The sequence below is a fragment of the Hyperolius riggenbachi genome, chromosome 1 (assembly GCF_040937935.1).
Source record: "Hyperolius riggenbachi isolate aHypRig1 chromosome 1, aHypRig1.pri, whole genome shotgun sequence".
Classification (NCBI taxonomy): Eukaryota; Metazoa; Chordata; class Amphibia; order Anura; family Hyperoliidae; genus Hyperolius; species Hyperolius riggenbachi.
This window is the reverse complement of record NC_090646.1, coordinates 208,547,526-208,795,890: the sequence shown is the minus strand read 5'-3', so window position 1 is coordinate 208,795,890 and position 248,365 is coordinate 208,547,526. Positions and strand designations below refer to the sequence as shown.

Sequence of the window (248,365 nt, the reverse complement as noted above, 5' to 3'; positions counted from 1 at the left end):
TGTGGTATTGTCATACTCAAGAGAAGTAGTATAATGTGTGGGTGGGAGAAATATCTCTGTAAATGACAATTTGTTTTTTTTTTTTACACACAATTGTCTATTTACAGAGAGATTTCTCCCACCCAGCATGGGTATGTGTAAAAATACACCTCAAAACACATTATACTACTTCTCCTGAGTACGGCGATACCACATGTGTGGCACTTTTTTGCACCCTAACTGCGCTAAGAGGCCCAAAGTCCTATGAGTACCTTTAGGATTTTACAGGTCATTTTGAGGCATTTGATTTCTAGCCTACTCCTCACGATTTAGGGCCCATAAAATGCCAGAGCGATATAGGAACCTCACAAGTGACCCCATTTTAGAAAGAAGACACCCCAAGATATTCCGTTAGGTGTATAGTGAGTTCATAGAAGATTTTATTTTTTGGCACAAGTTAGCGGAAATTAATTTTTATTTTATTTTTTCACAAAGTGTCATTTTCCACTAACTTGTGATAAAAAATAAAATATTCTATGAACTCATTATACACCTAATTAAATACCTTGGGGTGTCTTCTTTCTAAAATGGGGTCACTTATGGGTTCCTATACTGCCCTGGCTTTTTAGGGGCCCTAAACCGTGAGGAGTAGTCTGGAAACCAAATTCCTCAAAATGACTGTTCAGGGGTATAAGCATCTGCAAATTTTGATGACAGGTGGTCTATGAGCGGCCTAATTTTTTGGAACCGGTCATAAGCAGGGTGGCCTCTTAGATGACAGGTTGTATTGGCACTGAAGTGCAGGAAGCGCAGGATGTTCTCAAATCGTGACCTGGACATGGCAGCAGAGAACATGGGCATGTGATGTATTGGGTGCGTAGACCAAAGGGACCGTAATACATTCTTTTTGACTCGACCCATGTTAAGGAGAAGGCCCCCAAAAATGTTACGTTCGGAAACTTGGAGTGGTTTCAACCAAAAAAGGCTGGGCATGGTAGCTTCTTGGATTTGTGGTTGCGTATTGTGTGGCATAACGGTTGGTCTCAGACACAATTAAGTCGTAGAGGCCAGCAGTGATCAGAAAAACAAAATTCTGTCACTGCAGTGGGGCGGGTGAGGGTTTGGCCGAGTGATCAGAAGCCCGCAGGGGGCAGATTAGGGCCTGATCTGATGGATAGGAGTGCTAGGGGGTGACAGGAGGTGATTGATGGGTGTCTCAGGGTGTGATTAGAGGGGAGAATAGATGCAATCAATGCACTGGGGAGGTGATCGGAAGGGGGTCTGAGGGGGATCTGAGGGTTTGGCCGAGTGATCAGGAGCCCACACAGGCAAATTAGGGCCTGATCTGATGGGTAGGTGTGCTGGGGGTGACAGGAGGTGTTTGATGGGTGTCTCAGGTTGTGATTACAGGGGGGAATACATGCAAGCAATGCACTGGGGAGGTGATCGAGGAGGGAGGGAGGGGGTCTAAGGGCGATCTGAGGGTTTGGGCGATGATTGGGTGCCTGCAAGGGGCAGATGAGGGTCTGATATGATGGGTAGCAGTGACGGGTGGTGACAGGGGGTGATTGATGGGTGATTAGAGGGGAGAACAGATGTAAATAATGCACTGGGGAGGTGATAAGGGGGGGTCTGAGGGCGATCTGAGGGTGTGGCCGGGTAACTGGGTGCCCGCAAGGGGCAGATTAGGGTCTGATCTGATGGGTAGCATTAACGGGGGGATTGATGGGTGATTAGAGGGGAGAACAGATGTAAACAATGCACTTCGGAGGCAATCTGAGGGCGGGTGTGCGGGCGATCTGAGGGTGCAGGCGGGTGATCAGGTGCCCGCAAGGGGCTGGTTAGGGTCTGATCTGATCTGTGGCGGTGACGGGGGTAATTGATGGGTGATTGACAGGTGATCAGTGGGTGTTTACAGGGGAGAATAGATGTATACAGTACACAGGGGAGGGTTGAGGGGGTGATCATCAGCCCCCAGGGGGCAGTTTAGGACCTAATTAAAAAAATAGCGCTGACAGATAGTGACAGGGAGTGATTGATGGGTGATTAGGGGGGTGATTGGGTGCAAACAGGGGTCTGAGAGGGGTGGTTGGAGGGGGGTCTGAGGGGTGCTCTGGGCGATCAGGGGGCAGGATCAGTGTGTTTGGGTGCTTAACTGGGAGGCTGCAAACTGCCCTGGTGGTCCCTCGATCACTGGGACCACCAGGGCAGGAGGCGGCCTGTATAATACGCTTTGTATACATTACAAAGCGTATTATACACTTTACATGCTGCGATCTGAGGGTTAACAACCCGGGGGCGCTTCCGAATGGCCGGCAGGTTGAGGTCGCGGATGGGCGGAGCCTATTGCCACCGGGGGATCGCGTCACCAGTGACACGATCGCCGGCTAACCACGCCTCCCGCAGCCGTCGGCTGTGGGCGGTCGGCAAGTGGTTAAGGAGGACATGGGCAATTTTTTTTTTAAGAAATAATTTTTTTTTCAGAAAATGTATTTTAAAATTCATGTTCAGAGTGTGGGAAATTGACTGAAACATACTTTAGCGGTAAATAGCTAAAGCCCAATAAGTGCTAGAAACACCAACATTTGCAGGGTATGTTAAAGTGAACCTTAAGCCTACCGGAAAAAAAATGAGTTTTACTCACCTGGGGCTTCCCTCAGCCCTCTGCAGCTGCTCGGTGCCCTCGCAGCCTCGCTCCGATCCGCCTGGACCTGCCGGCGGCCACTTCCGGTTTCGCCGTCGCCGACCGACAGGCTGGGAACGCGAGTGAATCTCCGCGTTCCCAGACACAATTGGACCCCCTATACTACTATTGCAGCCTTCCAGGTGAGTAAAACTCATATTTTTTGGTAGGCTTAAGTGTCACTTTAAGAAGGATGGAAAAATATATTTTCAAAAAGACATTTTAATTTTTGAGAAAATCGATTTTAAATTTACAGGAAACAAAAACTTGCATGCATGGGGCTTTGCACCCTGAACTATACCAGCCCACATAGTCCATGGTATGGGGAGGGCCTCTGGAGGAGGGGGGGTGGACAAATCCAACCCACAGACAAGGGGCTCTTCCCTACCTCCAGTGCCCCAGAAGGGGTAGGGCTCCGATGCCTGGGGGGTTTCTTGGTGGTATCTGTGAGTCCCCTTTAAGAAAGGGACCACCAGATACCAGCCCCCTCCCAGGAGAAATGAGCATAGCAGTGCATAATATGCATTAACAATTTCCACAAAGGGTTAAAAAGAGAGAACCAACAACAATGCGAGAAGTAAATTTTATGTTCTAAATTAACTATGAATACTTACCTTTTAAAGCAGAGGTCAGGGACCTTTTTGGCTGAGAGCCATAAACGCCACATATTTTAAAATGTATTTCCCTGAGAGCCATACAATATGTTTCAGACTGTCACAGTGTGCATGCGCAGCAGAGGGCTCACTTCCCTGTTGCTATGGTGATGTGTATACGGTTGATCTGCCGGGCAGCGGAAGTGTCAGACATGTCTTCAGCTTCTCGAGTTTCAGCAATTTCCCCGAGAGCCAGAAAGGAGAAATATCGACTAACGGCTTATACAATTAGCTAGCTGATTTGGGGGTTGATTCACTTTGTAAGGTGAGATCCCTGCATTTAGGCCCAATAGACTGCCTGTTAAGTGACAGACAGCGTATTGGGTCATCAAAGTGTGGGGATCTCGTCCTACAAAGTCACTGGACCTGACAGGGTCCAGAGTGGGACAATTGGAGTGGCCGTTAGTTTTGGGGTAGCGCGACTAAGTTAGTAGGGCATGCTACAGCAGTAGTGTGCCTACTTTTAAAATGTTACTTGCTCTGCCGCACTGAGCTGCGCTGCTTGAGCAGTGTAGCTTAGTGAATCAACCCCTACTGGTTTGTTTTTGAGCCTGATGTAGCTATCAAAAGAGCCACATCTGGCTCCCAAGCCATAGGTTGTCTACCCCTGTTTTTAAGTGTACCAGAGCTGACAAATAATGAAGATTTGATACTCGCCCATGGCTTCCTCCAGCAGCATATGCTCTTCTGAGTCCCCTGCCGTTCAGCCCCGGTAACAGGCTCAGTTGTGGTCTTCTGCGCAGAAGATCACAAATGATGCGACTGACCCTGTTACCAGGGAGGAGCGTATGCTCAGACTAGAGTATGCTGCTGGAGGAAGCCACAGGCAAGTATCAAATCTTCATTATTTCTCAGGTCTGGTTTAAAAAAAAAATTCACATGACAATATGGTCAAGAAACCTTGATTAAAGATCTCCGTGCACGTGCCACCACACACGACTGATCTCCGCTGCTGCTCTGGCTATAATAAGTATAGCTAGAGTACAAAGCTTGTTTAACCAATAGGAAATGCTTCAAAGAGTATCCTGAAGGAAAAAAAGTTGCCCCAGTGGGGTACTGGGGGAGGAGGAAGACGCAGAATCCTAATGAGGCTCCCCCTTCATTCTTGCACCTAACAGCGAAAACAACCAACAAGCTTGTTGGCTGTGTACACAGGTGCATTACTGTCTGCACAGTAAGCGGAGCCAATTGGACACTGTTATTTCCGCTGGAGCATGAGCTGGAAGTGGCTACTGCGCCAGCACCGGATCACCGTGACTATATAATTACTATTGTCCTCTTCATAGGGCTAGATTGGAGAGTGGAAAGACTCATTAAGACCCACAGGCTACCTTATAATTATAGGCACATTTACATTACATGCGGTGCGATGTGGCTACATATCCGCATCGCACCGTGGGTGTCTTGAAACCAATACACAACAATTAAACAGTTTCCATTGCGAGCATTACATGCGGAGCGGTGCAGAGCGATTAGAGAATCTGCAGCATGCGGTACATTCGCGCACAGCCGCAGTCCCCTCCATACACTTCCGCATGACACGAACGGGAGTGGAAGTGATGTGATGCGGCGAGGTAGTCACATTCACATCACTTCAGCAATGGAAAAGGGCCCTTAGGATTACGTTAGGATTATGAGTAAGTACCACACTGAGGCATTTTTTTTAAATGTCAGTTATTGCACAGTTAGGCCTGGTTCACATTAGCGTTCGCTGTCCAGATCCACCTGATCGGATCCGGACCGTATACTGTACAAACGGAACGTACGTTCCGCATAGCAATGCAAAGTCTATGCGGACGTTCACATGCGTGCATTCCGTACAGAACGGAGCCGGATCGGATCCGGACAGTTTTCCAACATGCGCTATTTTTCGGGTCCGGTCATCCGGCCCACGCACCGGGGCCGGATCCTGACCCGAACATGCGGCCATGCTGTGCAATTAGAAACGGATGTTTCTCATCACACTGGCAATAGGACCGGATGCTTCCAGCACTGGTCCTATGCAACTTGGGGGGCCCGGACTACACGCCGGTATCCCCCATGCTTGCGGTGCCTTTCTGGCACTGCAATGTATCTAGTTCTGGCTACTTTTTATTGTAGCCGAAACTGATACATTCCGGATCCGCAACTGGTGGCAACTTGTGGCCACCGCAGAGACCCGTACGGTCTCTTTGCGGCCCCCGGACACTTGCGGACTCGAACCGCAAGTGTGAATGGGGCCTTACATAGGGAAAAGGTGTCACCGACATGTAGGTAATTTCGATGGAAAGACCACTTTACTTACGGTAAAGTCTTTTCCAGTAGTCATGAGGACAGCACCCCTGGATGAGACTTGTCTCCCTCCCCACTGTGGACAGGAAACTGTTAAAAGAAGAATTTGCATAAGCAATAGGCAGCCACATATAAGATACTACACCTGCCACAGTACCTCAGTTAATAAAAAGATGACACGGACATTTAATGATGCTTACACAAAACTTATTTCTCTTTCCTACCCAAATAAGGGCGGGTTGCAGGGGTGCTGTCCTCATGACTACTGGAAAAGACTTTACCGTAAGTAAAGTGGTCTTTCCCAGAACGTCATTTCGGACAGCACCCCTGGATGAGACGATATACAAGAGTTAAAACCTTAGGGTGGGACCACAGCTTGCAAAACTTTCCTTCTGAAGGATAAACCTGCAGAGGCAGATACATTAAGGCGATAGTGCTTTACAAACGTATTGTGACTTGACCAGGTCGCAGCTCTGCAAATCTGATCTATAGAGGCCCCTGCCCTCTCTGACCAAGAAGTCGAAATTCCTCTTGTGGAATGAGCCATGATAGAATTGTATTGCTCCCCCTGTGTCTGATATGCTAATGAAATAGCCCAAACAAATTTATAATCTGTGTAGGATTTAATTAAGGAAGATTTCTCCCAATTAATGATCCAACCTAGATCTTGTAGTAAGACTATTGTCGTAACAATCTAATCTCTTACCGAATTGGGAGATGTCCACCAAAACAGAAAATCAAGGGAACCCAAAATGTTAACCTTTCTCTGTCTAAGTGTAGCCAGAACCCCAGACATTACCTTCATAAACAACCCTGGAGCTGAGGATAATCCGAAGGGCAAAGCATTAAACTGATACATTCTTACCTCTTCCTCCCTCTGGATGGCAAACCTTAAGCATTATTGAGAAGTCAGATGTATCGGTAATTGAAGATACGCATCTTTTCAGTCTAGAAAAGGCTAGGAAATCGTCCTTCTGTAAGAGATGAATAATAGATCAAATCCATCCTGAATTTTCTGTATTTTACCTTCTGGTTTAGACTCTTTAAAGGGGAACTGAAGAGAGAGGTATATGGAGGCTGTCATGTTTATTTCCTTTTAATCAATACCAGTTGCCTGGCAGCCCTGCTGGTCTATTTCTCTGCAGTAGTATCTGATTAAAACCAATAACAAGCATGCAGCTAGTCTTGTCAGATCAGACTTATAAGTCTGAACCACTGAAACACCTGATCTGCTGCATGCTTGTTCAGGGGCTATGGCTAATAGTATTAGAGGCAGAGGATCAGCAGGGCTGCCAGGCAACTGGTATTGTCTAAAAGGAAATAATCATGACAGCCTCCATATACCTCTCTCTTCAGTTCCCCTTTAAATTTAGTATGAACTGATAATTTCCCTGTAGCTCCTTTACTAGAAAAAAACACAGGGCAATAGAATCCCTGTCCTCTGACATTTCGGTACTTCTCGAATTACCCTTTTTTTCTAAACAGGGAAAGGACTTTCGATTGTAGGGCTGAAAACTTTATTTGGTCCTGCAAGCGGGGAGTAATGCAAAAGCTCTTAAAAGGAGGCTGGCTGAACTCTATTCTGTATCCCTCCAAAAAAAAAAAAAAAAACACCTTAAAGGCTCTTTCCCACTAAGACGTTGCTTTAGATGCGACGCTAAGGTCACATAACGTGCCCCCAACGTAACGCATGTGAGCTTTGAAGTTGGATGCTATTTAGAGCCACGTTATGCGTCTCCTGATGGGTCTGTGATGCGTACTTTTTGACGCATACTATCGGACGAAAACGGCGCATGCGGCAAAAGACTGTGGAGAGCACGTGATCGGAAAACTCCGCATCACGTGGTACTGCCAGCCAATAAGCGGCCGCTCAAGGAAGGTAACACTGCAGTGCATATTAATTAGTCATGTGGCTGGCCACAACAGCGGACTCTCCCCTCCTCTCCTGCAAGAAAAAACAAAACAAAAAAAAAAAACACACATTATTGAGCATATGCAAACAGTCTAATGCGGCTAAAACCGTGTATAACGCACAGCATGATGCACTTTCTTTAAACGTCCAGCGTTACAGTGTAACACAACGTGGTCACTGTGAACAGCCCATTGATTTTTCATTACTGTGAGCTGGGCTGCGTTACAAGCTGCTCTAACCTGCGCCTGTAACGTCCACTGTGAAAGAAGCCTAAATAACCAATATTTTGTGCACTGTAGTTGCCATGTTTTGAAATTTGCAAATCTCCATCTCACTGGAATACTAGCGTCATTGCTTATCTGACTTCTTGGTAAAAGTGAAGTTGGACTTAGGGCCGGTTCACATTACAAACGCGGACAGCCACGTATGCGGAACGCAACGCGTACGAACGCACGCCATCCGCGTTTGCATGCGTTGCGTGGCTGATCCCATCACTGAAAAGTGAATGGGACAGCCGCGCGTTTTTGCTAAATCTGCGTGCAGCATGCGTTCCCGGACCGCACAGGTCCGGAACGCATGCAGTGTGAACATCAGACAGTGCACTCTATGCACTGTCTGATGTTGTGCGTGTTGGCCTTCTGCACGCGTTTCCAAAATGCAGCTGGAAACGTGTGCAGTCTGAACAGGCCCTTAGGCTTCTGTGACTTGTAGAGAGCCCATCTCCTGCCCTTAGAGGACTAGGGATCTGACTTATTCTTAGAAGGAGGGACGAAAGGACCGTTTACTTTGAAAAGGTCCTTTCTTAAAGGAATACTATCAATATCCAAGTGTTCTAAAATGACAATGTACAAATAATGTCTAAGTTGCTGTGTTAACATTTTCCTACCTTTCATGTTAAATATCAGAGGCAAAAGCTGTAATTTACTGAGGGTAGGATTAGCTATATTGGGACAAATCAATTGCAGAAGGGGTGTCTACTTCAATGCACAGCCAGAGTTGCATATCGGACTACAGAAAGCAAATATCAAACAAACTCTGAAAGCAAAAAACAGTATGAAAAGCTGTAACAATTAGTTACATTTCCTCTGCTCTCTACAGACACTTCAGTCCGAAATAGGACACAGAAGCTGCAGCTGCTCTCTCTGTCACACACAGTTAACTGATCAAGTGTGAGGGGAATTTCCCCTCTCCTCATGGCTCAGAGTCAGTTTTGTCAGTAAAGTTTGAAAGCATTTTGATAACAGTAAACAAAGAGGTTGCTACTAAAATGTATACACCAGTACTTAGCAACACTTCCCAAACAATTCCTGTGTCAATTGAAAATATGTGAATCGATAGAATTAACCTTCAGTGACCTGTGTTGTGATAATCTCCGCACAAGGTGTTAATTTCTGGCACCTGCTCAGGAATTCTAGATTTTCATGCGGACACAGGTTTTATGAATGCACACTTTACTAAATGGTCGATAAAGTCAGCTGTTTTGAGCATTACCGCATGCAGGAATGCTCAATAAATAGAGGCCTATGTCTCTTGGAAGCAGGAGGCATAGTTAGAGGTGCAGACAACATAGGAGATGATGGATTAGCTATAACAGGTAGATAAGCCATAGCAGTACGAGTCCCAGGCCCATCTGAAGCAGCTGAGGCGGTAGAAGCAATAGCAGAATCTTTAATTTCCTATTGCTGTGGACCTTCTCTGTACAATACTGGCACAATTTCCATTCAGAGTTGCCAATCCATGCTGACTGGACTGAGTAGAAGATTTTTCAGACCTTTCAACCTTCTCAGTCTTATGTCTTTTGGGGTATAAAACATAATAAACGATAGCCAGCCATTAGACAAATCCCTCTATACATAACATACATCCAGCCAAGCAGAAGAAACATAATCACATCTACTTGCCAGAGAGGGATCCTGGGCAGATTCAGCAGATTGTGCAGGAGCTGACCCAGAGGCGTCCTCCATGATCTCAGCCACAAACCAGAGTGCATCATGGACTCTACAAACTTATACCTGTGCTGCTGATTTGATGCAGCTGATCCAATTATGCATGCGGCCCCTGCCGGCTAAGCATATGCTTAATCAGCTTCTTACCTTAAGGAATCAGCTGTATGCCGATTCCTAATCACCGCCGCGGCCCCTGCCGCCCGGCTCAGACTTCAGATCACGCGGGACGCCAGCGCGTGACTACCTCGGGTTCAACCGGAAGTGAACTCTCTCCAATGCACGCACATGCGCGCATAAAGTTGCTGCCTCCGATGGAGAAGCCTCCTCCACGCTGCAGGGCTCCGACTGTTCACTGAACAGTGCTGCTTGGAGCCCTGGAAAACGCTGCCCCTGCCGCCTGACATGGATGGCACTCCTGGAGACCTCTCCCATGCATCCCGTCCGGTACAGGAAACTAAACTGAGGTACTGTGGCAGGTGTAGTATCTTATATGTGGCTGCCTATTGCTTATGCAAATTCTTCTTTTAACAGTTTCCTGTCCACAGTGGGGAGGGAGACAAGTCTCATCCAGGGGTGCTGTCCGAAATGACGTTCTGGGAAATATTTGTCTAGCTATTCTACATTATCAATATTTCCTACTATACAATTAAATGACAATTGTCACTTTTGGTAGGCTGGTATGGAAGGTTATATGTACAGGTAAGGCCTCATTAGGATCCAGAGGCTACCTTTTTTATACGTAAGGCGAAGAAGCACTTTTAAAAAGTATGAAGTTGAGCCAATGATTAGAAGGTAGGAAGATTTATCATGTAGGCTATTTTGACGGTTTAGTTCATCTAGCTCAGTGTTTCTCAACATTTTATAAGTGTGTACCCCTTTTAAAACCCTGTACTCATCGAGTACCCCCTAGCATAGTAAACATGATCACAAGTACCCCTTGACAAATATATATTTAATTGTAGTACATGATAATTGGTTCTAAACAATGTGCAAGCATTTATTATTGCTTTTAATTAGCTAAAATACTAATTTGATGTTGTTTAAATAAGAATTATAATTTTCTAAATCTCTAAATTTGTTATTCTTGGTTAAGTATATCAAGCCCGAGTACCCCCTGGACCCATCAGAAGTACCCCCTGGGGTACGCGTACCGCATGTTGAGAACCTAGGATCTAGCTAACCTACATAATCATTTTATCATACAGTCAGGAAAAATGACTATTATCTCATTTGGTAGGCTGGAATTGAAGGTAAATTGCACAGGTAAAGCCTCATTAGGATCCAGAGGCTACCTTCTCTTTATGTAACGCGATGAAGCACTTTTAACTATAATGATCTGGTGCAATTTCGTATAATGTAGGAGCATTTGACGTGTAGGCTATTTCGATGGTTTTGTTCATCTAGCTAACCTACATCATCATTCTGACCTACTGACTGGACATTTGTCTGTTGGATTAAATAAACTGCCTCATTAAAGTGGTCTAACACCCAGCATTTCAACTTTGCTTTAAAAGATTGCTTACAGCTTATAAACTATTATGCCAGATTTTTTTTTTTAGCAGAAATTCACTGAATGGATTAAACATGACATTTTAGTGCTGCATTTAGCTAGAAATACTCCTCAGTGCTTGCTTGTTTAGTTACAAATGTATCTATCTACAATGTAACAAACAAACACTGCTCTGAGAGAACAAAGAGGGCTTCCCCGGCAGGCTTTTCAAAGGTCTATTTGTATAACAAATAAAGATACATTTGTAACTAAAAGATAAGAACGGATGCGGATTCCTAGTTGAATCCAACACTAAAATGTCATGTTTAACCCATTCAGTGAATTTCTGCTTAAAAAAAATCTGGCATAATAGTTTGTAAGCTGTAAGCAATCTTTTAAAGCAAAGTTGTAATGCTGGGTGTTAAACCGTTATCATCTCTCAAAATATATACTTCATTGAAGTACTTTGTAAAATTTCTGATTTTTAATTATTACAGTGCAGACGAAACTGACCTGTAGGTAATTTCAAAAGAAATAATCATCTAAATCTGCTACATTGTCATGTTTAAATCATTTATTAGCATTTACAGTGTGGAAAAAATACAAATACCCATTAATTCTAATGTAGGTTATATCGATTTGTAGGTTAACTCGATGGTTTACACCATCATTCTATGATTAGTGTAGGTTATCTCGACAAATGTAGGATAAAATGTTGGAGCACCCCCCTCCCCCAGGTAGAACCCAGAAAAATCTGGTCACTCTAACTTCTTACAAATTAGTAGAGGTGAACAAATTGCCACAAGCAGGAAGCGACCAATGGGCTATGAAGTTTTACCACTGGGCCCACTCAACTAGACATGCTCCAGACTAGTGTCAGTAACAGAGATGGACACACAAGCTAGAGATGGCCAAAATTGCTAGCTGCAAACAAACAGGAGTGGCTGACGAGCAATGCTGTACTGCTCCCTTGATAATATGAAAGAGTCCATAGCCAAAGTACCGAAATCTTTCAAGCGCTAAGCAGTAAGCACTTGCCCTCCGCACACAAACCCTAGATCAGGATTCTAGAAAGACTAGATCACCAGAACCTACGACAGCCAAAACTTTATTGATAGCAAGCTCCAAAGACATCCTGCAGGGAACGTCTGAGATCCAGCGAGTCCAATGACGCCATCACGCTGTGAACGTCTGTAGATCACGTGACTGTAACGGGCGGAATTTTCGAAAAACAACCAGCTTCGCGGGAATGGAACCGGGCTCCTGGGGCCCTCAGTATTCTCATCCCCGCCGGTGTCACGTGACTGTCCCCTCCGAGAGTCCCGCTGCTGGAGTGTTTCTGCGACGATGAGCCGAGCCCGGGTTGCGAGGAAACATGGCGAGCAGCATCGGGGGGAGGATAGAGGTATGCTGCGAGCTGAGTGTGTGACTGGGAGCTGGAATGGAAGCTGGGTGGTGCTGGCTGAGCACGGTGCAGCCATAGAAGCCGATAACGCTGCTGGCTCTTGCAGGTGGGAGGCGTCCCGTCTCCGGGGACGCTGATCCCCAGCAGACTCCCCTCCCCCAGCTGTCATGATGTTATGCTTGCTGAGAGTTGTTGTTGTTGTTATGCAGTAATGGTTGCTGTCAGTTGGGACAGCGGGAACACAGCCGGGCTGGCAACTATGACTTTTCCCGGTGTCACTTATATGCCAGGCTCATTAGTAGCCACATCACCTTGTGTGCTCAGTACAGGCTGCTGGCACCATGCTGGAGAGGGTCCTCACCTTCCTCTTCCCCAACCTGGCTCCCAAAGACCATTCTCCTGATGGAGGGGAGCAGGAAAAACACAGTGGGGCAGGCTGCATCCCCTTGCTTCAGGGGGAGAATTCCATAGAGGTATTGGTCTGACACATCGGACATTTAATCTTGCCATACACTATACAGTTTGAATGTATATTCTTCACTCAGTTAGCTACATCTTTTGTATAACATCTTACCTGAGCTCTATATCTAAATTATTATGTTTAATCTGCTGGTCTTCCCATTACACATATGTTGAGAATATTTTATACAATCAAATTGTATAGTGTTGGCCAACTGAATTTGTGATTGAGCCTGATCAATGCCTGTCAAGAATGACCTACCCTGGTCATTTTATTTTTGCATAATCTTTAGCTACAGCTTAGTATTATGTGCAGTGTGCTGAGAGCTATAGTTGAACAACTTTCTGTGTTCCAATTTTCTTTCTAGGACTTCAAGGTCCTCAACCTCCTTGGAAAAGGCTCATTTGCCTGTGTTTACAGGGCACAGTCCATACATACAGGCATCGAAGTAGCCATCAAAATGGTAAGTCATTATTTGCAGTAATTATGGATTAACTCGAGTGTTTTCCTTTCTTAATTGTACCCACTGTATCCAAATTATATGTGTATTTAATTATTATTGGAGTGGGTTTTTTGTTTTGCCATTACAGATCGACAAAAAGGCTATGCAGAGGGTTGGCATGGTCCAGAGAGTACGTAATGAGGTAGAGATTCACTGCCAGCTGAAACACCCATCTATCCTGGAGGTAATTTTATCTACTTGAAGCACAGTGTAGAAGAGTTTTTTTGGGGGGATAAGATGGCTAACCCTTGTCTTGTGTTTGTTCTAGCTTTATAATTATTTTGAAGACAGCAACTATGTCTACTTGATTCTTGAGATGTGCCATAATGGGGAGTTGAACAGGTTTTTAAAAAATCGAAAGAAGCCCTTTACAGAAAAAGAAGGTGAACGGAAGTTGCATTGTGTGTGATGCTATTTTTTCCTTTCGTTTGTATTGTTGGGAGAGAAATGTTGGTGATGCAATTTATTTGGCTGTCATGCTCATCCTAAGGCTTCAATCCTCAGGGCCTGTTTCCACTACACACAGATTGGATGCAGAAAAACTGACTCCAATGAATGCCTATGGGCCTGTTTCCTCTAAACACAATTTTTCTGATGCAGATTTCCCCATAGGCATTCATTGGAGTCAGTTTTTCTGCATCCAATCTGCGTGTAGTGGAAACAGGCCCTTAATGGATAACTGAAGCGAGGGATATGGAGGCTGCCATATTTATTTCCTTTTAAGCAATACTAGTCCCCTGGCTATCCTGCTGATCCTCTGCCTCTAATACTTTTAGCCGTAGACCCTGAACAAGCATACAGATCAGGTGTTTCTGACATTATTGTCCGATTTGACAAGATTAGCCACATGCTTGTTTCTGGTGTTATTCAGACGCTACTGCAGCTGAAGAGATCAGCAGAGCTGCCAGGCAACTTGTATTGTTTAAAAGGAAATCAATATGGCAGCCTCCATATACCTCTCACTTCAGCTGTCCTTTAATGGAGTGAGTTACTAAAGCAGTGCTGTGAAGTGGTGCTGTATTTATGTTCAGTGTAGCTGAAAGCAGAACTAAAATTAAAAGCACAGCAAATAAGTCTTCTTACTGCGCATTCATTTTTAGTAAATCAGCTGCTGAGAACTAGTAACCTACAACAGGCATTCTGTTAGGAAAATGAGAAATCATGAACTGCATGTTGGTTAGTGTCATGGTAAACAGTCACAGCCAGGAAACAAAGATAAACAATAAATCTAATGCAGTAGAATGTTTAGGTGGTCTGCCTGGGGAGCTTGCAGTAAATGGCAGCACTGCACTGTGACACTGACAGCCACTGGGACTGTGTCTCTTTGGAATTTCAGTCACTTGCGGCTGCACTCGATCATTTCAATCTGGCTACAAAGCATTTCTAAAGGGGGCTACTCCTAACTACACCTCCCTTCAATCACATTGTGTGTGGATAGAATTAAAGAGACTCTGTAACAAAATTTTCAGCCTTATTTCTTCTATCCTATAAGTTCCTATACCTGTTATAATGTGGTCTGTCTTACAGCAGCCTTATCAAGTTGCACAGTGGCTGTATTATCTCTCTTATATAATCTAATCTTATTTCCTCTGACGGCTTTGTCGGGCTCAGGCAAGAATGAGCTACCTTGCTTGTTATAGGTTGAAGCTATACACACCCTCTCCACGCCCCCTGCAGGCTCTGTATGAGTCAGACTGAGCTCCTCTCAGCCTATCACAAGCCATGTCTTTTGTGTGTAAACACTGCCTAAAACTGGCAATTACAAGCCAGGATTGCAGCAGAGAGTGTCAGAAACAGCACAGAGGGGCCCAGGAGAACATAATGAATAGAATGGTATGCTTTTTTTTGTAAGAGTTTTAGAGTACAGATTCTCTTTAAGCTGGGTTTACAATGAATCAGTTACTTTCAGCTATAGCGCAACAGACAACTGATGAGAAGGAATTTTTAATGTTTCCTAATGAGTCAGTTTACATCTATGTTATAATGCATAGATGCAAACAGGGCTGTGGAGTAGACAAAAGTAAAAAATCATCCAACTCAGAATCCTCAGTTTATGAAACCACCGACTCTGCCTTCAGGTACCCAAAATTACTCAGACTCCTCAACTCCGACTCCGCAACCCTGAATGTAAAGGGACTCCCAGGGAAATATGGGAAAACCTTGTCAGTTGTCTGTTGCATTATAGCTGACAGCACCTGATTCACTGTAAACCCAGCCGTAATAGGAAAGGGCATATTCGATCTTGAGAAAGGGAAAAATCAAGAGAGCTGGAAATTGTTGAAGAGCTTGGTATCCTAAAAAAAAAAAAAAAAGCCAGAATGCTAAATCCCGTGTACATTTCAATTTGTGTGCGTTTTATTTATTTTTTTCCACTGGATAGTTAAAGAAAAGTGATCTTTAATTTGTCTAATGGGTAATTTTTGGTTCCACAGCTCGTCATTTCATGGAGCAGATAGTGAAAGGAATGCTGTATCTTCATTCTCATGGCATCCTACACCGAGACCTCACCCTTTCCAACCTCCTTCTCTCCAGTGACATGAACATTAAGATTGCAGATTTTGGCTTGGCAGCTCAACTGAAGTTGCCGAACGAGAAGCACTTCACAATGTGTGGCACACCAAACTACATTGCCCCAGAAATCGCTACCAGGAGCGCCCATGGCCTGGAGTCAGATGTATGGTCTTTGGGCTGCATGTTGTACACCTTCCTTGTGGGACGACCCCCGTTTGACACAGACAATGTGAAGAATACTTTGAACAAAATAGTTTTGGCAGATTATGAATTGCCCAGTTTTTTATCCAGAGAAGTAAAGGATCTGATAGTTCATTTATTACGCAAAAATCCTGCAGACAGGCTAAGCCTTTCATCTGTGCTGGACCATCCTTTTATGACTGGATATTCTTCAGGCACATGTGATGATAGGGCTGCTGTTGAAGACTCCATAGATAGTGGCCATGCTACAATCTCTACTGGCTTCACTGGTTCCTCTGGGGTCAGTGTCAGTGGACGCCTCCAGGAGAAAAGGATTTTATCAGGGCCTCCTCTTCCTAACAAAATAAACATCTTCCACTTCAAGGACAGACAAGCAGGTGATGCTTTGACAGGAGATGGAGGAAGCTTCCATAACCACCCGAAAGATGCAAACGATTTTTCAGAGACAAGGGGTAGAAAAGCAGTAGACGAAGACAGGCCACATTCTCGCTACCTTCGCCGGGCTCACTCTTCTGACAGAACCGGTGCCTCTCGCAGTCATAATCCTAGTAAACCAAGCAGCTTCACTGACAGATGCCACTCTGTGGAGGATCTAAATAAAGCTGGTCAGCTGATTGGCTATAGGACCTCTGCTTCTTCTCCTGCCAACAGCTATGTGGATATTCCTAAGATGTTCTCAGACAAGGTCAACCATGGCTCCTTAGACAGGCACACCTCTCCACCAGTAAAGGAAAAAACACTGTAAGTAAAACACCTTATTAGATCAGAATATGACAGGTTAATGTGTGCGCATGTGCTTTTTGTGTTTAACAGGTGTATAATAAAAGGTGGTGATGATCTGCTCAAATTCAGCTTCATCAGCATATCTGAAATAATGTTTTGAGTTACTGTTTGCAGCCAGTCATCTTCTTCTCTTTTATGTTGCTATAGTACATTGGAAAGCCAGAGACCAACTACAGGCAAAATTGACTTTCATTTTTAGGTGGGAACCAGTGGATAAGTAAGATTCTGGCCTCTTCTTAATTCTGAGGGAGAATCAAAACACCAAAGACCTGAGAGGTTGTTCTGATGTGGACACAATGTGAGTGCTGTAAAGCGGACCTGAACTCAGAACTTCCTCTCTGCTCTAAAAGATAAGCGACAGCATAATAACTTACAGAAAAAAAACTTTTTTTTTGTTAAAGTTTATAGAGCTCCTCAGAGATGCGGCAATGTAGTTAGTTCCTGGTTTGCTGGGAGCACAGGAAGGGTTAAACTCCTTTGTTTACATATTTGCTCTCAACTCGTCAAAGTCAGCAGAAAAGCGGGAGCTCAAATTTTAACCTAGTAAACTGTCTATTATGAGTTTCTGATACTTACATGTGCCCTTGTTTCACTGGTCTCCACTCCATTTTGCTGCTTTGCTACACCCCACCCCCTCCCTGTTTTTCACTCCGACTGAAGCCAGTTAAAGCACCACTACTAAACTTCACATGTCCAGAACACTACCGGCCGTGGTTTTTCTACACAGCGAGGCGGAAGCTCAGAGTGGGACAGAGCATGCATTGCTCCTTTGGCTTCTTTGACTCTCTTCAGTTTTAGCCATGAGCAGAATGTGCAGAGTGCCATGATGGGAGAGGAGCCTGCCGAAACAAGGGGACCTGTAAGTATCAGGACCCTATAATACACATGCATATGTACTTTACTTATACAGATCAGGTGATTTGACTTTGGTCTGACTCCAATGGCTGCATGCACATTTCAGGTGTGTAACTAAAAAAAAAAAACTACTAAAGTCAAAAGTTCAGCATGACAGCCAGGCATTTGGAGTTGGTTATAAGGGAATCAAGATGGCAGCCTTTATATGACTCTCACTTCAGTTTCCCTTTAAGGTGATGTCTAGTTATACTAGTGAAATAATGTTTGGGTCAAATCAAGCTGTACTGATGTATTAAGCGCGTGGCTCAGAGCTGTTGCAAATTGCTTTCAGTTAGTTGCTAATTATCCACAGGGGATTATGGCATCTCCTACAGATGGCTGCAAAGTCCCCCAGGGGTGTTTTGGTAATGATTCTATGATACTGATGGGCTTTAGATTGCTTATTTGTGTTTAATGCTAAAACAGGCACAAGTCTCGGTCCCTTCACTCTGGTTTATGGGATGGATATAGAGCCTTATGGAATACAGGTAAGGTAAGAAGCTCCTCTGTAAGAGCCCATGTCATTTGCTTATAGCGGACAGACCTTGGGAGCCTGGGCACGTAAACATTGTGACTCGTGTCTAACATCTTCAAGCTGTACTATTATTTTTATAACCGAAATCTGTATTTTTGGGGGGCTTCTTGGAAGCACCAGTAGTTGCCAGATTAATCTGCTTGTTTCCTGAGTTGTATTACCCGCTGAACCAATATTTTGTCAGTGAATAATACTACCTTATAGTGAACAAAATACTGTATAGTCATTGTTCTATGTCATTGATACATTGTTGGCAGACTGTTTAGTATTGTTACATTTGTGTGCTTTCTTTATACAGAATATCTATTGCATTCTTTATGAATATGATACAGAATAACTAATATTTTAATCATTTCACTTGACTTTTTTATACTATGTTTTTTTCATGGGTATAGTGTGGCAGGCAGAATATGCTGTAGGAGAAGATGTTACTTGTCTGTTGACATAATTTATTTTGTTAAGAAGAAAATCACTTGTTGAAGGTTTTGTGTTGCTGACAGGTAAATTTTTGTAGGAAGAGTATTTGATTCTGCTTTGTGTTGGTAGTGTTGTAAAGCTGTTTGCTCCTGATACAACTGCTTCCTTTGTCTTGTGGAGGACCTGCTGACGGAGTTTGTTTTCAGTTTGCGTATAAGCTTACGTTAAATTACATGGACGCATAGCCTTTTATTATGTGTGCTGCTGCACAATCGTCCTGAGCTCTAGGCTGGGATTCCGCCAAATAGCCTCGCTCAGTGTTTCTGTCAAGTAGCCTGTGACTTCCCCTCCCTCCATCAGACTGAAGCAGCCCTGCCACATAAGCCCAGAGTTCACTGTTTCAGCTGGCTCATTTCCGGTCATATGACAAGAAAAAGTGTTGTACAGCAGAAGGTAATGGCAGTGCTTCCAAACAGACGCTGCACCTGATTGACTACCTGCACAAGTATGCAGAGCTCAATTAACAGGCAGATTACACACCTTGCTGTCTTTTGAAGAAAAAGTGTTGTGTTTTTTATGAAAGCCTGTAGCTTTATAAAGACTATAGTTGTAGTCTTCAAACCTAATGCAATTAGAGTAAACTGTACTGTAACGCATATGGGTATACATATACTCCTCCTGAAAACTCATACTTGTACATGCTACCTATACATAGGCATTTTCCTCATCTCCACATTACGTACATTGTTGCTGCTCACTGCCTTGAAGTGAAACGCTAGCAATAATTATAGATGTCCTTAACATTTTAGTAAGGGCATTAAAGAGGAACTGTAGTCAAAATAACATTACGTTGCCCTTTTTTTTTTTTTTTTTTTTTTCTCTTTTTTTTACAATATTTATAAATTGTTTATTCAGTGTTTGCCCACTAAAGTCTCTTTCCTCTCCCTGATTTATTTTCTGAAATGTATCACAGGCAGAAACCTCTTTGTTACTGGCATTCTCTGTGGAATGTTTATTTACTGAGCGTTTTAAAGCCAGTAGAAAAGATCTCTGATCTCTAAAGAGCCCATACAGTGGTCGATTTCAGCCATCGAGCGATTCTATAGAATGAATCGATTAGAAATCAATTCTTTAAAATCTATTGATCGTTCGATTTGGGACTGATTTTGACCGATTTCAATGGATTTGATCTGACAGGATGGAAGATGTAGGTCGATCTGCTGCTGGTAGCAGATCCATGGCCCATAGAGTTGCATTGGATCTAAAGGTAGCCATACACTGGTCTATTTGCCATCAGATTCGACCAACAGATAGATCCCTCTCTGATCGAATCTGATCAGAGAGGGATCGTATGGCTGCCTTTACTGCAAACAGATTGTGAATCGATATCAGCCTGAAACCGTTCACAATCTGTGGTGGTGGTGCTGCTGCCACTCCTTCCCCCCCCGCATACATCACCTGCTCCGCCGGCACGACTCCCCCCGGTCTCCGCTGTCTTATTCTCCGCTCTGGTCTGGTCTCCGGGTCCGGCAGGCTTCACGTCTTCCTGTCTGGGGGAAGTTTAAACAGTAGAGCGCCCTCTACTGTTTAAACTTCCTGCCGGGACAGGAAGAAGTGAAGCCTGCCGGACCCGGATACCAGCGCGGAGAAGAAGACAGCGGAGACCTGGGGAGTCGCTCCGGCGGAGCAGGTAATGCATTGCGTCGGTCGTCGGGCACTCGAACGCCGCAAACGACGCGCTCCCTACCCGCGGGCGATCGACGGTAATTTCCCGCACGGAGCGATCGACGGGACCGATCTATTTCGTGATGAAATAGATCGAAATTTAGCGTTAGCGATTTGACAGCAGATTCGATCCCAGTGATCGAATCTGCTGTTGATCGGCGAGGAATCAGCCTAGTGTATGGCCAGCTTAATGGTCCAATAATGCATTTAGATAGATTTCCAATAGATTTCATTCTGAAATCTATTGGAAATCTTTTCCTAGCGTGTGGCACACATCAGATTCCTGTCAGACTTGACAGGCATCTGACAGAAATCTATATGATGGTCGAATCTGCTGCAAATCTATAAATGTATGGTCACCTTAAAGAGAACCAGAGAGGAATAATTAAAAGTTATTTATACATACATGGGTCTTCCCGCAGCTGCAGAAACCCTAATCGCTCCCACGCTGCGGTCCTCAGCTTCCTCAGTTCGCTGCTGCGGGTCCCGTCACTTCAGCCCGACTGGCCAGTCGATCGTAGCTGAAGTGCAGTCCTTGCGTACCTCTCCAGCGGCTGCTGGAGAGATACGCAAACAGCGCACTTCACTGGCGTAGGCTGGCCACGCCCCCTAGAAGGACGGGACCCGCACCGGCGAACGGAGGAAGCTGAGGACCTCGGCGTGGGAGCGATTAGGGTTTCTGCAGCTGCGGGAAGCCCCAGGTATAAATAACTTTTAATTATTCCTCTCTGGTTTCCTTTAAGAATGCTCGGGGAAGGGGGAAGCTTTCCGCACGATAAACAGCTTAGGCTAAGCCAGTGTTTCTCAACATTTTATTGGCATGTACCCCTTTTAAAACCCTGTACTCACCAAGTACCCCCTAGCATAGTAAACATTATCACAAGTACCCCCTTTACAAATATATATTTAATCATAGTACATGATAATATTCTGAACAATTTCCAAGAATTTACAATTGTTTTTAATTAGCTAAAACACTAATTTGGGGTTGTTTACATAAGATTTATCATTTTCTAAAACTCTAAATTTGTTATTCTTGGTTAAGTATATCAAGCCCGAGTACCCCCTGGAACCATCAGAAGTACCCCCTGGGGTACGCGTACCACACGTTGAGAACCTAGGGGCTAAGCTTCGAGGAGGGGGGGGGGGGGGGTGTCTACATATCAATATACAGCAATATATAGACACTGGAAGTGTTTTGATGCTGACACTTTTCTGTATATCTTAAATTGCTACGGGCAGTCAGTAGAGGATGCAGTGTTGTGATCACCCTGCCTTATCTCTGGTGTTCTCCTACTTCATGTGCTGCTGTTGTCTGCTTGCGGACAATAGGTACACTTGAGCTATGATTTGTTCATGTTCTGTATGTAGATATCTTTTTCAAGGCACTAACTAATCTCTTTCTTCTGGCCCAGTTCTGAATTCTTCTGTCCACCAAAGCTGACTTCTGCCAGGTCTGATGAGAGGTGTCCAACTGGAACTGTACAGCAATGGTTCGGAGCAATGCAGCTAAATGGTACGTTTTAGAAGCACAACTTTCACATTCTATTCAGCGTAGTTTATGGAAAGAGAAGTGTTCCTTGTTGCATCTGTTCACTTGAATTCACAAATCCTCAGGTTTAGTGACATTTAAAAATCAAATCTTTATGAAAGTGCAGCAAGAGAAAATATTTGTGTTTTAGTGAACATACCCCCTTGCAGCTGCATATGCCAGAGTGAGGAGTCATATTAGCCTTCAAACACAGTATCCATTTTTTTTTTTTTTTTTTTTTTTTTTACATCAGTATTAGTGATATAGCAATAGCCACAGTGGCTGCTGTGCAGCACGAGAGAAGACTGAAGCCCTATGCATGCCCTGTGTGTCTTCATCAGCCTGAAACCACCAGGCACTTGTTCATAAAGGACACCTGAAGTGAATATGAAGGGATATGGATGCTGCCATATTTATTTACTTATAAACAATACCAGTTGCCTGGCAGCCCTGCTGATCGATTTGGCTGTGGTAGTGTCTGAATAACACAAGAAACAAGCATGCAGCTAATCTTTTCAGATCCGACAGAACACCTGATGTGCTGCATGCTTGTTCAGGGTCTATAGCTAAAAGTATTAGAGGCAGAGGATCAGCAGGATAGCCGGGCAATTGGTATTGCTTAAAAGGAAATAAATATGGCAGGCTTCCATATCCCTCTCACTTTAGTTGTCCTTTAAATTACACCTGAAGTGAGGGATGTGGAGACTGCCATATTTATTTCCTTTTAAACTATACAAATTGCCTGTCCAACTGATCCTCTGCCTCTGTTTTTAGCCATAAATTCTGAACAAGCATGCACATCAAATGTTTCTGACTGAAGTCTGACTAGATTATCCGCATGCTTGTTTTAGGTGTGTGATTCAGACACTAAAGATGCATGAAAAATCAACAGGACTGCCAGGCAACTGGTATTTAAATGAAATAAATATGGTAACCTCCATATACCTCTCACTGCAGGTGTCCTTTAAGGGGCACCTTATGAACTGATATGCAGTCCTGCACAGGTTTCCTGCAGGCTTTGCATTTGTGGGGGGCACTTGTCATGTCTGCCTTTGTGTGTGACAATACATTGTCATGTCCTTTTTAATATCGTTTTGAAAAAGTGCTATCGAGTGTATCATGGGTTGTAGGCCCCATGTAATGTTTTGTTATGGGCCACTAGAATTTGTAGTTATGCCTTTCATTATCTTCCTTTAGTGAACATTTTGCTGATGCAAGAAAATACAGTTTTGACTACTTCAAACTGATTTGTCTGTCCTTTTACAGGTCAAATGCAAAAAGCTCAGGAGACAAATGTGAGTAATTTGGGTGCCAACTACTACTGCCAGCCAGCCATGAAACAGGAGGCTTTGCAGTACAACTGGAGTGATGTCAAAATGAAAAAAGCCACGGATTCCTCTCTTGAAAGTGTACACAAAGAACTGAGGAAGCTCCCCAAAGCTGAAGAAAATCATCACTACTTAAATGGAAGAATCCCCCAACAAGTTCCAGGCCATCGCAGCTTAAGGAGTATTGTTTCTCCACTAAGTTCTGACAGGCTGAAGCCCATTAGGCAGAAAACTAAAAATGCTGTGGTATGGATCATTTCTTTGCTGATGACAGCAAAATCATGTCTGATTGCATTGTCACATTAGAACACTGCCAGTGTAAAAGGGCTCTTGGTGGATGTGTGAGGTCATATTCATGCATGTATAGGACATAACTAAATTTATTGATGCTTGCCTTGCAGGGCTGGTTATGTTCTTTACTGATCTCTGCCCTGTAAAACCTTTGAAAATCAAAGCCAGAGATTCCCAAAGACAATTACATTTCTTCTACCAATTTTGGTAGATATTTATTCATACCTTGTCTGTCTGCTGTATGGTCATCACATTGTACACTGTAAACCTAGTTAACCTGACGAAAAGTTATTCTATGGGTTGAGTCCTGGGAGAGAACATAACCTAGGACCATGGTCTGTCAGACAAGTAATTGTTGGCTTAAATATTAAACACATTGTTGGACAAGGACACACATGTGACACACTTTCACATCTGTGGAAGGTTAGAATACCCAAACCTTGCTCAGGATGGGTACAAGTAAAATGCATGTCATGGTATAGACGAACAGTATATCAAATTGATCTAAATACCAAATGGCTTCAAAAAGTGGTGGAATTTATTTCATGACAGCATGCAGGGCTGTGGAGTCGGGCAAAAAATGACTCCTAATGAATTTGTAACTGTAATTAAAATAGAAAATATGATAAAATGTTCTATTTCTCAGATAATAGTCATTAAAAATAATGTATATATACAGTAATAGCTGTGCTTAGTCCACAAAAATGAAATAAACCAATCAAAATTAGTTACTTGTGCTGCTTCAATAAAGCAGTCCCCGTATTTTTAAGGTCAAATATACATATCTGATTGTGACTGTATATATGATGTGTACACAGGAATCTCTTATATATACTAAATAACATCTATGCTGTAAGAATAAAGCCTGATGTGTAGCTGTGTCACTAATATAGATGGTCAATGAGATGGGAATAATTCTGCACTGATGCTGATTTATGCAAATGTATGCACTCCCTTTGCTGATGAAATCAAATAATTTGATATGTTGTTAAAATTTGGTTTGGTGACTACAAATTAAAGGGTACCTGAGACGGATGAAAAGTAAAGTTTTTTTATACATACCTGGGGCTTCCTCCAGCCCCCTTCAGGCTAATCAGTCCCTCGCTGTCCTCCACCACCCGGATCTTCTGCTATGAGTCCTGGTAATTCAGCCAGTCAGCGCTGTCCGGCCGCATGCCGCTTCCACAGCCAGGAACATTCTACACCTGCGCAATAGTGCTGCACAGGTGTAGTATGCTCCTGGCGGGGGAGTGTGTGCATGCGCACTACGCCCGACTGGCTCAAGTACCTGGACTCATAGCAGAAGATCCAGGTGGTGGAAGAGGACAACGAGAGACTGATTATCCTGAAGGCGGCTGGAGGAAGCCCCAGGTATGTATAAAACTTTAATTTCATCGGTCTCAGGTTTACTTTGTTACACAGTAGTACAATACTCTACATATGCACTCTCCACAGAGCTGCAGGGAATCCACTGAGAATGCTGTGCACATTGAACACAGAGGTGTTGTCTATCACCCATAAACCTGGTTCAGATTGTGCATGAAGAATGTGTAATAGAGGAAGAATCTCCTTATTCTCCTGCAGAGTACCTGCACATCATTCTTACATGTACCCACACTTACATTGCCTAGGGCCTGATAGATGTTCTTTGTTCCGGTTTGTACCTTTTACAAGTACTCTTACCAAGGACTAGTTTTAGTCTAAAGGGAATAAATATAGTAGTCTCCATATCCTTCTCACTTCAGCTGTCTTGTAAAATTCCTAAGCGTTGGCAGTTAAGAGACGAATTTCATGTTACATACTTTTAATCAACAAAATTGTAATATGCAAATTAGAGGAGTCGGAGTCGGTGGTATCCTAAACTGAGGAGTCGGAGTCGGTGGATTTTTGGACCGACTCCACAGCCCTGACAGCATGTACAATCCTCCAACCACCAATGAGTCATATCAGAGCAACGGCAGGTCCCAGAAATGACTCCGTGGTGATCAGATGGTTGTGCATGTTGTCTCTAAATAAATTGCACTGCTTTTTGAAGCTATTTGGTGTGCAGAGCAATTTTTTTACTTTGGCTATCCATGGTCAAGCATCCGCCTGCATCTTGGATGTGTGCTATTCTACCTAGGAATTTTTTGATGGCATACACAGACTCTTCAACGTAGTATCACTTTCTTCATGTTGTACATAGACATTTTAATCTTACTCTAGAATTTTCCAGATTTCTCTGTACCTACCACTAACCCTTTGATAGGTCCAGTGTACACCAAAAACCTCTAGCAGATCTGCAAAACTCTACCGATTAGATGTTTTTTAAGCAGATTTCAGAGCGATTCTAGGCATGTTTAGAGACATTTTCTAAACATGCCTAGCATTTTTTGGAGCGTTTTTGTGTAGCAGATTACATATTGTTACAGTAAAAGCTGTTACTAAACAGCTTCTGTAACAAAATCGCCTGGAAAACCGCTCTGATCTAGCGTTTTTCAGAGAGGTTTTCCACTTTCCTATACTTTAACATTGAGGCAGAAATGCCTCAGAAATCTAAAAAATGCTGCAGCCCCCGAGTTTGCGTTTGTGGAAAAAATGACCCGCTCTGGTGTGCACCCTCCCATTCACTTTCATTAGCCAAGCTGTTTTCCCCCTGCAAGCATTTTAAAAAACGCTTCAGAACCGCTCTGGTGTGCACCAGCCCATTATCATGATGGCGAGTTGGTGAGACATAGAAGTGCTTTTTTTTTTTTTCCTTTTTACTTCTCTTTCTCCTTGTTTTTGACAGTGGAACAGGGTTACCTGGTCTAACTGTGCTCTGCTGTGGAGGCTTCCTCCTCAGTCTCATGCCTCCGATATTGAGGTCTCCAATCCAGCTCTGATGTGAACTGTTGATGTTAAAGAAGAGGAAGAGGGGTTTTTTGTTGTTTTTTTTTTGTCAAATTAGAGTAAGATAATTTTTTTTTTTTTCCTGCTACAATTTTTTTTTATATTCCTCATGAAGAGATTTACCCCACTTCCTGCAGGAGCTCGGGAAACAAAGCCTCAAGCTGGGTTCTAAGTAGGTATGGTCAATCAGATGCAAATCATTCTGAATTAATGCAGAATTATGGTAATTTTAATGCAAATGTATGCTGCTTGAAACTGTATCCATTGATTCCTGCCTTTGGCTTAATTTTCAAGCTTCATACATTTTGCAAAAATCTGTATGACTTAGCATTAACTTTGAATCATTTGTATGTCATTGACTATGCCTAGTTTTAACCCTTTAGCCTTTTGTTTTGTTAAAAACTTAATGTCAAATGCTACATCTTCATTTTACAGGCATGTCAAATGATCTGAGTTGATTTCGTAATGCCGATTTGTCCATTTATATAGGTGAGCATTCTGGACACTGGAGAAGTCTGCATGGAGTTTTTAAGAGAACAGAATTCTCAGGAGCGGGTTAAAGAGGTGCTGAGGATATCATGTGACGGGGGTTTGGTAAGTGTTTCTTGCATTTCCGTTTGACAGAGAAACTTTATATTCCAGGATTTTCTCACAAAACCTTTTCTGTGTACTACTGTTCATATTTATTACTATACAGAAATACAGTAATGTTCTCTAATCTTTGTCATAGCATTCTTGTTATTGCCCTGCACTAGAGCCCAATTTTTTTTCTGTGTAAAAGTATAAGCTAATGTTTAGCTCATCTTCAGGATATTTTTTAAATTTATTTTTGTTACTTGGTACAGCAAGTAATAATAATGTGTGATTACAGTGATGGCAACAACATTTTTATTTATCTCTTCAGGTATACATTTATCATCCAAATGAAGGCAAAGGGTTTCCTTTGGACGACAGGCCTCCATCTCCTCCAGAAAACATGCTCAGTTACACTTTTGACAGTTTACCAGGTACAACACCATCCTAGACTTTGTTTCAGTCTCATGACAAAGAGTAAAATATCTACAGATTGTGCAGAGACTGGATGTTTGGAGTGTATCTTTTGAACTGTGTGCATATGACTGAAACTGCAACAAATATCTCTCTCTATATCTATTTTAAATGACCGCTATCGCCAAAATAATTCAAAATGCATGTGTTTGCCTATGTATAAAATGAAAATTTGAGTAAAATGTATCATAAAGCTATTTTTCCTATGTTGTTGTCACAATAGGTTGTAAAAATCTGACAAAGGCTTCTTTTACACTGCAAATTGCAAAAGGAAAAAAAAACCCTTGAGAATTCCCCATAAGGAGATTAGCTAGTCCAAAACATGTCACATCTGTCAGCTTTGTAAATGCCTATTGTAAGCAATAGCCACATAGGAGAAAAGTAATTTGTAGTTAATTTTACTCTGGGAGAAATGTATATTTTATAAGTATCTGAACACATCTAGCTTAAATTCAAAGAGGACCTGAAGTGAAAGAAATAGAGGCTGCCATCTTCTTTCCCTTCTAAACGATGCCAGTTGCCTGGCCACATATCCTCTCTCCTTTGAGACTATGAACAGGGTGTGGCTATTAAAACAAGGGACCTAGTCAACACATCCCAGGTTCCTGGAGAGTGCATGAGGGAACCTGGCAATCTTTTCCAGATGGGAATGCAAATGTGAATTGAATGACTAGGAATTTCAGGTATTTAGAGACTTCTTTTCGTAGCACTGCTGCTAAAGTATGCTATAGGGGTGAGGAAAACTGGCAGCTGAACAGAAACATTCTGGAAGTTGAACGTCAATGTGAATGTTTTGTTGCAAAGCAAAATATGCATTTGAGACTCTCCATTCCAGCCCAGTGCACTATATACTAGTTTTTCCAGCATCTACAGTAAAAGTCTTGGCTATTTCATGCTGGTGTTTGTGATTCAGGTAGCAGCAACTCCACTGAATTATAGTGGCAGTAACTGTGCTTGGCTTTGCTAGAGGTACGTTTTGCTGCTACAAATCTGTGTGTGACAAAGCCCTAAGTTGGTAAATATCAATCTAGCATTGTCTTTGTTAATGCACTCAAAGTGGTTTCATTTTTTTTTCTCTTGAATACTATATACTGCCAGGTTGCTTACAAATGCTTGCAATAGCTGACCCCCATATATAAGTATCTGGTTTGAAGCGTAGAATCTGGTTGTTAATTTCTGTAAGATCCCATTGCAACACCTGCTGTTTAAAGGTCTACGCTTACAAGCTCTGGGCCAATGTCTGTGAAAGCTACTCTGCTCCATTTTGTCAGTTTTCTGTACAGTATTCACTTGTACAGCCTTTTTCCTTTTCTCTTACTTTTATTTTTGTTGTTTTTTCAGAAAAATACTGGAAAAAGTACCAGTATGCATTAAAGTTTACAGAACTTGTGCGTTCCAAAACTCCAAAAGTGACGTACTATACAAGATATGCTAAATGCATGTTAATGGAGAACTCTCCCAATGCTGATTTCGAAGTGTGCTTCTATGATGGTAAATTAATGAATTTTTGAATGTTTATCAAGACGCAAATAAACCAGTATGTAACCTGTTCAATTACTCAGTGAGACCAGCACCCATGTATATGGAAAAACCAGGGTGCTTTTTACCCACGCTGCCCATGAGTACCTCTCGGGCAGTAAGTACACGCTAAAGTCCGGTCCGCACCTCCTTAAGAAAATAGCTTCTTTTACTTAACTGTTTTGGGACCGAATGCTGTGGCCCCTAAAGGACCAGAGCCACACTTTCCCTATTCTGCCCTGTGAGTTGGCTGTGATTGGCTCAGAGTAATCACCTGACCGAGATGCGGAAGCTCTGCTTTCACTGTGACAGAGTGTGCAGGTGCAGCGACAGAACGTGCAGGTGCAGCGACAGAACAGCGGCAAGGAAAGCGTGAGTGTGCGGCAGTGAATAGTTGAAATCTATGTCCTGTCAGTCAGAGCCGCACGAACAGGACGTAAATTCCAACTAAGTCGGTCCGGAAAAGGATAAAACATAGCTCTTTATTTAAAAAATTTTTTAAAAAAAAACCTGCATAAAAATGGGACTGCATCTGTCAGCTTACTGTTTTAGGCAGTCAGCCTTTCATCAAGCTGAACAGCCCCTTGGTGTTTGCATCTTGACACTTTTAAGCTTGGTGTGCAGGCTCTTGCTAGGATGCAATCCCCTTTTATTGCAGGGTTTGTAGCCTTTTTCAATAAAGAGCTATTTAAATAAGAGTATGTAACCTGTATCTTTCTCATTGACCTGAAACACTACCATACATTACTATACAGCTTATAACAAGACTTTCTCTATTTTAAGCTGCACAAAGACACCTCTCTTTGTATATGTGATTTTATACTGTACTATTAATCATTATTTTGATAATGATTTCTGCCAATGTCTGGTTTTAGAGATAGTCTGGTATGCCACACATTCCACAATCCATCTAACTAGCGTACAGTATCTAACCTCCTGTCCTCCCTTAAGGCTAGTTACACACCAAGACGTTGCGTTAGGTAGTACGTTAAGGTCGCATAACGTGCACCTAACGCAAGGCCTGGTGCTCTTCTATGTGGACGTCAAAGTGAGCCGCGTTGTGCAGCTCACTCTGGCGTCCGTGCATGCGTGCGTACTCTTGGACGCATGCAGCATCACGTGGTCCCGCCGGCCAATCGCCGCACAGAGCGGCCGCACCAGGAAGTAAACACTGCACGTCACAACGTGCAGTGAATATTAAAGGACTTACGAGGCCAACTACGTAAAAAAAGTTAATTACCTGCCTCTAAGTTTCAGGCACGGAGGACGCCGTCCGCGCCCTCCGTGCAGCGCCGCCGGGTCCCCCGCTCATTATCCCCCCGGGCCGGCTCCCGACCCCACGGCCCGGGTCGGGTTCTCCTTCCCCCTCCAAAGATGGCCGCTTCCTTTGGCCGCGGCTGTGCAGTCCGCCTGGCCGCGAATGCGGCTGCGCAGCTCTAGGGCCAACTCCTCCGATCCACGCTACGTAGCGTGGAATGGAGGGGTTGGCCCTAGAGCTGCGCAGCCGCATTCACGGCCAGGCGGACTGCGCAGCCGCGGCCAGAGGAAGCGGCCATCTTTGGAGGGGAAGGAGAGCCCGACCCGGGCCGTGGGGTCGGGAGCCGGCCCGGGGGGGATAATGAGCGGGGGACCCGGCGGCGCTGCACGGAGGGCGCGGACGGCGTCCTCCGTGCCTGAAACTTAGAGGCAGGTAATTAACTTTTTTCACGTAGTTGGCCTCGTAAGTCCTTTAATTAGCCATGTGCCTGGCCGCTCTCCGCTCCTCCTCAACATGACTGAGCATGTGCAAACAGTCTAACGCGGTTTAAGCCGCTGTAACGCCGTAGCATGCTGCACTTTCGACAGAACGTGCAGCGTTACATGTAACGCAACGTGGGCTGTCTGAACAGCCCACTTGTGTTACATTGCTGTGCGTTGGGGGAGCGTTACAGGCTGCACTAACGTGGGCCTGTAACGTCTTAGTGTATAAGCAGCCTAAAGCGGAATGAAACCCAGCATTTCCTCTTTGCTCTAATAGATTATTTACAGAATATTGTATACAACCAGCAATTTTTTTTTACTAGAACAGCATTCAAAGGGTTAAACACAGGACTTAGAAGCTTCCCTGCCAGCAAAGCTAGACACATCCAAAGTGTAGATCTTGTGTTTAATTGTATCAAGTGAAGAAAGTAAATAAACATTTCTCTGACACTGCCGGGTCTCCTGAACAAAGTCAGACAATTTAGAAAGCATTTTTGCTTGTTAGAACATAAATAAAGCCGTTATAAATAAAATGCATAGTCAGCTTTCAGAGCAAAAAAGTGTACTTTGGGAATGTATAATTTCTAAATGAATAAGAATACTTATGCACAAAAACATATATAACTGTGTGGCATATAAAAAGTAGGAAAACATGTTTTTATTGAATATTATGTCAGGGTTTTATACCGCTTTCAGGCTAACCTCCATCTCCCACCTCTCTTCTGCTAGGTATACACCAATAAATTTTCCGGCAGTTCAGAGTCAAAAGATTATTTGTGACAGCTCCTGATCAATAACGGGAATGATTTTCCAATCACTACTGCACAAAATCGATCTAGTAAACGATCTGGAGCTGATCGGACATGTCAGCTGCTGGGAAATTGAATAGTGTGTACCTAGCATAAACATTCAGTACCGTTATCCCTGATAACTTTATCATCTGACCTTTACCACTCCCTACCTAATATCCAACCCCAACCATTACCTTCTCTGTATACCTATCTCTAATTTCTGTCCTTATCTAGAATAAATCTTATCCACACACAAAATCCATTCTTTAACAATAACCAAATTATAACGCAAGTCCCACTTCCTCTATACCCCTAGCCGTAATTCCCTTGACTAGTAACCCATGAAGAGTACGTACTGACCTGTCTGTATCGACACAGTCAATAAGTGTGCCACTACTAACTTAGCTGAAGACCCACACCCAAGACTTGCGGTTAAGTATTCTATTTTTGCCAGCTGAGATTGGGGGTTTCCTCTTTCCAAGCTTGTGACATCTGTGCTGTGTATCACAATTTTTAGGAGCAAAAATTCATAAGACAGCAGAGTTTATTCGGGTAATAGAGAAATCAGGAAAGTCCCACACGCTAAAAGATGGGAGCAGAATAAGTGGCGGGAATGATGAAATGAAGTATTATGTGGATCATGCCAATGAGGTAATCTTTTACATAGTATTTATGTGAACTGTGTTCTGTATTGAATCTATTATTTTGTCTGTATATATGTTGAAATGTAACTCAACAGGGCCAAAACAGCTAGCTAAGCTAAAGTCTAAACGGTCTATTACAGCTAATTAGTTTAAAAAAACACACAAAAAAAACCTGCTCTACAATGCACGTTATGCTCTGACTCTATCTTCCATAGCTTTTAAATAAGCAGGCCAACTCTATTAATATTCCCTGATCTTGTTTAATTGTTCGAGAAGGCTGAGCTTGCTTCCACCTCCAGCTTACATGACAGCAACACCTATTTAGGTGGAATGACATGGTGGGACTGATCATACCTCATACGACCTGAAGGAAAAGGAGAAATTGTATCCTGTGGTCTCTTAAGGTGATAAGGCTGTTTCTGAATGATCCGCACAGCGGATCATTCGGAAACAGCCTTATTAGTCTGCCTACAGACTGTACACATGCTCTACTGTCGGTAGAACGCCCGCCCAGCGGGAGGGTCTGACGGACCTTTCGTTCGTTACAGTAGTGCGTGTGTACGCACCTTTTATATGGTATTGCAATGAGAATGCTCCACCAAGCAGCTCTATACATTGCTTTTGCAAAACTAGCCTTAGGTCACATCACTGTTTTGAGATACTTTTCTAATGCTGCTGCCCTTACCTGCTGGTGGCTTTGAAGTGGCTGCTGAATGCAAACTTTTCTGTTAGTGCTTCACTAACACCATAGCTCATGTGGAAGACCTATTACAAGTGAACACAGATTGCTCCAGTCAGGCAAAGTCTTAATGGCTCTTATTGTTGCAATTGTGTTTGTATAGGACTGACATCTCCTGCAGCACTTTACGTAGTGTATATACAGTCATGTTGCTAACCTTTCTTCAGAGACGCTCAGTCTGGTCGCTACCATAGTCAGCCATTGCCTTAAGTTCCAACTGTAGTCTAAAGCTGGCCAGACATCTAGTGATATTATGGCCTGATCAAGCAAGCTGGAAAATCTCTGACATGGTCAATGGGGTGCTCATCGGTAACAGCATGCAATAATGTGATGGACCCCTGGCTGCTGTCGTGTGTCCCCCCCCCCCCCAATGTTAATCTGCCCGTACATTGTAAATGTCAACTGCTCCATCTGCACAGACTCCAGGTTTTGTCACACGTACCACGGGCTAGATGTGCCACCACATGGTGGCACTAGATATGACGGCAGTGCTCAGGGGCGACAGCGAAGGAGACCGTGTCGGTGCAGCTGGAACAAGTGAGTTGCAATGCATGGGCACCGAGAGGGACATTGACATATGGGGAGCCATCGGAGGAGGCGTTGTCATGATACTCAAAAGTACCACTAGCAACACTGCGCACTCCACTTGTATAGCACATAACCTGTAAATACACAAATCGCTGTACATAGTGCTATTCTGCAGTTGCAATTCAAATCCGGACCACCCAGTGTTTGTGCTCCACTCGTGTCTCACACCACCTTCCACCGCACTCCTATATACTGTATACACTCACCAGATGTAAGCCACCTAAGGAAGCAGGTGGATCGAAGGTTTTATCACTGGCACCTGGGCAGTTTTTGGCAGAAAACAGCTTGTGCTTGGATCTCTTCATTAAAGCAAACATAGCGTAAAAACGTCTTAAAAGCTTAAATGCCCTGCGCTGAATGCGCACTTACGTATCCACAAGATGTACAAAGCATATCTAAATCAACCAGCGGGATCTGCCTTCCCTGGGTCCTGTCTCTGGCTGGGTAATGGCTTTCCGTCTCCCCTCTCCGGGCGCCTCGCGTCTCGTCCAGCCGGTTTCTGGATGACGTCAGGCGCACTGGCTCTGCCCTACGCCTTTCGTCCCATTCCCTACACCTTTCCATCCTCTAATGGATACGTAAGTGTGCATTCAGCGCAGGGAATTTAAGCTTTTAAGAAGTTTTTACGCTATGTTTGTTTTAATTTGCATTTTATGGAGGATTTGTGGATTAAAGTTTAATGAAGAGATCCAAGCCAAGTTATTTTCTGCAAAAAACTGCTGAGGTGCCAGTGAAAAAACTTTACATCCACCTGCTTCCTTAGGTGGTGTGTGTATACAGTATATAGGAGTCCGGTGGAAGGTGGTGTGAGACATGGTTGGAGAGCACAAATACTGGGTGGTCTGGATCTGAATTGTGACTGCAGAATCGCGCTATATACAGTGATTTGTGTATTTACAGGTTATGTGCTATACAAGTGGAGTGTGCAGTCTTGCTAGTGGAACTTTGACTTTTCCTATTGGAATTCTGTGACAGCGAACCCACGTTAAAATATATGCTTTAAATTGCCTTGAGGAACGGGACTGAATGCAAGGTTGATTTGTTTGTTAATTAGAAAAACTGAGGAACTGGATTTAATGTTACGCAATGAGTGACCTGTATGGTAATTAAGGATCATTAGTGGATATATGTGGACAGTTTGAAGGTAACTCAGGCGGCGCAGCCCTGTTGCCTTTATTCCAGTTGTCATGATACTGATTCCCGAGAGAGATCGGACAGGAATCGGCCTGCGGTGTATTGGCAGCTAAAAGATCTCTCTCTGATCAGAGAGATCTGTAACTTGGGCCTGGTACACACCATGCAATTTCCCATGAAATAGATGAGTCGATATATAATTTCCAACAGATCTGATCAGATTTCCGATTTTTCTTATCCATTTTCTGATCACTTCTATGCAAATCGATCAGAAAAACAATTCAGATCGGACCTGTCGGCAATTATCTATTTGACCCATCTATCTGATGGGAAATTGCATGGTGTGTACCAGGCTGTCGTTGATCTGCCCCATACTTTGCAAGGAGTATGTTCACCTTAAGGCCAATTTTTTTTTTTTAATTTTTTTTTACTCAATTAAGCCATCTGTATTGCTTTGGGATGTGGGAGGAGCCCGGAGTACCCAGAGGTAAGCCATGCAAATATGGCTGGAACATACAAATAGGCTTGCTCTCCACGGATTAATCACAAGTAACCACAACTAGCTGCTCAGCTGCCGCAATAAGAGCTAATTTGAATTACGAGTAACCACCGTGATTAATCCGTGAAGAGCAAGCCTACATACAAACACCATGCAGATAGTTTTTTTTTTTCAGGCCCTGATTTTAACCTTGGGACTGTAACGCCTATCTCAAACATTGTCCAACACTGACAACAAAACTGTCACTCCCTCCACTGGTGCCGCCCACTGCAATGACAGAGCACAGATTAACACTGCAGATAATCGTCTGATACTGGTACTTTTTATTCACAAGATACAGTGACAGATTTATTTTTCCATAATGACTAAAACAGCTGACACTGCTTAAATATTGCCTGTTCATGTAATTCTGAAGAGTTAACTAAAGGAATGGACAATATGTTATGGGGAGTCAGATGGATTTGTTACTATTTACAGTTGCCACTCATTTTATATGGCTGCAAAAAATTTTCAGAACAGAGAAGAAGATGCCTTGAAATTTATTGTATAGTCGGCTACATACTACCATAATTTCAGTTTTTCACAGCACGATTTAATCTCCACTACTGTTACTATATTAGAGCCACATCATTTGTCTGTCCTTGGAAACTGCGGTGAATATTGAGGAGAAAAAAGGAGAAAACCTTTCCTTGTTCCCTGTAACATTTGGAAGGTAAGATAAGTCGTCAAATGTATATATGTATATATAAAAAAAAAATTATCTACTCCATCTAGTCATTAGATTTATATTTTCCTGAAACCTTACTTTACTGTAGATTTTGTTTAATATGCACTAGCTGAAGATCCAGCGTTGCCCAGGTACAGTGGGATGCGAAATTTTGGGCAACCTTGTTAATCGTCATTATTTTCCTGTTTAAATCGTTGGTTATTACCATAAAAAATGTCAGTTAAATATATCATATAGGGGACACACAGTGATATTTGAGAAGTGAAATTAAGTTTATTGGATTTACAGAAACTGTGCAATAATTGTTTAAATAAAATTAGGCAGGTGCATAAATGTGGGCACTGTTGTCATTTTATTGATTCTAAAACCTTTAGAACTAATTGGAACTCAAATTGGCTGACCAACATACACAGGGGAATCCAATTATGAGAAAGTATTTAACCACTTAACGACCGCCTAACGGCGATAGGCATCGGCGGGTCAAAGTGGTGTTACCATGGAAATGGCTGCTCGTTCGAGGGTGTGTCCGTGAACAGCCTGCGAGCCGCGATCGGAAGAAATCCCCGCTGTTTACATCATACGGCGCAGCAGCGCCGTAAAGGAGATCGGTGATCCCCAGCCTCTGATTGGCCAGGGATCGCCGGCATCTGATAGGCTGAAGCCTATCAGAGGCGGCGCAGGACGGATCGCTGTCCTGCGCCGCCCATAGCGAAAGGGAGAGGGGGGTAAGGAGAGGGAGGGCGGAAATTGCTGCGGAGGGGGGCTTTGAGAAGGGGGGGGGGGAAGTCTGGTCGCCCTGGCTCAATCATGATCTGTGCTGCGGGCTGGAGAGCCCACACAGCACAGATCAGGCAAAACACCTCTGGTCCTTAAGTGGTTAGAGCGGATCCGAGATGAAAAACTAACTATAACAAGTAACTTGTCTATATATCTTATCTAAAGTTTAGAGTTTATACAGCAAATCTAACTGCAAACAGCTTTAATAGAATATGACTATTTCTTCCAGTGATAAAATGACAGCAGCCATGTTGTTTGTAAACATTACACAGAGGCAAGCTTATCTGCATCTTGAGCAAAAAAACCTAATCCCCCCCCCCCACCCTCCTCCCCTCTGCCATCTCTGGCTAGAAATACCTCCCTCCTCCTCCTGCCCAGACTGAGCTCCCATGAGCCCTTGCTACTGTCTGAAAATAGAACAAAGTAAATCACACTTGCGCTCAAACAAAACAGTAATGGCCCTTTAAATGCCCCAGGTGCTGCTCTCTTAGACTGGATGGAGCCAGTTGCTGATAAACACAAGAGGGTAGGGGGAGACAGAGCGCTCCAATATACATCTGGGTTAATGCACTATTGGAGCGCTCTCTGTCTCCCCCTACCCTCTACTGTCTGAAAATGCCTTGGCTCTCTGAAAACCTGTGGGCGTGGCTTGTTTAGTTTATAGGGAATTAGAGTATTTAAAAACAAAAAAGTATTTGGCTTGAGGAATGCCCTATAAACAATAGGAAAGGAACACAATTATGCAATGTGTAAACGTTCATCTCGGATACACTTTAAGGGGGTCAGTTGTAAGTTTCCGTCCTCTTTTAATTTTCTCTGAAGAGTAGCAACATGGGGGTCTCAAAACAACTCTCAACTCTCAAATGACCTGAAGACAAAGATTGTTCACCATCGTGGTTTAGGTAAAGGATACAGAAAGCTGTCTCAGGGCTGGTGCACACCGAGCGGCTTTTTGGGCGTTTTCAGATCCGCTTGCGGATCTGCTTGGTCAATGTATCTCAATGAAGTGGTGCACACCAGAGCGGCAGGCGTTTTGCAGAAACGAATAATGCCTGGGTGAGGCATTTTTTGGATTTCGGATGCGTTTCTGCCTCAATGTTAAGTATAGGAAAAACGCAAACCGCTCTGAAAAACGCCTGTTCAGAGCGGTTTTGCAGGCGTTTTTGTTACAGAAGCTGTTCAGTAACAGCTTTACTGTAACAATATATGAAATCTACTATACTGAAAACCGCAGCAGCAATCCGCAAAACGCTAGCAAAACGCCTCATAAAAATAAAAAAAAGCGTTTAAAAATCTGCTAGCATTTTGCGGATCTGCTTGCGGTTTTTGGTGTGCACCAGCCCTCAGAGATTTCAGCTGTCTGTTTCCACAGTTAGGAACATATTGAGGAAATGGAAGACCACAGGCTCAGTTCAGTTTAAGGTTCGAAGTGGCAGACCAAGAAAAATCTCAGACAGAAGCGACCAATGGTTAGAACAGTCTGAATCAACCCACCGACCAGCACCAAAGGCCTACAACAACATCTTGCTGCAGATGGAGTCACTGCATCGTTCAACCATTCGGTGCACTTTACACAAGTAGATGCTGTATGCGGGAGTGATGCAGAGGAAGCGTTTTCTCCACCCACAGCACAAACCGAGCCGCTTCAGGTATGCTAAAGCACATTTGGACAAGCCAGCTTCATTTTGGAATAAGATGCTGTGGACTAAAATTGAGTTATTTGGGCATAACAAGGGGCGTTATGCATGGAGGAAAAAGAACACCACATTCCAAGAACACCTGCTACCTACAGTAAAATATGGTGATGGTTCCATAATGCTGTGGGGCTGTGTGGCCAGTGCAGGAACTGGGAATCTTGTCAAAGTTGAGGGACGCATGGATTCCACTCAGTATCAGCAGATTCTGGAGACCAATGTCCAGAAATCAGTGACAAAGCTGAAGCTGCGCCGGGGCTGGATCTTTCAACCAGACAACGACCCTAGACACTGCTCAAAATCGACTGAAGCATTCATGCAGAGGAACAAGTACAACGTTCTGGAATGGCCATCTCAGTCCCCAGACCTGAATATAATTGAAAGTCTGTGGTGTGAGTGAAAGAAAGCTGTCCATGCTCGAATGCCATCAAACATGAATGAACTAGAGATGTTTTGTAAAGAGGAATGGTCCAAAATACCTTCAACCAGAATAGAGACTCTCATTGGAACCTACAGAAAGTGTTAAAGGCTGTAATTTCTGCAAAAGGAAGATCTATTAAATATTGATTTCATTTTTTTTTTGTGATGCCCAAACTTTTGCACCTGCCTAATTTTGTTTAAGCAATTATTGCGCACGTTCTGTAAATCCAATAAACTTCATTTCACTTCTCTAATATCACTGTGTGTGTCTTCTATATCAGTGTTCTCCCCAGAGCCATTTACCAGGGCGGGCCGCCCGGCTGATCACCCCCGAGCGCCCGGGTAAATTTATCCCGTTCTATGCTGCTCATTAGTGACCAGCGGCGGCTGTATCATTGCAGCCAGCCGCTGTCACTCAAAGACGCTGCCTCCGCCCTCCTCCTCAGCTCCCGTCTATTGTGTGGAGGGACGGGGAAAGCAGGTGACGTCACACGCAGCTTAGCTGAGCAGGAGATCGCAGAGGAAGCGTGTCTCAGTTCTCTGTGGAATGTTTAGCCAGACGCTCTCTTCCTTCTCTAGCTGTATTCATCCTGCTTCCAGCCGCTGCGTGTTTGTGTGTATGAGAGTTTCGCTGGCTTCGGCTAATGGAGGAGGGGGGTATCTAACTCAGCCCCCGCCAGCTAGAACTTCAAGATGCTTAACCCTTTCACCCCCTGATTATCCTGTCCTGTGACTGTGTCCCCTGGTCTCTTAATCTTGCCAGACTAGACTGGTCTGAGGGGGGAGAGTGAGACTCTGTACTGACAGCCACGGACTCATACAGGGCAAAGGCAGGCAGCGAGTGATTAGTGAGGCACCCTGGCCCCTTGACAGCCACATAGCCAGGTTTGAAAATGAAAACTACTAAGATTTTTTTCCCATGTTTCCTATATACATGGGTGGTGTAAGAGGGGATATCTGGGGCTGCCCGCTTATCAATATCATGCTATGGCCCAGAAATCCTATTTTCCACACTGGGATCACCCATGTATATAGGGAAAACTGCTAGTTTCATTGTCAAATCAGCAGAAGGATAGTTAAAACTTTAAAGACACTTTACCTGTTAAAAAAAATTGGCCAGCTACTTACCTGGGGCTTCTTCCAGCCTCTTAAATTGTTCTAATCCCCTGCAGTAATTCCACGCTGCTGCTGCTTTGTTCCTCCATGATGTGTCATTCGCCTTTCCCATCACGTTCCCATGACTGGTACTGCACTTTGGGGTAACTAAAAATTGCTACTGTGCACCGACAAAGTACTCCTGGCCACAGCAGCACGATCGCGTTTGTGCGAGGCTAAGGAACAGAGCAGCGTGGAATGGCGATGAGGGCAGCAGGAGGACTTTAAGGGGCTAGAAGCCCCAGGTAAATAACTAGCCTAATTTTTCTTCAATTAAGTATCTCTTTAAGAGATCCCAGTACGGAGCCTAGCCTGTCGATTTTTTTTATTTATTTTTTTTTCTGGGGGGGGGGGGGGGGGGGCACGGTGGCAATAACCCACCTAGTGGCAATCAGCATGACCGTCCCCACCTGGCTGATTTTCATAACACCCGGCTGGAAAAGATTTCTGGGGAGAACACTGTATATGATATATTTAACTGACATTTTTTTTTTTTTATAGTAACAACCAACCATTTATACAGGAAAATCATGACAATTAACAAGGTTGCCCAAACTTTCGCATCCCACTGTATGTGTTTTGTCGTTGTTGGGTCCGGCCACTTATTGTACCCTTGACACACAGTCACTCAATGAAGCAGCTTGTTGAGTTTTGGCATCAATAATGTGAGAATGGAAGCAGTTTATCAATCGAGCAAATATTATTGGCTGTTTGTGGCTCTGCCCCCTTTTTGAATTTGAACCCCAATCACCCTATGACTGACTGTAGCAGGTTTGAGGCCACTGCCATTAACCACCCTGGCATTCTATTAAGATCGCCAGGGTGGCTGCGCAGCAGTATTTTTTTGAATTTTTCTGAACGGGATTTCCTTTAGGGCTTCCCCGTCGCCATGCGATGATCGCGATGATGTCATCGACGTCGTGACGTCACAGGGAGTCCCGAACCACCCCTCAGCGCTGCCTGGCACTGACTGGCCAGGCTGCGCACGGGGTCTCGGGGGGCCTGTTACGCGGCGGCGTATTGCGTACAACACACAGCTAGCAAAGTGCTAGCTGCGTGTTTTACAAAAAATTTGTGCAGATCGGCCCAGTAGGGCCGGAGCGGTGCACAGCCGGTGGTCATGGACGAGCTCAAATTTCCCGGCCAAGAAGGTTAATGGTGTAGCAATTTAAATATTCTCTTTGAAAATCAATAAATGAAATTTAATGTTTGGTTGTTGTAGGCTCCACCCACTTTCCAGAATATTAATCCCAGTCACCCAGTGAGCAACTCCTCAAGGTTTGAGAAACCTCCAATCAGTCCAAAAATGGCTGCAGTTTACATGTTCCCATTGCAAATTTATGGCTGAAATTGAATTGGCTGTTGTATGCTCCACCCACTTTCCCAGAATTGTTAACCTCGATCACTATGTGGCCAACTATGCTAAGTTTGGGGTGATAGAGTGCAAAACAGCGCAGGGAAAGTTGGGTGCATCATGTGCCGCCATAGGTCATAATGTGAATTACAGCTATAGCGGCAATCGGACAGTAATTTGGGTGCGGTCAAAAGATGGACCCCAAATTACTGTAAAAACTGTAATAGCTTGTTGCTGAATGACCTCTTTCTCCTGAGTCCATGGCTGCCTGGAGGGAGAATAGTAATTAACGCCGACGGGACTTTGGCAAGAGCAGGGTGGGACGTTTTTGGCTTCACCCTGTGGCCAAATTTCCTGGCATCGTTGTTGCATGTATGCGTTTTGGCACTTTATTACCGTGAGAATGGCAGCCTTTTAAATTTCCACATTGATGTGAAATCTGATTAGCTGTTTGTGGCTCTGCCCAGGTGTGCAGGGGGGACATGACACCCCCAGAACATATGTTCCCAGGTAATAAAGGCATCTGTATACCAAGTTTTGTTGAAATTGGTCAAATGTTTTTTTTTTTTTTATAGCTCATAGCTTGATACTGATCTGGGCAGTACAGAGTTGGCATTGGTGGAATTCCAACTGTTATCAGTCATATTATTGCTGAAGCCTGACTAATATCTAGTGTTCTACAGTGGTGATTCAGTTAAACAATCGATATCAGAGATATTGAAAGTTTAACTGATGTGTTAATAATCTGTATGTATATTGGGATGCATTACTCTTGTGTCCCTCTATCTCTGTGTTAGGGGGGGGGGGGGGGGGGGTGGAGGAACCCCTCAGCTGCGTGGATTCCTGACTAGAAGATTTAATGACACCTGATTTTTAGTGAATAGAGAGTAAACTACAGCTATGATGGCTTGTACATATGCAAAATGTAATACGTTTCACAGTTTTTAAATCCAAAGGCTTCTTTTCCACTTGCAAGCGCAATCTCAAATGTGTTCAAAACCAGGGCTGTGGAGTCTGAGTCGAGGAGTCAGTTGGAGCAATTTTAAGTACTCTGAGTCGGAGTCAGTGATTTCATAAACTGAGGAGTCGGAGTCAGATGATTTTTGTACAAAATCCACAACCCTGCTAAGTATTAGACTTATGCTGGGAGTACACGTTAAGTTTTTACTTTAGATAGATGGGTTCGATAGATAAATTCCAACCTGTTGGATCTGGTCGATTCTACTTTCGTTTCGATTCTCCTCATTCAAGTGAATGTAATTGATAAGAAAAGATAAGGAATCGAGCAGTGAATCGAGAGTAGAATCGAACGAAAGCGAAAACGACGGCAAAAACGCATCGTATATTCCCAGCATAAGGAGTCGAGGAGTCTGAGTCAGAGCCATTTTGGGCACCTCGGGTTGTAGTCAGTGGTTTCCTAAACTGAAGAGTCAGAGTTGGAAACGGAAGATCTTTGTACCGACTCCACAGCCCTGTTCAAAACGGGCTAATGGAAAAAGTGCACCATGATTTGCATGTAAATCATGGTGCACTAGCAATCGGCAAAATGCTGGTGATTTCGCTTGTTCAAGTGGATCGCGACTAGTGGAAAATGCGAAGGCACAGGATGGCTGCAGGGGGCTGGTAGATGCCTCAGGTAAGCGAAACTTATTTTTATTTTTAGAGTTAAGGTTCCCTTTAAAGTCCTGGGATAAGGCTTTAACCTGTTGCCTTATAAATGAGTATGTTTGTTTTTCCATCTTATTTTACACACTTTTTTGCCCAGTTAAAACCGAAGTCTTAAATCTCCATTTCTATATTTTGTAGGAGACCAGTAATCCCAGATGTTATGAAGCCATTAACACAGCCAACAGCTACACAGGATACAGGATGCAGGCAGAGGGATCAGGGCCGTTCAGATCAGCTCTTTGCCAGTTCAACTTCTCCCAACCACGTGCCTAACATAAATCCTTCAGTAAGTACAATTGTGCAGATTAGAGCTGTATAGCATTCGTGCCTTTGTGTCCTCAGACCAGAACAGACTAATATATATATGTAAACTCCTTTATTTTTCTAAAATAGGTCCCAATATGTCCCCATTTTTTTTTTTTTTTTTTACCTGGTCTGTGTGCCTTTGCTAAACTGTGCTGAACTCTTCCCACAACCTCCTTGGCACTGCACAGTTCAGTCTTTTTTTTTTTTCCTGCTATTTAAGATAAGATAAGGACACATGATCAGAAGGTAATTGAATCCTCCCTTCCCTTTGAAGAGTTTACACACTGATATAAGCCTTTCATCTAGGTGATTGACACTGAGCTGAGTAAAAAGTCAGAAGTGATGTCACTTTTAGCATCACAGAGAGACTGGAAAAAAATATATATTTCTGCCGGTTTCCATCTTTACATATTCCATTTCTCTTGACAGTGAACACTATAAATAAGCTAAATTTCATATTGGATGATTTTTTTTTTTCCAGTTAATATGAAGTTTCATCCTACTTTAAATGCAAGTGTAGTAGGGAGTGGCAAGTATACTTGACTGATTTCTTTACAAATCATTCTCATCCTTCAGATCCCCATGTTTGATAGAGAAGTCTGTGCAAGACACAGCCACATTGCAGGCATCATTTATCTGCTGTGCATTGAAATTAGCAAAGTCGCATGCAAATGTAAAACTGAAATACTGTATATTGTTGACACTACTTATTTTTTGTAGCAGATGCTTTCATATGAGGGATCTGTATTTTCTGCTCAGACTGGTCCTTGCTCCAATGCAACTAAAACACACACTCCAGATCCAGGCCAAGTCCTTAAGTCAGTGTTTGTGAAAAACGTGGGCTGGGCATCTCAGGTAAGCAGTTTTTTAAATGAACATAGTATAGTGTTTAAGGGAATTTATGTTTACCTTTTTAAAGATTTGATTTTTGATTTCCTCTTAACAGCTAAGCAATGGGGCTGTATTGGTTCAGTTCAATGATGGTTCGCAGCTTGTGGTCCAACCTGGAGTTTCTACCATCATTTATACAGAGCCAAATGGACAAGTGACCAGGTGAGTACATTAGTTATAGCTGATATGTTAATATTATGTATTGATTAGTTTAAAACCTGTAAGTAGCATACTGTTCTCCTTCTACGGTTGTGCCATAGTGCCTAATATTGGATTCTGGTAAAAATGGCCATGTAACTATGGCAATTATTTTAGAAACTCTCCAACTGGGATACTCAAAGTACTGCAATTTTTGGGTAGCTAAAAGCCTTAAGATTGGCTCCTCAATATCGATTGTTGCAAATTAGATAGTGATCCACACTGGGATATGTAAATCCACAAAGGCTGCAGCTTGCAATAGATTATTAACCACTTGCCGACCGCACACTCGTACCGTGTGGCGGCAAAGTGGTAGCTGGTTGGACCAGCGACGCACATCTGCGTCGCCAGGTGCCTCCCTAATTAATCAGCGTTTCCTGTTGTCTCCTTTGTTTACATTGAACGGCGCTGTTGCTACAGCAGTGCCGTAAGGCAGATTGGCGATCCCTGGCCAATCAGCGGCCGGGGATCGCCGTCATGTGACAGAGGACAGCCTGTCAGGCTGCACAGGATGGATAGCTTCCCGTGCAGCCTTGCACAGGACGGATAGCGTCCTGTGCAGCCCCGATCACCAGGGGTGAGAGGGAGGGGAGGAATTTCGCCGCGGAGGGGGGCTTTGAGGTGCCCCCCCCCCGCAACATGCAGGCAGGAGCGATCCGACCCCCCCCCCCCCTGCACATCATCCCCATAGGGGGGAAAAAAGGGGGGCGATCTGATCGCTCTGCCTGCAACCTGATCTGTGCTGGGGGCTGCAGAGCCCACCCAGCACAGATCATAAAAAACCACGCTGGTCCTTAAGGGGGGGGGGGGTAAACCCCTGGACCTTAACCACCCTGGCGTTCTATTAAGATCGCCAGGGCGGCTGCGGGAGGGTTTTTTTTAAATTTAAAAAAAACTATTTCATGCAGCCAACTGAAAGTTGGCTGCATGAAAGCCCACTAGAGGGCGCTCCGGAGGCGTTCTTCCGATCGCCTCCGGCGCCCAGAATAAACAAGGAAGGCCGCAATGAGCGGCCTTCCTTGTTTTGTTTAGATCGTCGCCATAGCGACGAGCGGAGTGACGTCATGGACGTCAGCCGACGTCCTGACGTCAGCCGCCTCCGATCCAGCCCTTAGCGCTGGCCGGAACTTTTTGTTCCGGCTACGCTGGGCTCAGGCGGCTGGGGGGACCCTCTTTCGCCGCTGCTCGCGGCGAATCGCCGCAGAGCGGCGGCGATCGGGCAGCACACGCGGCTGGCAAAGTGCCGGCTGCGTGTGCTGCTCTTTATTTGAACAAAATCGGCCCAGCAGGGCCTGAGCGGCAGCCATCGGCGGTGATGGACGAGCTGAGCTCGTCCATACCGCTAAGATGGTTAAGTGGTTAAAGGGTACATCCGGCAATCTGAAAAATAATTGTCACTTACCTGAGGCTTCTTTCAGCCTCTAGCATCTGTTCCACGGCGCAGTTTCACTCTGAGCCAGGCCTACGCTCTTACCTCCGTAAGATCGTGACCTGCGTCTGGGTTATGCGTTTGGGATATGCGGTGGCGTGCCACGTGCCTCTGGTGATTCCATTATCACAGGAAGCGATCTGTGCTTGAGCAGTTCAGAGATATTTGAACTGCGCAGAACACTCCCAGCTACAGTAGCACGATCACAAGATCCTGGCCCGATCTTACGGAGAGGATGCTTTGACGCTAATCACATCAGGGCCACACAGCTCTACTCCCTGTACTGTGGCATCACAATAGCCCTGCCAGCTCCTTTCTACTGCGCATGTGCGGCCGTGCTCGGGTGTTTACTGCAAGATGGCATGGAGCACGGCCCTGATCTGGAGGGGAACTGCGCTCAGTGATGGGGGACATCTGAGTAGCAAGGGAAGCCTTAATTGGATCTTGAATTTTCCCTCTCAAGGTGAATATCAGTTTTTGATCGCTTGGAATCGCTTTAATGTGAATCTGAAGTATAATAAAATAAACAGATGCTTGCCTAATGAGGGAAGGCTCTGGGTCCTATAGAGCCTTCCTGTTCCTCTCCTCATCTCCTTGTTTTCCCACAAAGCTGTGTGTAGCACTGTGTGGTTACTAATGTTTCTGAACATCACATGCCCAGGAAGCTCTTGGTTGTAGCTCTATAGAGTCGGAGCTGTGAATGGGCCTACAGTGACGGCGCAGAGGGAGGCTGGGTTCAGTAAGGGGCCACCAAGTGTCTGATGACGGGTATCCATAACTTTTATATTTTATCTTAGTCTCAGATTTTAAAGTCAGATAGGGTCTCATGCACTTTTCACTGCATTGTTTTCATGGATTGTGCTCCCAAATGCCTGACATCTGTCATGTCATGTGTTCGGATTTTCCTCTTGGTGGCATGTATGTATTTGTATTGCCACAATACCTCATATAAGGCCCAGATAGACTGTATTTCTATTTACAAATCTACGAAATAAAACGCTCCCTTACTCACCCTTCTACAGCTGGCCAAATGAAAGCACTGGGCCGCTGTAAACTATCTAAATCCCCCCCCCCAACTCGCCCCTCCCTCTCTCCTGCAAAATCCACGACTTTCTTGGTTGTGGATTTTGCTGCCCTAAGCACTTCCGTGTGAGGCAGGGCTATGAGCTGCAGCTCTGCCTCACATACGTCTGTCAGCGGCGGATCTCCGCCTCTCCCCCGCCCGTCTGTGTAGGAAGACTGAGAGGGGTGGGGGAGAGGCGGCGATCCGTCGCTGACAGACTCGTGTGAGGCAGGGCTGCAGCTCATAGCCCTGCCTCACACGGAAGCGCTGCCCGGATTGCCCCCCAGGGAGTTTGGAGGGGATTTAGTTAGATTAGAGCAGCGGGAATGCGGCAGTTTAGTTAAAGCTATTAGGTTAAACCCTTTTTACATAAAAGTAGCTCTTTTTTTTGAGACTTCAGAGTCTCTTTAAATGCCTCCTGCTCTGCCATTCTGAAGTCCTCACTAGTCTGTAATTTTACTTTTCAGTGCGGTAATAGGTTTAATGAATTGGCCATTGGCAAGGTGATGGGTAAAATCAGCAGTTTTCTGTATTACTAAATGCAGTAATGTTTAGTGAATTGAGGCTAATGTGGGGAAATATCACCTAGGAGAAACCTCAGGGAAAAATGTAGGTCTATGTAAACATAGAAACTCTGTAGAGCATCACATTTCTACTGAAGTAACATTTCATTTTCTTTTTGTAGGCATGGAGAAAATGACAGACTTCCTGATTACATCAAAAGCAAACTGCAGTGCCTGTCCTCTATCCTAATGCTGTTTGCCAGCTCCTCCAACCAATCGTGACAGGCATCTTGCACATCACTGTGAATTTAATACCTGAGCCAGTAAAACATGACTGCTTTCACCAAGAATTATGTGACCACTTGTCTGTTCTTCTACAAGCCTGTGCTGTTACCTCCCTTTTCTCTAATAATGGCTGTAAATTCAGCATTTTCATATGTATATACGAGTATCTTCTAGAGCCATATATATCTTGGATCTTCTGTGTCTAGACCTTTGTCTCTGTAAATGTTGTATCATGTAAAGTATATTTTTTACTTTTATCTTTTTAATTTATAATCTGTAAACTACTAAAATGACATGTTGCTGCAAGAACCTAAATAATAAATGCAGTGATGTGAGTTCATTTTTATTTTTAACAAATTAAATGGCTTTTTTGGAGTACTTGTCAAACAAAAAAAAACTGTCACTCTAATAGACGTCATCACATAATCTAATGTATGAGCAGCATACTGAATTTTATGAAATGTTTTCTGTAATCTTAAAAGCAAGAAGTTTTAAATCAGGATGATACCATTTATTGGGTAACTACTTCTTGCTTTTACTGATGGCTAACACGGTACAATACCCTACTGCTACTGTAATCTTAAAGGATACCTGAAGTGGCGTGTGACATGATGAGATAGACATTGGTATGTAAAGTGCCAAGCACACAACTATGCTGTGTTCCTTTTTTTTCTTTCTCTGCCTAAAAGAGTTACATATCGTGTATGTAAGTGGGTGACTACAGTGTGACCCTCACTGATAAGAAATTCTAACTATAAAACCCTTTCCTAGCAGAAAATGGCTTCCGTGAGCAGGAAAGAGATAAGGGTCAATAGTTCATAGATTTTAGCTCTGGCATACTTCAATGAATGTGTCATTGAGCAAAAACCATAAAATAGTTAAAACTTAAAAAGTAAATTTAAACATAAAATAAGACTGTGTCCTTCAAAAGTTATCAACATGCTTCCACATCTGTAACATAATTAATAGATTGGCAGTACATTTTACTCTGGAGAAACTGCGAACAAAAATTTAACTTCATCACAATCAGTAGCTGATATCCCTTTTTACATGAGAAGTCTTTTCCTTTTCAGAAACTGATCATCCAGGTGCTCTATATGGCTGAGATTGTGGTGAAACCCCTTCACAGTGTGATGTCAGGACCATGGTCATAAGTTTCCTGTCTGAACCTCATTGCATTGTGGGAAATAACAGCTGTTTCCAGCTGGGTCCAACTGCTAAAAAAGCAAACAGCATCTCCTTCCAGTGACATCACCTGCCAGCAGTAAAAATGTCACCATGTGGTAAATGTCAGAATGTAAATTAGGGAGAGGAAAGATTTTACAATAGGAAAACACTGACTAAATCATTTATACATAATTATTGTAAAAATGAAGCTTTTTTTTTTAAATTTCATTTTCACTGGAGGTTCTCTTTAAAGCAAACCTGAACTAAAAATAAACTTATGAGATAATTGTATGTGTAGTGATAAAGGTAAACGGAAATTAGTAACAATCTCATTTTTATTTTTAGTTTAAAATGTACCCGAGTCAAAGCTTGTGTGCAAAATCACATACTTGCCTAAGGAGAGTGAAGCCTCTGGATCTTAATGAGACTTCCCTTGCTGCCCTCTGTCCCCAGTCGTCATTCGCAGACGTTTACGTGCTACTGTGCAGACGTGGCCGCACTTGTGCCAGAAAAGGAGCATGACCCCGATCAGTTGTAGGGTCAGAGAGCAACAACAGTGGACCAGAGACTGGCGAGGGAAGTCTCTTTAGGATCCAGAAAGTATGTGTTTCTGAACTCAAGCTCCAGGTTCTCTTTAAAGTAAATCTAAATTCCAACAAACAAGGATATACACTTACCTTAGGCTTCCTCCAGCCCCCTGTAGCCTGTGAGCTATCTCTGTGTCCCTCTATTCTCTGGTTGTCAGCCCTGGTAGTTTGGTGCTACTGCGTATCTCCTTGGTTGCACTCCCGTGGCTGGGAGCATTTTGAACCTGAGCAGTTAGTTAAGGCTTATAACTGCGCAGGCGCAGAACACTCCCAGCCACAGGAGCACAACCAAGGAGGCACGCGACTAGAACCATGCTTACACGATAGTTGGGGACTTTATTTGAGCTGTGGGAGGATGGACACAGAGGGACTCCACTGCCTACAGGAGGCTGGAGGAAGTCCCAGGTAAGTATAAAACCTTGTTTGTTTTATCGCAGGTACACTTTCAGAGCTGAATTCTAAACCACAGCCATGGCAGTCGATCTGCTTCATTCAGTTTCAAAACAAAATACAAATAACCCTTTAAATTTTTCAGAACCAAAACTACACTGGAAAAAGTTGTGTATGAGTGGCTCTGTGCTACTATGCAAGTGCAGGCTTTACTTGCACCTGTGCAGTGCAGCCATGCGAACAAGTTTGACAGGCTATATTGGGTGTGTCAAGGAGGATGGGGGAAGCTTCTGGACTTCCACTATTGAGGCAAGTATTCAATTTTGACTTTCATTTTTAGGTACCTTATAAAGCCAAAACCAGGTTGTAGAGAATAGAATACCAGCAGTTACAGCTTTACTTTTTGTGTGTGTAAATCGTACTCTGGTTAACCTGTAAAAGTGAACTACTGTAATAGAATTCTGTTAAAATGAGATTAATCCAAGGATCACTTTTATTCTGTACAGTTTGATATTAGAAGTGTCTACCTACATCATGCTGCAGCCCCTGTACCAATAAAGAGGCAGAGTTGCTGTCATGTATTTTCCAACATTTTGTGCATGTTGTGTGTGTACCCCAGTCATAGTCTGATACACTTGCTATAATCTAGGACAATTCTGAAGGCAAACCTAACTATATTTTTTGGAAGTAAGGAGAAGAATGCACAAATGCTATCCAGGATGGAAAATTAACCTGGCACTTCAGACTTGTGAGGACAGTGCAGGCTATCACCCCATCCATCATGTTGGACACATACGAGGAGCAGATGTTGACATATGGTGGGGAGATAGGAGTCCCAGTGTACTTGACATTCAGGTGTCATATTTGAAATAGGTGGCTGCAGCCTGAAATGTGTGTCAAGGTCCTAGGCAAATGCATGACCCCACCCCTTTATTAGGACCATTTTCACCATCAGATGCAGTGGCTCTGCCCTCTCCTGAATGGTTTTCAGTACAGAGATGGCAAGTTTCAGAGTACAGCACACTGCTGATGCCAACTAAACACATTCACTAAAATTCCTGTGCTCTAGTCATGCAATTGTGATGGGAAATAACTGAAGTGCAGGTATTGGAGTGGGCATGTCCAGTCAGTAGGCTCCAGCTACATGTGGACGTGGATGATGCTTTGGAGGCAGAGGAAAAATAAAAGAGGGCTGCAAGAAAATTCTTGCTGTACAATGTCTAGTGTGTAAATCAGCAGATGTGTATTGTGAGCATAGAAGCGGCTGGATTAAAAGTGTACCTGGGATGTGAATAATGGGGGGGGGGGGGGGGTGGTGGTGGTGGTATTTATACTTAGCTGGGGCTTCCTTGCCATTCTCTCCGTGCTCACTTGCAACGCAGGCGCAGAATGCCCCCGGTTTTGGGTGCACAACGGGGGTTTCGGCTAAGCCACGCCTGCCTGGGCAGGTGTGTGTGGCAAAATAAGAGAGCCCACGCATTTCATAGGGCTGAAGGAAGCCCCAGGTAAGTACAAATACACCCTTGTCCCACACCATGCCACAACTTCAGTGTCCACCTGCTGATTCCTCTACATGGATCACACACAACTTAAAGGAAGCCTGAGATGGGTATCAAGTTTCCTTTAAGTTGTGCGTGTGATCTATGTAGAGGAATCGGCAGGTGGACACTAAGTTGTGGCATGGTGTGTGACAGCAGGATTACACCTCCGCTATTATAGTTTGACAATGAAAACAAGTCCATGATGTTTGTATCATGCTTTATATATCCATAAATAATGAGCCTTACAAGAAAATGTTTGTATAAAAATGTACCATAAGCTGTTTTAATTTTTAACAATGTTATGACAAGGTAATAGTTTTAAAAAAAGAGACGCTTGGGGAACAAGGAAGACCAATTTGATAATACTGCTATGACTTCACTCCATTGTGTAAAATAGATTATATTCCACATTCGCATCTAGAGAACCTCCAATTTTCGGTTTGCGAACTCCTGCAAAAGTTCGGTTCATGCAAACTTTCGTGAACCGCAACAGACTTCAATGGGGAGGCAAACTTTGAAAACTAAACACCTATGCTGGCCACAAAAGTGATGGAAAAGATGTTTCAAGGGGTCTAACATCTGAGTTTTTACATGGATGAGAGGGAGAGATGCCAAAAGTCCTGGGGAAAAAAAAAAATCTGGATTTGATGCAAAGCAGAGGTTTATGGGCAGAAATCTTATTGAATGCTAAATTGCAGGCCTAAAGTGCTTTAAAACGTCTTGCATGTGTATACAATCAGGGAGTGTAGAGTACTGGTTCACACAGAGGTGCCATTCGTGCTACTGTTTGTCCCCTATCTTATTGCCTGATGAAGCGGGCTGTGCCTGCAAAACGCGTTGCATCTTTTGGGGTACCAATAATAAATTTATTTGTTTAATTCAGACAGTATTTTGAGTCTGCTTTCCGGAGATAAGTCCACCACTGCCTCCCAGCAAATTTTAAAATTTTTATTACCTTTTATCCTGCTGGCGCCTCTGTTCTCTTACGATAATACTGTGTCCACCCCTGGTGGAGGGGTGACCTACCCCTACTTTCCTGATCTACAGAGAGCGACATCTTAATCCTGAGTGAGGACAGGTCTAATCTCCTCACCTGCATCTACAGTGGTTGCCTAAGAGGTAACCCATGTTTGTGAGTATATTCATCTCACACTTACATTTATCCACGGTTTCCAATACATACTACACTATATTGGGCTCTCGGTGTCTCCTATTTATGCTTCACACTGACACACCAAACTCACTGTGTAACACACCGCAAACAGCCGTTTGTGTAGTGACGGCCGTGCTGGACTGGTGCGCACCATGAGTGCAGGCCGTGGCCATTTTCAAGCCTAAATGGTTGCCGGGTTGTAGTAGCTCAATGACAGAACAGTGACTGTCCAGCTGATCAAATTTGGTCTGTCCACAATGAAGCAGAGACACTCATATAGCCGTCGGTCATTGCTTCATTGTGATACACAAGCCCCTTCACCGCCGCAAGGTAATGATCACGAAGGGGAATTGGCACATGTACATGCCTTTTGTTTTGTTGTTGCAGGCAGAAAAAATAGGCAGGCATGTACATGCACCAGAAAAAGTAGTATAGTGGCTGCTGCTAGCAGCGGCCTTAAAAATTCAGGAATCCACCTGGAGTCCTGGACCCTGTTGGTGGTGGCAGAGAAGGCAGTCAAGCGGCCTGCGGGCAGAGGTGCTGTGTGGGGAGCGACTTAGTCTTGGGGCAGGCAGTCACACGGCATGCAGGCAGAGATGCTGTGTGTGGGGACTGACAGTCTTTGGGCAGGCCTGAGTGTGCTTTGCAGACCAGGCATCCATGATCAGATGGACCCTTGACCCAACGCTGTGTGCCAGAGATGTCACCACTTGCCTTTCAACATCACGGTACAGTTTAGGGATCGCCTTTTTTGAGAAAAAATTGCGACCTGGTACCTTCCACTGCGGTGTGTGGCTTTGCTTTTGTGTGCTGCTTTTCCTCAGGTGGTCATCCCATTGCAGTTTGTGCTTTGTAATCATGTGCCTTCGTAAGGTAGTTGTCCCTACACGGGTCTTGGTCTTTCCACAGCTCAATTTTCGGGGGCAGAGAGTAGAGATGGCATTGCTCTCATCTGAGGCAGACACAAAAAAAATGTCCACAGCGCTGAGCCCTGGGGTGATGGTACTTTGGATGTGGCGGCCGAGTGTGTTAAGTGGGGTGCCAGAATCTGAGCAGGAGGAGGAAGATATGTCACGCTTCCGTGCGGAAGCTGAGAAAGACGAGGTGTTCTGTGTTAAATAGTCAACTACGTGCTGACAATATTGGGGGTTGATGGCACGTGCCTTTTTCCAAACACTGTACTTTGGTCAAGGGCCGCACAAAATCAGGACAGCGTGACCTCGAACAGACCTGCCAGGCAGCCTGCCTCTGTTTTTTGTTTTGTCCATATTGGGAGGATGAAGTGAAAGGTATGCACTGACTTTACTAATACAATGTGCAGTCAGTCACACAGGTGCAGTTAACAGGTATTCTCAGATCCACAGGTTCTAATAATCTAGTCATACCCAGAGTCCACTTGGAAACTTTTGGTCACAGAGCTTTCTGTCATGCTGCCCTTACATTTTGGAACTCCGTACCTCAACAGATCAGGACAGCTCCATCCCTGGACGTGTTTAAATCCAGACTGAAAACCCACCTGTTCTCTTTGGCATTTGCAGAAATATATCTTGTGTTGTGTGAATACTCCATCCTACTACCAATTACTGAATCTGAGAGAGCCTAAGCGCTTTGAGTCCTATGGGAGAAAAGCGCTATAGAAAGGTTATTGTATTATTGTATGCATGGAGTGGTATATCACACTGCGCCCACACACATAGGTAGGTGGGTGCACTGTGAACAACAGGTAAGTATATGCAGTGATGGGTATTACAATGTGCACCTGTCACACACAGACAGGTACCAGACAGGCACAGTGACACTACGTGCGCTCACATAGGTAGGTGGGTGCTCTGAAGTGAGCAACAGGTATGTATATGCAGTGGATGGGTATTACAATGTGCACCTGGCACAGTAGTAATTATACCACCAAGGCGCCAAAGGCCAGCTGCGACTGACTGACAGGGCTGTATATAATGCAAGTGGATCATACCCACAAAAAAAAAAAAAAAAAAAAATAGATCACAAGAACAAGATTAGCTCTCAAAAGAGCTGTTGAGGGGTGTTTTTTTTTTTAGCAATAACAATCAGCCGGGAGCAAGCTAAGAAGCCTACAAGAGCCTAACTAAGCTTTCCCTATAGTTCTCTGCACAGCAGCTATCCATTCTCTAATTACTGCAGTCATACGAGTGAGTCCAATGTCTGATGCTGCCTACCTTTTATTAGGGGGGGGGGGGGGAGTGGCTCCAGGAGAGAGTGTAGCCTGAATGGCTACAATGTGCCTGCTGACTGTGATGTGGAGGGTCAAAGTTGACCCTAATGATGTAGTATAGGAGGCGAATCAAACCGCCATAAAGTTTGCGTTCGCCCGTGAACGCGAACCACCGAAGTTCGCCAGGAACCGTTTGGGTCATCTCTATTCACATCTTGTCCTTCAAAACCTGTTTCATAAACAGACATAATTCCTAAAGGAAGGCAGAAGAGGATAATGAAGTAGCTGGTACAGGGGATTGAAAAATCCAAGAGGTAAATAACAAAACAAAATTAACAAAATGTGCTTTACTTTTAATAAATCTTTTTTGCACTGTTCTGATGGCCTTCTGATAGTCTGCTCTCCACTTTTGAGTTCAGTATGAAAGCTGCAATAACCTACAGGCCACATTTAGTGTTCAAACAGTATTATGGTAAGTCTCATAAACATGTACTTGGCATGTTGCCCCGGCAAGAAATGTCTCTTGGACTACATTGCAGGGCTGAGACTACGGGTGCATCATTAGCTTGCAGGAGCAGCACATGGTTGGGGCTGCTGTGCACATGCTGGATTCTCAGCAGACACGGCCGACTTATCCCAAGTTTCATCTAGCATGTACACAGATTTAGTTGAATTTTTTGCCCATGTAATGGAAGTCTGTGCTTCTATAGGATCCACCCAGTTCAACACTTAAAGGAAACCTAGATATGAATGTTTCCTGCAGTGCGATCTACGGTAGTGAGGAAAGCTATGTCACTCGGCTGTCCCCTAGAGAGGCTCACAGAGCAACCCCCTCTCATAGGCCAATGCCTATGAGAGAGGATCGTTGGGATTGACAGGCTGGAAGAGGGAGTGATGGGATCTATAAAAAAGAATAAACATCGCAACAGCAATCAGCGCCCACCAACAGAAAGCTCTGTTGGTGGGCAGAAAAGGAGGGGGAAATCAGTTTGTGTGCTCCATTGTATGGCTCTGCAGCAAGCTTTTAAAGGAAACTGTAACGAGAGGGATATGGAGGCTACCATATCTATTTTCTTTTAAACAATACCAGTTGCCTGGCTATCATGTTGATCCTCTGCCTCGAATACTTTTAGCCATAGACCCCGAATAAGCATGCAGCAGATCAGGTGTTTCTGATAATATTGTCAGATCTGACAACATTAGCTGCATGCTTGTTTCTGGTGTTGTTCAGACACTACTGCAGACAAATAGATCAGCAGGGCTGCCAGGCAACTGGTATTGTTCAAAAGGAAAAAAAAATATGGCAGCCTCCATGTTCTTCTCATTTCAGTTGTCCTTTAAAGCTGCAGAGCACTAAATTGTAAAAAATAGCCTGGCCACTAGGGGGTGTAAGCCTATGGGCCTCAAGTGGTTAAAAGGAAAAATTCATTTCCCTCCCAGTTAAGGTTTCTTTTAAAGCAAATCAGCGAGTTTAAAAAGTAACCAAATAAAATACATTACCTACATCACCCACTTCATATTCTGTAGGGACCATTCTTGCTACTCTCCGCATATTATAAGAATGGTTAGCCAGGGGATGGGGCATAGAAGTCACAAAGGCATGTTGTTGGCAAAAGAACATGCCTGTGGGCTCCACTCACTAAGGAAAAAACACTTCAGGTATACTTTAAAGAAGTACATCTACTATATACTGCAAAGTGCTTTTCTCCTTTTGAAACCCCGATCCACTTAAAAAAAACAAAAACGATTACATTTTCCTATATCTCTACCTCATGGAGAACCATCTGTAGTGAGCCCATTGCTCTTGTGGAAATCCCGCTGAAGTTCAAGCACTTCTAAGGTCTTTAAATCCAAATCCAGTGTAGTGCACCCCTGAGCAGGTCTTCATTTAAAGACAGTGTTCATTATTGCTATATTTTGCCGTACCTTACAGAAAAGGCAATAAGTCTTTTGTAAACTGCTCCCAAGTGTATCAAAGATATTGCCACTATTCCACAAATCAGACTAAACGTCCATCTAGGTCCCAAGTGTGTGTAGGTTTCACTGACGAACACTGGTCCCAGAGTGCGGGCTGCACTGCCAGCTGCTGTCAACCAGCCCATATATACTCCCTAAAAGACAAAACGTTTAAAACAGGAAACTGGATTTAAATTATGCTGTACAAACAAGTTGGATATGGTACAAAGTGCAATGATATACTATAGACACCAATCACATCATTTGTCATCATGCTAGCTGTGTAACTGCTCAAACTATGGCATCAGTCACACTTGTGATAAGTGTGTGCCTTTTCATAACAGCTAATATAATTGATACAGAAAATGCATACAATGTGCAGTATTATGCTGCACTACTTTCAGTTTTTTTTCTGCATGCACAAAAATGCATTTAGGTGTGAACTAGCTCAAATACCTTATTTAAATGTGTTTTCCTTTGCAGAAAATGTGCACGAGAAAAAGATACATGTGAACGCTGCCTTACTAACAGGCATATCGAATTGGTTACTAGGGTTTCACAGCAAGTACTTTTTTGTTGACTATAAGACTCACTTTTTCTCCCCCTAAAGTCACTGCGTCTTATAGTGCAAATGCAGGGAATTCCTGACTGGTGAATGTCTGCCAATACGAACCTCCCAACCTGCCGCAATGTCGGGGACTCCCTGTACTGTGCCCATGCAGAAGACACCAAGGGGTATGAGACACAAAGGGGCATAGAGGAGGACAGAGGCGGACACGGAGACTGAAAGTTATCCCAAGATGTTTCATGGGAGGTATCCCTACCACCACCAGAGTCTTATCTGGGATTCCTGCTTGGACTTCCAGGGTTTGCTTCAGAAGTACTGCCATCATCTGCATTGCCTGTCACTTGGTTTAGCAACGCACCCCATCTATGCTTACACCTTTCTGGCCAAAGTGTTATGACTGTGGCAAGGGATATGTGCATGTGTGTTTTCCTGTACACTTATATAAGTTCAGTTTGGTGTGCATGCACCAGTGCACATTCCTGCAAACGAGGTGTTAACTTGTTCATAAGGAAGGTATTTCAACCCTGTTTGTTGACACCCAGCTCTTTATGCTCAAATCTGCGACTCTTGTCTGATTATTTCCATTGCTGCCCCAGATTGTCTGACCTTGCCTTTGATCTTCTGTTGACCGTTGCCTGAACCTGACTATACCTGCCTGCCATAAACTCATCCTGAACCTGAGCCATACATGCCTAACCATAACCTTTAGCCTGAACCATGCCTGCCCACATCCTGCAAAGACCCTGCCACTGATAGTGCCTGTTTTCACAATGAAGCCAAAGAATAAAGTATATCCTCTTCAACCCTTAGTTATATATCAGGTACCTTCTCCAGAGACACCCTGATACCAAATCTTCATACAGTGTTTTGTCAATTTCACATTGAAACCCACTTACTCCGACAGGGCACTGCTTGGGTAAGACTGAGGGCTGTCCAACTGGTTCCCACAGAAAAATCTTTAGGGCTCTGGGCCCATCTCGAGTGAAAAGTAAGCAGGCTCTTATGCTGGCAATACACGGGTCGATCCGGCGGCCGATTAGCCGCCGGATGGAATCCCGCCGCGTCCCCGCGGATTGATTACCGCTCGTCCCCGCCGGCGCTTCCTTATCAGCGCTCGATTCCCTGCCATTGTCCGCCGGCGGGGATCGAGCGGGCGGGGGTCGAGCAGCTTGATCGGGCCAGCTGAATATTATCAGCTGGCCGGATCAGCTGGTCGATACACGGTACAGAAACGTACCGTGTATCCTCAGCATTACACTGGTAAGCTGTGTCAGGGTTGGAGAACAGCTGCAGTTATGCAGAAAACCCAGCATGCTTGCAATGGTAACTCACTGCACGGAATACAGAATTTACTTGTAAGATTTGGTATACCTCATATATATTAAAAGGGATTTAAACAAAGCTTTAAGCTGAAAAAGAAAACAATAAAAACATGTAGATACCATTATACATCTAATAAAGGATTCCTGAATACCAAGTTACAGTCTGAGAAATCTCATTTGCAAGGACATAAAACTTACCTGTGGTTTTGGGCCTATGATTTTTGAATACAAGGTATAAGACATAACGTTACAAACTGGATAGCCCAAGCCAATCAGAATGTCAGATGTAAGGTATTGAGCTAGGTGAATGACCGGGGTGTAGAAACACCAAGACTGAGTTGCAGGGCATCCTGTTGGCTCTACAGTATGATTGGTGGGTGCTGTAACAGCGACACTCCAGTAGCTTGAGTTGTGAATGGTTGTGTTCTGGATTTCTGTAGATAAACGTAAACCAGTTATCCTAGATCACTATAAAGAAATCAATATCCTTTGTAATGTTACATGTAATAAATGTACATTTCAGCCCGCAGTACATACAGAAAGCCAGTGGTTTGAAAAACTGCCTTCTGTTGGTGCACATTTCCAAGGTGAAAGTGATACCCCTATAATCACTGAAAGGCTCTACAGGACTTATTGCAATGTAAAAAGAACCATGTCATTTGATGTGGTAAACTTTATAACTATATATATATACCGTATATATAAGTATAAAATTTAACCAGAGGCCTGACGCACAAAAAAAACAACTGGTAAATTTGCTGTGTGCATTAGTATCGGTAAAATCGCCGTGGGCTGCCTGTGCAAGGCAAAAATTACTGCCCTTTTGTGCATCAGGCCCAAGAACTCTTAATGAAACTCATTTTGTTTACAGCATGACCAATTGCTATGTAATAGTGGCCACTAATGATCCAACTGTTTTCATTCAATCTTACCATTTTTATGTCTGTCTAAATGATTAATTCAATAAAATCACTCAAAGTACCTGTATACTACATAGATTTGGTAAGATTGGATAAAAAAAGATTGGATCATTAGTGGCCACCTTAAGATGTGGGTTTTTGCATACTATCCAGAGATGCACTGTAGAAAGTCCATTAAAGTGTACCAGAGACGAAGACTAGAGAAAGTTTTATACCTACCTCGTGCTTCTTCCAGCCCCAACCGCACGGATCGCTCCCACGCCGCCGTCCTCAGCCTTCTCTATCAGCAGTACCGGGTCCTGTAACTTTTGTCAGTCGTGGTCAGCACAGTGCGCTCCCTCTGTCTCTCTCCGGCGGGAATAGTACTGCGCAGGGGCAGTACTATTATCCACCAAAGAGACGGAGGTAGCGCACAGCGCATGCATAAAACTGGCCGCGAATACCGCGATAGAGAAGGCTGTGGACTTTGGCGTGGGAGCGATCTGTGCAGGTGGGGCTGGAAGAAGCCCCAGGTATTTATAAAACTTTCACTACTAGTCTTCGTCTCTGGATTCATTAAAACACAGGAATGTGAATATGCCCATACAACTGTATGGGCAAAGCATTCACATGTGTCAACATGCATAGTGTGAACACACCCTAAGGCCTAGAGCCTACTAAAGAGCACAAATCACACAAAAGAGGTTTTTGAAAGCAATTTTGCTACTGAAAACAGAGCAATTCTTGGAGCAATTACAGGAAATGTGACTTTTGAGCCTGCATTCCCTAAATGAAATTGCTCTGGAAATGCTGATTTAATTCAGTTTGTGGCTTCTTTTTCTCAGATTTGCAATTTTCACTGGATACTAGCAACACAAAGCAGGAAAAACGCAGCATGCAGGACTTTAATTGCATCAAAAATTGAATGAAAAATTGCATCAGAATCACATGTAGTGTAAAAGAGCCCTTATGCTGAGTAATGCCATCCGCACCTGCTGGAGTGTGTGTAAGAATCCATGGAGGAACCTCACCTATCCTGGGGATTTGATTATAACCATTACTGTCCATTTTATGCCAGCGTTACTAACCTGCCCATTGGATTTTCGGGTACTGGTTTCCCCAAGGCAATAAGATAAAGAACCCAGCCCAGACAGCAGCAAGTCCTCCAAAAAGCAGAATACGTTCTCCTGTCCTGCAAAAGAAAATCATTTTATTAATTGGTTACCTACAGTAATTCAATAATACAATAAAACATGATCGTGACAATACTTCCATCTACAGGTAGCAATTTGTAGCATTGATCATCAATATGGTCCAAAAGCCTGTTAGAACTTACCGGTAGCGGTATTTCAACGAATCCTCCAGGATGGCTGATACAAGAGAGGAAGCCTGCTCCGCCCACCAAAGGAAACACCTCCAAATAAAACAATTAGGCAATTAGGTAGCCCTATAAATCCTCCCCTGCCTTTACTCCCTCAGTTATTATAGAGTACCACGCAGAAGGATCCACCTGGAAAACAACAAGACATAGTTATATTTAATAATCAATAACCCCCCTAATAGGGAGGGAACTAAGGTAGCCATCCTGGAGGATTCGTTGAAATACCGCTACCGGTAAGTTCTAACAGGCTTTTAACAACCAATCCTCCAGGATGGCTGATACAAGAGAGACCAGCGAGAAGTTCAGTAGAGTTACCTTAGGGAGGGATGACGTTTTGTAGCACTTTTCTCCCAAAAGACAAGTCTTGACTTGACAACAGATCGACTCTATAGTGCCTTACGAAAGTCTGATGACTAGACCAGGTCGCTGCTTTACATATTTGCTCTAAGGAAGCCCCTGACCTTTCCGCCCAAGATGTGGCGAGGGATCTAGTGGAATGAGCATTTACCGACTGAGGGATGGATTGTCCTGAATTGGTATAGGCTAAAGTAATAATTTCCCTAATCCATCTAGCAATAGTATTCTTAGAAACCTGTAACCCCTTCCTTGACCCTGCAAAGGCCACAAAAAGGTGATTAGACCTTCTAAAAGATTTTGTAGTTTCTAGGTAGGAAAGAAGAATTCTCCTAACATCTAATTTGTTAAATTTTGCTTCTTTCTGATTAGTAGGTGGATCACAGAAAGAAGGAATAATAACATCTTGCGATCTGTGAAACAGAGAAGACACTTTTGGTAGATAAGTGGGATCTGTTTTGAAGACTATCCTATCCGGAAATATAGTCATATATGGGTCTTTTATAGAGAGGGCTTGAATGTCCCCTACCCTACGTGCCGACGTTATAGCCACCAAGAATGCAGTTTTCAAAGTTAGCCATTTTAACGAAATTGAGTCGAGTGGTTCAAAAGGAGAAACAGTTAAGCAATTTAGAACTAAACTCAGGTCCCAGGGAGGCACAAGCTTTGATGGGATCGGCTTCGATCTGGATACTGCTTTCAAAAAATCAATCACTGCCTGTTCCTTGGCTAGTTTAAAATTAAGAAAAAAGGACAGAGCCGCAATCTGGACTCTAAGGGTACTGGGGGCAAGACCTAAATCAACACCGTCTTGCAAAAAATCTAAAATAATAGGTAGAGTTGTTTCTTTTATGCCATTCTTTTTCTTCCAAGAGGCAAACACTCTATAAACTTTACAATAAATTTTTCTTGTAGTCAATTTACGGCAATCGACTAAAGTAGAGATGACTCTTTCCGAGAATCCTCTTAACCTCAGGGATTCCCGCTCAAGAGCCAGGCCGCTAGGGCAAACATCTGGGGGTTCGGGTGCAAAAGTTTTTCCTGACTCAAAAGGTCCATCCTGGGAGGTAGAAATAACGGTCCCTGTAGAGACAGTTGAAGAATCTTTGAGAACCATGCCCGTTTTGGCCAGTGGGGGGCCACAAAAATTACCAGAGCAGATTCTTGTTCTATTTTTTTCAATACCCTTGCTATTAAGTTGAAGGGGGGAAAGGCATATAGAAGTCCCTTCGGCCATGGTATCGCTAGAGCATCCAGGTGTGACAGGTTGGATGAAGGATGTAGGGAAAAGAAAGTTTTGACTTTCGCATTTTGTGGTGATGCAAACAGATCTACTACCGGTTGCCCCCAATGAGCTATCAACTGATTGAATACTTCCTCGTTGAGGGACCATTCTGCCTCCACTCCTGAATGTCTGCTTAGATGATCTGCTAAAATATTTAGCGAGCCTTTTATATGCACCGCCGAGATTGATTTGCAATTTTTCTCCGCTATCTGAAGAATCTGGAGCGCCAGGTCTTTTAGGACTTTTGATCTCGTCCCGCCCTGCTTTCGAATGTAGGACACTGTTACAATATTGTCGGACAATATGTTCACATGACAGTCTTGTATGGCTGGGAGAAACTCTAGCAGTGACATTTTTACTGCTAGGAGCTCCCTGAAATTCGAAGATCTTCCTCGAATTTCTGGGGACCATTGTCCTTGAGCTTGTAAATGTTCCAAGTGAGCCCCCCAGCCCCATAGACTGGCATCCGTATAGATTCTCTTGACGACTGTGGGGTTCCAGAGGCAGCCCTGGTTGAGGTTTCCTACCTCCTCCCACCATAGGAGAGACGAGATCACAGAGGGTGGGAGTACCCGAAATTGATCTAGACTCTCCTTGGACTTGTCCCAGACAGTGAGGAACCATTCCTGAAGGACTCGGGAATGAAACTGTGACCAGACTATCCCCGGTATTGTTGATGTCATTAGGCCCAACAATGATAGAGTCTCCCTCAGGGATACTCTTACTTGGGATCTGAAATTTTGCACCTTTAGCATTAAATTCAGTTGTTTGTCTTCTGGCAATCAAAATTTCTCTTCTATCGAGTCTACCCAGAAACCCAGGAATTTGACCTTCTGGGTTGGGATTAACATCGATTTGTCGTAGTTTATTAGCCATCCCAGCTGGGACAGGCAATGTATAGTCACCTCTATGTGACGTAGAAGAGTATGAGCCGAGTCTGCTATCATCAACAAATCGTCCAGATACGGTATTATATGAATTGTCTGCAGATGTAAGAAGGATGTCACCTCTGCCATTATCTTTGTAAAAATACGGGGAGCGGATGAGATCCCAAAAGGAAGGGCTCGATACTGAAAGTGGTGAACTGCGTCCCCCACCCGTATTGCAAATCTCAGGAATCGCTGATATGCCGGGTGTATCGGCACATGTAGATATGCGTCCTGAATGTCCAGTGTCGCCATAAAGGCTCCTTTTGGGATTAAATTCTTTATTGAAAGAATGTTTTCCATGCGGAATTTCTTTTCCTGAATAAATGGGTTTAGCTGTTTGAGGTTTAGGATCATCCTGTATCTGCCTGACGGTTTCTTTACCATAAAAACCCTGGAGTAAAATCCTTTTTTGTATTGGGAAACTGGGACCCGGGTAATTACATTGTCTTGTATTAACGAGGTTATTGAGTCTAACAGGGCGGATGCTTTCTCCTGATCCCTGGATAGACCTGTGAGCACAAAGTTCTGGGGGGGACGGGAGGAAAATTCGATTTTGTACCCCGATTTCATGAGGTCCAAGATAAATGGGTTCGTGGTGACATTTGCCCACACATGACTGAACCCCTGAAGTCTCCCCCCGACCAGCTCCCTGTCACTTGTTTTCCTTTGCATTAGAGGAGGCTGGTTTGTTAAATAAAAAGGGAGTTCTTGATTTCGTCGAATTGTATGTCCACCTTTTCCTCGGGGGTTGATATTTAGTGTCATTATGGGCAAACTGCCTTTTGCCCCGGAAGTTTTTACGAAAGGGCATTTTCTTCCTTTTGTCAGGAAATTTTTTGCCCTTTTCCGAAGACCTTTCAAGAATATCCTCTAATCCTTTTCCAAACAAAAGGTCACCGTCAAATCTCATAGCACATAATTTCTGTTTAGAAACTAGATCGCCTTCCCAGGTATTTAACCATAAGGCCCGCCTTGCTGTATTGATTAGAGCTAAAGCTCTCGCCGCAGACTTTAAAGATTCAGTCGCAGCATCGGCCAAGAACGCCACTGAACGCGCAATTACAGGGAATGATTCCAGGATAGTCGCATGAGGCGTACCATCCACCAGATGCTTATTAAGCCCTGCCAGCCATTTGTTTAAGTTACGAGACAAGCACATAGCTGAGATTGCTGGTTTAAAGGAAAATGAGATGGATTCCCATGCCCTTTTAAGTAAATTTTCCGCCTTTTTATCCATCGGGTTTTTCAGGACCCCTGCGTCCTCAAAAGATAAATCAGTATTTTTAGAATACTGCGACAAAGCAGCGTCCAGTTTCGGGCATTTGTCCCACAAGGCAATATCCTCCTCTTTAAAGGGGAATCTACGTTTAAAAGATCTGGGAATGTAAAATCTTTTCTCCGGATCTTCCCACTGAGACTGAATAAGCTTTTGAATAGCCGGATGTACCGGAAAGCTTCTACCCTCTGAACACTCCAACCCTGCATAAATATCATCTCTTACTGAAGACGAAGCAGCTGGCTCAGGCAGCTGCTCCGCCTCGTATACTGCTTTAAGAAGTTCAGCAGTTTCTTCTGCATTAAACAGATACTTAGAAAATTTTTGAGGAGCACCCTCTAAATCTTCTAAGTCTGAATCGGGTTCACTTCTTTCCTCGCCCTCTTCAAGAGAGTCCTCCCCTGATGAGGCAACCGCCAACCCCAGAGACCCCGAATCTGACTGAATCCCCAGAGGGTTAGGCGGTATCCCAACCGGAGGAGGAGGGGGAGGGGGAGGAGGAGGAGGTAGAAGCGGGGCTGGAACTGCCGGCACTGCAGAGGTAGGTAACTGCGGTATTGTCCATTGGGCCGGGGCGGACATAACCGATCTAAAGGTTTTAAAAGTGGACGAAAACTCCTTTCTCATAGACTCCATAAAATTCATTATAACAACAGTGGGGTCTGGAGGCTTTGGGGTAGAAGAAGACTTTAAACATTTATCGCAGTGTGACCTAGTCCAAGTTTTAGACAATTTAACATCACACTGTCTGCAGCGCCTGGCCTTGTCAGTAGCCTTCTGAGGATGACTAGAGTCCTCAGGTACAGAAGGGACAGTCTGGAAAACAAAATAAAAGAAAAAAATACATTTTCCTTCAGCCCTGTGACAATCATATAAGAATAGCCCCATAGAGGTTTAACAGGCATAGTCCCCCATATTAGCACTTTGAAATTCTTATTGAGGATAGAGTGAGTTAAATACTCCACTAAGGAGGCTCACTCTGTCCGCTCTCACCTGTCCTGGTGGCTGTGCGCTGCTCTGGGATCCACTGGGCTCAGAGGGAAAGGCGTCTGCCTGCTCCATGCCTTCCCTTTGAATCTCTCCACGAGGATGCGGCTGGCCGGGGAACGCTGCCTATGCTTCCGCCTTTAAGCGGAAGCGGAAGTGCGTCATCACGCTGAAGCCTCCTACAAACAGGAGAGTTGCGTGCCCCGCGCGCCTATCCGCACCAAACGCCAGTCTTGTGAATGCTGGCAATACGGACACGCTACCTCCCGCCGCGGATGCGGCCAGCCCCGACACTCTGTCCAGGCCGCCGCCACTCTGAGACACAAAACACCCCGTCTGCAGCCACCCAGAGCGGGGAGAGCTCCACTCGCAGTCCCATCCATGGAGGAGGCGCCAAGATCTTGGAAGACAGGTACAGTCCTGCCTTGTAAGGTGTCTTCGGTGTGGGAAACACACTAGAACTGAGGGAGTAAAGGCAGGGGAGGATTTATAGGGCTACCTAATTGCCTAATTGTTTTATTTGGAGGTGTTTCCTTTGGTGGGCGGAGCAGGCTTCCTCTCTTGTATCAGCCATCCTGGAGGATTGGTTGTTAAAATGGATTACTGTTTATAAATATAAACAACTGAGGTCAGTGATGATGATTCATCCATCATTTGCCTGTAAAGGGGTTTCTCACAGAAAATAACTATAAAGAAAGTAAAGATGCTTATTTAATCTCTCAACATGCTGAGTAGTTGAATGGCTTTTATTTACAGCCAGAGAAAGTACCTGATTCCAACTTGTTATCAGTAAACCAGTCATAGTTGTAATCACAGGCTGGAATGGGGAGGGTTAAATTGTAAGCCAATCTAGCTTTACTTTACCGCATAGTACACAAGTTATCTCATGTACACTACATTTTAACTGGAGTTTTGTTTTCTATCATTTTCATCACAGTTGTGATTTACTGATAAATTACATCACTTACTTCTTAGAAAGTATTTTAACTGCAATAAATACAATCACTGACTCTACACCAATAGCAGCCAAGATAATTCCATTGTAAAACACTGCTTGCATTCTGGTCCACGCATACATATCCATTGTTAGTGGGGTTGCAATTCTGGAGGAAAAAAAATAGAAAACACAGATAAACAAAATGAAAGAACTGTCCCTTCAAAAATGATGCTAGGGAACTCCATCAAGAACAACAAATATCTAGCAAGCAACTTCATCAATAACCAAAAAACATCATCACTACCATACATACACATACTATACTTTGACTCGAGTATAAACCTAGGGGAAAAACCCGGGCCGCTACTTTTAACGTTTCAGATATCAATCAATATGAATGCTGATACAATTAAAATGACTAAATCCATGGGTTGTTATCTGATAGTGTTTTGCAAGTGTTTACTGTGGCACTGTGAACCCTTTCACTGCCACACTAAATGTCTGTACAGGTGTAGGGGAAGACACACACAGAACACAAATGTCATGTTTATAATTACGTATATCTATTGCCCACTCCACTCCCAGCTTAAAGGGGAACTGACCTTAAAATTTTATGCTGTAAAAATATCTGATGTGTTGCATAATACTGCTTTAATAAATAAAAATATATGTTTGCTGTAATACATCTTTTAGTTGTCCTAATTTCTGTTACTGCATTCTAGTGCAGTGTGGAGACATATGTTGGTTGGCAAGTTTACAGTGCCATTCAGCTGAATTCTACTTCCTCCAGCCCCTCCTTCCTCAAGCAGCTCCTTTCTCTAATCAGTATGCACTGTTGCATTGTTAAAAGGGTATTCCACCTTCAGATCATTGCATTGTGATGGTTTTCTGTACACTTGTATCATCTAACCTGATATACACAGCCTTAACCAGTTGTGGACCACAGGCTTAGCCCCCCCCCCCCCCCCACACACACACACAGTGACCAAGTGACACTGCACAGCTTTAAAGGGAACCTAAACTGAGAGGGATATGGATTTTTTTCTTTTAAACAATACCAGTTGCTTGGCAGTCCTGCTGATCTTACTTGGCTGCAATAGTGGATGAATCACACACCTGAAACAAGCATGCAGCTATTCCAGTCTGACTTCAGTCAGAGCACCTGATCTGCATGCTTGTTCAGGGGCTGTGGCTGAGAGTATTAGAGACACAGGATCAGCAGGAGAGTCAGGCAACTGGTATTATTTTAAAAGGAAAAATACACAACCTTTTCAGTTTAGTTTCCCTTAAACAGTTAAATTATTGTTGCCTTCTTTTCTGCCCACTGTGGGATCTGATTGCTGCTGCAATGTTTTTTGCATTTTTTAATATTATTGAAATATTTTTTTCTTTAGCTATTAAGCTATTTCTTAAGATATTTTTTAAAACATATTTTCTTAATCAGAAAGATCACTTCTCATGGGCATCAGCCTATGAGAGGGATCAGTTTGTGTGCCTCTCCTGGGGACAGCTCAGTGACAGAGCTGTACCCTGTACAGTGCTGCGCTAGATTGCAGCGCTGTACAAAAAAAAAAAAAAAATTGCCGTTGTATGTCCTAACAGTCTGCCAGCTCTGATCGTGGCTGGCAGGCTGTTCGCGGCCGTCTCCTCTCTCCTACTGCAGTGAACGCGTGCTTGTTCCCTGCCTATCTTGCGCATTGCGAGATCACGCACCAGTGGGATGAGTATCTACATCCCTGGAAATCTCGCCTGGGCTCCCAGGTGCATAGATACTAGTCTCTCTGTTTGTGCAGCCACTGCGAGCATGCACATGCAGCCCTCTGCAGTTGGGCGCAGATTGGTGATTAGTTTCTAAACCCAATCTAATTGCCCATACACACGGGCTACAACTGTCGCCGCAACCATGTGGCTCGCGCGTGTTTCGGCAGCAGGTCGCCTGTGTGTATGACGCGCGCGCCCCGAACCGTCGCCCGTCGGAGCTGTCGCCAGGCGATTGGCGCGGTCAATCGCCTGCTACAGCTGTCACCGAAACTTCACCCCAACTGTCGCTAGTCCGCCGTGTGTATGCGGACTAGCGACAGCAACACACTTACCATCGACGGAGCTTCCGGCGGGGGGGAGGAACCTTCGGCAACAGCTTCTGCCGCATCTCTGTCCCTCTGTGCGCCGTGTGTACGGCTGCAGCACAGAGGGACCTGGCGACGAGCTGTCGCTGCTTTTTTTTTGTTGTTGTTGCGACTGGCAACATTTGTGCCTCGTGAGTACGAGGCTTAAGTGTTTCAATTGGAATAAAATCTGTTGCAACGAGCAACAGAAATAATTTCCTTGAAAAAATGACAGTCACTGCCACTGCATTCTAACCAGACAGGGAAATGTGTGGGGACATCTAGTGGCTGAGAAGAATATTACAATGAAAAAAAAATTAATGTACAGTTCCTATCCCTATAATAAGCCCTTTAATTTATTATGCTCCCTCCCTGCCCCCCATACAACAGAATAGTAAAAAAATAAATACATTTAACGTTCCGGAATTTAAAAGACAATACATAAGTTGTTACGTTAGGGACTTAGTTTTTAAAATATGTATGCTATGAGGGTGTATTACTGTTATTCTTTTGCAAATAAGGGATTGCGTTATTGTTAGAGTATCCAAAATCACATAATGGAAAAAAATACACCTTTATTTCCAAATCGCACATTGTCACCATACATTGTAGTAGGAAAAAACATTAGTGTGCAACACTCCTCAAAAGTACATAGGGGATGTGCCAGGCAGGATCCAGCAACACTCCAGACCAAAGTAATGCAAAAGAGTAGGCCGGCACCATCCAAAATGATATTATGCTTTTTTATTTGATTATAAGCATCACAGCATCCATATGCGGCGTTTCGAGGCGTCTGCCTCTTTGAAGCTCTATATATATCACACACAGCAGAGTTTGAAAAAGAGGCGGACGCCTCAAAACACCGTACATGGATGCTGTGATGCTTATAATCAAATAAAAGAGCATAATATTTTGGATGGTGCCGGCCTACTCTTTTGCATACATTGTAGTAGGGACATCATTTAAACAATGTAATAACAAGGGACACATGGGCAAATAAAATTGTGGGTTTTAAATTACAGTAGTATGTTTTATTTTAAAACTATAATGGCCAAATAATGAGAAACAATTAATTTTGTCTCTCTTTTTCTTATTATTCCCGTTTAAATGCATTTAGAATAAAATAATTTTTGCAAAAAGTACCACCAAAAGAAAAACTAATTTTTGGCGAAAAAAAACAATGTATAGATTATTTCAGTGTAATAAGTAGTGTTGGCGAATGAATGGAGGCAGCGCTGAAATGTGAAAATTTCTCTGGTGTTTAAAGTGAAAACCCCCGAGGCTGGTTTCACACTGCATATTGGCGGTGCGGCAGCCTCACCGCACTGCTACAAATAGGCCTTCAGGGAATACCGTATTACTATGCAGTATTCTCTGTGTGGCATCCGGCCAAGCAGGAAGTGACGCTCACTTCCTGCCAGCCAAGCGATCACGCGCGTGGAAGCGTATTGCAAAAAGTACGCTTCTGCGCAACAAGTAAAACCTGGTGTGGGTATTCACACCGACACGTGTCACCATAGACTTACATAACTTCCGGGTCGACGCAGATACGTTAACGTAGTTTTGGAAGCACATCGGATTGAGGAAAACCGCATCAGATTGAGGATTTTCCCCATAGGTTTTCATTGCCCTGCGGTAGCAGTGCGGTAACATGCCACATCACCACAGTGTGAAAGGCCCCTTAGAGGTGAAGTGGTTAAATATAAGTTGATGCAGAGAACAAGACAAACCTCAACTATTTCAAGTGTTCCTGTAACAGCCACTAGAGATAGTCAGATGGTCTTTGTGTAAATGGTATCACTCTCTGACGTCTATAGCTTCTTTGAGGACAGAAATACCTGGAACACTGTCGAAATGCCTGGAGATTCTCAGATCTCAACATACAACATAATGTATGGCAGAAACAAGATACTCTTTAACTTTCAGTCCTCCCTTTCCAAAGATGTACACTGAGTGGACCACTTTATTAAAGTGTTCTGCAGACAGAAAAACTTACACCAGTACTTACGTTTCAAAAATTGCAAATACAAACAAAATGACGAAGAATAAAACATTTGATGAGACAACTGCTACTTGATCCACTGGCTCCTCATTCTCTTTGTTGGACTCAAGCTCTAAAAAGAAAGAGTACAATAAAAGTAAACAAAACAGAACAAACTTGCTGTCACAACAGAAATAAGTTTTTTAATATGTAGGAATTGCTTTTATTTTCATCACATAGCTAATGTGCAGGATGGACTGCTCAGAAAGATCAAACAACTCGTCAGTACATGGATTAGCAATAAAATGAAATGTCACTGAAAGATATAATCGCCGGATGAAAAACTGATCCTATAAAATTTGATCAATCTCCTGTTTAAACAAATCAGTTTCTTACAATGGCATCACTTTTTCATCCAGTTCTGTACGCTTAGTTTTTGCATTACCACTCGCTCGGGTCCTCTGCACACTAGGAATGCCAGTATATTGATCCCAGAGCCCCAGCAGATGCATCAGGCTCCCATTGGTTTGCCAAAGACCAATAAGAATCCTCCCTCAGCACCAGGAAGTATTTTTATTGGTCCAATACTCAGTGGACCAATGAATGTCCTCCCTGGGAAGAGACCATTTCCGTAGGTCTATTGCAAACCAATGTGAACCTGAAGCTTCTGCTGGGGTTCTGGGAGCTGTATAACAGTGTTTCCTCTGTGCAAAGACCTGAATGGACGGTGGCAGGCTGTGAGCTGCAGCAACCAGCATATCGAGATTGGTCATCATCCTTTCTCTTAGGCTAGCACTGATTCTGTTGCCATCTGCTGCATCTGGCCAATCCAGAAAAGTCGTAAGGGACCCAAACTTGTGTGATCCGCACCCTGGAATGGACCAAACTGATGCTTTCTGGACTGACTAATTTGCATACCATCTGTTCACATCCGTTACGATAAATGGAACATTTGTCCTGGCAGCGTGAATCAGCCTATTTCTGGCAAAATGTGTCCAAAATGTATAAACATGGACAATCTGGTTTTCTCTCAACTTTCATACAAAGCAGGAGGAAAAGACCAGTACAGTAGAATCTCTGAATAGTGAGCTTCAAGTGACTAGAAAAAGTAGTTTACTATATCAGAAGTTTACTATATCAGGATTGATCATACATTGAATATTTATACAGACACATTTACTGGGACCTGAGGATTAAGTTTACTATATCCAGAGGTTTACTATATCAGAGTTTACTATAAATGAGATTCTACTGTATTTAAATTGTTTCCACAAGTTTTACCATACATGGGAATACATGTCATGCCATCTGCACTTATGCAGGCATGTACACAGAGAGTAACAGATTTGCATATACTTAATAAGCAGCAGTCTTGATTACATATAGAAATACTAATAAAGTACTATTATAATAATAAATCTGTACATGGTTATCCAGGGCTGTAAACACTTTGCTACAATGTTTGGACTTAAAAATTGAGAATTCAAGGATTTTATTCCTGTAAAACCTGAATAGAATATTTTATACTGAAATACATTTACCTTCTGGCTCATAATTTACACTTCCTATGTGCCTTCCCAGATCATCCACCCTGTGTTCTCTGCAAGGAGAAGAAGATCATTCAGTGTAACTTGTATAATGTACAAACCACTAACCACGCACAATTCTATTACATAGGCTATAACATATGAAGCCTTACAGTATATAAAAAAATAGGAATTCAGAAATCTAACCAAGAAAATACTGGCATATAAGAGATAAGGTGAAAAAACTCAATTAGCACAACCTCCAAACATATTCAGGGTAATAACTATACTGCATGGGGCTCCCCACAAACACTTTGAGGGGTCCCATGCTAAAAAGAACCTCTAGGTTTTTCCGCCATCTGGTTTCACAATGAGGAGGATTTCGCTCACTTCCTGTTCCCACAGCTGTGAAAGGGCAAGGAGAACATTTCTCCACAGAGACACAGCTAGAGTCAGAGAATAGCAAGCAGTTAGTGGTCTTATAACTTTCCCACTCGTTTAACACTGACTAAAATATTTTTGGTTTAGTTGGGCTTTCAGTCTGGTCATCAATGCATGCATGCGGGGCTCTGCTGAACTGCATGCTCTGTTTATAGAGAGTAAAACCTGAAAGAGGCCTTCTGCTGCTGGTAAAACAATCGTGATCAGTTGCACAAAAAAAAAAAAAAGACCCAAAAAAATTTGTGAGACAGATGGCTGGTCTCTCAGCCTTTTCGGAGGGAGCTTGAAGGCAGTTAATTCACCGCCTGTCAACTGCTCCTGTGCACCCGCCAGGAGCTTGCTGGGGCTTGGCACAAGCAATGGATAGGTGTCACACCTTAGTGGTGAGTCACAACATGCAGTTTTTTACCTCCAGGTAACATCACCACATGTCAAATCATGATGCTCATTTCCACAAACATAAGCAATTGTGTTTACTGACAGGAGTCAGATTCCTATGAATAACCTGCAAGCACCAGTCTGGCCAACTAGGTCCTGAGTTCAGTTTCCTCGCCTAATCTTATTTGCATTAGGAGGTGAAGAGGCGCCCAGTCGGTGAATAAAACACTTTAAAAACAATAAAAATTTGAAAGAAAGAGGTGGCTTACCTCATAGATGACAAATCACTTTAGAAAAAGGAATTTAATAGTAATACACAAGCACAGGCAACGCATTTCGCAGGACCCCGCCCACCCCCTCAGGCCAAACAAAGTGCTGCTCTATCTGTCAAGCCGCGTTTGGGGCGCCTCTAGCGTTCCACACACCTAACCAAAGGTGGAACTCCACCACTTCATAGGTCTAGAGCAGGGGTCTCAAACTCGCGGCCCGCGGGCCATTTGCGGCCCTCGATACAATATTTTGTGGCCCTCGCCGGCAAAAGCTTCCTTATAGTTCGCTTCAGTGCTCCCAAGTAGTCCGCCGCATCCCCGCCGCTAAACGAGGGCTGCAGAGCCCCCAAATCGCCCGGGGGGCAATCCGCCAGAATTTCCTGGAAGGGGCAGAGCTTTCAGCTTCAGCTCTGCCCCTCCTGACGTCAATCGCCGCCTCTCCCCGCCCCTCTCTGTGAAGGAAGAGTGAGAGGGGCAGGCAGAGGCGGCGGTGCGCCGCGATTGTGAAATTCCTTATGCGGCCCAGCCTCATCCTGACTTTGCCTCCTGCGGCCCCCCAGGTAAATTTAGTTTGAGACCCCTGGTCTAGAGTGTATGGGATTTTTCCAAGAATGTGACCGCCTCCAGGATTGCTGGTATACCTGTATACCCCTTGTGCAACCCACCCTTGTGAGAATTCCTTTTTCGAACCCCCTTTACCCTATTTTCTCATCCTTTCGTGACATACTGCACCATTTGGGCTCCCGTTGTCTTTGTGTTTTTTTCTCCAGTACTCCAAACTTATTTGCATTGGTTTTCTTCCTGTTTCTGGTATCCTCCAAGTACTACCACTTTCATACATGATATAACATCACAATCTAGGGCCACTTCCTCAAAGCAAGTGCAAAAGTGGAGTAAAAGTAGAGAAGTTGTTCAGCGCAATTAAACAACGTTCAGCAGTTAAACAAGTACTCAGACTGGTTAATCTGGTTCCAACTGTCTAAAAATGGTGCCAAACTTGCTATAGTGTATCCACATCATTATAAAACTGACTATATACTGTATATATAACACAATAGTTTTAATAAAAATAATCTGTGTTACCTGAATACAACAAAGATTAGAACAATGTTGACAACTCCAAGGAAAGCGCCCATGAGTGATGGTGCAGTGTACATGTTTAGCTGGAGGTCAATAGCACTGAACGTTACACCATTTTCTCCAATCAATGTGAAGCAGGCCTGAAACGCTAGCAAGAAGAGACAATGGATTATCCAATTATAGCATCATAATAACTCTATCCACAATGTCAGGGGACATCCAAAAACCTACCTACCAGGGCCCAGAATAAATCCCAGTGCTTGGAAAGCACTTATGTTTGCCATTGCACTTGTCCTTTCCGACAAAGACGTTGCCCCAGCAACATAAGATCTAACCACTGCAACATTGCCTAGAAAAGAAGCAAAAATGGCAGCTGATAAACGTATGCTGGTTTCAAAAACTGAGCTATTCAACCCTATAGGAACATACCTGATCCAAAGCCAACTAGAGCTCGGGCAGCGAGCATATAATACTTGTTGTGACTGGCAGGTAAATGTACATAGGCATAAAGACAGCTGGCGGCCACCAGTATGGAGATGGAGACCACGAGGGGCTCTCTTCTGGGCCTGTGATTAGACCATAAACCAAACAAGGGTGATGCAATCATTTGGCCCAGACTGAAGGAAGCTATGACCCAGCCGAGGAAACTTGTGTCAGCAGTTGAATCGATCTGTGAAAAATGAAGAGTATAGAAAAAGGATTACAACCTTTACCTTGAGCTTTTTAGTCAGCAGCATGGTTGAGTCAAATGGATTGTTACCCTTCTTTATGGAAATACTGTGGAAAATTTTCAGATTCTGCCACTTTTATGGTACTGCATTCACCAAGGGCAGTGAAATTAGAGTACAAATTGCGGCGACGCCTCATGAGTTGGATGCTGGGTGGTGCCGCTAGTAAAAAAAAAAAAAAATATTGATAATTTAAAATACAGTGGTTTGCAAAAGTATTTGGCCCCCTTGAAGTTTTCCACATTTTGTCATATTACTGCCAAACATGAATCAATTTTATTGGAATTTCACATGAAAGACCAATACAAAGTGGTGTACACGTGAGAAGTGGAACGTAAATCAGAAGATCTTGGAGTCTGCAAAAGACATGAGACTGGGGCGGAGGTTCACCTTCCAGCAGGACAACGACCCTAAACAAAGCCAGGGCAACTCACTTCTATAGATACTTTGAATAGTGGTAATCATTAACAAACTGTTCCCCATCCCCTTCTTGCACCTCAGACACTGTAATTGCCATTAGCAGGTTTTGTTGAACCATATTAATTGCTATGTATAGAGTGCTTGGGGGGCCCCATTGTAAAACTTGCATCGGGGCCCACAGCTCCTTAGCTACGCCACTGCACGTGTACACCACTTTGTATTAGTCTTTCAAGTGGAATTCCAATAAAATTGATTCATGTTTGTGGCAGTAATATCACAAAATGTGGAAAACTTCAAGGGGGACGAATACTTTTGCAAACCACTGTATTTTACTATGCACTACTTGGCACTAGTGTTGGGCGAACATCTAGATGTTCGGGTTCGGGCCGAACAGGCCGAACATGGCCGCGATGTTCGGGTGTTCGAGCCGAACTCCGAACATAATGGAAGTCAATTGGGACCCGAACTTTTGTGCTTTGTAAAGCCTCCTTACATGCTACATACCCCAAATTTACAGGGTATGTGCACCTTGGGAGTGGGTACAAGAGGAAAAAATTTTTTAGCAAAAAGAGCTTATAGTTTTTGAGAAAATTGATTTTAAAGTTTCAAAGGGAAAACTGTCTTTTAAATGCGGGAAATGTCTGTTTTCTTTGCACAGGTAACATGCTTTTTGTCGGCATGCAGTCATAAATGTAATACATATAAGAGGTTCCAGGAAAAGGGACCGGTAACGCTAACCCAGCAGCAGCACACGTGATGGAACAGGAGGAGGGTGGCGCAGGAGGAGAAGGCCACGCTTTGAGACACAACAACCCAGGCCTTGCATGAGGACAAGAAGTGTGCGGATAGCAATTTGCATTTTGTCGCCATGCAGTCATAAATGTAATACAGATGAGAGGTTCAATAAACAGGGACCGGAAACGCTAACCCATCACAGATGTTCATTGTTCATGTTACTTGGTTGGGGTCCGGGAGTGTTGCGTAGTCGTTTCCAATCCAGGATTGATTCATTTTAATTTGAGTCAGACGGTCTGCATTTTCTGTGGAGAGGCGGATACGCCGATCTGTGACGATGCCTCCGGCCGCACAAAAACAGCGTTCCGACATAACGCTGGCTGCCGGGCAAGCCAGCACCTCTATTGCGTACATTGCCAGTTTGTGCCAGGTGTCTAGCTTCGATACCCAATAGTTGAAGGGTGCAGATGGATTGTTCAACACAGCTATGCCATCTGACATGTAGTCCTTGACCATCTTCTCCAAGCGATCGGTGTTGGAGGTGGATCTGCACGCTTGCTGTTCTGTGTGCTGCTGCATGGGTGTCAGAAAATTTTCCCACTCCAAGGACACTGCCGATACCATTCCCTTTTGGGCACTAGCTGCGGCTTGTGTTGTTTGCTGCCCTCCTGGTCGTCCTGGGTTTGCGGAAGTCATTCTGTCGGCGTACAACTGGCTAGAGGAGGGGGAGGATGTCAATCTCCTCTTTAAAGTCTCCACAAGGGCCTGCTGGTATTCTTCCATTTTGACCTGTCGGACTCTTTCTTCAAGCAGTTTTGGAACATTGTGTTTGTACCGTGGATCCAGAAGGGTATAAACCCAGTAATTGGTGTTGTCCAGAATGCGCACAATGCGTGGGTCGCGTTCAATGCAGTCCTAGGCCGAAGAGGTCATAGCCTAGGGTCACAAAAACCTGTTTATTTGGGCTATTTCAATGGTAGTGATGGTGAAGTACATAAATCTCAGCCATGGCCGTTAGCAACGTCTGAATTTCACGAAATGCCTCATGCAGGTAGAAGACATATTGTTAGACTTGGATTCCAAAGATGGGGTCCCTACATCTCTGCAAACCAGAGTTACAGGGGTCCAAAATTGGTAAAATCCCCCATAGACTTTCATTGCCTCCCTATTTCACTTTCCAAAATCTCACATCTTTTCAAAGGGCAATGGCTCAGCAGTACCAAATTTTCTAGCATTGTAGGGACCCTTAGGGGGAACATGACTGGTGAGTTTCGGGCCCCTAGGCCAAAGAGGTCATAGCCTAGGGTCACAAAAACCTGTTTATTTGGGCTATTTCAATGGTAGTGATGGTGACGTACATAAATCTCAGCCATGGCCGTTAGCAACGTCTGAATTTCACGAAATGCCTCATGCAGGTAGAAGACATATTGTTAGACTTGGATTCCAAAGATGGGGTCCCTACATCTCTGCAAACCAGAGTTACAGGGCTCCAAAATTGGTAAAATCCCCCATAGGCTTTCATTGGGCCTCCTATTTACCGTTCCAAAATCTCACACCATTTCAAAGGGCAATGGCTCATCAGTGGCAAAACTCACCAGTCATGATCCCCCTAAGGGTCCCTACAATGCTAGAAAATTTGGTACTGCTGAGCCATTGCCTTTTGAAAAGATGTGAGATTTTGGAAAGTGAAATAGGGAGGCAATGAAAGCCGATGGGGGATTTTACCAATTTTGGACCCCTGTAACTCTGGTTTGCAGAGATGTAGGGACCCCATCTTTGGAATCCAAGTCTAACAATATGTCTTCTACCTGCATGAGACATTTCGTGAAATTCAGACGTTGCTAACGGCCATGGCTGAGATTTATGGACGTCACCATCACTACCATTGAAATAGCCCAAATAAACAGGTTTTTGTGACCCTAGGCTATGACCTCTTCGGCCTAGGGGCCCGAAACTCACCAGTCATGTTCCCCCTAAGGGTCCCTACAATGCTAGAAAATTTGCCACTGCTGAGCAATTGCCCTTTGAAAAGATGTGAGATTTTGGAACTGTAAATAGGAGGCCCAATGAAAGCCTATGGGGGATTTTACCAAATTTGTAGCCCTGTAACTCTGGTTTGCAGAGATGTAGGGAACCCATCTTTGGAGCCCAAGTCTAACAATATGTCTTCTACCTGCATGAGACATTTCGTGAGATTCAGACGTTGCTAACGGCCATTGCTGCGATTTATGTACGTCAGACTCGCCACCATTGAAATTGCCCAAATAAACAGGTTTTTGTGACCCTAGGCTATGACCTCTTCGGCCTAGGACTGCATTGAACGCGACCCACGCATTGTGCGCATTCTGGACAACACCAATTACTGGGTTTATACCCTTCTGGATCCACGGTACAAACACAATGTTCCAAAACTGCTTGAAGAAAGAGTCAGACAGGTCAAAATGGAAGAATACCAGCAGGCCCTTGTGGAGACTTTAGAGAGGAGATTGACATCCTCCCCCTCCTCTAGCCAGTTGTACGCCGACAGACTGACTTCCGCAAACCCAGGACGACGAGGAGGGCAGCAAACAACACAAGCCGCAGCTAGTGCCCAAAAGGGAATGGTATCGGCAGTGTCCTTGGAGTGGGAAAATTTTCTGACACCCATGCAGCAGCACACAGAACAGCAAGCGTGCAGATCCACCTCCAACACCAATCGCCTGGAGAAGATGGTCAAGGACTACATGTCAGATGGCGTAACTGTGTTGAACAATCCATCTGCACCCTTCAACTATTGGGTATCGAAGCTAGACACCTGGCACAAACTGGCAATGTACGCAATAGAGGTGCTGGCTTGCCCGGCAGCCAGCGTTATGTCGGAACGCTGTTTCAGTGCTGCCGGAGGAATCGTCACAGATCGGCGGCGTATCCGCCTCTCCACAGAAAATGCAGACCGTCTGACTCAAATTAAAATGAATCAATCCTGGATTGGAAACGACTACGCAACACTCCCGGACCCCAACCAAGTAACATGAACAATGAACATCTGTAATGGGTTAGCGTTTCCGGTCCCTGTTTATTGAACCTCTCATCTGTATTACATTTATGACTGCAAATGCAAATTGCTATCCGCACGCTTCTTGTCCTCATGCAAGGCCTGGGTTGTTGTGTCTCAAAGCGTGGCCTTCTCCTCCTGCGCCACCCTCCTCCTGTTCCATCACGTGTGCTGCTGCTGGGTTAGCGTTACCGGTCCCTTTTCCTGGAACCTCTTATATGTATTACATTTATGACTGCATGCCGACAAAAAGCATGTTACCTGTGCAAAGAAAACAGACATTTCCCGCATTTAAAAGACAGTTTTCCCTTTGAAACTTTAAAATCGATTTTCTCAAAAACTATAAGCTCTTTTTGCTAAAAAATTTTTTCCTCTTGTACCCACTCCCAAGGTGCACATACCCTGTAAATTTGGGGTATGTAGCATGTAAGGAGGCTTTACAAAGCACAAAAGTTCGGGTCCCCATTGACTTCCATTATGTTCGGAGTTCGGCTCGAACACCCGAACATCGCGGCCATGTTCGGCCCGAACCCGAACATCTAGATGTTCTCCCAACACTACACGTGACCCGTTCGGCCAATCACAGCGCTAGCCGAACGTTCGGGTAACGTTCGGCCATGCGCTCTTAGTTCGGCCATATGGCCGAACAGTTTGGCCGAACACCATAAGGTGTTCGGCCGAACTCGAACATCACCCGAACAGGGTGATGTTCTGCAGAACCCGAACAGTGGCGAACACTGTTCGCCCAACACTGCTTGGCACCCAGTCTCCCTTGAACCCTATCCTCCTAGCGCCTAAAAAGACACCCCCCACCTAATGCCTAAACTTACCCCACTCTAAGTGGCAAAAATGATCCCTCCTAATGTCTAAACCTAACACCCCCCCCCCCCCTCTGAGTGTCTAAAAGAGACACCCCCACCTAATTTATAACCCCCCTTCCCTCAGTGCCTAGAATGAACTTCCTAACCCTAGGCCCAAATGACCATTATTTCCTATGTTGAGGCCAATCAGCTACTAGCTGCATCTGGCACCCGACCCACCGCTTAGGCTCCTGATTACCGTTAATGAACACAGGAGACTATAAGTCACCAGTCGATCCCCACACCCAAATGGCCTGATCCAGCGAAATCTCCCCTACAAAAAAACAACAACAAAAAAACAAAACAAAAAAACAAACAAACAACAATAGGTGTCTTGAAGTCTCTCTGCCATATCTACAACCCAGAAACTGCACCCTATGAACAACGTATGGGAAAGTAGCCTTAACCACCTTAGCGGTATGGACGAGCTCAGCTCGTCCATTACCGCCAGAGGGTGCCGCTCAGGCCCTGCTGGGCTGATTTTGATGAAATAAAGAGCAGCACACGCAGCCGGCACTTTGCCAGCCGCGTGTGCTGCCCGATCGCCGCCCCTCTGCGGCGATCCGCCGCGAGCAGCGGCGATCCGCCGCGAGCAGCGGCGAAAGAGGGTCCCCCCAGCCGCCTGAGCCCTGCGCAGCCGGAACAAATAGTTCTGGCGAGCGCTAAGGGCTGGATCGGAGGCGGCTGACGTCAGGACGTCGGCTGACGTCCATGACGTCACTCCGCTCGTCGCCATGGCGACGAAGTAAGCAAAACACGGAAGGCCGCTCATTGCGGCCTTCCGTGTTACTTTTGGCCGCCGGAGGCGATCAGAAGATCGCCTCCGGAGCGCCCTCTAGTGGGCTTTCATGCAGCCAACTGAAAGTTGGCTGCATGAAAGTTTTTTTTTTATTTAAAAAAAACCCTCCCGCAGCCGCCCTGGCGATCTTAATAGAATGCCAGGGTGGTTAAGCAACACCAGTTGCCTGGCTGTCCTGCTGATCCTCTGCCTCTAATATTTTTAGCCATAAACCCTGAACAAGCATGCAGCAGATCTGAGAAGATCAGCTGCAGGCTTTTTTTCTGGTGTAATTGAGCCACTACTGCATGCAAATAGATCAGCAGGTCTGCCAGGCAACTGGTATTGTTTAAAAGGAAATAAATATGGCAGCCTCCATATATTTCTGCTGCAGGTTCCCTTTAATTACACATGTGCTACAATAAAACAACTATAGTGCGATGACAGCTGAATTGATAAAAAAAAAGTCTGCCACCTGAATCTGCCAGTGTAAAAGGTGGTATCTGGGAACTTGTTTTACCTCTTTCCAACTAGCTTAGCTTAGCTGTGCCACAACCCCCTCCCCCCCCCCCCCCCCAATATAATCTCCTGTTCATCATGACATGTATTATGCAATTAAAGACTTATATTTGTAAAAACAAAAACAAAAAAAAACCCTGATAAACACAACAATATACATAAAGACCCATCTGTAGTGTTTATACAGTCAGAAGGGTCATTCTAGAAAGCATGAAAAGATATGCAAAATAATAAATAAAAACAAACTCACCCTCTGAAGATATGGCCAGATAGAGGTCACCACAATAGAAAACCCTGAAGAACAATAATTTATGATGTACGGTAAATACAAAATATTACTATAAAGAAAAAAGGACATAAATGCATAAAAATCACTTCATGTAAATTGGGGGGGGGGGGGGGGGGGGGAGGAGGATTATCAGTAATATTAGTGTGCATTTATGTTACCCTGACACCTGCAGGACAGTACATATGTATGTGCTCATTTCAGGCACATAGTTCTTCAATTTCTATTCCTCGGTTTAAGACTCTCCTTAGGCTCGGTTCCCACTATTGCCGAAAATGGACATTATTTTGTCCGTTTAGCTGCAGTGGAAAACTGACAGTGAAAGGATCCTATTTTATAAATAGGACTCGTTCACACTAAATCTGCAACGTATCTGTTGTGCTAAGCATAATGCACTCTTCTGCGGTCTTTGAGTTTTCTCAGAGAACAAATACGTTTCCCATACAACCTATGGTGAAATCACATTTGCTCCAGGCACCAGCCGGACCATCAGAACAGGCAGCACACTGTTCACTTCCACCGGCCATTGGGGAGGTCTGGCTAAAGTGGGAACTCAGCATTATGGTAAAGTTGAAAGGGCAGGAGCTTTTTTTTTTGTGTGCTTGATATCAAAGTTGCAGGCAAGTAGACAGCCTATGGTTTTCAATCAGATAAGAGGAATTGTAAGGCAGAACTATGAAATTAGCATAGATAGGTGCCCATGTACATACAGGTAGTCCCGGTTAACGAATGAGATAGCAACTGTAGGGTCATTCTAAACCTGAATCTGTCCATAAGTCAAAACACTGTGCCGTCTCTGTCCTCTGTACTTCCTCTGTACTTCCTCTATGCCCCATGTGCCTCCAGTGTCCCCCTCTATGTCAACTGTTTTCCCCTGTGCCTTCAGAGTCCCATTCTGTCCCCCCCACTGTGTCACCTCTTGTCTCCCTCTGTCCCCCCCACTGTGTCACCACTGTTCCCCAGTGCCCTCAGTGTACTGCATCAAAACGTCATTTTACCAGTTTAAAAAACAATTTTTCGTACAATTTTTTTAAATCAATTTCTCAAAACAAGGTCTTTTTGACTTGTTTCCACAGAATCAAATTCACAGGCCGTTCGTAGCGATGGGGTTTTGGTAAGTCGGTGTTCATAAATTGGGGACTACCTGTATACAGTTATAAATGATACAGGGAGACCTCCCTGGTGTTATGATTATTTCCAGATTTAGGGTCTAAAAGCCGTGCAATGTTTTCACAAGCTTTTAGATCCTAAAAACAAGAAAACAAAAACATGCCACAGAGAGATCTGCAGCAGCTCCTGCATATAACTCCCTCAGGCACGGGATTACTGCTCTGAGCAGCGGATTTCCGTCCCGAGCCTGACGCGGGATTACCACTAAGGAGGTTAATAAGGATACTTAGGTTATTCTTATCTTGCTCACAAGTGTATGTAAGAAAAAAACTTGGAAAATGTACTATAGAATCACTTTAGGTTGAAGAATGCAGTCATAATGTCATGTAGAATAAATACTTGCTCTATAGTCATTGATATTATTTCCAAGTGATACACAGTGCTATAGACGCAATACAGTACTAGCGACGCACTCTGGCAAGAATTTATTTTATTCATAAGTGGACTTTTTCACTATTTGATCATTATACATTGTGAACTTTTTCAAGCCAAGTACCACTTAGCTCTGATGAAATGAGAGTTCTTTGCTTTTAGTTGGCATTTACCATACTATAAAACCTTGGCACAAGGTTGCTTGCTAAAGGTGCTGACGTTTATAGCAGATGTGCATAAGAAGAGGCGCTTGCTTCAAGGAAATGTGTTAAAGCCCAACTAAACCCCAAACTGGACTAAATTCTGAAATTCATATGGATAACGTCTTTGGAGCTGAACTTACTAAGTTCAACAAAACATTTTGTGTAGCTGTGCTTGCCTGCAGCTCCTTTAGGACAGTTGAAGTCTTACAATCCATCACCACCTACGTCATGCAAACTACAAGTTCCACATCCTTATTTAGGTACTGTACATGGTTTCTACTGTTGGCAAAAGTAGTTTGTTCTCTAGAATACCGTGGGTGTCATATGGTTACATCCGCTGTTGCCAGCTATGCTATGCACATCACCTGAAAGAATTTTACCATCTTAAAACTAAAGGTATTTGCGTTTATTCAGGTTGGAGTGAGATTTGAGGTGTCCCACAGTACATCACTGGTGAATATTCAAACCATCCATTTGTTGTCCCTGTAAGCTAGCCACACCTCCAGAACCGCTAGAATGCAATAATGTGTCAGCTTGTTAATTGTATAGAGCCAAAATAATCTAACATACATACAGACTGTTTTCAGATTGGTTGATCCTCAACAGCACACGCGGGCCTTTACCGGCATGCGGGCCGTAGTTTGCCCAATGCTGGTCTAATGTCTCTATCAGGTAATTTCTTGTGAGTAAGGGCTCGTTTCCATATAGCGCGCTTTCATGCATGCTTATGGAAACGTGATCGCAGGGACAGCATAGACTGCAGTTTCCATTCCATTCAACGGTGAATTGCCGCGCATGGTTTGCTGCATTTCAGGGCATTCAATGAATGGGATCATAAGCCCGCCCCCCGCCAGGAAATGAACCCTAAGAACTTACCTACGCTGCTGAGAAACATAGTGAGGTACATAACGCGGATGGACCACCATCTGCTTTTGTTGTGCTCTTGAGTTTCCACAATCCTAAAACAAAAACACAAATATTTTATTTAATTTGTGTATTAAGATATTTAGTGAAAAAGTTAAATAAAGTAAGTAAATAAAAAAAGGCAACAAATACTCTGAGATCAACAAACAAGACTATTAAAATGTATGCATAATGTCCATAACAGAACTAAAAAAATAAATAAATCACACACACACACGACCTGAGCTAATTCACTTTTACTCCTACATTTTCTCCTAGGAGATAATACTGTGTAAAATGACTTTTCAGCACTCTGCAGCTAAAAAAAAAGTACCAAAAAGTAGGTTAAAAAGTACTGTCAAAATTATTGTGAGTATTTTTTTGCTTGCTGGTGGCTGAAAAGTCATTTTATTGATAAAATGTGAAATATCACTTAGGAGAAATAGTGAATTGGATCAGGCGTTTAAAGGGACTCAAAGATGAAACATTAAAAAGATTTAATACAAACCTGGGGCTTCCTCCAGCCCCATCCACCTGGATCGCTCCCACGCCGCTGTCCTCCGCTGGAGAGATACGCAAACAGCGCACTTCTCTTACGTTAGACTGGCTTCGACTGACGTAAGTGATGGGACCCGGTTTCTTAAGCTGCAGGGAGCGGAAGACGGCGGCGTGGGAGCGATCCAGATGGATGGGGCTGGAGGAAGCCCCAGGTATATATAAAATCTTTTCAATGTTTAAGCTCTGGTACACTTTAAGGAGGATTTTACTCCTGAATTTAAGTGTTGCTGTGGGGATGCGATGCTCCTGCCACATCCCACTGCAACACAAAAAATGACAAACATATGACCCTGCAGCAGAGTGGGACAACAGGGTCATATGCATAGCGCCCCGCCCAGTGATGTACTCCCAGCTAGACAGAAAGTACAGCATCAGGATTTCTGCCAATTTGCACATGCATGTATTGATGCACCATGCTACATTGTTCACACTTACTTCATCGCTCACTGACTTCCATTACTCCAAGCACCAGGTGTTAAGCACAGTGTTTGCAGTAACGCGCTGCAGGGTGTGCGTCACGATTGAGGCGTTAAAAACACTTTAGACACAACGCGGTAACTATAAAAGGCCCCATTGCCTTGCTGTTGTGTTACCCTGCAGTAAAACAGTGAAACGCAACGCACAATTGCAAGTTTAAAAAAGGCCTGCATTTCATGAGTCATTAATTTCCTGTTTGCAATGTCACTTCCTGTTTATTATTATTATTTTTTTTATGCCATGCTTTCTGTTAGCTTGAAAATGGGCAGGGCTTGCCCTAAACCATTTTTGTGCTGTTTTGAATAGGTTTCTTTAAGGCCTCTTGCACACTGCAAGCAATTCAGATTCAGATTCCGCTTTTTAATCTGTTTTTACTTCCGATTCAGATTCAGATTTGCAGTTTGCTCCTTGCACACTGCAAATCTGAATCTGAATCGGAGGTAAAAACTGATTAAAAAGCGGAATCTGAATCTGAATTGCTTGCAGTGTGCAAGAGGCCTGCCTTATTAAAGAGAACTTGGTGTGCTTCGCCCCTTTTCATTGTTTACCGCCTTGGAGTTGGAGAGATAACTAGAGAAAAAGTTGCTTGGTTAAGAGAGCCAAAGACATTTTCAACTTAAACTTGAGGAACAAAATGGCTGGGCTCTCCATGGAAGAAGTTACTTTTCTCTACAAACACAATGGGCCCTATTCTCAATCACACATGCGGTAAGAGATTTTTTACTGCAACATTACCGCATGTGATAAATTCTGCATTTTTTCCACACTCACTAAAAATGTTCCGCATGTTTCCCGCATACAGGAACAATGCGTAAAAACATTTGGGAAACATGCGGAAACCATGCGGGAAAAAAAAAGTTGCATAAAGACACTTGTCCAAAAAAATAAATAAAAAAAATTAAAGTCCAGCAAACACAGCACTCATGGCTCCAGACTCCATTTAAGTCAATGGGAAGCGAAATATATCACCAAGTACTAGTAGGTGATAAAAATTCGGTAGTTAAGTCAGAAATAAGGCGCATCTTTTTTTTGTGAATTTTGATTTTTTTTTTTGCGGAAACTACCGTCTTTTGCGAACTTTTACCGCATTTTTACGCATGCGGGTAATTAATGCGTAAAATTTTACGCATGCAGTAAATTTCATGCGTAAACATTTGTGAATGTCAAGATGGTTTTTTTCAGTCGGTAATTTACCGCAAGTGCATTTCCCCATGCGAAAAATCATTGAGAATAGAGCCCAATATGAACTATAAAAACACCTTCTGGAGGAAAACTTAAACTCATGAACACAACTACTTTGCAAGGGCAGAAAAGGCAGCAGGAGCAGTGCAGAGCGTTACTTACCACTCTGCAGAGGAAGAGCAGCGACTGGCCCCAATGACAGAGCCATGGTCCCACCTGCAAGACCATCGGCTACTGTCAGCATACAGAGCAGTGGTGATTAGCGTCTCTAGTTCCTTCAGCTGATTGGCTGTACGGCTGCAGGATAACTATTAGAGCCGCGGCATGGTGCTTGGAGCACAGGAATGGATGGGACGGCTGGGTGGCAAAAGGCAGGAGCCCACACTCCTAATACTAGTGTCCACTGTTAAGCTCTCACAAGTCAACCTGCATTTCTGATGGAACGTCAGAGGACACTGTAGGACAGAGGACAACATAGGAGGGACAGAAGACGGCACGGAGGGAACAGAGGACAACATAGGAGAGCAGAAGAGGACACAGGGAGACAGAGAATGAAACAGGAGGGACAGAAGGGGGGGGGGGGGAAGAAGAGTACACAAGGGGACACAGGAGGGACAGAGGAGGACACGGGTATGTTATGGACAGGCAGGCTCAAATCCGAATTCGAGAGATACCCGGATAGTTCTATCCGGATATCTCCCAGTAAACCTGTGCAGGCTGGGTGGGTCAATCTTACCTGTAGGACGTCTTCTTCGGTCCGTCCCTGGCACCTCCCACGATGCGCTCCAAGTGGCGGTCACGCAACTACAAACACTCCCTCCTTCCGGGTTGAAGGAGGAAGTGTTTGTAGTCACGTGACCGGCGCATGGAACGCATCATGGGAGGCGCCAGGGACGGACCGAAGAAGACGTCATACAGGTAAGATTGACCCCCCCCCCCACCCAGGTTTACTGGGAGATATCCGGATAGAACTATCCGGGTATCTCCCAAATTTGGATTTGAGCAACTCTAGTTATGGATGTCCGCTAGGTACCTGAAACTAAACCTGGACAAGACGGAATTTATGTTCTTCCCACCCTGGCCATCCCTGAATCTCCCAGATGTGAATGTCACTGTTAACCACACTACCATTTGCCCTACCTCTCAAGCTCGCTATCTGTGTGTCACCCTGGACTCAGCACTCTTTTTAACCCCCCCACATCCAAAACCTGACAAAGTCCTCCTACTTCCACCTCCGCAAGATCTGTCCTTTCCTGACCTCTGTCACCACCAAACTTCTCATCCATGCCCTCATAATTTTCCGCATTGACTAGTGCAATGCCCTTCTGTCTGGTCTCCCTATGACCTGAATTGCCCCACTGCAGTCCATCGTGAATGTGGCAGCCATAATTATCCACCCCTCCCATCACTCCACCACGGCAGCTCCCCTCTGGGAATCCCTCCACTGGCTTTCTATTCAGTCCAGAATCAGGTTCAAGATACTGTGTCTGGCCTACAAATCTGTCCACAAAACCAGCCCAACTTACCTTTCCAATCTTACTCAGGAGGTACACACCTAGCCACTCACTCTGCTCCTCCAATGAACTTAGCCTGACTGCCCCCCGCATAACCCAGTCCCATGCACTATTGTTAGGACTTCTCAAGAGCTGCTCCAACACTATGGAACTCCCTACCTCCCCCAATTATGGTTGGACCTTACTTCAACATCTTCAAAAAAGCCCTCAAAACACAACTTTTCACTCTGGCCTATCCCCCCCCCACTGGTGCTCTAAAACTGCAGCTGAACTGTGGTCCCCTACTTTTTGTGTCCCTACCTCTCCCTCAAGATTTAAAGCCTTCGGCAGGGTCCTCCTCCTCGTGTCTCCTACCTGTTCAAGTACCTACATTTCCGTACACCCATCCTATGGATCTGAGTGAACTCAACTGGCCTAATCTCCATGCTCCCATCCAGTGACTTACTAAGCATTACCTTGTACTCACATTGTGCTGCATGATCTGGTTTGCATGTGCTCCTGTATAGTCTTATTGTTGTATGTCACCCCTAAATATTGTCTGTAACCTTAACTAATGTCCAGCGCTGGGTAATATGTTGGCGTTTTATAAATCCAATAAAAAATAATAAGGACAGATGAGGACACAAGGGGACACAGGAGGGACAGAGGGGGACACAAAAGCTGCAAGGGGAACATAATTTGCGAGAAGACAATCCACAAGATGCTCCTGCACCATGGACGCAACTTGTTTTCAATATTTTTTACCCTGGTTTTTGTTGTCCAACCATAGTTGCATCTTATGATCAGGAGTGTCCAATGGTCCAAAAAATACGGTACAAAGAAAAGCATCATTACAGCATAGAATTCAAATCAATGAGCTCAATAGCTTTTTTTCCTCTAGTCCAATCAGATCTTTTGCACACTATTTTATTTTATTTATTTATTGTATTTATAAAGCACCAACATATTACGCAGCACTGACTAAAAGAAATATGCATCTTTTCTAGTCAAAAGAATACATTAAATAAATAATAATAAAAAAAAATAATTAAAAAAATAAAAATCACAAACTCACACACAGAAAGTTAAAAATGCATGAAATCACATCGGAAAGCAGGAGGAAAAGTAGCTAAAAAGACACAATCACATTGCAATGGAATCACTCTGCAATTTGCGATTGCAAGAGGAAAAGCACCCTAAAACCACATAGCATGTGATCAGGAAAGGGAATTGCAAAATATGCTTTTTTATATACGCTTCCGTGCACTTCTGTATTTCCGAAACAGGTAGTGAGGGCAAGCAAACGTCACTTCCTGTTTGGCTGTCAGCCAAAAGGGGATTACTGCGTATTGACGCGGTAATCCCCAAAGGCCAGTTTTTGGCGGTGCACCAATCCGCAGCCTGAAACTGGCTTCAGAGTGCAGTCTGCTAATAGCCAAATATGCTGATCCATGACTGCACCTTGCCCTCCAGCGTGTGTGATCATGCTTCTGTACTCCTGTTGCAAACTACAGACCAGTCATGGTCATGAAGGCACGCTCTGATGCAGTTTTGATTCTGCATTCCTCGTGACACACGCAGTACCCAATTGTTGGCCATCAGCAGGCAAAGACACACGTGTTGCAACTGGAAATCTGCGCACAACTGTTTGAAACAAACATTCCAGTTCTCCAGTGAAACTTATGGCGTTTTCTATGAGTTGTAGATCAGCCCCTTATAAATAACATCATAAACAGTATTATACAGTGGGTTGCAAAAGTATTCGGCCCCCTTGAAGTTTTCCACATTTTGTCACATTACTGCCACAAACATGAATCAATTTTATTGGAATTCCACGTGAAAGACCAACACAAAGTGGTGTACACATGAGAAGTGGAACGAAAATCATACATGATTCCATTTTACAAATAAATAACTGCAAAGTGGTGTGTGCATAATTATTTGGCCCCCTTTGATCTTAGTGCAGTCAGTTGCCTATAGACATTGCCTGATGAGTGCTAATGACTAAATAGAGTGCACCCGTGTGTAATCTAATATCAGTACAAATACAGCTGCTCTGTGAGGGCCTCAGGGGTTGTCTAAGAGAATATTGGGAGCACCAACACCATGAAGTCCAAAGAACACACAAGACAGGTCAGGGATCAAGTTATTGAGAAATTTAAAGCAGGCTTAGGCTAAAAAGATTTCCAAAGCCTTGAACATCCCACGGAGCACTGTTCAAGCGATCATTCAGAAATGGGAGTATGGCACAACTGTACACCTACCAAGACAAGGCCATCCACCTTAACTCACAGGCCGAACAAGGAGAGCGCTGATCAGAAATGCAGTCAAGAGGCCCATGGTGACTCTGGACGAGCTGCAGACAGAGTTCTACAGCTCAGGTGGGAGACTCTGTCCATAGGACAACTATTAGTCATGCACTGTACAAAGTTGGCATTTATGGAAGAGTGGCAAGAAGAAAGGCATTGTTAACAGAAAGCATAAGAAGTCCCGTTTGCAGTTTGCCACAAGCCATGTGGGGGACACAGCAACCATGTGGAAGAAGGTGCTCTGGTCAGATGAGACCAAAATGGAACTTTTTGGCCAAAATGCAAAACACTATGTGAGGCAGAAAACTAACACTGCACATCACTCTGAACGCACCATCCCCACTGTCAAATATGGTGGTGGCAGCATCAAGCTTGGGGGGTGCATCTCTTCAGCAGGGACAGGGAAGCTGGTCAGAGTTGATGGGAAGATGGATGGAGCCAAATACAGGGCAAACTTGGAAGAAAACCTCTTGGAGACAGCAAAAGACTTGAGACTGGGGAGGAGGTTCACCTTTCAGCAGGACAATAACCCTAAACATAAAGCCAGGGCATCAATGGAATGGTTTAAAACAAAACATATCTATGTGTTAGAATGGCCCAGTCAAAGTCCAGATCTAAATCCAATCGAGAATCTGTGGCAAGATCTGAAAACTGCTGTTCACAAACGCTGTCCATCTAATCTGACTGAGATGGAGCTGTTTTGCAAAGAAGAATGGGCAAGGATTTCAGTCTCTAGACGTGCAAAGCTGGTAGAGACATACCCTAAATGACTGGCAGCTGTAATTGCAGCAAAATGTGGTTCTACAAAGTATTGACTCAGGGGGCTGAATAATTACGCACACCCCACTTTGCAGTAATTTATTTGTAAAAAAAATGTTTGGAATGATGTATGATTTTCGATCCACTTCTCACATGTACACCACTTTGTATTGGTCTTTCACGTGGAATTCCAATAAAATTGATGCATGTTTGTGGCAGTAATATGACAAAATGTGGAAAACTTCAAGGGGGCCGAATACTTTTGCAACCCACTGTATGTCAATCAACACAGAAAGGAGGCAAACTCAGATAAGTGCAGACTCCCTAGTGGTTTAGATGAGCCTGACTCATCCAGGGAAAAATAGTTGAAAACAGAAGGCAGGGTCCCGCATCTGTGAATCAGATCAATTGCAGTGTATATGTTATCTTTAGTTTGCTTATTTTTAATAAAACCTGTTTGTTGACTCCCCAAAAGATGACTAATTATTTTATTTAATCTATTTGCTAATATTTTGGCGTAAATTTTTACGTCACAATTTATGAGGGATATAGGTCGAAATTGGGCACAACTTGGGTTCGGTTTATCTCCTTTTGGGATTAGGGTTATGGTAGCTCGGTTTGATTCATCAGAGAAAATTACGGAGTTCTTGTCATCGTTCACAAGCCTACAAAAGAGGGGTGCCAAGATGTCCGCAAATGATTGATAAAATTCGGCATTAAAGCCGTCAGGGCCTGGGCATTTTTTTTTGGGTAGCTCCCTTACAGTGCTGAAGAATTCGGCCGGAGATATCGGGGATTCTAGTTCTGCTTTATCATTCAGGCTTACCTTTGGGAGGTTTATTTTGTCTAAAAAAAATTTTGGATTTAGCAGGCCCGATTCGTCCATATTGTAGAGTTCCTTGTAAAAATTTGAAAACTCCCCTGAAATCTGTTTAGTATCATGAATTATTTTACCTTTTTTATCGGTTATATGGTGAATAAATTTGGCTCTTCCCCTATCTTTCAGGAGGTCAGCCAGGACTTTCCCCGATTTGTTTTTCCCCAATGTATATCGTTTTTTTAATTTTCTATGTTCCGATGAACATTTGTTATTCAGGAGACCGTTAAGTTCTGTTCTAATTTCAGTCATCCTTGCTAAGGTTATTATAGTTGAGCTTTTTTTATGATCACTTTCTGCTTGATGTAGGGATTTTAGTAGGTTATTAATTTTATTGTTCCTTTCTTTATTCACTTTACTTTTAATGCTAATTAGAGTTCCTCTAATAACACATTTTAAGGTGTCCCACAGGATACCACATGAACTGACAGAGTTTTCATTCAGATCTATAAAATCTTTAATCGCACTTGCAATTTGTTGTCTATAATTACTGTTATCCAACAGTGAAACATCTAGTTTCCATTGTTTACCTTCAGTGGATCTCTTTCCTAATAAAATAGATATCACCGGAGCGTGGTCAGAGAAGGTAATTTGACCTATTTTTACATCTGTCACTGACAATATAGCATCCTGCTGGACAAAGAAATAATCGATTCTTGAGTAGTTATGATGAACATGTGAAAAGTATGTGAAGTCTCTTTCATTAAGGTTTTTAATTCTCCAGATATCGACCAATCTATTATTACCAATTGCTTTTTGAACTTCAGCGATTTCATCTCTAGACAAATATGACCTGCCCTTAGAGGTATCCTGTTCCGGGTTTAATGGTAGATTAAAATCACCTCCCAAAATTATCATCCCTTTCGCTTTACTTTTAACTTTATTGATAAAATTGACCACGGCGGCACATTGGCCTTTATTCGGGGCATATATATTAGCAAGCGTTACTGAGTCTCCATTTACCCTCCCCAATACAATAAGTTCCCTGGCATCATCATCCTTATATATTCTATCCACAGAAAAGTCAAGACCAGTTCTTATAATAATTGAAACACCACATGTTTTCTTCAGACGGTTGGGATTATTGATCCACTCTTTATATCTTTTATCAAAGATTGTTGGAGCCTTCCCTAATTGAAAGTGTGTTTCTTGAATAAATGCAATATCAATTTTATTTTTTAACAACAAATCAATAATTCTTCCTCTCTTACAGCCTGAGTTGGCTCCTTTTACATTCATAGAAAGGATTTTTAGTTCACACATCTTTATTTATTTGTATTTTTTTAAGAGCAGTAGATAAAAAAGGAGTCTTGCGTCTAAAAGAGGATAAGTCAAAAGGGTGCGCGGGAGGAGATGTAGGCTGGGGGAGGGACTCCCGGGCAAGAAATACACAATCCACACACCATACTCCCATTTCAATCGTACCTAAAATAAGCATCCCACACAACCAAACAACCAATTCTCTCTTTTTTTTCTTTTTTTGTTTCTTTCGCGACCTAGTCCGCTCTGTCAACCTTGTTGACTATTTTGTGTCGGACTCCTCTACACCTGTCAATTAGCAAAGAAAAAAAACAGGAGTAGAGCCCCTGCAACCCAATCTGACGCATACTCCCCCCCCCCCTCTATCAGAGACCATACTAGTGCATCAGGGACAAACTATCCCTACACCTTTGCTACACCTCCGCTTATGAAACAGGTTTCAGTATCTTCCCAGCCTGGAATGTGTATTGTGGGCAGTTTTAGAGCTTTTTGGATATTTATCAGTGGTTCTCCATCTGTCAGATTATATGTTTTCCCATCAATAGTTGCTCTTAAAGAAAAGGGGAAGCCCCACTTATATTGCCCTCCTTTTTTTTTAATCTCCTCCAGTAACGGTTTTAATTGTCTTCTTCGATCGATAGTTCGTTTTGAAAGGTCCGGAAAAAGTTCAATTTTCCAACCCTTAAACTCAATATTACCCAGAGATCGCGCTTTACCTAGGATTCCTTCCTTTTCATGGAAGAAGTGAATCCTACAAAGGATATCAGTGCTTTTCCCTTCTTTATGTGATCTTGCTCTGCCAATCCTATGGATTCTATCAATCACAATTTTATTTTCGGCGTCTTTATATAGCAGATCTTTAAAAAGTTCTTGAGCTAGTGATGGTAGTTCTTTGGCCGGAATACTGGCGGGAATACCCCTAATTTTTATATTATTTCTACGACTTCGGTTTTCAAGGTCATCTATTTTTAATGTAATTTCTTTAATCATCTTTTTATGTGTTGCTAAATCGTTTGATTGTTTATTAGTGGTATTAGTCACTTCCTCCATATTTTTTTCCAGTCTATCAACTTTATCCATAAGCTGGTGTAACTCTTCTTTGATAATTTTGAATTCATTACTCACTGCTTCTTTAATAGTAGCTTGCACTGTCTCGACCATAGTCACTTTTATTTTTGCAGCGAATTCCTCCATTAAGTCCCTTATGTTTATATCTGATGTCGGTCCCTCTGGGTAGCTGTTCTCACAGACCTCCTGATTGGCTTCATTCTCTGTTGCCAGTGTGGTTACTTGTTGTAATTCTTGGGGAATAACATGTTGTACCTCTTTAGTATTTTTTGTATTTTTTTCCCGCCCTTGAGTTTCTCTAACTGATTTTTGGACCACATCACAGAATTCTGTGATTTTTTTGATGTGTTTATTAATATCTTGAGGAGTAACTGAGCCGTGGGGGGAAAACATACCCTCTGCTTTTCTATTTGGTGTTGAGGGATGACTTAAGGGATCATCCCCTTGACCTGCTCCCCCTGTGCCAAAGCCAAAGCTTTGTAGGCCCTTTTCAGGTTGATTTCCCTTATTTTTCCTAGTACCTGTAGCCATTGCTGGAGTACAGTCATATGATCTTAACCAGCACTATACAAACACTATCCAGCACCATCCACTATCCAGCAATCCGGAAATGTAGCAGTGTAGCAGTGTAGCAGTATAGCAGTATACAGCAATAGATAGTACAGATAGTACAGTACAGTCCAGTACAGAGCCTCTTAGTTAAGGGTTGTGCTTAATTTTTTCTTGTAGCCCTCCTTATGTTTAACTCTCTTCAGCACTCATTAACTCTCCTTTCTGGGGGTTCAGTTTAAGTAGATGAAACAGAGGCTTATGTTTATGCGGTAGTTGTGTAACGTAGTGAACAGCTTAACAGGGCTTGACAGGGCCTAATAGAGCACAGAGTACAGTGCACAAGGTACAGGGTACCGGCACAGAGCAGGCATAAAGCAGGTACAGGGCATAGAGCACACACGGCTCAGGCTCAGGAGAACCTAAAACAGCAGTCAAGACAAGAGAGCACAAGAGAACACAGGGGACATATGGAACTTTAGAGAACAACTAAGGATATCCATGCATCCAGGGCAATCCAGGAATCCAGGAATGCAGCTGCTCAACTGCTCCGAGACTACAGAGGTGGGCTGAAGAAACAGGCTAAAAGAGGATCACCAAAGCCACGGCCGTAGACAATACCAGCTGTAGGCTGCAGGCTGCAGGCTGCAGATACACCCAGCTGCACCCAACAACATCAAGTGTCAGTGTACCAGCGTACCAGCGTACCCGACGGGCCTCCTCAGACACAAGAAGTCATCCCTCCCAATCCGAACTCTCCCACCGTAACTACCACAGATACAGCAATACCTGGCCCACTGCATGCACGGGCAGTGGGCATTTATAGCGGGGCCTCCATAGTGGGGGCAAGGCAGGAACTCTGTAGGTAGGTAGAAGAAGCCAGGTCCGGATCCGGATCCAGACCCCAGAAGTCAACGAGTCCCCGGTCCGCAGCGATGGCAAGAAGGCGACAGGAGGATAGACTTCGGCACAGCTGTGCTGGGGTGAGGGCAGGCTGCAGGCTGCACCCGAACAGCGACAAGTGAGCGGGTGTGAGCGGGTGTGAGCGGGTGTGAGCGGGTGTGTGTGCGATCAAAACCGCCGCCAGAGCACGCCTGCCATGTCTCCTATCCACGCCAGCCTGAGCTGCCCGAGGAGGGCGGAAGTGGAGGCGGAAGAGGGCGGAAATGCGTCATGAACGGGGAGCCAGGTCAGCAGGTCCTCACATCCTCACGTCTCCAGGGGCAGAAATAGAGGGGAGGCTGCAGTGATGATTGCAGTGGACGCTGAAAAAGCATTTGACCGTATATCGAGAGGCTTTATCTTTGCAGTGCTGGTAGAATTTGGACTAGGCCCAATATTTATTGGGAACTTGAAGAAACTTTATAAAAACCAAAGTTCAAGTGTCAAGGTAAATAATCAGCTTGATCACACTTTTCCTATCTCAAACGGGGTTAGGCAAGGATGTCCCTTGTCCCCCATTCTATTTAATCTTGGCATTGAAACAATTATTCAAGCTATTCAACAAGATGAGGAAATCAGAGGTATAAAAACTAGACAAGGCGAGATGAAGATCCTGGCCTATGCCGACGATTTACTCCTAACTCTGACAGATCCACTTAATTCAACAATAAATTGTCGAGATAAATTTAATTTTTTTGCAAAATACTCAAATTTTAAACTTAATAAAGAAAAAACAGAGATTCTAAATATAGGCTGTTCGGCAGAACTCATGGAAGAGATAAAACAGAATAGTGAGTTTAAAGGTAATAATCATGCAATTAAATATTTAGGTATCAATCTTACCAGCAATCTTGATTCGATTTTTAAAAATAACTTTTTGAAAATAGTGGGTGAATGTAAAAAGAAGCTGAGATCTTGGGACCGTCCGTGTTTCAACTTAATTGGTAGGATTAACATTATTAAAATGTTGATCCTCCCTAAACTCATCTTTTTGTTGCAGAGTCTACCAATAGCCATCCCTAATATATGGTTCCAGAATTGGCACAAGATATTCCAGAATTTTATCTGGAACAATGCTAAACACAGAATAAATTATAAATTAGTCATGAAAAGAAAAGACCAGGGCGGACTTGCCGCTCCAAATTTATATAACTATCATAAGAGTGTACATCTGACAAGATTTCTAGAATGGAAAAGGGAGACCACCACTGGTACAGAGAATAAGATATGGCCACGGTTGGAGGAAGAAGAAGCAGATTTTGATCTAGTCTTTACTTGGATCACTAAAAATATCAATAAAGTTTATAACACATCTTCCCATCCGTTGATTAAACCAACCCTGAAATCAGTACTCTGGATAATTGAAAAATGGCAAAAAAAAACGGGGTTTTCCCCCTTGATAACCCTACGAGATAATCCAGACTTCCCCCCAGGTCTTGACCCAGCTTGGTTTGGTAAACATAATATAAGTCGTGAAACACGTGCTGTAGATATTGGGGGAAACCCCACGCTCGGAATTAGATCGATTCTTGAGTGTAGTGACCAGATTGGTTTTTGGGGTCGCTCCCAGATACATAGTTTCTTCTGTAAGTTTGCCTCGAGGGTGGTTCAGAAGAGGGAGCTGAATAATTTCGAGAGACACTTTTATCTGGGAAAAAAAGTGAATAAATCCATTTCCAGTTTATACGCAGACATCTGCGCAGCAGAATATGACCAGGACCTCCCGGCATATTGCAGAAAATGGGAAAGTGACCTGGGGTCCAGTCTGGAAGGGTTATGGCCACAAATATGGGTAAATACTTTTAAAATCAAAGATCCAAGATTACAATTGACCCAATTTAAAACAATTGGTAGATGGTACATGACACCATCCCGTGTTGGTAAGTTTGCAAACCGCAAGGTGATGTGTTGGAGGTGTGGACAGGGGGACGGAGATACCTTACATATGTGGTGGCAGTGCCCGATAGTCAGAAAATTTTGGGATGATTTCATCCTTCTGGCCAGGAGATTGCTAAAAGGAAAATTTGAACTTACCCCGAAGGAAGCAATCCTCAGTTATACAGTTAAAAAAGAAAGCCCGGGATGCTCACTGATTAAAGAATATGGCACGATTATTGCCAAAAGTATTATCGCTAACAACTGGAAAAATCCGTCTGGGCTAGATATAGGAGAATGGTTTGCCAAGATGGATGATCTGTGTAAGAACATGGAGCTGGGAACCACGAATAAGGTAGAAGAAATATGGAGAAGTCTTGTGGCTAATCTTGGTTAGGTTTACCCTGGGGAGGGAATGAGCTGAGAATTCGGAGTCATCAGAGAGGGTTGTTGGGGTTGGAAGTGGGCGGTAATGGTTGATGTTGGGGTGGGACGGGGGACCCCGGGGAGAGAATGGATGTCTGAGTGACTGTGAATGGTAAGTCTGAGATGCGTATGTTAGTCGCAAGGTACAGATACCCTTTAAGGGAGAAGATGGAGAGATGAGAGGAGTATTTGCAGGCGGTGGATGGGGCCCATGTATAGGATTGTTGTATGAGTAAGATAACTAGATAATTGTCCCAGCAACAGTCAGGTAGTCGGGAGAAATAAGGGCGCAGTGATGAAGAGGAATACAGTGATACCTACTTAAAGCTTACCAACTCATGATATTTAAACTATGATGATTACACATTTCAGTTTAGGGGTATGGCAAGAAAAGAAACTGCTAATGCCCCATGTAACTGACTACTCATGAAGCTGGGTATGTGTACTGAGTTTAAAAAAAAAAAAAAAAAAAGAAAAAAAAAAAAAGAAGGCAGGGTCCCGTTTTGCAAATTAAAATTCACATTTGGATGTACATTTTCGCATTGTTTTATTGCGGGAAAAAAAAAGCATGCCAAAAGGCTGAAGAGTGGGGAAATTGTGGCCTGACGAGTGGGGAAATATACTTCATGATACTCAGTAAATTTTGTGTTAATGTTAAAGTGTACCAGAGGCGGCGCAGGGGTGGCAGATGGAACATAGAGGCATGTTCCCTGGTACATGACATACCTGTGTCCCCTATGCGCCGCTCTCTGCTCCTCCCTGCACCACGCTGTGACCCCCTGAAATTGCCAACCTGCAGCTTGTCAACAATCTCGAGGGGAAGGGGCGTCCCTTGCAGGAGAGGCACTCCTTCAAAACGCCCACTCGGGGCTTTCCTAATGCCCCCTCCCCAGCTCTGATTTGGCAGCTCTGCCTCTACCCCGCCTCCCTGCACTGTGATGAGATGAGATACACAGACCAGAGCTTGCAGCGCCGTGACCCCAGGAATCATTGAAAGTGAAAATATAAGATCTCTGGCCACAAGAGCAACGGGGTAATTGAGGCTACCTGATTGAGGCTACCCTGCCGCCGCCCCCCCTCCCCCCCTAAATATATTTGTCCTGTGCTTTGCAGTGTTGTGTGGCATCTTACCCAGTGTCTGATGATCTAAGAAGCGGAGTGATCTCATCATCTTCGTTCAATGAAGCCATGATGTCGGACAATATTCAGATATATTCACAGCAAGCCCTGCTGAGGGTGAGTGTGGCAGCTATCTTGATGGCTAAGGAAGGGATAAAGTTAGTCAGCTAACAAGAGAAGTAGCACACACACAAGCAGCACATACTCGCTTTATAAGCACATACAGCCTTTGATACCCGTTGAGCAAAATTATCTTCCATGACTACTTTGGCTGCCATTATGCTCATCTGTCCTGTCTTATTTGTGGTGATATTAGTCTGTCATCTAAAACAATCAATTTGCGAGACAGACGACCCTAACATTACTACTGCCTACTGAGCATGCCCCTAGTGGCTGTAGCACTCCAGCGCTTTGAGTCCGACAGGAGAAAAGCAATAACAAATGTTGAAATTATTATTGTTATAGCACACTGCTTGGTAGAATTGCAGAGCTGTGGGTGGAGGAAGAGGCATGCAGGTAGACACTGAGGTATACCAGCAGTTGGGTGGGCTGTCGATGTGCCTGAAACCTGGGGAAACGCCCAATTAAAAAAAAGAATTACTGCAATGGGTAGAATCCTTTTACCAGATATATATATACTGTGTGACAACTCTGCCCAATGAAAGCAGACCCGCAAACTAGATATGTATATAGAATAGCAATCAAAGTATAAAAATTCAGACAAGGCTTTCTGGTAAACGTGCAAATAAACAGGCTGTGGCTGCTGACCAATGTCCATGAAGTGCTGAAAGAAGCAAATCATATATGTGGGAAGCATTTCAGTAACTGTGTATTTGCATTAGCATTTGCTCTTTGTCTTGTCAGCCACCACAGGAAGCCAAGGGACACAAAACAGCTGTATTAGGCAACAATATAACAAAGAAACCTGTCACTCTTTCTTTTTTTTTTTCCAACCACTTTCCCAAAATCTAATTTGAAATAACGTCACATTAGAACCCAATGGTGACTCACTGTTAAACATAGGATCTAATTTACCAAAAGTTCTTTCCATCTGGAGAATGTAAATTACATACCTAATCCTTCAAACTCACCTACATTAAACTATAAAAAAAAATACATATCTAAAATACATACATGTTAGTACAGGTGCCTGCTAATAATACCATCTTCACTGTACAATTTTATGCAATATGAGGAAGTTCCTAAAGTATCCTTTAAAAGTGTACTCACTCAGTTCACCCCTCAACAACATAAGTTTAGTAAGATTGTACAATCAAGACTGTATCGTTAGTGGAGACTCTGAAGTCTCCCTAAAATTAGGTTTATATTTTAAAAACCTCATTAACATTATTGTCTCTCTTAAAACACCGCAGAACCACGGCTGAAAACCCCCTCGATCACCCCAAACTCAAGGGGGTACACGGCAGTCAAAACCCACGACTTTCTTGGTCGTGGATTTTGCTGCCTCCTCTATGCGTGTCAATCAGCGCGTATCTCCGCCTCTCCCCCCCCCTCTCAGTGAAGGAAGACAGAGGGGCGGGGCAGAGGCAGCGATCTGGGCTGACTGACACGCATATAGGCAGAGCTGCGCTGCCTCTATGTGGAAGGATCCCACGATTGTACCCCGTGAGTTTGGGATTATTGAGGGGGTTTTCAGCCGCGGTTCTGCATCGGTTTAAGAGGAACAATAATGGTAATGAGGTTTTTAAAATAAAAACCTCATTTTAGGGAGACTTCAGAGTCTTTTAAGAGGAAATGGAACCAAGGATTGAGCTTCATCCCAATCTGTAGCTGATACCCCCTTTCCCATGAGAAATCTTTACCTTTTGTCGAACAGATCATCGGGAAGTCTGTATTGCATATATTGTGGTGAAACCCCTCCTATAGTGTAATGTCCGAACCTAGGTACTGACATCACACTGTGGGAAATAACACCTGTTTCCAACTGCCAAGCAACCAATATCTCCCTTATGGTGCCCATACATGATACAATATTTTCATCCAATCTTACCATTTCTATGTAGTATAAGGGTAAATTAAAGTGAATGTTCTGAAAGGATAATTTAGGCAGTTCCCTTATATTACATAGAAATGGTAAGATTGGATGAAAAAAATTGTACCATGTATGGGCACCATTATGTATATCTATAAAAAACAACAACCTTCTATCTAGTGTATTGCATTGTTAGGTGGTGTGGTTAGAGATGATGACAGTTGTTGCTGTCTGTTTTTCACATCTGCCAGTAGTAAAGATGATTATGTAGAAGCTGATTGAGGATCAAACAATATGAACAAATTACATGGTGAATATCAAGCATTTCTTGATCTCTCTTCTATTTTTTTTAACTTCTCACTTTGCAATGTATTGATTTTTCCCCTTTTCACTAAAGTTCCTCTTTAAGGGGCCCATACACTGGTCGATTTCAGCCATCGATCGATGGATCGATTCTATGGAATCGATTCTTTCAAATTTCCAAATCGATCGATTTGCAGCCAATTTGATCGATCTGACAGGATGGAAAATCTAGGTCGATCTACTGCTGGCAGCAGATTGATGGCCCATATAGTTGCATTGGATCTAATGATCCAATAATGCATTTAGATCGATTTCCAATAGATTTAATTCTGAAATCTGTTTCCAGTGTGTGGCACACATCAGATAGATTCCTGTCAGATTCGACTTGACAGGCATTTGACAGAAATCTATCTGATGGTTGAATCTGCTGCAAATCTATAAGTGTATGGCCACCTTTTGTGCAATGATTGTGATTGTGCAATCAGATTGTATCATGTATGGCCAGCATAAAGTAAGCATTACTGTGCAGAAATACATCTCAATGACAGTCGCTAGATACAAACATTTCCAGTGCTACTCTGAAAGTGAGAAACACTTTTCATAAAATATGAAATAGTATAGTAAAGTGTGCTGAGAATACAGCTCGGAAAGAGTTCAAAAACACCAGATGATCTTCTCTATACTTACACCATCTATGGATCAAAGTATCAGCAAGCGCAACAGGAACAAGTTACCTCGCGTGTTCCACCAGCATTACATTCCATAACAGCAAGAAAAGTAAAGCAGAGCAGCTCTTTGACACACTGGAGTACAATCACGTGATAGTTTTCTCTCCTCCATCCACTGGCGCCATTTTTCTTGTGGGCAAACCATTTACTCCAACACAAACTGTTCTGTAAACTTTTAATGTAGTACAATACAATACAATAAACGCTTACATTTATGACTATATTTAGAAAAGCTATTTATTGATGTCTCTGCACAAGAATCCCTGGCCTGAGCTTTACTTCCGTCAGAAATGAATACAAAAAAGTAGTCCGCTGTTCAGCCATTTTGTTGTGGTCTTCCTGATCCTTAGTGGACTAAAGGGCATAAGGAATCGTCATGGCTCCACCCACCCATTCACGCGATTGGGGGGTAGCTTCCATACAAACAAGTTTGCCAGGCTGAGGCTAGAGGCGCCTCCTGTTGGCACAGCGGCTCATGTCCGCCCTGTCTTGATACCCCGTGAGTAGCGAGAGTGGGGCACATGGGCTGGTGGGAGGGGGCACGCTGATTGTCTCTAAGATGATCTAGCTTTATGTTGGTTTCTGTGTAAAGGGACATTTTAATGCTACATAAAAGATAACTTTTTATGGGTTTCTTAAAACCAGTGCTGGGACAGTTGGAGCAAAATATGTTAGAGAGTGCAGCAGCAGCAGCAGCAGCAGCAGCAGCAGCAGCAGATGCTTGGAGCGAGCAGTGGGGGATCCATGATATGGCATTAGTTTCCCTTTTGCATCAGGTCACTCCAATGCCCCTTGCCTTGGCAAGCCTGCTGGTGTTTCTTGGCCCAGCTGTTGCTGTCCTTGGGGTCACAGAATCACAATTTGTTCTGACAGCTGTGATGTGATTGTCTCCACAGTCAGTTTGGTGACTACAGTCTTTTCAGTGAACATACATTCAGACTGAATTTCAGTTTACATAGTAATACTGAAATGTTACTATTACTATTATGTTTCTCAATGTTGATTAGTATTTTGTATATGCAATTTCCAACTTTAAAGACATAGTTCACGCTTACAATTAAGTGGCAAACGGATCCGTGAAAATGGATCTGATCACCGGTGGATCGGATCCATTTTCACTCCATTGCTGTCTAGCTACTTCCATTCCGTTTCCCCACATTCCCCCAGACTCCCACCCCCAAAGTGGATTTTGCACCTTAGAACGGTCCGTTTCTTCAAGGAATGTTCTCATTGCCCTCTATGCAGTGCTTCCGCTTCTGTTTCCGTTCCGCTGGGCTCAGTGGTCCACAAAAATTGCTGCAGTGGGAAAGTTGTGGTCCATTTAGCAGATATTGCGGAACTGGTCCGTTAGAATGGATGAATGTGAACTGATCCATAACAATGGATCCATCTCCGGGATCGGACTGTTTTTTTAGTGCTAATGTGAACTGGGCCTTAGTTTCTTTTTCAGGAATAATACAGAACTGGGTGCTAGTCTAGGTGCCTCATCAGGAAACTCATAAGGAACAGTTCTCCATTCACAGCACCCTCTACAGCACAAAACATGTGATTGGCCGAATAGTAAATGTGGACATAGTTTACTACGACCTATCTGAAACCTAGCAGTTTGAGAAAGTACCGTCTACCTAATCACATTAACGGAATTTCCCTATGAGGTTTCCTGCTGGGTCCCCTAAACTAGACTAGCACCCAGAAGGTGATCAGAACAGTATAAAGCTATTTCTTACATGCAAAAACGTTTATATATGATATTCTGGGTGCATACAGTCAGGGCCGGTCCGCATATATGATGTTCTGGGTGCATACAGTCAGGCCCGGTCCGCATATGTGATATTCTGGGTGCATAGAGTCAGGCCCGGTCCGCATATATGATCTTCTGAGTGCATACAGTCAGGCCCGGTCCGCATATATGATATTCTGGGTGCATACAGTCAGGCCCGGTCCGCATATATGATATTCTGGGTGCATACAGTCAGGCCCGGTCTGCATATGTGATATTCTGGGTGCATACAGTCAGGCCGGGTCCGCATATATGATATTCTGGGTGCATACAGTCAGGCCCGGTCCGCATATGTGATGTTCTGGGTGCATACAGTCAGGCCCGGTCCGCATATATGATATTCTGGGTGCATACAGTCAGGGCCGGTCCGCATATATGATGTTCTGGGTGCATACAGTCAGGCCCGGTCCGCATATATGATATTCTGGGTGCATACAGTCAGGCCCGGTCCGCATATATGATATTCTGGGTGCATACAGTCAGGCCCGGTCCGCATATATGATATTCTGGGTGCATACAGTCAGGCCCGGTCCGCATATATGATATTCTGGGTGCATACAGTCAGGGCCGGTCCGCATATATGATGTTCTGGGTGCATACAGTCAGGCCCGGTCCGCATATATGATATTCTGGGTGCATACAGTCAGGCCCGGTCCGCATATATGATATTCTGGGTGCATACAGTCAGGCCCGGTCCGCATATGTGATGTTCTGGGTGCATACAGTCAGGCCCGGTCCGCATATATGATATTCTGGGTGCATACAGTCAGGCCCGGTCCGCATATATGATATTCTGGGTGCATACAGTCAGGCCCGGTCCGCATATATGATATTCTGGGTGCATACAGTCAGGCCCGGTCCGCATATATGATATTCTGGGTGCATACAGTCAGGGCCGGTCCGCATATATGATGTTCTGGGTGCATACAGTCAGGCCCGGTCCGCATATATGATATTCTGGGTGCATACAGTCAGGGCCGGTCCGCATATATGATGTTCTGGGTGCATACAGTCAGGCCCGGTCCACATATATGGTATTCTGGGTGCATACAGTCAGGCCGGGTCCGCATATATGATGTTCTGGGTGCATACAGTCAGGCCCGGTCCGCATATATGATATTCTGGGTGCATACAGTCAGGGCCGGTCCGCATATATGATGTTCTGGGTGCATACAGTCAGGCCCGGTCCGCATATATGATATTCTGGGTGCATACAGTCAGGGCCGGTCCGCATATATGATGTTCTGGGTGCATACAGTCAAGCCCGGTCCACATATATGGTATTCTGGGTGCATACAGTCAGGCCGGGTCCGCATATATGATATTCTGGGTGCAAAGAGTAAGACCCGGTCCGCATATATGATATTCTGGGTGCATACAGTCAGGCCCGGTCCGCATATATGATATTCTGGCTGCATACAGTCAGGGCCGGTCCGCATATGTGATATTCTGGGTGCATACAGTCAGGCCCGGTCCGCATATATGATATTCTGGGTGCATACAGTCAGGCTGGGTCAGCATATATGATATTCTGGGTGCATACAGTCAGGCCCGGTCCGCATATATGATATTCTGGCTGCATACAGTCAGGGCCGGTCCGCATATGTGATATTCTGGGTGCATACAGTCAGGCCCGGTCCGCATATATGATATTCTGGGTGCATACAGTCAGGCCCGGTCCGCATATGTGATATTCTGGGTGCATACAGTCAGGCCCGGTCCGCATATGTGATATTCTGGGTGCATACAGTCAGGCCCGGTCCGCATATATGATATTCTGGGTGCATACAGTCAGGCCCGGTCCGCATATGTGATATTCTGCGTGCATACAGTCAGGCCCGGTCCGCATATGTGATATTCTGGGTGCATACAGTCAGGCCCGGTCCGCATATATGATATTCTGGGTTCATACAGTCAGGCCCGGTCCGCATATATGATATTCTGGGTTCATACAGTCAGGCCCGGTCCGCATATATGATATTCTGGGTGCATACAGTCAGGCCCGGTCCGCGTATATGATATTCTGGGTGCATACAGTCAGGCCCGGTCCGCATATATGATATTCTGGGTGCATACAGTCAGGCCCGGTCCGCATATATGATATTCTGGGTGCATACAGTCAGGCCCGGTCCGCATATATGATATTCTGGGTTCATACAGTGAGGCCCGGTCCGCATATATGATATTCTGGGTGCATACAGTCAGGCCCGGTCCGCATATATGATATTCTGGGTGCATACAGTCAGGCCCGGTCCGCATATATGATGTTCTGGGTGCATACAGTCAGGCCCGGTCCGCATATATTATATTCTGGGTGCATACAGTCAGGCCCGGTCCGCATATGTGATATTCTGGGTGCATACAGTCAGGCCCGGTCCGCATATATTATATTCTGGGTGCATACAGTCAGGCCCGGTCCGCATATATGATATTCTGGGTGCATACAGTCAGGCCCGGTCCGCATATGTGATATTCTGGGTGCATACAGTCAGGCCCGGTCCGCATATATGATATTCTGGGTGCATACAGTCAGGCCCGGTCCGCATATGTGATATTCTGGGTGCATACAGTCAGGCTCGGTCCGCATATGTGATATTCTGGGTGCATACAGTCAGGGCCGGTCCGCATATGTGATATTCTGGGTGCATACATTTAGGGAGGGAAGGGGGAAACGCATCCACACAAGTTTGCCTCAGGCAGCAAAAAGTCTAGAGCCGGCCCTGCATACAGTAACTTGAAACTTGATAAAATTCAGTTCAAGAAAGTACCACTTCCTTTTTGCTATCCTACAAAAGATCCTTGTGATTCATTCTACCTACTTCCAACATACATCTTTGCAACCCAGGTTCTTCACAGCCTTTTTCTTCAAATTTGTACCATGATATGGTCCTGGGCTGTATAATTCTCCATCCTATTGCAATTCCATCTCATGCAGATCATCTTTCCCTGGGGCACCCCCCTTGGCCATTTTGCATGGTAGTTGCTGCTTAAAGGCATGGAACAATTCGTGTCCCTTTCTTTAAAATTATTTTGTGATTAATTTCCCGTTTCTTTTAGTGATGACTAAGTCCAAAAACGAAATTGATTTTAAATTGTGTTCCGTACGCAACTAAAAGTTCATATTGTTGTGACACGATTTAAAGTGATTTAAAAGATAAGCAACAGCATAATAACATTAAAAGAAAAACATTTCTTTGTAACAGCTGATGCAAATCCTGCAATCAATGCTGTGTGTCTACTTCCTGCTTTAATGGAAGTAGACATAGGGTTAAAGTGGACCTGAACGCTAGCACAAGACAGAATGAAAACATAAAGAAATGCACCCTGTATGTGTTTAGAGTTTAGCTGTCTAATGCCCCTTCATCTGTGACTAAACATAAGTGTAATTTGACCTCTCAGCTGTTTCATCTCAGGAATTTCCTCTGCCAGGCAGCTAATTTGTAAACAATGGATGTTAACCCTATGTCTGCTTCCATAGAAGCAGGGAGCAGACACAATGCAGATTTGTTGCAGGATTTGTATCAGCTGTCACAAAGAAATGTTTTTCTTTATAGGTTATGATGCTGTTGCTTATTTTTAGAGCAGAGAGAAAGTTCTGAGCTCAGGTCTGCTTTAACATGCTGTGTTTACAAATTAGCTGCTCTGCAGAGGCAGCCCACTGAAGCAGCTGAGAGATCAAATTACACTGTGATAAATCACAGATGAGTGGGAATTAGACAGGCTAACTCTAAATACATACTGGATGCATTGCTCTGTGTTTTCCTCCTTTCTTGTGTAAGAGTTCAAGCTCACTTTAATTACTTTTGTAAAAAGAAATAAAAATGTTTTCTTTATCTATCGTATATTGGAGAAAAAATTCCCAGTGTCTCTGTGGTGTAAATAAGGTGGTTGACACTCCCTTGAAATGGAAAGATACTATGCATGTGCAGACTATTTTACATTTAGTCAATTATCTGTGTGCACTGGATGTTAGACCATCCCCTTTGATAATTATGTAACAATTGTTTGAGGGTTGTGGCATGTGTTGTGCAGCAAGTTTTATGGTTGTATGCAGGATATGTCAGTATTTGCTTGCCCTGCACTCCGTTGCCATATCCTTGTATCTCACTGGCCAAGGACAAGTGCTCCATGTCTCCCATGTGCTGGTACATAACCACTTCACGGCAGAGACTCAGGTATGTTCATATAGTACAGAGCCCTGATAACATGCCTTTTAAACTGGCTTAGACTGCACAGGGAATTATCAGGAAAGGGCTCTTTGGTGGGAGGAGATAGTAATGTGGGTGAAGTGTGAAGGTCAGTATTTTTCCTAGGTATTAGTGTAACTGTTAGTAGTAGAAAATCCTGAAACCCCTTGACAGAGTTGTGTAAACATTAATCTTATTACACAGACAAACATAGAAGGCAAGCTTGTGGTCTGCTTTATTGTCAGGGTAAGTTACACTAGCAGCTAACCAGGAAGTAAATATTGTAGTCATTTGTCTTGTTGAAGGCTAGTGGGGATATGGGCTCCTTGCCCTCACATGGCAGCATACAGTAAGGGCCTGTTTACATTGCACCTCTTGTGGACCATTTTGCAGATTGCATGCATATTGTAATGCGCAACGACATGTACTTTCTGTCGTAGCTTATATTGGGGTGCTTTCACACTGTGTGTTGTGCAATACTTAACTACATGTGAACACATACAATTGTATGGGCAAGCTCACATTTTTGGTTGTAACGGATCGCATTATCCTAATACATTGTGTACTGTGAGTTTCTGGATAACCTGTGCAAAAATGCAATTGATTATAATATGAAATGATGTGTATGCGTTGTGTTGTACTTTGAGAAGGAACTATATTTTGGTGATTCTGCAATAGTAAATGGACGCACTTGCATAAACAAGTTGCCTAGTCCAAACGCAACTGCATTAATTAATTCAAACAGCAAATGTTGAATGAAAACACACATGTAATGATTTGCTCAGCTGCCTGTGCAGGCAGGCAGCTTTTTGACCATTGTTTAGGTTTGCATGCTGCAGGACTCTGGAAAGGAGAGCTTCTGTCAGTTTTGCAGCTTGTGCTTGCTGAGGAATTTGCATACGTTGTCATGCAAATTGCCTGGCCACATTCATTGGAGGCGTGTACTATAAGTACTATGTGTTTCCCACAATGCTTGGCTGGTCATAAGGATTCCTTCCTGTGAAACACTCCTGGAGGAGTGTCAGCCTTACTCTCTGTTTGAAGATCAGCTTAGAGTAATTCCTGGAAAACTGCACTAGGCAGGTTTCCTTAGTGCAGTTAGGATTGCTTATCTGTTTGTTTGTTCTGTTGCGATTGTCCTGTCCCAGCGGTGGTCGACAGGAAATGGTTCTGATCTCTGTTCTTGGAGTATAGCTGGTGCAGCGGTTGCTACCAGCTATCTCTTCTGATCTGTCTCACTTGATTCGCACTAGCATCTTGCGCTAGCGCTGTGGATCCTTCTGTTCTGTCTCCTTGGATTGCGCTAGCCACTTTCTGCTAGTGCTGTGGATCCTTCTGTTCTGCTACTCTGTACCTGGATCGCGCTAGCCACTTTCACTAGTGCTGTGGATCCTTCTGTTCTGCTATTCTGTCTGCCTGGATCGCACTTGCCTAGCGCTAGTGCTGTGGATCCTTCTGTTCTGTCTTCCTGGATCGCGCTAGCCACTTTCGCTAGTGCTGTGGATCCTATCTCTCGCTTGTCCCTGTTTTTGTGTGTCTGTCTTGTCTGCTACGAACGCTTGCTGGAGGCTCGGTGAGGTAACCGTTAAGCAAGCGCTCGCGTCCTCTGTTACAAGTTTGTCTGTCGATGGTTAGTTAGGCGTGCTTGTCTCTATTGTGCTTATCACGTGGAGACCGCGCATGAACGCGTGCACTGTTGCGAATGAGTGCGGTGTTCGCGTTCAGTTAGCATTTGTTGTTTTCCGTATCTCCTCATTGTATGATTTGCTGTGCCTTTGCTATCCTCGTATTCTGTTCTGACCTGCCTTGTGTCACTTTTGGCAATCGCCTTTCTTGCGGTTGCGTTTCTGTTTCGTATCTGCTGTTGTGTGTGTGTGCGCTGTCGCGGGGTGGCGACTAGATTGGCGCACACACATACAACCTGTCCCTTTGCTCGTTCTCATTCGCAATCGCTTCCCTTGCGATTGCGTTCTGCGCTTCGTACAATTCCTGTCTGGCATTTGTGGAGGTACAGAGGATTGGTTCCTCTGCACTCCTCAGCGCCATCTGCCGACAGGAATTTCCCTCTACGGGTGCGTAGTACCTTTTGCTGGGTTCCTGCAATTATACGCTTGTGGAGGATTTCCGCCGTATCAGCGCACGCGTTGTGCGCTGATCACGGAGAAAGTTCCACAATCGTTACAACACATAATCACATCCGCACACCACACGCAAACAAAGAACGCATGGTAACGAATCATGTTTTTCAAAACGCAAATACCTTTGATAGTGTGAAGAAGCGTAAGTAGATTATTTAGTTAGTGTTAGTTTCTGGTGGGAAAGGGGGTATCCGCTACTGATTGGAATGAAGTTCAATACTTGGTTAAAGTTCCTCTTTAACAGCAGACTGTTTGCAACCCTATTAACTTGACTGAACTTTGGTTGTCTTTTATTAAAAATAAATATTTCTATGTTCTCAGTTTAGCCAGGACTGCAGACCTATGTTTAGTTTGATTCTGTCATTATTATTATTATTATTATTTATTGAATTTATAAAGTGCCAACATATTACGCAGCGCTGGACAATAAATATATACAATGATACAAGGATGACAGACATAACAAGGTTTTACAACATAGAACAAAGTTATACATGCAAATTGTACAAAATACATGATCATGCAATGTGGGCTGGTTAGGTAGGCCCAGTAATACAAGTACAGGTTGTCACAGGACACGAGCATATGATACTGTAGATTACACTGGGGAATGGAGGACCCTGCCAGAGGCCTACAATCTAAAGGGTGGGGTGGAAACACTAGGTGGGGCTGTTAAATATTCAGTAGAGAGTTACTGTGTGGTAGGAGGTGGGTAGGCCATCATAAAGAGGTGGGTTTTGAGGGCTTGCCTGAATGAGTTGAAAGAGGGAGCAAGTCTGATGGGTGGTGGAAGGGCGTTCCAGAGGGTGGGGGCAGCTCTTGAGAAATCCTGCAGGCGGGCATGGGAGTGTGAAATGCGTGGGGTGGTGAGGCGAAGGTCGTTGGAGGATCAGAGGGGGCGACCTGGTGTATACCTGTGAACAAGCTCCGAGATGTAGGTCATGTCTCACTCTCAGGATTTCCTCTCTTCTGTTAGAAGTCTGTGCTAAAGCTGCTCTCTGCCCCCTCCCTGCCTAGTAACAAGTAGAGGTGGGGGATGATCTACACATTATTTTGACTTGATGCAAATAGTAAGCTAACTGTATGCAAATTTCTGCAGCTTGGAACTAGCCCATAACTGCATACATCACATAAAATGTGCACTGATTGTAACAGCTGATTGATCTAGGGTACAGTTAGACAGTTAAGGTGGCTACATACCATATAATTTAAAAGATCAGATTTTACACCAATTCGATAATAACAATCGGTTGTCCTAAAAAACTCTTAATTCGTTCAAGAAATCTGATTGATTTTCCTGTTTGTATGCGATAAAAGATCAGGAGTGCTTGATTTTTCTGATCAATGTTTATCAAAAGTGTGTGTGCGTGCGTGCGTGCGTGCGTGCGTGCGTGCGTGCGTGCGTGTGTGTGTGTGTGTGTGTGTGTGTGTGTGTTAGATTTTCAATTACTTGATGTACAGACCCATGCAATTTTCTCAGTTTCCAATCATTTGTTTTCCTAGTAGGGTAAAAATTCAACACGTGGTACATTTGTCGGATTTTTCAAATGTAATTATCAATCAGAAAAATTGATTGTGATCCTTGAATTGAAAAGAAATTTAAAAAATTGTATGGTGTGTGGCCACCTTTAGGATCTGCAAAGGTCAAGCTGGCATTTGCCATGATGACACAGAGACCATACTTCATGCTGCTCTGACCAATAAGGGGTGATTTCAATGTGCATTAGCGTAATGTTTTATTGTTGGTTTGTTTTTTGATATGTAGAGCATAGCAGTCAAGAGTTTGGGATTACTTTAACCACTTTACCCCCACGCGTACGAATTTCTCGGTCCCTTTTTCCATCCTTTAACCCCCAGGGACGGAGAAATCCGTACTTTCCGCGTTCCCGCTGCTGTCCGCGCTCCCGCTCGTAAACACCCCGCCGCCGCTAGTAAACACGCTGCCGCCCGCTCGCCCGGAGATCAATGAACGGGAAAATCCATTCCCGTTCGTTGATCTAAGCCCCGTAATGATCCGCTGCTCTCCGATGGGCGGCGCGATCATTGTGAAAAACACACACTTACCCAGCCTCCAAGTACTTCCTCCAAGCTTCCGGAAGGACGCTTGGAGGTCGCATTAAAATAAAAAGTTACTGTGGCCATCTTGTGGACAAATAGTAAAACTACACCCTAAACATTTTTCCCATACAAATAAATTACTTTTACACAAAAAATTAACTCATTACCTCCCACACTCCCATTTTTTTTTTTTTTGGAATTACATTTTTTTTTTTAAAATGTACAATAAAAAAAAAAAAAAAACATAAATAGTTACCTTAGGGACTGAACTTTTTAAATATTTATGTCAGGAGGGTACAACACTGTTACTTTATAAACTATGGGCTTGTAATTAGGGATGGACGCAAAACTGAAAAAAATGCACCTTATTTCCAAATAAAATATTGGCGCCAAACATTGTGATAGGGGCATAATTTAAACGGTTTTATAACCGGGACAAAAGGGCAAATACATTTTATAATGTTTAATTACAGTAGCATTCATTATTTAAAAACTATAATGGCCGAAAACTGAAAAATAATTAATTTTCATTGCGAGAAATAATAATAAAGTTATAGACGAATGAGTGGAAGGAGCACTGAAAGGTGAAAATTGCTCTGGTGGTCAGGGGGTAAAACCCCTCAGTGGTGAAGTGGTTAAAAAGCAAGTAAATGCAGCTAATTTTACAGTGTGTTATGAGCAGTACAGATCTTTGCATTTTATGTACAGTACAGTGGAACCTTGGTTGTACCATGAAAGATGATATCACTGCATATCAACAATAAACGTTTGTCTTCTGTTTCCAGATGTGACTTACCCAAATGGGCATGAGTAAACTTGATGTGCTGTACAGACGATTGCTTCTGACAAAGCTGTTCATCCAAGGATGGGGGAAACCTGAGGATTTAAAGCGGTATGATTCTAGTGACAGTGTTGGTGTATTGGTAATCTCGCTTGCATCGTCTTCTGTAGTGGCTGGTCTTGCTGTAGAATTTCTGCCTATACTACTACAGCACAGACAGCAATTACATGAAATAAAGCAGGTGCATGTGCAGGAATATAAAGAAAGAACTCCTCTGTAAGATTAAATGCCTGCTTTTTCTGTTGTAAACAGTGGTAACGTAATCATAGGTGATCATTGCTCCCTTTCCGGCATTGTTATACCTCCTGCAGAGAGAGATAGGAAGGGGGTGTCCCAGATTTTCAGGATAGGAGACATTCCAGGATGCAGGAAAATAGCAGCTGCTGTCATGACTGTAGCCTTACAGGTAAGTAAACAGGCATGTAGACTTTTTTCATTTTGCAAATTAGCTGTTTGAACTGTGGTGGGGATTGTGGCTGCTGTGAGGGATTCCTATATAGTAGCAGAATTGGGCTTTAAAGAGAAACTCCGACCAAGAATTGAACTTTATCCCAATCAGTAGCTGATACCCCCTTTTACATGAGAAATCTATTCCTTTTTACAAACAGATCAGGGGGCGCTGTATGACTGATATTGTAGTGAAACCCCTCCCACAAGAAAATCTGAGGACTGTGGTACTCCTGGCAGTTTCCTGCCACAATGTGAACCCTGTTGCATTGTGGGAAATAGCTGTTTACAGCTGTTTCCAACTGCCAAAAAAGCATGCAGCAGCTACATCACCTGCCAACAGTAAAAATGTCACCAAGTAATGTCAGAATGTAAATCAGGGATTTAAAAGATTTAAAAGCTTTTACAATGGGCAAACACTTACTAAATCATTTATACATAATTCTTGTAAAAATAAAGCACTTTTTATTACATTATTTTCACTGGAGTTCATCTTTAAAGCAAACACAAGCTTAACATTTTGAGATAATTGTATGTGTAGTAGTAATGGTAAAAATAACTTTCCTAGAGTCCCTTATTTGTGCACAACAATTGATGCCTGGTGTGCAGCTTCTCAGGTATCAAGCTACCTGAACACTTGCCGGTGCCTTGCCTCAGCTGGATTGCTCATACAGCTTGCATAACATCAAAATGGAAAAAGAGACGGCACACCACTGGCTGCAATAAACTTGCTGTGTATTAGCGAACGAGACACTACATTTTACGGAGGACGAACCTCCTTCATCAGGTGTAAAACAGCAGTGAAGTGTACAACATCAAGTATAAATACACATTCAAGAGTGCAACCACATCCATAACTGCTCCGCCCATCAATTGATTAACCCTTTAGTCCATAGTACAAAAACAGCGGTCATATGGCACTCCTCCTCAGCTACCAATAAACAATATATCAATAACTGACCGTACTTCTGGCACTTCCGATCGAAGACTGCCACAGAACCACCTGTCAATAAAACATGATTAAAAAAATTAATACATGCCAATTACTATACAACGTTCAAGCATTTAAATACATGAAATATGCAAATTGTTGTACACATAACATAACCCTATAGAAAGCATTTGAAAGGCAATCTCTCATTCATGCCTCTAGGGGCAACCACATCCATATCGTGCCTCCTTTTGTTTCAACACCTTCTCCAAATTGCTACCCGAGCTAGACCACTTTACAGCTTCCAATACACACCATCTCAACTGTGCAGCGTTGTGTCCTGCTGCACAAAAATGCCTGGCTACAGAGGTGTCATAATTTTTTTTTTTTTTTTTATGCTCACCCTGCGCATATTTAGTAATGGCCCTCTTAGGGCTGGTTCAGACGGACGTCTGCGTGGCGTTGCGTCTGGGGGCATTGCGGCCGCTGCGCGGTCAGGCTTTCAGTAGCCTTCGGTCGCGTCGTGATGCGGTTGCGTTTTTTTCTTCCCCTAGGGGAACATTAGCCGTCACGGTTGGCCGCTCCCTGGAAGCAACATGTCGCTTCCAGTGGCAGCCCGAACGCTCGCGAAAATCGGGACCCGAACGCCACGTTCGGGTAACAGCGCGCAAAAGCTCGGTGTAAACGCTCCCATTCACTTGAATGGGAGCGTTTACCGCGACGTTCCGAACGCCTGTATACGACCCATGCTGTGGAGCAGTAGTGTCTCCCTCTAATCGTGATGTTACGGCCTGTGTGGGGATGCCCAATCTTGTCTCCCTTGATGATCGCATTGCACACATTACAGTTCAGGCATGGATATTTCCCTGCCTTCCCTGTACTGACATTCTTATCCCTAGGGGCCGTGTCAGTATGTCGCACCCTGTCATAGATGGTTTTCCCTCTCCTGATCGAAAATATAGGATCATCACGGAACAATGGCCCCAACTCATTGTCATTGCTCAGTAATGGCCAAAACCTGCGTGTGGTGGATTTAATTAACTCACTGTTTCTGCCTAAACTGGTGACAAATGGTATACCTTTAGGGCTTTTTGATCTTTTGTACATTATGTAATAGAGTGGACCTATCAATTCCCCCAACTTCTTTGCTAATAGCTTCAACTTTCTGGAAGCTGTACCCCTTCTGTACAAATTTCGAAGTCAACACCCGGCCTGCCTTTAAGTCATCCTCATCCTTCACCTTGCCCTGAGGAATTGCCCCCTCGGTATGGCTTTCACGACGTGCCTGTGGTGATGGCTTTCCGAACGCAGTAAATTATTGCGGTCCGTCAGTTTGCGAAACAACTTCATGACGAAACGACCGTTTGAAATTTTAAGGGACACACCTAGAAAATTGATGGTATCTCTAGATACATCAAGGGAAAATGTAATCGTCGGGTGGATTTGATTGACCTCATTTACCGTCTCAAGGAGCAATTCCTCAGGGCCCCTCCACAGGCGTCACACATCGTCCACAAAACGGAAGTATTGAAATACATGTGCCTTATTTTTAAGGTTACACAAAAACACGGTGCGCGCCAATGACTCGACAAAAATGTTAGCAATTGAGGGAGCAGCAAGGGAACCCATGCTTGCCCCCTGGCCCTGTATGTAAAATTCTTAATGAAATCTGAAATAATTTGATTTAAGAATAAATTCAAGGCTGTCCAACAAAAAATATACCAAACTATTGGGGAGGTTGGTTTCCAATAACCTGTCCTCTATCACTGCTATTGCCTCATCTTGAGGTATAGCTGTGAACAGTCCCTTTTTCGTACCTGGATAGCATACTGGTTAAGGCTGTTGCTGTTGATGTTGGATTTGAGTCTTTGACCAGGGTTCAAATACGGGCTCAAGCCAGCATGTAAAACCGTAATGGCTGCAGCTCTAAAGTGCTTTGAGTCCACCAGGATAAAAAAAACGGAAAATTGTTACTTACCTATCGGTAATTTTCCTTTCCCGATGCTTACATGTCACAAACACTTGGGTAGATGTGCTGCCCACTTCTACCCCATAGGACCTTGTAATTATAAATTCTAATCGTTCACGCCCCCCCCCCCCCCCAGTCTACGTCCGCCTCCAACTCACCGAGACGAACCTAGAAGGTAGGGCCAGTGCTGTGACATGTACGCATCGGGAAAGGAAAATTACCGATAGGGAAGTAACAATTTTCCGTTTTCCCTATGCTTCCATGTCACAAACACTTGGGATTTAACTAGGAAGAATGAAGGGAGGGCACAACGTTTGCAGAATATACAACTTTAATTTAGGAATTTGCAGTTAATACAGCTTTCCCAAATATCAGTGAGGATTGCGCTGCTACATCCACTCTGTAGTGGCGCATAAATGTATGAATGTTCGACCAATTTGCTGCTTGGCATATTTTGTCTGCAGGAACTCTGTTATAGGCTGCCCATGAACTAGCTATCCCACGTGTGGAATGAGCTCTGATTTGTTCTGGTGGATCCAAGTTGAGAATTTTATACGCAGTCTGGATAGTTTTAACCAACCATGAGGCTATGGTTCTGTCCGTGGCCGCCTGACCCCTTCTGTAGCCAGATGGTATAACCCACAATCTGTCTGTGGATCTGAATTGCGATGTCATTTCTAAGTAAGTTTTGAGTGTTTGGACTACGTCCAAGGGGTGTGGCCCATTGGATTCCTCAATTGTAAAGGAAGGTAAAGTCCAATCCTGATTGAGGTGGAAAGTTGAAGTCACCTTTGGGATAAACTGTTGTATTGGTCTCAAAACCACTCTATCTGGGAAAAAGGAGAGGTACGCTTCCTTTGAACCTAGGGCCTGGATTTCTGACACTCTCCTAGCCGAGGAAATCGCCACTAGGAAAACCGTCTTAAGAGTCAGGTGCCACACGCTGCATTGTTGTGCTGGGTGGAATGGTTGTTTTGTAAGTGCCTCCAATACAAGAGGTAAATCCCATTTAGGGAATACGTTCTTTATTGGTGGTCTCAGTTTTAGTATGTGACTCTTCACGGTATGGTAACCAAGTCCCTTTGAAAGGCCACTCTGTAGGAAATCCAGGACTGAGTTTGGTTCCGGTCTTAGAGGGTCAAAGTTTCTCTCATTAGCTAAGAGTTGGAATCTTTTCCATACCCTACTATATGTGGCATTCGTAGTTGGTTTTCTAGCACTTAATAACGTTTGTATCACCTCCTCCGAACACCCGGATTGTTTTAGCATCTCCCTCTCAACACCCATACTATGAGTCTCAATCTCTCTGGATTCTGATGATGTACCCTCCCCTGCGTCAGGTGTTTGTGGTGTGGGAGAGGAACTGGACACCGTAATTTCAATTCCCACAGGAGGGGGAACCACCGTCGTCTCGGCCAGTATGGAATTACTGCTATAATCGTCACTCTCTCCCGGTAAAGCCTGAGAAGTAGAGGGCGGATTATAGGTATCGGAGGATAAACATATGCTATTGAAAAGTTCCATGGGATGGACAGCGCATCCACTCTTGCATTGGAACCTGGAGTAGAAAATCCTGCACTTCGTATTTTCCGGGGTAGCCATGAGATCCACCTCCGGCATACCAAACTGGCTGCAGATCCATTGGAATGTCTCCTGGGATAAACTCCATTCGCTGTTGTTGAACTTTCGTCTGCTCAGATAGTCCGCTGTTTGGTTCTGTTTGCCCGGTATATATAAAGCTTTGATGTTCCACAGGTTCGCCTCTGAGAACTGGAAGACTGCTGCTACTTCTTGCAGCAATGACATACTCCTGGTGCCGCCCTGTCTCCTTATGTAGGACACTGCGGTCCTGTTGTCCATCTTCATGAGTACCGTTTTCCCCTGTATTAGGTGCTGGAAACTGATAAGTGCATGATATGCTGCTCTCAGCTCTAGGGTGTTTGCTGGTATCCGATAGGTTGAGTGAGTCCACTGACCCTGAGCATACTGGCCTTCGCAGTGGGCTCCCCATCCTCTTTGACTGGCATCCGAGGTGATGATGGTCATTACATTGTCCTGTATTAAATGATACCTGCTGAGGTTGTCCATTGACGTCCACCATGTTAGGCTGTTCTTCATGAATGGTGTAAGTATGATCTGTTGATTGAACGATCTTTTGTCCCATTGATTTAGAAATCCCCGTTGTAATGGCCTCATGTGCCAATGTGCCCAGCGCACCATTGGTATGGTAGATGTCATCACGCCTATCAAACTGAGGCATTGTCGAGCTCGCATTCTTGACCTGGTCAGTGTTATTTGGACCCTCTGTATTAGGTTATGTGCAGGGGCGTCTCTAGCCATTTTGTCACTCCAGGCGAGAAATCCTGTGGCACCCCCTCCCCCCCCCCCCCCCCGTGATTGCCCCCAGTCCCATACCCCGCACCCCTCATGGTGAACACCACTCCTGTGGTGAACCCCACCCCCAAGACCCCCGAAAATCATAATGCAGCAGAGTTTCACCAGAAAATGTACTTATTGCGGCATGGGTTCACCAGAAAATAGTTGTTATGCAGCAGAGCGTTTCACCATAAAATATACTTATTGCGGCATGCACTCACACACACCACACACAGTACACACACACACACACTATACACACACACACACTATACACACACACACACAGTGTACACACACACACAGTACACACACTGCACACAACATACACACTATACACAGTACACACACACACACACACACTAGACATGCACAGCACAGTACACACACTATACACACACACACAGTACACACACTGCACACAACATACACACACACACACAGTACACACACTGCACACAACATACACACTATACACAGTACACACACACTTTAGACACGCACAGCACAGTACACACACACACACACACACACACACACACACACACACACACACACACACACGTACACACACACACACACACACACACACACACACACACACACACACACACACACACACACACACACACAGTACACACACTGCACACAACATACACACACACACACACACACACACACACACACACACACACACACACACACACACACACACACACACACACAGCACACACACAGAGCACACTGTACACAGCACACAGTAGACATACACTATACACATACAGAGATAGGAGGAGTGGAGTGAGACTGAGAATAGCCTGAGATGGAGCAGTTTATCTGTATTGCAGTCCCACATTACACAGAGACTAGTTGCTGGTAATAGGACTGCTGTCCCTGCCAATCTCTTACACAAGTCAGCAAGCAGCCCTCCTGGAGTCTAGGGACTGTCAAAACTTTTCAACCTGTTTAAGACCTTATCTGCACATGCAGTCATTATAACAATGGAGAGAGACCAGACAGATTTTTTCCCACTGACCCTCCAGACGAGTTCTACATCATGCTGTGTATATTTACCAGCTAGCCTGCCCTCTAATTGCACTTTTATCAGCTAGCCTAGTATTTTACATTGCCTTACATCAACAAACCTGAATACAGCAGACACAGGACCAACCCTAAATCATTGAATGAAAGGCGGCCTGGGGGGAAGTCAATGCCTGGCTGCTACACAGTCTCTACATCCACGCAGTTAGCAGTAGCAGAGAGAGAGGGACTGAATTCTCAGGAGTTGGACTCAGGAGCTGATGATGCTGTACTCCTCGGATCCCTGACTAGGATGAGTGCCTTCTCTCACTGACTCATTCATTACTGTGGTTCTTTGAATCATTGAGCTGAAGTCCAGTCAGCCCCGCTGCTGCTGTGTAAACTGACACCTGAGTCAGCTGAGAGGCATTTCTTCTCTCACTACTCAGTGCAGAAGCGCCCTTGCCTCTTCCTGTCGCCTTAGGCGAAAATTTATAGCTGCCTAATGGCTCGGACGCCTGTGGTTATGTGCCTTTTGTAACGGCAAGGTTAATGAGTTCTGGGCTGTGTCTAGTAAGGCTCCCAGAAAGATCATTGTTTGCGTGGGTTCTAGCTGGCTCTTGGGATAGTTTATCCTCCATCCGAAATGTATTAATGTCTCTATTAGTACCTTTCTGTGCTGCAACAGTGTTTGTCTGTCTGCCGCTAGAAGGAGTAGGTCGTCTAGGTAGTGAAACAATCTTAGTCCTCTCTCTCGTAGTAATGATACCACGGCCAGTAAGACCTTGGTGAACGTCCTTGGCGCCGTGGAGATTCCGAAAGGAAGACAGGTAAATTGGTAGTGTTCTTCCGCAATCGCAAATCTTAGATACTTCTGGGACCTCGAGTGTACTGGGATATGCAAGTATGCGTCCTCGAGGTCCACAGAAAGCATCCAGTCTGACCTCCTTATGGCTTGACGAATTGTATCTAGGGTCTCCATCCTGAATCTCTTGAGTCTGATTCTTTTGTTCAGTTTCCTGAGATCTAACACTGGACGCCATTGTCCTGTTTTTTTTTTAGCACGAAAAATAATGGGGAATACACCCCTTTGCTCCTTTCCTTGACAGGCACTGGTATTATCGCTTCTTTCGTTAACAGCTCTTGGATGTATTGCTCCAGGATCATTCTTTTGTCTGTCTGTGTTGGAATGTTTGTACTCTGGAAACAGTGTCTTGGCGTCGATGTAAAGCTCCAACGATGACCTCGAGAGATTGTCTTTAATACCCATTGGTTCCTTATATGTTCCGCCCAAACTTGCCTGAAGTGACAAAGTCTCCCTCCGACTGGGTAAGCTTGGACGGGATTCCCGTCAAAAGGGCTTCTGTTGTGTTGCTGAGGAAGAGGTTGTTCTTTGTTTGTTTAAGCATTGCAGATTAGATTGCGAGCTTTGCCAACTTCTTTTGAACTCCCTGCCGGGTCGATAGGATCTTGCATTTCTGTATCTAGCTTGTTGCAGCCGATTATTTTGTTGATTAAAAGGTCTTCTTGGTTTCTTGTCCTGCGGAATTAACCCCGACCTTCCGACGGTTACTCTTTTAATCGCGTCGTCCATTTCTCTGCCGAAGAGATTAGTGCCATCATATGGTATCCTGCACCAATCCTGTTTTGATGCGGGATCGGCTGCCCAGGATTTTAGCCATAATGCTCATTTGGTGACGACGGAAGAAGCCATTGCTCTAGAGCTGCATCTGATTATATCTACTGCGATCTCTCCAACGAAGTCAGCCGTGAGGTTGAAGTCATCCAATGCGGCTATTATCGCATCTCTGTCCGTTCCCAATCTCAGTGCTTCTTCTATATTTGATGTCCAAGCTCTCAACGCTCTAGAAATGGACGTTAACGCAATCGCTGGTTTGAGTGCGTTACCAGTAATTGTGTAGATTTTCTTTAGTTCCGCATCCATCCTTTTTTCCAACACGTCTCTGAAAGATGTTGCGTTTTCTCTCAGTAACGTCATTGGTCTTGCCAGGCGTACTACTGAGGCATCCACAATTGTTGGGTTATCGAATGATCTAGTTTCCTCAGCTTTAAATGGATATAATTTTGAGATTTGATTGATTATAGGTGCTCTCTTGTCTAACTTCTCCCACTCTTCCTTGATTATATCTGCGATTTCATCCATCACTGGAAAAGTGGATGTCTTCTTCAAGTGTGTAAAGTATTCCCTATGCCGAGTGGCACTGGTGGACGGCTCTTCCGTATCCTCCGTGTCCCATTCTATTGCTTACCGCACAGATTGAATATATGGTTGTACCAGTGCAAAATCAAAACCGCCTGCGATGTCGTCGGGTTCTGTCGCTGCTTGTGTTTGATTTTGTTCGACTGATTGAGAGGCTATTTTGGGCAATGTTGCTAAATACTCCTTCATGGAGTCCTGAACTGCCTGAGTAATCCTCTGTGAAATGTCCATAGGAGTTTGTTCTCTGTCTCTGGCCATCTCCGTGAAACATCTTCCGCAGACCGTCTTGTCAGGGAGAGCTTCTCTGTGGCAAGCCCAGCATTTCTTATAACGAGGTGGCGATCTTGATCTACTACTGTATCTAGGAGTAGGGCTCTTTCTTCGAGATTTTGACCTCGAGTGCTTATCCTTCTTGTTCCGATGTTTCCTAGGACTGAATGAAGAATATACAATTGTTCAGGTCCTGGGCGAAAAAAATAGGAATCGGGTAAGAACCTACCTTGTTGCCCATCCCTTTCAACCCGACGCTGGTCTACTGGTGGCGCAGTGGGAGGGATAGAAGCAGCAGAAGTGGCTGACGGAATGAAAAAAGAAAGATAATAAGCCCCCCTGATACGAATAGCTAAACCAAGCAATCATTATAAGATATTCATGAAGTCCTCTAATCACAATTGTACCTACTTTGTCTGGGAGCATCCGGAGGTGTTAGATGTGGAGCATTGTCAGTTGGAGCATCAGCCCCGAGATCGACATCCATGCTGCACTGCCAGGTGAGTACAGCAACCAAGGCAACGGCAATGTGGTAACCCGAAGCTACCACGCTAAGGCCGCCGGACGCCATCCCGGGTGGCATTAAATGTCTGCCCCAAGTATAGCTCCACCCCCGGCCACTGCTCCCGATGGGGAGCCAATCGGAGCAAGGCAACGCGCTGCTCCGCCTACTCCAACCGCCCGGAACCCCATCAGAATGGGGATCGCTGGGCGGAAGTATGCGTCACAGGAAGTACGTCACAGGAAGTGACGGATGCGCTCCAACTGCGGCCAGACGAGGTACGCAATACCCGGAACTAGGATAGATGGAGGAAAAGGTATTAAACTCCCAGTGCACTAAAACCGTGGCATATTTAATGCTTACACTAGCTAAGTCGGCACACGATACGCAGCATAAGAGTCCTTTGGACTACCGCCGCGGAAGCCGCCCTCCGATACCAGCAGATGCGAGGGAGACCCATGCTAATTTATAGCTTATAAGGTCATGAATACTATCAAAATTAATACGGCTGCTATTTAAGTAGCCAGGTAGGGCGTAAGAACAGGGCTGTATTTAGGGTTTGGGCTCCCCTAGGCACCCCAAACCTACGCCCCCCCCCCCCCCATGAGAACGTTGGCGGCATATCCTAGTAAGAGTGCAGCCCAAAGTCAGTGGGACCATGGTTTCTCCCTCGGTATGAGTAAAGTGACCTTAAAAAAGCAAGTAGGAAATGTTCCCCCCCCAAAAAAAAAAAAAAAAAAAAACCCCACACATTAGCCAGTGTTCTCTCGCACAAAATAGTGGTAGGTATTAGAGTGTGAGCTCCCCTGAGAAAAGTCAGTAACATGACTATGTTCTCTGCAAAGTGCTGCAGAAGATGCCAGTGCTATATAAATACATAATAATATGGTAGGACATTAGACTATGGGAGAATTCGATTGTAAGCTCCTCAGAGGATAGTCAGTGACATGACTACGTACTCCGTGAAGTACTGCTGAAGATGTAAGTACAATATAGTACAGTGGTATGGCAGCATGATGGCGTAGTGGTTAGCACTCTCGCCTTGCAGCGCTGGGTTCCTGGTTCGAATCCTAGCCAGGTCAACATCTGCAAGGAGTTTGTATGTTCTCCCTTTGTCTGTGTGGGTTTCCTTAAGATACTCTGGTTTCCTCCCACATCGCAACAACATACGATACAGATAAGTATAATGTTAATTGGCTTCCCCTAAAAATTGGCCCTAGACTACGATACATACATAGACATATGACTATGGTAGGGATTAGATTGTGAGCCCCTCTGTGGGACAGTTATGTGACAAACCAATACATACTATGTACAGCGCTGTGTAATATGTTGGCGCTATATAAATAATTAGTACAGTAGCCAGGTCTATAGGTGTCCAAATACTATAGGTGTCCCCAGTATAGATATCCAGGTCTATAGGTATCCCCAGTTTAGGTAGTAGTCAGGGGCGTAACTAGAAATCACTGGGCCCCCTTGCGAGAATTTGGATGGGCCCCCCCCCCATAGGTGCCAAATAATCATAATGGGGCAGCGTTTCACCATAAAATAATTGCAATGTGTGCAGCATTTCAGCAGAGAATAATCGCAATGTGGGCAACATTTCACCAGAAAATAATCACAATGTGGGCAGCATTTCAGCAGTAAATCACACAGTGGGCAGCAGAACACCAGTGGGCTGGCTGAGTACCTGGCTGGGTGAGCGGGTAGTGGGCTGGCTGGGTAGCTAGGTGAGCAAGCAGTGGGCTGGCTGAGTAATTAATTGCAGTATTTGTATAGCGCCTTTCTCCTGTCGGACTCAAAGCACTTGCAAGGCAGCCACTAGAGCGCACTCAGTAGGCAGTAGCAGTGTTAAGGAGACTTGCCCAAGAAACTCCTTACTGAATAGGTGCTGGCTTACTGAACAGGCAGAGCCGAGATTTGAACCCAGGTCTCCTGTGTCAGAGGCAGAGCCCTTAACCATTACACTATCCAGCCACTGCCTGGCTAAGCGAGCGGGCTGGGTACCTGGCTGGGCAGCGGGCTGGCTGGGTACCTGGCTGGGCATGCGGGCTGGCTGGGTACCTGGCTGGGCATGCGGGCTGGCTGGGTACCTGGCTGGGCATGCGGGCTGGCTGGGTACCTGGCTGGGCATGCGGGCTGGCTGGGTACCTGGCTGGGCATGCGGGCTGGCTGGGTACCTGGCTGGGCATGCGGGCTGGCTGGGTACCTGGCTGGGCATGCGGGCTGGCTGGGTACCTGGCTGGACATGCGGGCTGGCTGAGTCCCTGGCTGGGCATGCGGGCTGGCTGGGTACCTGGCTGGGCAGTGGGCTGGCTGGGTACCTGGCTGGACATGCGGGCTGGCTGGGTCCCTGGCTGGGCAGTGGGCTGGCTGGGTCCCTGGCTGGGCATGCGGGCTGGCTGGGTACCTGGCTGGGCATGCGGGCTGGCTGGGTACCTAGCTGAGCATGCGGCCTGGCTGGGTACCTGGCTGGGCATGCGGGCTGGCTGGGCATGCGGGCTGGCTGGGTACCTGGCTGGGCATGTGGGCTGGCTGGGCAGTGGGCTGGCTGGGTACCTGGCTGGGCATGCGGGCTGGCTGGGTACCTGGCTGGGCATGCGGGCTGGCTGGGCAGCGGGCTGGCTGGGTACCTGGCTGGGCATGCGGGCTGGCTGGGTACCTGGCTGGGCATGCGGGCTGGCTGGGTCCCTGGCTGGACATGCGGGCTGGCTGGGTCCCTGGCTGGGCATGCGGGCTGGTTGGGTCCCTGGCTGGGCAGTGGGCTGGCTGGGTCCCTGGCTGGGCAGTGGGCTGGCTGGGTACCTGGCTGGGCATGCGGGCTGGCTGGGTACCTGGCTGGGCATACGGGCTGGCTGGGCAGCGTGCTGGCTGGGTACCTGGCTGGGCATGCGGGCTGGCTACCTGGCTGGGCATGCGGGATGGCTGGGTACTTGGCTGGCTGGGCGAGCTGGCTCCTGGCTGGGTAGCTGGGCTGCAGTTGCCAGCGGCTACTTTGCGTGTCTCCCGGGCTTTTCCCGACTCGCTCCCGCCCTCCAGCAGAGTGGCAGCTGGTGGCCAGGCCCAGGACGTGATCCTGAACTCTGCATGCCGCCGCCTGGTCTAGTGACGTCACTAGACCAGGCGGCGGCATGCAGAGTTCAGGATCATGTCCTGGCCGGCCGCTGCGACTCTGCTGGAGGGCGGGGGTGAGCGAGCTCCCCTCATCTGTAAGTGCGCTCTCCGCCGCTCCCCCCATGCCCCCCCCCCCGCCCAACAAAAAAAAATTAATTTAAAAAAAAATTAAAAAAATAAATGGACTATAGGTGGCCGCCCCCCCTCCCCCCCGAGGACCCGCCCATGGCACCGGCCCACGGGTGCCTCTTAATAGATACGGCCCTGCGTAAGAAAAAAAAAATAATCCAAAAATTGATAGGCAAATCATGCCCCTCTAGCGATGGTCCTGTGAGGTGGAGGACAAAAAAAAAGACTGGGGGGGCGTGAACGATTAGGATTTATAATTACAAGGTCCTATGGGGTAGAAGTGGGCGGGACCTCTACCCAAGTGTTTGTGACATGGAAGCATAGGGAAAGTGCAATATGAATGTCTTCTCTTCAATTTAAGGGGTTGAGTTCAAAGATTGAACTGTTAGCAGCAGACATTTTGAACCTTTTGATGTTTCCATTGCCAATCAGAGTGGATATGAGGGGTGAGCTGCATGAGTGCCACGCCCCCTCCCATAAGTGACAGCGGCAAGCCAGGCTACTGCAATTTACTTCACTGCTCGGTAATTTCAGCTTGCCATGTGGTAACAGCCTTGATGAATTGACATTTTACTAAATACTTAATACACTCAGCTGTTTTCAGCATTACTGAATGTGTAATCTAAGCAAGGTAATGCTTGATGAATCGAGGCCTTAGTGTCTGAAGTCAGCATCTAGTGTAAGGGCTTGAGCACACATGCGCTTCTGTCCACTTTTCAGCAACATATCAATGTTACAGACTGATACTCTGCTGAAAAGCACACAGAAGTGGACAGAAGCACGTTAGTGTGCTCAGGCACTTAGTCAAAATCATGAACAATGCAGGAATTGCCACTTTCAGATTCTGCAAGCAGCAAGATGGATACCCCCATGAAACGGATTCTGCAGCTGGGGTAGCAAGATGAGATTATGCTATGTGTTCGTAAAACAATGCTATTTAACAATCATATTTGTATTCATTTTTACAGAATATTTGAATTTCGTAAGATTATTGGCAACAGAGAAAAATGCCAGCATCTGGTGCCAAAAGATTATCCTGTATATATAGATAAGGTAAGCCCTCAATTTAATTTGATCTGTTTCCATCAGATTCACATGATTTTTCTGCTGGATCATTGAAACCAGCAAGGGAATTGCATTTCAGCTCTGATTTTTGAGACCTGGTAGTGTTCTTTATTTCTTTTATATGAGTTTTATTTAAACAATTAACAAAGAGGGTACGGGATATCACCCAAAATCGGCTCGTCTCACCCATAAAGTGTATAAGCATTAAAAAAGGAGAAATATAGGGAGCGCAGAGCTGGTGTATAATAGTATGAAATATTTATTACAACTTCTTATGGCCTATAGACATACAAAAACAGACAAACATGTACCCTCCCTTAAAACCAAAACCTGGAGCAACCGTGGGGCTATAGCAGCTGCATAAGACCGGAGTGCACTCCTATTTGGTCCATGAACATGCATGTAATTGAACTTTTCTTCAGGCCCAACGGTAACTTTAAGTCCAGGTGCAAACCAGATGAGGTCCCCGGCAATGGCACATTCAATCAACCCGTGTAGGTATTTATATCAGTGTAGACCTCTGCAAACAAATTGCATACGCATCTCATTACTGACACTGCAATCGTGTCAAACCTCCACTCCCCGCAGATGGAGCACAGCTTACTTTCCCATCACTTCCTATAATAAACAGCAGCCGTTCATTGAGCTTTGCCGTAGATATAATCTCACCACACCATAGTGTCGGTCGTCATCGGGGCATCATGCAGCGCTGTGAGGGTTCTTAGTTCTGTCAGTAGCGAAGCGGGGGGAGGAAGAGATGCGGAGGTTCGGGTGATCCAAGCCGGGACACGCTTCCGGGTAGTGCTGCGTGTCACGTGACGCGTTTCGTCACGACCCACGTGACTTCTTCAGACGTGACGTAGGTAGGGGTGTGCATCCTTTTATGGCTTCAAAGTCCTCCCTTGACTTGAGCCAATTACATATGGATTAAAAACAGTCCGTTTACTGCCATCTACTGACCATAGCGGCTATATGCACCAAGGAGATAATAACAGGACTCCTTATCAGCGTTTATAGAGCATTAATGTCCGCATACTGGCGTTTTTTACAGAAAAGATTTTATGTTCAAGTCCTTATTGAGGCCTTTTGGATATAGGTTCTCACACTTGTAAATCCACATGGATTCTTTTCTCAGAAGCTGAGTATCATAGTCCCCACGGCGTGGGCTGATATTTAATTTATATATGCCCATAAAACGTAAGCCCGACACATCAGAGTTATGAGTGGTTTTAAAGTGTAGGGCCAGAGGATTCAGTTTCTTTTTATCAATGGTGGTACTCTTAATGTTAGAAATGTGTTCACCAATCCTGGTATTTAAAGATCGATATGTTTTCCCAATATAAATTAGGTTGCATGGACATTTAATCTGATAGATAACCCGGGGGGTATTGCATGAAATATAATCGTTGACCCAGAAGGATTTAGATCCATCAAAATTATAAAACTGGCTGCCTTTATGGACATATCGGCACATATCACAATCCAAACATTTATGCATACCTTTTTTAGACGTTTTACATGCAGGGGGACCACCCCATCCAAACTCACTTCTAACCAGAAGATCATTCAAATTATTGCTCCTCTTAGCAGCCATGTGTGGATAATCACCAACTATTTTTGCCGTAATTGGGTCCCTTTTTAAGAGATGCCAGTGTCTCTGTAAAACCTCTTTTATTTCCATATAGTGGGCACTATATGGGGTCACGACCCTTGACACACATTCATTTGAAACTCCAGTTCTAGAATGAGATGGGGGTGTCCCCGACTGTCCCCCAACTTTTTTTAAAAGATCCACCCTATTTCTAGCGAGGGCTCTTTTGTATGCAGTAATAATAATCCTGTTTGGATACCCCCTTGTCAGCAACCTAGCTCTCAATTCACCCACCTCTCTTTGTTTGCAGAGGTCTACACTGATATAAATACCTACACGGGTTGATTGAATGTGCCATTGCCGGGGACCTCATCTGGTTTGCACCTGGACTTAAAGTTACCGTTGGGCCTGAAGAAAAGTTCAATTACATGCATGTTCATGGACCAAATAGGAGTGCACTCCGGTCTTATGCAGCTGCTATAGCCCCACGGTTGCTCCAGGTTTTGGTTTTAAGGGAGGGTACATGTTTGTCTGTTTTTGTATGTCTATAGGCCATAAGAAGTTGTAATAAATATTTCATACTATTATACACCAGCTCTGCGCTCCCTATATTTCTCCTTTTTTAATGAGTTTTATTTAAAACCCAGAGTGTGATGGAAAGATCAGGTGTCCTGACTTCTTTCTGACACTTCTGGCTACAGCTGTTTGACTCAAGCTAGCATTAGAACATTTGACAGCCAGTAAAAGGTATACTTTAAAAAAAAAATCTATAAACCTCTTTTCGGCGAACACATTCAGCAGAAAACAGTGATGCCATTACAGTTATGTGCTATGTAGAACCTTCTAAATAGATCCTGGTTGCTGCATGCATGTGACCACAGTCAAACACAATTCACTATCTTTGTTTTCCACTAGGTGAGCCTGTGTGACCCAGATGAAAGACATCGACTTTTGTTTCCTAAATGGCAGGAAAAACTTAAGATGCAGTTGCTGGGGCTAGTAGGCTAGCTGGGGGAAGTATGTAAAGGCAGAGATGCCATCAGTGAGACAGGTAGGGGAGAGTACACAGTGAGTTTGGGTGGTAGATGATGGAGTTGGCAGTGTATGAGACAGTGGTGATGGGTATGGTGTAGGAGAGTAAGGGCCAGTTCAAACTTGTTTTAAAAATGTATTTGTGGAATACATTTTTAAAGCTCTGCAGAAATGCTGGGAGTGGATCCTATGTTAAAAATAGGACCAGCTCCCACTCGTGCAGAAACACGGATCGCAACATGGATCTGTGTTGCATGGAATGAAAACGTCGCGGAGAGTCTGGATTTGGCACATCTTCCCGGACTGGACAGGAAAACTTGTCCAATGCAAGCCTATCAGAACTGACACTGTCAGCTAGTGTTGTCCGGATCATGAACGATTTGGATCTTTGATCCAAATCTATTTTGTGAGTCGAATCATCCGAATCATCAAAATGAGTGATTCGGATCACAAAAGGGGCGGGGCCAGGAGTGACACGCCCCCTCTCAGCAGGCAGCGGGGTCCTGGAAGCAGAGCTGAGATGGATCGCTCTATTGAAGGGGAGCCAGCCTTGCAGGGACAGGTAGATCAGAGAGAGGGGACATGGGTGCCACTGCCAGATATGTGTAGAGCACACATACTGGCTATAACGTGCTGCTGATTATAGGCTGTCTGTTCCGTAGTTGTGCACAGTGAACCCATTGGAAGCTTTTTGCTCAGCTCAGCACAGCTCAGTAACTTTGCAGGCACTGTGATTGCAGGGCTGATGATCCTCCTGCACTCGCTCTAAACAGCTGCACTTCTGGAAATGCTTTGGGGAATGCTTTCTTTCACTGTGCGACGTTTGCATTCAAAGTACTCAGATGAGCATATAGGTGAAATACATGTAAAGGTTATGATTGCAGCATGTGGGTATTTCTGCTCTCTGCTCGTCCCTCCTCCCTTCTCTGTCCACTCCCTGCCCTCTGTCTATCTTCTCCCCTTCTCTGTGTGTCCACCCCCCTCCCCTTCTGTCCACAGCAGGGAAAGACCTGTCCTGCTATTCATTTCACCCCCGAATGCTTCGTAGTAAAATGATCCGAGATTCGGATCAAAGATCCGGATCTTTTCAATGATCCGATTCGAATCATCCGGATCATTGAAAAGATCCGAACTTCCCATCTCTACTGTCAGCTCTGACTAGGCTAGTCGCTGCATCCGTGTCGCCCGTTTCAGCCACATCCTGTCACTAACGTGACGTCATACTCGTGCGTCCCACTGTCCATCACCACCACTTGGTTCATTCTGAAGAGCCCGGAGGCCGACAGAAGCTCATTTGGGCTGCAATAGACCAATGGGAATCCTCAACAATGGAGAGAATTCTCATTGGTTCATGTTGCTAGGCAGAATTGGGCTGTTGCAGCCTATGGAGAGCCTCTGCTGGCCTCCATGCTGTGGAAGGACTGAGTGGTGGGACAAACGGTGGCAGCGAGAGGTGATCAGCGACGCAGCGAGATTGACCTGCGCGCGGATTAGAACATTTAAAAAACTGCATCCATTTGATGCGGATCTGATCTGGAACTTAACAAGTGTGGACCGGCCCCAAGACTGGAAATAAGACCTGAGACAGTAGTGTTGGAGAAAATAAATAATGGAGGTGGATAGGTACAGGTAATTGGGTTGGTAGCATATATTGTGACAGGAGCACCAGTTGGGTTTAGGTAGGAGGTGAGGGGAAACAGGTGGTTTCAGCACCAGAGTTCAGCTGAAATGTCTGCTTTCAACTCTGAAACTGATAAGGTGTTAGCTTCCTGTTGCTGATGCCAGCACTACTTGGGTGGGTCTGTGCCCAAGAAGATTGTGCTGTGTGGATGTACAGCAAAAAGCATAGATGAGGTGAATTAAATCTGTGTATTGCTTAGGAAGATTAGGTGTCAGTGTGTGGAGTTTTGGGGATATGGTCGGGGGAGGTTTGGCTTTATTAGGGTTAGAAGGCTAATACTGTATTGGGCATCTACAAGAGGTTTTGTTGGAGCAGGGCTACTTTTAAGAAGGGCTGTGGATTGGTACTAAAAACATCAAACTCCTCAGTTTATGAAACCACTGACTCCAACTCCAGGTACCCAAAATCGACTCCTTATGCTTCATACACACTTGAGATAAAAGTCTTTGGAAAAGGCAAGATCACAGACCAATCTTACCACCCTTCATGTAGTATGAGAGCCATAATCTACACAGTCTTTTCTATGGAGCTGCACTCCCCATCAGATAAAATCTTTGCAAGATGCTGCACACAAAGATGCCCGTACACACTCAAAAGATCATTATCTGCAAAAGATCTGTTCCTGCAAAATATCCATTCCTGCAAAATGCATTCATAGTCTATGAGATCTGCAGATCATCATACACACCTTGTTTAACAGACAATCATCTGCAGATCAGATCCACCAGGATGGATTTTCAGATCTGCAGATGATTGCCAGATATGCAGATGAAGTCTGTTAAACCAAGTGTGTATGATGATCTTCAGATCTCATAGACTATGAATGCATTTTGCAGGAATGGATATTTTGCAGGAACAGATCTTTTGCAGATAATGATCTTTTGAGTGTGTACAGCATCTTTGTGTGCAGCATCTTGCAAAGATTTTATCTGATGGGGAGTGCAGCTCCATAGAAAAGACTGTGTAGAGTATGGCTCTCATACTACATGAAGGGTGGTAAGATTGGTCTGTGATCTTGCCTTTTCCATAGACTTTTTTATCTCAAGTGTGTATGAAGCATTAGTCTATTTCTTACCAGGGCTATGGAGTTTGTACAAAAATCATCCGACTCATCAGTTTACCAGGTACCCAAAATTGCTCAGATTCTTCGACTCCAACTACACAGCCCCGCTTATAAGGTGTGCTTGTAGTACTTATTTATTTGATATATTTATTGTATTTATAACGCACCAACATATTACGCAGCGTAGTGCCTTTGTTATACTGTTCTGGCCAAATTTGGCTAAACAGTGGTGGATGTGAATGATGGAAATCTACGGTACATTCTACTAAAGTGTAATCGTACCCTTAGTGGAAAAATTACTAGGCACCAGCACCTCACATAATATTTCCATGTAGTAAAGTCTACAATCACTTAGGGCTCAGACACACTATAAGCGCTTTTTGACCTCCAGAGCTTTCTGAGAGCTTTTTAAAAAACGCTCCCATAAACTTAGATTAAAAATAGCAAAAAACAGTGCGATTTTACCGGAATTTTAATGTAAGTCAATGTGAGTGGTTTTTAAAAAGCTCCCAGAAAGTGCTGGAGGCCAAAAATCGCTCAGAAAAGTGCTTATGGTGTGTCTGAGCCCTTACACCCAAACACTACCCCGTCCCCTTCCCCTCCTTTTCCACCAGATTTATATATAGGGCCCAGCTGATCCTGAGAACAGGCCCTTTATGGATGCATAGCATTTAAAGAGAACCCGAGGTGAGTGGGATATGGCGGCTGCCATATTTATTTCCTGTTAAACAATACCTGATGCCTGGCAGTCCTGATCCTGTGTCTCTAATCATTTTAGCCATAAATCCTGAACAAGCATGTAGCAGATCAGGTACTCTGATTCAGCTGACTCAGGTTTTACTGCATTAGCCATATGCTTGTTCCAGGGTTTTGACTCAGTCACTACTTATGCCAGAAGATCAATGGGGCTGCCAGGAAACTGGCATTGTTTACAAGGAAATACAGTATATATGGCAGCCTCCATTTAACTCTCACCTCGGGTTCCCTTTAAGGTGCGCATTGGTAGCAGTGCACATCCGTTTGCACTCACAGATGCTGGACCTACAAATAATCATTTGTGCATAAACCCATCGCTTGGAGGTGTCTGGGAAAAGACTGGCTAGTGCCTCCTCCTAGTTGCTCCCTGAGAACCTCATTTGGGTGATGATGTTACAGAGTTATGAGTTTGGCCAGTTCAAACTGTTTGATCTAACCAAGCTGCATACTGTATGTCAGCATTGAAATCCCAACCATCTGGGAAATAAAGAAATGAATAATGCAAAACGAGTACTGCAAAAAGCTTTGTGTGTTGCAAATTATGAAATATGCTATACAATATGTATTAAGAAACACTAACCTGAACTAGTGCATCAAAAAATTAACTTTTCTTTCCCTGTTGAGCTGTTAGGTCTTAAAACCTCAGTTATTATCCCTATTGATAGCTAGCCTACTGTGTAACCTAGGCTTTAAAGTGGACCTGAACTCTTGCAAAGGACAAAAGACAAGCCTAGAGAAATGCACATTGTATGTATTTAGAGAGTTTAGCCTCTCTAAATCCCCCTCATCTGTAACTAATCACAAGTTGTAATTTGTTCTCTCAGCTGAGTCAGCTGGCTGCCACTACAGAACAGCTAATTGGTAAACACAGGATATTAACACTATGTCTGCTTCCATGAAAGCAAGAAGTAGACACACTGCTGATTTATTGCAGGATTTGTAAAAGCTATAACGAAGAAATCTTTTTTTTCTTTAAAGATTAGTATGTTGTTGCATATCTTATATAGCAGATGTTAAGTTCTGAATTCAGGTCCGCTTTGAGTGTGTGTGTCTGTGGTCAAACAGCATGTGGATCCATTAATGTCTATCTTCTGTCTATGTTGTAGTAAAGGTTGTGTGTGTGACTTTACTTAGGTTGAAGAACAAACAGACTGCAAGATTCTTGATGGACATTTTACCTCACCTCTAGCGCACTATGTTCCAGATGTTATGCCCACTGAGACAGTTGTAGCACGGTAAGGCTGGCCACTACTACACTTTCATCTTCCATGCATAATATGTATAAATACATTTTTAATAAATACTCATACATGTTCTGGTAGAATGTGTAAGGGCCTGTTTCCACTTGTGCATTGCGATTCTGTCGCGGAAAACACGGCAACGAATCCGCATGCGGGTGCAGATTAGTTCGTGTTTTCACACGGAGTCGCTCGCTTTTTGCGCTATGTGATTTTAACCATGTCAAAGCCGGTAAGCATTGACATGGATTTTTAAGTGATAACGCACGCAAAATCGCATGGAAAACCGCAAGACAAAAACGGTTGCAGTTTTCCTATTTGATTACATTACCGGCAATTCGTATTCGGCATGCGAATTCTGACAGCTCTGCCGTGCACAATTTTTTTTCAGCCGGAAACCATAATTTATTTATTTTTTGCATCCATTCATGAAAGATTGAATTAGTATGGCTTTGTAAAATATATCATCTATAGGCTTACTATACACCAGCGGTTCTGTATGTGTTTCAGGGGCATAAAGGGATGTTTTGCATATTCAGCAGTGATATACCATAGATATTTCTTGTTCACTTAAAACTGAATTATTGCAAATAACTTCTGTTTTTAAGAGAACCAGAGACTATATAATAACATATTTATACATACCTGGGGCTTCCGCTAGCTCCATCAGCCTGGATTGCTCCCACGCCGCCTTTCTGCGCTGCCTCTGTCCGGTACCGGGTCCCGCACTGTGCAGGCGTAAAGAGCCGGAGGGAGCCCCTGTACATGCGGAAGACTGGCCGTGTCCGGCGGAAGTGACGGGACCCGGTACCGGCGATAGAGGCAGAGGAGGACGGCGGTGTGGGAGCGATCCAAGCTTATGGGGCTGGAGGAAGCCACAGGTACATATAACTTTTTTTTTTTTTTTTCATTTTTAAACGTCGTTCGTATCTGGTTCCCTTTAAGAAGGCAAGTTTATATTAAGCCATTAAGCTGAATACTCCCCACCCGACAGGTACGTTTTTAATATTGATTTGTTTTCTTAACCTCCCCGGCGTTCTATTGAGATCGCCAGGGAGGCTGCGGGAGGGTTTTTTTTTAATTAAAAAAAAACTATTTCATGCAGCCAACTGAAAGTTGGCTGCATGAAAGCCCACTAGAGGGCGCGCCGGAGGCGTTCTTCCGATCGCCTCCGGCGCCCAGAATAAACAAGGAAGGCCGCAATGAGCAGCCTTCCTTGTTTGGCTTTCCTCATCGCCATGGCGACGAGCGGAGTGACGTCATGGACGTCAGCCGACGTCCTGACGTCAGCCGCCTCCGATCCAGCCCTTAGCGCTGGCCGGAACTGATTGGTCCGGCTGTGCAGGGCTCGGGCCCTCGGGAGGGGGGGACCCTCTTTCGCCGCTGCTCACGGCGGATCGCCGCAGAGCGGCGGCGATCAGGCAGCACACGCGGCTGGCAAAGTGCCGGCTGCGTGTGCTGCTTTTTATTTGAAGAAAATCGGCCCAGCAGGGCCTGAGCGGCAGCCTCCGGCGGTGATGGACGAGCTGAGCTCGTCCATACCGCTCAGGAGGTTAAACAGTGACACATTACTGTTGTCCATTTTTCCACATAGCTAATTAGAATCAAAATAATTTATTTCGCCAAGTACAAACATGGTTGTATCCGGAATTGTTTTTGGCTCAGATAATGTCTGAAAGCCAAGAGCCGAGGCTGCCATACTACAGCGCCACCAGTTGTACTTTGCACCATCTTTTAGCCCTAAGGAGAAATCTAAGGGGAAGGGGTACAGAGGGAGGCAAAGGTTCGGCAGTGATGACCCAGTTCTTCATGAAAGAAACCTGCGGTGATGGCTGACGCTGCTGAGGATCCCGATTGCTGACATTTGGCAGTGCTGGACAAGGTGTTCCAGTTCAAAAAGTGCAGTAGTGTTTATTTCTGTGGTAGGTCCCGACTCCTGGGCAGCATTCAGCAGGGCTGGTCAAGATACTCTGGCTGTCACAGAAGCATCTGGCTTTGTGGCTGGCATCATGGAGGGGCTGAACCAGAGGTGTCCCTGCTGTGATGGAGCAGCAGTGGTATCTTCCTACCTCAGTGGAGACCCGACCTCCTGGGTAGCAGTGGTGGACTCCACAAGACCTGTACCTGCAGACAACAGACCCAGGCAGCAGCCAGGTGGAAAAAAACTCCAGGTCTTGAACTCCCCACGACCTGCTCCAGTGTCCCAGCTACACCGGACCATACTGCAACCTTATCTTCCCTATCTGATATTATATTAGTGTCTCATATTTTAAAATTCTGTATGGTGAGATAGTGTGATAAGTCTTAGGTTTCTTAGGTTTATTTTTTATCTATTGTTTTTACAGCATAGAGGTGTCTTAAGTCTTTTTAAAGGGGAACTGGAGAGGTATATAGAGGCTGCCATGTTTATTTCCTTTTAATCAATACCAGTTGCCTGGCAGCCCTGCTGATCCTCTGCCTCTAATACTATTCGCTATAGCCCCTGAACAAGCATGCAGCAGATCAGGTGTTTCAGACTTTAAAGTCAGATCTGACAAGACTAGCTGCATGCTTGTTTCTGGTGTTATTCAGATACTACTGCAGAGAAATAGACCAGCAGGGCTGCCAGGCAACTGGTATTGATTAACCCATTCAGGTTCCGTCATTTTCACGTGAGAAATGTTCACCTCCCATTCATTAGCCTATAACTTTATCACTACTTATCACAATGAACTGATCTATATCTTGTTTTTTCCGCCACCAATTAGGCTTTCTTTGGGGGGTACATTTTGCTAAGAGCCACTTTACTGTAAATGCATTTTAACAGGAAGAATAAGAAAAAAATGGAAAAATTCATTTTTTCTCAGTTTTTAGCCATTATAGTTTTAAAATAATACATGCCTCCATAATTAAAACTCACGTATTGTATTTGCCCATATGTCCCGGTTATTACACCGTTAAAATTATGTCCCTATTACAATGTATGGCGACAATATTTTATTTGGAAATAAAGGTGCATTTTTTCCGTTTTGCATCTATCACTATTTACAAGTTTAAAATAAAAAAAATATAGAAATATTTCATCTTTACATTGATATTTAAAAAGTTTAGACCCTTAGGTAAATATTTACATGTTTGTTTTTTTTATTGTAATGTTTTTATTTTTTTTATAGTAAACATTTTATTTGGGTAGTTTTGGGAGGGTGGGAGGTAAACAATAGGTTTGTAATGTAAATGTGTGTTGATTTTCATTTTTTTTTTATTTTCAGTTGTAGTATTACTTTTTGGCCACAAGATGGCGGCCATGAGTTTGTTTACATGACGTCACTCTAAGTGTAACACACGCTTAGAGTGACGCATCGGGAACAGCCAGAAAAGGCGCAGCTTCCGAGAGAAGCTGTCGCTTTTTCAGCGGGGGAGAGGAATCAGTGATCGGGCACCGTAGCCTGATTCACTGATTGCCTGGCTACCGAATCCGCGGCCGGGAGCGCGCGGCAGCGCGCATGGTTCCTGGACGTAGTTTCTACGTCCAGGAACCAAAATAGGTTAAAAGGAAATAAATATGGCAGCCTCCGTATACCTCTTACTTCAGTTCCCCTTTAAATGTGTTTTTTTTTTTTTTTACTATTCTTTTTGGTGTTTGTGTCAATAAAATGCATGACTTCCTTTTGCGTCCTAGAAAAGCTCTTTTGTGTATCTGTATAGTATAGTAGACTAATGCTGAGGAATACATGGCTTGATTCTGAGTCATTTAGATGGCTCGATAGATACTTTCCGGCACGTCCGATCTCCCGCCCAATCGTTTCGCCGTTCGATACTACATTGAGGACAAAGGAAAAAGGTAAGAAAAACGAGTGGAAGATAAGAGAATCGCCTGCAGAATCGAGCGGGGAATCGATCGAGCGGCAAAATTGAGCCGTGTATGCCCAGCATAAGCATTTTTGTTCAATTTATTGGTCAGTGGTGGATTGTTGTCATTAATGATTCTTTTGATAGTCATGCCAGTTGCGTGTGGTCTGGGATTAGTCACGGAGAGAATCCAAAGGCATAACAACAAAAGTTATTTAGGCAATACCTTTAACCACTTCAGGACCATAGGCTTACACCCCCTTAGTGACCAGGCTATTTTTTACAATTCAGGCCACTGCAGCTTTAAGGGTTTGCTGCAGGGCCGTACAATTCAGCACACAAGTGATTTTCCCCTCAACCCCCATCAGCCTATGAGAGCCATTCGCTCTCTGTGCCTCTCAGTGACACAGCTGTCCCCAGTACAACGCTGCTGTAGATCGCAGCGCTCTACAATGTAGTCTCTTAGCAGCGATCGCCCCTTGGAGACTGATGAGGGAGCGTAACTCCGTCATTCAAGATGAGAGATGTGCGCGCATTGGCGCACGCGATCCCCTGCAAGACTCCTCCCCAGGACTTGACACCAATTGGCATAACGGGGTCCTGGGGCTTCCACCTTACGACCACCAATTGGTGTTAGGCAGTTGCAAGGAGGTTAATGACTAACTGTACAAGATTTTTCAGCAAGCTTTCTTCTTCAGGCATGTTTCAGAATGGGGGTCAGAACCACTTTTGATAGCCATGTGACCCTAAAGAGATACTAGAAAGCTGGCAGCTTGAGGAAGACTATTGCTTCTTATTTGCAGCTGTGTTCTTTCATCACAAAACAAGTGTTCGCCTACTATAAATAGAATGGTATTTTTATTTCAAGAAGCAGTGATCCTATGCAAGGTATGAAGTGGCATCATAATGATTTCTTTATTCAGCTTACTTTTAAAAACCCTTGCTTTTTCAGTGCAGGTGCTCTAAATATAAAAATATCAAAAGACTGTTAACCCTCTGCACACTCAACAATGAGTGTGGAAAGGGTTAACTGACTTTTGCCATTTTGCTGGCCACACCCCCTTTAGCACCTCCCTAATAACTTATTTAAATGTCCTAACTTGAGGGTATGTGTCTGGATCTGTTTTTTTTTTTCTTGTAAATATGACATATTGAATATGTGTGTTTGTTATTCCTTATATTGTACAACACACAGTGTGTTCCCTGCGTAAGCAGTGAATGATTACTTTATGAATACCAGTTGGGCAACTGGTCTACACAGAACAAATACAAGGGCTTGTTTAACTATTCATATACAATAATGAAATGACAGACGACACTGTACTGCTTCCTGTGTGAGTTGTGGATAGTGGACTGAACTGTTATGTTGTATTTAGACGAAGGAAAAGCACACCCATGGACTGCTTTGTCCTGGTTTAGTATCTGCTTTTTTAAATGACCTTTCACGTGCTGGATGAAATATTTTTCTAGCCTCAAATCTCTAATACTGTATGTGTTCTTTTGACTGGGTATCGCTTTGTGTCGCTGTTTGTCATATCGCTTGGCCATAAATTCAGATAAGTTCAGTTCCTTGCTGCATCAATGCATCTTTGACCAAAATCAGCTGAAATAGTAGGCCTAAGGAGCCCATGTGTAAGATGAAATAAAGTGTTGCTGTATATCTTTTGTTTTTGTTTTGTTTATTTGTAACTTTAGTCAGTGAAATATTGTGTTTTGCAGGTTTCAGTTTATAGTGCCTAAAGAATGGAAAAGCAAATACAGGCCTGTGTGCATTCATCTGGCTGGTACCGGTGACCATGTAAGTTTGATAAACATCAACTTGCGTTTCAGTCTGCTGCCACCTATCATATTACATTTCCAACTGTGATGGTGTACGCTGTCTGGTGAGTGGCACACCCAAAATTATTTTTTGCACAGTTCATCTGCAGACACACCCACTTACCACTTTATATTTAGGTGGTCAGTCAGATCAGCTATCTCAGATAGAAATTGTCTGCCATGTTCATATCCACTAGGGGAAAAGTAAGACCATACTGTTATATATCCTTGAAATATCTGCAGTATGTATAATTGTTATGAAGAGAGAATACTTCATTAGAGGTTTAGATTCCTGTAAGGTCCATGAAATAGTCAAACTCCTTGTAAGTCACAGTAAATGTTGTTGGGACAGACATAAATAAAACTTTTCAGATTTTGTCTAGGACTCTTACCATCTAATTACATGAAAAAATAAGTGAAATCAATTTCAGAGTATTAAAGCTTTTGATTTTACCATCTCCAAGTATTAAATCATCAGAAAGTTTGCATATAGGCGTGCCACCTCACAGGTCAATGTAGGTACTGATGAACATACAGTGGCTTGCAAAAGTATTCGGCCCCCTTGAAGTTTTCCACATTATGTCATATTACTGCCACAAACGTGAATCAATTTTATTGGAATTCCACATGAAAGACCAACACAAAGTGGTGTACACGTGAGAAGTGGAACAAAAATCATACAATTCCAAACATTTTTTACAAATAAATAACAGCAAAGTGGGGTGTGCGTAATTATTCAGCCCCTTTGGTCTGAGTGCAGTCAGTTGCTCATAGACATTGCCTGATGAGTGCTAATGACTAAATAGAGTGCAATGTGTAATCTAATGTCAGTACAAATACAGCTGCTCTGTGACTGCCTCAGAGGTTGTCAAAGAGAATATTGGGAGCATCAACACCATGAAGTCCAAAGAACACACCAGACAGGTCAGGGATCAAGTTATTGAGAAATGTAAAGCAGGCTTAGGCTACAAAAAGATTTCCAAAGCCTTGAACATCCCATGGAGCAATGTTCAAGCGATCATTCAGAAATGGAAGGGGTGTGGCACAACTGTAAACCTACCAAGACAAGGCCGTTCACCTTAACTCACAGGCCGAACAAGGAGAGCGCTGATCAGAAATGCAGTCAAGAGGCCCATGGTGACTGGACAAGTTGCAGAGATCTACAGCTCAGGTGGAGGAATCTGTCCATAGGACAACTATTAGTTGTGCACTGCACAAAGTTGGCCTCTATGGAAGAGTGGCAAGAAGAAAGCCATGGTTAACAGAAAAGCATAAGAAGTCCTGTTTGCAGTTTGCCACAAGCCATGTGGGGGACACAGCAAACATGTGGAAGAAGGTGCTCTGGTCAGATGAGACCAAAATGGAACTTTTTGGCCAAAATGCAAAACGCTATGTGTGGCGGAAAACTAACACTGCACATCACTCTGAACACACCATCCCCACTGTCAAATATGGTGATGGCAGCATCATGCTCTGGGGGTGCTTCTCTTCAGCAGGGACAGGGAAGCTGGTAAGAGTCCATGGGAAGATGGATGGAGCCAAATACAGGGCAATCTTGGAAGAAAACCTCTTGGAGTCTGCAAAAGACTTCAGAGTGGGGCGGAGGTTCACCTTCCAGCAGGACAACAACTCTAAACATAAAGCCAGGGCAACAATGGAATGGTTTAAAACAAAACATATCTGTGTTAGAATGGCCCAGTCAAAGTCCAGATCTAAATCCAATCGAGAATCTGTGGCAAGATCTGTTCACAAACGCTGTCCATCTAATCTGACTGAGCTGGAGCTGTTTTGCAAAGAAGAATGGGCAAGGGTTTCAGTCTCTAGATGTGCAAAGCTGGTAGAGACATACCCTAAAAGACTGGCCGCTGTAATTGCAGCAAAAGGTGGTTCTACAAAGTATTGACTCAGGGGGCCGAATAATTACGCACACCCCACTTTGCAGTTATTTGTAAAAAATGTTTGGAATCATGTATGATTTCCGTTCCACTCTTCATGTGTACACCACTTTGTGTTGGTCTTTCACGTGGAATTTCAATAAAGTTGATTCATGTTTGTGGCAGTAATGTGACAAAATGTAAAAAACTTCAAGGGGGCTGAATACTTTTGCAAGCCACTGTAATAGCAGTTCCATTTAAGGGACCGCATGAGGTATAGGGGGTCAGTTTTTCAAGATATTGGTGGCACATACTGCTATTAGCCCATATATAAAAATGTAAGATTTTAAAGAAAAATTTCAGCCCTTTTTTATGTTGTTTAAAGCCCAACTGCCCTCAAAACTGTATTGGTATAACAGCAAAAGGGTTAAAACAGTTGGATATTACTGTCTGTGTTTACATTGGGGAGATTTACTCTCATTTAATGGATACTGTGACATCCAGCAGATGGACAGGAAGACAAATGTATCGAATAGAAAAACTTGCAACAGTTATAACCAAAAAGATTCAACTCATTCATGTTACAAAGAAAACAAATATATTTAATTATGTCTGTGTTCCTCACTTCCTGTTTTTTGTGACGCCTAAGAAAAGCAGCAAGAATTGGCTAAAATTATCCTCAGTAGGGAGTCGCATCCATAAAGTTTTACTGACTTTTCTTGCTTCCAAGTCTTTATCCCATTTGGGTGGAGGTGGGCTTTAACATTTTCCTCCAGTTCAAATGTATAAAAGAAAAAAATAGAAACTGTCCATCCAACATTATATTTATTGCTTGAGATTTTGTACCTTACATTAACTCAAATGATACAATGAATTTAGCAGCTTTCACAACTTTCCATTTTACGCTTTATAAACACCTTGGAAAAGTTTTATATCCCCTAATGCAATTGCCCCACTTGTTGTGCATTTATAAATTTTTTGTTTGTTTTAAAAAAAATGGATGTAAATAAATGTTTAGGTGTAACCTCTCAAGCCACACAGTTTCTGTTAGGCAGGGTGCACACTGGTCTCGATTTTGCGGGTGTTTCCGGGTGTACAACACTCTACGTTCGCGATCCATCTCTTTCTGCGTGTGATTTTCCAGATTTGCTTGTTTGTTTTTTGTTTTTTTTAAGTGCCGTGAAATCCATTCGAATTGGGAAGGTGCACATTGTATGAGAAAAAAACAGAAATTGTGGGGAAAAAACACAATGCTAACGCTAAGCAACACCTGAGTGGGCAATTGAAACCAATGGCCAGTGCATTTTGGGAAACCGCACATGATCCAAATAAGTGTGCTCCTTGCATTAGGTGTCATGTGAAAAATGCATGTTGAATTGCGAAACTTAATTTCTCTTTACATCAGTATTTTACATATAACAGCTGTGTCTCATCGAAGTGGTGAATGGCAGTGTTGTGAAGCAAACACCAGCAGATTGGGTTGAGAGTATATTTTCTGGCACATCTGATGCTGTGTACTCATGAAAGGACCCGTGAGCAATCTTTCGGTTGATCGATGGCTGCAATGGATTTCCCAACCGGTGATTGATCAGATGGGTTTGCCAGACCAATGTATGTACATTGCTGTGGTGTCCAGTCTTTTGTCCTTGGTTGCGCACAGGGAAGAAGAGTTTGGTAGAGAGGGCAGAGCTACAGCCAGGCTTCCCCACACCATGTGGCTCCTCTGTCTAGCTGAGCCCTGCGCATACATGCTGTGTACCATCCAAATTGCCAGCTGCATCCACTCTGGGTTCTGTGCAGCACTAATTGATATTAACCAACATGTTGGAAAATTATTTTTGACTTGACACAATTCCTTCTCAATCAATGGATGACCTGATCTGATTTGATGGGATAATTTGTTGAATGGGAATGAGTATTAGATGGTGTTCGTAGACCCTAAAATCATTATTGGTGTCTCTGAGGTTATTGGCACAAAGACTCACAGGCCATAGGAATGGTTTTGAAAAAGAGTCAGCCAGAGAGGAATTTGTTGTTACTCTAAATCCGCATTCATCAACTGATCTAATGTTGAAGTCACAGCTGGTTGTCCTGTTTAATTGTTATGTTTCCAGACTTCAGCTCCGTGTTACTAGTGACCCCATAAAAGCCGTGTGTCCTACCTGAACTTTACTACTGGTAAAGTATGTTTCTCCACAGTGCTTAAAGTGGGCGTAAGTCTAAATGCAAGTCTGGATGTACAGATTTACTTTCATATTATAATATATACTAGTCAAATTATTTTCCCAATGGGTATAATGTTTTATTAGTAAAAAGCGTGCCTAAAGCTTCAATCAGGGGTTCTTCCTAGGCAGAAATATTATGGGGAACCGAAGGTGAGAGGGGTATGGAGGCTGACCTGTTTATTTCCTTTTTAAATAAGACACATTGCTTGGCTGTCCTGCTGATCCTCTGCCTCTAATACTTTAGCCATAGACACTGAACAAGCATGCAGATAAGAGGTCTATGACAAATCTGACAAGATTAGCTGCATGCTTGTTTCAGGTGTGTGATTTAGACCCTACTGACCAGATCAGCAGGACTGCCCGGCAACTGGTATTGCTTAAAAGGAAATAAATATGACAGCTTCCACAGGTCTCTCACCTCAGGTTCCTTGTAAGATCTGTCACGGAAAGTGCACTGTAGGAGACTTCTCTCATCTGTACCATGTAAGCTTGCATGCAGAATCCCTGAGCACAGCAACATGCACCGAGTAAATCACAACAACCTCATCGTGAAGACGTGACAGAAGTAAGCAGATTGTTTTGTGTTTGCAGGTATAATCTGAGGCTTTTTTTATTATTTTATTTCTGGAGAGTTGTTTTCTTTTTCTTTTTTTTATGTGGCCTTCATTTTGACTTTTTGAATTTAAGTCTATTGAAAATTGACCTTTAAAATATTTTTTTCATGTTTTCCTGGTAGCATCTTATATTACAGTGGTGTTTTCATTTCTTTAATGAGCATAGCATAATCAGCAATTAATCCATGCAGGAGATAGTTCTCCATGCTGACATTAATTCCCAGCCCCTGAACTGATAAACTAAGACCCAGGTAAACATAAACCCGTTCTTGCTATAACACCATAGCGAGGATGATAACAAAATGAACATTTTGTGATCGGTTTAGTTTTAATATGTAGCCGAGGCAACTGAACACCAAAATGATTGTACCTCAGACTGTACCTTTTTCCCGCTGAAACTTTGTGAATGATAAAAATGTGAGATGTGTATTTTTGTTACATAGTTCTATTGGAGGAGAAGAACCTTAATGGCCCGACCTATGCTCAAAGAGGCTGGCATGGCTTCCTTATTATTGGAAAATCCTTACTATATCCTTTTAAAGAATAGATTGGTACTATGATGTTATATTAGGTTTCGAAATGTAAAACTGTAGAGTCAGTGGTACAAAATAATGCCCTTGACAGAAGTTATTTCCTTTAGTTCAGCTTTAAAAATTGCAACACAAAAAGAACTGAAACAAAAACCTTCAAGCTACACAGGTGTTCACATCATTCCTTTACTCACCTACATATTAGAAATGTACTGCATTGTGTGGCAATTGAAGCCCTTTTCCTGTGCCTATTGTGATTGCAATAGCACTGTGATTCTAATTAGGATTTGCAGCTCTTTGTAAAGGCAATTTCCTGTGTGTTGCAACACAATTTTTAGTTCGATCGTCATTATGTCCGCCGCAATCGCGATTTATGAGAGATGAGTCGATTGCTATGTATGTGTGATACATACCATGCAATTTCCCATCAGATTGACGGGTCAAATCGATATTTTCTGACAGGTCCTGTCTGAATTCCGATTGTTTTTCCAATCACTTATGTTCAAAATCGAACAGAAAAATGATTGGATATCAGATTGGACCCGTTGGAAATAATCAATTAGACCCGTCGATCTGACAGTAAAGTGCATGGTATGTAGCAGGCATTAGACTACTGCCTAAGCACAATCACAGGAAGACTGCAGTATGGAGATCTATCCCACTTTATCTGACAGCGACAGCAAACAAGATAGTATGTCCATCTTTAGCCACTAGTTGTACAGTGCAAAAAATGTTTGGTACATCAAATGAAGATGTATATGATGTCACAGTGGCTGGCAACATGTTGGGTCCATTTATGTGTGACGCGGCACTAGAAAAGAGGAGGCGGGAAGCTCTTGTACCTGCAGTACAAGAGTTTTATAAAATTAGTTCCATTCCATTTTAAGGGCTGGTGCACACTACAAGAGCTTTTTAAATGCTAGAGATTTTAAAAGCTCTTACTATTGCAATGCTATGGGGAATTTTTACAAAATCACATCACTCCTGTGTGAACACTCACATAGAATAACAATAGAAAGAGCTTTTGAAATCACAAAGGGCTTAGAAAAGCTCTTGTAGTGTGCACCAGCCCTAAGTGTGTTATTTTTTATTAGTCAAGACCAGGTGTGTTTAGCGGCTCAGGCACTACAGTGTACTTACTAGTACATCTACAGACATCTCTTAAAGGGATACTGTAAGGGGTCGGGGGAAAATGAGCTGAACTTACCCGGGGCTTCTAATGGTCCCCTGCAGACATCCTGTGTTGGCGCAGCCACTCCCCAATGCTCCGGCCCCGCCTCCGGTTCACTTCTGGAATTTCTGACTTTAAAGTCAGAAAACCACTGCGCCTGCGTTGCCGTGTCCTCGCTCCCGCTGATGTCACCAGGAGTGTACTGCGCAGACACAGACCATACTGGGCCTGCGCTGTGCGCTCTTGATGACATCAGCGGGATCGAGGACACGGCAACGCAGGCGCAGTGGTTTTCTGACTTTAAAGTCAGAAATTCCAGAAGTGAACCGGAGGCGGGGCCGGAGCATCGGTGAGCGGCTGCGTGGGCACAGGATGTCTGCGGGGGATCATTAGAAGCCTCAGGTAAGTTCAGCTCATTTTCCCCCGACCCCCCTACAGTATCCCTTTAAATGTGCAGAGGTAATCTGCATTAAGTGAAACAGATTGTTGAGCAGAAATATTAGAGGACATGGTGCAATAGCAGAATATTTAGTCTGGTTGCAACATTCGTACTCCGGCAGGTAACTGTAACCTTCACCCTGTGTATTTGCAAAGCTCCAGTGCTTGGACGGTAGCATGCTACTAACTTACCTGTGGCTCTGTTTTTCCACAAAATGAGGATTATGATAATTTTTTTCCTTTACCTAAAGTCTTACATGGCTACAGAAAACCAAAGGACCAATTGTAAGTACAGCTAGTTAACTTCATTTGTGGATTTTGTTATAGTTATTCTTGATGAAAAAAAAATGCAAATATAGCCGTATAAAACTTGTACAAACAGGTTACTGATCAGTTATGATTGGGAAACAGTAAAAAAAATAGAAAAATAGAAAATGAATTAGTGACGCCTCTGGATCCTCCATAGGCTTTGCATGTCCTCCTCGACCCCACTGCCACAGGAGGTAGAACGCCTCTGGACTATCCAGAGGCTTCCTTCTATCTAGGAAAGTATTTTTTTTTTGGGGGGGGGGGGGGGACCTCACCTCACCTCACCTCACCTCTGGTTTACTTTTAACAATCAATTGATGTTTTGTTTGTTTTTTTTCCACCTGGATTTTGTATTGGTGTATATGACTTGTATGTAATACAGGAATGTAAATAAATGATCAGTTCCTTTTTTAGTAGAAAAAAACCCCAGATGTTTAGCACTATGCAATCTAATAGTACAATGTTACCACATGTATGTTGTAGTAGGCCCTGTCTGAGCTGATTCAAATTACATCCAGTATGCTGGTCCTCATATTACACATACAATGGTAAGATTGTACAAGATTCTACAGCGTATGGATAGCTTTGCTTGTAGAGACTATACTTTATTATCTTTACTTTTGTTATTGCACATTGTCTGTGATGTTTTTTTTCTCATATGCTATGGTTGTTTGTAATGTACTGTTTTTGTTTCATCACTGGTATAAATCAAGTAGTGTGTGGCTTGATAAAGACTTGCAGTGTGTACACATACATATGTGTACGCCCCCGATCAAGCAAGTCGGCCTTACATCTTGCAGCAAGCGAGAGCCAATTTATGTTTCCAATTTCGTGCTGAAATTGGACGCATTGTCGGTCAGGTATGCACTTCGTGGGACTGATTTTTATCTGATTAGATTATAATAATCGAATTATAATAATCGCACACTAATAACTATGCTGTGTTCCTTTTTTTTTCTTTCTCTGCCTGAAAGGTTTAAAAAATCAGGTATGTAAGTGACAGGACTGGGTCAGACTACAGTGTAACCCTCAATGATAAGAAATTACAGTTATAAAACAGTTTCCTAGCAGAAAATGTTTTCTCAGAGCAGGTCAAAGATAAAAGGGTCAGGGGTTCATAGATTTTAGCTCTGGTATACTTCAATGAATGTGTCATTGAGCAGAAACCATGAAACCGTAAAAACTTAAAAAGTAGATTTAAATATAAAATACAACTGTGGGATATCTAAAAAAAAAAAGTGATCCCTAGGAGAAGGAGGATAGATGCAATTGTTTATCTTATTAGTTTATTTTCACCTCGGGTGTCCTTTTAAGAAACACTTTGCATTTGTCTTTCTGTTCCAAAGGAGATCAAGCCTAAAGAATGTATCTGACTTGTTTGTCATGGGTGGAGCTCTTGTACTGGAGTCTGCAGTTCTCCTCCATTGGCTGGAGAGAGAAGGATATGGTCCCCTGGGTATGACCGGCATCTCAATGGGCGGACATGTAAGTCATTGCAAGTCTTGTGATTTATTTGCCTAGTTCTTAATAAAATATCAGATCAGGAGGGGCATTATTGATGGACTCTAAAGTTATATTATAAGCTGGCCATACACTGATTTTATTCACTTTTTATTTGTTTTTTGCAGCAATTTTAATCACTTTGATGAAATCGGCTAGTGGTTTGTTCACCCCAGCATGCCAAGTTGATTATCTTTCAACAGAGTGTGGACAATTTACCAATTGAATGGGTGATTGGGTACAGCAGTAAATATTAATTGAGCCACGCAATGCTGTGCAGCATTTTCACTAAAATCTGATCAAAATAAAGTGGGAAAATATATATTGTGTACGGTATATAGAGGAGTCAGGACACTTCTTGTCAAGTAATTGCAGTTGCAGACCACTGAAAACAAAAAAAGTTTAGATGTTTGTGGGTTTTTTTTTCTTCAGTTTTCAGATTAAATACCATATGCAGGGGTATAAAAGTCGTGCAAAGCCATGTAATACCAAGCAAGAGCACACCGGGAAATCCAGACACTCCAGTGTTAACTGATTTCTGGTAACCTATCCATTAAGTAACGGCCGGCACCTCCTTGGTTAACAGTATAGCTTATATTGTGATACATCAACACTGCCAACGTTTCGAGACCACACAGGGTCTCTTTGTCAAGGAGAAGTGTTCTTGGCAAATTCTAGCATGCAGCCAGCACAAAGTTCCACTTAATCAGTATCAAGGATGGGGTGAATTCACCTCTGTGTACCAGCTCTGCAGCCTTATAATCAAGCCAAGTGTCAGCTAACTCTGTGGCATTTTTGACTCATCACAATAAGAGCTATACAGTTAAAGGAAACCTGAAGGGAGAGTGATATAGAGGCTGCCATATTGATTTCCTCTTAAACAATACAAATTGCCGGGCTGTACTGTTGATTTTCTGCCTCTAATACTTTTAGTCATACACCCTGAACAAGTATGTAGATCACGTGTTTCTGGCAAGATAGCTGCATTCTTGTTTCAGGTGTGTGATTCAGACACTTCTGACCAGAAAGATCAGCCGTACTTCCAGGCAAATGGTATTGTATAAAAGGAAATAAATATGGCAGGTTCAGGTTGCCTTTAACCAAGGAGATGCCAGCTTATACTTAATGGACTTAGTGTATGAGTGGTGGATCCACTCACTGCAGCATTGACACTCCACCAACATTACATTTTGTCCATACTGTTAGGTGGGTGGGATAAGCATGGCTGAATTTCTAGAAAGACAAAACTCAAATAAATCTGAAATATCTATATTAAGGTAGAGCTATAGATGACAGATAAACATACAGATACAATGCATATAGATGAGCTGCCTTGTTGCCAAAAGATACTTGTGTCCAGCCACTTACGTGATTAAAATTAAATATTTCAGCCTGTGATCATAATAATGGCATTTGGGTGACTTTTATATTTCCAGATGGCATCACTAGCAGTAACAAATTGGCCGAAGCCTATTCCTCTAATTCCATGCCTTTCCTGGTCAACTGCCTCTGGCGTCTTCACAACGGTAAGTTAATCTCTAGATCAAGAATTTTGCAGAGTACTGTATTACAATGGTCAGGGTACTTTCTTGGACATCCATAGATCAGCTAAATGATTAGAATGCAGCTGTTTTTACTTAGGTGAGAGCTGACGGAAACCTGTTTATTGAACGCATTAATGTCAATGTTCCATGAGAAATGGCACCATGGCAGATTACTTCTGAGCCTTTATTCTAGTCAGTGGGGCATATGATAATTCTAAATTTGTGGAATTAAACCAGAAGTTAGAAAATTCTTCAGGTTATGTATTTTCCTTTGTTGAGGTAAGGCTGTGTATAGCATAGAGCCTTACCGTTCCTCTGCCTAGCTTGTCGTTCCAATACTGTCCTCCGGTGTAGGTATTCAAACTGCTCGCTCTTCAGAACTACTGTACTTGTGTCCCCGAGTAGTTCTGAGGATGAATGCATCCCGACTGGGCAAGCATGAGTCAGGTCTGTACATGCCCAGAAGGGATGCGTTAGTGCTCATACTGGTGGACATGGGTAATTTTTAAAGAATTCTTAGACACAGCGAGTCGCATAGCTACACCAGAGGATGGCACTGCAACAATGAGTAGGAGGAAGAAATGGGAAGGTCCTATGTTATGCAGAGCCTTCCCTCTATTAAGGAAAGTATCAAACCAGTAAATTTTTACACTTCTTCAAGATTGCTTTAGCTTTGCACCTTTTTAACATTTGCTCTAACATGAGCTCATTGTCCCCTTGAAATTGCTGGTAAGCAATTGTTTTTATTGTACATGCTGCATGATTTAACAAAAGTAACACTCCAAATGTGCCGAGATACTAACATGATTTATACTGATAAGTGCATGCAGTGGTGCGTCACATTTTACAAATCTGTTCATTTTTTCCTGACATTACTGATGCTGTCTGGTGATTACCTTATTTTTCGGACTATAAGACGCTCCTGACCATAAGACGCACCTAGGTTTAGAGGACAAAATTCAGGGGGAAAATATATACTAAACCTAGTGCATCCATGGTGAAGGGGAATCGTGTGGATTCCCCTTCACCTTTGTACCTCTTGTGTCTCTCTGTTTTCTCTTCTGTCCCCCTTGTGTCCCCATGTTTCCGCCTCTGTCCTTTATGCCCCTTTGTATCCCCCGTGTCCTCTTCTGCATAAGCACTGTACAGGGAGTCCCCGACATTGCTGCAGGTTGGAGGTCCGTATTGGCAAACGTTCACAAGTCAGGAACTCCCTGTATCTGGACTATAAGAAGCAGTGTCTTTTTTTTTTTATCCCCAATTTTGGGGGAGAAAAATTGAGTCTTATAGTCCAAAAAATACAGTGTTTTGTTATTGTGATTCAGTACAGGTGTCCCATTAGTAGGTACACAATCAGTAGACCTTTAACAAGCATGATCCTTGCAGGACTCTTCCACTCAGGGGTTTGAATTCCTAGTTCCGCCTCCCATTTTAAAGCATATGTTGTTGTTTTATTAACCTCGGTAATCCCGAGCTAGGGTCGGGGTGGAAAACCGCAGCTCAGAGCGGTAATCCCGACCTGTGCTCGGGGTAGCGGTCGGAGGCTGTGTGCAGAGCAATGTACGTAGCGGGCGTTTCTATATACCACCCAGGGGATCCCGACGTCGGCCGCCATTCTTCTTCCGCTCCTCTGAGGCTCTGCTTCCTCCTGGTAAGATTGCCAGCTGTCGTCATGACTACAGCCGGCAATCTCACTTTAGAGTTGCAGTGCCACCAGGAGGATGTAGGGAAAACTGCAGCCCTGGAGCCAGGGAGGTGTGTGGTTGTGGAACTGCTGCAGATCTCCCTGGCAGCATGATTTTTTTTCCAGGTTTTAGGGCCTGAAAGGGTGCAAAGAAATTGCACAGCTTTTAGACCCTAAAATCCGGAAAGAATCAGAACGCCAAGGGGGTTAAAAAGCAATCCACAAAACTTTCTACATTTCATGTCTGTTCACATCTGTTCCTTTTGCAATAAATGTATTAAAACTTCTTCACATTGTGCATTCAGTAAGAGTGATAGTTAATGAGATGCTAATTTTTACAACTTGCGTGTAAATTTAATTCAGATTGTATGTAGCACTTCCTGTGCATTTGGATTGGTCCATTTTCAGTCTACTTACAGCTTAATGCAAGTCAGAAAAATGTGCATCTCACCGATGCTTAATGACTTAAAGGAGTACTGTAGGGGGGAAAAAGAGTTGAACTTACCTGGGGCTTCTAACGGTCCCCCGCAGACGTCCTGTGCCTGCGCAGCCACTCACCGATGCTCCGGCCCCGCCTCCGGTTCACTTCCGGAATTTGCGACTTTAAAGTTGCAAAACCACTGCGCTGTGCGACCACGTCCTCTCTCCCATCCCCGGGAGGTGTAATGTGAATTGCAGCTATAGTGGCTCTCGGACAGTAAATTGGGTGCCCATCAAAAGATGGAGCTCAAATTACTTTTAGAGCAGCAGCAGCTGGCAGCCAAATTACGCCTTTCCCCTAAGTCCATGGGGGCCTGGAGGGGGAATAGTAATTAATGCCGCTGGCATTTGCAGGAGGAGGGTGAGACATTTTTCTGCTTCACCCTGCACCCAAATTTCCCAGGGCTGTTTTTGTATGTACTCGTTCTTGAATGTGCCACTGTACATTCAGCACTGAATGCCTGTCACTAGAAAATGACTCTTTACCAGTGGTTAAACTTTCCATGCTGTGTGCAGGAAAAGAGTTCAAATAACACACCTTAATGTATTTGCTCCATTTGTCGCTTAAATGACATCCATATCTTAAATAAAAGACCTTCTGTTAAGGGCTGTACGTTTCTTAAAATAGTATTTCATACAACTCTTCTGTTCCTATTATCTGTTCTTCATTATCAGGGTGTTCTTAGTAAAGCTGTAAGCTGGAGAGAGCTGGAGAAGCAGTACTGTACTCAGACAGTGTATGAGGATGAGATCATGCACTTGCTTGAATATTGTGGGGTAGGTTATCTGAATTACTATGAACACTTAATAAATTGCATCATATTTAAATACTAGGCAAGTTGCTGCAAAGATCAGCGATGCATTTCACACAGCAGATGCAGTTAAAGCAGAACTGTAAGGTGAAAGCAAACTTGTCATCAGTGTGAAGCTGATGGTAAGTTGGTTGGTGAAAACTAGTCTACAGAGGAAAAAAGTCCTGGAGCCAAAAGAAATTCAGCTGAAAAGAGGAAATCCCACCCACTCAGTGGGGTTGATTCACTAACTGGTATAACGAGCTTCTTCAGCAGTTATTTATGCCCTAGAAATGGCATAAAAAGATTCTGCAATCGCGTCATTTTGCTTCCTGAAAGAGGTAGAGCTGTGCGCAGTAGCTCTGCCTCTTCTTCAGTCAGTCTCCGCCTCTCCCCGCCCCTCTGTCTTCTTTTACTGAGAAGGTTGGAGAGAGGCGGAGATTGACTGGATAAGAGGCAGAGCTACTGAACACAGCTCTGCCTCTCCCGGGCACTGTGACTTCAAAAGTCATGAAAATTTGCCCCAGATATCAGGGGGATAAATACCTTGTTCTGCCGCGGGGATGCGGCGAATCAGTTTGGACTTTAATGCTGAAGATGGCTGCAGAATAAAAAGAGGTAATAAAAAACGCTTCAGACTCTCTGAAAATGGAGCAATTACCCAGAACAATTTAGAATATTTCAGAATATTTGCTTCACTGAACAGCCAAAACCCGATTGGATGTTCTGGAGCACTACCCCACTCCAGTTTGATCAACGAGATGCAAATAATTCTGAGGTCATGCAGGCGTATGCAAATGTATGCAGCTTTAAAATTAACCAATCAAATTTCACCTCAGTGGAATTATTTGCATCTCATTGACCCCCTTAAAGAGAACCTGAACTGAAAATAAAAAGTCAAAATAACCATACTCATACTTACCTCCTATGTACTCTACTCCTCAATCTCTTTCTCCTCTCCTGCGTCCAATTTGTCCACTGTGACCAATGGTATTCTCTGTCCTCCATTTTAAAAATGGCCATTACCTCATAACCACTTCCTGGTCAGCACACTGTTAAACTGTAAAATCACCCACTTGAGCCATAGGGAAACTTGGACATTACCTTGTTCATTCGGTTGTAACTGACAGATGCTGATATATAACTGACAGCAAATGGTATATTTCAGTTCTGACAAAATCTTGTCAGAACTGGAAGGGATCACTTAGGGCCGTTTCCACTTGTTGCCGCACGCGTCAGTGAGACGCGCGGTGGCACTTCCGGGTGTGCGGGATCGCAGGTGAATCCCAGAAGCCATGCACGGCTATGGGATTCGCAGCCTCCCACGCAAAATCTGTGGCCAGTGTCAGCCGATTCGCTTACCCTAGCCGGCACCATAGTTTCCTATGGCAGAGTTTCTCCGCGTGATTTGCCTGCAGGGAAACACTGCGGATTCGGAGCGGTTTCCGTTCCAGTGGAAATGGGCCCTAAGAAGAAAATGGTGAGCTTCTGAGAAGAACTGACAGTGAGGTACGCACGTACTATTCATTTGCAGCTACATCATGTGTTTATTTTAAATAATTTTACTCACTAGAGGTTCCCTTTAAAGAGACTCCGTAACAAAAATTGCATCCTGTTTTTTATCATCCTACAAGTTCAAAAAGCTATTCTAATGTGTTCTGGCTTACTGCAGCACGTTCTACTATCACCATCTCTGTAATAAATCAACGTATCTCTCTCTTGTCAGACTTGTCAGGCCTGTGTCTGGAAGGCTGCCAAGTTCTTCAGTGTTGTGGTTCTGTGATGCAGCTCCCCCATCCAGGCCCCTCTCTGCACACTGCCTGTGTGATATTTAGATTAGTGCAGCTTCTCTCTGTTCTATTATCTTTTACAAGCTGGATAAATCCTCCTCTGAGCTGGCTGGGCTTTCACATACTGAAGAATTACATACAGGCACAGCTGTCTGCACTCTGCAGGAAGAAATAGCCTGACACTTCAGTGGAAGATAGCTGCAGGGGGAAAGAAACACACAAATGATCTCTTGAGATTCAAAAGGATGGCTGTATACAGCTTGCTTGTGTATGGATGTATTTTCTATGTGTGGGCATACTGTACATCAATCTACTTCCTGTTTTGGTGGCCATTTTGTTTGTTTATAAACAAACTTTTTAAAACTGTTTTTAACCACTTTTAATGCGGCGAGGAGCGGCCAAATTGTGACAGAGGGTAATAGGAGATGTCCACTAACGCACTGGTATGTTTACTTTTGTGCGATTTTAACAATACAGATTCTCTTTAAGGTGGGCATACACTGGTCATTATGGCCAGCAGATAGACACCTTTCCAATCATGATCTGATTAGAGAGAGATCTATGTGCTTGATTCCCTCCACCCACTACACACAGACTTGCAGTCAATTAATTTCAGCATGAAATCTGAGAAAACCTATGTGTTCCTTGATTCTCACCTCTCCTCGTCTCTGCTTCTCCCAAACGGCTGCTTCATGTTCTTCAATTCCATTTCCCTGGATGCATGTGGGATGTAATACACGGGACTGACACTAGGGGCACTGTGACCACTAGTGGCCCCTAGTGTCTATCCACTGCATTACATCAGACAGATGTCCAGATACACGGTAGTAAAGACGCCAGGGAGAAGCAGAGACCGGGCCGTGCGACAAATGGTTAAGAGTACATTAGTCGGTCTCCGAATCGAACGCTGCTAGTGACGCACTGCCGATCTGCTGCCAACCAACCTGAAATTCTCCATCCAGACTTATCCAGCTAATTGAGCATCTTCGATTGGTTGTTTGATCAGGCCAAATGCTGCACCGATTTCTCACTGATTCGTCAGAGTGATCAAATTGGCCGTATAGCGACGGGAGAAATCGGTGAGTGTATGGCCTGCTTAACTCGTAAAGACTGCAACTCTTTGCTTTTTTACTGTACATGGTGATTTTGTGTGGTTTTAATTTGTTTAATGCTTATTTTCTTTATTTTAGACTGATTCTTTTAAGATGGGACAAGATTTCGTAAAAAACTTCCCAAGAAGTGTTGATAGTCTGACCCATTTAAAACTTGCAGCAAGCCTTTTCCGCTTTAACATTACCCAGAAACCATTATCTGCTGATTCACTTCACTCTGCAAGTAACAATGGGAACAGATTTATGTTCCAGGGTGACTCTAAAGTGTCATATGGTGGCCAGACAACTGATGTTGCCAGTAGCCACCAGAAGCAAGAAGACACAAAGAGGCGGGAAGCACTGCAGAGGGAATCTTTATTATTTATGAAAGGAGTCATGGATGAGTGCACACATGTAGGCAACTTCTCAGGTATAAGCTGGGACCTTCTGCTTTAGACTTCTAATGATTAGGTCTGCACATTGTGCTTTGCTGTGTCCAAAAGTAAATGAAAGTGGACCCAAATTAAAAATACAATATTTCAGTAATAAAATCTATTTTCTAAATTATAATAATAAATAGCAGCCTTTTTTCTGCCGCATGATGACAAATATAAAATATGTTACATTTATTGGAGAAACCCCTCCCTTCCTTTCATATTGCCGGGACAGAATCCGGCAAACTGGTGGAGTAGGTGGTGTCCAACAAAGGATAAATTGCTAATGGCTGCCACCTGTATAACCCTAGTTATGAAAAGAAAAGGGTGAAGAGCATGCACTGAAATGCTCATAGGCTTGAAGGAGTGTTTATTTATCTTTGTATGTGTCAGAGTGGTGCAACTAAATATTTTTAATTAAAAAAAAAAAAGTTTGGTGTGGGTCCGCTTTAAGAGGACCTTAACTGAGTTAAAAAAAAAATTACCTGGGGCTTCCCCCAGCCCCCTGCAGACATCCTGTGCTCATGCCATCACTCATCGATCATCCGTTCCACCGCTTTGGCTCTGTTTCGTTTTTGCCGATTGATCAGGTGCCAAGCAGTGCTTCCTCGATCGTGATCTCATCCCTGTAGCTGTCTTGCGCCTGTGCAGTACGCGTACGTTCGTAGTACTACGCGTACGTACATAGTACATGTACTGCACAGGCGCAAGATGCCGCAGGGACGGGAGCGCTATTGAGGGCGTGCAGGCGTGTTGCTAAAAACAAAACTGAGCCACAGTGGGGACCGGATGATTGTTGAGTGACGGCACAGGACGTCTGCAGGGGGCTGGGGAAGCCCTAGGTAAGTTAAACTTCAACGGTGCTAGACCATTGGTCAAGATAGATGAATTTACATTTTTCGACATTGAATTTCTTCTGCTTATTTCTTGCCCATAAAGCCATCCGATCCAGATCCTACTGCAGTATGTCATTATCTTCCTGAATGTTGATAAGTGTAACAAGCAACATTTTTAGCACCCATGGAATCTCAATAGCACATTAAACATGCAATCCAACAATGTGGTTCATTAATAAAAAACACTTCAATTTTACCTCTTCTTTTTATGTTTAAAAGTTTAGTAGAGGCCTCTTTTCCCCTTCTTCCGAAGCCTGCTCAACTTCAGAAATTTCAGGCAGATAAGGACTGCTGTAATTATTATAATGCACACATTAGCAGAGAACAAACAAAAACTTTCATCAGGAGGTGGTGGGGTGGAGAGATTTAACACTATGCTTCAAAGAGTGTAGAGAAGCCACAGATGCTACCTTCACACCTTCCCCTGGATAGATAATGGGAAGCTAGAAGAGGAGGGGGGAACATGGCAGCTTCTATGGCTATTAGAAACCAGGACAAACTGCAGAAAAAAAGTGGAGCTTGGCTCCCTTTAATACATTGTGAACATTTTTCTGCTAGAAAACTGAATTTGTATTGATAGTGCAGGATCAGTACTTCATGATCATTGAATATTGATTGGTAGTGGCATTTGGGTATACTCTGCTATAAACCTTTATGATGACTGCAGTGGCTATTTTGGACTTCAGTATGAAGGTGATTGATGCTGCTGTTTATCTATTGTATAAGAAAGATGATGTACAGAACGTCTGTAATTGAAATACAAATAATACACAGACAAAAAAAGTGTTTATGTAAATTGAGATTTAGTACGTGTTATTTTTTTTCTTTAGTGCCAGTGGACCCTAGCCTAATTATAGTGGTTCAAGCCAAAGAGGATGCCTATGTGCCAAGGGCTGGTGTCCGAAGTCTTCAAGAGATCTGGCCAGGCTGTGAGATCAGATACATAGCAGGTGGTCATATCAGTGCCTACCTCTTCAAACAAGGGCTCTTCAGGTATATAGTTAATGCATAAGTGTCATAGTCATGATCACTGTGACCTATATAGAATATTTACAGTGGTTTGCAAAAGTATTCGGCCCTCTTGAAGTTTTCCACATTTTGTCATATTACTGTCACAAACCTGAATCAATTTTATTGTTATTCCACGTGAAAGACCAACACAAAGTGGTGTACACATGAGAAGTGTAACGAAAATCATACATGATTCCAAACACCTAAAAAAAAAAAACTGCAAAGTGGGGTGTGCGTAATTATTCAGCCCCCTGTGTCAATACTTTGTAGAACAACCTTTTGCTGCAATTACAGCTGCCAGTCTTTTAGGGTATGTCTCTACCAGCTTTGCACATCTAGAGACTGAAATCCTTGCCCATTCTTCTTTGCAAAACAGCTCCAACTCAGTCAGATTAGATGGACAGCGTTTGTGAACAGATCTTGCCACAGATTCTCGATTGGATTTAGATCTGGACTTTGACTGGGCCATTCTAACACAGATATGTTTTGTTTTAAACCATTCCATTGTTGCCCTGGCTTTATGTTTAGAGTTGTTGTCCTGCTGGAAGGTGAACCTCCGCCCCAGTCTCAAGTCTTTTACAGACTCCAAGAGGTTTTCTTCCAAAATTGCCCTGTATTTGGCTCCATCCATCTTCCTATCAACTTTGACCAGCTTCCCTGTCCCTGCTGAAGATAAGCAACCCCAGAGCATGATGCTGACACCACCATATTTGACATTTGGGATGGTGTGTTCTGAGTGATGTGCAGTGTTAGTTTTCTGCCACACATAGCATTTTGCATTTTGGCCAAAAAGTTCCATTTTGGTCTCATCCGACCAGAGCACCTTCTTCCACATGTTTGCTGTGTCCCCCACATGGCTTGTGGTAAACTGCAAACGGTACATCTTATGCTTTTCTGTTAACAATGGCTTTATTCTTGTCACTCTTCCATAAGAGCCAACTTTGTGCAGTGCACAACTAATAGTTGTCCTATGGTGAGATTCCCCCACCTGAGCTGTAGATCTCTGTAGCTCGTCCAGAGTAACCATGGACCTCTTGACTGCATTTCTAATTAGCGCTCTCCTTGTTCGGCCTGTGAGTTTAGGTGGACGGCCTTGTCTTGGTAGGTTTACAGTTGTGCCATACTCCTTCCATTTCTGAATGATCGCTTGAACAGTGCTCCATGGGATGTTCAAGGATTTGGAAATCTTTTTGCAGCCTAAGCCTGCTTTAAATTTCTCAATAACTTTATCGCTGAACCTGTCTGGTGTGTTCTTTGGACTTCATGGTGTTGTTGCTCCCAATATTCTCTTAGACAACTTTTGAGGCCATCACAGAGCAGCTGTATTTGTACTGACATTAGATTACACACAGGTCCACTCTGTCATTAGCACTCATCAGGCAATGTCTATGGGAAACTGACTGCACTCAGACCAAAGGGGGCTGAATAATTACGCACACCCCACTTTGCAGTTATTTATTTGTAAAAAATGTTTGGAATCATGTATGATTTTCATTCCACTTCTCACGTGTACATCACTTTGTATTGGTCTTTCACGTGGAATTCCAATAAAATTGATTCATGTTTGTTGCCGTAATGTGACAAAATGTGGAAAACTTCAAGGGGGCCGAATACTTTTGCAAACCACTGTATATTGAAAATTACATAGTTGCATACTATGTTATTTTCAATATGTTGCATAAAAAAAGTGTTATCTTGTTACTGTTTCTTGGTACTGGGATGTCAAAAAAAGTATCTTGTGTTGGAACACTGTACCCCTGAAGAAAATGTACAAATTCAATCTTAAGTTGGCTGTACTGATACAAGTCCATGTATGGAAAATACTACCTGGCTGCGTCTACTCAAGATAGTCTGTGAGATGCTGAGAATTATGGCTAAATTCTGTTGCTTGGAACTGGGCCAATCAAAATGGGCAGGATATGCCCAGTGTCAGGCTGAATGCAGTTTCCGTGAATTGTGCATGCAAGTCAGAGTAATTAGAATCTCAATGACCATCTCTAGTGTCTACACATGAACCACACTCCGAGTCTGCAAACAGAGTTTTCGATATGCCATTCAGTGTTCTGTTGTCTTGGATGCCAGTAGGGGAAGAGTCTCAGGCTTTGTATTTTGTATAGCTTTGTATTGGATTGAGTGATATAAAACTTGCAATGGTGATTTTCTGATTTGATATTTGATCAGATTTCTACTGAAGTGACCCGATTCGTAGTGGTGCAAAGTGGTGATTGATGCCCTCCCAGATAATCTCTCTTTACCCAGCAAATATCAATCATTTACCTAATCTACCTAACAATTAAATGCCCTTGCCCCTATTAATATTTTGTGAAAGTGGGATTGGAGAGAGGAAAGGAAAAGGGGGACAGAAGGGAAAAGAAGAAGAATGAGGACAAAGGGGACAAGGAGGAAACCCTTCCTAGTCAGTCTGTTCAATTTTCCTGAAGTGAACCGAACCTCCAGACTAAAAATTGACTCAACAGCACTGGAAAGGCCTGGTGTTTCTTTAACTGTTTCACAGCATCAGAACTTTTTTTCTCTTATACAAGCCTCATTTTTAGCTGCACAAAAATTTTTTTTCCCCTAATGCTGTGCAAAGCATGATGGGATTTCTGATGTTGTTCTCGTTCTGCTGTTTTGGTGCAATTTTTTTTTTTACATTTTGAATTTGACATTTGAAGCCTAGCACATGCAGCTGGGAGGGGTGATCAGGACACAGGACAGTTGGAACTGTGTCTCCTGCTCCCTGTCACCTCCTTTCAACCAAAAAGATGGCTGCCCCCATGACAAAGATGGCAGCCCCCATGAATCACAAACATTTGCCTGTTATTTTAAAATGGGGTGGGTAAGAGATTATATTACCTATCTATTCTAATTAACATAACTAATGTAACTTAAAGAGACACTGAAGCGAAAAAAAAATGATATTATGATTTGTATGTGTAGCACAGCTAAGAAATAAAACATTAAGATGAGATAAATCCGTGTAATTGTTTCCAGTACAGGAAGAGTTGAGAAACTCCAGTTGTTATCTCTATGCAAACAAGCCATTAAGCTCTCCGACTAAGTTATGCTGGGAATACACGATGCGTTTTTGCGTTCGTTTTTGCCGTCGTTTTCGCTTTCGATCGATTCTACTCTCGATTCACTGCTCGATTCCCCTCTCGATTCCTTATCTTTTCTTATCAATTACATTCACTTGAATGAGGAGAATCGAAACGAAAGTAGAATCGACCAGATCCAACAGGTTGGAATTTATCTATCGAACCCATCTATCTAAAGTAAAAACTTAACGTGTATTCCCAGCATTAGTCATGGAGAGGGCTGTTATCTGACTTTTATTATCTCAACTGTTCCTAGACTATTTACTTTTCCTCTGCTAGAGGAGATGTCATTACTTCACAGACTGCTCTGAAAGACTCATTTTGAATGCTGAGTGTTGTGTAATGTGCACATATTATAGAATGATGCAATGTTAGAAAAAACACTATATACCTGAAAATAAAAGTATGAGAATATTTTCTTTGCTGCTAATCTTCTACTAATTATTCATAGTACACAACCAATTCACTATATCATATTTTTTTTTTCGCTTCAGTGTCTCTTTAATGACAGTATGTTTGTTTAGGCTGAAGTTCCCCTTTAAGTCTGCTTAAATACGATTAACCAGAGGAGAGAAGTTTAATGAGAATAGTTTCTGCAAGTCCCTAGGACTGTATGTTCCCAAGTACTTTGACATCACTGTGCCACCTGAAGAGAAAAGATGCCCGCAGAATGGTTATGTCATGGTCCAAAAGGGAAAGATTTAGTGCCTCTGGTTTTTGAGAGATTGATTTTAAAGTTACTAAGGCTATCAAAGATATTGGCATCTTTAAGAAAATTGGAGAGAGAGGTCATGGAGTTGCAATGGTTCTCTGTCATAACCAGTACGAGAGAGTGTTTTAGCGAAAACACTCAATTTAACACACCTGTACCCCATTCACACCTGAGACCTTGAAACAATAACAAGTAACATTACCCCAGAGAGGAAAAATGTCTAAGTGATGAATTTTGACATTCATCACTTAGGGGTATACTCACTTTTGTTGCCAGCAGTTTAGACATTAACATGGTTCAGACCCCACTGATTGAAATCTATGCTCTGTTTACTGCCAAGGTGTTGATTTCAGTCTACTATTACTTCTGCTGCATTCAGCTGTCAGCCTGTCAGCTGCTCCCCTGCATCAGCTGGGCGCTTGGTAGCACCCGGCATTGGAATTCAACAGGTAGTCCCCCTATGGAGATGCATCTGAGCACAGTGGTTACCGTCCTCAGAAGTGACATGTCTTGGGGGGGGGGGGGGGTTTGCCACCAGGTGACCTCGCGTCATTTGAAACGATGACATGCGCGATCTTACAATCGTTCGGCTAAATGAAAATGGCCGGGTGGCTGAATTGCCATACAAGCGTACAGTTAAACTTTCTGTAGAAAAGGGGTCTAATGCTGGGCATAGACGGTAAGATTTTCTCTTATCAATCGAGCCGCTGATGGCTCGATTGATAATTTCCGACATGTCCGATCACCACGCGGATCGATTCCACGCTCGATACCTGCGGGCGGACAATAGCAGAAATCAAGCAAAAGATAAGGAAGCGCCCGCAGGGACGAGCGGGAATCGATCCGGACAGCTGCGGGGACGCAGCGGGAGTCGATCCGGGCGGCTGCGGGGACGCGGCGGGAGTCGATCCGGGCGGCTGCGGGGACGCGGCGGGAGTCGATCCGGGCGGCTGCGGGGACGCGGCGGGAGTCGATCCGGCGGCTAGTCGAGCCGCCGGATCGCTCCGTGTATTCCTAGCATAATAGCCCATACTCACGGGCTACAGTTGCCGCTGGTCGCTAGCACATGGGAGCGTGTGCGCGACAGACCGGCGACAGCTCGTCGCCAGGTCCCTCCGCATACACACTGCGGAAGGGGACTGGTGGTGCGACGGAAGCTGTCGCCGACGTTCCTCCCCCCCTCCCCCCCCCCTCACTGGAAGCTCAGTGTGACTCCTATAGGTTGCTGTCGCTAGTCCGCATACACACGCGGACTAGCAACAGTTGCGTGAAAGTAGTGGCGGCAACTGTCGCCAGGCGATTGACCGCGCCAATTGCCTGGCGACAGGAGCGACGGTTCGGGGTGCGCACGCCATACTCACGGGCGACCTGTTGCCGCAACACGCGCTTGCCACGTGGTTGCGGCGACAATTGTAGCCCGTGAGTATGACCCATAAGATGCTTGAAAGGGTTTGGATGTGATAAGTGTCTTTAAGTACAGTCATTGGTCAACAGGAGTCTCTGTTTTGTTTATTTAGTTTTGTCTCACTACAGAAACCCTTTAAAGTAAACCTGTATGAAACAAAAGTGCCCCTGGGGGGTACTTGCCTCAAAATGGGTAAGCCTCTGGATCTTAATGAGAATTCCCCCATCCTCCGCAGCAGCCCTGAACCATTGTAGAGACCCTTAGATGGCTCCACAACCTTAATGCAGCGACGCGCCTCATGCAGAGGCTTACCGCTCGGGCTCTGGCAAAAAATAGCCGAGCCCGATGGGTATGCTCTACTTGGCAGGCGCAGATAACCCGCGCCTGCGCAGTAGAGTGGACCTGATTGGGCTTGGCAATTTCCAATGGAGCCCAAGCAGTAAGCCGCTAGAGCGTTTGCATGTCACTGCATTTTTATGGTTGTGGAGTCGGATGACTGCTGCGCCAGTGTGAGACGCAGACAAGACCTTGTCGGCATTCTTATGGAGGTCTCTACACTGGATCGGGGCTGCTGTGGAGGACAGGGGAAGCCTCTTCAGGATCCAGAGGCATACCCCTCCTGAGGTAAGTACTCTGCAGGGGCACTTTTTTCCTTACAGTGCAAGTGTCATAAAGTGCTTCTGTATAAGTTTTTAGACTTGCTCTCAAAATTACTTGAGTAGTAATCCGTTTTTTTTCTACTACAAACTAAGCTATTTTAACTAATTTTAAGCTATTAATGTGCAAATAACTTTTTGGTTTTTGTTTATACTGATGAAGGTATTCTACATACCAGAGACTCACATACTTGGCCTCTATGAGTTTGATTTCGGATATTTTTAATCCTAGATTCTCCTAGTACACATATACCCCAGGGGTACTTGTGTGGGCCTCAGATGGTACTTGATCTTGTCACTGTCAAATTATTATGGCAGGTTTTTGGATTATAAAGTTGATATATCCTTTATATAAACAACCCTGAATAAGTATTGTATTTTAGTAATTAAAAACATAACTTTTTGAAAATAATTTTATCCAGTATTATGAGCTCCTAATAAATGTGTATATACTGTACATAAAGGCATACTTGAGATGGTGTTACCCACATAGCATTTACTTGAGAATACTATATTCAACCAAGGGGAACTTGCTGTAAAATGTTAAGAAACCCTGTTTTAGATGATGGGTCTTTGTCTGTTGATCATGTAGCTTATTCATTTTCCTTTTTTCTTTCCATTTCTAGGCAAGCCATATATGATGCCTTTAATCGGTTTCTTCAGAAGTATCCTGTGTGATTTGAGTGTGGCGGTTTTCTTTGTGCTTCCACATCCATTCCGTCCTTACCTGTTGCGAGGCATAATATAAACTCTAGTGGAAAAAGCCATTTCCCAAATCATGTGCTTAGTGTGAGTGAAACCAAAACCTATATACTGGGTTGCTGTCCTAGAGCTAATGTTAGAGAATGATGGCAGTTGCGAGAGCTAAATCACAATGATGTTCGGCCTCTAGACCTAATTCAAATAATTTCCAAGTTTAGGAATATATATCTATCACAAACCTATACCCCTCAAGTAACCAAACGCTTGAAACCTCCTCCCCCTTCTTCTTTCCATATTCACCTATGGAGGCTTTCAGCTTTAATGAGACATAAAAAAGCTTAATATAGAAAAGGACACTGGTAAGGGAAAACGAAGGCTGTGGGTGTTGAAGAATGCATGGAGGGCTATATGTTTAAAAGAGGGGTTGCTTTATTTGGCTATTACACATGACAATAGAGCTACTGTTCATGCAAGGGATGGTTGGTGGTGGTAGATGTGGAGGAGGGGCTGCTCATGGAGTTAGTCACAAGAAATTTGGGCTAGGGCAGAAAAAAAATAAAGTAATTCCAGCCTTACAGGTGGATAGCCATGATCATCTAAGCCACTTAAGCTTAAATTAGTGTTGTCCTTGACCTAACTCCTCCGTCTCCCTTATTTTCCTGTACTGTCACATAATGGCTGCACTCACTTCCCACCTACTTATATACTGTGGGGAGGGGGGAGGTCAATGGCTGTCAATGTAATGTTAGAGAGCAACACCCTCTTCTAGAAGTGACTACAGGAGGTTGGACCGCCTCCACAAGCCCAAGACTCCAAACCAGACAATGATGTGACATAGTTGTTGGGGAAAAGTTTGTGTTAGGTTAATTTTGATGGAAGTCCGAATTGGGGAAAAAAATATTTAAGCACACTTGTGGCACAATATCATTAGATTGTCTAGTATGGTATTCAATACCATATCCCTTTTGCCATTATGGGAAGTAACTCACTTGAAGATATTGTCTGTCTTTCCACACACACAGTGAAAGACATTTTGGCATTTTCTCTTTCCTACTTTGAGGGAGCTGTTTTTTATGCTAAAAACATCCTAGCATTACTTAACATAATTTGTATTCTTGATCCCATAATGTGTGAAGACTTATAATGGATTGTAATTTATACATAAAACATTTTTTTAACATTTGTATCCAATTTTTAACAGCCTGACATTTTTAATTTAAAGGGTTCAAAAGAGAGTAAAAAACAAATGTACAACATTTGCACTGAAACTTAACAGAATGTAACTGATTTGTTGTGAGGAAGATACTTTGTAACAAAAACATTTCATGTTGGCACACATTTTATTCACTGATTCTTGGGGTGCCTACTGACTGACTAAATCAATAAATAAATAAATGAATTGGATTCATGGGGTGATGTTTTCTTCTATAGCTACATTTTTCCTCCATATTTAATCAAGATGGGTTTTTATGGTTAATGCAGTAGTGGATCTGTTGCATAGATAAATCTGTTTTTATAGTAATAAGATGCTCCTTTCATATTTAGTGTGGGTTCACAAAGTCCCAAGTGCACAACTGTGTGGTCACAGCATATCTGTACACCTCGTTCCTGTATGTCACTGTTGATATGCTGCTGCCTCCACCCTTTTGGTCCATCGGTTGCCATCATTCTTTTTCCACAGCTGCTGCTGCAGAGGCCAAGCACTGGTGTACAGATTGGAGTCCTGGCAGAAGCATGAGGATTCCCTATTAGATTGCAACAGACCAATGGGAATCCTCTCTGAAAGGAGGGATGATTCCCATTGGCCTGTTGCAATCCAATGGGGAGCCTTATGCCTCTGTCAGGACTCCGCTCTACCAGCACTTGTCCACTGCAATAGATCTGAGCTGCAGCGAGCATGGGGTGACATAAGACAGGTGAATAAAAAGTGGCAAATCGTATGCAGCGCCCAGCCTAGTGAGAACAGATAATGTCCATTCTCATAGGCTTCCATTGATTCCATCTGCACCTGCCGCATTTAAATTAGTGTACTCAACAGCCTCTTGTTACACTCTTTGGATCCGTACTGAACGGACAGATGTGAACTGTGGCTGTTGACTAGTGTAGGATCTGTATGCAAGCCTGCTGATTTCATTCTGATTTGTTTTTTTTAGTGCTGAAAATAATCTGCAGGGGAGCATTTTACATACTGGGTTGGGAGAAGGAACATGGTTACATAGCTATTTGGGTTGAAAAAAAAGACATACGTCCATCGAGTTCAACCAGAAAACAAAGTACAACACCAGCCTGCTCGCTCTTATATCCCTGTTGATCCAGAGGAAGGCGAAAGGCATGGCATGGTCCAATTAGCCCCAAAAGGGAAAACGATATTTCCTCAACTTCAGATATCAACCAGATACAATCCCTGGATCAACACCACTGGGCATTACCTAGTAATTATAGCCATGGATGTCTTTCAATGAACGGAAAGCATCTAAGCCCCCTTTAAATGCAGATATAGAATTTGCCATAACTACTACTTGAGGCAATGCATTCCACATCTTAATCACACTGTAAAGAACCCTTTCCTAAATAAATGGCTAAAACGTTTTTCCTCTATGCGCAGATCATGTCCTCTAGTCCTTTGTGAAGGCCTAGGGACGAAAAGCTCATCCGCCAAGCTTTTATATTGCCCTCTGATGTACAGTATTAATACATGTTAATTAGATCCCCTCTAAGGCATCTTTTCTCTAGACTAAATAATCCCAGTTTATCTAACCTTTCATGGTAAGTGAGACCTCCCATCCCTCGTATCAATTTTGTTGCTGGTCTCTGCACCTGCTCTAAAACTGCAGTATCTTTCCTGTAATGTGATGCCCAGAACTGAATTCCATATTCCAGATGTGGCCTTACTTGAGAGTTAAACGGGCAACATTTTGCAAGCATAACTTTCACAACAGGTAACATGTTGAAAAGCACATTTTTTAATTCGTGTACTAGAAATGGTACACTATTGCTAATTTGTACTTTCCCGGGGCATTCTCCAGTCCCATGAGCAGCACTGAGTCCCTTGCCGTCCTCTTCAGCCTCTCTGTTCTGGTGGTACAACTCCTGGTAATCCGGTCAGTTGCCGCCAGTCGAGGGCTTCTGCACATGTGTGGATGGCCGCGTGTGCACCCCCGCCCCTCTCCCGTATTACTGGGGTTTGCACGTGGCCCAGCCGCACATGCGCAGAAGCCCGTGACTGCCCGGATTACCAGTTGTAGTGGCTGAACGGAGGGCCCTAAGAGGACGGCGAGGGACTCTGTGCTGCTCATGGGGCTGGAGGAAGCCAATAGTGAACTATCTCAGGTTCACTTTAAGGATTGACGAACACTGGAGCTAGTTGTACACATAAGTAACCAGCTTTTACTGGAAAGTAAATATCAATTATGCATAAGAATTATTAATCAGGGCTCACTTTTAAGACAAATACTCTAAAGGGGCCCATACACTGGTCGATTTCAGCCATTGATTGATTCTATAGAACTGATCAATCGATCGGAAATCGATTCTATTGAATCAGCCTATCGATTTGCAGCCAAGTTCGATCGGTGGCCCATAGTGTTACATTGGATCTAATGGTCCAATAATGCATTCAGATCGATTTCCAATAGATTTCATTCTGAAATCTATTGGAAATCTGTTCCTAGTGTGTGGCACTAGAGGTGTAGCGAACGGTTCGCCGGCGAACGGTTCCAGGCGAACCTCAGACTTTTGCGTAAGTTCGATTCGCCCCATAATGCACTATGAGGGTCAACTTTGACCCTCTGCATCACAGTCAGCAGGCACATTGTAGCCATTCAGGCTACACTAAGCCCTGGAGCCCCACCCCTCCTTATATAAGGCAGCCTCCGGCTGCCATTACAGTCACTCGTCTGCCTGCTATTAGACAGACTAGGGAGAGCTGCTGCAGACTTGATCTTCTAGGGACAGATTAGTTAGGTTCTTGGCTGCTTAGCTTGCTCCTGGCTCATTGTTATTGCTTTTATAGCACCCCTCAATAGCTCTTGTCAGAGCTCATCCTGTACTTTTTTTTTTCTGTGTGTCAAACTGACACTTTTGTTGCATGCACAGCATTGCTAATTGATAGTGTGTGTGTGCCACTGCCAGCAGCCCAGTACATTCAGTGACTACCTGTGTGTGTGACAGGGAGCTGCACATTGTGCTACCCAGTACTGCATATACCCCAGTACCTGTTGTGTATACTTAACCCACCTCATCACTGCATATACTTAGCGTTGTGTTGAGTGAACCCAGCTCACTGCATCTAAATACCTGTTGTGTTGAGTGAGAACGCACCTGGCCACCTCACTGCATCTAACTACCGGTTGTGTTGAATGAGAACCCACCTCACTGCATCTTAACCTGCTGGGCGGTCTGGACGAGCTCAGCTCGTCCAGTACCGCCGGAGCCTGCCGCTCAGGCCCTGCTGGGCCGATTTGGCTCAAGTAAAAAGCAGCACACGCAGCCGACACTTTGCCAGCCGCGTGTGCTGCCTGATCGCCGCCGCTCTGCGGCGATCCGCCGCGAGTAGCGGCGAAAGAGGGTCCCCCCAGCCGCCTGAGCCCAGCGTAGCCGGAACAAAAAGTTCCGGCCAGCGCTAAGGGCTGGATCGGAGGCGGCTGACGTCAGGACGTCGGCTGACGTCCATGACGTCACTCCGCTCGTCGCTATGGCGACGAGGGAAGCAAAACAAGGAAGGCCGCTCATTGCGGCCTTCCTTGTTTATTCTGGGCGCCGGAGGCGATCGGAAGAACGCCTCCGGAGCGCCCTCTAGTGGGCTTTCATGCAGCCAACTTTCAGTTGGCTGCATGAAATAGTTTTTTTTTTTTATTCAAAAAAAACCCTCCCGCAGCCTCCCTGGCGATCTTATCAGAACGCCAGGCAGGTTAAGTACCTTTACTGTTCAGTGGACCCAGCTCACTGCATCTAACTACCCAGTACCTGTTGTGTATACTTAACCCACCTCATCACTGCATATACCTAGCGTTGTGTTGAGTGAACCCAGCTCACTGCATCTAAATACCTGTTGTGTTGAGTGAGAACCCACCTGGCCACCTCACTGCATTAACTACCGGTTGTGTTGAGTGAGAACCCACCTCACTGCATCTTAAGTACCTTCACTGTTCAGTGGACCCAGCTCACTGCATCTAACTACCCAGTACCTGTTGTGTATACTTAACCCACCTCATCACTGCATATACCTAGCGTTGTGTTGAGTGAACCCAGCTCACTGCATCTAAATACCTGTTGTGTTGAGTGAGAACCCACCTGGCCACCTCACTGCATCTAACTACCGGTTGTGTTGAGTGAGAACCCACCTCACTGCATATAGCTAGCATCCCCCCGAGATGGACAAAATGGACAAACCAGGTAGAGGAATGAGGTAGAGGCAGACCCAGAGGAAGGCCACCAGGCACCGGCAGGTCTGTGCGAGGTGGTGTTGCTCTGATTTCGTGCGGACCTGCCCCAAAATACAGTGCTCAGAAGAAGGCACGTGCCATCACTTCCCAAAATCGTGAGGAGGTGATTGAGTATTTAACACAGAACACCTCATCTCCTGCAGCCACCAGCGCTACAACAAGCACCACATCCGCTGCATTTGACACTTCGCAGGAGTTATTTGGTGGTGGTGGTGAAATCACTGATTCCCAGCCACTACTGCCACAACAACAAGAAGGCGCAGGTACACCACCTCATACGTCTGAGTTAGGTGGCGATAATATGGACGTAACGTGTGTGGATGGGGATGATGGTGGACCACCTGAAGTTGGTGCACTTGAGGAGGTGTCTGAAGAAAGCACAGCTGGCCAGGAGGATTATGATGACGATTATATGGATACCACATATGTTCCCGGTAGAGGAGATGACCAGGGGGACAGTTCAGAGGAGGAGTCAGAGAGGAGTAGGAGGAGACAACTCCATGATAGAAGCAGAGGGAGCTCGTCCTCAGAAACAGCTGGGGGCAGTGTCCGGCGCCATGCATCGCCAGCTATGGCCAGCCAGCACACATGCCCTTCAACGTCAGCTGCTGATGCCACCGTAGCGCCATCAGCCCAGGGGGGCCCAGCGGTTTGGAAATGTTTTCACGTGTGTGTCTCAGATCGGAGCAAAGCCATCTGTTCTCTGCCAGCAAAAATTGAGCCGTGGAAAGGCCAACTCTCACGTAGGGACAAGTGCCTTACGAAGGCACCTGGAGAGAAGGCACAAACAGCTATGGCAAGAACACCTGAGGAAAAGCAGCACCCCTCAAAAGACAAGCCACCCTCCTTCTCTTCCTCCTTCAGGTGCATCGTCTTCATCCACTTTCTCCCTTGCACCTTCACAGCCACCCTCCTCCACACCGCCTCTTCCCTTCAGCGGTTCCTTCTCCTCTGCCCACAGCAGTACCCAGCTGTCCGTGTCACCCACTTGCCCGGCGTCTGACAGCTGGCGTGGCGGAACTATTAGCTCGCCAGCTATTACCATACAAGCTGGTGGAGTCGGAGGCTTTCCGTAAGTTTGTGGCCATTGGTACACCGCAGTGGAAGATACCAGGCCGCAATTATTTTTCACAAAAGGCCATACCCAAATTGTACCGTGCAGTTGAGACGCAAGTGGTGTCATCTCTGGCACACAGCGTTGGGTCAAGGGTCCACCTGACCACGGATGCCTGGTCTGCCAAGCACGGGCAGGGCCACTACATTACATACACAGCCCATTGGGTCAACCTGGTGACCGATGGCAGCAAGCAGGGAGTACGTGGCTGCGCAGCAGACCGACTTGTCACACCTCCACGGCTTGCAGGCAGGCCTCCAGCCACCTCCTCTCCACCTGCTACCACCGCTTCGCTGTCGTCATCCTCCTCCTCTTCCTTGGCTGGTGCCACGATCTCCTCTCCAGCTACACAGCCCCAGCACCCAGGGCCTATGCTGCATGCCAGGTACGACGGTGTCACGCAGTGTTAGACATGTCTTGCCTGAAAGCGGAGAGTCACACTGGAGCAGCTCTCCTGGCTGCTCTTAACAAACAGGTGGAGCAATGGCTGACCCCGCACAAGCTTGAGATCGGCAACGTGGTGTGTGACAACGGCAGCAATCTGATTGCTGCGTTGAATTTGGGAAAGCTGACACACATACCCTGCATGGCACATGTGCTGAATCTGGTCGTGCAAAGATTTGTGTCCAAGTACCCAGGCTTAGAGGATGTCCTGAAGCAGGCCAGGAAGTTGTGTGGGCAGTTCTAGCGCTCTTACAAGGCCATGGCAAGCTTTGCGGAGATTCAGCGTAGAAACAACTTGCCGGTGAGACGCCTGATTTGCGATAGCCCGACTCGCTGGAATTCCACCCTGCTGATGTTCTCTCGCCTGCTAGACCAGGAGAAAGCTGTCACCCAGTACCTGTATCATTACAGTACAAGGACACAATCTGGGAGGATGGGGATGTTGTGGCCCAACAACTGGACACTGATGCGAAATGCATGCAGGGTCATGGAGCCCTTTGAGGAGGTGACCAAACTGGTGAGTCGCGATGAGGGCACCATCAGCGACTTGATCCCCTACGCCTACTTCCTGGAGCGTGCCATGCGTAGAGTGGTGGATACAGCTGTGGAGGAGCGTGAACGAGAAGAGTTACGGCAGTAGGAGTCGTGGGAGCCATTTACACACAAACCTGATGTTCCCACAACACCTGCGGCAGCACAGAGGGGGGGAAGAGGAGGAGGAAGAAGAGGAGTCGTGTGGGGAAGGAGAGGAGTCAGACTCTGATGATGGTGATGATGAGGAAGGTGTTTCTGTGGAGGAGGAAGAGGCGGCGGAAGAACAACCGCGGCAGCCGTCACAGGGGGCTTCTGCTGCTCCACGTTCCCGTGGTATTGTTCGTGGCTGGGGGGAGGAAGAGGAGTTGCGTCCCGTCACTGAGGAAGAGCAAGAGGAGATGGAGAGTACGTCTGCATCCAGCTTTGTGCAGATGTCCTCTTTCATGTTGTCCAGCCTGTTGAGGGACCCCCGTATCAAAAAACTCAAGATGAATGACCTGTACTGGGTGGCCACGCTACTAGACCCTCGGTACAGGCACAAAGTGGCGGACCTCTTAGCAACTCAACAAAAGGCGGAAAGGATGCAGCACTTGCAGAACAAGCTGTCGATGATGCTTTACAATGCATTTAAGGGTGATGTGGCTGCAAAACGCAATCAAGGTACCACTAGCAGTAACCCTCCTCCTCCCAAGTCCACGCAGGCAAGGACAGGACGCTCCAGCGATCTCAGGGTGATGTCGGACATGCGGACGTTCTTTAGTCCAACTCCTCGCCATAATCCTTCCGGATCCACCCTCCAACAACGCCTGGAGCGGCAGGTAGCCGACTACCTGGCCTTGAGTGTGGATGTAGACTCTGCGAAAAGCGACGATGAACCCTTGGACTACTGGTTGCGCAGGCTTGACCTGTGGCCAGAGCTGTCCCAATTTGCCATACAACTTCTCTCTTACCCTGCCGCAAGCGTCCTGTCAGAAAGGACCTTCAGTGCAGCTGGAGGCATAGTTACTGAGAAGAGAAGTTGCCTAAGTCACGACAGTGTTCAGTACCTGACCTTTATCAAGATGAATGAGGAATGGATCCCGGAGGGCTACTGCACGACCGAAGACTAAGTCAGTCCCCACACACAGCATCTCTGCCTGCAGGCCGCTTGACTGCCTTCTCCGCCACCACCAACAGGGTCCAGGACTCTAGGCGGATTCCTGAATTTTTAAGGCCGCTGCACTAATTTTTCTGGTGCGTGTACATGCCTGCCTAATTTTTCTGGCTGCACTGCGGGCGGCTGCAACAACAAAACAAAAGGCATGTACATGTGCCCATCCCCCTTCATGATCATTACCTTGCCGCGGTGAAGGGGCTTGCGCATCACAATGAAGCAATGACCGCCGGCTATTTGAGTGTCTCGGGTGGGGGTGGCACACAAAAGATAATAAGGTTGTTGCTTCATTGTGGTCAGACCAAATTTGATCAGCTGGACAGTCACTGTTATATGTATCAAACGCAGATAGAACAGAGGCGCCAAAAAGAGTAAAAACACTATTATTTAAAAACAGTAAAAAGAGGGAAGGTAAGGTGGACTTACCTCCCTCTAGCAGTGGACAACAAAACTCTGAGGTAGAGTAGAATGCATTTATTAAACAGTGTAACTCCTAAAGATGCAACGCGTTTCGCGGGCCACAGCACCGCTTCCTCAGGCTATACAGGAGTTCAAAAAAAGCTGTATCCAATCCAAGTATTGAATGAGCACCTCTGTCACAGAGGCGCTCATTCAATACTTGGATTGGATACAGCTTTTTTGAACTCCTGTATAGCCTGAGGAAGCGGTGCTGTGGCCCGCGAAACGCGTTGCATCTTTAGGAGTTACACTGTTTAATAAATGCATTCTACTCTACCTCAGAGTTTTGTTGTCCACTGCTAGAGGGAGGTAAGTCCACCTTACCTTCCCTCTTTTTACTGTTTTTAAATAATAGTGTTTTTACTCTTTTTGGCGCCTCTGTTCTATCTGCGTTTGATACATATTACTTATCCACCCTTGGTGGAGGGGTACGCCCCCTTTTTTCTCCTGTCTACAGAGAGCGACTTTTATACCCGAGTGGGGTCGGGTACCAATTCTCCCCACCTGCCTTTCAAGTGGTTGCCTGCTGGTGACCCTTTTTTGTGAGTATAATTCTGCACGAACTATCTAGACAGATTTTCTCTGTTGAAACTATATTGCACTATTGGGCTCTCGGTGCCCTGTTTTTTCTTTTGTTGGACAGTCACTGTTGTTCTATCATTGAGCTACCACAGCCCGGCGACCATATGGGCTTGAAAAACGCCACGGCCTACACTCTGGCCATGGTGCACACCAGTCAAGTACGGCCGTCACTACGCAAACAGCTGTTTGCGCTGCGTTACACAGTGAGTTTGGTGTGTCAGTGTGTAGCAGAACTCTAATTACACTCCCTGATTGATGTATACCCATGCAAGACGTTTTAAAGCACTTTAGGCCTGCAATTTAGCATTCAATGTGATTTCTGCCCTTAAAATGCTGCTTTGCGTCAAATCCAGATTTTTCCCCGGGACTTTGGGCATGTATCCCACTCCGCCATGCCCCCCTCCGGGTGTTAGACCCCTTGAAACATCTTTTCCATCACTTTTGTGGCCAGCATAATTTTTTCTATTTTTGAAAGTTCGCATCCCCATTGAAGTCTATTGCGGTTCGCGATCTTTTCCGCGAACCGAACCTTCCGCGGACCGAAAATCGGAGGTTCGCAACATCTCTATGTGGCACCCATCAGATTCCTGTCAGATTCGACTTGCATCTAACAGAAATCTATCTGATGGTCAAATCTGCTGCAAATCTAGAAATATATTGCCACCTTAACACGTCAATACAAAAACACTTTATTATAAACTTTTGGTAGATTTAAAGGGAACTGATCACATTCTCTTTCACTGGAATCTCTCCTGGCATGGAAGCTGCCATGTCCCCTCCCCCCCCCCCCCTTTTCCCTTCTCACATTCCTTATGTACAGAAGTCAGAGATGCTATCTTGACACATTGACACACACAATGTTTTTGAAAAAACAGTCCTAATTGCTCACCCCCTTTGTTGATGAAAAGGCATTGTTTACCTATTGGTAATTAGCTCACTAAAACAATTAGGTTCCTGAAAGCTCTGTGGATGGGGACGGTCGGGCAGGCCGGCTGAAACAGGCTAATAAAAGTACTTTGAGTCTAAAATACAAGGTGAAATGAAAGTTTATTTCAATAATGAGACCGATTGTCAGCATGCATTTTTCATGTGCTATAGAAATGTCCTGAGTGATGAAAAAAGGTGCTCAGTTCACTTTAAGTGTACAGTACTAAAGTGGCTAGTTGAATGGCATGTAGTTTGTACTTTTTTTTTTTAAGCCTAATTCGCACAGACAATCGGACACGCATCAGGAACACCATCTATGCTTGTGTGTGCAGTTCTTATGCTCACTTTGGGCAACACTGAACACACAAAACAGCTGTCTTGTCTCTGCACAGAGAGTAGGCAGCTGGCCTCAGACATCAGAAGGGAAGTGTTGATTCACTACAGTCACTCTTTCATATACCAGCACATGATCTTCATTGTATGCAGTCTAAGCTGTTACTGTATGCTTATATTAAACTAAGTACAGTGTATGCTGATCCCTGTTTGGAAAATGTAGTGGTAAGAATGTTACTAATGCTTCTGAAGTATTTGCCTGGCTGTCCTGCTGATCCTCTGCCTCTAATGCTTTTAGCCACAGACCTTGAATAAGCATGCAGATCCGATGTTTTTGACAAAAATCTCACAAGATTAGCTGCGTGCTTGTTTCAGGTGTGAGATTCAGACACTATTGTGATTTTGCATTGCGATGTTCTGCAATTTTGCCATGATTGCATTTTGAGATTCTCATTTCAGTGAGAAAATGCTGCATGCATGCAATCAGCAAAACGCCGCCAAAACAAGCGCCCTGAGTGTGAACAAAGCCAAAGAGATCAGCAGGATGCCAGGCAACTGGTGTTGATTACAAGGAAATAAATATGCCAGCCTCCATATTCCTCTCAGCTCAGGTGTACTTTAGAGAATGCATACTTTTAAGGTCCCTCTAAAGCCAAATATATTTTTCCAGATTCTTTGATCCCTCTCCTTTTACTCACCTGGGCTTCCAAAGTTCTTGCAATAACATCACCCTGGGGGGTTCCAGCCAGGTGCCCATTATCTTTTGGAGATGGGCTACTATGCCATGAGTCAGTAAAATGCTTATATATTTGAATAAATATAAAACTTGTCAGAAATGCTGAGCTGGACGTATAGATGTTGTGGGCTCAGCGGGGCTGTGGAGTCGGAGTTGGAGCAATTTTGGGTACCTGGAGTTGGTGATTTCATAAACTGAGAAGTCTCGAATCGGATGATTTTTGGACAAAATCCACAGCCCTGGTAAGTATTAGACTAAGGAGTCGGAGGCATTTTGGGTACCTGGAGTCGGAGGCTTTATAAATGTCGGAGTTGGAAGATTTTTGTACCGACTCCACAACCCTGAGGCTCAGTGTACCGTTGCTGAAGAAGGTGGTTTGACAATCTAATGTAGCATACATACCTTCAGTTTTGATTGGCCAATCACTGACCAATTTTACCACCTCCATGTAGTGATGAGAGCCAACAGATTTTAAATACTATGAATAGAATGTGTACGTTAACTACAAGGAGGTGGTAAAATTGCCCAATCATTGGCCAATCAAAATTGGATGCACCCTAAGTGATCCAGAAAAGTGTGACCCTCACCTTGGTCATAGCAAACTGTGGTGAGGACAGCTGAAAGATCAGGGAGTTGGGCCAAGTTCACATGGACAGTTATGAGGCCAGCAGAGTGCAGGCATTTTACCACCTTCGTAATCGCACACAATGTTCTGTCCCTGCAACTGTCAGTGATTATAAGGTGTCATTTAAGCTGCCTGCTATTCTATGGGCTGCAATGTAAAATGTATGCAACGCTGTGCAAATGTATGCAATTAAGGGTAATAACCACTTAAAATATACTGCATTCTGTGGTTTATTTACTGCCCTATACAATACTAACCTCCTGCTGTTCACAGGTTTACCTAGAGAGGCACAGACAGGATTTGAGGGTTATCAGCTGTTAACTGCCCTCACAGCCATCCATGCCTTTTGCTAGGTTCACACTACGCTGCAGCCAACGTACAATCCGCTGTGTCAGTCAATGTAATCGTGTTGTAAAGGACAGGTTATGACTTTGGCTGTGAACACACTAGGCATTGTGTGAAAGGTTGCACTTTGCTGCATATGTGTTTGTGCATTTTGAGTGCGGTTGCGTTTTGTGTTTTCAATTTGCACATGCATTTTTCTTGCATTTTAATGCATTTGCGTTTTGCACATAAACTCTGTTTTGTATGTGTTTTTATGCAAATCACTAGGGAGTCAACAGGAAGTGGAAATACATCGTCAAACGTAGTTTTTTCTTTTTTTGTTTGTTTGTTTTTTTAAAAACCCACAAAAAATTGCATACAAAACACAAAACGCTTTACCTCTGCATCACTATTGAAATACATTTTGTGCGTTTTTGAAAGATATGCAGCAAGTTCAGCGTTTTAAAAAACGCACATTGCAGAATGCAGACTTGCATCATGTGCATTAATTCTAACATTTATGCCTAGTGTGTTTCCACCCTCAGTGTTCTGTTACCACAAAGGACACAGCAGACATGTTTAAAAGGTCTGAGCTGGTGTTATAGATGACATGATTCGTTTAAATGTCCAATGTAGTCTGCTTTGGAAAACGGTCTGAGTTTGGCCCGAATAGCTGCTAAAGTTAGCAATTTTTTTGGTTTTTTTTACAATAAAATCAATATGCTGGTAAAAGTAAACCAGAAGGCTCACACTATGGCATTTGTAATGTTATGCAACACAATAGCCCAGAGTTTGCATCACACTGTACGGTACAACTATTCTTCACTGCCACTGTAAACATGCATGTTGCCATGTAATTGCACTGTGTGTCCCTGGCTGCTGCAATGCATGTGGGAGATGTAGTTCATTGATGTGGCTACATTTCCAATCCAAGAGATGTAATTACATCAATGGGATGCATTGCAGCGGCCAGGGACACGCTAAATCATTGCAGTTCTGCAGCACAGGAGAGAGAAGGTGGAAATCTGCATAAATGCGGTAGGGGGCACCAAAGCAGTCCCTGTAGGTAAGTAAATGCTTGCACCACCCCCAAAAATCCGCCCAGTTTTTGAACCTCCCTTAAAGGAGAACTGTAGTGAGATGTGCATGGAGGCTGCCATATTGATTTCCTTTTAAGCAATACCAGTTACCTGGCAGCCCTGCTGAGCTATCTGCCTGCAGAATCAAACCAGAAACAAGCATGCAGCTAATCTTGTCTGATCTGACAATAATGTCAGAAACACCTGATCTGCTGCATGCTTCTTCAGGGTCTAGGGCAAAAAGTATTAGAGGCAGAGGATCAGCAGGATAGCCAGGCAACTGGTATTGCTTAAGAGGAAATCAATATGGCAGCCTCCATATCCTTCTCACTACAGTTCTCCTTTAAAGGGGAACTGAAGTAAGAGGTATACGGATGCTGCCATATTTATTTTGTTTTAATCAATACCAGTTGCCTGGCAGCCGTGCTGGTCTATTTCTCTGCAGTAGTATCTGAATAACACCAGAGACAAGCAGGCAGCTAGTCTTGTCAGATCTGACTTTAAAGTCTGAAACACCTGATCTACTGCATGCTTGTTCAGGGTCTATGGCTAATAGTATTAGAGGCAGAGGATCAGCAGGGCTGCCAGGCAACTGGTATTGCTTAAAAGGAAATAAACATGGCAGCCTCCATATACCTCTCTCTTCAGTTCCCATTTAAAGGATACATCCAGGGTGGTTTTTTTCTTTCTAAAAAGCAGATCTACTTAACTGGGGCTTTCTCCAGCCCCTAACAGCTTATGTGTTCCGAGCCGCAGCTCAGTTTCCAGATGGTGGCCTATTTACCGTATCTACTTACCTGGGGCAACAGCTGACCTGCCCCAGGACAGTAGATATGCTTTTTTTTTTTTTTTTTTTTAAACACCCTGGATGTAACCTTTATAATGTACCTGAGATAGGGCCCCGCAATAAAATTTATTTACCTGGGGCTTCCTTCAGCCCCCTCCAGCCTGATCGCTCCCACAGCATTCTCTTCTCCCTCTCTGTTCGCACGCAACTGGCTCTGAAAAATCCTGCAGTCGGCGCATGCGCAGTCTGGCCAGGGTCACTCCCATTGCCGGGAGCATTCTGTACAGTCGCAGAATGCTCCAGACAATGTGAATGCGGTGGGAGCGTGTGCAGCTGGGCATGTGCAGTTGCCTCAGACCGGAGCACTTTCCAGGGTCAATTGTGTGCAAACGGAGAGGGGGAAGAGGATGCCATGGAAGCAATCAGGCCGGAGGAAGCCCCAGGTATGTATATTTTATGGCTAGTCCAGTCTCAAGATCCCTTTTAAAGGATAGCAGAGCCCAAATAAATATGAGAAACGGGGAACGGGCATATATGGTGAGCTGGCCCAATGCTCACCGCTCCGCCGTTCTCCCATCTGCCTCTATGATCGTCCTAAATGCCCCCTGGCATCCTCTTCCTGGTTGGCCATCACTGCACCTGTGCTGGCCCTGCTGCGTGCCTCCTACAGTGCGCGGCCGGGAGCGCTCTGCGCAGGCGCATTGTAGGACGCGTGCAGCCGGCACAGCGCAGGTGCATTGTAGGATGCGTGCAGCCGGCACAGCGCAGGCGCAGTGATCCCTGACCCAGCCAACCAGGAAGAGGGTGGCGGGGGGCATTTAGGAGGATCGGAGGGACAGATTGGAGAATGGGGGAAACAGTAAGCATCAGGACAGCTCAGCATACATGCACAATTTTCCAAGGAGACGACACCCAGGTCAAAGAAACTGGGAGTAAGCCGATGCCTGGCCTCGACCGGATTGCTCCTATAATCTTATACACCTGATGAAGGACCTGTGTGTCCGTAACATGTAGTGTCACTGTACCGCAATACAGGCAACGATTTACAGCCAGTGGTGTGCCGCCATTTTTTTTTAGTTTTGGCTCCGCTCACCATACATGCCTGCTCCTCACGTTTCTCATATTCATTTTGGCTCTGGTATCGTTTAAAGACAACCCGAGGCAGATTTATTACATTTTAACAGTACACAGAGGCATGTCCTGTGGACAATGACATGCCTCTGTGTCCTTCTGCACCAGCCCCTAGTCAGCCAGGGCCTTCTGTGCTCGCACAGAAGGTCCGCGCATGTGCAGAAGGCCCCCCACTAATGTCACTGAGCTGCTTACCGGAGATTGCGGCTTAACGGAGGCGCTAAGGACGGCGAGCGACACATTCATGCTTATGGGGCTGGAGAAAGTCCCAGGTTTATTTTAAAAAACTGTAGCTCAGCTCTTAGTCTCGTTGAGGTCTTGTTCACATTATAGGCGTTTTTGTAAAATTTTAAGCGCTGGCAATTTTCAAAATCGCCCTGAAAGCGAGTGTGCAATGATTCTCTATGCGAGAGTTCATATCAGAGCGCAGTGGGGGTGTCTCGGCACCTTGCAGAGAAAAAATATAGGAGACAAAAACGGGAACCCAATAGTGTAGTATGTCTGTATACAATACAAATTGAATTGAAAAGAATACTACTCACAAAGGGGGGTTGCAAAGGGCAACCGACCGTAAGAAGCAGGTGGAGACCATAAACCCGACTCCACTCGGGGTTGTCCCAGCTGGGACCTGGATGTGGTCGCTCTCCTTGGAAAAACAGGGACAGGCATCCACTGTGGTGGACCCACAGGTGATCTGTCACCACCCCTCAAACACTGAGTGTGTGGGGCTGAACTAAGCACAATTGGGGTAAAGAGGTGCCCTGGTTGAAATAAAAGCGTCTAAAAACAGCTTAAAAACGAAAAGATAATATGAGGTGGCTTACCTCAATAACGAAATCTTTGTCTGTAACAAAAGATTTTTATTTAGCACAGTCAACACGTTTCGTAGGTCTGAGCCCGCTTCATCAGGCCAATAAAAGTGCCAAATGACTGGGTAGATACTGGGAATCTACCCAGTCATTTGGCACTTTTATTGGCCTGATGAAGCAGGCTCAGACCTGCGAAACGTGTTGCCTGTGCTAAATAAAAATCTTTTGTTACAAAGATTTCGTTATTGAGGTAAGCCACCTCATATTATCTTTTCGTTTTTAAGCTGTCTTTAGACGCTTTTATTTCAACCAGGGCGCCTCTTTGCCCCAATTGTTCATATCAGAGCGGTTTATTTGCGATTCGCTTTGAAAAGCGGTGCTTGGGCCTTTTTTGAGGCGATTTGCCTCAATGGAAGGTATAGAAAAAACACAAAACGCTCACAAAATCGCTTTGGTAAGCGATTGCATGACTGTTTTTTTTTTTAAAAATACATTGTATTTATTTTTTACGGATTTTTTTCTGGATTAAAAGATGGAAGTGCTTTGCAAAAGCGCTGGAAAAAAAGTCCACAAAAACGAGCGAACATGCAGAAAATTGCCAGAAAACACAAAAAAAAAACAGGGAAAAAAAAGTCCACCGTGGATGCGCGAGCTGAACGCAATGTGAACAAGACCTAAGGCTGGTTCTCACTTGTGCAAATGCAAGGGCCCATGTGCAATTACCTTTTTTTCTTCTGAGTTTTATTTTAGGAGATAATTTTTTTATCTTCTCTTTAAAATAACTTTTCAGTACTTTGCAATTTAAAAAGTACTACCAAAATTGAGAGTATTTTCTTTTTAAAGATTCTTTATTTTTAAAAAGGTTTTTCAAACACAACGCAACAGTGCATAGTGTTATATACACAGTATGATATAAATTGGCAGTGACTGCCAAATGTCACCTCCCAAAAACTTCACAACACAATGTAAGAAAAAACATATAAACAATTACAATCTCAGTCCGGCTATCAAGATAACAACAACTGATTGCTAGAGTAGCACAATATCTGCACGTCTTATTGAGAGTAATTTCTTGTTTGCTGGATGCTTAAAGAGAACCCGAGGTGGGTTTGAAGAATATTATCTGCATACAGGGGCTGCATCTGTCTATACAGCCCAGCCTCTGTTGCTATCCCAAACCCCCCTAATGTCCCCCTGCACTCTGCAATCCCTCATAAATCACAGCCACGCTGCTGACAAACAGCTTGTCAGAGCTGGCTGTGTTTATCTCTATAGTGTCAGTCTGCTGCTCTCCCCGCCTCCTGCAGAACTCCAGTCCCCGCCTGCATCCCTTCCCTCCCTGCTGATTGGAGGGAAGGGACGGGGGCAGGGACCAGAGCTATGCAGGAGGCGGGGGGAGCAGCTGAGACTGACACTACAGATGTAAACACAGCCTCACAGCATGGCTGTGATTTATGAGGGATTGCAGAGTGCAGGGGGACCTTAGTGGGGTTTGGCATAGCAACAGAGGCTGGGCTGTATGGGCAGATCCAGCCTCTGTATGCAGATAACATTCTTTAAACACACCTCGGGTTTTCTTTAAGGAGAATTGGCCCTTTAGGGCTCTTTCACACCAGAGCCCTTTTCTGCGGTGTAAGCCAAGGCAGTGCTTTGCGTTAACCAAGGTAAAATGAAAGTCCATAGACTTTCATTTTACCTTTCACTCCCGACACTGCGTTTCGGTACGTTGCGGTTCCGACGCAGCCGGGAGCATCAATCCGTTTTCCGTTGGGTTCAATTAATAGCTACCGCTGCTGATTGCGTTGCACCGAAGATGCCCGACAACATGCCGCAGGCTATCAACACGTGCAGGAGAACAGCTTCTGCACGCGTTGTCTGGTGTGAAAGGAGCCCTAGTAGTCAGTGCCAAACAGATGCATGCTGGGGGTTCTTTTTATCTATAATATATACCTCCTCTTCCATTTATGTCCCTGCCTAGCTGCTTATCTGAAACACAATCCCTTGCTCACTTGTGTTTACAAGCAAGGCTGAGGTGATTAAAGAGATTGGAGGAGAAAAGAAAAAAAGGTAAAGGGCAGAAATGACATCAGGATTTAGCCTAAACTGTGGGCAAAAGACATGGCCCCCACCAGGAACAGAATTCTCTTCATTTATGATATAAAATTCACTGAAATCAAACCGTGTACAGTACAATACATATGTTATGTAAGTAGATCAAGTATTTATCTACTTACGTGTTTTATCCCTGGCATAGTATGGCGAATCCTACTGCTTTAAGTATGTGATAACTCGAAATCATAACAGCAGAAAAAGTTTTTAAAGTTTTGAATGCAGGATTAGCATCTTTGTCACTTAATACACTCTGACCAGTTGCCGTTGAAATTTGACTTTTATGGTGACACTCCCACTTTACATGGCATTTTATTGATGGGATTTGACAATATCATCTAGGGAAAGTTAATTGCACATGGTGCCATGTGTACGTCACTTCCATTGATTTTTCGATGTATATCCAACCAGAAAAATGACTGGAAATTTGAAAAAAAAAATCAAATACTTACTTACAGTTGCCTTCTATATCTTACCCATGCCAGATCTGAATATAAATCTAACAACTTGCTCAAATAGGAACTGGAGTGAAAGTTGCATAGTGTGTACTGTGTACCAGGCTTTCCAATTAGGGACGTCACAGTCACGAAGTCTTGACAGCTGCAGCCACTTCCCCTCTCAGAGCGCAGGCGCGCCTCGGGTCTGAGCAGGGCAGACGCGCTCCCTGTAATGGGCGGGGGGTACGTAAGTAGATATACGCTCCTGTGTTGACTCGCATCGTGAACGCGCACGGAACACCTAGGGGGTGGTGGCCTGTACAAGAAAATGTCTGCACAATTTGCTATGCTGTATGCACAGACTGGCTGAAGACTGCCCCGGAGTGCCTGGCTGCGGTACGGCTGTGTGTAGTGTACGTGCGCTGGCTGTGTTGTTAGTTTAGCAGGGTTTCCTGTGTGCAGCGCTTCTCATCCTCCCCGTGGCGTGTTCCTGTAACCCGAGCACCGTGTGTAGGGCAGACCCCCCTCCACCTGCTCTCTGCTGGATACACTGTGTCCATCTGTCATTCGTAGTCGAGCTTCCTCCGCTACATTGTAACCTCACTGGTAAAACTTGATTCATCTCTGTGTGTCTCGGCTTTTGTCGCCTGTAGTGCTGTTTACAGGAGAATTCCAGCACTCCTGCATGAATTACACACCTAGCAAGCTCAGCTCTCGGTACTGCTGCTTAGTAGACACAGCACACACTGATCTTTCCAAACATGGCATCTGTGCTGCCCAAGCAGCCGCCCATTCAGGCTGCCTGTCCGCTAAAGGAAGAGGGGACTAGTAAAGGCCAGGACTCGATGCTGCCAAAGGCCTGGGAGCAGAAACCACAGGAGGAGCTCTGCAAGAAGACTGACCAACAGACAGCAGAGCAAAGGAAAGCAATCGAGGCTCCTCCTCCAAGTGTCAACCCCTGGACAAAGAAAAATAACCTCACATATGGTGGTCGTGAACATTCAGGTAAGTGGTGTATACTGCTGTATCCATAGATGATGTTAAAATGTCTTTTAGTCTCACTACTGGGTCCCAAACTTTAGACATTAGTGCTTACATTTAGAAATGTAACAAATGAATTAGTTGTATTAGTCAAGGTGTCAATAATTGATCATTACAGGGCCATTGGTAGGGAGAGATCATGCTTGTGTCTGTGGGAAACACGATTCCTCACACAATATGTGCCTTTTTTTTTTTTTTTTTGTACACAATTAGAGGTTCCTGAAAACGCAGCAGGCCCATAGGAAATTTTATTATGGAAATACGTCCACAGTCTTAACAAGTGTGATCCCTGCCTGAAGAAAAATTGTAAAAAAAGTTAATGTACTCTTACACATCTATGTAAAATGTACACTTGTCCCAGATTAAAATGCGCTGTAAGGACTGGTTCAGATGGACACCTGAACCAGCTGCTCATGGCATCCTGGCCCAAATGCTTTATTGTAAGCTTGCAGAAAAGCATTTGTCTGCTTTTGGCAACACTTCCAAGCATGCATCGTTCTACATCCCCACAGAGGGACACGGAAGTGTGACAGTTAACGATCCTGAGAGAAATGTGTTGCTTCCAGGATCAGCTAACTGCCCGGCAGACGATGGTGAAAATGAGGATTAAAGCACGGCGGTAAGCGATAGTATCGATGGCTGTCCATTTATCTGAATGGACAGCGACAGCTTTCCAGTCATCTGAAAGAATAGTGTTTAAGCGCCGCAGCCATCGTTTACTTTTACAGACCTGCCCATCTGAACCAGGCTTTAAGTTTTTGGTACTTGCATATTGGGCAATTGACAAAGTGGCCACTTTGTCAATGGTATGGTTTAGGTGACCTAGTGAGGACGACCATGCTGTGGAGTCAGTAAAAAAAATCTTCTGACTCCGACTCCTCAGTTTCTGAAACCACAACTTTCACTCCGGGTACCCAAAATGGCTCAGACTCTGCCTCCAACTCTGACTCCTTAGTCTAATACTTAACAGGGCTGTGGATTTTGTACAAAAATAATCCGACTCCAACTCCTCAGTTTATGAAATCAACGACTCCGACTCCGGGTGCCCAAAATTACTCCAACTCCACAGCCCTGAGGGAAATTCTGCAGCATTAGCCTAGTTTAGGGGACCCAGCAGGAAAACTTAGGAAAATTATGCTAATGGGATTGGGTGTATAGCACCCTCTCAAACTGCTAGGTTTCAGATGTGTTCTGGTAAACTACGCCCACACTATTCGGCCAATCAGAATGCTTCATGCTGTGGGGTACTAGAATAGGACTATTCCCTATGAGTTTTCCTGCTTGGTCCCCTAAACTAGACTAGCACCAATTCTGCTAACATGATTAGGTGGAGAGCGCCCTCTTGAACTGCTAGGTTTCAGATAAATTGTAATAATATGCCCACTCTATCCGGTAAATTAGAATTCTTTGAGTTGTTGCTGTGGTTGAACTGGTCCCTCTGGACTTTCTCACTGGGTCACCTAAACCATACTAGCTTTTAAATGTTAGCTGATTCTTTATGCAATGAAAAGCTTATTCCGACCACAGCTGTTTCCAATCTGATTTCACTGAGCAAAGTGCAGCGGGGAGCCGAAGCCGAGTGAAGGAGAAAAAACTGGCAGGATATGGCATGTACTGGGAGCTTTCCTGATGCCCACTGCTTTCCCCCCCCCCTCCCCTTTCCCCATTCTCTTCTCTGCTCCTACCTAAATGCCCCACAGCAGCGTTCCCCTCTCTGTACCTCCGATCCTACCTAAATGCTCCACGGCAGCGTCTTCTGGTTCGCCGGAGTTGGTCATTAGTCCACGGGGTGCTGGCCTGGCTTCGCTCGTCCTACAGTGCGTGCCTGGGAGGCCATGTGCATGAGTTAATCGTGGTGTCGTCAGCTTGCGGGCGCGCACACTGTAGGATGCGTGCAGCCGGGCCAGCACCTGCGCACTAATGCCTGACTCTTCTGCACTGCCTAGTATGCTCCCAGCCTAATGACTTTACTGGTACCCAACCCTGAAAAGCCAACCCGTCGGTGATGGTGAGGTCATTAGATTACTAAAAATGTATGGAATGATACATATTTTAACTATATGGAGGATTTATAAATTGACTGTTTTCGTTTTTCAATTCTAGTAATGATGCTATAGTCTCTTTAAAGTGGATCCGAGATGAACTTTTACACATTGCATAATTGGGTTCCTTTCCTATTGTTTATAGGGCATTCCTCAAGCCAAATACTTTTTTGTTTTAACGACCAGCCAACGCCGATAGGTGGCGGCTGGCCGTTTGTGGATTTCCATGGGAACGGTTCCATGTCAGTTCACGGCGGGGGGCTCTGTAAACAGCCTGCGAGCCTCCGATCGTGGCTCGCAGGCGAAATGTAAACACGCGGGGAAGAAATCCCCAGTGTTTACGTCGCATGGTGCTGCTGCGCCGTAAAGGAGATCGGCGATCCCCGGCCTCTGATAGGCTGGAGCCGGATCGTCGTCCTGTACCGTCCATAGTGAGGAGCGAGGGAGGGGGGAATAGCGCTGCAGAGGGGGGCTTTGAGGAGCCCCTCCGCCTGCCCCCCGCTCGGCAGTAGGCAGATTTTGGCAATCACCCCCCCCCCCACAGCAGGACACCCCCCCCCCCCCCCCCTAGTGGGGGAAAAAGGGAGGGGGGAAGTCTGATCGCCCTGCCTCAAACCTGATCTGTGCTGGGGGATGAAGAGCCCACGCAGCACAGATCAATGAAAATACCTGCGGTCCTTATGTGGTTAATACTGTAATTCCCTATAAACTAAACAAGCCACACCCACAGGTTTTGAGAGAGCCAAGGCACTTTCAGACAGTAGCAAGGGCTCATGGGAGCTCAGTCTGGGCAGGAGGAGGGGGAGGTAATACTAGCCAGAGATTTCAGAGGGGAGGAGGAGGGGGATTAGGGTTTTTTTGCTCAAGATACAGATAAGCCTACCTCTGTGTAATGTTTACAAACATGGCTGCTGTCATTGTATCACAGGAAGAAATAATCATATTCTATTAAAGAGGTTTGCAGCTAGATTTGTTGTGTAAACTATCTATAAGATATATAGACAAGTTACTTGTTATAGTTAGTTTTTCATCTCGGATCCGCTTTAAGCATATTGTCATTATCCAAAAGAGTATAGCTTGCTGTGTGGTCAGGATAAAATCAATAGGCCACTTTCTATTAGGAAATGTTTTGTGATATCCTGATATATATTTTTTTTTATTTACTATTTTTTTTAATGTGTTTACTGTAATTGTGACTGTTCTTCACCTTCCAGACCTAGATTTTTTTTTTTTTGTAGCCTCTAGCAAGTCACAGAGATCTGATCAGCGAGGGGATCTATCACTGCCACACACTGCACATTAATATATTTGACTTTGAAATCTATTAAAAACCTATAGGACCGCCACTACCGCTGATGGACGCCATCTAGCTTCTTGGGGCCCCTGCAGAGTATTAGTGCAGCAGAGTGCACACTCTGCTCATCTGTCCGGTCTGGGCGCTTCCTAATCTGTCCTTCTATCATCTCTTGGTACCTGTACTACGTGCCCTGGCAGCATCCACGTACTGGCCTATGCCGCTGGGTCACTGATTACGGACATCAGGAGATCATGTAAGGACACAGGGAGTGCACCAGCTGGACAGGTAAGCAGCAAATGTGCTCTGCTGCACTCTAATACTTAGCAGGGACCCCAGGTAGCTGGAGGAAGACAAAGGGGTCCTTCATCAGCGGCAGGTGTGCCTGCCGGAGAAGGTGAGAAATGAGTGCTCTAATAACTCTTTCGAGCCCCCAGATAGCTGGGAGGACATGTCGCAAAGATGCCACCATTGCTTGCATAACACTGCACCTCCTTTCCCTTTCGCCCCCCTCCTCCAAATTGACGTATCCAATCTGTCAGTTTCAGTGTTGGGGCACCGATCCTCAACAGATTCAATTAAAGTGATCAAATCTGCAAGAGAAAATCTATTGTGTATGGGCATCTTTAGGCAGTTGTTTGAGCTGACCTTATTGTTCAGTAATGGCCGTTTGCATCCACTGTCCTTAAAGAGAATCTGTATTGATAAAATCGCACAAAAGTAAACATACCAGTGCGTTAGGGGACATCTCCTATTACCCTCTGTCACAATTTCGCCGCTCCTCGCCGCATTAAAAGTGTTTAAAAACAGTTTTAGAAAGTTAGTTTGTAAACAAACAAAATGGCCACCAAAACAGGAAGTAGGTTGATGTACACATAGAAAATACATCCATACACAAGCAGGCTGTATACAGCCTTCCTTTTTAATCTCAAGAGATAATTTGTGTGTTTCTTTCCCCCTGCAGCTATCTTCCACTGAAGTGTCAGGCTGTTTCTTCCTGCAGAGTGCAGACAGCTCTGCCTGTATGTAATTCTTCAGTATGTGAAAGCCCAGCCAGCTCAGAGGAGGATTTATCCAGCTTGTAAAAGATAATAGAGCAGAGAGAAGCTGCACTAATCTAAATAATACACAGGCAGTGTGCAGAGAGGGGCCTGGAGGGGGAGATGCATCACAGAACCACAACACTGAAGAACTTGGCAGCCTTCCAGACACAGGCTGACAAGTCTGACAAGAGAGAGATAAGTTGATTTATTACAGAGATGGTGATAGTGGAAAGTGCTGCAGTAAGCCAGAACACATTAGACTAGCTTTTGGAACTTGTAGGATGGAAGAAAACCGGATGAAATTTTTGTTACGGAGTCTCTTTAAGGGTTCAATTTAGTAAAATCAAAGTCAGTAATGGGTGTATGAGCTTACAGACTTTTACTTTACATGTAAATTTGTCACCTCAGTGTACATACTTATACAAATAGGTTTTCCATTCCATTTTAGATTTACCTTGCCCTCCAAAGATTGTGCGAGCTGGAAAACATGCATCTAAAAAGGTAACATTACTTTCATCTTGTCGTTTTCTGTGTGTACTTTTTGGGTTAGAAAATATTTAAAAGAAATGGTGCACTACCACTTTAAATTATAAATGGTAACAAGTGTGGCTTGTTAGAGTACTTTATACCGAACTTAAATAAGACGTCTGTCACTCTATTTAGCATGCATAGACTGTACCAGATTTTCAACTCTTTAAATTGTAAGCTTGCAAGGGCAGGGTCATCCTCCTAATGTTTACTGTTTTTGTTGCAATATTTGTGCTGCTTGTGACTCTGCTGTAAATTGTTTGGTTTTGCATTTGTTCCCTTTGTCATCTAATTGTGCTCTGTAAAGCACTGCAGAATATGTTGGTGTTCTATAAAATAAAAAATAACTTCAAGTTGAATGTCATTAGAATAGTCACAGTAAGAAGTACAATTTTTTTTTTTCCAGAGTAAAATGAGCCATAAATTACTTTTCTCTCATGTTGCTGTCGCTTACAGTAGGTAGTAGAAATCTGACAGAAGTGACAGGTTTTGGACTAGTCCATCTCTTCATAGGGGATTCTCAGCAAGGCTTTCTTTATACAGATATTCCCTAAAAAGAATTTAAACAATGATGCTGGCCAGCCTCCCTGCTCGTTAGTTTTTTGGCAGTTTGACAGAGCAACTGCCAGTCACGAAGTGCTTTTGAAAATAAATGAATCCTGAGAATCCCCCAATGAAGACATGGTCTAGTCCAAAACCTGTCACTTCTGTCAGATTTCTACTGACTACAGTGTTCTCCCCAGGTTCTTTTTAGCCGGGTGCTCCACCCGGCTAGATTTGGTGACCACCTGGCTGTCATCGGCTCACCTCCTCCTATGCTGTAAGCAGAGTTGCCCTGCATTTTCATCTCGACCCGCCCGGCTACTTTTTCATGCCACCCAGCTACTATTTCATGCCACCCAGCTGGAAAATAATTCTGGGGAGAATACTGGACTATAAGTGACAGCAACATAGGAGAAAAGTAATTTATGGCTCATTTTACTCTGGGAAAAATATACTTCCTATTTGTCTGTAAGCACATTTTTTTTACATCTTACAATTTTTCGCCATAGTTCCCCTTTAACACCCCTTCTGTGATCCACTGCCTCACTGGAATCTCAGTAGTTTGCAATTCAGTAAAGACCAGAATCCTCCCAACCTTCATAAATCTCTTGATAATCTGTACTGAAAGAGGGACGCACTCCACATGGCAAAGTAGTGTTCAAAGCCCACCAACTCACGTGCTTAGATACTCTTAAAGAGACTCTGAAGTCTCCTGAAAACCATCTTTTTATTTTAAAAATGTTTAACATGTTAGCCCTACCTAAACCGCCTCATCCCTGCCGCTGTAATCTAACTAAATCCCTGGGGGGCAATAGTGAGAGGCAGAGCTATGAGCCGCAGCCATGCCTCTCAGCGCGTCTATCAGCCTGGATCGCCGCCTCTCCCCCGCCCCACTGTCTTCCTTCACTGAGAGGGGCAGGGGAGAGGCGGAGATATGCGGCTAATAGACGCGAATGGAGGCAGAGCTGCGTCTCATAGCTCTGCCTCCAACAGCAGCAAAATCCATGACCAAGAAAGTCGTGGATTTTGCAGGGGAGAGGGAGGGGGGAGTTGAGGGGGGGATGTAGTTAGATTTCAGCGGCAGAGATGGGGCGGTTTAGGTAGAGCTAACATGTTAAACTTTTTATTTAAAAAAAAAAAAATGTTCTTCAGGAGACTTCAGTGTCTCTTTAACTACATGTTGGGGTGGTGTGTTGTATATCTTATCACTTGGGTGAGGGGGGCAAAATACAGTTCATCCAATGCCATGTGTTGATTTCCACACATATGGTGTAAAATCTTTCAGCATGGTTTTAATGAGTTTAAAATAAACCTGTGAGGGGAAAAATGCTAAAGTTACTTACCTCAGTAGAGAGAAGCCTCTGGATGATCCAGCGGCTTCTCCGATCCTGCTGCAGCCCACTGCTTCGCAACGCGGCCCTCTTGTTCACGGCTGCTCGTGTCCTTGTACACATTGCCATCCTGTGCAGTGCGGCTGTACTCGTACATGGGTGGAAACCTATTGGACAAGCCCTTGTTGAATATGTTCAGAAGGTTCAAGGACTGAAACAGTGGGGTGAAGGAGGATAGGGGAAGCCTTGTGGGAAATAACGGCTTTTTCCAACTGCCAAGCAAGCAGTATAGTAGAACTCTCAGTAATAAACATTCCGAACAGATCACCTGGCAGAACTAATGTCACCACCAGTGATAAATTTCAGAATAAAAATCGGGGAGCGGAAAGATTTTGACAATGGGAAAACACTGACTAAATCTATAAACGAATATTGTAAACACTAAGCAATTTTATTCATTGTCATTTTCACTAGAGTTCCTCTTTTTTTTTAAGGTTTGTTTTTGTTTTATTCATTCAATTTGAGGAAACTGGATGATGTGAATGAGGAAAGAAGATAGTTGGGGACTCAAAATAGAGTTGACGTGATCAGCTGATAGAGATTTTGGTGACATGCGTACATATCCGCACAGAAGTGATACTGAAAAATGAATGAGTATATTATTTGTCCCAGAATGAGTGTATTTCCGGAAAAGAGAAGCATTTAAAGGACCAAACCTTGTGGCAGACAGACGCACAGCAGACATGTGGAGGAGTTGGCAAGGGAATAAGAGACAGTGCAAAAACCACTCTGACAAAACACAGTTTATTTGCTAATCTGTAACCTCATTTCTTTATATGTATGAAGACAATTTAATCTGCCACTCAGTTTTCATTGCTGACCTATGTAATTTTTCCCTTACAGGCTAGTGACTTTAGTGACATCACTAACTGGCCAACACCAAGTGAAACTGCTGTCCATGTGGTGAGTTCAATGCTAGTTTGCTAAGGGCTCTTTCACACCATAGCCCTTTTTCAGCGTTTTACCAAGGTAAAAGGAAAGTCCATAGACTTTTTTTTTTTTTTATTTTACCTTTCACACCCGATGCTGCGTTTCGATGCGTTGCGGTACGACGCACCCGGGAGCATTTTATTGTCGGCAATCGGCGTTTGCCCATTGGGTTAATTACTACCGCTGCTACTCAGTGTCGCACCGCAGATTCCCGACGACAGTCGCAGGCTAGTCAACGCGTGCAGGAGAACGGCTCCTGCACGCGTTGTTAGATGTGAAAGTAGCATAAACAACGTCCATCCATACAGATTCATTTACTCGGTGAAGAAGTTGAGACTGCAGCAGGAGTAGCAGAATGCTGTTCTAGTTGTAGCCAATTGGAATTAAAGTTGCTGTATTTGGCTGAGTGACCTGAATGATTTGTGATTAAGATGGGCATCTGATCCAGCCGCCCAGCTTCTCATCCAAATGCTTGTCAGCTTTCAGCCGTGCTTCCCGGCGATCGTAGTTTTCAACCGCCACAAAAGGACATGGGAGAATTGCACTGACCTGTTGCTTCTAGGGTCATCTCTGATGGGAAAATGTGGATCGAAACGCGGCATTTGCACAGATGAAGGCATCGGGGCTGCCTATTCATTTGAACAGTCGGCACTGAGCGCCACAGCCAGCGGTTAACATGCAAGTGTCTGTGTGAACTAGCCCTTACTGCAGTGGTTCATTACATGTAACTTGGGAGGGGGGGGGGGGGGAGGTGTTCGGGTGTACTGCCTTGTGGAATAAACAGGATCTGGCTTTTTTTTTTTTTTTCTTTTTTTTTATACTCTAATTTCCTTGGATGATAGCAGCTAAATCTTGTACTATGTAGTGTGAATTGTCTTAACAAATCAGATAATTACGTCTGAGACTAAAGGTGCCCATACACACATTAAATTTTTTTCCCAATTTGATTCCTTGCAGATTTGGTCATTCTGATCGAATCGGATGAAAATGGTTTCCTTTTTAATGTCCAATCGAATTTCAATTAATTTTGACCAAAACAATTGAAAGTATCGATCGCCAGCTCACAGCATTTTCTCTGCATCAAATAGTATGCCGCTACAGTTAAATGTTCAATACATTCCCTGCTAGAATCTATTAAAAATGTGTGCTGTGTGTGGCAGGGATCAATTTCTTTCAGAAAGGGATTAATAGATTTGGAACCTTCGGTGGCAAGCCTAGGAGTATGGGCAGCTTAAGTTTAATACATCAGTGCACCTCTCCTCCTATTTTAGAAAATGAAACCTGCAAACACCTCTGGAAGAGGCATTGGAGTTTACAGTAGTAGCAAGTTAACAAGTGCAGCTTGTTATAGCTACAGCACAGCAACACAAATAAATTAGGATAGTTAACCTGGAGGTTAATACACTAGAACATTAAGGATGAGTTGGTAATAGACAACTTGTGCAATCTGAGCCAAGGGACTACATTTTTGCGGTTCTATCACATCACGTTCTGGTAGAGGATATATCCTATCCCAGCAATACATTCAGACAGTAATTAGTACTTGTTGAGGATCCAGCATAACAGAAGCAAAGAAACCTGGTGAATGCAGTTTCAGTCTTTGTTTTTATTGCATATTATGGTAAATATTACATTAGTAATGCAAAACTTTTTTTTTTTTTTTGCAGTTCTATCTTCAGATAGCTGATTCCTTTAGATCTTCCTTCCCAGAATAGGAGTTAACTGTCCCTCAGAGGGGCTCACAATCTAATCCCCCCCCTACCTTAGTCATATGTCTATATGTATTGTGTAGTGTATGTGTCATAGTCTGGGCCAATTTTGGGGGAAGCCAGTTAACTTATCCGTATGTTTTTGGGATGTGGGAGGAAACCGGGGTTCCAGGACAAAAGGCTCACACGGGGAGTCCTATGGGAGAAAAGCGCTATAGAAATGTTATTGTGTATTGTAACATAGAAACTTTTTGCATATAGTACCTCCTGCTACTTCCATTTCAAAAAAAATTCTTGCATTAATACCATATACCAATCCTTCCACTGGGTACCTATTCCCCAAAGGATCCAGTTCATTCATATCCCTACATAACTTATCACATCTTACATTTCCTCATTAACCACTTGATGACCACAATGCTAACCCCCCCCCCCCCCCACCGCCCAAAAGACCAGGCCACTTTTCTGCAGTACTGAGCTGTGGAGGCTTTTCAGCCTCCTGCCCAGCTTAGGAGCCCAGCGATCGGACTCTCCTCCTTTTTTGTCCCTAAGGGGACATGCCGCCGGAGGGGTCTGATCGTTGCAGCAGTTTAATATTTTTTTTTTTCACCCAGCCTCTGAGGCTCTCTCTCCTTCCCTCCTCCCCTTCGTCATCAGAATTGGAACAGGACGGCGATCCGTCCTGTTCCGCCTCTCTTAGGCATCAGCCTATGAGAGGACAGTGCTCCCCGGCCAATCAGAGGCCGGGGATCTCCGCTCTCGTACAGCGCTTCCGGGGACCGCATCTCTGTACAGTTGTAAACAAAGGGGATTTGTTTCCCCTTTCGTTTACAAACAGCCTGCTAGCCGCGATCGGTGGCTAGCATGCTAATTACGGAACTTCGTTCCATGAAGTGGCAGGGAATGATCGCGCATGCGCACGGCCGTTCCCTGGGAAACTGCAGCCCCAGGACTTGACGCCACTCGGCGTTAGGCGGTCCTGGGGCTGTCGCAGCAGCCACGCCCATCGCCGTTCAGTGGTCCCCAGGAGGTTAATCTCCATATACCCAGGGCTGTGGAGTCTGAACAAAAATTTATCCGACCCGACTCCTCAGTTTATAAAAACTCTGACTCCAGGGCCCATATGCAATTCCCTTTTTCTCCTAGGAGATAACTTTTCATCTTTTGTTTAAAATAACTTTTCAGCATTTCACAATTTAAAAAAGGAACAAAAGTAGTAGAAAAAGTACTATCAAAATGATTTTGTGCATTTTCTTGCTTGCTGTAAGTCTTTAAAGGATACCCAAACTGAAATTTGACATAATGATAGACATGTGTATGTACAGTGCCTAGCACACAAATAACTATGCTGCTATGCTGTGTTCCTTTTTTTTCTTTCTCTGCCTGAAAGAGTTAAATATCAGGTATGTAAGTGGCTGACTCATTCCTGACCCAGACAGGAAGTGACTGCAGTGTGACCCTCACTGATAAGAAATCCCCCCCCCCTTTTTTTTTTTTTTTTTTTTTTTTTTTTTTTAACCTCTTTCTTGCTCTCGGAAGCCATTTTCTGCTAGGAAATTGTTTTATAGTTGGAATTTCTTATCAGTGAAGGTCACGCTGTAGTCACTTCCTGTCTGAGTCAGGACTGAGTCAGCCACTTGCATATCTTATATTTAAAGAGACACTGAAGCGAAAAAAAAATATTATGATTTGTATGTGTAGCACAGCTAAGAAATAAAACATTTAGATCAGATACATCAGTGTAATTGTTTCCAGTACAGGAAGAGTTGAGAAACTCCAGTTGTTATCTCTAGGCAAACAAGCCATTAAGCTCTCCGACTAAGTTAGTCGTGGAGAGGGCTGTTATCTGACTTTTATTATCTCAACTGTTCCTGGACTATTTACTTTTCCTCTGCTAGAGGAGAGGTCATTACTTTTCAGACTGCTCTGAAAGACTCATTTTGAATGCTGAGTGTTGTGTAATGTGCACATATTATAGAATGATGCAATGTTAGAAAAAACACTATATACCTGAAAATAAAAGTATGAGAATATTTTCTTTGCTGCTAATCTTCTAGTAATTATTCATAGTACACAACCAATTCACTATATCATATTTTTTTTTCGCTTCAGTGTCTCTTTAACTCTTTCAGGCAGAGAAAGGAAAAATGGGAACACAGGATAGTTTTGTGTGCTAGGCACTGTACATACACATGTCTATCTCATTATGTCAAATTTCAGTTTGGGTATCCTTTTTAAAGGCATTTTATTGACGAAGATTGAAAATATCAACGTGGAGAAAACGTGAATTGCATATGGGCCCAGGCACTCAAAATCGCTCCAAATTATCGAGTCAGACTCCTTAGGCTGTGGTCACAGTGGTCAGTTGCATAGTACATGTTATGAGTGCGAACTGCAATGGAGACTGCACATTATTTTTTAATACAAAGCCTGCATGCAGCGAGTTAGGATAACCCGATCCATTACAACTCAGTACTGTGAACAGGCCCATAGATTTGTAGGTCCTCCCTGCTGAGTGTGCTATAAAGCATTTAAAGTAAATGTGGCGTTTTTAAATCCAAAGTTTGATACTTCCAGAGGCTTTACTACACATCCCCCAGCCACAGTATATGAAGAGCAGCAGCGCAATGCTAGTCACGCTTGTCTCACCTTCTCAGAGCTTCATACCTGGATGTCCATCTATCCTCTACAGCAGGCTCTACTTCCTGGTTCTCATGCTGGTAGTGTGATTACCACCTAGCATGAGGACAAGAAGATGGACAGGGAGTAAGGACTGTAGAGGATGGATGGACATTGTTGGAGCTCTGAGAAGGTGAGGGAAGCATGACTAGCATTGCACCACTACTCTGCATATACAAGAGCTGGGAAGTGTAGTACAGAGGGCCACTAAACCACCAGGGTGCTATATTGGGGACACAGAGGGAAAGCCCTAGACCACCAGAACAGCAACAGTATAGAGGGAGGCTTTAGATTATTATCCTGGTAATGAATGTCTGTTAGGTGGACTGGTACCTGAAGTGCCTATATCTCTTTCACACATTGGATCTGAAGAAGTTGGTAGCACAAAGTCATCAAACGTCATCAAACATCTTCTAGAACCCAACAAAAAATGTTCAGCTACCATAATAATTTTTTTAGAAATACTTGGCTGTTGCCAGCATAATTGCAAGGCTAGTGTCTGGTGGAAAGCTTGTATTGTCTGACTCACAAATTACATGAAGCTTTGTTCTTATTTACTGGAATGGTGCCAGTGATGGTACTAGCATGCCACATGTAAATTAGATAATGATACAGTCTTTGCTCAGTCTGCTTCTCTGTTTATATGTTTAAGTTTATGTTTATGTCTGTTTTATATGTTGAAACCACCTGCTTCGTTAGATGGTGCATATGTACGCACAGTAACTGTTGCCAGCATGGATCGGCGTGTGATTCCTATGGTGATGGCTCAGGACGGAGTGCTGTATAGGCTCGCAGGGCGTTCTCTTGCTATGGGAGGGGGCAGGCCGGACAATGACTGCACACAAGCTTTTGGCGGGCTAAGGAGAACAATGCGCTTGACCAAGAGTATTGAGCAGTTTGGATGTTTTGCATCAGTGTGGCTGTACTCGCAGTAGATTCCTGGCAGACTGACCAGACCAGCCATCTCTGCTGAGTTTAATTTAGTGTGCCTATGAGGCTTTAATCACAGCTATTAAAATGTAACAGTATACCGTAATACTGTAAGCAATTTATTTGTATTTATACACTGACTGGATTAGTACCTAAGTTGTGCATTAACACACCTTGTGCTTATTGTTATGCTTCCCATGTTTTAGCACCAGTCCAGTGTTACAATCCAGCCTCACAAGAGCTCCATTTCTAAGAAAGAGAAAAGAGGTGAAAGTAGAAACGAGAGGATAAATAATCATGAAAGCAAAGAGAATTGTGATGTTGAAGTGCGAGTGGCGAGCCCTATACAAAGAGAGGAAATGGCCACAGCAGCTGCAAAGAAGAAAGGTATGCATCTACTATAACTTTTTTTTTTTAAACATCTGCAATCGGTATTATGGTAACTTTACTGTGCACAGATCTGATGATCAGTTTTTGGTTGAGTGATGACTAATTGTTCATATTTGACTTCCTGGAGCTTTCAGGCCCTTGTCCAATATCCCTTTACTTGCCGTGGTGGTCTCTAAGCCCTGGAACCCCCTAGCAGTACGATACTAAGCCATTTTTAAGCGCTACTGATTTGAAAAGTTTTTGCTAATGACATGCTATGGGTGTGATCCCACTTGAGCATTGTGATTTTATAAAGGTCACCCATAGCATTGCATCAGTTTTGGATTAGACCGTGCAGTGTGTGAGGGAAATTGTTGTTGCTGAGGTAACAATACATCTGCTGTATTGCATCAATGCCCAGCACTGGAAGGGTTAAGCACAGAGCAACTTCAAAGGATTCAGCAGGGAGTAGGAGCACTTCACAAATCATGTCTAGCCTGCACTGCACATTCTGTGGAAGTGCTATTATGCACTTCTTAATCTGCTGCAGTTTCGGAATGAATTTGCACTTTTTCTTAACGCTAATGGTAATCAGATTATTATATATTTTCTAAACACATGGTTGGTTTTAAGGTTGCATACATGTCCCTGGAAACATTTTCACCGCTCCCCGCCTCTGGAATCTGTTAATTCTCCCCAATGATCGTTGCTGGTGAAATCAAAGATGGCCGCCAACCTTTACATAGTTACCGGGTCAGCCTCTTCCTGCGCATGTCCTACTAAGCACTGGCAGTCGTGCTGGAGGGAGCTTGCGCGCGCATGCGTATAGAATTAATTACTGCCAAAAAATGTTATAAACGACAACCAACATGAATATTAGCAAATTTCTTTATGGTTATGGGTGAATTATTATGGTTCAGTTGTAGAAGCTTGGTTTTTACTGCTGAGGTTTTAATCAATCAGTACTGCAGCTACAGTATTTAACCGTGCAGAATTTGAAACGGGCTTAAAGTTAAAAACTAATATAACTTGCGTTTATTTTTACAGTGTCCAAACAAAGATGGGTTCCACTTCATTTGGAGGCTAAGAAGCCTGAAAAGCAGGAAGGGGTGGTGTCTGAGACAGAATCATTACCTGAAACAAATGCATCAAGAAACAGGGGAGCTTATACAAATGGCAAGTATAGACTGCTGTTTAGCATAATTGGTGTATGCTCTTAAAACGTAAAAGGATTATCTTTAAGAGCAACTGTGTACTTTACATCACGCTGATCTGAGGCTGCTGGGATTTTGCAGCATTCTTAACCAGTTAGAGCACAGATGTCAAACGCCAGGCCCACAGGCCGTATGTGGTCCTTCTTACCACCCCAAAGGTTCAAATATGCATCGCTGTAAAAATAAAAAATGGCACCTTGCTTTCCCATCCAAAGGAGCACACCAGTGACAGTGATTCTGGTTACTGTAATATATAAACTGTTGTAAGTAGGTAAAAACACAGTAAAAGCACTTTCTTTTTTTTTTTTTTTCTTTTCTTTTAGTAGATGTCCAAATCCAGAGTTGTTCAAGAGTATATTATTTGTTTCACTATGTAGCTTGGCTTACAAATGATTTCAACCTGTTAGGGACTGCCTGTATAAGGAGCGATTCTCCTCAGCACTAGCTCCACCATTGGTATACGACTTTGGACTCCCTCCTAGGGCAACAGCTTTTGAAAGATGGGAGGATATTTTTTGACTAACATATCCCCATATAAATGAGTGGTTTATTTATTTTCTTCTTTGAACAGTGTGGCATAGAGACAGACCGCGTGATCTAGATGAGACCTCAAGCACAAGAAGTGAGCCTGTCGGTAGCAGGGATGGCTTCAGGGGACGAGGACGGGGAAGAGGCGGCAGAGGAAGAGGCCGAGGAAGGGGACGAGGACATGCTTACTGTAAGTAATTCAATCCAATAATATGTCAGCGTAGTGGCAGGCCGAGCCTTCTGGCATGCATGATGTTTAGGGGGTCCTCACCCTACTGGAGTCTCTTCAGCCATTGCTAGATAATTATGAAGTCTGTTACTTCTTGTCAAAACTGATGTTCAAAACAATTCTTTAAAAAAACAAACTAAAAAAAAAACCTGATCTTCCTAAATGGTTTGTTTTGATATTGGCTGGTGTTGCTCTGGGCCAGCGTTTTTCAATCCATGCTATTTAGGGAGAATGTATAGGTTCTGTGTTTTCAGGTATCCAAGCACTTTTACAGATGCAGGTGTGTTTAGTGGCTATTTACAAGGAGTATTCAGTCATTTCACTTGAGATTCTAAGAAGCGATTTGGAAAACTTAAGCAAAAATAATGCTCCTTTAACACCACATCCATTGTGTTCTGTCGCAACAGACAATATAATCTCATCCCAATGCAATAATAATTCTGTGGTATGTTTGGTGCAGTGAGTTCCGTTAGTATAACGCACAGCATGCAGTGCATTTACCGGTTGCCGTGTGCGTTTACACGGTATGTTTGGTGCGGCGGGTTCCCTTAGAATAACACAGCATGCAGTGCATTTACCGGATGACGTGTCACTGTGCACTTCTAACTTGTGATGCAACGCTTCACCTCTGATTTTCTAACAAAGCAATGTGTGTAGGCACCCTGATTATGTGTATGCAGCTTAAAGAGAATCTGTATTGTTAAAATCGCACAAAAGTAAACCTACCAGTGTGTTAGGGGACATCTCCTATTACCCTCTGTCACAACTTCGCCACTCCCCGCCGCATTAAAAGTAGTCAAAAACAGTTTTGAAAAGTTTGTTTATAAACAAAATAACCACCTAAACAGTTAGTAGGTTGATGTACAACATGTCCACACATAGAAAATACATTTATACACAATCAGGCTGTATACAGCTTTCCTTTTGAATCTCAAGAGATAATTTGTGTGTTTACCTTCTGTCCCCCTGCAGCTCTCATGCACTGAATACTAGTGACAGGCTGTGAGGCTGATCATTTCTTCCTGTCTGTAATTCCTCAGTATGTGTCAGCCCAGCTCCTTTCACAGCCTAACAGAGGAGGATTTTTATCCAGCTCTCTTCTATCACTGATAAGATAGCAGAGACACTGCTGGTTTATGTAAATAACACACACTGGAGTGTGCATAGAGGGGGCCTTGAAAGGGGTGTGCATAAACAGACCAGCACAGAAGAGTTGGCAGCCTTCCAGACACAGGGCGACAAGTCTGACAGGGGAAAGATGCATTGATTTATTACAGAGACAGTGATAGTAAAAAGTGCTGCAGTAAGCCAGAGCACATTAGAACAGGTTTAGGAACTTTTAGGATGGTAGAAAAAACATTATTGTAATTTTTGTTAGTCTCTTTAAGTGATTCACCTCTGGATACTGTCCTGAACGACTATAGAGCAACTTCTGGAATTGTATTCAATTCTAGAGCTTGTAAAAATGTGCAAAGGTTTTGCCTTTAAACAGTGCACTGAACTCTTTATAGGAACATCATACTAGATAGAAATTCCCTTTGCCCTGAGTTCACACTATGCAAAACTCATGCTCCTACTCGGGCATAATGCAACACGCTCTGCATTTTAAAACTTGCGCGTTATCACAGCATGAGGAATTGCTATGTAACTTGTACATTATTGCACACATTCAGAAATGCGTCATAGAAAGTGATCTGAGATTTGAACATCCTCCTAAAATTGTATGGTCGTATGGTCACATGCATCAATTCAGTGTACACTAATGCACATATTGTGAACTCAGCAGTTGTGACATTGATTTCACGAGCTGTGAAAACATTCAATTGACGTTCTGGTCTAGGGATGACATGATTGCATCACATAATTTCTGATCTGTATCTGCAAGACTTTATGCACAGCGTTGCTGCCACTTTATTGGCAGATTAGATCAGTGCATGAATGAGCAGGTGTTAAGCTGTTCCCAATAATGTGCTTAGTGGGACTAGGATCACACTTTTATCAGGCTTCTGGGAAACGCATGCGAAATCGCTCATAATTAAAAAAAAATCTATGGGACGCAGTGCAAAAACGCATATTGCACTGTAACGTTTTTAAAGCTCACAATATGTAGTATGTAGCTTATTTCTGCATATTGTATATGAATTGCATGGGATTCACATACAATGCCTGGGGGGTAGCATGCACTTCGCTTGCATTTTTATTTATTTTCCCTACAAAATGATACTGTAATTTTCTCCATTGAAAAGGGGAATATGTATGTAATGCAAGTGTATGAAAAAACAAAACTTAAAGCTTTCTGCACGGACAAGTATACTTCCAGACTAAGCATTTGCATATGTATCATTGTTTACTTTGTTCGGGATTGCCAATAATTAAAATTGCTGCCTATAATGTGCCGTAGTTTTAACTCCGGTGGCTTCTGTGCACGGGATGCAATAGCGTGTCCTCGCCAGCACAGATCTCCGCTGTCTAAAGACATCGGTCAGGAGTCGTACATTAGTCAGGAGTTGTTTTCGTTGGCTCCTGACAACTGTAAGCCAACCACAGTGATCAGGAAGTGAATAAAGAAAAAAGCCTCTGCTCCGAAATTAGTTAATGCGTGACTGCTTACATGAGAAGCCATTTGGTTTGGAAAGGATTTTAGTGTATTTATACTTTTCTTTACAGTTCACTATGGTGTCCATGATTTCAATAAGGGAGCTGGTTTCTTCCAATCTGACTATGTAAATAACCGCTCAAGAATGATGTATTGCTATGATTATGGAACTGGTGTGCAGGTCTATCAACTGGAAGAAAAGTTACTGAAGGAGTATCTCAAACGACAGATGTAAGTATGTTTGTGGGGTAGCGTGAATTATGGTTGTAGGATTGTGTGAATTATGGTTGTGGGACAGTGTGAATTGGGTTAAACCATCTGTGGAGTATAATAGTAACGTCCAGATCTATCACTTTGTTCTCTTGCAGAGAATATTATTTCAGTCTGGAAAATCTGGAAAGGGATTTTTATCTGAGAGGAAAGATGGACAAACAAGGATTTCTACCGCTGTCTTTGATAGCTGGCTTCCGTCGGGTGCAAACTCTGTCAACAGACGTCAATCTGATTTGTGAGGTAACTTCTGAAGAAAACAGGCTTGTGATGGTTGGGGCTCTGACTTTATTTGAACTCCTAAAGTTGAACACTAGAAAGACGGTGATTTTCCTCCTGCATCTGAACTGACATGGTGCATCCCAATTGTTTGCAGGTAAAAAAAACGCAGCCGGCTGCAATTTTCCACACAACGCAACCAAAACACCACACCAGGGATATCGATTTGGATGCGAATTCGCATCAGCATGGGTGCTGCATCCATTTCGGAAACACTCTCACCCTGCAAGAACCCAGTCTTAGGGCTAGCTCACACTGCAAGAGCATTTTCTATGCACTTGTGATTTTTAAAAGCTCTTGTTAATGTAATGCTATCTGTGTGTTCTCACTTGAGTGATGAGATTTTATAAAAATCACCCACAGCATTTCATTAACTAGGGCTTTTCGAATCCCTAGCTCTTAACAGAAACCTGACTGTAGATAAAAAAACAAGTTTTACTTACCTGGAGGTTCTGCCAGCCCTCTGCAGCCGCCATGTGCCCGCGCCGTCACGGAACAATCCTCCGGTCCCCAGCCACTGCTAAGTATTTTTTAATCACTGACTTGCAAGTCGATGGCCACTGTGCCTGCACACCCCTGGCCATGCGCGTCCTCGTTTGCACTCCCGTCGCCAGGAGCGTCCTGCGCAGACACAGTACAGGGTTTTCTCATTCTTTTAGCATTGCACAAATGGCACTCTGCGGTCTGAATCCTGATTTCTGCCTTGTCCCCTTTTCCATATTTCTTATTTATATTTTATATTTCCAGGCTCTAAAAAACAGTTCTGAAGTGGAGGTCATAGATCAGAAAGTAAGGAGAAAAGTGGACCCAGAAAAGTGGCCCCTTACAGCTGCTCCCTCAGGTCCCCCTCTGGAAGTAAATCGAACAGATTTTGCCAGATTCATCAATAGTCCTGAGTTCATACCTGGGAAGCAGCCAGCATATCATACAGGTAACCCTCTCCCAAATGTGTTTTTTTTTTTTTTTTTTTTTGGTGTGTGTTTCAAGAGTCACTGTAGTACATACAGTGGAGGAAATAATTATTTGATCCCTCACTGATTTTGTAAGTTTGTCCAATGACAAAGAAATGAAGTCTCAGAACAGTAGCATTTCAATGGTAGGTTTATTTTAACAGTGGCAGATAGCACATCAAAAGGAAAATCGAAAAAATAACCTTAAATAAAAGATAGCAACTGATTTGCATTTCATTGAGTGAAATAAGTTTTTGAACCCTCTAACAATAAAAGACTTAATACTTAGTGGAAAAACCCTTGTTTGCAAGCACAGAGGTCAAACGTTTCTTGTAATTGATGACCAAGTTTGCACACATTTTAGGAGGAATGTTGGTCCAGTGCTGGGCGTAATGGAAAAAACTACGCTTACGGATCATTACGCGTAATTTTACGCTATTACGCATTACGGAATTACGCTTACGGCGTAGATATATATTTACGGTTCATGTCTGTAATTACGCATAGCCCTTACGCAATTACGCGTAAGAATACCGTAATGCAGGTTGTTACGTTATTGCCTTACGCGTAATTTCCTATTAGCAATTAATGCGTAAGGCCATGCTCCCAAGCGGAAAAGTTGACGCATGGATCAATGTTAGGTAGCCGCCGACTTTAAGGGTTAATAGCAAAGCCCCCTTAATTGCTTAGAGCCTGAAATTTGGAGAATATATTAAGGAGATCAGAAGGAATAAGAGGAATTTTTTTTTTTTCAAAAACACCTTATAGTTTTTGAGAAAATCGATTTTTAAGTTTCAAGGGCAAAAATGTCTTTTAAATGCGGAAAATGTCAGTTTTTTTTGCACAGGTAACAATAGTGTTTTATTTTCATAGATTCCCCCAAGTGGGAAGAGTTTTACTTACTTCGTTCTGAGTGTGGGAAATATAAAAAAAATTCCCAGACCTCTTTAACCCCTTGTCCCCTATGCAGGCTGGGATAGCCAGAATGCGGAGCACCGGCCGCGTGGGGGCTCCGCACCCTGACTATACCAGCCCGCATGGTCCATGGATTGGGGGGTCTCGGAAGGGGAGGGGCAGCCAAGCTTTCCCCTCCCCCTCCGAGCCCTTGTCCAATCCAAGGACAAGGGGATCTTCTCCACCTCCGATTGGAGGTGGAGGCTGCAATTTCCTGGGGGGGGGGGGGTTCATGGTGGCATCTTTAAAAAGGGGTCCCCCAGATGCCCACCCCCCTCCCAGGAGAAATGAGTATAGGGGTACTTGTACCCCTTACCCATTTCCTTTAAGAGTTAAAAGTAAACACAACACTTAGAAAAAGTATTTTAATTGAACAAAAAACATAACCACGAAAAAAGTCCTTTAATATTCTTAATTAACCATTAATACTTACCTGTCCCTTTAAAAGCCAGTTCCCACGCAATATCCTTGGAAATTGGCTAATCAGTTACAATGTAACAAAGTTGTTACAATGTAACAACTTTGTTACTTTGTAACTCCACCGCACCAGACGTCACTCGCCGCTCACCCGCTGGCCGCCGCATACACTTGCGCTAAGTCCCCGCCGGCTCCCGGCGTCCACTCCGCCCACACCTGTCAGCCATATACATGCTGGCACCCATGGGTGCCAGCATGTATATAGGTGACATGTGGGAGAGGCGGGGAGGGCAGCGAGAGCCGGCGGGACTTAGCGTCCTGCACCCGACAGAGCTCTGAGCTATATAGCTCAGAGCTCTCTAAAGCATCTTTGTATTTGGGCTCCAAGGAGCCCCATTGGTCCTTAGCAGACCAATGGGGTTCCTTCTGATTTGAAGGAACCCCATTGGTCTGCTAAGGACCAATGGGGCTTCTTGGAGCCCAAATACAAAGATGCTTTAGAGAGCTCTGAGCTATATAGCTCAGAGCTCTGTCGGGTGTGCAGGACGCTAAGTCCCGCCGACTCTCGCTGCCCTCCCCGCCTCTCCCACATGTCACCTATATACATGCTGGCACCCATGGGTGCCAGCATGTATATGGGTGACAGGTGTGGGTGGAGTGGACGGGTGGAGCCGGCGGGGACTTAGCGTAAGTGTATGCGGCGGGTGAGCGGCGAGTGACGTCGGGTGCGGTGGAGTTACAAAGTAACAAAGTTGTTACATTGTAACAACTTTGTTACATTGTAACTGATTAACCAATTTCCGAGGATATTGCGTGGGAACTGGCTTTTAAAGGGACAGGTATTAATGGTTAATTAAGAATATTAAAGGACTTTTTTCCGTGGTTATGTTTTTTTGTTCAATTAAAATACTTTTTCTAAGTGTTTGTGTATTTACTTTTAACTATTAAAGGAAATGGGTAAGGGGTACAAGTACCCCTATACTCATTTCTCCTGGGAGGGGGGGTGGGCATCTGGGGGACCCCTTTTTAAAGGGGACTCCCAGATGCCCCACGCGGCCGGTGCTCCGCATTCTGGCTATCCCAGCCTGCATGGGGGACAAGGGGTTAAAGAGGTCTGGGAGTTTGCAATCTACATGTTGCCACTCGGTACACTTATCCAACGACATGGCCTGACGTACCACTGCTACGCCGATGACACACAGCTATACCTGTCCTTCAAACCTGGTGGAACAGACCCTACCCCAAAAATAAACTCTTGCTTAGCTGAGCTTCAGGCATGGATGAATGATAACTGTTTGAAACTGAATGCTGACAAAACTGAGGTCCTGTTTGTCCAAAGCCAGTGCTCGCCATCAAAACCGCTCTATCCTAAAGCAACACCAATCAGGATTGGGAATTCAGACAAACAGCTCCAACCTTGTGCGCAGCCTTGGCGTACTAATCGATGGGGAATTGAGTTTCAGAAACCAAATTTCATCTGTAGTTAAATCTTCCTTCTTTCATCTGAAGAACATTGCAAAGATTAAACATCTGATTCCCCCAGAGGATCTTCAAACCCTAGTCCACGCCTTCATCACATCACGGCTGGACTACTGCAATGCCCTTTATGCTGGCCTCCCCAAAAAAGACCTGCGTCGCAAGCAATTAGTGCAGAATGCTGCTGCCAGATTGCTAACAAACCAGCCTCACCACTGTCACATTACACCGATCCTTCGCTCACTGCACTGGCTACCAGTAGAATGGAGAATACTCTTCAAGATTGGACTGCTGACATTCAAATCCCTGCACAATCTGGGCCCTGGATACATGAAGGACTTGCTGAAGCTGCACCACACCTCTCACAACCTCAGATCAGCAAGTTCTATAAACTTGGTCACTCCCAGAGTGCACCTCAAAAAATCTGGAGACAGAGCCTTCTGTCATGCTGCCCCTACTCTTTGGAACTCCCTACCACACCCAGTAAAGACAGCACCATCCCTGGAGCTATTCAAATCCAGACTGAAAAGCCACCTGTTTAGCCTGGCATTTCCAGATTTATAAAATTCTTCCTCTGTACCACGATGGTCGGAGCCATGCTTATGCGCTTTGAGTCCCACGGGAGAAAAGCGCTTTACAAATGTTATTTGTTGTTGGGAGGGGGGACCCCACGTCGTTTTTTTATATATTTCCCACACTCAGAACGAAGTAAGTAAAACGCTTCCCACTTGGGGGAATCTATGAAAATAAAATACTATTGTTACCTGTGCAAAAAAAACTGACATTTTCCGCATTTAAAAGACATTTTTGCCCTTGAAACTTAAAAATCGATTTTCTCAAAAACTATAAGGTCTTTTTGAAAAAATTGTTTTCCTCTTATTCCTTCTGATCTCCTTAATATATTCTCCAAATTTGAGGCTCTTAGCACTTAAGGGGGCTTTGCTATTAACCCTAAAGTCGGCGGCTTTTTTATATTATACGGGAGCGTAATATTACGCGATTACGGCAGACTGTGTAATTTCAATAGGCGTTTACTGTCTTACGCGTAATTTGTTACGCGTAATAACGTAACCTACGGTCTACGCGTAATTAATTACGTGTAATACCGTAACCTTACACGTAACGCTTACGGTGCATTTGTAGTGAATTACGATGCGTAATTACGCTAATGCGTAATTTCAGCCCAGCACTGTGTTGGTCCACTCCTCTTTGCAGATCATCTCTAAATCCCTAAGGTTCGAGGCTGTCTCTGTGCAATTCTGAGCTTGAGCTCCCTCCATAGGTTTTCTATTGGATTAAGGTCCGGAGACTGACTAGGCCACTCCATGACCTTAATGTGCTTCTTCTTGAGCCACTCCTTTGTTGCCTTTGCTGTATGTTTTGGGTCATTGTCGTGCTGGAACACCCATCCACGACCCATTTTCAGTTTCCTGGCAGAGGGAAGGAGGTTGTCGTTCAGGATTTTACGATACATGGCTCCGTCCATTTTCCCGTTAATGCGATTAAGTTGTCCTGTGCCCTTAGCAGAAAAACACCCCCAAAGCAAAATGTTTCCACCCCCATGCTTGACGGTGGGGACGGTGTTTTGGGGGTCATAGGCAGCATTTTTCTTCCTCCAAACACAGCGAGTTGAGTTAATGCCAAAGAGCTCTATTTTGGTCTCATCAGACCACAGCACCTTCTCCCAGTCACTCACAGAATCATTCAGGTGTTCATTGGCAATCTTCAGACGGGCCTGCACATGTGCCTGCTTGAGCAGGGGGACCTTGCGAGCCCTGCAGGATTTTAATCCATTGCGGTGTAATGTGTTTCCAATGGTTTTCTTGGTGACTGTGGTCCCTGCTAATTTGAGGTCATTCACTAACTCCTCCCGTGTAGTTCTAGGATGCTTTTTCACCTTTCTCAGAACCATTGACACCCCACGAGGTGAGATCTTGCGTGGAGCCCCAGAGCGAGGTCGATTGTTCGAAAATGGAAGGAGCACAAAATGACCATCAATCGCACCAACAGTTGTCACCTTCTCTCCCAGCTTATTGCTAATGGTTTTGTAGCCCATTCCAGCCTTGTGCAGGTCTACAATTTTGTCTCTGACATCCTTGGACAGCTCTTTGGTCTTTCCCATGTTGGAGAGTTTGGAGTCTGCTTGATTCTGTGAGCAGGTGTCTTTTATACAGGTGACTAGTTAAGACAGGTGTCCTTAATGAGGGTGACTAATTGAGTAGAAGTGTCTAACCACTCTGGGAGCCAGAACTCTTAATGGTTGGTAGGGGTTCAAAAACTTATTTCACTCAATGAAATGCAAATCAGTTGCTATCTTTTCTTTAAGGTTATTTTTTCGATTTTTACTTTTGATGTGCTATCTGCCACTGTTAAAATAAACCTACTATTGAAATGATACTGTTCTGAGACTTTTTTCATTTCTTTGTCATTGGACAAACTTACAAAATCAGTGAGGGGTCAAATATTTCCTCCACTGTAAATGATAGGGAAATGTTGGAATCTTTTTTTATGGTGAACACAGTGGGCCATATTTATCAAAGCATTACTGACAGTTTTTTTTTTCTTCTTAAATTGTTCCAACCAGCAATGGAACTGTTCTGCATGATAAGAAACTTCTTAAATCCTACGTAATAGCAATAGTTTAGCGTGGATTTCTAGAACTGAACTACAGTTAAAAGTGCAAATCCATCCCTAAACTGCTGCAGATTAAGTGCTTCATAGCAGTTCTACAAATAGTGCAGGCTAGGCATGATTTGTGTGAGGGCTCCTTCCCTCTGCTCCCAGGTGTCCTGTGAAACTGTTTTGTGCTTAACCCGTCCAGTGCTGGCCATTGATGCAATACAGCAGATGTATTGGTTACAGCAACAGCAATTCCCTCACACACTGCACTGCCTGAGAGACCTTCCTAACTCCTCCTATTTTAGACAGTTTAAGAAGGAAACTGCACTATCTAGTGATTTCTTAAGATGTTTGAGACGGTTCTGCACATATTTGTCTCAGACACTGTTGATAAATGTCCCCCAGTATGTCCTGATCTGGAGCTATGGTACTTAGAATATCTGGTTTTGTGGAAAGCATGCTCTCTTTTTCAGTCTATTCCTTTTTTCCATGTTTCCCAGGATCTGCACCAAGTTCGCCAAGGAAAGGAAATCCTCTCTTTTCAGAGAGGAGAGAAGAGCTTAGCAACTTACAGACTATGTCAAAATCCTTATCTACAAGTCTGCCGGATCTGGAGTCTGAGCCATGGATTGAAGTAAAGAGGAGACACAGAGCCTCCCCTGCAAAGCCAAAGGTACATTGGCGTTGTATTCATCACTTTTTATTACACCATTTTGAAAAGGGTGATTTAGTTATTTTTCACTGGCAAATAGATTTGAAAAGTGAAAAAAAAAAAACTTATGTACCTAAAGTCATGAAAAAGAAGCTACTGCATATGTTTGCAAGTAGGATAAGCCCACAGGAAAAATGTGGCATGTGGATAAGCCTACTCTCCAGTGTCTGTCCCGAGCCCCTTCATTCAGACCATGCATTTGGAGGGTGTGCCTGCTGCAGAGTATGCATTGGAAGTGTGCCTGTGTCCATAGTTAACTTTCCCATCTCCAGCAGCAGTAATTGCACCTCCTATGCAGCTTTCCAACTCCCTGAGAGAACTCAGGGGCTCACAGTCAAGTGAACACTGTGAGGTTTGTAAGCTGCAGGAGAGGCATACAAACTGATTCTGAAGCTTGGAGAGGCAACTACATGGTTACAGGCACATGTCCAATGCGTACTTTGCAGCTAGTACACTCTTCCAATATGCTTTCATTAGTGTGCCTTGCACATAATCTGAAATAAGGTAATTAATTGTAGATAAGCCAATACCCAACTTTTTGCCCAAAATTTTGGATTAAAAACATTGGCTTATCCTCAAGTATATACAGCATGTCTACATGCGTTAAAGATTAGGATTAGAGGGGGGCGAAGGCAAACTAATAGTATAAAGGCATGAAACAGTGATTCACTGAAGCAACCATAAAATTAAAGTGGACCTGAAATCTTGCACACAAAAACATAGATAAATGCACACTGTATTTAGAGAGTTTAACCTATTTAATTCCACCTCATTTGTGTCTAATCACAAGTTGTAATTTCATCTGCACCCCCCACCCCCGTGTCACATGACTGCCACTGCAGAGATGGCAGATAAGCTCATTTGAAGGTACAGGATGTTAGCAATGTCTGCTTCCATGAATCGGGAAGTAGAAACAGTGCAGATTTAGGATTTGTATCAGCTGTAACAAACGGCAAAACTGGTGAAAATATTTTTTAGAAACCTACCAAATGGAGATGGTCAATGAAATCTACATAATTCTGAGTAGTTGCAAATTTCATGCAAAAATATGCAGTTTGAAAATAGAACAATCAAGTGAAGCAGCAGTTCAGATAGTAAGTGTATTCAAATGTAATATTTTGTCCTTGTCAACATTCTGTATGAATTATGTGAAAAATAGCAGTGATTCTCCCCAAGAAATGTTGAATTGTCTGTTTACGACTGACCTAAATAGGCCCTTTTTCATTTTGTGGACAATTTGCCTAATATGCAGGTCTCTGCTCACATGGAAGTTTCAGTGGGCATATTGGCAGTATAAACCAGTTACCTTGGCAGCTGATGGATTTCGGTAACTCTGATTCTAGGTAAATGGATGCTAGTTCCTTTGATTTTTCCTGTCACTGTTTTCTGTGTGAGCAGAGATTTTACATATTTGGCAAATGTTTTGCTCACCACTAGAAGTTTATCTATTAAATAGGTTATTGACATTTAACAGTGCAATATTTTTTTATAGTGATAATTTTTCCTTGCAGGGAGAGGAGAACACTCCAGAGGTTCCAAAGAAGCAGGCAGCAGAAGAAGCGGAGCAAGAAGAGTTGGACTTCCTGTTTGATGAGGAGATGGAACCTCTACAGGGACGCAAGAATAACTTCACAGACTGGTCTGATGAAGAATCAGATTATGAAATTGATGATCAAGATGTCAATAAAATTCTCATTGTTACACAAACCCCTCCTTATCTCAAAAAGCACCCTAGTGGCGACCGCACAGGCAATCATGTTTCAAGAGCTAAAATTACTTCAGAGCTGGCCAAGGCCATTAATGATGGGCTATACTACTATGAGCAGGATCTTTGGACAACATTAAGTGAATCGGAACATATAGCATTGAAGGTATCTATTTTTTGTGAGGGTGGCAGTGGGAAGGTGACGTCAATAACTGATGGTGAAATGAACATATGAACTCATGTACAGTAAGCAGTTTTAAGCAATTATATGCGCTTAAAGAGGAATTGTAGCCAAGCATTGAACTTCATCCCAATCAGTAGTTGATACCCTCTTTTACATGAGAAATCTTTACCTTTTTCTCAGACCGATCTTCAGGGGGTTATGCGTGGCTGATATTGTGGTGAGACCCTTCCCACAATGTGATGTCAGCACCTAGGTACTGACATCACACTGTGGGAGCCTTGTTGTATTGTGGGAAATGACAGCTGTTTCCATCTGCCAAAAAAAGCAGCTTCTCTTTCCAGACATCACCTGCCAGCAGTAAAAATGTCGCCATGTGATACATTTCAGAATGCTAATTGGGGAGAGGAAAGATTTTAGAATGGACAATCGCTGACTAAATCATGTACCAACTGTAAAAATTAAGCACACTTCATTACATTATTTTCACTGCAGTTTCTCTTTAATAGGAAACCTGAAGTGAGAGGGATATGGAGGCTGACATTTATTTCCTTTAAAACAATATCAGTTGCCTGGCATCTTGCAGATCTTACCGGCATCAGTAGTGTCTGAAAGACACACCAGAAACAAGTATGCGGCTTATGAAGTCAAACCTCTGATCTGAATGCTTGTTTGGGGTCTATTGCTAAAAGTATTAGGAGCAAAAGAATCGGCAGGACAGCCCAGCAATTTGCATTGTTTAAAAGTAAATAAAAGTCAGCTTCATATCCCTCTCACTTCAGGTGTACTTTAATTCAATTTAATTTCATCTGTAGGCCTGCAGTGTGCTGCAGGCCTTTTTCACAAGTTTACCCACTTCATCCACCACTACAGTATACATATGTCCTTTGTGACTTCATCCAAGCCACTAGGATGTAGATATGTCCTGTAGTTGAATCAAAGCTGTGCATGATTAGGCATTGCTCCTGTGCAAACCTCTGGCACTATCTGCTACATCACTAATTGGTGAAAGGGAATATGTGTTAGCTGAGCCAATAAGATTTATTTTCACCATTAAAAATGCTTCTATTTTCTCATTTCATAGTGAAAAATACAAACTGTAGCATTATTTCAGAACAAGGGCATAGCAATAGGGGCTGCAGAGGTTGCAACCGCATCGGGGCCCTTGGGCCAGAGGGGCCCCGAAGGGCCTTCCCTCAACTGTAGTATTAGCTCTCTATTGGTCCTGTGCTTATAATAATCACTTCTATAGATACTTTGAATAGTGGTGATCACTAACAAACTGTTCCCCATCCCCTTCTTGCACCTCTGACACTGTAGTTGCCATTGGCAGGTTTTGGTGCTCCATGTCCATTATATATAGAGTGCTTGGGGGGGGCCCACAGCTCCTTGGCTACGCCACAGTTTCAGAATCAAATATCCTCACCATAAATTGTGACAGAAACCTAATCTAAGTTTTGTGATAAATGCTAGAAATCGTCCGAAAAAAATTTGTGAGTTTTATCTACAGTAGTGCTTTTTATTTTTAACCGCTTGAGGACCGCAGTGTTTTTTCTGGTTAAAAAAAGGGACATACTGTAGCTTAAGTGTCAAAACTGCTCTGGTCCATACGGGGGGGAAATAAGGTCTGGATGCAAAGTGGTTAAGAATGATGACAGTTCTGTGCATCGATCAGAAACCAATTTCATTGGCTCCTGACCCTGTGATCACTGTGAGCCAATCAGTGATCACAGTGTAAGCATAAAAAAGCTCTCAGGCAAAAGAGGCAATCAGGAAAAAAAGGCTGTACACTTCTTTTTGTAATATGACTTCTGAATTGCATTGTTTGCAGCCTTAGCCCAGTATGATTCATACCATTGGTTTGACAACAGTATTACAAATATTCTGAAGTGTTTGTTGACTTTTACAGCTAATACAATATTATTTTTTTCAAAAATCAGCAAGAAATAGAAAATTTCCGAAAGCTAAATCTTATCAGTAAAGAAGAGTTTGACAGCCTTGCACCAGACATAGCATTGCAGCCAGAGACCGAACAGTCCCCTCCAAATATTCCAACGTTTCCTCAAGGTAACTTGTTGTACATCTATTTTGGTTTCATTTAATTTTAATTTGAATACCTTTCAATGCTAGCCCTATACTTTACTTCTGCAGGGGTTCCTGAATCTCCAGTAGCTGTACCTGCTCCTGCTAGAACTCCCAAGACGCCACGTACACCACGGATGCAGGATCCCACCAAGACACCACGATTTTACCCGGTGGTAAAAGAAGCAAAGTCCATTGATAACCAGGTCAGGCATAACCTATAAAAACCTTTTCAACAGATGGGGTTTTATGGGAGCACAATGTAAAACATAACTTAATATATCAATTAAAAAAAATACATGTACAGAAAAAAGTAGATATTTATACATGGTAAGCAAACCAATATAATATTCTAAATTCACAGATAATGCCTAACATGCGTTTCACCAGTGGCCAAATCGTCAATTCCCATCCACTTGCCAGTTACAAAACAGATAAAACATCTGACAGGAGATTCAGGGATAAATTATTCCATCAGTTCTGTACTGGTGCCCAAAGCAAACATGCAGCAGAAAGAGTATCAGCCTAGCTCTCTCCCCATAGATTATGTTTGCATGTCGGACAGGAAGACGCTTACATCTCTTGTTTAGGAGTTGTACGGTTTGGTCAGAATGTCTAAGTAGAAATAGGCTTGTTGCAGGTATGCAACTCTGACTATTGTAGCTGACACATCAGCAGGATAGCGATGAGATTTTTCATAATGTCTCAGTATAGTGCCACTTCAAAAGATACATTACACCAATATAAAGCATTGGTGCTTTACTTACCTTGGGTTTTTCCAGTCCCTAGAAGTCTGTGTCCCTCGCGTAGTTCCGCTGTTGCCTCTAGTGGCTGTCAGCTGAACACTTACGGCCACGGAAGAGTGAATGCACATCCGTGCATGCGCAGAAGCTGCCGACCCTGCCGGCCAGCCACTACTGAGGGGGGACTGCAGGGAAAAACACAGACTTCTAGGGATTGGAAGAAGCCCCAGGTAAGTAAAGCTGCAGTGTTTTCATGTTAGTCTCATTTAAGAATTTAACACTTATATCCAGGCACATCACCTTTAGTTAGGACATTAAATAACGGAAAATTGAATACTCACCTATCGGTAATTTTCCTTTCCTTCCAATGACCATGTCAGCAGACTACGGGGTTAGTCCCGCCCTATGACCCCTCCAGGAACTTTCCGTTTTCCTTCCATGCCAATGTTAGCATACTACGGGGATTTAACTATACACACATTGAAGGGAGGGAATATTTGATGCAGAAAGTAATTTATTCAGTTTAGACCAGTAATCGAGAATATATATAAACTACATATTACAGGTATGTAAAAAAGAACAAAAAAGTGATTAGGTTGTGGCTGTCTTTACTGCAGACAACACTTCCTTTCCGAACTGGACTGTGGATAATACACCCGGATCCACTGTATAATGCGTGATGAAAGTATTCAGTGATGACCAGTTGGCCGCTCGACATATTGTTTCCGGCGCTACTTTCACTAGTGCTGCCCACGATGTTGATATTGACCTCGTGGAATGTGCTGAGACCTCTTCTGGTGGCGTCTTGCCCATCATATTGTATGCCATTTTGATAGTCCTCACAAACCATGTGGCTATTGGTTGTGGCCGCTTGGCCCTTTCTGTAACCTGTTGGTATTACAAAGAGCCTTCTTGTTTTGCGAAGTTCCTCAGTTACCTGAATATATCTGCTTAATAATTCTGGTACATTAAGACTGTTAGGGACCTCTGTTGTATTGTCAGAGAAGGCTGGCAAGTGCCATTCCTGATTGAAATAATATGCTCTTGACACCTTTGGAATAAATTCATCTACTGGACTTAAAGATACTCTGTCTGGAAAAAATTGTATATATGGAGGATCGCAACTGAGGGCCTGTATTTCTGAAACACGTCTTGCCGAGGTGATCGCTGTTAGAAACACGATCTTCATCGTTAGGTTAACTAGCGTGCAGGCTTCAACCGGTTCGAAAGGAGGCCCTGTTAGGGCTTTCAGCACCAATGGTAGGTCCCACTGGGTGTAACAATTCTTTTTGGGAGGTCTTATCTTAGTTACTGCTTGTATAAACTGATTATAAGTGGTTCAGTAGCCCATCTTCTATGCGTTAGTGCAGATATAGCAGATTTCTGTGTCTTAATGGTGCTTAGACTGAGACCCAAATCAACGCCCCTCTCCAGAAACTCCAAGATAGTGGTTATTTGGATCTCCTCCATCTGTAACTTCTTCTCGTTAAGAAAGCTGACGAATTTTCCCCAAGTTCTATGGTAAGAGAAATTAGTTGTCCCCTTTCTTGCCCTTAGTAAGGTATTGACCACCTCTGTAGAACATCCCAACTCTGTTTGGTTCCTCCTCTGTCTCCATGCCATCAAACTGAGCAATTCCGGATGTGGATGGAAAATCCTGTTCTGTATGAGCAGGTCCGGCCGATTCGGTAACGGTAGGGGAGGACCAGTTGTTAAAGAGTCTGAAGCGAGAATAAATCTCGCTTCAGACCTCCTAGATAGCAGGGGCATGTGTGCCCCTGCTAAAACGCCGCTATCCCGCGGCTTAACGGGGGTCCCTTCACCCCCAAATCCCCTCCGTAAAGCGGGGGAGCACTTCCGCATTGGGGCAGGGCTAGCCGCCTCAGCCCTGCCCCACGCGCGTCTGTCAGATGTGTATCTCCGCCTCTCCCCCGCCCCTCTGTCTTCCTTCACTGAGAGGGGCGGGGGAGAGGCGGCGATGCGTGTCTGATACACGCGACTGGAGGCAGGGCTGCAGCCGTTAGCCCTGCCTCCAGGAAACAAAATTTACGACCAAGACTACGACCAAGTCTTGCGGGGGTGGGTTTGGGGGTGAAGGGACCCCCGTTTAGCGGCGCGATAGCGGCGGTTTAGCAGGGGCACACATGCCCCTGCTAACTATGAGCTCTGAAGCGAGTCCCTTTAATCTTTGCAGTAGAGGAAACCATGGCCTCCGAGGCCAATATGGGAGTATCGCCAAGACTGTCGCCTGCTCCTGTTGGATTTTCTTCAGTACCCTGTGAATAATAGGAATTGGAGGGAAGATATATGCTATATTGAAATCCCATGGGACCGACAGTGCGTCCCACTCCTCCGCCTGCTGGAACTTGTACCTCGAAAGAAACCTCCTGCATTTGGAGTTTACTGGTGTCGCCATGAGATCTATCTGTGGCACTCCCCATGTTTCGCAGATCATTTCGAATACCTCCCTGTTGAGGCTCCATTCGTTGTAGTCGAGCCACTGCCAGCTCAGTGAATCTGCTATGTGGTTTCTCACCCCTGGAATGTGCACTGCTCGAATATATTCCAGATTGTTCTGCGCCCATGCCATAATGGGTTCCACTTCTCTTAAGAGTGTGCGACTGCGAGTCCCTCCCTGGTTCTGGAGATATGAGACCGCTGTCGTATTGTCCATTCTGAATAGTACACCTCTGTTTACAACTTGCAAGGCAAAGTGAGAAATTGCTTTGAACACCGCTCTCATTTCTAAAATGTTTGCTGGCATATTCTCTGGTTCTTTCTCCCATCTGCCCTGGGCAAAGCTGGACTCCAGATGGGCCCCCCAACCCCACCGACTCGCATCCGTCGTTATAATGATCGGTGGTGAAGGTATTAATTCCTGATAGTTGCAGAGATTCGTTCTGTTGCCCCCACCAGAAGAGTTCGTCTCTCATCCTGGGAAAGATTTCGATCTGTTGCTGATAATCCGTGCCCTTCCACTGGTCCAGAAATCCTTTCTGAAAGGCGTGCATGTTCCACCATTGGTATGGAGAATACAAAGGTCCCAAGTAGTGCCAAACACTGTCTTGCTGACATATGGGTGACCCTCTGTAATTGTAATACTTTCGCTATTATCGCTTCCTGCTTGTCTGTGGGCAACCTGACAGCATTTGCAGTTGTATCTATCTCTGCCCCCAAAAACACGATCCTCTGTGTCTGTTTGGGTTTGCTTTTCTGCCAGTTCACAAGCCAACCGAACTTCTGAAAGTCTGTAATAGTATTCGTCTGTGTTGTAACAGTTAGTTCGGATGGTGCCACCAGTAGTATGTCGTCCAGATAGTGGTGGACGTGGAGACCTTGGCATCTGAGTAAAGCAATAATTGTGATCAGAATTTTTGTTAACGTTCTTGGGGCAGTGCAGATTCCGAACGGCAAAACTGTGAACTGGTAGTGTTTTTCCTCTATTGAAAATCTGAGGTACTTCTGAAATGTTTTGTGTATCGGTACATGTAGGTATGCACCTGCCAAATCTATTGCTATCATCCAGTCGTTTAGTTCGATTGTTGGGATGATTGTCTGTAATGATTCCATCTTAACCCTCTCTTGTTGTATGTGATCGTTTGGAAATCGTAGATCCAATACTGGGTGCAACTGACCCGACTTCTTTGTGACAAAAAACGGGGAGTAAAGTCCTTGAAATCTTTGATGCTGTTCTATCTCTACCACTGCTCTTTTGTCCACTAATTCCTGCACATATTGGTGTAGAATCTCGAGCTTTTCTGGCGACCTTGGCAACGGTGTGGGTGTGAAGTGTGGTAAGGAGGGTCTTTCCTTGAAGTTCCAAGAATGACCCCATGCCAGTGTGCTTATGACCCAGGGGTCCTTTATGCTTTTTGCCCACAGTTGCACAAACCTTTGGAGTCCCCCCTCCCCCCCCCCCCCCGGCTCCCTGTGGGCAGGCCCCCCATCAGGATTTTGCGGGCTGTGTGCTAGAACTGGTTCCCTTTTTGTTTACTGAACTTAGAAAGGCTTGGCTGTGTACTCTGCCAGTTTCTACGAAAGGACTGCTGTTAGATCTATACTCTCTAAACCGATTTTGGAACGATCTTCTGTCACTGGGTCTAGTCTTTCCTGGGGAAGGAGACCCGATTTACCTCCAGTCACCCTAGAGATAGCTTCGTCCATCTTTGGACCAAACAAGTTCTTGCCGTCATACAGGATCTTGCACCATGCGGTTTTAGAGTTTGTGTCCGCTGCCCAGGGTCGTAGCCGCATCGCCCTGTTAGCTGTTACAATTTGTACAATTGCTCAGGTTTCCACTCTAATAATATCAATAGCAGCTTCACTTATATAGTCCGAAGCTAACTTGAACTCTTCTAGCGCTTTGATTAGTCTTGCGGTCTACGTTATCTTGAATAGCACCATCTAGATTCTCCGTCCATACTTTTAATGCGCGAGACACGGCCGTTAAAGCTATAGCAGGCTTACAAACTGATCCCATTGAACCGTAAGCCCTTTTAAGATCCGTATCCACTTTCCTCTCCAAGGGTTCCTTAAAGGATACCACATGTTCTAGGGGTAGCGTTACATGTTTTGCTAGTCTGATAACTGAAGCCTCAACAGCAGGTGGGCTGTCCAGCTGTGTTATAATTTCACCCTCCATAGGATATAATTTCGGAAAACTATTTGCCATGGATACCTTTCTCTCTGGTCTGAACCATTCGTCCTGAATTAATTCAGTAATTTCTTCCATTACCGGAAACACTATGGGCTTCTTTTTAAGGTGTAGAAAGAATCGCCGCCTTTTAGATTGTGGCTCCTCTTCCTCCTCCCATTGCAAGGCTTGTCTCAGACTTAACAAAGGGAGTCACAAGGGAGAAGTCAAATCCTACCGCTAGACCATCATCATCCTCAGGTTGGTCAGGGTCTGAGTCACGTGCGTGTGCTGCAGATGTATGGGCGTGTTCCGCTAAGGATTGTTGTACAATTTATTAAACAAGACCCCTTAACTCCTCCGTTGGTTCTTCTTCCACTGGAATGGAATAGAAACACTCTGAGCAAACTAGCTTTCCCGGCATGCATACTTTGCCACAAGCCCAGCACTTTTCCGTTACTTTATGGCTCTTCCTGAATCTGAGGATCTATTTGATCGAGTTTTACTGGATCTTGAAGAGGATCCGCGCTTTGACGCAGACTGAGTATCTTCAGGTTGGGATGAACTGCATAGGAATAAACAGAAATATAGATTTCTGTTAGCAAAATAAAGTATAATAAATATATATAAATAGATAGATAGATGGATAGATAGAGAGCTACCCAGCTCGCACAGCAACAGCCCAATAGACCTGAATGTAGACAAAAGCAGACAATGTAAAGAAGCGCTCGACACAGAGTGGCCGGTCTACTCACTAAACTGCCACTCTGCGCCGCTCACCTGCTCCTGCAGTATGCCCGGAAGACTGACTCCAGCATGTCCACCTCCCCAGCACGCTTCTCCGCTGCCTCTACACGCTGGGACGCCAGGCTTTTAAATCTCTTGACTCTCCGAAAACCGGAAGTGCAGCAATGATGTCACTTCCTCCCGAAAGATACCCTGCGCTCTGCAATGGAACACATAGGGCTACTGCAGCTGCCCACTCCTTATCCAGCGCTGCTTTACAGCGCGGCTGAGCCAAAAACCTTCCCCCCAGAAAGACCAGCAGAAAGAGGGGGGGTTATCCCAGCGCCTACACCTATTTAAGGTGGACCAGCGGGAACTTCACGCAGTGAGGGGCTGCGTGGATGGCTGCCAAGAAAGCAGCAGGTGAGGCAAAAAATAAAACCGAAAAGAAAAAAAAAATCCTATCCACCTAATAGCCGTAGTGACAGTCCTGGAGGGTGAGGAAAAAAAAAGCAACTGTTGAGTGCTCAAGATTTATATGGACATGTCCTGGAGGGGTCATAGGGCGGGACTAACCCCGTAGTATGCTGACATTGGCATGGAAGGAAAACGTATTAAGGAAAGGGAGGTGCTGAAGGGGATGTGGCCAGAAAACAGCAAAAATGTATTAACCCTTCGCACTCTCGCATGCAAATGTTCAAACAAATGCATTCACAGATTCACTCATCCAGGCACTACTGTTATCCCTACAGCTAAGTTAAAAGCCGGGGTCTGAGTTCACAGAAGAATGCATTCTTTTGCTTCGTCACCTACACTGCGCAGAAGTGCCCAGGTAAACGTAGGTGTCCTAACTCTGGCCCTGTAACATGCATAGTGCAGACATGCAAACATTCATTGCATCAAACCTATCTAGGGATTAGGAGCACACATCCTGACGTCCTCTCATGGGACAGATAGTGCATCTTACCAATCGCACAAGGGAGCTAACGCAATGTATCCATGCGCACCATGCACATACACCAGCATAAGCTGTGTGCATGCTGACAAACACATACAGGGGAAGGAGGGAGTACACTGAATTAAAACCCTAGCCACAGGGGTCAGTAACGAGGAAAAAAACATATATATATATATATATATATATATATATATCTATCCAGGTACATCGCCTCTAGTTAGGACATTAAATAAGTTGGGATGTGGCCAGAAAACAGCAAAAATCTAAGCTTTTATAATCGAATTAGCAATAGTGTGCATGCTCGGCAACCAATTTTATTTTTGTTTATTTTTTTTCAACTGTAGTTACTTTAAGTTGGCATACAGGCTGTTGCATTGTCAACATAATTGTTTATCATATTACGGCAAAAGGATGTAACTATTAGTCTGTCGCAGTCAAGGAGCACACAGTGTGTGTGTTAGCAAATGCCTATGCTCATTACCCCTGGGGATGTTTAAAACTCCTGAGCTTCCTCTTTTTAATTACTCAACTCTTTTGTTGTTAATGGTTCCTCTTACTGTGGCCCCCGTTTATCAGTGTCCCCATCACTCTTCTACCTCTGCCTTTGCAAAGATCACCAGCAGAAGTAATAATGGGTCAGTATGTTTTTGTCAGTGGAATTGTACTGGCTACATTCTCAAGTCTTTCTGCTATGTCTATAGAGTCCTAGGCTGATGATTTAATTAGGCTGATACAGCTACAGGTAGCCTACAAAAGGTTGGAGACTGTAAGGGCCCTTTTCCACTAGCAATCGCTAGCGTTCACGCTGAACGCTAGCGATTGCTGAATCGCAATTACCGGCGATTCCCCGACGTTCGCGGCCGCGATTTTGCTATGCACTGCATAGCTAATCGCTCCGCCGCGCGTTCGCGGCAAAAACGAATCGCGGTAGTGGAAATGACCTACCGCGATTCCTATGTTAAAAAGCAAACCGTAGCAATTGTAAAATCGCTAGCGGTTTGCGTTTTTGCGATTCAGCCAGCGCAAACGCGTTGGTGGAAAAGGGCGCTAACACCAGCAATCAGAAGCTGGTACTTTACTGGAATGGAGAGAGGTGATGTGTACCCTACACAGCATTTCTTCTGATCTCTGCAAGTGCAGATTGGAGGCACTATACCAATGACTGCAATATCATTTTATGCCATATTTTCTCTTTCTTGGCCCCATATTCTTAAGGGGCCCATACACTGGTCTATTTCAGCCATTGATCAATCGATTCTATAGGATCGATCAGAAATCGATTTTGATGGATTTGATCTGACAGGATGGAAGATCTAGGTCTATCTGCTACTGGCAGCAGATCGATGGCCCATAGAGCTGCATTGGATCTAATGGTCCAATAATGCATAGATGCATTCTGATATCTTTTGGAAATCTGTTCCTAGTGTGTGGCACACATCAAATAGATTCCTGTCAGATTCGACTTGACAGGCATCTGACAGAAATCTACTTTCTGGTCGAATCTGCTGCAAATCTATAAGTGTATGGCCACCTTAAGTGTTTAAAGTGCAGGTTTATTTCACGGATTTCCTTTTATCTTTCTCTCTCTTGTGTGTACTATGTTCAGTGATTTATCAATACCTGGATCCTGTTCAGTGACTGCACTCTGTTTGCTGTCTTGTGTGTCTGAAGTTTGTGGGATAGTCCTGCACTGTTTGTCAGTGGGTGGGAATTTGTGAAGCTGGCACGCGATACTAATCATAGTGCCTTCTGTCTTACTTTACAGAGTACAGGGGCCCATACACTCAGCCGATTTTTCTGGCCGACCGATCGATCCAAATCGGTCGATTGCAAATCGGTTGGCCAATCGACCGATCGATGGCCGATTTCGATGGTTTTCCATCGAACTGGCAGGGTGGAAAATTTAGGTCGATCTGATGAGATTGCTTATCATTTTGCATTGGCCTTAGTGGAAATCTGATGGCAAAAAAATGCCATGAGATCGAATTTCAATAGATTGAAAACTAAAATCTATTGGAATTCTATCCTGGTAAAAAAATGTTCTAAAAACGCATCAGATGCATTTCTCATCTATCTGCTGCCAATCTGACGAGTGTATGGGCACCTTAAAGCAAGTGCAAATCTGAAAAGGGCCTGGTGATCACTTTCTCAGTTTTGCTACATTCCTCGTGTGAGGCAGTGAACAGACTTTCATATTGTATTTGCACATTATTACATAGATAAGAAGCAAATCTAAGGTAACCTAATAAGAAAATGATTTAGGCTATTTTTTGGTGATTTTACTATGTGTTCTACATACTGTACACTATTGCATATACGGTGATGCCAGCAGGTGCTTGTCAAGGATAATTCATCTGCCAAGCTGGGAAAAAAAGATGGGAAAAGATAAATAAAATGGATATGGCTGTGTAGGATAGTTTCTACAACACACACAATTGCTCACTACCAGTTAAGGCAATTTCCTACCTCTATCTGGCCAGCAGGCGCCAGTCAGCCAATCAGGTGTACGTACACCCTTTGCCTGCCATACAGATCTAGCAGGATCTGCATAAATTAGCTTTCAGGTGTGAGGCTTGTTTGGACGTAATCGTTGATTACACCTTTTACAGGGACCGCCGCGTGTAGGCATAGTAGGATAGTTTCTAGGCACTATAGATAAATTACTCCCCAGCTAAAATTTTAACATGAATGTACAAATTTATAGCTTCCAGCTATGCATAAGGAAACTAGGATCAGCTTAGCCCCAGCTGGATTATGTTCCCGGTACTGAAAACCTGAGTGCATAAACCATGATGAGGTTCAAGGTTTGTATTCCACCTGCGTTATTGTGTACCTGAAAACTGTCCGGGTAGCATTCTCTTTTCTCCCTAAATTCACCTGACTATGGGAGAGGAATTGGAATGTGAGCCCTTCTGAGGGACAGTTGCCATGGGCGTCCACAGAAAATTTTCCGGGGGGGGGCTGCAAAAAGGGGGGGAGGAAGAAGTGGGGCAGCGCGCCGCGCCAACATTTTGGGGTGGAGTTAAAAATGGGGCTACGCGCCGCGCCGAAAAATGGGTGTGGTCGTGGGTGGAGACACGTTTACACGAACTTGGCAATGGTGGGACATTAGATTAGGACAGTGGTGGCGAACCTTTTAAAGGTCGAGTGCCCAAACTGCAACCCAAAAGTCACTTTACTATCGCAAAGTGGCAACAGCAAGTTAAACTAAATACAAACGTTTTAACTCATACATGAACATTATGGAAAATCCAAGTTGAAAATAAACTGAAGATAAACAATTTCATCCATCCGACTCCAGAAAAATGTGTTCATTTTTCTTAGAACCTCCCAGTTTCATTTTTGGTTTTAAAAAGCTGAAAAAGTAGGTTTAATGCTATTGTCTCATATGATTCAGCTTTTCCCATAGTCTCGCAGTTGGCAATCATGTGATTTCCCCCCCCCCCCCCCCAATCAAGACAAATTCAGCAATCATGAGGCCCCCAATATGACCAACTCAGCAATCATGAGGCCCCCAACAAGACAAATTCAGTAACCATGAGGCCCTCAAGACAAATTCAGCAGTCATGAGGCACATAAATGGACAGCATTTCACATAAATAGGCAGAATGCCCCCTTAATATGGTAGACACCTCTCACCTGGCAGCAATTCCCCACAATACACTCATTCTGACAGCAGTGGTTCCCCAAAAATAGGTAGCCCCAGGTCTATAGGTGTCCCCAGAATAGGTGGCCAGCGGTATAGATGTCCCCAGAACAGGTAGCCAGGGGTAGAGATGTCCCCAGAACAGGTAGCCAGGAGTATATGTAGTCAGGGGTACATGTGCCCGGTGTATGTAGCCGGGGGTACATGTGCCCGGTGTATGTAGCCGGGGGTACATGTGCCCGGTGTATGTAGCCGGGGGTACATGTGCCCGGTGTATGTAGCCAGGTGTGCCCCTAGCAGGAGGGGAGCAGCGCAGAGAAGAGGGAGAGCTATGGGCACAGTGGGGAAGAGCGGACGTCTTCTTCCCTCACCTTAGGGCTCCCCCTCCCTCGCTGTCCCCTCCGGAACGAAGTGTTGTGCAGTGGCTGGGCAATGGCTGGAACTTGCCTCCGTCTCGTTCAGGCGCCGGATGAATTTGCCGCTAGTCTGGTCTGGTCCAGACCGGCGGCACCAGAAATTCCGGCGCTTGGAGCGAGACGGAGGTGAGTTCCGCCCGCTGCCTAGCCACTGCACAAAACTTCGTTTTGGATGGGACAGCGAGGGAGGGAGAGCCCTAAGGTGAGGGAAGGGGGGGGGGGAGACATCCGCCCTTCCCCACTGTGCCCATAGCTCTTCCTCTTCTCTGCGCTGCTCCCCTCCTGCTAGGGGCACGCGACCGGGGAGGGGGGGGGGCAGCGGACGTCCATGACAGTTGCTGGCATAAATTATTCAATGCCTTCTATAAAGCACAGTCTGCAGAAAATGCTGATGCTGCATAAATGATTCATGACATCTCAAGTATGAACCTGAAATATACATTTAAATTCACGCTAAACCCAAAATTGGTAAATTTATAATAGTAATCAGGTTGAGAATTGATTATAAACGTTGTATAGAAGCAAAGTGTCAAGCAAAATGGCCCTCTTTCAGAAGTACTCGGGTCTCTGAGGACTTCTGAACACGAGCAACTGTGGAATGTGCATGCACAGTATGGGGCCGCCCATCTTCTGAAGCACTCAGGGACACAAGTGCTTAACCTCCCTGGCGGTGATCCCGAGCTACACTCGGGCTAGCCGCTGGGAGCTCTATGCAAAGTATAGCGTGCAGCGGGCATTTTTACTCTCCTCCCGGGGATCCAGACGTCGGTAGCCGTTCTCCTTCCTGTCCTCCGAGGCTCTGAATCACTCTGGTGAGATCGCCGTCATCAATCTCACCACAGAATTACAGTGCCACCCAGAGGACTGTTGTAAAATTGCAACGCTGGAGCCCAGGGAGGTGAGTGAGAGCAGGGGCTGCTGCAGGCAGAATTTCCACTCTTTGCCAAGTTTGCTCCACAAGGTGTTTTTTTTTTTTTTTTGTAAGTTAGGCTTTGTTCATATCATAAATCGCCAACGCTATGACAAGCGCTGAGCGATTTGAGGTTGTTTTTTTTTCCTGCACTTTGCACTTTATTAAGCTTTTTTTTTTTTTTTCACTCGTCAGGAAGTGAACTTTCACCCAGAAATGAATAAATACAATGTATTTGATGAAAGCGCTGGGGAAATCTCTATACAAAGTGCTTTTTCAAGCTCTTCGATTTCCCTATACCTTCCATTGAGCCAAAATGCTCAGAAAATGGTACAGGCAGTTTTGGTGAGCGGATCAGAATCAAACTGCTCAGTTGTAAACACTTTCATAGGGAATCATTGCACAAGCTCTTTTAGGGTGATTTCTGAAATCGCCATTGCTTATAAAAAATAAAAAATAAATCGCCAGTACGCCCTAGGTGTGAACAAGCGCTTAACCACTTGAGGACCCACCCTTTACCCCCCCCCCCCCTTAAGGACCAGCGTTAAATTATGTGATCTGTGCTGGGTGGGCTCTACAGCACCCAGCACAGATCAAACACCAGGCAGAGAGATTCGATCACCCCCCTCTTTTCCCCACTAGGGGGATGATGTGCTGGGGGGGTCCGATCTCTCCTGCCTGCGTGTGGCTGGCGGGGGGGGGGCACCTCAAAGCCCCCCTCCGCGGCGAAATTCCGCTTCCCCCTCTTCTACCTGGCCCCCTGGTGATCGGGGCTGCACAGGACGCTATCCGTCCTGTGCAGCCTGTGACAGGACGTCCCTTGTCACATGGCGGCGATCCCCGGCCGCTGATTGGCCGGGGATCGCCGATCTGCCTTACGGCGCTGCTGCGCAGCAGCGCCGTACAATGTAAACAAAGCGGATTATTTCCGCTTGTGTTTACATTTAGCCTGCGAGCCGCGATCGGCGGGCCGCAGGCTATTAACGGAGCCCCCCGCCGTGAATTGACAGGAAGCAGCCGCTCGCGCGAGCGCCTGCTTCCTGATTAATTAGCCTGCAGCCGGCGATGCAGAACTGCGTCGCTGGTCCTGCAGCTGCCACTTTGCTGACGCGCAGTATGAGTGCGCGGTCGGCAAGTGGTTAAGGTCTAAAATTGCCAGTTGGTTTACACAGCAATACTAACCAGCAAAAAGTAGAAAATGTGTTCACTAAAATCTTCACCGTGTACACAGCTGAAAAGGAGGGAATTGTGCTTTATTTTTTTTCTTTGCAACTAAAGTGTTATTTGGCCCAAAATAACCTGATGTAATATTATAGACTCCAAGGAAGAAAAAGACCAGACACAGCTCCAACCCTCCTCTGGAGAGCCATGTTGGGTGGGTGATGGATGCCAGGGAGCACAGACCGCGGACCTCCTCTGTCAGGTAAACGCTTACAGACCTTTACAATAACTAGTCATTTTACCATACTCTTACTAGATTCTTTAAGCAGCAGGGTCAGCCATACTATGTCAGGGAAAAAAGTGTGTGTGTGTGTGTGTGTGTGTAGATGTGTATATCTCTACTTGTTCTACTTGCATAACACATGTATTGTACTGACCACATTTTGACTTCGGTGAATTTAATATAGTAAATAAAAAAAAAAATTCTGTTCCTGGCATTTGACATTTTTGATTGCCTTTGGCAGAAGCCAATCCTGATGTCATTTTCTCCCTTGCTTTGTAAACACATGAGAGCACAGGCATAGATTGTATTTCAGCAGAAATGAGCTGCCCTCAGCCAATAGGTGAGGAGCAGGAATGTAGGAGGGGAGATGACAAGCTTCCGTCTCCTCAGCAATGTACCAAATAGAGCCAGTCTGACAGATATTTATTACAGCAGAAACATGTCTGATTAGATTGGAGTGCTTGCAATGCAGGCTGCATAATGACACAGTGCAGTGGGAAAATGGATTTTGTAGCGGACAAGCCATCCCTCTTTAAAGGGAACCTAAACTGAGGATTTTTTTTTTCCAGTTGCCTGACTTGCCTGTTCCTGTGTCTCTAATACTTTTAGTCACAGCCCCTCAACAAGCATGCAGATCACGTGCTCTGATTAAAGTCAGACTGGATTAGATGCGTGCTTGTTTCAGGTGTATGATTCAGCCACTACTGCAACCAAAGAGATCAGCAGGGCTGCCAGGTAACTGGTATTGTTTAAAAAGAAACATCCATATCCCTCTTTTAAGTTTCCCTTTAAAGGATTATCAGTGGGGGGAGGGGAGGCTGGAATTAGTAACCTGGGGCTTCTTTCAGCCCAAAGCAGTCTACAGGTATTCTATACGAATGGCCTGATTCTATGGGAACAAGTCAAAAAAAGATCTTGTAGTTTTTGAGAAAATCTATTATAAAAAAAATAGTTTCTGAAGTTTCCTCCTATTTACCTGATATCCCGTCAGTTATCCTGATAATAATTTTGAGAAATGCCTGCTAATATGGCATCAAAAGAGAGCACCATTTTTCTTCTTAAAGTGTACCCGAGGTGCCATGTGACATGAGGTAAACCTATGTATGTACAGTACTAAACATATTAATAACCAGGCTGCTTTACTTGTTTTATTTTACTGTCTGAGTTTATTTTTAAGGATGGAAGTGGCAGCTTTTGTCTTGTCAGTACCTTGTCAGGAGTATAGTAAGCATCACTGATAAGCAAATTGCAGCCATAAAAGTGTTTTTTTTCCTGGCAGAATACATTTTTCTACATATTTCTGAGAGCATAGCAGAGAGAGGGTCAATATAGTTAATGTATTTTCATTTAGGGACACTTAATATACTGCAACTGAGCAGAGACAACAAAATCTACTTAATGTTTTAAATATAAAATAAAATCCTGGGATGACTAAAGTCATTTTTAGTAGTAGGAGGATAAATATAATTGTTTATCTCATCAGTTTTTCACCTCGGGTTCACTTTTTAAAATATATACAGTATAGGTTGACAAAGGTGCACTTAGTATTGCTTAAAAAAATCTAAATATGACAGCATCCATATTCTTCTCACTTTTAGGTGTCCTTTAAGGGGGCTTTTTGGGACATTGATCTGAAGTTTTTCTTCTCTTACATAGAGAGCAGAAAGTTGTCTTGAATTAATCACACTCTGATGCTACTATGAATGCTTCAATAATCCCATTTTAAATGTACGAATTCTAATAAACTCTAAAATTTGAAGGCATAGAATTCACATTACAGTACTTATCCAGATTGATTTAAATTAGAAAATTCAGTTTCTATAAAATACATTTTGTGATTTAAAACTATATACTCTTATGATTGTTTTGAGCTCTGTTTTATGATGCAACAGACTATAGTAACATCTCTTACACTGCTTATACGGATACATAACTGCAGTATGTGCTGATCCATGCCTGAAAAGTATGCCTATAACATTTCCCTCTCCCATCCCTGCTTACATTATACCTCTGCACTCCCATTCCTTACTCTGTACATTAACCAGCACTTTTTTTTTTTCTTTTGTACAATGTGTCTTGCAGCAGTTCTAATGCTTCTCCTTCAGAAGGTACCCCGCTGGTTGGCAGTTATGGCTGCACTCCTCATTCTTTGCCCAAGTTTCAGCATCCTTCTCATGAGCTGTTGAAAGAAAATGGATTTACGCAGCAAGTGTACCATAAGTACCGGCGAAGGTGTCTAAACGGTGAGCACGCTGTTCATAACAGGACTGTTTACAAAGATACATTTGTTGGGTTTCAAAATAACCTCTTCCTAGACAACTTCAAATGGCCGCGTTCATTTAGAAATGTTATGATTTTTGGATCATTCTAATGCGGCAACTTTCCTACATTTGTTTTTGTTTTCTGTCTAATGACCTACCTAAATAATCTTCCCCACATGTATGAAATTATTGACTTAATGTATTGTTCATAGCATTCAGCAAGCACCCTGTTTTGAGGCAGCCATTTAGGTTACAATACTGTATAGGATTGCTTGTTTGCTATACTGTGCTCATTTTAAGCAATTATATGTATGATGCATGTGAAGAGATTTGTGCTTGTGTAATAAACAAAGCTCTTAACCTGATAACTTTGACGATCCCCGCCGTTGGTTACCGTCCAATTATTCGTCTAACTAGACAAATGCAACTGCGCCTGCGAGGCAGTTTGCGTATCTCGGAGCTATGTTAAAACTCTTACTGCGTCTGCGCAGGAGGCTCCAAGAGAAAAGAGCGAGGACGCGCAGGCTCAGTTGCATTTGTCTAGTTAGACAAATAATTGGACAGTAACCGTTAACGGGGAACGGAGGTTTATAGAGGACAGTGTGGGACAGGACAGCTGCAGGGGGCGGTAGAAGCCCCAGGTAAGTGTCAGTTTTTGTTTTTAAAAAGAACAGAACCCCTTTAAGAATGCAAAATTCTGTTTTGTACACTGCTTTGTTAGAATAAGCAGTTGTAGTACTTTTACACCCACTAGTGGTCAGAAAAGATTTTCATATAGGAAATTTTTTTTTTTTTTTTTTTTTAGCAGAGATTCATTACTTCAGGACACCATTAAAGTGGACCCAAATTAAAAATACAAGATTTCAGAAGTAAAATGTATTTTCTAAATTATAATAAATAGCAGCCTTTTTTCAGCTGCATGATGATAAATATAAAATATTTTAAATTTATTGGAGGAACCCCTCCTTTTAAATTGCCTGGAAAAAATCCGGCAAACTGGTGGAGTAGGTGGTGTCCGGCAATGGAGGAATTGCTAATGGCTGCCCCCAGTATAAATCTAGTTATGAAAAGAGAAAGGTGAAAAGCATGCACTGAAATGATCATAGGTTTGAAGGAGTGTTTATTTATCTTTGTATGTGTCAGAGTAGTGCAACTAAATATTTTTAATTTAAAAAAATGTTTGGTTTGGGTCCGCTGTAAGGGCTTTTTTTTTATCAAGTTAGTTACATATTTGTAAAACACTGCAGCTTATGCCAGTAGAAATACTAACTATTGTTACTATCTACCAGTTGATCAAATATGGCTGGATAGAAACTCTTGCTAGGTATCTGTACAGGTGGGCCAGAGTTAGTCACTCTGATCTGGTGTAGGTTAACTGGTCTAGCACTCAGTGGAACAGGACACCTGGCAATAGGCACTGGCCCCAGGTCCCTCTGCCTAGCAATCCGTAACAGTCCACAGAACGCCACACCTGGAATGCAGCATCACTGCAGGCTCTGCTATTCCCTTTTGTGTGAGTGGGCAGCTGACATCCCTGATCACTTGAGTTACACAGTGATGTGCTACGTCTCCTGCCCTTTGAGGCGCGTGATGAACGGGAGGAGAGGTGGGTGTAAGCTGGCTGTACAGTGCTGTAGTTTTCCAACTGCCATGTCTTCCCAGAGCATTTTGCAGCAAAGTGCACTGAACGTTTTGCTTATAGCACAAATTGTCTATATTCTGATTTACAAATTGACATTGTGAAACTGCTGTGAAGGATCAGGGCCTCTGTAAAACCATATACATCCTATTCCCAGAACACCTATAGTTAGTGTCAAATCCCCTTTACCATCTGGAGACTCTCTGAGGAGAGTATGACTGATAAACCAGCATGTATATCCTTGATGGCTACTTTGTCATGCTGCCACGTGGCATAAATGTACAGTGTAAGTACTATACTAATTTGTCTACTCCTTAGAGAGAAAAAGATTGGGAGTTGGCCAGTCCCCGGAAATGAATACCCTGTTTCGCTTCTGGTCCTTCTTTCTCCGTGATCACTTCAATAAGAAGATGTATGAGGAGTTTAAACAGCTTGCTGTGGAAGATGCCAAAGAAAACTACAGGTATCCCAAAGTATTGACATATAAATGTATTTCCACAAATACTAATATGCTTTGTATAATCTGAAATCCAAAGGGGAAAAAATTGACCCATCTGTCATTTCTACTACCTTTTCCTCCATAGCTGATGTGAAAGTGTTTGCTGAAGTAGTCATTTTCTTTACAGTATTTACATTTCTACTGCTGACTTTATAAAGGGATGAAATGACATTCTTTTGAAATAAAATTAGTGTCTTACAGACTTACAAATTAGAAATACTCATTGATCTCTGACCTCTGTTCCTGGGTGAGATAGTTTGCCATTACACTGGCTCCCTATCAGCAGGCTAGTTAACACTTTGTAGTGCTACTGCTGATGATCACATGACTTTCCACAGCCATTCACAGGTGGTTCCACAGTACCAATATTTTCTTCAGTTGTTCAAAGGATTACACTTGTGTGTACTACTGATATCAATGAAGGAAGATATGCAGTTCATTAGTTTGTCCATGACCAATTCCAAGTGGTTTTGTGTGCTTGACTCAGGTTTATGAAAACATCCTTGGAAGTATTATCTTATCTTGGGACCGACACACGCACACCTGCACACCCACCCACACACACACCCACACACCCCCCCTCCACACACACACCCACACACACCCCCTCCACACACCCACACACACCCCCTCCACACACACCCACACACACCCACACACACCCACACACACACACACACACACACACACACACCCCTCCACACACACACACACACCCCTCCACACACACACACACACACACACCCCTCCACACACACACACACACACACACACACCCCTCCACACACACACACACACACACCCCTCCACACACATACACACACCCCTCCACACACATACACACACCCCTCCACACACATACACACACCCCTCCACACACACACACACACACACACACCCCTCCACACACACACACACCCCTCCACACACACACACACCCCTCCACACACACACACACCCCTCCACACACACACACACCCCTCCACACACACACACACCCCTCCACACACACACACACCCCTCCACACACACACACACACACCCCTCCACACACACACACACACACACCTACACACACACCTACACACACACACACACACCTACACACACACACACACACCTACACACACACACACACCTCCACACACACACACACACACACCTCCACACACACACACACCTCCACACACACACCTCCACACACACCTCCCCACACACACCTCCACACACACACCTCCACACACACACCTCCACACACACACCTCCACACACACACCTCCACACACACACCTCCACACACACACCTCCACACACACACCTCCACACACACACCTCCACACACACACCTCCACACACACACACCCACACACACCTCCACACACACCTCCACACACACCTCCACACACACCTCCACACACACCTCCACACACACACCTACACACACACCCACACCCCTCCACACACACACACCCCTCCACACACACACACCCCTCCACACACACACACACACACACACACACACACATACACACACACACACACACACACACACACACACACACACACACACACACACACACACACACACACACACACACACACACCTACACACACCTACACACACCTACACACACACACACACACACACACACACCCCTCCACACATACACACACACACACACCCCTCCACACATACACACACACACACCCCTCCACACATACACACACACACCCCTCCACACATACACACACACATACACACACCCCTCCACACATACACACACACATACACACACCCCTCCACACATACACACACACATACACACACCCCTCCACACACACACACATACACACACCCCTCCACACATACACACACACATACACACACCCCTCCACACATACACACACACATACACACACCCCTCCACACACACACACATACACACACCCCTCCACACATACACACACCCCTCCACACACACACACACACACACACACACACACACACACACACACACACATACACACACCTACACACACACACACACACACCTACACACACACACACACACACCTACACACACACCTACACACACCTACCTACACACACACACACACACACCTACACACACACCTACACACCTACCTACACACACCTACACACACCTACACACACCTACACACACCTACACACACACACACACACCTACACACACACACACACACACCTACACACACACACCTACACACACACCTACACACACACACACATACACACACCCCTCCACACATACACACACACACACACACACACACACACACATACACACACCCCTCCACACATACACACACACACACACACACCCCTCCACACATACACACACACACACCCCTCCACACATACACACACATACACACACCCCTCCACACATACACACACATACACACACCCCTCCACACATACACACACATACACACACCCCTCCACACATACACACACATACACACACCCCTCCACACATACACACACCCCTCCACACATACACACACATACACACACCCCTCCACACATACACACACATACACACACCCCTCCACACATACACACACCCCTCCACACATACACACACATACACACACCCCTCCACACATACACACACCCCTCCACACATACACACACCCCTCCACACATACACACACATACACACACCCCTCCACACATACACACACCCCTCCACACATACACGCACCCCTCCACACATACACACACCCCTCCACACATACACACACACACATACACACACCCCTCCACACATACACACATACACACACATACACACACATACATACACATACACATACACATACACATACACACACACACACACACACACACACACACACACACACACACACACACACACACACACACACACACACACACACACACACACACACACACATACACATACACATACACACACACACACCCCTCCACACACACACACACATACACACACACATGTTATAAACTGTTCTTATCACCTTGCTTCGACACCATCGTCTCACAGACTGTGAGATCACTTGACTCTCCACACAGCAAACAGGATATAGACTTGCTCAGGCTTCTTTCAATGTTTCCGTTATTTATTCAAGTCACAGGAATACAGATAGATACATTCATCATATCCTAGCCATGCCAATCTTCATGTTGCGTTATAAGCTCATGATTAGACTCCCTCTTGAAGTCAATCAGGTACCTTCTTCCTAACTACGTTACACTAAACTACATATGTACAGCATACATTATATCAGATTACAGAAAGGACGAACATGCTTAGGTCCCAGTCGGCCTTGCGAGCTAGTGCAGAAGGAAGAAGCAGAAGTGAGTTCTCCATTGCTCGCTCCAGATTTAATACCGGCTAGGAAAGAGTTAAATATGACATCATCTTCGCCACCCCCTAAATAAGTCTATTGGTGGACTCACTTGTGGTGTCATCATACACACCTACTCGATTAATAATCGATGAGGCACTTGACCCAGATGCGGGAATGTGAATGTTTAGTAAATATGGCCAATGTTTACTGTTCCTGTCCTGTAAGTGGAGGTCAGAGTAAACCGATGGCCTTCTCTTAGGGACATGTTCTCAGTATCTGCGTGTATCTTCTGCTACACGCAGACCCTGAGATGCCTCTGTCTATTTTAAAGGCATACACTGCGGACAAGCCTTTTACATAAAACTCAGGCCAAGTAACTGAGGCCTACTTAAATTATAACACACACACACCTACACACACACACATACACACACCCCTCCACACATACACACACACACACACCCCTCCACACATACACACACACACACACACACACACACACACACACACACCCCTCCACACATACACACACCCCTCCACACATACACACACACACACACACACCCCTCCACACATACACACACACACACACCCCTCCACACATACACACACACACACACACCCCTCCACACATACACACACCTACACACACACACATACACACACCCCTCCACACATACACACACCCCTCCACACATACACACACACACACACACACACACACACACCCCTCCACACATACACACACACCCCTCCACACATACACACACATACACACACCTACACACACACACACACACCTACACACACACACACACACACACACACACACACACACACACACACACACACACACACACACACACACACACACACACACACACACACACACACACACACACACACACACACACACACACACACACACACACACACACACACACACACACACACACACCTACACCTAAACCTACCTGAGCCAAAGCACTACCCCTGGGGAAAATGGGCTACTAAATAACACTAAACCTCAAGATGGTGTGTACCTAGCCTAATCTCACTGAACGCACTGAACAAATTCAAACATACGAAACTATCCCCTGATGCACACAGTTTGGTCCCTGTCACTTTTGCACAACCACACCATACAGACAAGTGACTGGTCAATTATGACTCTGTTCTCTTAAACAAAATCATATTTTTATTACTAGCAAGGGTTATAAAAATAGCCAATATTAAAATAGTTTTATATTACTGTAGCAGTATGTTGTCCACAGTGGCTATTGTCTGGTAGTCAGGAAGCAATGACAAGAACGTGGGTTCCTACTGAATGTGAGTGACCTTTTTGTATGTGAATTATTTGCATTGGCCTTCAGAAATGGCTGCATCAGAGCAGATTTCCTCCTCTGCACTTTACCTTTGCAATGTTTTCATAGCATTTGGTTTGTCATGCAGGTATGGCTTGGAGTGCCTGTTCAGATTTTTCAGTTACGGATTAGAAAAGAAATTCAGACCCGATGTATTCAAAGATTTTCAAGAAGAAACCTTAAAAGATTATGAGACTGGTAATTATCTGCACTTGCGTTTTTTTCAGAACCCATTTTATTGTTTTTCTTCTGCATTCTGAGTTTGTTCTTCTTATTAGGTCAGCTATATGGACTGGAGAAATTTTGGGCATTTCTTAAATATTCACACGCCAAAAACATGTCTGTTGACCCCGTGTTGCAAAATCATCTGAAGAAATTTAAGAAACTGGAAGACTTCAGAGTTGATGTAAGTTGTTGATTAAAAACCTTCTAACCTATCTCCCTACCATATCTTCCGGACAATTTTGGGAAGATCAGGTCAACTTTGTATGATTCTCCACGCGTTGATGTGGGTTTCCTAACCATACTCCAGTTTTTACCATATCTCTGAAACATACTAAAGGTGGCCACACACCTTACAATTTTGTATATATATTTTCAAATCAAGACTTGCAATACATTTTTCTGACTGATTAAACATATTAGCGTGGGTACATTTGAAAAGTAAAAAATTGATCAGAAAAATGCAACACTCTGATCACTTTTTTTTTTTTTTTTTTCCCTTATAAAAGCAGGAAATTCGGTCAGATTTCTCAAAGAATGAAGAAAAAAAATCCTTCAATTTACGGGACAACTGGTCGTTGTTAACCAATTGCCGTAAAATTGCAACGCACTAAACCAGTGTTCCCCAACCCTGTCCTCGAGGCCCACCAACAGTGCATGTTTTGTGGAAATCCACAGAGGTAGTTAATCAGCTATGCTGAGACACTAATTACCCCACCTGTGCATGTTTGTGGTTTTCTGCAAAACATGTACTGTTGGTGGGCTTTGAGGACAGGGTTGGGGAACTCTGCACTAAACCATTTACAGAGTGGCAAGGCCACCACAGAGGACACGCTCTTTCAGAGTGTCATATTTAAAATGACTCTGAAGTCCAATATAGCCTGATTAGCTAAACAGTACAGTACTAATCCTAAGGGCCGGATCACATGGGTGACTGCCGGCGATGTGTTTCTGCAAATGCAGAAAAGCTTTTGGCATTGTTTCCGGTCATTCCATTGTTGCGTTTGGAGCCCGTATAGGGAACACTGAACCCCCGTACACAACCACTGCTGACTAGTCGCAACGTCTCAAGAATTTTGGAATTAAACAGCTAGCGACAGACATTGGCAGCCATCTGTCTGAATCAGCCCTAATTACAAATTGCCAGGGAGATGCATACAATTTTGGCTTGCATACAAATTTAATGCAAGCTGTATGCTGCTTTTGAATTGGGCTAATCAGAACCAACGTAGTGAATTTGGCCAAATTCCAAGCTGCCTACAGTTTGCATTTAATTTGCATGCAGGCTAGACTTACAGTATTATATTGTTGACCATCTAACCCTAATTGGAACTTTTCCTGGCTAGGATATCCTATTCTTATTTTGGTTTTAAAGGGAACCTTAACTGAACGGGGGGTAAAGAGTTTTACTTACCTGGGGCTATTACCAGCCCCCTGCAGCAGTCCTGTGCCCTCGGCGCCGCTCTGGAATCCTCTGGTCCCCCGCTGTCACTTAGTTTCGTTTTTGACGACTCACCAGTCGCCGGCCGCCATGCGTATTATTGGACGCATTCACCAATGCAATTAGCGCTATTGCGGACCGCAATGCGCACAAAAATACGCGTTGCCGCATATCTACGCATGCGGAATGCGGCAATGCGTATTTTTGTACGCGTTGCGGTCCGCAATAGCGCTAATTGCATTGGTGAATGCGTCCAATAATACGCATGGCGGCCGGCGACTGGTGAGTCGTCACAGCAGGGGACCAGAGGATTCCAGAGCGGCGCCGAGGGCACAGGACTGCTGCAGGGGGCTGGTAATAGCCCCAGGTAAGTAAAACTCTTTACCCCCGTTCAGTTAAGGTTCCCTTTAAGGTTTAGAAATCAAGGTCTGCAGATGGCAGTCTGGGGCTGTCCATGCCTGTTCCTAGCATTTCTAAACCTGAGTGGTTTCGCCTTTTATGAAGTCAGAATTGATTTGTATCCAGCTAGAGCACTAGCTAATAACATGTTCTGTCTGCCACAACATCACGTTCTGCTTATGTTACAGCCTCCAATAGCAGAGGAATCAGGGCGACGTAGACATCCCTCAAATTCGGCACAAGAGGGCACCAGCCGCAGAAGACACCGCTCCGGGTCCTCCAAGGCCAGTCATAGCGGGAAACTTTCAGTTGGCAGCCATCCTCAGGGCTCCTCAGACCTCCCCCTTCCTGCAAACTTACACCATCCAGGACAGTAATGCCATCTGCACTAAACATGGGCTGAGTATTGGAGAAATGGACTCAGGATTTATTGCCAGCAGAATGTATGACAGTATTGTAGAGGCTGATTGGCTTGGTTATTGCATGGCTTATGTTGACACTGTGAAAAGGTGATATACTGTTGGGATGAATATCAGCCTGGCTTGTGTACAAAGGTACTTTTAACCAATGGAGTTCAGAATGAGCATTCCTGATGAATATGCAAGTAATGGGATGCCTTATCTTTAACAAGTGCTTAAGTATTGTTTTATCTTTAGGAGCATATTGAGATGGCAGTTTGTTTCCTTCCAGTGCTGCAGACTGCCATTACCCGACTTCCTCTAGAAGCAGTGTTATCTCTGGGAAAGGAATTTCTTTGTACTCAGCGCTGGGCCCGGAGCTCACCTCTCTTCCAGGGACAATAGATGTCTCTATCCCTCTCTGAAACCCGGAGGGAACAGCCACCCTGACAGGTTCTCTTGTAAGAAAGGCAGGCTTATTATTGCTTTTGTCACCCGTGTTAATAGCCAGCAAACATGTAGAGATGTAAAAAGGAAAAAAAAACCGCACAAAAATATAAAAAATTTCTGCGTAGCTGAATTACAACTATTTTAAACAAAGTTTTTGATTTAAAATGGGGATTTGCTTTGTATTAATTTCTATAGATTGTTATGGGGGAGGTAAGACTTCTTTTCTGCTGATTATATATGCGATGTTAAGAAATTGTCATATTTTCAGCTTACATTGTTACTGGCGAAATACTTTTATGTGAATTTTTTTTCTTCTTCTTTTTAAATCTTAATCCCCCCCCCCCCCAAGAATACAATCCCTTTAGGTTGAGGTAAAAAGGTCCCCCTGTAGGAAGAAAGCCTTATACTTCTTTCTGTGGAAGCAATCCAGAAAATTATCAAGTATGGCGCCACCTTCCTGCCCTTCAATGCAGTGCATGTCAAACCAAGACCTGGCCACCATGCCATATTGTAAAAGCTTAGTTAGGTTGGTGAGGGTTTATGACCATAGAGGGCCACTGCAGTGAGGACAGGAGTGATTACTTCCCCAAATGGATCCCCCTTCTTGTAGATTAGGCCACCACATTTCACAAATACTGTAAATATTTTTTTTTCTCTTTGGAAAATCAAATCTTATCTGAAATAACATTTTGCCAGTTTTCTGATATTGTTTTAACAATTTTAAATATATTTTGGTACATTGTTTGGTGCTACTAAGTGTTTTTGGTGTGTTTGATTAATAAGAGTGTATATTCATATTTGGATTCTCTATCGTGCTAAGGGCTTGGCTGTGGGGAATCTCTTGCAATCCATTAATCTTCACAGATGTAGGGGTGGGTTCAAGTAGTAAATGGCCATGTTAGCAGAGATCAGTGACTCACAATGATAAAGTTCTGCAATTGTGAGCTATCTGCTAATGAACAGTAGGTAATACAGCCTTTTGTTTTGTTGATGGCAACAGATTATGAGTCATAGAAATTTTAGGTCAATGTAAATGTAGTTTACAGGTTCTTCTGACATCCTATTTAAAGACACTGAAGCGAAAAAATATTTGTTGTGTTGGTTGTGTAGTAGGGGTAATTACTAGAACATTGGTAGCAAAAAAAAATTCTCATTTTTATTTTGTTGTACAGGTTTTTTTTTTGGTTTTTTTTATAACCTTGCATCATTCTCTATTTGCAGTTTACACATTTCTCAGCATTCTAAAAGTTTTTGCAGAACAGACAGTGAACTTTTGACCTGTCCTGAACTGTTTTTTCTGCAAAAGAAAAACACAATACAGCTGAGATAACCTAATCAGAAGTCAGAGCTCTCCACCACTTTCAAAGTCGCAGAGCTCAATGGCTATTTGCATAGATAACCGGAGTTTCTTAACTCTTCCTGTACTGGAAACAAATATTAGACTTATGTGTCTGCTCCTAATGCTTTATTTCTTAGCTGTACTACACAACCAATTCATTATATCATAATTTTTTTTTCCGCTTCAGTGTCTCTTTAAGCATGTCCTTTACTGCAAACAGATTGTAAATCTATTTCGGCATAAAATTGATTCGCAATATCTGGAGCTGCTGCCGCCGTCCCCCGCCAGCTATACATTACCTGATCCGGCCGGCACGAGTCCCCCGGTCTCCGTTGTCTTCTCCACGCTCGGCTCCTCCAGCTTCACTTTACTTCCTGCTGGGGTAAGTTTAAACAGTAGAGGGTGCTCTACTGTTTAAACTTCCTGCCGGGACAGGAAGAAGTGAAGCCTGCTGGAAATCAGCGCGGAGAAGGAGCAGCGGGGACTCGCGCCGGTGGAACAGATAATGTATTACCGCTAGCGTCGGTCGTCGCGCATTCGAACTTCGCTATCGACGCACTCCCGACCCACCGGCGATCGAGCGAAATCTTCCGCACAGATGGATTGACAGGAACGATCGATTTCCGACCGAAATCGATCGTTCGGTCAGCATTTGCGCAACGATTTCACAGCAGATTCGATCGAATCTGCTGTATATCGGCGGGAAAATCATCAGGTGTATGGGCCCCTTAAAACAGCAGGGCCTGAGATAGGCCCTTGAAATTAACTTGTTAGTAAAAATACCGGAATTCTGTGCCGAGGCTCCATTCTTCTGAGCTATAAATTTCACAATATGATCATAGTTGTACTAGAAGTGTGTTCTGCTGTGTTAGCATCTCTTAAAGGAAACATGAGGTGAGAGCGATATGAAAGCTGCCATATTTCTTTACTTTTAAACAATACCAGATGCTTGGCAGGCCTCTTGATCCTGTGTCTCTAATACTTTTAGCCATAGACCCTGAAATAGCATACGCAGATGAGGTATTCTGACTCATTCTGAGGTTTTACTGGATTAGCCATGTGCTTGTTCCAGAGTTTTGACTCAGACACCACATATACCAGAAGATTGACAGAAATGCGAGGCAACTGGCATGGTTTACAAGGAAATATGGCAGCATCCATATCCCTCTCACATCGGGTTCCCTTTAAGGCAGAACATTTTTGAATCATGATGATCCCAATAAATTGTCTAGGTTTGAAACTTTGCTATACTTATGGGGGTTTGTGAATGCTCCACTTGTGTTACTAGGGATCAGGCGGCTGTGCGGATGTTATTCACACCAAAGGATTCAGAGAATAACAGGTGCCCTATAGGGACCCTGTGGTGCGGGGGAAATGGATCTGGTAACGGTGCTTGGTCCCATGTACGGAACTGATTTATGATACTACACTCTTCTGAAAGTAATTATACAGTATCGCCCACACAAGCATTGTGCAAATTGGACCAGCTGCACATAACTTCAAGTTGTCATAGTGACTGCACCCTCCTCCACCCCTACGCTGTGATGTTCTGCCCCGACCAACTTCTCCATTAGGCAGGGAACACACTTGACTGTTTTCGTACGTGTTTTCTGCACAGAAAAACTGAAAACTCATGTTAATCAATGGGCTAGTTCACACGTTGTCATTTTTTTTTTCTGCGTGCGAAAAACATATTTTTTGCATGATGACTCTGCATATTTTGTCAGTTTTCTTTATACATTACATCAGCTGCTGTGAAAAACTGCGTACCTTTTTTTTTTGTGCATAGAAACGCACTTAGTGTGCAGAAAAACTGAAAGACAAGTGTGTTCCCTGCCTTACCAGCATGGATGGGTTGGTTTTTATAGTACTGCTTCCACCCCTTCACCACAAGGCACCTTTAATATCCACCTTAACGTAACACAATTTGCGTTTAAAATAGGAAAAGGATGCCTAAAGGTGCCCACTCACCGAAAAATTGCACAAGCGGTCAGATAAAACGTTTTTCAATCGATTTATAGTGTCCTCCAGCAAATGCCTCAAATTGTTTGCAGTCGATTTGGGACATCGAGGTTTTTCTGCCAACCTGATCGCATTTATCTGATTGCTTGAGTGATTGTTTTCTGAAAATTATGGTGGGCATGTGTTGGATGCTTTAGCAACAGCAAATATAATTGTGGCGCAACCTGTGACAGTCCAAATTATATACTGCGATACCACCAATAAGACTCAAGGCTCTAACACCTACTATTGTAAACTCAGACATTTGGTCTATGCACATATCCTTTAAATGATCCAGTGATAACAATTTATTGCACATACTGTATAAACAACTCCGTGATGCTCATAACAGAGCCAAAACCGTACAAAACATCTAAAAGATATTTCTGCTCAGAAAAATACATCTTAAAAAAACCAAGACGCCAGCAAGTCACTGCTACTAAATGGCTTAACCTGCTTGCAGGAACGGCGGTCATGTATACTCAAATTTGCCACTGCAGTCAAGCAACCACCTGCTGATTACTCATGCAGTCCATACACTAACGGACATCAAGTAGCTGCCTCCCTCTAATGCTGGGAATACACTGGTCGATCCGGCGGCCGATTAGCCGCCGGATCGACCCCAGCCGTGTCCGCGCTTGTCTGTGCGGATTGATTGCCGCTCGTCTCCGCCGGCAGACATTGGCAGGGAATCGAGTGCTAATAAGGAAGCGCTGGCGGGGATGAGCGGCAATCGATCCGCGGGGACACGGCTGGGGTCGAACCGACGGCTAATCGGCCCCCGGATCAACTTGTGTATTCCCAGCATTAGTATGCAGATATAGTTTCCCGGCAGAGTAGATGCCACATCCCTCCATATTACCAATCCAAATATCAACGTAATGCAGATGCAGAACCTACCTGTTAGAGATAGCTGAGCCTAGGAATGATACTACAACACTCACCAGAGTTCAAATATATTTTGTAAAAATGCCTGCCATTGTGATGCCAGTAAATTGGAGCTGTAGCATCATGGAAGTGATGAATATTTTTAATGTGATAGTTTGTCGTGTCATTCTCTGAATCCCTTTTGTCTGGGTAGCACTCTGCCTCCGAGTGGCACATAAGTATATAGGCGCGTACACACACCATACTGTAGCAAACAACTGGTCCGTCTTATCAGTCTGCCGACAGTGTGTACACACGTGCTACTGTCGGCAGAAAGTCCGCCCAGTGGGAAGGTGTGATGGACCCGTCGCTTGCTACAGTATGGTATGTGTACGCGCCTTATGATTTCAAGCATTCTACCATTTATTTATTTTTTTTACTCCATATGGTTGTGCTCCTCACTGCTTTCTTCAACTCCTCAGTGGTTAACTCCTTCAGTCGCCCTGTGACAGAGACAACAGTATTTTCCCAGTACTTCCTTACATGGCACTAAGGGCCTCTTCACACCGGTTTACTTGAGTGAGCTGTTGTCTCCCTTGGCAGGAGTTAAATGCTTCTGCACAGCTGTTTTATTCAGAGCGGTACTAAAGAAAAGAAAGCAGCCCAAAATATAGTTAGATACAACCATGATAACAATGTTTTTAAGTGATTGATGTACAGATTACAAAAATCCTATACCGACTTCAGGAGAGGGATTAGGAAAGCCCGGTTTCAGATGTGAATGCAATGCCACCCTTAAGCGACCAAGAGGTGGCATGGTTTCACTTCCATACCAGAAAGTCCAGTTGCATTCTGGGAATTTGCCAGAATGATTTACTTTGGCCTTGTATACACTATGCATTGGGTGCAAACAAGACCAGTTATTAACAATGCCTTGTTTGTTTGAATGTGTTTTAATATTGCATTAAAATCCGTGTCGCCCACAGAGTGTACTGGCCAAGGGGTGGTAACCAGAGATGGGCAATGGCTTGCTAATTCTGGCTTGCATCTAGCTGTATGCAGCTTGAGACTGGGCAAGTCAAATTCAGCAAGAAGTTCATATAATGCGCCCGGTCCAAGCTGCATGCAACCTGGAATTACTAGCATCTTATTGATCACATCTAGTGATACAGCTGTACAGATTAAAGTGAAGCTTTGCTGGATTACGAACGTTCTCAAATGGCATCGATTGTAACATTATAGACTAAGCAATGTCTAAATATTTTCCTACCGCAGTACTAGTGCAGCCCCGCATGATGAGTGCTGGAAATTCTGTGTCGGCCTGGTTATCACTCTATAGCACATTTATCTCTATACTTATTGGCAAAATGTTTGAACTGAATGGAAATTCTGGAGCTGTTCAGCCCGAGACTATATATTCAAAACCATATTAATGTTTAAAGGAAATTCTTTAAAGCAGACTAATGACCTCATGCTCCCAAATCTGAAATCTCAGTGGGCACCCCAATACCGATCCATTCTATCGATACAATTTTCGGCAAAGAATCATCGTGATGCATTGATTATTTTACCAGCAATCAAGTATGTACTTTCTTTCCATAACAACCAATTTATAAAGTTTTTCTGATCAAGCATTAGAATCGTTCAGTCTATGTGTGTCATCAACCAGGTTTATTTTCTGCCGATTTGATTGCTTGGGTGAGTCCTTGCTGAAAATGATAGTTTGTGGGCACCTTTTTGCCTTCTTCCAATGTTACTGTAAACATTGGTTGGATAATGCTGAGGATGGAGTGGGGCGTTTCACTTGTGCTGCTAGCTGAACCTGTGGCAGGGATGGCTACAGATAAATTGCGTGGGGTAAAGTGTCCCCCAAAAGGATAGTTTATAGGGTTTTTCTTACATTTTAGAAATTCTGTGGGTTTTTTTTTTTTTTTTTGAGCCTTAACTAGAGTTGGGCCGAACCTCCGATTTTAGGTTCGCGAACCGGGTTCGCGAACTTCCGCGGAAGGTTCGGTTCGCGTTAAAGTTCGCGAACCGCAATAGACTTCAATGGGGATGCGAACTTTGAAAAAAAAAATAATTATGCAGGCCACAAAAGTGATGGAAAAGATGTTTCAAGGGGTCTAACACCTGGAGGGGGGCATGGCGGAGTGGGATACACGCCAAAAGTCCCCGGGAAAAATCTGGATTTGACGAAAAGCAGCGTTTTAAGGGCAGAAATCACATTGAATGCTAAATGACAGGCCTAAAGTGCTTTAAAACATCTTGCATGTGTATACATCAATCAGGTAGTGTAATTAAGGTACTGCTTCACACTGACACACCAAACTCCACTGAACAGAACAGGTATGCAGTGGCGGGTTCACTAAACAGGTATACAGTGGCGGGTCCACTGAACAGAACAGGTATGCAGTGGCGGGTTCACAGAACAGGTATGCAGTGGTGGGTTCACAGAACAGGTATGCAGTGGTGGGTTCACAGAACAGGTATGCAGTGGCAGCAGGATCACTGAACAGGTATGCAGTGGTGGGTGGGTTCACAGAACAGGTATGCAGTGGTGGGTTCACAGAACAGGTATGCAGTGGCAGGATCACTGAACAGGTATGCAGTGGTGGTGGGTGGGTTCACAGAACAAGTATGCACTGGCAGGATCACTGAACAGGTATGCAGTGGTGGGTGGGTTCACAGAACAGGTATGCAGTGGCAGCAGGATCACTGAACAGGTATGCAGTGGCAGGATCACTGAACAGGTATGCAGTGGTGGTGGGTGGGTTCACAGAACAGGTATGCAGTGGCAGGATCACTGAACAGGTATGCAGTGGGCTGAGGGCTCACTGAACAGAACAGGTATGCAGCCAGGAAGAAGTTAAGCCTAACTAATCTTTCCCTATATGAGAGACTGCAGCAGCTCGCCCTACTCTCACTAATGCAGGCACACGAGTGGCCGTAATGGCCGCCGCTGCCTGCCTTATATAAGGGGGGTGGGGCTCCAGGGGCTAGTGTAGCCTAATTGGCTACACTGGGCCTGCTGACTGTGATGTAGAGGGTCAAAGTTGACCCTCAGGTGCATTATGGGGCGAACCGAACTTCTTCCGCAAAACGTTCGCGTGCGGTACGCGCACGCGAACCACCTAAGTTCGCGCGAACCACGTTCGCCGGCGAACCGTTCGGCCCAACTCTAGCCTTAACCTCCTTAGTGGTAATCACGAGTTGAGATCGGGCTGAAAAAAAACATTCCAGGAGGGGTAACCCCGAGCGGAACTAGTGGTAGCCGCCAGGAGGTCTATGCAGAGCAATGTACATAGCGGGCGGTTTTAACTCCCCTCCCGGGGGATGCAGACGTCTGCCGCCATTCGTCTTCCTCTCCTCTGAGTCACTGCTTCCCCATGGTGATATTGCCGCCTTGTCGTCATGACAGTCGGCAATCTCACTATAGGGTTACAGCGTCACCCGGATGATGAAGGGAAATCTGCAGCGCTGGATCCCAGGGAGGTGAGTGCTGGGCTGTTGCAGAACTCCCTAGTGGCATGATTCTTTCCCCCCCCCCCCCCCCCCCCCCCCCCAAGTTTTAGTTTTAGGATCTAAAAGCATGCAAAAAAAAATAAAAAAATTCATAACACCAAGGGGATTAAAGCAAACCCAAAGCCAAATTTAAAAAATAAAAGATACTTGCCTATGGAGAGGAAAGGCTCTGGGTCCT

At 44.1% G+C, this 248,365-nt stretch overlaps 4 protein-coding genes across 9 annotated transcripts; 3 read left to right on the top strand and 1 right to left on the bottom strand.

The window, feature by feature from the left end:
- Nucleotides 1-12,112: 12,112 nt before the first annotated feature.
- PLK4 (polo like kinase 4) lies at nucleotides 12,113-47,622 on the top strand. 3 transcript variants are annotated; one of them, XM_068280006.1, is made up of 16 exons: nucleotides 12,113-12,338; nucleotides 13,166-13,261; nucleotides 13,389-13,484; nucleotides 13,569-13,683; nucleotides 15,733-16,753; nucleotides 21,782-21,882; nucleotides 23,164-23,471; nucleotides 26,877-26,981; nucleotides 27,292-27,394; nucleotides 28,776-28,925; nucleotides 32,001-32,134; nucleotides 35,708-35,799; nucleotides 43,021-43,168; nucleotides 43,912-44,043; nucleotides 44,135-44,241; nucleotides 47,455-47,622. In XM_068280006.1, exons 1-16 carry the CDS (start codon nucleotides 12,309-12,311, stop codon nucleotides 47,552-47,554), a joined length of 2,838 nt encoding a protein of 945 aa, XP_068136107.1. In that variant the 5' UTR covers nucleotides 12,113-12,308; the 3' UTR covers nucleotides 47,555-47,622. The 3 variants fall into 3 exon arrangements, with proteins under 3 accessions (XP_068136107.1, XP_068136100.1, XP_068136116.1); XM_068279999.1 differs by having other exon boundaries at nucleotides 43,909-44,043; XM_068280015.1 differs by lacking the exon at nucleotides 28,776-28,925 and having other exon boundaries at nucleotides 43,909-44,043.
- Nucleotides 47,623-51,516: 3,894 nt separating this feature from the next.
- On the bottom strand, nucleotides 51,517-102,261 carry MFSD8 (major facilitator superfamily domain containing 8). 2 transcript variants are annotated; one of them, XM_068279986.1, is made up of 13 exons: nucleotides 102,190-102,261; nucleotides 99,172-99,301; nucleotides 84,239-84,321; nucleotides 81,582-81,625; nucleotides 74,687-74,927; nucleotides 74,493-74,606; nucleotides 74,261-74,405; nucleotides 72,105-72,163; nucleotides 70,591-70,696; nucleotides 66,509-66,643; nucleotides 60,417-60,520; nucleotides 58,628-58,863; nucleotides 51,517-56,694 (listed from the first exon to the last, which is right to left on the bottom strand). In XM_068279986.1, exons 2-13 carry the CDS (start codon nucleotides 99,228-99,230, stop codon nucleotides 56,494-56,496), a joined length of 1,527 nt encoding a protein of 508 aa, XP_068136087.1. In that variant the 5' UTR covers nucleotides 99,231-99,301; nucleotides 102,190-102,261; the 3' UTR covers nucleotides 51,517-56,493. The 2 variants fall into 2 exon arrangements, with proteins under 2 accessions (XP_068136087.1, XP_068136078.1); XM_068279977.1 differs by having other exon boundaries at nucleotides 102,143-102,248.
- A 314-nt stretch (nucleotides 102,262-102,575) lies between these two features.
- ABHD18 (abhydrolase domain containing 18) lies at nucleotides 102,576-166,597 on the top strand. 3 transcript variants are annotated; one of them, XM_068279945.1, is made up of 13 exons: nucleotides 102,576-102,682; nucleotides 113,132-113,238; nucleotides 127,135-127,219; nucleotides 134,489-134,589; nucleotides 140,140-140,218; nucleotides 145,395-145,481; nucleotides 147,350-147,375; nucleotides 148,746-148,884; nucleotides 150,336-150,425; nucleotides 153,283-153,384; nucleotides 156,379-156,709; nucleotides 158,440-158,602; nucleotides 165,118-166,597. In XM_068279945.1, the coding sequence occupies exons 2-13, from the start codon at nucleotides 113,147-113,149 to the stop codon at nucleotides 165,167-165,169; spliced, it is 1,347 nt and encodes a 448-aa protein (XP_068136046.1). In that variant the 5' UTR covers nucleotides 102,576-102,682; nucleotides 113,132-113,146; the 3' UTR covers nucleotides 165,170-166,597. The 3 variants fall into 3 exon arrangements, with proteins under 3 accessions (XP_068136046.1, XP_068136057.1, XP_068136065.1); XM_068279956.1 differs by lacking the exon at nucleotides 102,576-102,682 and adding an exon at nucleotides 108,042-108,138; XM_068279964.1 differs by lacking the exon at nucleotides 102,576-102,682 and adding an exon at nucleotides 108,378-108,396.
- Nucleotides 166,598-184,439: 17,842 nt separating this feature from the next.
- LARP1B (La ribonucleoprotein 1B) lies at nucleotides 184,440-241,210 on the top strand. Its single transcript, XM_068279932.1, has 19 exons — nucleotides 184,440-185,225; nucleotides 190,089-190,141; nucleotides 192,946-193,005; nucleotides 198,557-198,737; nucleotides 199,767-199,895; nucleotides 200,505-200,651; nucleotides 203,358-203,517; nucleotides 203,655-203,799; nucleotides 204,583-204,766; nucleotides 210,752-210,924; nucleotides 212,475-212,834; nucleotides 214,790-214,916; nucleotides 215,001-215,137; nucleotides 228,280-228,386; nucleotides 230,490-230,650; nucleotides 232,626-232,770; nucleotides 237,637-237,746; nucleotides 237,827-237,954; nucleotides 239,799-241,210. Exons 1-19 carry the CDS (start codon nucleotides 184,982-184,984, stop codon nucleotides 239,985-239,987), a joined length of 2,940 nt encoding a protein of 979 aa, XP_068136033.1. The 5' UTR covers nucleotides 184,440-184,981; the 3' UTR covers nucleotides 239,988-241,210.
- The last annotated feature ends 7,155 nt before the right edge of the window (nucleotides 241,211-248,365 follow it).

Coding starts and splice junctions, on each gene's coding strand:
- PLK4 (XM_068279999.1), top strand. CDS start 12,309: ATGGCGAGCAGCATCGGGGGGAGGATAGAG. Junction 28,926..32,000: donor CGAAGTGTGCTTCTATGATG/GTAAATTAATGA, acceptor CACAATTTTTAG/GAGCAAAAATTCATAAGACA. Junction 35,800..43,020: donor TTCCCTGTAACATTTGGAAG/GTAAGATAAGTC, acceptor TATATTTTGTAG/GAGACCAGTAATCCCAGATG.
- LARP1B (XM_068279932.1), top strand. CDS start 184,982: ATGGCATCTGTGCTGCCCAAGCAGCCGCCCATTCAGGCTGCCTGTCCG. Junction 212,835..214,789: donor CGGAACATATAGCATTGAAG/GTATCTATTTTT, acceptor TTCAAAAATCAG/CAAGAAATAGAAAATTTCCG. Junction 228,387..230,489: donor CCGCGGACCTCCTCTGTCAG/GTAAACGCTTAC, acceptor TGTGTCTTGCAG/CAGTTCTAATGCTTCTCCTT.
- MFSD8 (XM_068279986.1), bottom strand. CDS start 99,230: ATGGCTTCATTGAACGAAGATGATGAGATCACTCCGCTTCTTAGATCA. Junction 72,164..74,260: donor CTAATCTTTGTTGTATTCAG/GTAACACAGATT, acceptor TTCTCCTTGCAG/AGAACACAGGGTGGATGATC. Junction 58,864..60,416: donor CCCGAAAATCCAATGGGCAG/GTTAGTAACGCT, acceptor GTTTATCTACAG/AAATCCAGAACACAACCATT.
- ABHD18 (XM_068279945.1), top strand. CDS start 113,147: ATGGGCATGAGTAAACTTGATGTGCTGTACAGACGATTGCTTCTGACA. Junction 145,482..147,349: donor TATTGGAAAATCCTTACTAT/ATCCTTTTAAAG, acceptor AAAGTCTTACAT/GGCTACAGAAAACCAAAGGA. Junction 148,885..150,335: donor GCATCTCAATGGGCGGACAT/GTAAGTCATTGC, acceptor TTATATTTCCAG/ATGGCATCACTAGCAGTAAC.